This window comes from Salvelinus namaycush, chromosome 24, assembly GCF_016432855.1.
Source record: "Salvelinus namaycush isolate Seneca chromosome 24, SaNama_1.0, whole genome shotgun sequence".
Classification (NCBI taxonomy): domain Eukaryota; kingdom Metazoa; phylum Chordata; class Actinopteri; order Salmoniformes; family Salmonidae; genus Salvelinus; species Salvelinus namaycush.
In genome coordinates, this window is record NC_052330.1 from 7510316 (window position 1) to 7744589 (window position 234274).

General features: G+C 42.0%; 4 protein-coding genes across 4 annotated transcripts; 2 read left to right on the forward strand and 2 right to left on the reverse strand.

Moving 5' to 3' along the window:
* Nucleotides 1-25761: 25761 nt before the first annotated feature.
* On the reverse strand, nucleotides 25762-170757 carry rngtt (RNA guanylyltransferase and 5'-phosphatase). Its single transcript, XM_038963016.1, has 17 exons — nucleotides 170640-170757; nucleotides 170322-170538; nucleotides 166153-166262; nucleotides 165526-165629; nucleotides 165306-165394; nucleotides 161254-161329; nucleotides 159300-159555; nucleotides 158471-158580; nucleotides 157153-157254; nucleotides 137208-137343; nucleotides 133736-133807; nucleotides 104803-104967; nucleotides 73462-73530; nucleotides 39592-39692; nucleotides 33412-33478; nucleotides 27951-28074; nucleotides 25762-26900 (listed from the first exon to the last, which is right to left on the reverse strand). Exons 2-17 carry the CDS (start codon nucleotides 170383-170385, stop codon nucleotides 26734-26736), a joined length of 1812 nt encoding a protein of 603 aa, XP_038818944.1. The 5' UTR covers nucleotides 170386-170538; nucleotides 170640-170757; the 3' UTR covers nucleotides 25762-26733.
* Nucleotides 170758-174055: 3298 nt separating this feature from the next.
* On the forward strand, nucleotides 174056-177270 carry LOC120019651 (proline-rich nuclear receptor coactivator 1-like). Its single transcript, XM_038963017.1, has 2 exons — nucleotides 174056-174675; nucleotides 175233-177270. The coding sequence occupies exons 1-2, from the start codon at nucleotides 174550-174552 to the stop codon at nucleotides 175707-175709; spliced, it is 603 nt and encodes a 200-aa protein (XP_038818945.1). The 5' UTR covers nucleotides 174056-174549; the 3' UTR covers nucleotides 175710-177270.
* A 2735-nt stretch (nucleotides 177271-180005) lies between these two features.
* Nucleotides 180006-196492, forward strand: LOC120019652 (peptidase M20 domain-containing protein 2-like). The gene is made up of 7 exons (XM_038963018.1): nucleotides 180006-180435; nucleotides 183915-184063; nucleotides 184573-184715; nucleotides 184914-185068; nucleotides 192838-192973; nucleotides 193111-193218; nucleotides 195873-196492. Exons 1-7 carry the CDS (start codon nucleotides 180022-180024, stop codon nucleotides 196061-196063), a joined length of 1296 nt encoding a protein of 431 aa, XP_038818946.1. The 5' UTR covers nucleotides 180006-180021; the 3' UTR covers nucleotides 196064-196492.
* Nucleotides 196493-202076: 5584 nt separating this feature from the next.
* On the reverse strand, nucleotides 202077-212768 carry LOC120019545 (gamma-aminobutyric acid receptor subunit rho-1-like). The gene is made up of 9 exons (XM_038962847.1): nucleotides 212734-212768; nucleotides 208881-208987; nucleotides 206760-206827; nucleotides 206378-206601; nucleotides 203495-203577; nucleotides 203229-203369; nucleotides 202961-203113; nucleotides 202567-202763; nucleotides 202077-202370 (listed from the first exon to the last, which is right to left on the reverse strand). The coding sequence occupies exons 2-9, from the start codon at nucleotides 208945-208947 to the stop codon at nucleotides 202077-202079; spliced, it is 1227 nt and encodes a 408-aa protein (XP_038818775.1). The 5' UTR covers nucleotides 208948-208987; nucleotides 212734-212768.
* Between the last annotated feature and the right edge of the window lie 21506 nt (nucleotides 212769-234274).

Consider the following 234274-nt stretch of genomic DNA (forward strand, 5'->3'; position numbering starts at 1 on the left):
CTGCTCTCGTGAACTGGAAACGTCCTGTTGCGATCACAGTCATTAGGGTGACATACAGGATATGAATCAATCATGTTGATCTGAGTGAATGAAATGTATTTCCACATTGCCATCTGTAGCCAGTGGTTCTTTTCTGTGTCCCAAATGACACCCTTTTCCCTACAAAGTATACTAGTTTTCTGGTCATAACTACACTGAACAAAAATAGAAACACAATATGCAACAATTTCTAAGATTTTAATGAGTTACAGTTTATATAAGTAAATCAGTCAATTGCAATACATGCATTAGTTCCTAATCGATGGATTTCACATGACTGGGAGTGCAAATATGCATCTGTTGGTCACAGATACCTTTAAAGAAAAGTAGGGGCGTGGATCAGAAAAGCAGATATTGGCTGGAACTGGACACACTGTCGTACACGTCGATCAAGAGCATCCCAAACATGCTCAATGGGTGACATGTCTGGTGAGTATGCAGGCCATGGAAGAACTGGGACATATTCAGCTTCCAGGAATTGTGTACAGATCATTGTGACATGGGGCTGTCCGTGCATTATCATGCTGAAATATTAGGTGATGGCGGCGGATGAATGCCATGACAATGGGCCTCAGGATCTTGTCACGGTATCTCTGTGCATTCAAATTGCCATCGATAAAATGCAATTGTGTTTGTTGTCCGTAGCTTATGCCTGCCCATATCATAACCCCACTGCCACCATGGGGCACTCTGTCCACAATGTTAACATCAGCAAACCGCTCGCCCACACGACGCCATCGGTCTGGTACAGCTGAAATCGGGACTCATCCATGAAGAGCACAGTTCTCGAGCATGCCAGTGGCCATCGAAGGTGAGTATTTGCCCACTGAAGTCGGTTACGACCCGAAATGCAGTCTGGTCAAGACCTTGTTGAGGACAACGAGCAACAGATGAGCTTCCCTGTTTCTGACAGTTCGTGCAGAAATTCTTCAGTTGTGCAAACCCACAGTTTCATCAACTGGTGTCTCGTCTCAGACCATCCCGGATGTGAAGAAGCTGGATGTGGAGGTCCTGGGCTGGTGTGGTTACACGTGGTCTGCGGTTGTGAGGCCGGTTGGACGTACTGCCAAATTCTCTAAAATGACATTTGAGGCCGCTTATGGTAGAGAAATTAACATTAAATTCTCTGGCAACAGTTCTGGTGGAAATTTGCGGCATTGTGTTGTGTGACAAACTGCACATTTTAGAGCGGCCTTTTATTGTCCCCCGCACAAGGTGCACCTGTGTAATGATCATGCTGTTTAATCAGCGTCTTGATATGCCACACCTGTCAGGTGGATGGATTATCTTGGCAAATGAGAAATGCTCACTAAAAAGGATGTAAACAAATTTGTGCACAAAGTTTGATAGAAATAAGGTTTTTGTGCGTATGGAACATTTCTGGGATATTTCATTTCAGCTCATGAAACATGGGACCAACACTTTACATGTTGCATTTATATTTTTATTCAGTATATATGGGGAATAGGGTTCCATTTAGGACGCACCCTCTGAGTGCTATGCAGTCTCCAGTCTGATCAGTCAGCCTCTCTGTATGGGAGGAGCTGAGGCCTACACTGGCAGGCAGAGTTTTATTTATTCCACTGTGCCAGCCTCCTAATGCATCAGTAAGCACCTCATCATTCTCCCAGCCTAACTGAGCCTTTGACATACAGGATCTGTCCGGGCAGCTTGCATAATCAGCCACAACCTGATTTCCCTCTAATGGGGAGAATTATATTAGCCCTCCATCCCAGCCTGGGCCATTGGCTGTGTGTCGAAAATGGCATAGTAATCCCTATATAGTGCATTACTTTTGACCAGGACCCATAGGGCTCCGGTCAAAAGTAGTGCACTATATAGGGAATAGGGTGCCATTTGGGACGTAGCCATGGAAACCTGCCACACTCCTCTCGCACTTCATGAGGAAAAACAGAGGCAACGGTATATCTTCCAAGTTAAACAGCACATTTCCTGGAACAGAACACACCATAATGACAGTTAATTAAATGCAGTGATTGTGGCAACCATTGTGGAGCATAATAAACGTTATGCTAATAAAGGGTTTGTTAACAAGTCAAATGTGATAGAAAAAAAAGCTTCCTCATTTGTTTGTTAAGTTGGTAACAAATGGATGCATTGCTGTGTTGTTTTGCCAGTAAGCAGTAAAGGTGAACATGACAATTTTTTCTCCTCAAATTTAATCATGTGTTTAACGCATAAATTATGAGAACTAAGGGAAAAATTGCTGATATGTGGTGCGTCCATAAATAGCCACTACAGCTATCGTTTATTTACGGTTATGCACTTCCTGATAAATTACCGTTTCTACAAGTCTGTGATTAATCCAACAGCTTGCTGTAGTCCACCAGAATATCTCTGCGTCATTTTACAGTACAGATGCTGTGTTTGTTACACAACTTTAGTATTTTCAAACAGTTGTAAAATTATGTAAGTACCCTGCAATATCTCCTATTTTTACCTGCCAAGTGCATTTTAAATGTATATGTTTGTGTCTGGGAGAACTTCAAGGTACAGATGCAATGACATTAAATATAATTTATATTTTATTTGCATGCACCAAACCCCCCTGTGTCATTATGGCCACAAAACGCCTACCTGCTTTTCTGACTTAATGCTTTGTGGTAGTCCCTTATATGGGGGGTCTCCATAGGTTCCCACTGGGCAAAAACTGGTTGAATCAACGTTGTTATCATATAATTTACACCAGAATTTTTTTTGATGTGGTTGAATCAATGTGGAAAACTGATTGGATTTGCAGATGAATGAACACCACTATGCACCCTCAGTGCATGTATACGAATTTCCCCAACATCTCCACAAATGTAATTTTCACACTTTTATGAATCCTCAGTCAAAGTGACAAATGGGGTCATTTCAATATTCCCAATTGCATTGACAAGAGAATATATATATATATATGTTTTTGATGTTTTACAAAACAAAGCCAAAATGAAGCCATGTCTGTTGTCTATCCCAGTGCTCTGCCTATATCAAATTCAGTCAGTGCCATTAATGGTTAGATACAGGAAACCAACTATTAAAAAGCAGGTCTTTACTTATGGGATCAATTGATTGGTTTAAGAGACAATGTTGAAAGTATGTGTATGATGGTTCATTGCATTCCTCCATCCATGTCCTTTGTTCTCATGCCAGACATGTCTCACCAGAGGAGAGTATTGCCTTTGCCATATGGCTACTTGGCAGTTCCAAACTGCCAATGGAACAACAGCAGTGGAGGTGTAGAGATGTCCCAGACAGACCGAGGCCCCCTACTCCCTATACAGTGCACTACTTTTGGCAAGGCCCTCTCTTACCCCCTACCAGGCAGCAGAGCAACGTGGCCTCAGAGAATTTCGTATTAATCTGTATGTAAATCCGAGACACTATATTAAGTATGATACACTATATATACAAAAGTATGTGGACACCCCTTCAAATTAGTGGATTTGGCTATTTCAGCCACACCCGTATGCAATCTCCATAGACAAACACTGGCAGTAAAATGGCCTTACTGAAGAGCTCAGTGACTTTCAACGTGGCACCGTCAAGTGAGTTCATCAAATTTCTGCCCTGCTAGAGCTGCCCCGGTCAACTGTAAGTGCTGTTATTGTGAAGTGCAAACGTCTAAGAGCAACAACGTCTCAGCCGCGAAGTGGTAGACCACATAAAAATCGTCTGTCCTCGGTTGCAACACTCACTACCAAATTTCAAACTCCTTCTGGAAGCAACTTTAGCACAAGAACTGTTCGTCAGGAGCTTCATGTGTCACGACTTCCGCTGAAGTTGGTCCCTCTCCTTGTTCGGGCGGCATTCGGCGGTCGACGTCACCGGCCTTCTAGCCATCGCCAATCCACTTTTCATTTTCCATTTGTTTTGTCTTTGTTTTACACACCTGGTGTAACGAACGTCGTCGGGAGAAGGAGAAGAGGACCAAGGTGCAGCGTGGTAAGTGTTCATATTAATGTTATGAAATAAACTGAACACTGAAATGACAAACACAACAAAGGTGGTCTCGTGTGGCTCAGTTGGTAGAGCATGGCGCTTGCAACGCCAGGGTTGTGGGTTCAATTCCCACGGGGGGACCAGGGTTCAATTCTCACGGGGGGACCAGGATGAATATGTATGAACTTTCCAATTTGTAAGTCGCTCTGGATAAGAGCGTCTGCTAAATGACTTAAATGTAACAAAGAGAGAGAACAAAACGAACAGTTCTGTAAGGTGACGACACACACTAAACAGAAAATAACTACCCACAAACACAGGTGGGAACAGGCTACCTAAGTATGGTTCTCAATCAGAGACAACGATAGACAGCTGCCTCTGATTGAGAACCACACCCGGCCAAACACATAGAAAAGGACAACATAGAACAAAACATGGAATGCCCACCCCAACTCACGCCCTGACCAAACCAAAATAAAGACATAAAAAAGGAACTAAGGTCAGGGCGTGACACCTGGTTTCAATTCCCCAATTACATGTTCATTATTTAACCCTCTGTTTTCCCCATGGTTTTTGTGTGTGTTTGTTTGTTGTATTTACGGTCTGTATTGTGGGCTCGGTATGATCGACTTGTATTTGAAAGTCTTGAGTAAATGTACGTGTATTACTCATCTCTGTTGTCCTGCGCCTGACTCTTCTGCACCAGCTACACCCAGACCTATTACATCATGAAATGGGTTTTCATGGCCGAGCAGCCGCACAATAGCCTAAGATCACCATGTGCATTGCCAAGCGTCGGCTGGAGTGGTATAAAGCTCACTGCCAATGGACTCTGGAGCAGTGGAAACACGTTCTCTGTCGTGATGAATCATGCTTCACCATCTGGCAGTCCGATGGACGAATCTGGGTTTGGCCGATGCCAGGAGAACGCTACCTGCCCCAATGCATATTGCCAACTGTAAGGTTTGGTGGAGGAGGAATAATGGTTGGCTGTTCACTTAGTTCCAGTGAAGGGAAATCTTAATGCTGCAGCATACAATGACATTCTAGACGATTCTGTACTTTCAACTTTGCGGCAGCAGTTTGGGGAAGGCCCTTACCTGTTTCAGCATGACAATGCCCCCATTCACAAAGCAAGGTCCATACAGAAATGGTTTGTCAAGATCGGTGTGAAAGAACATGACTGGCCTGCACAGAGCCCTGACCTCAACCCCATCGAACACCTTTGGGATGAATTGGAACGCTGACTGCGAGCCAGGTCTAATCACCCAACATCAGTGCCCGACCTCACTAATGCTCTTGTGGCTGATTGGAAGCAAGTCCCCGAAACTATGTTCCAACATCTAGTGGAAAGCCTTCCCAGAAGAGTGGAGGCTGTTATAGCAGCAAAGGGGGGACCAACTCCATATTAATGCCCATGATCTTGGAATGAGATGTTAGATGAGCAGGTGTCCACAGACTTTTGGTCATGTAGTGTATGTTACATTTCGTATGGTATGTATTAACTTGTGGATGTCCATCATCCATTTCGTATGATATGTTACGAACTACAATTCGTATGATATGCTACGAATTGCAATTTGTTCAATATGTTATGAATTTGCAAAACATACAATATGTTACTAATTTGCTACATGTATGATATGTTACGAATTCCAATTTGTTGTGGCTAACGTTAGCCAGCCTAGGGGTTAGGGTTAAGGTTAGGAGTTATGTTAAAGGGTTAGGGGAAGCGTTAGCTAACATGCTAAGTAATTGCAAATAGCTAGAATGTAGTAAATAGTTTAAAAGTTGCTAAAACGCTAAGGTGGTCCGTGATGAGATTCAAACACGCAAGCTTTGGGTTGCTAGACGTTCACATTACACGGCTACCCATCCACCCCAACGAACCATCTTCCTTTCAGGTTTTGCATTAAGTGCAATCAGAAAGTATTCAGACCCCTTTACTTTTTCCACATTTTGTTACTTTACAGCCTTATTCTAAAATTGATTAAATTGTTTTTTCCCCCTCATCAATCTACACACAGTACTCCATAATGACAAAGCAAAAACTGTTTTTAGGACATTTTTGCAAATTTATTAAAAACTGAAATATCAAATTTACATAAGTATTCAGACCCTTTACTCAGTACTTTGTTGAAACACCTTTGGCAATGATTACAGCCTTGAGTCTTCTTGGGTATGACGCTACAAGCTTGGCACACCTGCATTTTGGGAGTTTCTCTTTTGGCATTCAGGCCAACGAGTTTATTCTTGGTTTCATCAGAGCAGAGAATCTTGTTTCTCATTGTCTGAGAGTCCTTTAGGTGCCTTTTGGCGATCATTTGTCTTTTACTGAGGAGTGGCTTCCGTCTGATCTCTCTGCCATAAAGGCCTGATTGGTGGAGTGCTGCAGAGATGGTTGTCCTTCTGGAAGGTTCTCCCATCTCCAGAGAGGAACTCTGGAGGTCTGTCAGAGTGACAGTCGGGTTCTTGGTCCCCTCCCTGACCAAGGCCCTTCTTCCACGATGACACAATCCTGTCTCAGAGCTCTACGGACAATTCCTTTGACCTCCTGGCTTGGTTTTTGCTCTGACATGCACTGTCAACTGTGGGACCCTATATAGACAGGTGTGTGCTTTTCCAAATCATCAATCAATTGAATTTACCACAGGTGGACACCAATCAAGTTGTACAAACGTCTCAAGGATGATTAATGGAAACAGGATGCACCTGAGCTCAATTTCGAGTCTCATAGCAAAGGGTCTGAATACTTAAGTAAATAAGGTATTTCAGTTTTTTTATACATTTGCAAACAATTCTAAAAACCTGTTTTCGCTTTGTCTTTATGGGGTATTGTGTGTAGATTGATGAGGACATTTAAAAAAAATATCAATTTTAGAACAAGGCTGTAATGTAAAAAAATGTGGGAAAAGTCAAGAGGTCTGAATACTTTCAGAATGCACTGTATCTTATGTAACCATACCAAAAGTAAAATATACTAATTTGGATGTCCCGGAATATACATTTACTATGTTACGTCTAGTCTATGAGACCAGTCTGAGGAGCGACGCCAGCCAGTACACCTCTTCCTCACTCTCTCCACATGTACTGTATATATCTGTCGACACCCCCACCACTTGACTCCACAAGTTTACCCAACCAACTGCCTAGAATATGTTGTTGGCATGACAACCACAGAGGATTCTGACTTCTGGTTACATGACACACACGGGGATGAAACACATTATAGAGCTGAAATACAATATCTTTTTCACAGGGAAGTCTTCCAAATTGAGTGCAATGTTCCGAAAATAAGAGCCAATTACAAGACGTCTTATGTCAGAAGTCTGAATGATATCCAGCATGTTCAAGGAAACACTCTTTCAGTACAATGTGAAGTGGTTGTATTTTGCACTGATAGTGACCGTGCTGTTGAAGCAGAGCAAAAAATATCAGCTGCATAAACTACAGACCAACCAAGCTCTGGTGCCTGACAGGAATGCCACAGATGAGGTGTAGGTGTTCTTCCATGACACACGCTAACCACGTTCATACCGTATAAAAGTCATACCATATCAAAATTATCACGACAGCTGTGATGAAATAGGAAGTTTCGGTAGAATTTTATAAATGCTGACAGTTAATTGTTCGTTCGTCGTGGTGGGATCTTTTTGTGTTGGTAATATTAATTATGCGAGAAATGGCGGTGGAAACGCCTTTATGCGCAAAATATTGATATAATAAAATATACAAGTAAAATTGTCGTCACTCGATGATATTATGCATGCAGTTAATTAGGTTACAGTTGAAATAAATGATGATGAACTTCACTGGGTGGTGAAAGCGCACGTTGATGGGCTTGATGCTCATTTCCAATCAATATCGAGGGTTTTGTGGTGACATGATCATTGATGCTTGGCTGCCGTTTTCAAATAAAAATAATCTCGCTCTTTTGTTCATACTAATCTCATCATGTAAACTATACACGCACCGTATCTGCAAACTGTTGACTAGAGCGTACGTGCGGATACCAGAGTGGGCACACGCTATACCGTTTTTGTTGTTGTGAGAAAACCACCAGTAGGGTTGAAAATGCGAAGGAAACCCATATAACTTGTATTTTATATTCGGTATATGGGAATTTAACCGCAAAATGTATTTTATGTGCACTACGTCAACACGCACAGCCTTTAATCCATAATTCAATTTGATGGGAACACATCTCGGGTGGGAAAATGCGCATATTGTTTTCATGCTGATTTTAGAATATTTGCATGAAAATCTGTCGCCAATTGGATGGAAACCTAGCTAATGACAGGGTGCTTCTGTAAAGTGTTGACTGAGGAGCAAGCTGTACAGGAACAACGCTGTACAGGGACTAAAGCGTGCGTAGTCTCAGAAATCCAAGACCTATGGTGTATGCTTGAACATTGTTAATGTGAAAGGCAACCTGTCTGCATACAGAGAGTACTCATGATGAGGGGCGTATGGTCTTTAGGCTCAGAACTCTAAACTCTATGTGTCAGGGTTTATGGTGCAGAAGTGATGAGACTCAAATCTATAAAATAAATAAAAAGATCATATACAGATAATCTCACATGGCATATAAAGCCCCCTGTAGCGATCTTGAGGGAATTTCTGAATGGCAGTTTACACTGTCATAAAAGCCTTGTAAAAGACAGCTTCATTTTATCAATATGAACAGTGATATTTATGATGCACAAATGGAATCATATCTCCATAGGTTTGTCGTCAGTATCTTGTAAAATAGTTTTATGTCCTACACTCAAAACATTAGGGGTTCAACAAGGGTTCTTCTAAGATCCTCAAAGTTCTTTGAAGAACCTTAGGGTTCTTGGCACTGGAAATTGCCCCCAAAAGGTTCTTCCAAGAACCCCAAAGGAGGTGGGGTTCATCGAGGAACCTCCTTAGTTGATGGGGGTTCTTGCAGAAGCCTAACTGCCCAACTGAAACATTTGGATTTGAAAGGACAGCAGGTGCAGGAACTTAACTGAAAAATGTAAAGATCTCCTCAATTTAAGGTAAGTTTTGTCCCTTGTAGTATGATCTAAATTAATATTGTTTTATGATGATATCATCTATCTTTTCATATTTGTGCAAATCTTTGTAAGACAGAAAATGGACACAATTCAATGGATATCAATCAACAAAGAGGTAAGAATATATGTAGGCTATAATAATATGTTGAAGGCTAGCAGTATTGGGTGCAGATGACTGAATTGCTCACTTTTGTGTCTGTGTCTCATCGATGGGGCTGTAGTGGAGCAGGTTGAGAGCTTCAAGTTCCTTGATGTCCACATCACCAACAAACTAACATGGTCCAAGCACACCAAGACAGTTGTGAAGAGGGCACGACAAAACCTATTCTCCCTCAGGAGACTAAAAAGATTGGGCATGGGTCCTCAGATCCTCAATAGGTTCTACAGCTGCACAATCGAGAGCATCCCGACCGCAAGGCACTACAGAGGGTAGTGCGTACAGCCCAGTACATCACTGGGGCCAAGCTTCCTGCCATCCAGGACCTCTATACCAGGCGGTGTCAGAGGAAGACCCTAAAAATTGTCAGAGACTGTTCTCTCTGCTACCACACGGCAAGCGGTACTGGAGCGCCAAGTCTAGGTCCAAGAGGCTTCTAAACAGCTTCTACCCCCAAGCCATAAGACTTCTGAACATTTAATCTAATCAAAATCTTCTACACCACTGCTACTCTCTGTTATTATCTATGCATAGTTACTTTAATAACACTACCTACATTACCTCGACTAACCGGTGCCCCCCCGCACACTGACTCGGTACTGGTACCCCCTGTATATAAAATAGCCTCGCTATTGTTATTTTACTGCTGCTCTTTAATTATTTGTTACTTATTTATTTTTTGTAGGTATTTTCTTAAAACTGCATTGTTGGTTAAGGGCTTGTAAGTAAGCATTTCACTGTAAGGTCTACAAATGTTGTTTTCGACAAATAACATTTGATTTGATTTGGTATTGGTACGTTATGGAGATCACATTTACCATCCTCCTCCCTTAGCTCTTCAATAAATATCTCAGAGGCCTCTACATTTTGGACAAGGTATGTGTATGAAAACCATTATCAAAACAGTTTTTTTCATTTACATTTACCACAAAAACCAAGGTATGAGTTCTGTTGTGTGCATGTTTTTTAAATAATTTGATGAATATGACAGGAAACATGTTCGATCACCATTCAGTGCAAAATCATTCTGGCTGTGGACACGGAGAACATCAACACAATAACATCAACAGGCCAGAGGATATACCCATTGGACTTGGGGCTCTGCTAGGAGTTTAACTCATATTTAGATTTTTTTATTCTGTTTTGCCACTAAAATCATAATTCATCAGAGGTGTATGGAGGGTGACATTTGGGAATCCAAAAAATTGTAATTATACAAATGATTACATTATTTTCAGACTGCGTTCTTTTCCCGTTTGCTGATCTTCTTTTTGCTCAAATCGCTAGGTGATAGCATTGTGTTTCCCTAGTACTCAAGAAAACCCTAGCTCCTCCATTTTCCTTTCATCTTTCTGATTGGTTGTTTTTTAGGGAGGTGTTGCTGCTCTCCCATGATACCCCATGATCAGGGGACATTTATCAGTGCCTGGCGTTAAATATTATACCAGCACCACCAAGACGCTGCACTAGTAATATGTTTTCTGTGCTATTGGGTTAGAACGAGGACGCTCTTTGATGTGGGTAGGGGCAATATAGCAGGGCATTCAAGGTCCAATTCCTTATTACAGCATAATGCCATAACTCAGAACCACAGTGCTTGATGCCGCCTCTGCTCAGAATTACACAAAAGCACTGCACATGGCTTTACAATGCCTCTTTCTCTACAAATTCATTTTTCTCGTGCACCCTAAGAACCCCCGACTCAAACATGACTGGAAATTCCCCACAGCCTTGGAATAGATCATTACAAATATGTCAGTCAGAGAGGGCAATTTCAAACATCTGTCTCTCTTCACTCTCAGCATTACACAGTATCTCAGAGACTTACAGTATACTGTACGGATCACTGAAGGCTTTACCTTGAAATGTTATCATTGTCCACAATTTCATATACATACCAATCTTTCTGTTGATACTTTGATTCAAAGTTGGATATTGTTCTAATACTCCCCTCGACCTTCAAAATGTTAAGCTAAGTTTGCAGGAGGCTTTGAAAACCATACCAACTTTGAACAAAAAAAAAGAAGGAAACGTCATTGTTGGACAAATGGAACTCGGAGTGTTGTCCTCAAAGTGTGTGATCGTTGAGATCAGATGAACCTCAGATGACACAAAGTCTTGCCGCATAACAATGGCTGCTAACAGAAGAGTGGTGGGGCTCCTAGGCTCAGACAAATTAAAATCTACAGTAACACTTTCGCTGAAACCGCCGTAGATAGATGATTGTACAGAACAAGTAGATACTGTATCTAGTGTCTGACTGTGGGAGGGTTGAGGTCAGTGGAGAGGGGGTGACTAGGTGTGAACAGCCCTCAAACCGAAGACAGTGTCCCTATCGTCACCCCATGGATGTGTTATTGGGTTACAGAGTCACGAGCCTCGGACACGAGCCTGTGACTGAGTACAAAGTAACCTGAAAGCCTCTCTGACTTAAACCTGGAGAAAATAGATGTCTTGTGTAATATACCCCAGAATGTCAAGGTGTAAATATTCGTACTTCACCTGATGTTTTACTTCATAAAAATGAGCTGTAGCACCACTGTGACGCCGCCACCCCCCCCCCCCCAGGACATAGAGATTGGGTCACAGTGTAAGTAAGGAATGTTTTGCGGTGTGCGCACAGAGCCAGTTGTCTTAGCTGCGGAGCTAGAGAAAATTGACCCTAATACACTGTATCTGTCACTGTAACAACATCAGTCTGAGACAAGACCCAAAGCCAAACGTGAGTCATAGGTTTTGTGTACACTCACATTCCAATAAATCTCTGTGCTTATGCTTGTTTGCTGTAGCCCTGAGCTCAGAGGCTGGGGTGGAGGAGGAGGCGCAGAGATGGGTATGTTGACTGTAAGACATGACCGTCTGGTCACCAAGATTGCCCCTGTTGAAGCCACTGTCTGTGTCCCAAATGGCACCCTATTACCCATATAGTGCAGTACTTTTGACCAGGGCCCATAGAGCTCTGGTCAAAAGTAGTGCACTATAGGGAATAGGGTGCCATCTCTATGAAGTAACATGAATAACATACCTATTACTCTGCTTCTCAAGCATCTCATTCATCTCCTCTAGCAGAGCAGTACACAAGCCCTCTAATGTAATAGTGATACATTATATTAATAAAGAGATTTTCTCAAACTCAAAGCTCCAAAGCAGGACAGGGAAAACAAAAGCTGATAAAAAAAAGTGAATTATTAACACAGCTGCAAGTAATGGGCAGAGAAATCAAGACACAAATGAGAGGTGGTAGAAGTTAATTTGAATCCAGATCATTTGAATCCATCTGTATTAGCTTTTGGATTGACACAGTGATGCCTTGTTATCGGTGTATTTTGTCATCATGCACGTGGGATTTCTCCACCTGATTACTGAGCTCTATACGTATGCTATTGTGCCGGTCTATAAGGTTTTAAATGATTTAATCATTCCTATTGGCCGGTCTTTGCCATTAGCACACAGATTTGGTTTATCTCTGCAGAGTCCCATTACAGATGTCATCCTCTTTTATTATTCCTGCTTTGGAAGCAGTGCCACATACTACTATTAACGTCAATAATAATGTCTGTCTATTTGAAACGGTGCCTCCCGGACTCGGTGTGCCTTGGCTCAGGTAGAGCTCAAAAGAGAGATTTGGGATTTTGAAACTGTGAATGTGAATTTGGTTGGATTGGAATTGGAGACAATTTCATACTACGCGAAGATGACAGTGGGTCAGCTCCAAGCTTAGCTCAGCTCTCAATATATACGCCACCCAGCTCTCCCTTTTATGTAGCAAGATATTCTACCTCTCCTCTGGATTGCTGTCATAGTGTAGAAAATATAAAGATAGGAGGCATATAGTGCATTCGGAAAGTATTCAGACCCTTTGACTTTTTCAAGATTTTGTTATGTTTCAGCCTTATTCTAAAATGGATTAAATTACATTCTCCCTCATCAATATACACACAATACCCCATAACGACAAAGCGAAAAACAGGTTTTTCTTTTTTTTTAAGCAAATTTATACAAAAAATGTATTTAATAAAATTTTTACATAAGTATTTTGTTATGAGACTCGAAATGGAGCTCAGGTGCATCCTGTTTCCAGCAATCATCTTTAAGATGTTGCTATAACTTAATTGTAGTCCACCTGTGGTAAATTAAATTGATTGGACATGATTTGGAAAGGCACACACCTGTGTATATAAGGTCCCACAGTGCATGTCAGAGCAAAAACCAATCCATGAGGTCGAAGGTATTGTCTGTAGAGCTCCAAGACTTGATTGTGCTGAGGCACAGATCTGAGGAAGGGTACCTAGAGCTGGCCGCCCGGCAAAACTGAGCAGTCGGGGGGAGAAGGGCCTTGGTCAGGAAAGTGACCAAGAACCCAATGGTCACTCTGACAGATCTCCAGAGTTCCTCTGTGGAGATGGGAGAACCTTCCAGAATTTCAATCATCTCTGCAGCAATCCACTAATCAGGCCTTTATGGTAGAGTGGCCAGACGGAAGCCACTCCTCAGTAAAAGGCACATGACAGCCCGCTTGGAGTTTGCCAAAAGGCACCTAAAGGACTCTCAGACCATGAGAAACAAGATTCTCTGGCCTGAATGCCAAGCGTCACGTCTGGAGGAAACCTGGCACCATCCCTACGGTGAAGCATGGTGGTGGCAGCATCATGCTGTGGGGATGTTTTTCAGCGGCCTGGGACTGGGAGACTAGTCAGAATTGAGGGAAAGTTGAACAGAGCAAAGTACAGAGAGATCCTTGATGAAAACCTGCTCCAGAGCACACAGGACCTCAGACTGGGGTGAAGATTCACCTGCCAACAGGACAACGACCCTAAGCACACACCCAAGACAACGCAGGAGTGGCTTCGGGACAAGTCTCTGAATGTCCTTGAGTGGCCCAGCCAGAGTCCGGACCTCGAACGAACATCTCTGGAGAGTTCTGAAAATAGCTATGCAGCCACACTCCCCATCCAACCTGAAAGCGCTTGAGAGGATCTGCAGAGAAGAATGGGAGAAACTACCCAAATACAAGTGTGCCAAGCTTGTAGCGTCATACCCAAGAAGATTCAAGGCTGTAATCGTTGCCAAAAGTGCAACAAAGTACTGAGTAAAGGGTCTGAATACATACGTAAATGTAATAACAGTTTATTTTTATGATTTAAAAAAACAACTGTTTTTGCTTAGTCATTATGGGGATATTGTGTGACAATTGATGAGGGAAAAAACGATTTAATCCATTTTAGAATAATGCTGTAACGTAACAAAATGTGGAAAAAGTCAAGGGGTCTGAATAGTTTCCGAATGCACTGTATACAGTTAAGCCATCAGCTTATACATCAGCTTATATAGACACCATTCCATATAAGCATGCTGAAAGTCTGCTATTTCAAACTACTTTTTTAATCCAAAATATTAATTTAGGGTCGGTAGCAGGCTGATCGGTCGGCTGTTTGAATCAGCAAAGGGTGCTTTGCTATTCTTGGGCAGCGGAATGACTTTTCCTTCCCTCCAGGCCTGATCGCACACACTTTCCTGTAGGCTTAGATTGAACAGATGGCAAATAGAAGTGGCAATATAGTCCTCTACCATCCTTAGTCATTTTCCATCCAAGTTGTCAGTGCCAGGGGCTTTGTCATTATTGTTTATTTTATTTTATATATTTGCCAACATTTCTAAAAACCTGTTTTTGCTTTGTTATTATGGGGTATTATGTGTAGATTGATAAAAAAAAAAAATCTGTTTTAGAATAAGGACGTAACGTAACAAAATGTGGAAAATGTCAAGAGGTCTGAATACTTTCCCGAATGCACTGTAAACATAAGAGAGCAATAATTATCCACAGAAGTATTTTGCCACTTAAGAGCCGGCATTAATGCAGGACATTTGTAAAATCCCGCGCTTACTCTACAGCTCTATAAGGCTCATAAGTGTGTTCCAGTTTCATTCTCAACTGCATTAACAGCTGTTTAATATGTACACATAAATATTTCACACTTGAACCACCTCATCAAATTTTTCACAGAAAACAGCAGAAAAGAAAGACATGAAAACTATGCGACGATGACTACCTTCTGGTACTTCACCAGGAACACGTTCAGAGAGAAACGCTTGACACCCAGTTTAAAATGAGTGAAAGGGACCTCTTTTCATGCAAATACATCAATCAGTCTTTTAGCAAATGCAGGATGAAAGTACTGTACTTTTTGTTTTTGATGAACCACCACACCCCACCCCTTTCATAACACAGCTACAGCATAACAAAATGTAACGCTTCGAGGAAATTAGCATTTTTGCAATTGAATATGGGGGAATTTAATGGAGCTAATGCATAAAAGTTAAGTAATATCTGTTGTACATCCTCCTTAATAAATCACTAAAGCTACCATGTGCCATTGCAACACAAGTGTTTTTTAACCTGAATATGAATAGAACAGTACAAAAACTCAGCAAAAAAAGAAATGTCCTCTCACTGTCAACTACGTTCATTTTCAGCAAACTTAACATGTGTAAATATTTGTATGAACATAACAAGATTCAACAACTGAGACATAAACTGAACAAGTTCCACAGACATGTGACTAACAGAAATGGAATAATGTGTCCCTGAACAAAGGGGGGGGGGGGGGGGGGGTCTAAATCAAAAGTAACAGTCAGTATCTGGTGTGGCCACCAGCTGCATTAAGTACTGCAGTGCATCTCCTCCTCATGGACTGCACCAGATTTGCCTGTTCTTGCTGTGAGATGTTTTCCCACTCTTCCACCAAGGCACCTGCAAGTTCCCGGACATTTCTGGCGGGAATGGCCCTAGCCCTCACCCTCCGATCCAACAGGTCCAGACGTGATCAATGGGATTGAGATCCGGGCTCTTCGCTGGCCATGGTAGAACACTGACATTCCTGTCTTGCAGGAAATCACGCACAGAACGAGCAGTATGGCTGGTGGCATTGTCATGCTGGAGGGTCATGTCAGGATGAGCCTGCAGGAAGGGTACCACATGAGGGAGGAGGATGTCTTCCCTGTAACGCAGAGCGTTGAGATTGCCTGCAATGACAACAAGCTCAGTCCGGTGATGCTGTGACACACCGCCCCGGACCATGACAGACCCTCCACCTCGATCCCGCTCCAGAGTACAGGCCTCAGTGTAACGCTCATTCCTTTGACGATAAACGCAAATCTGACCAGCACCCCTGGTGAGACAAAACCGTGACTCGTCAGTGAAGAGCACTTTTTGCCAGTCCTGTCTGGTCCAGCGACGGTGGGTTTGTGCCCATTGGCGACGTTGTTACCGGTGATGTCTGGTGAGAACCTGCCTTACAACAGGCCTATAAGCCCTCAGTCCAGCCTCTCTCAGCCTATTGCGGACAGTCTGAGCACTGATGGAGGGATTGTGCGTTCCTGGTGTAACTCGGGCAGTTGTTGTTGCCATCCCGTACCTGTCACGCAGGTGTGATGTTCAGATGTACAGATCCTGTGCAGGTGTTGTTACACGTGGTCTGCCACTGCGAGGATGCTCAGCTGACATTGCAATTTATTGCCCTGGCCACATCTGCAGTTCTCATGCCTCCTTGCAGCATGCCTAAGGCACGATCACGCAGATGAGAAGGGACCCTGGTAATCTTTCTTTTGGTGTTTTTCAGAGTCAGTAGAAAGGCCTCTTTAGTGTCCTAAGTTTTCATAACTGTGACCTTCATTGCCTACCGTCTGTAAGCTGTTAGTGTCTTAACGACCGTTCCACAGGTGCATGTTCATTAATTGTTTATGGTTCATTGAACAAGCATGGGGAACAGTGTTTAAACCGTTTACAATGAAGATCTGTGAGGACATTTGGATTTTTACAAATTATCTTTGAAAGACGGTTCCTTTTTTTGCTGAGTTTATAAACACACTGTTCTCCTGTCAATCGTCTCTTGCCATGCGGACCGGAGGCAAGTCAACAGTGGTTGTCAGTCACACTACAGCAATCACTCTGACCCATATCATCCATCCCATTAGAAACCCATTAAGACAGTTAATAATTTACATCTCAAATCACTACATGGATTGGCTATAACATTATGCTAATGCAACCTACTGAAACCACATAGCTATAAAGCTACATCTATATACACAAGCACACAGACAGTAACTCAGGGCAAATATAAAATATGAGCAATCAGTGGATAGGGGTGAGGCTAGTATTAATTATTCATCACATACACTGAACAAAAATATAAATGCAACATGCAACAATTTAAAAGATTTTACTGAGTTACAGTTCATATATATGTATGCAACTTTTCAGGGAAGTTAGGAATAAATATTCACAGGCAGTTAGGAAAGCAAAGGCTAGCTTTTTCAAACAGAAATTTGCATCCTGTAGCACAAACTCCAAAAAGTTCTGGTACACTGTAAGAGCACCTCCTCCCAGTTGCCCACTGCACTGAGGCTAGGACACACTGTCACCACCGATAAATCCACGATAATTGAGAATTTCAATAAGCATTTTTCTACGGCTGGCCATGCTTTCCACCTGGCTACCCCTACCCCTACCCCGGTCAACAGCTCTGCACCCCCCCACAGCGACTTTCCCAAGCCCCCATTTCTCCTTCACCCAAATTCAGATAGCTGATGTTCTGAAAGAGCTGCAAATCTGGACCCCTACATATCAGCTGGGCTAGACAATCTGGACCCTCTCTTCCTAAAATTATCTGCCACAATTGTTGCAACCCCTATTACTAGCCTGTTCAACCTCTCTTTCGTATCGTCTGAGATCCCCAAAGATTGGAAAGCTGCCGCGGTCATCTCCCTCTTCAAAGGGGGAGATACTCTAGACCCAAACTGTTACAGACCTATATCCATCCTACCCTGGCTTTCTAAGGTCCTCGAAAGCCAAGTTAACAAACAGATCACCGACCATTTCGAATCCCACCGTACCTTCTCCGCTATGCAATCTGGTTTCCGAGCTGGTCATGGGTGCACCTCAGCCATGCTCAAGGTCTTAAACGATATCATAACCGCCATAGATAAAAGACAATACTGTGCAGCTGTATGACTCTGTCAATCACCGCATTCTTATCGGCAGACTCCACAGCCTTGGTTTCTCAAATGACTTCCTCGCCTGGTTCACCAACTACATCTCAGACAGAGTTCAGTGTGTCAAATCGGAGGGCCTGTTGTCCGGACCTCTGGCAGTCTTTATGGGGGTGCCACAGGGTTCAATTCTCAGGCGGACTCTTTTCTCTATATACATCAATGATGTCGCTCTTGCTGCTGGTGATTCTCTGATCCACCTCTACGCTGACGACACCATTCTGTATACCTCTGGCCCTTCTTTGGACACTGTGTTAACTAACCTCTAGATGAGCTTCAATGCCATACAACTCTCCTTCCGTGGCCTCCAACTTCTCTTAAATGCAAGTAAAACTAAATGCATGCTCCTCAACCGATCGCTGCCCGCACCTGCCTGCCCGTCTAGCATCACTACTCTGGACGGTTCTGACTTAGAATATGTGGACAACTACAAATACCTAGGTGTCTGGTTAGACTGTAAACTTTCCTTCCAGACTCACATTAAACATCTCCAATCCAAAATGAAATCTAGAATCGACTTCCTGTTTCGCAACAAAGCATCCTTCACTCATGCTGCCAAACATACCCTCGTAAAACTGACTATCCTACCGATCCTTGACTTCGGCGATGTCATTTACAAAATAGCCTCCAACATTCTACTCAGCAAATTGGATGCAGTCTATCACAGTGCCATCTGTTTTGTCACCAAAGCCCCATATACTATCCACCACTGCGACCTGCATGCTCTCGTTGGCTGGCCCTCGCTTCATATTCGTCATATGAAGCTCACTGGCTCCAGGTCATCTATAAGTCTTTGCTAGGTAAAGCCCCGCCTTATCTCAGCTCACCGGTCACCATAGCAGCACGGACCCGTTGCACGCGCTCCAGCAGGTATATTTCACTGGTCATCCCCAAAGCCAATTCCTACTTTGGCTGCCTTTCCTTCCAGTTCTCTGCTGCCAACGACTGGAATGAATTGCAAAAATCACTGAAGCTGGAGACGCATATCTCCCTCACTAACTTTAAGCATCAGCTGTCAGAGCAGCCAATCTGTAAATAGCCCACCCAACTACCTCATCCCCATATTTTTATTTTTATTTTGCTCCTTTGCACCCAGTATCTCTACTTGCACATTCATCTTCTGCACATCTATCGCTCCAGTGTTTAATTGCTAAATTGTAATTATTTTGCCACTATGGCCTATTTATTGCCTTACCTCCCTAATCTTACCTCATTTGCACACACTGTATATAGACTTTTCTATTGTGTTTTTGACTGTACGTTTGTTAATTCTATGTGTAACTCTGTGTTGTTGTTTGTGTCGCACTGCTTTGCTTTATCTTGGCCAGGTCGCAGTTGTAAATGAGAACTTGTTCTCAACTGGCCTACCTGGTTAAATAAAGGTGGAACAAAAAATAAATAGAAAATAAGGAAATCAGTCAATTGAAATAAATAAATTAGACCTTAATCTATGGCTTTCACATGACACGGACTACAGGTGGGCATCTATTGGTCACATACCATATATAAAAATAAAAATAAAAGATAGGGGCGTGGATCAGAAAACCAGTCAGTATCTGGTGTGACCACCATTTGCCTCATGCAGCACGACATCTTTTTCGCATAGAGTTGATCAGGCTGTTGATTGTGGCCTGTGGAATGTTGTCCCACTCCTCTTCAACACGCTGTCGTACACGTCAATCCAGAGCATCCCAAACATCCTCAGTGGGTCACATGTCTGGTGAGTATGCAGGCCATGGAAGAACTGGGACATTTTCAGCTTCCAGGAATTGTGTACAGATCCTTGCGCCATGGAGCCGTGCATTATCATGCTGAAACATGAGGTGATGGCAGCGGATGAACGGCATGACAATGGGCCTCACGATCTCGTCACGGTATATCTGTGCATTCAAATTGCCATCGATAAAATGCAATTGCGTTCGTTGTCCGTAGCTTATGCCTGCCCATACCATAACCCCACTGCCACCATGGGGCACTCTGTTCACAACGTTGACATCGGCAAACCGCTCGCCCACACAATGCCATACACGCTGTCAGACATCTGCCCGGTACAGTGAAACCGGGATTCATCTGTGAAGAGCACACTTCTCCAGTGTGCAAGTGGCCATCAAAGGTGAGCATTTGCCCACTGAAGTCGGTTACGACGCCAAACTGCAGTCAGGTCTAGACCCTGGTTAAGGCGACGAGCATGCAGATGAGCTTCCCTGAGACGGTTTCTGACAGTTTGTGTAGAAGTTCTTTGGTTGTGCAAACCCACAGTTTCATCCCCTGTCCGTGTAGCTGGTCTCAGGTGATCCCACAAGGTAAAGAAGCCAGATGTGGAGGTCCTGGGCTGGTGTGGTTACACATGGTCTGCGGTTGTGAGGCCGGTTAGATGCACTGCCAAATTCTCTAAAACAACGGAGGTGGTTTATGGTAGAGAAATGAACATTCAATTCTCTGGCAACTGCGCAGGTGGACATTCCTGCAGTCAGCATGCCAATTGCATTCTCCCTCAATAGATCTGTGTTACTGTGTTGTGACAAAACTGCACATTTTAGAGTTGCCTTTTATTGTCCACGGCAGAAGATGCACCTGTGTAATGATTATGCTGTTTAATCAGCTTCTTGATATGACACATCTGTCTGGTGGGTGGATTATCTTGGAAAATGAAAAATGCTGATGAACAGGGATGTAAACAAATTTGTGTAAAGAATTTGAGAGAAATAAGCTTTTCGTGGGTAACATATATTTTATTTCAAATCATGAAACATGGGACCAACATTTTACATATTGCATTTATATTTTGGTTCAGTATATTTGATTTGGAGTGCACATTCTGTAATATTTGCAGTCAAATTGCCCTCAGAGCATTTCATTTGCCAGTGTATAAGTGACATGGATATGAGAGGCTGTGTCTTCAGTTCTACGTCCATGCTTTTCCAAGACTCATCTCAATACTCTAAATGACACTGACTGCATCGCAGCAGCACCATGTCCGTTCCGGTAGTTAAACAGTTGGTGTAATCAAGAGCTAATCTCTTTACCATGCAAATACGTTCGTTAGGGTTTAATTGCATCTGTACCAATCAAGGCTTTTTTTTATGTTGTTGTTGATGAACATAACACTAGGCATCAGAGTGATTCATGATACCTATTCTTCAGCATGAAGTTAGTTGACAATGTATAAGTTCCACAGGAGGAGGCAGATGGGATCCTACTGAAGTACTATCTTAATTTGACCAGTTTCTCAAAGTTGGAAAATAATCTGGCTGTAACAAGACGTGAATTATTATGTGATAACATTAATGGATATTTTTAAGAGGGAATTACAAACTTTAAAAGCCTTTTAAAACTTTGAATATAGTACAAGTAAAAACATTCAGGAAAGTTTTCTTCTAACAGGGAGATCAAATTAAGATCCTACATCTGTACATGTGGGAAATAGGACAAATATGAGCACCCACCCATTTGTATGGCTCATCATGTTACGAAAGCCAGAAAAGATACAAAGGACTGATTGTTCTGGACTGGAGGACTTGGATAGCCTGGACCCAGAACATGTTTGTGCTCTGGCATGCTGGCATGACAATTCCATAAAGAGTTGGCAAAAGAGCAGAAACCAGGCTGGGCACTGGCAGACCAGACAGACATCTGAGGGCCAAGGAATGCATGGGGCTGATAGAAACGTGAGGTCGAGACATTGTGACAGGAGCAGAAGGGCCCTGCCATGCCCACGATTCTGATTCCCAGGATCCACTCCACCTACCTGTGCCAGTTGAACGGCTGGCCGTGACACTGCAGTCTGTCTGATGAGAAAGTCATACTGTACAGTAGGTTCAAAATGGGGCTGACTCATTTTTCAGATGGCCACCTACATGCAATTAAATTAATTCATTAATACATTTCAGGAGGGTAATTGGGTCAGACCAGACTGACTAAAAGCTAGTGCAAACCGCCCTGTTGAATCAGTTCTACAAAGACAGATGTATCGTGACGTTAGGGAGAGGGGTTAAGGGGGGCATTTCACATCTCTAATCATATTCAAAGTTAGGTTGTTATTATTGTCATTAGCTACCTGCTTGCTCCTCTCCTTTCACCTGCTTGATCAAAGACGTGATTTGGGCTCCCTTTCAAGATTTAAATAATAACAATGACTGTACACACTGCAGGCATGCACACTCACAATAAAAGACTATGGTTCTTCTCCCCAATGCCAAAAAACTCTCAGACAAATGCAAAATTCAAGATCACGATACATATCGAGCAGAACTGCCATTCGGTCTCTTCTCCTGAGGTGATATGTGTGTTAGTGTTACAGAATTCCAAAGGCACACACACACCTGAACCAAGTGTGATCATCGTCTACACCCTGGAGTTAACACACACATAACAGTCTACCTGCGGCCCCCCACACCGGTACTCTGGGTCTCGACCGCGCCCTGTGCAACTGGGTCCTGGACCTTCTGACGGGCCACCCCCAGGTGGTGAGGGTAGGAAACAACATCTCCACCTCGCTGATCCTCAACACTGGGGCCCCACAAGGGTGCGTTCTCAGCCCTCTCCTGTACTCCCCGTTTACCCACGACTGCGTGGCCATGCACGCCTCCAACTCAATCATCAAGTTTGCAGACGACACTACAGTGGTAGGCTTGATTACCAACAACGATGAGACGGCCTACAGGGAAGAGGTGAGGGCCTTCGGAGTGTGGTGTCAGGAAAATAACCTCACACTCAACGTCAACAAAACAAAGGAGAAGATCGTGGACTTCAGGAAACAGCAGAGGGAGCACTCCCCTATGCACATCGACGGGACAGTAGTGGAGAAGGTGGAAAGTTTTACGTTCCTCGGCGTACACATCACAGACATACTGAAATGGTCCACCCACACAGACAGCGTGGTGAAGAAGGCGCAACAGCGCCTCTTCCAACTTCAGGAGGCTGACGAAATTTGTCGTCACCAAAAACACAAACTTTTACAGATGCACAATCGAGAGCATCCTGTCGGGCTGTATCACCGCCTGGTACGGCAACTGCTCTGCCCACAACCGTAAGGATCTCCAGAGGGTAGTGAGGTCTGCACAACGCATCACCGGGGGCAAACTACCTGCCCTCCAGGACACCTACACCACCTGATGTGACCAATACAATTTGTCTTGAAGTGGTACCAGTGCACTAAGTCTGGAATCAACAGGACCCTGAACAGCTTCTACCCCCAAGCCATAAGACTGCTAAACCAGACTACCTGCATTTACCCTTTTTTGGGGTCTCTTGCACTGACTCTATGCACACACCCTGGACTCTAAAGTTATAAAAAAAATATCTTTACCACACACACACATACTTCCACTGACACCCCAACACACACATACACTCAATAGTTTGGGGTACTTAAGAGATGCCCTTTAAAAAATATATATATTTTTTTGTCCATTAAAATAACATCAAATTGATCAGAAATACAGTGTAGACATTGTTAATGTTGTGAATGACTATAGTAGCTGGAAACTGCTGTTTTTTTACAAAATATCTAGATAGGTATACAGAGGCCCATTATCAGCAACCATCACTCCTGTGTTCCAATGGCACGTTGTGTTAGCCTTTTACTTGGATTAGCTAATTGATCATTAGAAAACCCTTTTGCAATTATGTTAGCACAGCTGAAAACTGTTGTTCTGATTAAAGAAGCAAAAAACTGGTCTTCTTTAGACTAGTTGAGTATCTGGAGCATCAACATTTGTGGGTTCAATTACAGGCTCAAAATGTCCAGAAACAAAGAACTTTCTTCTGAAACTCGTCAGTCTATTCTTGTTCTGAGAAATTAAGGCTATTCAATGCGAGAAATTGCCAAGAAACTGAAGATTTCGTACAACACCGTGTACTACTCCCTTCACAGAACAGTGCAAACTGGCTCTAACCAGAATAGAAAGAGGAGTGGGAGGCCCCGGTGCACAACTGAGCAAGAGGACAAATACATTAGTGTCTAGTTTGAGAAACAGACACCTCACAAGTCCTCAACTGGCAGCTTCTTTAAATAGTACCCGCAAAACATAAGTCTCAACGTCAACAGTGAAGAGGTGACTCCGGGATGCTGGCCTTCTAGGCAGAGTTGCAAAGAAAAAGCCATATCTCAGACTGGCCAATAAAAAGAAAAGATTAAGATGGGCAAAATACCACAGACACTGGACAGACACTGGACAGGGTATGCAACGCCATACCCTGTGGACGGCGCTTAATTGGACCCAATTTCCTCCTACAACAGGGCAATGACCCAAAGCACAGCTCCAAACTATACAATAACTATTTAGGGAAGAATCAGTCAGCTGGTATTCTGTCTATAATGGAGTGGCCAGCACAGTCACCGGATCTCAACCCTATTGAGCTGTTGTGGGAGCAACTTGAACGTATGGCACGTAAGAAGTGCCCATCAAGCCAATCCAACTTGTGGGAGGTGCTTCAGGAAGCATGGGGTAAAATCTCTTCAGATTCCCTCAACAAATTGACAACTAGAATGCCAAAGGTCTGCAAGGCTGTAATTGCTGCAAATGGAGGATTCTTTGATGAATGCAAAGTTTGAAGGACACAATTATTCCAATTTAAAAAATCATTATTTATAACCTTGTCAACATCTTGACTATATTTCCTATTCATTTTGCAACTCATTTCATGGAAAACAAGGAAATGTCTAAGTGACCCCAAACTTTTAAATAGTAGTGTACACACAAATAACACACGCACGCATGCATACAGACACCACACACACATTTTCACTCACCACATACCCTGCTACTACTGCCTACTATCTATCCTGTTGCCTATTCACTTCACACCTTCTGTACCTATATGTACATAGCTACGGCAATTACCTCGTATCCTTGCACATCGACATGGTACTGCCTATACGCTCTATAGCCATGTTATTTTTTACTCGTTATTGTTATTCGTGTATTTATTCCTTGTGTCACTATTTCATAAAAAACAAAACATTTTACTCTGCATTGTTGGTAAGTAAGCATTTCACTGTTAGTCTACACCTGTTGTTTACGAAGCATGTGACAAATACAACTTGATTTGTTTCTTTCTCAGTCTAGTCCATGGCACAAACACCTCCACAGCAAGCCTCTTAATGATTATTTATGTGTGTGTGTGTGTGTGTGTGTGTGTGGGCCTCCAGCTGTATGTGAATGACTACATCTCTGAGGCAGTCGAATACAAGACAAAAGGTAGTGTGGCTTTGATGAGGATCGAGCAGCTTTCATGTGCCGCAAGAGGGGAAAGTGCCTTGGCAGTACAACTCATCTACCTCCTCTGTCTGTTCCCTTGCTGCAAGAAGGGCACAAACAGACAGAAACATTCAGAAAGACAGACGCACACGCCCGCACACACCAGGCAGACAAAAATACAACCAAATACGTAAAATATCATACACACGCAGTCACACAGACAGAAACATAAAGGAATATTCCTCAAATTATATTTCATTTTAAGATCGAGCAACATGGAATCAGTCATCTGTAATCAGCAGGAAATAAGTGAGTATGAACAAGCTCTGTTGGAAATATATTCCCTTTTCACATGTATTGCTTTAATGGATCAAACCAAACAACAAATGCAGTAAACCAGTCATATTCTGTTATGAACCAGGGCAGTCCTTAAGGGGGGCAGCTGTTACAAAAGCAGGGGTTGGGGTCAAGTGTTGAAATATTGTTCTACACACATTAGAGAAGAAAAATACAAATGGAAAAACAAAGGAGGAGCTGCGTGCTTCTATCATCACATTTCCCAAGCGGTTGCCGAGTTTATTCTGGGGTCTGACGACATGGTAACGCAACGTGGAGGCAGGGTGCGTTTGTTACACACCCACTGAGGACAATGCCTGTCATGGTTACTAATTTTGTCAATTACTAAATGTGTCAGAATATGTCAGAGGAATAGCCCTCTCTTGCTACTAAAACAATACATGGAAATATCTGCTTGTGAGTTCCTTCACGTCACTGTTGGGAGATCGAGAAAGGGTGGAGAGGAGGCATCAGATGATTGTTTGTTTCCCATCTGATTACCGCCCTCCCAAATACAAATAGTTAGACAAAACATTTACAAGATCTGCATAGTCAGGTGCTGCTGTAGTCATAATACCAATTTGTCTGTTGTTGACCAATAGATTAGTTGGGAGATCCTTAAGAAAAGGGAAATAAAAAAATAAAATCAAAATTCAACATTATGGTTTTTTTTTAACCCTTTTTAAGTACCATAGCAATTACAGGGAGAAGGGGTGCTAAATGGGGATATCTAAGGGGATCTCTAAGCAATTCAATCAGATCTTTTTAAAGTCTTTAATTAAGAAAGCCTTTTAGAGGCCGACAAACAAATGGTCAGAGATAAGAGGGGCTTTCCAAATGTCTGTGTCACTGAGGGGGACGACGACGGGACGAGGGGGGCTGTAGCCATGAAGGACCTTCCTCTGCAAGCCACATACACACATTTCTACACTGGCCCAGCCCACTCCCGCTGTGTAGTGCTCTACGGTGCAGCCCGGTTGGGTCTCTTTGGAGCGGGAGGGGGCATGAGCTCCGTGTCTGGGTCAGAGGGGCGTTTCCGGTTCTGTCCTTGGGCTCCCAGGGCACAGCGGTCCAGAAACTCATAGAGGTTTTCTTTCGTGACAGGATACTGGATGCTGTTACACACAGCTGGAAGAGAAGAGAGAGACACAGACAGGAAGTTAGCTCAGACATGATGATGGACTCTTCCTGGGCTTGGTCCACCTCTAAATCAGGCCGTTTCTTCAGCTACACAGAAAAAATACCAAAAATCCAGGTAGTTTTAAGCCTTACCTCAGGGCACAAGTGTACGGCAGCAACTCTAATGTCTCGTGGACAGACCACAAACATAAATGGTACCATAGATCTTTCACGATACAACTGGATGCTTGAGAAACCGAGCAACATTAGTTCCCGTTTGGGTTTTTCGTCACTGGTTATTTGGACAAATCACGATTTCGCACGTCTTAGGATCTTTCGAATTTCAAAAAGGGGACGGGGGGGTGATGGGGAGGCATTTTGTCCATAGACTTGCTAAGAGAGAGGGTGGAGCTCTTCGTTCTGGTTCTACCTCTTCTCTTAACTCTTCTCTTAACACACACACACACATTTTGTTCTTCTATCCTCGTAGGGACCTAAAATTGATTTCCATTCAAAATCATATTTTCCATAACCCTAAACACTAACCCGTTACCCTAACCCTAATTGTAACCCTAAACCCTAAGATTAAAATAGCCTTTGTCATGGGGACGTGGGACATTTTTTCTTGTTTTACTATCCTCGTGGAGACTTTTGGGGATTTCAGGTCCTCACAAGGATAGAAGAACCAACCAACACACACACACACACACACACACACACACACACACACACACACACACACACACACACACACACACACACACACACAATTAAAAAACACAGGCATTAAAGCACTAAGTAAGACAGGATGTGTGTTTGAAATATAGATGAACTAAGCCATTAATCTAATAGGCCCAGTAATTGTCTTATTGTAGACAGAGATAAAGAGGCTGCAGATATTAATACAGATTGCTCCAGGGCTAGCCAGGCAGCCAGTCAGGCAGCCAGGTAGGACAGGCAGGCATACTCTCACCCAGTGTGTCCAATAAGTACCAGCTGGCAGCCAAATAGCATTGATTTTGTATGGCAAACATTTTGGGGAACACCCTGCTCACTCACCCATGGCTGTGTCGTAAGAGTTGGGGAAGCTCTTGTCTACCCTCTGTCTCATGAACACCCAGGTGTTGTTGTTAAAGGAGCACTCGATGATCTTGTTGTCGTACTGCTTCAGCTCCTTGGAGGCCTATAGAAGGAGAGAGGAGAGTCAATGTGGTTGGTTTAGAAGTAGAGGTCGACCGATTATGAATTTTCAACGCCGATACCGATACTTGGATGACCAAAAAAAGGAGATACCGGTTAATCGGCCGATTTTCATTATTTATTTGTAATAATGACAATTACAACAATACTGAATGAACACTTATTTTAACTTAATATAATACATCAATAAAATCAATTTAGCCTCAAATAAATAATGAAACATGTTCAATTTGGTTTAAATAATGCAAAAACAAAGTGTTGGAGAAGAAAGTAAAAGTGCAATATGTGCCATGTAAGAAAGCTAACGTTTAAGTTCCTTGCTCAGAACATGAGAACATATGAAAGCTGGTGGTTCCTTTTAACATGAGTCTTCAATATTCCCAGGTAAGAAGTTTTAGGTTGTAGTTATTATAGGAATTATAGGACTATTTCTCTCTATACGATTTGTATTTCATATACCTGTGACTATTGGATGTTCTTATAGGCACTTTAGTATTGCCAGTGTAACAGTATAGCTTCCATCCCTCTCCTCGCCGCTACCTGGGCTCGAACCAGGAACACATCGACAACAGCCACCCTCGAAGCAGCGTTACCCATGCAGAGCAAGGGGAACAACTACTCCAAGTCTCAGAGCGAGTAACGTTTGAAACGCTATTAGCGCGCACCCCGCTAACTAGCTAGCCATTTCACATCGGTTACACCAGCCTAATCTCGGGAGTTGACATGCTTGAAGTCATAAACAGCGCAATGCTTGAAGCATTGCGAAGAGCTGCTGGCAAAACGCACGAAAGTGCTGTTTGAATGAATGCTTACGAGCCTGCTGGTGCCTACCATCGCTCAGTCAGACTGCTCTATCAAATCATAGACTTAATTATAACATAATAACACACAGAAATACGAGCCTTAGGTCATTAATATGGTCGAATCCGGAAACTATCATCTCAAAAACAAAACGTTTATTCTTTCAGTGAAATTACGGAACCGTTCTGTATTTTATCTAACGGGTGGCATCCATAAGTCTAAATATTCCTGTTACATTGCACAACCTTCAATGTTATGTCATAATTACGTAAAATTCTGGAAAATTAGGCGGCCCAAACTGTTGCATATACACTGACTCTGCGTGCAATGAACGCAATAGAAGTGACACAATTTCACCTGGTTAATATTGCCTGCTAACCTGGATTTCTTTTAGCTAAATATGCAGGTTTAAAAATATATACTTCTGTGTATTGATTTTAAGAAAGGCACTGATGTTTATGGTTAGGTACACGTTGGAGCAACGACAGTCCTTTTTCGCGAATGCGCACCGCATCGATTATATGCAACGCAGGACACGCTAGAATAACTAGTAATATCATCATCCATGTGTAGTTCTAACTAGTGATTATGATTGATTGATTGATTGTTTTTTAATAAGATACGTTTAATGCTAGCTAGCAACTTACCTTGGCTTCTTACTGCATTCGCGTAACAGGCGGGCTCCTCGTGAGGCAGGTGGTTAGAGCGTTGGACTAGTTAACTGTAAGGTTGCAAGATTGAATCCCTGAGCTGACAAGGTAAAAACCTGTCGTTCTGCCCCTGAACAATGCAGTTAACCCAGCGTTCCTAGGCCGTCATTGAAAATAAGAATGTGTTCTTAACTGACTTGCCTAGTTAAATAAAGGCGGGGGAAAAAAAACGCCGTCCGAAATAACCGATTTCCGATTGTTATGAAAACTTGAAATCGGCCCTTCCAATTAATCGGTCGACTTCTATTTAGAAGGTCAACATTTATAGTATATTATTGACTACAATAATTCTGGTCCTCCGATCACAATATTGGGACTTACATTATACAGCAGTAACAGTTTGACAGTGTGTACATTGTATGTACAATTGAACACTGTGCATATCAGGACCGGTATTTGTGTCATCTGCTGCCCATTTGTCATGAGCTTGATTACCTAGATTCTGTTTTCAAAAACTACCATGTGCTATTTAGTAGCTGGATTCCTTAACAGCAAATCAAACAGGCACCTTCTACTAATGCACAAAGTCAAAGGTGATATAGGATGAGGCAAACTTCATTACGAAGCGCTCATCGCTTTGGTCTTAAGTTCCACTGATATTGACTGTTTAATGATTTAATATCCATCTACATGGGTGAGGTGGTGTTTAAGAAGCTACGGAGAGTGGGGCAGAGATCACACTTCCAGGGCCAAGCTGGGCGGGGCTCAGATGACTGGCGTGGGCCCGCTGCCAGGCTGCCCCTGAGCAGATGAAGGGCCGGCAGACGCCAGGGAGTGGGCAGCCCTGCCAGGAGCACAACACCTTGACTGGCAAGACCAAGGCCTAAGTAAGAGCCCGATTGCTCTTGGAGAGAAGGGCATCTGGGTACTCAACAGGGAAGGGAGGTAGGTGTGTGCGTATAGAGAAAAAAAGGGTGTTGAGAGTGTGTTTGTTTGAACGAGATGGAGGTGACAAGCTCAGGTGGACATCACACCACAGATAGCATGACCTTGAAAAATGTGGGATCAACCCAAAATCACACATTTTAAGACTCAGGAAGTACACGTTCTCACACTAGCCGTATCATTAGTGTCTCAGAGCCAAGTCACAGTACTCCGCTATTAACATGAGAACACGCGCACATTTAGCTGTCGTGATCTGTCGATTAGGTTCCATTTCCAAACCAAACACATTTTTCCCCAGACCTTCCTAAGAATAGCTGAGAGACAACTCAGGAGGAGTGACAGAACGGGCGAAGAAATGTGTTACACAAAGCCAAGTGGGGCGAGCTGCCAAATAACAATGCAGGAGGCAAGTTTATCAGGCAGGGAGTGGAGTCTGTCCTGTTTGCTGGGATCCCATCCTAGTTGTGTGTGAAATGCTGGCTGCCTTGTCTCCCCACTGCTTGGTGTTTAATCCGTCCAAATCCACTTCATTATGGTCTCACTCCTGCAGCCATCTAGCAGGAGACTCCGGTAAAGGAAAACTCACTATCACCCCAATCTATTATTCTGTGTTTTCAACTTGACAATCCGTCCTCCATGCCCCTCTCTTCCAATCATGACAAGTTTAGGCCCAGCAATTCCGCTATGAGGGGAAAAAATGATATGGTGCTTCATCATAGTGTCACAGCTGTGACTGATTGACTCATAAACAACATGACTCCGTTAAGAACAACAGTGCAGTAACGCCTCTACACATCCACCTTTTAAATGGGAAGAGTGTTAACAGTCTCGCACTGTGCCATTAAGTGAGGTCAATGTCTGGCTACTGGAGGGTCATACTGATCGTCAAAGACAGATAATGTCTGTGAAATGAGTGGAAGACGCGTGAGTACACTAATTGGTGGACTAAAGCAAAAAGCTGAGTTGAGAGTTCATAGGAAATGTGTCACTGATAGGCTATAGACAAAGCAGCCCCCCAAAAATGACACACAGAGTAACCACAGACAGATGCTGTTGTTTCCACGCAAGACTATTAACAGATGCAAATGTGTTTCGTTTTGGAGAGAGATTGAAGGGTATATTGATTTCTGTCTGCATTAAAGCAGTCAATTATCTACTTGGAAAATATCCAGGGCCTTAAAAGAAGACAAACTGGCAAATCATAAGAAGTTGCTTCTGTATGGAACAAAAATAGAACTCCTAACAATTAAAGCATATCAAACATATCAAATAATTGACTTTTATGTCAATTATTCTTCCTAAAATTACTAAAGAATTGAGTCTGAAATTACCCGAAACAATCTAGAGGCAAATAGGCATACATCAAATGTGTCGCATTAACTAGTGCTTAATTTGTAAATCGGGAGGTGCCGGATAAAAAAGTGAGGGACAGAGGGGGGTGGGGGGACCTGGGGGGCTCTGAGCTGAGGTACCGGAACTCATTAAAAAAGAAAAATCCCCTTTTTAATAAAGCATTGCATGCATTATCATCACTTTTGCGTAGTGGCATAGAGCAGTCGAGTAAAGGTGCTTGCAGAAGTTTCAAACATGGGGGAACATTTATTGTAGCCTTGGGTCCGGGAAAAATGTGGCCTTTAATAAACGCATTTCATGCAATTCTACATCATTTTACATGACTGAATCTTTTTTAACGCTGCACAAATGATCAAAATGCCAGGCTACTGACAAACTAAGAATATCTGAGATCAATAAAAACAACCATGTCTTGAATCCACCAATAATTGCCTAGGCCGAGGTGTGTGAAGACAGACATATTGCACGATATGAGGAGGAAATTATAGTCCTAAAACAGCTTTCCAATTTCACTGACTCACCCAATGACGCGCAGCTCACTCACCTGGGATGGCAGATGCGTTCGTGCCAAAAGCTCTCTTATTTTACTTTGTAAAACAGTGCTGTTCGCTCAATAGGCCTATTTGGAAGATAACACATTTTTGGGAGACTACAGACAGATTAGTATTCTCTTTTCAGCAGGAGCCATTTTCTTTCCAACCTGTGTTCTCCTGCGATTGTATTTGAAATATTTGCGAAAGGACTGTTTTGGCTGCATGCTGTTCACCGACAGATTTGCGCACGTTCCTGACTGTAGGCCATGCATGTGATTGGGCTACACACCATTTATTTAAAAAAAATGCTATTGTTCCTCTGTGGCTAAATTATAAGTCTGCTCCTGGTGTAGAATTCTGAATGATTTCATTTCAGTGAATCTAGTTGTGAGAGAGTCAGGCGTGCTTCTCTCTCATACCACATTAACAGCCATGCGTTGGTCTGTCTCTGGGCTACAATGTTGCGCAAACCATTAACCCGGGGTGGCCCAACACAAATCCATTTTTAGAATATCAGGCATGTTTTCACATTAACGTTTTGTAGGGGGCAGGAGAATTAGAGAAGATGCAACTTGAATTTACACTGATCGTTTTTATTGGAAGTTTTACATTGCAAAGAGTGAAAATAATTTTTCATGCCAGGAGAGCTACCGGTACGAAACAGTCCAAAACTGAGAGGTGCTGGATCCTGTTAAGGCAGGATCCAGATAAAATTAAGCACTGCCATTAACCCACACATAAGTAATATACAATGAGACTGAGATGCATTACACTGTCCCTCCCCTGGGAAATTGATCACTATCTGGGCAGGTGATGTATACATTTACATACTCCCACACCATTAAAGGCTCCTCTCGTTTCACTGCTACCTGCTGCTTTCACCATAAACGCCGGTGGTGTCTGACCTAAACAGATCGGTCATAGATGGTGCAGGCTCACTTGGTGTTGTTAGGCAGATCTTTTTTCATGGCCTGGGCTTACAGCGTTCTGTGTGGGTGTTGGGTTGAATTTAGCAACACATCCAGCTTCTTGTCTCACCTTCATCTGTGCAAAGGGCAGGTCACGGCTGCCGACGTAGAGCAATCCGACAGTCTGGGGGAGCAACCTGCAAAGACAAAACATCTTCATTAACACCCCAAGACTCCCTGAGGTCTCCCTGAGCGTCAAGCGCAACACAGCACCCTCCACTCTGCTCGTTAGAGAGCGAGAGGGAACAATGGCTCTCCGATAACAGAGTTAGCCAACTACTGCACACCGCTGATTACCAGCTAGTAACAGAATGATATGCTGCCAACATCCACCATCACACCTCCCATCTCTGGGTGCGTCACAATAATATCGGCTTTGTCCTGAAGTGTGCACTCATTCTCAGTCATTTCCTTTCAAATCAGTGAAGGGAACAAGTATAGACCTTGGGAGGAAGGAAAGATGTTTGGAATGTAGCCTTTTTCTCAGCGCATCTGGAGGGTATTTAGTGCAAACACACGACGGTGACGATGCCACATCTGGGGGGGCAATTATAGCTATGCCCAAAACTCACAGGCATCAAACTGAGCACCTTCTGCTTGGAATGTAATAACGGTTTTTACATCCTCTCCATACATCATCCGTCTGTCTCTACGTCAGCTATTTTAATTGTGATTTCTGATCACCAGCTGTGAGCGCTCAGCAGTTAATCAACCGTAATGTGGCTTTATCAGGGGTTTGTGTATGTGAGGCCCCAAACAAGTGGTTCGCCGGCCCCCCTGTTCCTGTAGCCATGTGCTTTTCGGGTCTCATCCCACAGCTGGCCTTAATGACACACTCATCCTCTCCACTAACCCCCCCCCCCCCCCCCGCCCGGCTGCCTATGGTTATTTCGGGATAACCATGGGCAGCCATCGTCTGCTGTTGATACGCACCCGAAACCCTCCCCCCACCAGACCTAAACACGGTCTCTGACGATACTGTCACTGGCTTCCTGCTCCTGGTTCTCCCTACAGCATCACTTAAACCAGTGAGACGCACCGGCGGAAAAGAGGGGGCTAGCGGAACTGATGTTCAAACCACAGTGGGTGGATTTAATCTCACCCACCTTGTTGGGTCATCCTGTTGGAGACCACCTATTGGGTATACATGGATTTGGGTGAGCAGAACACGCATTAAAGGGGAAGGGGAGGGGACTGCCTCTCCACTCCCTTTTCCTTTGTAATGACAGTGGTGAAGAGAGGGCAGGCAGGAAGCAGCCGTCAACACGGCCATTGAACCCTCCGGCCTTCCATGAACTGATGGAAACAACTGGAGAGCAACCCTGAGAGTTCACAACATAACCTTTCACGCCACACCCGCCCGCCAAAGGTCTCTCACATGCTTCTTCACCCAACCTCTGTCCGACCTCCAACTTTCCTAAAATAGCCTACTTTGCTCTCCTAAACTGTATGGCTGTGTATTTACCAAGCCCTCGTCACTGACAAAAAAGTAAACCATGACAAAATGTACAATTCTATTGACATGGTGCTCCGAAAATAACCGAATGTATCACAGTCATTAAGGCTGATACTGTGAACTGACAGTCTGCCTGTGGCCTCTGTCATTTCAATTTCTGGATCTTTATGTGAGACGCTAAGTTGACGTGCGTTTGATGATTGCTCAATTGAGGTACAGACGACCTAAAATCCACTGAGTAAAGGTGATAACGTGCATTTATAGCCTACATTACCCAAATTGAATCAAACACATTTGGGAACAGGACTTAGTTTGAATCCCCAAATCACAGAGAGCCACAGTCAACGATACAGCTCCGGTGTATTGAAACGGCCTTCGTCCAACAAGCTTCAAAATGGACTGGGGCTGAGCTGCTAGCAAGGGCTGTGAGCCACAAGGGCATTCCAGATAACTTGTTCTACATGCACAACAGTCATTTCACAGAGAGAATACAGTCCAAAGGAACATGTATTGCCCTGACAGATCTCCTTCTAGATGCTGAAGGATGGAACCAGATGGATCTCTGGCAGCATCCCAAATGCTACTGTATTTCCCTATATAGTGTACTACTTTTAACCAGGGCATATAGGGCTCTGGCTAAAAGTAGTGCACTAGATAGGGAAAAGGGTGCCATTCAAGAGCCTCCGTCTCTTGCCACTGCAGCTGGCTGGGAGGCCAGGAGGCCGGGGGTATGTAAACTATAGCCTCAAACCCCTGCCTGCCTGCTGTAAGCTGCTTTCCTGCAGGTCCATCAAGCCTACTCTCCCTGGAGTCCTGTTCAGCAGCTGATAAAAGTGGACACAGATTACTCACTTTTTGCTTTACGAGGTGGAACATTTGGTATGCATATGCTGTACTGAGGTGGGAAGTTTTGAGCTAAGCTTTTTCCAAGGACAACAGACCTGTTAATAGGGAGCAATAGTAACGGCGTCTTTTTGTAGGCACTAACCCCGCCACGGCTCATTGGCCATTTTTGGGTTTTTTGGAAATATGCTGAAAATAAGGTCTGTGGTAAACACAGGCTTAGTTTCTATGTTTTGTTCTATGAGATAATCTTCATTAGCTAATGTTAGCTAATTGGGCTCCCGAGTGGCGCAGCGGTCTAAGACACTGCATCTCAGCGCTAGAGGCGTCACTACAGACCCTGTAGGCTAAGCCCGTTAACTAACCCCAGACCTTATTTTTGGCATTTATCCAAAAACCCGATTCTTTCCCCATGAATATTCCCCTAGGAATGGTTGAACGAACCAGAGGTAACGCCTTTCCAGTTTATAGGACTACAAGCTGGCGAGTTCTATTGCAAGTGTGTGGCTGTAACTCCGCCCAGACCTGTCAGTTGGTGTGACAACACCAGTGTCCCATATGACAGAGGCCAGGCAGAGTCAGAACAGGCCCAGACATGGCTGGCCCCTGTGGAGCATGTCCACTCCGCCTCAGCTTTGGTAATTCATATCCACACAGTGTTTTTAATGGAGTGTTATTCTGGTTTGCATTCTCTCCGTACATCTCTCCCTATTAATTGCGACTTCTGATATTCAGCTGTGAGCATTCAGCAGGTAGTCCACTGTAATGGGGTGCAGTATCAAATACGTCTGGCTGGCACCCTGTGGAGTGGCCCTGTCCAGTCCACCTGGACTGCCGTGATTCATATCCACATATCGCTTTAACAGGGGCTGTAGTGCAGTCAGGTCTCACCCCGATTGGTTGAATTTACAATGACGCATGCAGAAAATGTTTTATTGACCAATTAGAGGCAGCCTCTTCAGAGAGAAACCGAACTCGATTAATCCATAAATCAAGTTGCCATGTCAGAAACCAAAGCACTACTTCTTCCATGCCCCACATGGTAAAACTCCTTTAATTACTTGCTGTCTCTTTCGCTAACTGTCTTCTTCTCTCTCTCACACTCCCTCTTCTTCCTGCTCTCTCTCTCTCTATCCTCCTTTCCTCCATCCACCTATACATCCTTTTCTCTCGGCTTCTCCTCCTGTTTTTCAGTTGAGGTGATGAAAGTCGTGAGACTGTGAGCTGCTTCTTCTCTGTAGCACAGAGAGCAGAGACACGCTGAGGGATGGAGTGGGCAGATAAACAAGCACTTGTTCCTTCTCTGTCTTCTCTAACTGAGACAAAGACATACTTAATGACCTGCACCACTAGTGGGCTCTGAGGAGAAGCAGAGGAGAAGCAGAGGAGCGCTACTCTGCCAGCTAACAGCACTATCAGAACTACACTGAACAAAAATATAAACGCAACATGTACAGTGTTAGTCCTATGTTTCACGAGCTGAAATGAAATCATTGGTGTGCCAGAGTTCGTTGTAACGGTCTTAGCTCCTGACAAATACAGTCATGTGAAAAAGTAAGTACACACCCTGGAAAGAATCACACAAAAAAGTAAACTTAGATCATGTTAAGTAATTAAAATAAACAAAAACGCAATTTCCTTTTGCAGAAAAAGTTAGTACACCCCTACCTTTACCATCACATAAAATCGCAAAAATTAGAATCAGGTGCACCAAAACAGGTCCACCAAAACAGGTGCAAATGTTATAAAATCATTAGAGAGTAACTTGCAAGGGTCTAGCCTTCCATAAAGATGAGAAATTTGGTCTGGTTTGGTCTTTACCAAATGGGTGTGTGGTTACACATCATGCCAACATAAAAAATACTATCCCAGATTATTGATGCCCATGAGTCTAAGAGGGGTTACAAATCCATTTCCAAGCAATTAAAAAAACATAATTCCACTGTTCGACGGATCATCTACAAATGGAGGAAATTCCAGACCACTGGCAATCTACCTAGGACAGGTCGTCCCACCAAATTTAGCCCAAAAACTCACAGAAAGATGCTCATAGAAGTAACATCAAGGGATCTCTCTTGCCACAGTCAATGTCGGAGTGCATGAGTCAACTGTCAGAAAGAGACTGCACAAACGTGGCCTACCTGGGAGGGCAGGAAGGAATAAGCCTCTGTTTTCAAAAAATGATATCAAGACACGACTAACGTTTGCCAGACAACACCTGGGTAAAGACCAAAACTACTGGAACAATGTTCTCTGGACAGATGAGTCAAAGGTCGAGTTGTTTGGCCGCAATGCCAGACGCCATGTTTGGCAAAAACGAAAAACTGCCTTTGAACAGAAGAACCTCACACCAACCGTAAAGCATGGAGGCGGTGACATCATGGTTTGGGGCTGCTTTGCTGCCTGAGGGCCTGGCCAACTTGCCATCATTGAGTCAACCGTGAATTCCATATTGTACCAGAGAATTCTTGAGGAGAATGTGAGGCCATCTGTCAAAAGAGCTGAAGCTGAACCGAACATGGATCTTGCAACAGGACAACGATCCAAAACACAAAAGCCAAGCTACAAGAGAATGCCTCAAAAAAAGAATCCTATCGAAATGCTGTACCTGACACAGTTCTAGCAGTACTGTAAAGAATAGTAGACAAAATTCCTACCAGTTGATGTAAGAGACTGATCAACAGTGACAAGAAATGACTACATTAAGTTATTTCAGCCAAACGGGAAAACACCAGCTATTGAAGCTAGGGGGGTACTTAATTTTTCTGCACAATGGAATTGCTTTTCTGTTGATTTTTGATTAATAAATGATTGCAAAGTATAATCTTTCAGTGCAATTTGTTAAATTAGGTTAGCTTTATCTGTCAATAGTGTTGAAGTGAAGATTACATTACATATCCATCTGTTTAAATATGTAGAAATAAACTGACTGTATGCCCCACTCGCGACAGGGTTTGAGCCCCGTCTCGGACACTTTCCTGTCCATCTCCCTCTCTAATTTTCCTACTATACTGTGGAAAATAAATAAATACGGTGGTTGAAATTCTGGTCTCCTTTAAAAATTAAAAATAAATGAGTGGCTGTGCGCACTGCAGTGAGTCTTACAGAGTGCCAACTAAGAAACCTCACCTCACAGAAGAGCATAGCAGTACCTGGGAAGGTGCTGAGGGAATGAGGTAGCAAGCAGGCATTTTCTCAAATATACTCCCAACATTATTTATTTAGCATGTTTGATGTATTAGCTGTGGACCTATAGGAAACACTTTACAGCCCAGTAAAGTACAGTACAGCACAGCAGTGCCTGGGTAGGTAGTAAGTACAGAGGAACTGAGAATAATGGGTCAATTTAATCAAAGGTATTTTCTGGAAAAAACTCCCACCATTTCATGAGCAGGCTGGCAAGATGAGATGAGAATCTGTTGGTGATAAATATGGTGTTCTAACCTAATACAGGTGGAGAAAGTAAAAGAGAGCTAGATGGATATTGCCTATCAGTAGGAAACCATCCAATTCATTTGTGGACTTTCATATGTACAATGAAAGGAATGAAAGTCTGCAGTTCAGGCAATGGCAAAGCCTGCTGACTTCTATTCCTTCTTCATTATCGGAATAGTGGCAACAAAATACCAATGTGTCTTGGACAGATATTGCAGTTGAATTCAATAAGGGCCCGTGGCATAACATAATGTCAGTAGTTATGGGCGATTCAAGGTATAGCTCATACAGAAAAAAACATCTTGTATAAGAATGATACAAACAAAAACAAAACAGAAATGTCTAAAAGTTACAAAACATGGTTCAAAGCGATTAGCTGACACTCACTCACTACTACTATAGTACGTGGTTGGGTTTGATGTCTCAAACTACACGCATGTGTCAAAGAGATGGGGGTTTGTTCTGGCAGTGGAATCATCACGCAGCCAGAGCGTTTCCCTAGCAACAGTGACTCACCCTTCTCCTCCGACTTTGGTGATCTTCAGGCGGAAGTCTACAGAGTTGAGGCTGGGCGGCTTCCACTTGAGGATGTCATCACATCGCCCAGCTTTGTATTTCTGCAGAGACACAAAGAGAGAGACCGATATTAGATCAGATTGAACATTCATTGTCATACAAAATGAAAAGCTTACTACAGCTCACACATTTCATACATAATACACATAGGACCACAGCAGGAAACAAACAACAGTAGACAGTCAGATTTAATAGTACACCCCCGCCCTACACCTGCACAAAGGAGGAAGCTACATGTCAGATCATTCATTCCAAACACACAGCACGCTGGCATGCACTCAGAACATCACCTGTATTTAGCTTTTATTTGTTGTCTGTGTTCTATGTTTTGGATTGCTTTTATTACTGAACAAAAATGTAAACGCAACAATCTCAAAGATTTTACCGAGTTACAGTTCACAGAAAAAAAAATCTGTCAATTGAAATAAATTCATTAGGCCCTTATCTATGGATTTCACATGACTGGGCAAAAATAGTCCTCAGTAGCACTGTAGCATTGTGTGACAAAACTGCAGTGGACTTTTATTGTCCCCAGCATAAGGTGCACCTGTGTAATAATCAGGCCGTGGAGAAAAAGGGGGTGCAACTCAATATTAGGAATAATATTTTGTACACTCAGTGCTGGGGCACGCTCAAACATCAGCAATCATTTTTCAACCTAAGGTCACCTTGGGGATTAATAAAGTACAATCTCATCTCAATGATTTCTCGATCCATGAACAAATTACTAAAAGGCAGAATAACACATGAGGTACAGTATGTACCTTCACACTCTTAAGAGAAATTGAAAATCCAAGTATTTTACACTGCTCTCTTCAGAAAATCACCACATTTTTCAAAAGGCAGCCAATATGTCTGAAGGTAAGCTCCATTCGTAATCGATTTGGAGAGCTGAAAATGACATATTGTTCAAGGAATGACTCAAAACCTTGAACACTGACTTTGTTCCACTTCCAATTTAGGGTAAAAATCCTGTCAGGTAGTCAGGTTATACATAATGGATAATAATTAAGCTTCCATGGCAGGTCTAAAATAGGATGCTCGTATTGTAGTTAAAAAGAGAAAGCTTGTCAAGAGCAATTTATAGATAGATATTGAAAGGGCCGGAGTAGCCTACATGAATTCATAATTGATCAGAAATTAATTTCTGGAGAAACCAATTAAAAGCTACAAATGGAAGTACAAATTCAACGTTGCTTTTAGGTCTTACAACGAGTAGCCATATATTCTGTTCTGATGATAGGCTACATGTTGTCATAGAAATTAGCATGACACAGATGTATATACATACAGTACATGGGATTTATTTCATCTAACTCATATGCAACTAGTGTAAAGAGTGTGAATGTGGTATTTAGGATGTAAAGCCATACAGTATGACGGGGCAGGAACAGATGTGTCAATGGTGTAAGTGTCATTTGCCCGGTAACAGAACTATGCCTCCACGGATTTCCTCAAAGAAGGCATCACATGGGCATCATAGTGCCACCATCTCCATTTCCACCCACTCTCACTATTCCAGCGAGAACATGGAAAGGAAAGCATTTCCTGGAAGAATGTACAGTAGAGAATTCCAAGAAATCAATCCCCATGACTTGGGAAAGGATGGCGCAAGGATTTCAACAAGAATTTAAAGGAGAAGTATAGGAATATATAGACAGAAAACAAAACAAATCCCATTTCGTCAAAATAAATAAATGTTCCTCAGTAAAGTAGCTATCAGCAAGGTCAAAGCTAGTAAGGAAAAAAAATCAAGTGCGAGTATCAAGGGGGTGAGGAGGTAGGGGTGACATGGGAGAACTTGGGAAGGTTGAACCTCAGGCAGGCTGCAGCATTCTGGATAAATTATAGGGGTTTGATGGCACAAGCTGAGTTCCTCAGTATAAAACTAGAGTATTTACTATAGCCTACATCATAAATAAAACAATACATAATAATAATTATGTCGCTCAGTTGGTAGAGAATGGTGCTAATAACGTCAGGGTACTGGGGTCGATTCCCGGGACCACTCATACACTGCATTTGGAAAGTATTCAGACCCCTTGACTTTTTCCACATTTTGTTACGTTACAGCCTTATTCTAAAATTGTTAAATAAAAAAAATATCCTCAATCTGAATCAGGTTTTAGGAAATTTTGCAAAGACAAGATTAAATGAAGTATAGTCTGATGGGTGAAAATATGATCCCTTGAGAGAACTGCTCTGCAGCCTGAGGCAAGGGACAGAGCGCAAGCTTTCTTTGCGACTTTCTGAAATCGTCAATAGCCTATAGTCGCAGCCCATATATGTTTTTATTTGTAAGACATTCTAAGGTTTGTATCATTCACAATTCAAGTTGACAAATACCTCTAAATCTAGCGTATAGGACCTGTTTCAAATGATCACTTCTGCGGTCAACATAGCCATTCATATGCGCACCGGAATTTGAAAAAATATCCTTTCTATTTTATTCGGCTAAATTCAATTATATTATTTTTACTTTAAAATCATATAATATAAAATAATGCCATGGGACTTACAAGCAAATCTTGTCAGCTAAATGAACAAGCCTACAGCATACGGCATGGAGCATAGCCAGATAACATACAGTAGGCCAACTCGTATTTTTTTCTTCTGAAATACATTTTCTTCATATCATATTGTTTCTTTAGACCTGACAAAGAAAAGAAGGATTTATTGTATGGTGTATATAAAATGTATTCATTATACTTCAATGTAGATGTTCCAAAGGCCCGCATCAGCAGTTTGTATGCGGAGTCCTGGAGATGCTAAATGTGTTTATGTTAATTAACAGTCAATTACCGTGAGACCGGCAGACTTTTGCACGTCAATAACCGGCTGACAAAATTTCATGACCGCCAGAGACCTAGTCCTGGCTCTATATAGTACTGTGTGTTTCCTAGCCCTCTGTTCTGAACTTATGGACTGTGAAGAGACCCCTGGTGACATGTCCTTTGGGATATGTATCGGTGTCTGAACTGTGTGTTAGCTGTTTGAACAGACAGTTTGGTGCATTCAACACCTCGCAAAGACAAGTAGTGATGCAGTCAATCTTTCCTCAATCTCTTGATATTAGCCCTCAGGGTACATTTAAGGGCCAGCCATGATGATCTGTTTTGGGCCAACTGCAATTTGTTTATGTCCTACTTTGCAGCACTTCACCATATAACTGGGCAGTAGTCCAGGTGTGATAAAACTTGGGCCTGTAGGACTTGTTTGGTTGATTGTGATGTCAAGAAGCAGAGCAGCGCTTTATCACGGATAGACCTCTCCCAATGTTAGTAACCATTGCATCATTATGTTTGGACCATTTCAGTTTACAATCTAGGGTAACACCAAGCAGTTCACTCTCCTCAACTTGCTCAATTGCCCCATTATTCAATACAATATTTATTTTAGGGTTAAGCACGGTTTTTAGTTTTTGATATATTTAGGACTATCATTAGAGTAGAGGTGCATGGGTAAAATGGATATTACAAACTATGTGTTGTGATAATTGCATTATTTGCTCTATAAACTGTTTATTCATGTGCCTTGCGACCATGATATATACGGGCCTAAAGGCAGAGACAATAAGAGGACACAGCGGCGCAGAGTAAATTCAACCACACCTTTGTTTTACCACAAAACCGGATAGCAACCTCTGTTCGGTGAAGGCCACAAAGCATACTGCATTTAACAGACAGTTACATGATCTACAGCATGGTCAAGTTCATGTTTTTGACATTTTCGGACCACTAAACAACTATTGATTTAGAACCACAGAGAGTTACCGCAAGTCACAAAGAAAACAGGAGCTGCCTCCCCTATTCCAGCACTGTTTCAACTTCAACATTCCTATTTGAAATAGATATTGTGTGTTTGCATTGATATGTAGGCTACGTGTGCCTTTAAAAAAAAGTATGTAGTTCTGTCCTTGAGCTGTTCTTGTCTATTAATGTTCTGTATTAAATCATGTTTCGTGTTTTGTGTGGACCCCAGGAAGAGTAGCTGCTGCTTTTGCAACAGCTAATGGGGATCCTAATAAAATATCAAATACCAACATCAAATTACCTGTGCTTATGCTAATACGGTGACAACTAAGACACCAAAAACAATTTAGTCCAATTAACGTAAGCTAAATATGATGTGGCTTACCATGGTTCTGATTTCTGTGTGCGTATGCAAGTAGAAAAACATGTTGACTCACCCTACTTGTAAAGAAATGCCAACGCCATCCTCCTCTCTTTCATGTTGATGAAACGGTCTATCACTGATATAGTACACGCTTTTATTTTTTGTTGTCCTAGGCTACCTGGCTAAAATGTTTCCTCGCTAGCCTAACTTCCCTTTATGGGCAACGTTAGCTAATTAACATTAGCCTTCTACATCTAGCTACATATTGAACTTCCACTCTCTCAGGCCAGGGGCACAACAATGTATGAATTAATGGTTGGATCAGAATCACAGTAATAAATCATTGGCCAGTATCAGTGGTGACCCGTCATTCAGGGCAGGTGGGGCAGAGTTCCCAGTTGTCTTGAAAGCACCATAAATCCAGAGAACACCAGACTTTTATGACAAAGTTTGCCCACGAAGGACCTCTGTGCCACCTTCGTGTTCAAGTGAGCACAGCACAACAAGGTGAGTTCAAAAATGTAATGTATGCTCCTGCATAAATGATGTAATATGTCAGGGAGATATGTACACTGTAGCTAAGAAAGTAATACTACAGTAAGTATGTTGTGTAGTAAGCTGTTAGTTCCTCCCCCTAATAATTTGGTCTATTTTCACCTCTGAATTTCGCCAACTGTTCTGACTTCATGGTGCACATGTAGCCTATAACCAGTTTTTGAGAAATGTAATCATTGAATATTGTAAGAGCTTTTATTGTCTGCTTATATGCCCCCTTTATTTATCCTACGATTCTGACTTGGTGTACAAGGAGAACACTAAGAACGGCCCATGTTCTGAATTCTGTCGCTGTTCATTTCAAAAGTGCTGAACAAATAGTTATATTGACCATGTCCGTCCTAGCTCGCTCATTAATGTCTTAATCGAAATTACGGATGGCCTCTTATCCGCTTGTCGTTCCCTCATGCTCTCAATGCGATTTAACAGGAGTGACACGAAACTTCAACTCTTTTTTTGTTGTGCACCAAAACCATTCACAGTTGAGCTCGCTCAGATTAGCACGTGTTATACTTTTTTTATCAATGGAGGCCAAATGTTTGCTGGCTTCCCTTGCATTCAATGCTATGGGCGGCAACATTGTCATTTTCTTTCTAAATCAGATAATTGCCAACTTGTAGAGAGACAGAGGGGCGCTGTTTCGCTCGCTCGGATGCTTTCTACTGTGAGATACATTCAGCCTTTTTATAATTTAAGCAAAATTATGAAACAGACACGAAAGAACAAAAAAAGAAAATCGTGGTAAAAAAAATGTTGGGAAGCCTGGCTTCAGGCCTTTATGGTAGAGTGGCCAGGCGGAAGCTACTCCTCAGTAAAAGGCACATGACAGCCCACTTGGAGTTTGCCAAAAGGCACCTAAAGACTCTCAGACCATGAGAAACAAGATTCTCTGGTCTGATGAAACCAAGATTGAACTCTTTGGCCTGAATGTCAAGCGTCACGTCTGGAAGAAACCTGGCACCATCACTACGGTGAAGCATGGTGGTGGCAGCATCACGCTGTGTGGATGTTTTTCAGCAGCAGTGACTGAGAGACTAGTCAGGATCGAGGGAAAGATGAAAGGAGCAAAGTACAGCGAGATCCTTGATGAAATCCTGCTCCAGAGCGCTCAGGACCTCAGACTGGGGTGAAGATTCACCTGCCAACAGGACAACAACCCTAAGCACACAGCCAAGACAACGTAGGATTGGCTTCGGGATAAGTCTCTGAATGTCAAGTGGCCCAGCCAGATTCCAGACTTGAATCCAATCGAACAACTCTGGAGATACCTGAAAATAGCTGTGCAGCGACACTTCCCATCCAACCCGACAGAGCTTGAGAGGATGAGGATCTGCAGAGAAGAATGGGAGAAACTCCCCAAATACAGGTGTACCAAGCTTGTAGCGTCATACCCAAGAAGACTCAAGGCTGTAATCGCTGCCAAAGATGCTTCAACAAAGTACTGAGTAAAGGGTCTGAATACTTATGTAAATGTAATAAGTTTATTTTTATGCATTTTTAAAACTGTTTTTGCTTAGTCATTATGGGGTATTGTGTGACGATTGATGAGGGAAAAAACGATTTAGTCCATTTTAGAATAATGCTGTAACGGGACAAAATGATGAAAAAATGCAAGGGGTCTGAATACATTCCGAATGCACTGTATAACGTTAAGCCATCAGCGTATATAGACACCATTCCATATAAGCATGCTGAAAGTCTGCTATTTCAACAACAACAAAAAATGATCCAAAATATTAATTTAGGGTCGGTAGCAGGCTGATCGGTCGGTTTGAATCAGAAAAGGGTGCTTTGCTATTCTTGGGCAGCGGAATTACTTTTCCTTCTCTCCAGGCCTGATCGCACACACTTTCCTGTAGGCTTAGAGTGAACAGATGGCAAATAGGAGTGGCAATATAATCCTCTATCATCCTTTGTCATTTTCCATCCAAGTTGTCAGTACCAGGGGCTTTGTCATTATTGGTGGACACTCATTTTTTCACCTCTTCCTCACTCACTTCACAGAATTCAAAATGACTATGCTTGTCTATCATTATTTGGTCAGTTGCATGGATATGAATGTTCAGAGCTTGTTGTTGGCATGTAATACGTAAGTTTGCTAATCTTGCCAAAGAAAAAGTCATTCAAGTAGTTGTCAATATCAGAGGGTTTTGTGATAAATGAACCATCTGATTCAATGAAGGATATATATGAATTGCCTTTTTGCCCAAAACTTCATTTAAGGTACTCAAAAGCATTTTACTATTATCCATTATATAATTAATTAATTCATAGTACAGTTTCTCCTTATTTTTGTTTAGTCACGATTTCTCAATTTACAGTAGGTTTGCCAATCGGCTGTGGAGACAGATTTATTTGCAAATCCATTTGCCTCGTCCCTCAACCATACAGTTTTTCAATTTCTCATCGAGACGCAGGGTTTAATAGTTTTAAAAGTCAGTGTTTTAATGGGTGCATGCTAATCAGTAACTGAATGCGCAAATTCAGAATTGTGTCAACTGGTTGCTCATCATTACACACAAACAGATCAGCAAATATTCTTCACATCTTCAACATAGGAATAACAACAACAAAAACTTGTAGAAGCTTGAACTTTGTTGGAACTAAAACGACAATTGATCTATGTTATCCAGCTCACACACTCCAATGCCAAGCCCCCATCAACACGTGTGCTGAGCTATTCAGGCATTACCTTAATTAAATAAGCTTATTGATAGAGATCAGTGAGGCAAACTTTTTTGCAATTTTAGGTTCACTTAAGTGAAAGCCTGTCTCATTCAGTCCAAAGAGAATTAAAGTAGAGCAGAGAACAGTGTGTCCCTTCTCTTTCTCCTGTGTCCCTGATCTAGCGCTGCACGTAGGCGGAGGCCTTCCCCAGTCTTTGAAACCAGCGCTTTCCTTCACAATGGCCATTCAGCAGAGGCTGCCAGAGAGCATGAAAAACAGGGCACCGCGCTCTTAAAGGACTTCCACCCCACCAACATATGTTCTTCTGGACATTCTTCAATAAAGGCAGTTATGTGGTACGGTGGATAAACAGGATTAAGGTACAAACGTAAAACAAGTCGCAGCAAGGTGAATTATTCTGTCTGAAAACTCTGTACCGTGGTCAGTGGAGAAAAATGAGAACCGATCACTAGTATAATTCTCTCGGAGGGCACATAGTTCACCAAACTGAACAACAAAAAAAGGGAAATATTATATATATATATATGTATGTATGTATGTGGACACCCTTTCAAATTTGTGGATTCGGCTTTTCAGCCACACCCGTCGCTGACAGGTGTATAAAATTGAGCACACAGCCATGCAATCTCCATAGACAAATATTGGCAGTAGAATGGCCTTACTGAAGAGTTCAATGACTTTTACGTAGCACTGTCATAGGATGCCACCTTTCCAACAAGTCAGTTTGTCAAATTTCTGCCCTGCTAGAGCGGTCAACTGTGCTGTTATTGTGAAGTGGAAATTTCTAGGAGCAACAATGGCGCAGCTGCGAAATGGTAGGCCACACAAGCTCACAGAACGGGACTGACGAGAGCTGAAGCTCGTAAAAATCATCTGAGTGAAACACTCACTACCGAGATCCAAACTGCCTCTGGAAGCAACGTCAGCACAAGAACTGTTCGCCGGGAGCTTCATGAACGGGTTTCCATGGTCGAGCAGCCACACACGCCTAAGATTACCATGCACAATGCCAAGTGTGGGCTGGAGAGCTGTAAAGCTCACCGCTATTGGACTTTGGAAACGAGTTGCGGAAACGTGTTCTTTGGAGTGATGAATCACGCTTCACCATCTGGCAGTCCGACTGATGAATCTGGGTTTGGCAGATGCCATGAGAATGCTACCTGCCCCAATGCATAGTGCCAACTGTAAAGGTTGGTGTAGGAGGAATAATGGTCTGGGGCTATTTTTCATGGTTCGGGTTATGCCTCTTAGTTCCAGTGAAGGGAAATCTTAATGCTATAGCATACAAGGACATTCTAGACCATTCTGTACTTCCAACTTTGTGGCAACAGTTTGAGGAAGGCCCTTTCCTGTTTCACATGACAGTGCACAAAGCGAGATCCATTCAAAAATGGGTTGCCGAGATCGGTGTGGAAGAACTTGACTGGCCTGCACAGAGCCCTGACCTCAACTCCATCGAACACCATTGGGATGAATTGGATCGCCGACAGCGAGTCAGGCTTAATTGCCCAACATCAGTGCTCAACCTCACTAATGCTCGTGGCTGAATGGAAGCAAGTCCCTGCAGCAAATGTTCCAGCATCTAGTGAAAAGCCTTCCCAGAAGAGTGGAGGCTATAATAGCAGCAAAGGGGGACCAACTCCATATTAATGCCCATGGTTTGGGAATGAGATGTTCGACGAGCAAGAAAACTTGATTCAAATTTTAACAATGTGTTTTTGTCCCCAGACTTTAGCACTTTTTTTGTTTTGTTAACCCCTTTTTCTCCCCAATTTCGTGGTATCTAATTGGTAGTTACAGTCTTGTCTCATCGCTGCAATCGAGGACAGACTTTAGCACTTTAACACTATGCAGCTGCAACTCTTCAAAAACATGTGCCTACATCAATACGAATGAAGTGGCAACAGCTAGGCTGTAAGGTTCTGTCTGACTGCACATCAAGTCACAACCACATGCATAATACATACGTAACAAATATAGCTCTAAAATTCTCTGGATTTGTAATATAGCCTTGCTACAGCAATGCAGAATTGTAACCATAGCTTAGGGAAGGGTTCCCCAACTGGCCGAGTTTGGCCCGTGGGTGGTTTTATTTGGCCCCCCATACATACATATATATATTTTTTGTCTAATTTTCATTATTGGACATAAAAGACTAAAAACTCCAGGAACTCAGCTCCAAGTGATTTACATTTTTCGAAATCTGTTCCCAAATATTCCTAGGCATAATAGAAAGACATATGTGATCATTATTATTTGTGTAAAATAACTAATAATTGATTGGATTTATATAGCGCTTTTCTACCAACTGAGGTACTCAAAGCACTTTACATAGTAGGAGGAATCACACCTCATCCACCATCAATGTGTAGCACCCACCTCAGTGATGCATGGCGACTATTTATGTGCCAGAATGCTCACCACACATCAGCTATCGGGTGGAGAGGTGATGAGTGATATTCCAATTAGGAATGAGGGGGATGATTAGGTGGCCATGATGGAATGTGGCCAGGTTGGGAATTGAATCACGACACCAGGTGAACACCCCAGTGGTGTAGTGGAGGGTATATGCAGGTAGACGCTGTATACCCACTTATTTTTCAGTGGGAATTGCATGAACTCACTTCTCACTTCCCCACTGATACGCATCAAAGTAGTGTAGTGGAGGTATATGCTGTATCAATTAATAGCGCTGATAGAACAGATCGTAATGTTTAGCTTAAAATGTTGATAAACTATTATTTATTCACATTTTAGGCGCAACAATGTACACACGGCAGTAGGCCTAGGCACCGCACACGCAAGAGGTTTCATAGACAGAGATGGAAATATCCATTAGGAAGAGGGGGGATTTAAAGATGCAACAACTATCATGGGTTGTTAATATGACTAGGATAATGCCTTTGGCTGTTAGACAATGAAAGAACGTGGAGAGAAAACCAATATGAGAAAGTCGTTATAAAAATAACTGCCTCCACGTTTCTATGGTGGGATTTTGGCTATAGGCTACTTTGAAGCAAGGTAAGACATGCCTCATAATATGAAGTAAAACGTCCAGGATTGAAACAATTAAGTAACGGGGAAAATATAGCGATGCAATAGGCCTAACTGTCTTCTGCTAGATGGTAGCCCATGCCTACCTGTCAGAATGATATCATGATGATTATATGCATCACTCCTGTGGCCATTTCTTTTGCAAACTCCATTTCAGCACTAAAGGTATTCCCAAAATGGGGTGGGGGTACGCCAAATTAAAACGTGATTAACTTTTTACATTAAAAAAAAAAATACTTTTGGGTGAGTTTTTCCCCCTCGCCTGAGTAGCCTCGTTCCACTGCCAAAATAAAATTAAACCATCGAGTGTTCAGTGAAATAACAACAAGCCTAGTCAAATAACTAATATCCAATCACATTAACCGTTACTCTCTAGCGGAAACCTTCAGTCTTGCGCAGACATTTAGAAACAAAACATGACAATTTGAAAAATACGCCACTGGAGTTTTTTGAGATTGCATCATCTGTTGGGGCGGTATGTGAATTGGTGTGGGTTTAGTGTTTCCGGCATGATGGTGTTGATGTGAGCCATGACCAGCCTTTCAAAGCACTTCAGGGCTACCAACGTGAGTGCTACGGGGCGGTAATCATTTAGGCAGGTTACCTTCGCTTTCTTGGGCACAGGGACTATGGTGGTCTGTTTGAAACATGTAAGTATTACAGACTGTCAGGGAGAGGTTGAAAATGTCAGTGAAATCACTTGCCAGTTGGTCCGCACATGCATTGAGTACACTTCCTGGTAATCTGTCTGGCCCCGCGGCTTTGTGAATGTTGACCTGTTTAAAGGTCTTGTTCACATCGGCTACGGAGAGTGTGACAGTCGTCCGGAACAGCTGGTGCTCTCATGCATGCTTCAGTGTTGCTTGCCTCGAAGCTAGCATAAAAGGAATTTATCTCGTCTGGTAGGCTCACGTCACTGTGCAGCCCGGATTAGTGTCCCGCTTTTAGTAATCGGCAGCTCTAGCCTTTAGCTCAGTGCGGTTGCTGCCTGTAATCCATGGCTTCTGGTTGGGAAATGTACATTACTGTGGGGACGACTTTGTCGATGCACCTATTGATGAAGCCGGTGACTGAGGTGGTATACTTCTCAATGCCATTGGATGAATCCCGGAACATATTTCAGTCTGTGCTAGCAAAACAGTCCTGTAGTTTAGCATCCGCGTCATCTGACCACTTCCTTATTGAGCGAGTCACTGGTACTTCCTGCTTTAGTTATTGCTTGTAAGCAGAAATCAGGAGGATAGAATTATGGTCAGATTTGCCAAATGGAGGGCGAGGGAGAGCTTTGAGTGCGTCTCTGTGTGTGGTAAAGGACTTTTTCCCTCTGGTTGCACGTGACATGCTGGTAGAAATGAGGAAAAACGGATTTAAGTTTGCCTGCATTAAAGGCTCCGGCCACTAGGAGCGCCGCTTCTGGACAAGCATTTTCTTGTTTGCTTATGGCCTTATACAGCTCGTTGAGTGTGGTCTTAGTGCCAGCATCAGTTTGTGGTGGTAAATAGACGTCTACGAATAATATAGATGAGAACTCTCTTGGTAGATAGTGTGGTCTAGTGTGACCTCAGACGAGCAATACCTCGAGACCTCTTTAATATTAGACATCGCGCACCAGCAGTGACTGACAAATAGACACACCCCCCGACCCCTCGGCTTACCAGAAGTAGCTGCTCAGCCCTGCCAATGCACGGAGAAGCCAGCCAGCTCTATATTATCTGTGTCGTCGTTCAGCCACGTCTCGGTGAAACGGAAGATATTACAGTTTTTAATGTCCTGTTGGTAGGATAGTCTTAATCGTAGATCGTCCAGTTCGTTTTCCAATGATTGCACGTTGGCCAATAATACAGAGGGAAGTGGTGGTTTACCTACTCGTTTGTGAATTATTACTAGGCCCCCTGCCCAACTCCCCCTTTTCCTCACGCTGATGACGGTGAAGAAAAAGCAGTATATATCCTTCGCGTCGGACTAATTAAAAGAACAAATCTTTGTCCAGTTTGAGGTGAGTAATCGCTGTTCTGATGTCCAGAAGCTCTTTTCTGTCATAAGAGACGGTAGCAGCAACATTATATACAAAATGAATTACAAACAATGTGACAAAAACTAACAAAATAGCACAGTTGGTTAGGGGCCAGTAAAACGACAGCCATCGCCATTATCACTAGTCTGAGTGCCAGTCAGTTTTGCGCAATCACGCCAACTCCTTCTGTCACTAATTGTCATGCCAAACATGATTTAGGACAACAGATATTGGACATACTTGGGTTGTGTCCTGTAGACACAAATGATAACAGCAGGAACAGAAGGAACACTGGACACAGATATGCCTAATAAGAACCTACATTTACCTCAAACACATTGGATGTGTAAAGGATTAGATGAATACAGGTAAGGAATTATGCTGTCCTCAATAAAACCATGGCGACTAACTTACCCCTCGAGACTCTAGACTCCTGGGTGACCTTCGAGTTGATTCTCTGATGGAAAAGTACAATTTCTTTCTTTATTACTGTTGTTTCGCATGTCAAAAAACAAGGGCAGGAGTGTCTATATTATGAAAGTGCAAAACAGACACTCGGCGTGAATTCGAACACATAGCACTCCATCTAGCAATTCCATTTATATATGTGATGGATCGCACATTGCATATAAACAGCCAACTGTCACTGCCGATGAAATCAGTGGGTTTACCATAGTAGGACAGACAACATGAGGGTGTTGCCCAGTGGAAAGGCACTGAAGGCGGAGTATACTCCGGCCTGTTTCTGTCCGGTTCTCCATGCCATCTGGACCTACTGTGGAGGAGTAGCACCAGTGATGCCCACTATACTGCGGTTAGCCTGCTGGGATGTAAAGATCACCTCTCCACACTGCCAGGATGACGGAACAGTCAGGGGTATCATCAGAGGACTCTGGTGACGTGTCACTCTGGAATGAGGTGTTCCTGGTGCCCATAGAGAACACATGGTGCCCAGTGCCGTTTGAGACACCTACAAAGTAAAGATACAGAGCTGTATTCTGCTATTATAATATAATCCATCATCTGACACAAGTGCAGAAACGGCAAGGCTGAATTGTGAATGGTATGCTACATTTGAAATGTACGCTATATAATAAGTCAAATGACAATCTACTGCTTAGAGATCACTCCCCTCCCATCACAGTAATATTCACAGAGAGTTGTCTTCTTTGAAAAACAGCTTTTTGTTTGCTCCACGGCAGGCTCTTTGTTAGTGTTGCTGAGGAATAAAGACAAAGGAGGGAGCCCTCCACTAAATCCCCTCCCAGGAGAGGAGCCGCCTCTGTCAGTGCTCAGATATGCACGCGAGCACGCACGCATAACCTAAGTGCAGCATAAATCATGCGACAAACACCCTGCAGAGACGTGTCCACAGCCACCGCCCAAAGATACCGACGTATACATTTATAAGCCCAGAGCCGAAAGGTAACATGAAAACATTCCATCTAAATTGATGCTGACAATTATCTCAGGGACAATTTCCCCAAAATGAGCAGAATGAGTGTATTAGGAGGAAGTGATGTTTAAAGGGATGCACTGGCTCATTTATAAAAACCAAATTCATCTGTTATCCACTGAGTGAAAGATTAGCTATAATCATATCAAATTAACAATATTTCATTAGAAATCACTCCAATCTACCACAGCCCTCCCACATCGGGACCAGACAGTCCGCTCCATGATATATTTGCGTCATTTTATTTTCTTCTCCATTGGAAATTAAGTATTATTTAAGATGAATACAGTTCATGGGGGGGGGGGGGGTTCTTACGGGTTTTCCTACACTCTGTACAAAGATCACCATCTGTGGCAATGACACTGCTCTGTTATTGTTAATGCCCCCCACACAAAGAAACAGTTCCCAAGAACACTGTGTTGGGCAAGATAACCAAAGAGAAGTGAGTAAGAACCACTGCTGTGATGGGTATCCAGATTATATTACTGCCTGGACATCTAGCAGTCAGATCCAAGCACTGACTGGCATTAATACCCTGTTCATCTCCACAAGGGTTGCATCCCAAATGGCACCCTATTCCCCTATGTAGTGCACTACTTTTGACCAGAGTCCTATGGAATAGGGTGCCATTTGGCACACACACCCGGTCTACCCCCTAGTTCACTTTCAAACTAGGAGAATATACAGTGTGACTAACAGAAAAGGAAAAATAAGCATTAGATTCTTCAGAAAGAAGAGATTTCTACATGTCATAAATCCTGAGCCCTGGTCCAATATTTCCTCAGTCTTTCCCATTCCGTCTTCTTGCAGAATCCACAAAGCCAGAGAGAGCCAGGAGGTATGAACCCCCCATGGCGCTGAAGATCAAAATAAATATTTTGTCTGTGATAGCTAGGCTATTCCTCCTTGCCACCATGGCAGATCTGTGTTTATTGGGAGTAGTATCGCTGTTCGGTGCCAGGAGAGAGGTGTGTTTGAGGGGCTCTGTTCTACTGGGCAGAGGTAATACTATCTGACATTTGTTTGTTTGGAGGGGTATGGCTCAGTTGGTTGAGCATGGCGCTTGCAACGCCATGATTGTGGGTTCGATTCCTGGGGCCACCCAAATACACAAAAACATATGCACGCATGACTAAGTTGATTTTGTAAAAATGTCTGCTAATGGCATATTATTAAGCTTAGCGTTCTGATGGATGTCTCTTAATTGGCTAACACAGTCAGAGGTTGTATCCCTCTGCGCTGACTAAATAACACCTTGGTAATAATTACTACCCTTCCCTGCCTTCTGCTCGCTTTAGTTCAAGCTAATGAAAAAACTCCCACAAGCTTCTAAAAGTACATTTGTTAAATCTCAAAGGGATAGTGTGTAAGATTGTGGCAAATAAGCTGGTCTGGCTCATGAAACTATCTCCAACTTCTGCACGAAGAGACATACAAATGCTATCCACGAGTTCATCGAACTCTGGGTAAGTATAAAAATGGGCTTCATTGCTAGAGTCTCGCTCTATTCATTTAAGGTTCGACACTGTTGGCTGGAAGCAAATTAAAGCAATTAAACAAAAACAAGTACTTTGCAGTGTCCTTTTCAGTGGAAGCACAGACTGTTGTTGCAGTAGCACCTCCAGAGAACAGCAGGTTTGACAGGCTGCTTGCCATGCCCAAGAGGAGAATGTGCTTTCACATGGACCACCACATTCTTTGTATGTGTAAATTAATAAAGGTGATTCTAACCAAGACATCACGCCAGCTAGCACCAAGACATCACACATAACAAAACACACATCTTTCCTACAGTACATCAACGTTACGGCCTTAATCACTCAGTAACCTTACTCCAAATGGTTGGCAGTACATCAGATAAATTGTGAACAGACCGTCTGGTTATGTCAATCTACACCTCAAGAAGTTATGGGAGAGAAAAGTCTTCGTAAGAAAATACCCATCTCTGATATGGCGTACTGTATAATCAGTAATGAGGTCAGGCATGATTGTGCTTCTTGGAAAGCCCCATCCCACAATCATTACAAAACATGATTTAATTTATATCCGAGACAGACAGGGACTGGTCTAAGAATAGAAAGGACAAAAATCATAATCCCTGATTAACACAAGGCACCTGACACGTCCCAAATAGCACCCTATTCCCTATAGTGCACGACGTTTGAAGGAACATGGTGCCATTTGGGACACACACTTGGTGTCAGTCAGTGGTGCTGTGTAGGGGCTGTTGGTTTTCTTCTGGTCAGTAGCCCCAGTGTGACAGATAGATATGTGGTCCAGTGGGGTGTCTGAGGCAGTGGCCGTGCTATGATCCGACTGAGCGGCTGCAGATAACAGACCCACTGGGAAGCATTACCGCAGGGGATCCAGTGAACATCGGACGGACAGACACATCCTTCCTGGTGACAAAGATATGAGGGGGAGGATAAGAGGGGGCCTGGCTCTCCGTGCCACCAGTAGAGAAAGGAGACGATTGATGCACACACTGATGGAGCTGATGTTTCAGACTGAGGGCAAACAGTGGTGATGGGATAAACAGGGGAGGCCGGTGACCGTAGACTGAGTACAGTGGTTCCTCAATTAAAAGTTTAGAGCTTATGACGCAGCGTATTTCCGTCATAGCGCCAGACTATTGCAAGGGAGAGTTAGAAAGCTGATTATGCTTTTGGTTTCTCTCCCTAAAAAAAACAACAAAGAATTAATTCTGAAATAACAAAGTGTGAAAAGAGTTTATATAAAGTGAGTTTCTTTGCAGATGTAATTAAGAAACTGAATGAAAGAGAGTGGACTACAGCGACGAAAAACCGACAGGCAAGTCATCAGAACGGGCCTCATTTATGCACATTGTGAAAACCTTTACAAAAACGAATTTTGTTGCAAACCTCCAAGTTTGTAGCAAATATGCTGCAATCTAAATAGTGTGTCAGAAAATGTTGCCAGGAATGGTGAATCTGAGGCAGACCTTTGGCAACAATAATATTTATTGCCAAAACAGTTCGCCAGAGTTTTTTCCCCTTCTGACAAACAATTCCCTCAAGATTCTATTTGAGTCTGTGGCAACAATATTTATTGACACTAGTGGCAAACAGTTCACTAGAAGCCGTTTCTGGTGAACACATGAGTTTTAAGACAAGTAACCGTTGATGACCAATCAGGGGGATTAGAAAAATCTGTTGTAAAATGGAAACCAGGCTATCTAGCTAGCTACCTATCAAAGTTGTCCGTGAGTGCCTAACTTAAGATTTAAACTTCCGGGCCTCCCGAGTGGCGCAGTGGTCTAAGGCACTGCATCGCAGTGCCAGCTGTGCCACTAGAGATTCTGGGTTTGAGTCCAGGATCTGTCGTAGCCGGCAGCGACCTGGAGACGCTTGGGGCAGCGCATAATTGGCCCAGCGTCGTCCGGGTTAGGGGAGGATTTGGCCGTCCGGGATGTCCTTGTCCCATCGCGTACTAGCCACCACTCCTGTGGCGGGCCGGGCGCAGTGCACGCTGACACGGTCGCCAGGTATACGGTGTTTCCTCCGACATATTGGTGCGGCTGGCTTCCGGGTTAAGTGGGCATTGTGCCAAGAAGCAGTGCGACTTGGTTGGGTTGTGTTTTGGAGGACGCACGGCGCTCGACCATCGCCTCTCCCGAGTCTGTACGGGAGTTGCAGCGATGAGACAAGACTGCAACTACCAATTGGATACCACAAAATTGGGTAGAAAATGGGGTAAAACAATAAATAAAAATAATTAAACTTCCTAATAAACTTTAAAATTGTTGAACTAATTGATGCCTAGGTAGCAATGTAATGTTTTATGGGATAGAGTAAATCACATCTGTCAGTGCCACTGATGTTAGCTATCATATTGTTGCACAATTAATTTGATAGCTATCTAGCTAACTAATGATTTGCATAAACACATATTTTTAGGTGAATACTAGCCAGTCAGTGGAGCTGACAGATTGAATTTAGTATAAACAAAATCCCATAAAACATGACATTGCTACCTCGGCATCATGAGTTCCCGAGAGCCGATCCTTGAAACGACAAAATAACACATTTATTTAGAATAATTGTTTTTATGAATCCAGACAGTAGGCTATTATTCCTCTTCCCTGCATGACTTAATTTGTCTGCATGTATATTCAACATTTGGATAAAAAGAAACCATGCTATGAGGAAATATATATCTTTATTTTCAAAATGCAATGTGGTACATTGACAACTCAAATTGCTTTGAAAGAGCCTTCTAATTTAAACCTAAATAAACAAGTCCCAGAATTGAATATAGGCTTCAAAAATCCTACATTTACTTAGAATAGGCCTATTCAAATGTTTACCAGACTCACTGGTTTAAACTCCTATATGGCCTGCGTATGGTCTATAAATGAAAGCCTAAATTAGACAACAAATAAACATACTAAAACAATAACTTTAGGCAACAAATTAGCCAATTTAATCACTTCGATGAAAGACTGAATTAGCCAACAAATAAAGCTACTAAAACAACTTCAAAAACAGTCCATTCCTCACTCGGATTTCTTCCAATTTCTTAAAAATAATTGGGGTGGAAATCTTCAGTCAACATGTCAAGTGTAATTGTGCCATTATTATTCAAGTTCTCAACTCTGGGACTACCCAACATTTTTTTTAATGCAGGACTCTAGTGAGAGAGGAGAGACTCTGGAAAAAACATTCACACCTCCGTTAATTTACAAAAGGATAGTCTAATAGCTTGGCTAGGTGTGAAAAATCCCCCAATTTGTGCCACAGTTTAGGCTACCAATAGATGCTGCGGTCAGTCTTCTGAACGAAGGTAGAATAGAGTCTACTACGCATACTAATGATAACGACATGACTTATTATAATGATAATAGTAAAAATAGCAAAAAGGAAATCAAGGAGGGTAGGAGGAGCGAGCGCTGCGTCCTTATTACAGTATGTAAACAGGTGCAGGCCAGATTGTAATCAAACAGCACAAACAGGTGCTGTTTGATTACAATCTTTTTTCTGACCGTTTGGAACAATGTAAACACAAATACAATAATAATTTACAAACAAATTATAAATCAATCCCAGCTAGTCTGTTCTAAAGAAAAAAGGTTTTAAATTCTTCTGTGCAGCAAAGATCGGGGGCCCAGGGCAGTAACATTCAGCTCATCTGATGAAGGTGCAGATGGATCAGATTCAAAGATCGAGTCATTGAAGGCAGACCAAGCAGAAAGAGAAACTCTGAGGGCAGAGACGTGCGACGGCTGATGGGATTCATCCGGAGCCAGGCGGCATTGACGGAGTGCCAGGCCGCATTGGCGTAGAGTCAGAATCACAGACCTGATTTGCCCTGACGAAAAATGCATCAACCCCCTAAAAATATGTCATTTTATTATAATCCACGTAATAACTCACACGAGACGAGCTGTAGCGAGAGGAGACAAACTGCGTATGTTAAAGACGATCAGAAAGAATGTGTAGTTTAAGCTGGGTATAAATAAAACAGATCCGGGTTCCAACAGCCCTGGACACAACTCATTGGAATGCCCCCACACCACGGCCCAACTAGCAATTTATACCAGTTCAACGGAGTTCCTGACAACGCGCAAAGAAAAGAGGCAGGGCTGAGGGGCAGGACTCTTAAATACAGGACGGTATCCGTGATTTGGCTATGCATACTGCAGGCCAGGGCTGCCCAACCCTCTTCCTGGAGATCTACTGTCCTGTAGGTTTTCAGTCCAACCATAATTTAACACACCTGATTCTACTAATTAGCTGCTCAACAAGACCTTAACTATCTGAATCAGATGTGCTACATTGGGGTTGGCCTGAAAACCTACAGGACAGTAGATCTCCAGGAAGAGGGTTGGGCAGCCCTGCTGGAGGCCTATAAATTGTCTGGAATAATGCCTCTTTCAAACCATGAAGCTGAAACAGAATATAAACCATTAATTGTTTGAAACTTGGACGTTTTACTCCATATAGACCTTATGAGGAATTTCTTACCTTGCTTCAATAGCTTAGCAAAACCAGACCATTCAAACTCTGAGGGAATTAATTTATAAACACTTCCTCATATGCCATTGAAACTAGTATCTCTTCATTTCTCGGTTTTCAAATCACAAATAAAGCTTTATGCTGCAAAATAGCCTTCTAAATAGACTAAGCCTTCATTAGCTTCAGAATATTTCAGCTCATCCACTCAGCCAGGCAAACAAACAGTATTATAGTTTTTCACACTTTACAATAGTGTGACAAAGTAAAAATACCAGTAATCAATTAGCTGCATTAGCCTGGCCTATGTGTGAAAAATTCCCCCCAATTGCCACAAGTTGTGCCTCCGTGTCTACAGACAACATTGGTTAAGGCCTACAGTTTTTAATTTAAAGAATGAAGCAAATCAACTTTATAATAGGTAATGATTTATATACAGTATATTCAATAGAAAGGAGCATCTACAGTATTTGTTTATCAAGCTCTTTATTTTTTCTTAATAAAAGAATGATACAAAATGTAGATGTTAACATCAACTACCTTTTAGTTGCACTTCCCCCCCCCAGCGCCAAGACAATGACATCATCAATGTATTTGTTGCATTGTTGTATTGTTAGTTACTCTAGCCAAAACGTCTTGATGGCATTCAAAAGTTGATCTTTGTTTGTAGGCTTGGCAGAGCTACGAATATATGTTTTCAGATGATGCCAAACAAGTTTGATCAGGTTCAAATCAGGAGACCTACACTACCGGTCAAAAGTTTTAGAACACCTACTCATTCCAGGGTTTTTCTTTATTTTTACTATTTTCTACATTGTATAATAATAGTGAAGACATCAAAACTATGAAATAACACATATGGAATCATGTAGTAACCAAAAAAAAGTGTTAAACAAATCAAAATATATATTTTATTTGAGATTCTTCAAATAGCCACCTGTTGCCTTGATGACAGCTTTGCACACTCTTGGCATTCTCTCATCCAGCTTCATGAGGTAGTCACATGGAATGCATTTCAATTAACAGGTGTGCCTTCTTAAAAGTGAATTTGTGGAATTCCTTTCCTTCTTAATGTGTTTGAGCCAATCAGTTGTGTTGTGACCAAATCTGTCCTTTGGTCTGGAGTTCAAATTTGAGATTTTTGGTTCCAACTGCCGTGTCTTTGTGAGACGTGGTGTGGGTGAACAGATGATTTCCGCATGTGTATTTCCCACCGTAAAGCATGGAGGAAGTGGTGTTATGGTGTGGGGGTGCTTTGCTGGTGACACCGTCCGTGATTTAAAATTCAAGGCACACCACAGCATTCTGCAGCGATACGTGATCCCATCTGCTTTGGGCTTAGTGGGACTATCATTTGTTTTTCAACAGGACAATGACCCAACACACCTTCAGGCTGTGTAAGGGCTATTTTACCAAGGAGAGTGACGGAGTTGTGCATCAGATGAGCTGGCCTCCACAATCTCCCGACCTCAACCAAATTGAGATGGTTTGGGATGAGTCGGACCGCAGAGTGAAGGAAAAGCAGCCAACAAGTGCTCAGCATATGTGGGAACACCTTCAAGACTGTTGGAAAAGCATTCCAGGTGAAGCTGGTTGAAGATAATGCTAAGAATGTGAAAAGCTGTCATCAAGGCAAAGGGTGGCTATTTGAAGAATCTCAAATATTAAATATATTTTGATTTGTTTAACACCTTTTTGGTTACTACACGATTCCATGTATTATTTCATAGTTTTGATGTCTTCACTATTATCCTACAATGTAGAAAATAGTAAAAGTATAAAGAAAACCCCTTGAATGAGTAGGTGTTCTCAAACCTTTGCTTTCCCCAAACAAAGTTGGAAGCACAGAATCGTCTACAATGTCATTGTATGCTGTAGCACTAAGATTTCTAAGGGACCTGAACCATGAAAAACAGCCCCAGACCATTATTCCTCCTCCACCAAACTTTACAGTTGGCACTATTAGGGCGGTTCTGAAATTTTGTCAGCTGGTGATTGTCAAGCAAAAAACTGCCGGTCTCACGGTAATTGACCGTTAATTAACAAACACATTTAGCATCTCTAGGCTCCACACATAGTCTACAAGCCACTGATGCAGACCTTTGGAACATCTACATTTTAAAAAAGTATATCAAATCCATGTCCAGATGTCACAATAAATCCATTACTTATTTTAGACAGGTCTAAAGAAACATGATATGAAGAAAAGGTAGTCTATTTCAGAAGAACAGAATAGAATACTCTGCGTTGTCCTTATGGTTGGCCCTCATCAGGCTATGCTATACGGCTGTGGGCTACACTAGTTCATTTAGTAAAGATTTGCTTAGAATTCTGTGGCATTATTTTATAGCATGAAGAATACAATTGAAGAAAGCTGAATAAAATAGAAAATATATTTTCTCCAAACTATTTGAGGGAGTGCAGACATTCTGTGTTGAGCGGTTAACAAAGAAACAGGTACTCCTATATGCTTAATTTAGAGTTATTTATGTAACTTTAGTTATGATAGAAATGTTGGGCTATATGTTTCGATTTTGAAAACATTCTAAGGCTGCATGTACAAATAAAATTTGTATTAGTCACATGCGCCGAATACAACAGTGAAATGCTTACTTACAAGCCCTTAACCAACAATGCAGTTTAAAAAAATACGAATTAGAATAAGAAATAAAAGGAACAAGTAATTAAAGAGCTGCAGTAAAATAACAATAGCAAGACTATATACAGGGTGTACCGGTTAGTCGAGGTAATTGAGGTAATATGTACATGTAGGTAGAGTTATTCAAGTGACTATGCATAGATAACAGAGTATAGCAGCGGCGTAAAAGAAGGGGGGGGGGGTCTTAATGCTTGGGGGTAGAAGCTGTTTAGAAGCCTCTTGGACCTAGACTTGGAGCTCCGGTATCGCTTGCCATGCGGTAGCAGAGAGAACAGTCTATGACTTGGGTAACTGGAGTCTGACAATTTTTAGAGCCTTCCTCTGACACCGCCTGGTATAAAGGTCCTGGATGGCAGGAAGCTTGGCCCCAGTGATATACTGGGCCGTACGCACTACCTTCTGTAGTGCCTTGCGGTCGGAGGCCGAGCAGTTGCCATACCAGGCAGCGATGCAACCAGTCAGGATGCTCTCGATGGTGCAGCTGTAGAACCTTTTGAAGATCTGAGGAAGATACGACGCTAATGATGATTAGAAAAGAAGTTGCATGAAAAGCATGAGATCTGCTTTGTTTTTTTCCCACAGGCTGTACACACGTCATCAGTCTCTCCTTCACAATTGGACAAGAATTGATAATGCCTTGAATTTCCCGCCTGCATTTGCCCCCCCAAAAAATCCATGCCTTTTGCGGCCAATGGCCATGGTGCTGAATATAATATTTATAATTCCCTTCTCTCGGCTGCGTGAAAAAGCACCTCTCACTCATATGGATCTCCATCACGTGATCGGGTCTTTCTCACAGGCTACAAGTGAAGACAGACACATCGGGGACACAACTGCGTGTGTCCTTATCCAATTTTGAGGCGCATATTGAAGATATTGGAAGAACTATCCACATTTATTTTTCATCAGCCAACAAGATGAGTCATCATGTCATCTATGCACTGAAATAGCAAATGGAGGACGCTTTTGCCGTGGTTCCTTTTCATGCCAGCCAGGTAGGCTATACTCCTGTTGTAAAGAGAAGCAATGTGCTTCATATTAGGAAAGTTGAGAAATAAATATAGTAGACCTAACCTATAGAAAGCTGGATGGGATCCTTCTCTTTTTAATAGAGGCATTCACTCTGTTCTCACGCAATTGCATAGTCTATAGAAATGTTGCGCAACTTCCACTGGACCTCTTCATCCATTAAATATCTTGGAGTATATCTACCAAAAGATACACCCAAACTTTATTGCATGAATTATGATCACATCAACAAGACAATATGATGACCTAGACAGGTGGAATTCACTTCCCTTAGATCTTAGTAGTAGAATTGAAACAATCAAAATGAACATCCTGCCGAGGTTACTGTCCTTGTTCCAATCACTGCCCATAGAAATCCCACCTAAACAGTTTAGGGAATGGGATAAACGGATATCAAGGTTTATCTGGAACAGTAAGAGACCAAGAATTAGATATGCAACATTACAATTACCAAAAAACTGTGGGGGTATGGCCTTACCAAACCTAAAATATTATTTTGTGTCAGCCCAATTGAGACCTCTGGTGTGTTGGTGCAATTCAGAATACGAATCCAAATGGAAAGACATTGAGACTACTTTGACAGAGATACCCATACAGTCAGTTTTGGGAAATAAGGACATGGTAATAGAAATATACAATAGACCAAATCAGTGGATTAATTTCTCTCTGAAGACATGGTTTAGGGTAGTTAAGCAAAATAATTTAGACAGACAGATCAAACTGCTGAGTTGGCCTGCATACGACCCCAGCTTCATCCCTGCAACTCAGGACAGCAGATTTAAACAATGGATGCAGAAAGGCATCACATTATTCAGTACAATTATAAGTAAAAAACATGGCTTGGATAAACAAGATTTTTACAGATACCTACAAGTTCGACACTATTTCTTAAGGGAGATAAAAGTGATTCGAGCACCTCAAAAATGTATCCAAGTATTCACTAACGCATACAACTTGGGGAGTAACAAAAAAACGATTTAAAATCTCTACTTGGGTATTCAATCCTCAAAGAAACATTCTACAAACTATATTAAAAAGAAATGGGAGGAGGAACTTAACATTGAAATAACTGATGAAACATGGTTGAACATATTAGAGACTCAACAAAGCTCCACCAACTCAAGGTCATGGAGAGAATCCTGTTGGAAGAACGTTATACGTTTCTTCATAACACCTAAACTGAAATCAAAACAGACTGGCTCCCTACACCCTTGCTGGAGAGAATGCGGTCTATTGAGGGCGGACCACTATCATATCTTTTGGACTTGCCCCGCAATCGAAACTTACTGGGGAGAAATAAGAGCTAACATTGGAAAAATAATGGGATTTGACATAGAACATTCATTTCTTTGTACTTGGGTGAAATAGCTGATAACTTACACAATAGAGAAAAGTACCTCTTGAAGGTCCTACTGACAGCCAGTAAAAATGCTATCACTAGGAAATGGCTACAAAAAGACCCTCCCACAGTGACACAATGGATATACATTGCAAAAGAAATACACCACATGGAGTGTATGACCTTTGCTTTAAGGACACAAGAGGAGAGAGGTCAGGAATAATGGAAAAAATGGGTTTTGTACTTGAAAAAGGTCTAATTCAAAGATTTCAATGTAACTAATATGATGAAGGTATGATGTGCACTGTAACTGCCAGATCTTTTTTTTGTTATTTTATTTTACTTTTTGTACTTTCTTTGTGTTCCTCAATAAAAAGAAAGTATAAAAAAAAAGGAACATGAGCTCATGGGCTCATGGGTTCTCATTAAGTGTTTCATTAGATTTTCAAATACACTTGCATTGATGTCAGAGTGATTAGAGGGAGAATAGAGTGCCGAGTACCAGGCAGTTAGCAAGTTTGGTAGGCTACTAATGACCATCAGCAGCATCAGAGCTAGGAGAAGCCTAATTAAATGTGACTAAGCGGTCACGTGGAATTTGACTGTCGTCAAAACTCGTGACCGCAGGTGTGGCGGTAATATGGTCACCCTAACAGCCCTCAGCACTATGCATTCGGGCAGGTAGCGTTCTCCTGGCATCCGCCAAACCCAGATTCGTCCGTCGGACTGCTAGATGTTGAAGCATGATTAATCACTCCAGAGAACGTGCTTCCACTGCTCCAGAGTCCAATGGCGGAAAGCTTTACACCACTCCAGCTGACGCTTGGCATTACACATGGTGATCTTAGGCTTGTGTGCGGCAGCTCGGCCATGGAAACCCATTTCATGAAGCTCCCGACGAATAGTTCTTGTGCTGCTGTTGATCCCAGTAGTGAGTGTTGATGATTTTTACGCGCTTCAGCACTTAGCGGTCCCATTCTGTGAGCTTGTGTTGCCTACCAATTTGCGGCTGAGCCATTGTTGCTCCTAGACGTTTGCACTTCACAATAACAGCACTTACAGTTGACCGGGGCAGCTCTAGCAGGGCAGAAAAATGACTTGTTGGAAAGATGGCATCCTATGACGGTGTTACGTTGAAAGTCACTGAGCTCATCATTAATGCCATTCTACTTCCAGTGTTTGTCTATGGAGATTGCATGGCGGTGTGGTCGATTATATACACCTGTAAGCAACGGGTGTGGCTGAAATAGCCGAATCCACTAATTTGAAGGGGTGTATATGCTTTCAAAATGCATACTGCCTCCAGCACATTGCAAAGTGGTGTGTGACGTGCTGATGAATCCTACCTTCCATTGCCGTTTGATGCAGCGTTACTGAGAACTCGGAAATATCTAACTTCCGAAATGGGAACTCGAAACAAAACGAGCTCCGACTGGGGAAAAATCGTTTTGTACAGTCATCCAACTTGGGAACTCAGGCCTCTTTCTACAGCGCCAACTTTTCAACCTGAAGATCACTGACGTCATGATTTGACCATGTATTTTTCAGAGTTCCCTGTTATCTTGAAAGCACCATAAGATGCTGCAGCAGCAACTCGTCTGACATATTTTCTACTCCAAGGCTCTGTATCTGTATGCGTTTGATAAATAAGATACATAACAAATCTACTGTACACACGCGCCAATTTTATCCCACAAAATTATGCAAACTGACCTATAGACCAATAAGCATGATCAGTCAAATGTATTTCTATCGACTGGTATTTCCACCAATGAATAGGCTAAAAAGCATTATTTCGCAATGGGATTGTTTCTTCTTCTCCCGGACAATTGGTCGGCGCAAATTTTATTCATCGGTTTTTACATTATTTATTTTTTAATCGGACAAAAGCCGGCTAATACCGGCTAACAGAAACTGAGATGTAGAGTTATTTGAGTCATTGAATGCAGACAAGCAGAAAGAGAAACATTCTCCGAGGGCAGAGATACGGGCAATGGCTGATGAATTGGTTCAGAGCCAGGTGGCACTGATGGAGTGCCAGGCCGGTTTGGCGGAGAATGACACATTGAAGAGGGCGAGGCACACTGTACAGTAGCTTAATCAACATCTGCACTTCGTCTAATTCAATAATATATTTCTACTACTGTAAGATGCTGTGTTTTTATTTTTTAGAATACAGTACTGGGCTTATAGTAGTGATGGACATTGGTCACAGTACACACCTTGATGAGCCATTAAATTGGACAATAGCCAGCCAAAACTCTCATAGTAGCTAACTGGTGATCAAAACTAAATTGAATGAGAGGAGAGGTTGGTGTTAATGGTTGGTGTTCTTCAGGAAGAAAATTAATTCTTAAAAACAAAAATAACCGTAAATAAAAGAGAATGGAACCAGTCAAATTTGAATTGAAACGACCAGGTTTATTTGAAATGACCAAATGTCGGCCTTTAACCATCCGACTATTTCACACAATATTGTGCAAATATTTATATTTTTGAAAGACTTGTATTAACGGATGTTGTATGAAATTGTAATTATGAAGTGTATTCACAATTGCATGGTACGATGAGCTCTGCCCAACTTCAAATGCCGTGATTAGTAAATGGAGTAGATATGCTCAAAGTTCCCCTCTGGTGGTTCGAACGAGCAATAACGGCACACACTGTAATGCACCATACTGTACCACGGTGTCCCGCATGCTATACCACAGTATGAATGCAACTTTTAATTGAAGAACCACTGTAGGCAGAGCTCTATTGGAGAACACACCCTGGCAGCACCTCAAATGGCACCCTATTCCCTTTATAGTGCACTACTTGAACATTTCTCTCTCTTTGAACAGAGGCGCTTTGACGCAGTAACACATGGAATATGTATTAGCCTCCTGGTTAAACGTGTGAGGTAAGTCTGAATAAGAAAAGTAATTTATATCATGCTGTGATAACTAAACTTGTACATTTAACTGAGAATTAATTAACATACAGAGATGTAAAGAGACCTGATGACAAGATGGATGGTATGGACAGCTGTCTCCCTGTTTCCTGTACTTGTCTTGAACATTTTCACACAGCCCACAGCTTCAAAACACACTGACAGGTTTGATTCACACATGATGAAAAGCAATCATGGCAGGCTGTTCACCAAAGGCAGTACAGATGCTCCAAAATAGCTCATCAAGACAAACTATCAAGAGTTCTACTAAACTGAATGTTTATCATTATATGAAAATGAATTGCAGATGTTTTCGCAGGTGAAGCAATATGCTTGTGTTTCTAGCTCCAACAGTGCAGTAATACCTAGCAATAAAATAAAAACACAACCCAGAAAAAAAAGTGATATTCTGTAAGATGAGACATGACTAGAATACAGTATGTATATATATTAAGTGGGTGAAACAGTATGTAAACATGATTAAAGTGACCAGTGTTCAGAGGGCAGCAGTCTCTAAGGTGCAGGGTAGAGTATCGGGGGTAAGCCGCTAGAACAGAGACTGAGGTTCAGGGCAATTGTTTAACAGTCTGATGGCCTTGAAATAGAAGCTATTTCTCAGTCTCTCCGTCCCAGCTTTGAAGCACTTGCACCAGAGTATGTGAGCGGAGAGCAGCTGGAGTGGATTGTGCCCAACTTGACTGGCGCGCGGAGCGAGATTCGCAAAGGCTGGTGCGTCTGCTTTCTCTCCCGCTCTAATTTCGCTCCAGTAGCACTCACTTCAAGAGCTCAGGGCATGCCCGCCCAGCATGCATGTGTAGTCTACTTGTGCGCTGCTATGGCCCCTTGCTTTAGCTACTGTCATGGAGTTCGCTAAATATTTTAATAAAGAAACTGATAAAAACACACAGGTGCAAAATCAAGGTGACTTACAAAGATGAGGACCAAAATCGGTGATGTAGTGCCAACAGCTAAAGAATCATTGTGGAATATGAAAAGACACGTAACGCGAAAGCATGATGGTGTACTCACTACAGTACGTGAACATGCTAAAAGAAGTGGGTAGATAACTAAGTGCGCCATTGTAGCAAAAATAATTAGAAACAAAAAATCTGAGCTCTTAAACATTTAGTTCATTTTTATTCTATTTTCTATACAATAGGCCATAATTGATTATGGCCCAATAGGTGTAGCATATTCCCACATTCAAGGACTTTCCATTTTGATTGGCTTATTTTGCCCAAAAACCTTTAGGCCTACCTAAATTAAAAAAACAACTCTGCATCTCTGCTCAGCTTGGTAAGAGTGGCCAAAAAAGTGTTTAGCATCCCCAGTGACTCTTCAAGTATGAGAGAGGATATTCTCCGCTCCTGGCTTGCTCTCCAGGCACCATCACATGAGCCTGAAGCCACAGACTGGCCAAATTGGTGTTTCTAAAAATGAATTAAAAGGCACTAAGTCATTTTTTGTTAAATGTTTTATTTAATTCTGAGTCAGTCTATATGCGCAAGTTAAAGACTATAATGATTTAATACAGCAAAAAAGTTGTTTAAATGCTTAGTGCATTATGTCCCTACCAGCCTATTGTGTCGGACACGCAAATGCTTCACAATGTATTTATTTGTTGGCTTTATCCTTGAAATAATACAGCCTAAATAATTAATTTACGTTCTTTCTTAGGCTCCCTGTCTAGCTCCTGACCTATTTAGAGTGTTTATATGCCGTTTAATATGACATGTAGCCTATTTGAAATTATGTTTGCTTTTTACATTCACCTTGTCATGTTTATTCAAATACTTTTCATTCAAATCCATATAGTTTGCTTTCAATAATTCAAAACCAAATGGTAGGTCCAGGTAGTCACAAAAATAGATGGATGTTGGTTAAATTGTGAATTTAATCAATGGAGCGAATTTGGAGCAGCAGTTTTTTTCCCTGTGAGCGCGGAGCGGTTTTTAGCGGAGCGGTTGGAAAGTACCTGGAGCGACATGAGCGAGACTTCCAACCGCTCAGCTCACATACTCTGGCCTGTATGGTCTTCTCCTTCTAAATGGTAGCGTGGTGAACAAGCCATGGCTCGGGTGGCTGAGGTCCTTGATGATCTTCTTGGCCTTCCTGTGACACTGGGTGCTGTAGACATCCTGGAGGGCAGGCAGTGTGCCCTCTGGAGAGCCATGCGGTCACGTACAGTAAAATTGATACAGCCCGACAGGACGCTCTCAATGGCGCATCTGTAGACGTTAGTGAAGTTCTTAGGGGCGAAGCTGAATTTCTTCAGCCTCCTGAAGTTGAAGAGGCGTTGTTGTGCCTCCACCACGCTCTTTATATGAAGGGACCATTTCAGGTTGTTAGTGATGTGCACGACGAGGAACTTGGAAGCTTTTGACTCTCTCCACTGTAGCTCTGTCGATGTGGATGGGGGCGTGCTCTCGCTGCTGTCTCCTGTAGTCCACAATCAGCTCCTTCGTTTTGTTGATGTTGAGGGAAGAGTATTTTCCTGACACCACTCCGCCAGGGCTCTCATCTCCTCCTTGTAGGCTGTCTTATCGTTGTTGGTAATAAGGCCTACCACTACTGTGTCGTCTGTAAACTTGATGATTGAGTTGGAGACGCGCGTGACTACACAGTCATGGGTGAACAGGGAGTACAGGAGGGGGCTGAGCACGCACCCCTGTGGGGCCTGCGTGTTCAAATCATCGTGGCGGAGGTGTTGTTGCCTACCTTCACCACTTGGGGTCGGCCTGTCAGGAAGTCTAGGACCTAGATGCACAGGGAGGAATTCAGACCCAGGGCCCTGAGATGAGTGATGAGCTTGGAGGGTACTATGGCGTTGGAAGGCTGAGCTGTAGTCAATGAACAGCATTCTTACGTAAGTATTTATCTTGTCCAGGTAGGATAGGGCAGTGAGCAGTGCAATGGCGATTGTGTGGTACGTGGATCTGTTGGGGCGATATACGAATTGTAGTGGTCTAGTGAATCGTGTAAGGTGGAGATGATATGGTCCTTTACTAGCCGCTCAAAGCACTTCGTGATGCAGTGAGTGCTTACTCACGTCGGCCCCTTCACTGTGAACTTCGCTGTTGGTTTGAGGAGGGAGGAAGGTCATTCAGGGACATTATCCGGAATGGCAGCCTCTCCTCCAGCAAGCCTATAGACAGCTCGGCCAGTTCGGGTCCTACATCAGACCACCACATAAGCATCCAAACCTCGGAAAAGGCCAGTATGCATCCAATCCGCCTCTTAGTCAGAGCTGAGAACTTATCAGGTGCACCCATCAGTCACAGAGGGCACTCTGACCCTCAGCTAGGCTACATCAATACACGCATCACAAACATTGGGTATGCAGACAGAGACTTAGGCTGTGTTCCAAAAGGCACACTATGTGTTCCAAAAGGCACACTATTCCCTACATAGTGAGCTACTTTTAAAGAGGGCCCATACGGTTCAGTTCAAAACTACTGCACTATGTGAGGAATAGGGTGCGATTTGGGACACAACCTTATTGTGGGAGCCAGGCAGGGCTAGGCTATTTCTACAGACGAAAAGTCAATGATGGCTCCCAAACATATTCTTTATTCTATGTTTATTTAAATGTGGAACATATTGTGCCCGAGGGCTTTCTCAGCACAGTACCTAATGTAGCTAACGTGTTTTTTTTATAAATACATAAATTATCACAATGTACACTCCTGACTTTAATAGCAAAAAGATATACACCGAAAATGGACCGTAATTAGTATTTTCCACACAGCCCCTATTTCCTCCTAAAGTGGGGCTTACGTTCCAAAGCCAATCATAAAAAGGGCTTCTGAGAAAATGGAAGGATTTCCAAGCCAGAACTGTTCAAAAAATATGCGACGATCATCGATCAATGGAATTGTTATGAGGGAGAACAAGAAGGGTAAGAACAAAGTGGGAAAGAGGCAAACACAGTGGCTGCATAACAAATGGCACCCTATATAGTGGACTACTTTTGAGTCCTATGCGCCCTGGTCAAAGGTAGTGCACTATAATGGAAATAGGGTGACATTTGGGAGCACCCAATGTACCCGGCTATAATGGGGGAACAGGAAATTACCACTGTGATTTTAATAACATAAAACGACAGATCAATTAGCTCCCCTGAAAGAGACGCCTATTCACGTCGGAGAGCCAGCCACTCTGTGTGTTCCGGTGGAGTGCGGGGCTGCTGCAGCCGCGCCAAACCTGCACTCTGCAGCCTAATTTCATTCCCAGCCCAGCACACCCAGGAAACTGGCTCCTGCTACCTGACAGCTACTGAGCTTTTCATATTCTTCAATTATTATTTCTAAAATTACAGAGCGACGCAAAAACCAAAACTGTTCACGGCGAGGAGGGGGGGATGCAAACCAAAATAATGAGTTGTAGACGCTGGGGGAAAGTTCTGAATTAACCCAGGTGAGTGATCTCAGGCTGCTGTTGCTTTCAGACAAAATGGACTGACTTAAATGGCTAGTGCTATTATCGAGGCAAAACTTGATTCCTTGATGCACAGTCACTTGAGTGAGAATCCAATCTGACAACTTGGATCATAAGAAAAAGCCATGGCCATTGTTTTGCCCATAGGGAAATGACAACAGGATTTGAAAAGTGGTTTTCATCTAGCAGGTGCATGGCTGGACAAGCTTTCTCTACGGCCCAAAGAAGGAATATAAATATTTCACCTGTGAGCTAACGACTGATTGAATGAACATTCAGCTGAAGGGATATAGGCAAACAGGTTGGATTTTTAGCTTGAGTCCAAATCTACCCTCATTTCCTAGTTAGGGGAAAGGCTCTATGTATTTTACTTCCCTTCTATGCCTGTCTATTGATCCGTGTTGTCTTTGTCAAATAGTCCCATCTCCTGGTTTGGCTATTTCAGTGATGATCAATCACTTTCTTGCTGCTACTCAATGATTTACAGCTGGACCAGGGATATGAAATCAATATTGTAACACACAGACATAAGGAAGAAGACAAGGCTCCTGATGGCAAATAAATGAGAACACAGAGAGGTCAGGGCAAAACAGCCCTCAACACAAGAAAGGAAGAAGTAGTTGAATACATAGACACTGCTTGATAGTATGTTTGACACCTACCGTAGCAGCTAACTAAAGCACAGACTGAGTAAAGTATATTTTTTACGAAAATAAATGTCTAACACCTGTGGCGCTAAACTAGAGAATTCGTGAAGGTAGTACTCCGGCGGTATTTGGAAGAGACGGGGTTGATGCACGTCGCACAATGTGCATCAGAGAGAAGACGTTGAATCAGATCGGAATAGCAACTTGTATGTAAAACACTCTGCCTCCCTGCACCCAATTAATTTGAGTGTCTGCAGGTGTGCACAGCTGCACACCACTTCTGATTCTACTTACCTCCACCACGTATCTCTCTCTAAATGCCACCCCTTCGGTTACGCTGTGCAGACACTATCGGTTATCTGAGGTGATGTTGTGCTAATTAATTTACTATGTACAGAGCCATGTTGTATCTCTCCAGAGAAGAACACGTCTCTGCAAACTATCCAAATAGGGGACACTGTGCCTCCTTGAGGGAGGCAGATGATGTAAGACCACGATTCATTCCCCATATAAGGGTAATCTTCCCCGGGACCGCTGCTGTAATAATATATTCATAACATTTTAAGAGTGGTGTTGGTAGAGAAGGCTATTTCCCTCCAACACAAAGCAGAGATGGCCTTCCTACCTTGACCCTTTTATAGTGCTGACAGTGGCTGTTCCACACATGTCTGACCTGTGGACTGTGTGAGTGCAGTTTTGGGCATCCCTTCCTTCACAGTGACAGGAGGGCAGGTAGAGGTGACTGAAAGAGTGAGCCCAACAAATAACCTTCTCCAGAAACCTGAGGCGGAGTCCTACCCCGCTGCCTTATTATTAGAGGGAGGTCGATGAAAACTTGGTGCTGCTGTGCAATTAGCCTGTAGACATAGCCCAGTGCTTTGACACAAATAACAGTGTTTAAGACAGACTCACCCCGCACGGCTGGAAGATAAGGCCGTCGACTTCATGGCTGACCTGGGACGTGAAGCTGCCTTCCAGGAGCTGGAAAAACACAACAGGAAATATCATCAGCAACAGGACAGACAGACAGTTACTGTACAGCAAGGAATGGAAATAACAAGCTAGAGTCTGGTTAATAGAATGACATCTATATCCTCCTACAAGCTCACACATAATAACCATGGGTTGCATCCCAAAAGGCACCCTATTACCTTAATAGTGCACTACTTTTGACCAGAGCCCTATAGGCCATCTTGTCAAAAGTAGTGCACTATGTAGGGTATAGGGTGCCATTTGGGACGAAGACATGGTTTCTATTATAACGCAGAAAAGCAATCCTTGTAGAACTATGCTGGAGGCCATCTTTTCCACCCACCAATCTATCAATATACAGTAACACACAATGTATGGTCTATCGTGTTACTGTATCAGTATCAAGCACTCATCTCAGTGATTGATATCGCATCAATCAAGTTGGAAACATCAATGCACAGTTGCACACCATTTGACAGTTTAGGCTTAGGTTAATGACCGAAATAGCACAGACCACATGAATAATTAGGCTCATGATGGCAGGAAAAGAGAGGCTTGTTCAGCTCCTCGATTAAGGATGACAGATGTTCAGCGAAAGACAATCTACAGTACCATATTGGCTGAGGCATCCCCAGGAGAGGAGACTTAGATAGGCTACTGTAAAAACGATATTAATCTGAGATTAAGCTGTACTACATAATCAGCTAGCTGAACATGGTCTTCAAATGAAGAGCGGCCAAGAGCAGAACATTTAGAGTGGTATAAGTTAGGCGTTAAAGCTCAGGGCCAGAAAGTTTAGTTTAAGATTTATGGTCACAACAGAATTTGGTCGACAGCATTGGAAATCTTCAGTACAGACCCTATGTTCCTCCAGGAACAAAGAGGACTAAGTAAGAATGTAAGATTTACCTTGAAGTACTAATATGACCATGACTTACATTATAGAGTAAGCATATAGCCTAAACTTAAAAGGAATCGTGCAGTGGGGAATATGCACTAATAGTCGAAGGCTTTGTATCCTGAGGATGAGAAGCACCCAGTCCATGTTGAATCAAACACTGTGGGGATGAATCTAAGTACAGAAGTGACACTGGCTGACAACAAAGCCCAAGTCTGCACAATACTGCTAAGTCTCACGCCGAAAACCGTGACAACAATTGTAGAACATTTTAAATTAAATACAAGTTTTGGTCTCGACACAGGTTTGCATGTGTTAAAGCAGGTGAAGCAAAATGCTTTTGTTACTAGCTCCAACAGTGCAGTAGAATGGCTAGCAACAAATAGAAAATAAAAACAAAAAACATCACAATCCAAAGTAGATACAGTGCCTTCAGAAATGATTCATACTCCTTGACTTATTCCACATATTGTTGTGTTACAGCCTTATTATAAACACAATACCCCGTAATTACAAAGCAAAAACAGGTTTTAGAAATTTTCGCAAAAAAATTTAAACAGAAATATCTTATTTACGTAAGTATTCAGACCCTTTGCTTTGAGATTCAAAATTGAACTGAGGTACATCCTGTTTTGATTAATCATCCTTGAGATGTTTCTACAACTTGATCAGAGTCTACCTGTTGTAAATTCAATTGATTGGAGATGATTTGGAAAGGCACACACCTGTCTATATAAGGCCCCACAGTTGACAGCACATGTCAGAGCAAAAACCAAGCTATGAGGTCAAAAGGAATTGTCCGTAGAGCTCTGAGACAGATCTGGAGAAGGGTACCAAAAACATTGTGCAGCATTGAAGGTCCCCAACAACACAGTGGCTTCCATCATTCTTAAATGGAAGTAGTTTGGAACCACCAAGACTCTTCCTAGAGCTGGCCGTCCGGCCAAACTTGAGCAATCGGGGGAGAAGGGCCTTGGTCAGGGAGGTGACCAAGAACCCGATGGTCACTCTGACAGAGCTCCAGAGTTCATCTTTGGAGATGGGAGAACCTTCCAGAAGGACAACCATCTCTGCAGCACTCAACCAAAATCAGGCCTTTATGGTAGAGTGGCCAGATGGAAGCCACTCCTCAGTAAAACGCACGACAGCACCCTTGGACTTAACAAAAGGCACCTAAATGACACTCAGTCCATGAGATACAAGATTCTCTGGTATGATGAAACCAAGATGAAAATCTTTGGCCTGATTGCCAAGCGCCACATCTGGAGGAAACCTGGCACCATTCCTTCGGTGAAGCATGGAGGTGGCAGCATCATGCTGTGGGGAAGTTTTTCAGCGGCAGGGACTGGGAGTCAGGATCGAGGCAAAGATGAACGGAGCAAAGTGCAGAGAGATTCTTTATGAAAACCTTTTCCAGAGCGCTCAGCACCTCATACTGGGGCGAAGGTTCACCTTCCAACAGGACAACAACCCTAAGCACACAGCCAAGACAACGCAAGAGTGGCTTTGGGACAAGTCTCAATGTCCTTGAGTGGCCCGGCCAGAGCCCGGACTTGAACTCGATCTAACATCTCTAGAGAGGTCTGAAAATAGCTGTGCAGCAACGCTCTCCATCCAACCTGACAGCGCTTGAGAGGATCTGCAGAGAAGAATGGTAGAAACTCCCCAAATATAGGTGTGCCAAGCTTGTAGTGTCAGACCCAAGAAGACTCAAGGCTGTAATCACTGCTAACGGTGCTTCAACAAAGTACTGATTAAAGGGTCTGAATACTTATGTAAATGTGATATTTCAGGGTTTTATTTGTAATAAATTAGAACAAAATGATAAAAACCAGTTTTTACTTTGTCATTATCGGGTATTGTGTGTAGATTGATGAGAAAAACAACAATTGAATCAAATTTAAAATAAGACTAAACCTTAACAAAATCTGGAAAAAGTCAAGGGGTCTGAATACTTTCCGAATGCACTGAATATTAGGATGAGCTTTGTTTGAGAATACAGTATATACATACACAGTAAGTAAACAACAGTATATAAACAAAATATGAGGTGACCAGCATTCAATGACTCTATATACATTAGGCATCAGCCTCAAGGTGCAGGGTTGAGTACCGGGTAGATAGCCGGCTAGTGATGGCTGTTCAACAGTCTGATGGCCTGGTGATAGAAGCTGTTACTCAGTCTTTCGGTCTCTGTCTGCTAGATGGTAGCAGAGTGAACAGCCTGTGCTTGGGTGGCTGAGGTCCTTAATGATCTTCTTGGCCTTCCTTGGACAGAGTGCTGTAAATGTCCTGGAGGTCAGGCAGTGTGCCACCGGTGATGCGTTGGGCTGACCACACCAACCTCTGGAGAGCCATGAGAGGTTGAGGGTGGTGCAGTTGCCTTACCAGGCGGTGATGCTGCTCGACAGAAGGCTCTCAAAGGTGCATCTATAGAAGATCCACAATCAGCTGTTTCACTGTGTGGCCTAATATAAAAGAGCGGAGTTGGAGCAGCCTGTGGCGACGTGCAGGCTGGCTGTATTATTATTAGTGATGTTGGCCCTGATGCGAGGTGGTAGCAGCAAGCAGGGGCCCTGTGGTAAAAAGCCTAGAGGAGGAAGGGAGGGACGCAAGCAGCCAGCCAGGCTGTTCAACAGAGGCACAGACAGCTGCCAGATGGGAGAGACAGATACAGCCCAAAGCTATTAATATGAATATGCAGTTTATTGGGATGAATCTTATCCTGGAGGCAGAGCGATTTCTACTAGAATTCTACTAAAATGTGCTATATATCGTAAAAATTCATGAAAACAAAAATGTGCTTTTCGGTCTTAATTTAAAGTTAGGCATAAGGTTAGCAGTGTGGTAATTGTTCGGCTTAAAGTTAGGTTTAGGATTAAAATAAGATTTTATGACTTTGTGAATGTGCCAGCTAGTGACTACCCTACAGAGCTGCCTGCAGTACATGAGTCATCCCAATAAATGCCAATCTGCTATTAATATGGGCACTGTACAGCAGCCTCAAAGTACGAATAAACTCAACTCACAGTCCAGTTCATTCATTCATCTTTCCAGTGGTGTAAAGCACTTATGTAGAAGGACAAAAATGTTCCAATTCACACACTTATCAAGAGAACAACCCTGGTCAGCCCTACTGCCTCTGATCTGGCGGACTTACTAAACACACATGCTTAATATGTAAATGATGTTTTGAGTGTTGGAGACAGCCCCTGGCTATCCGTAAAAAAATAAATAACTAACCAAATGAAATGGTGCCGTCTGGTTCGCTTAAAATATAGATAAAAAAAAAAGTATTTAACACTTATAATTTTGATACTTAAGTATATTTCAGCAATTACATTTACTTTTGATACTTAAGTATAAGTAAAATACGCTTAGACTTTTACTCAAGTAGTATTTTACCGGGTGACTTTCATTTTTACTTTTCTATTAAGGTATCTTTACTTAAGTATGAAAATTGGGTACTTCTTCCACCACTGATTCTTTCTTTCAGACAAGTCAGACAGACAAAGTACCCTGCATGCAAACACTACCATTGTAGTGAACAAACTACATTTACATGTCCATAAATAACAGTGAAATAGATATTAAAGAGGAGTTCAATTTCATTGCCATGGCAGCTCATCATATACTCATTATCTACGCAAACAGCCTTTGACTCAAAACACAGAACAAACGCTGAACACAGTCGAAAATGCGTGACACATATCAAAATGTCACCACGGGTGGTGGCTGCTAAAATATCTCCAAATGTCACATTGTCACTCTTTACTCATGTCACTCTTTACAAGAACCAGAGCGTGAATTAATGCCAACGTAAGTCATGAAAACGACCAAGAGATGAACAACAAAGGAAGATCAGAGTCCTTCTTGCCCCTCTTTCGTATCCATAGTTTTACAATCTCAATGGTTTACAAACAATTAGCCAGGAGTGATTTTTCTCCATGTGCCATAAGTGCTATAACACGAGTGGTAAACAGGATAACGGACAAGAAATGCCATTGCTCCCTCTCTAAGTACAGTCCTGCATCAGCCAGAAGGCAGGTTAAGGTATCATATCCACTAGGAGAGAGAGGAGACGGAGCTGAAATACAAACAGCATTATACAAGGCAGGAACAGAACAACAATCATCATATTCATATAGAACTGTCATCACCAGTTATTGTATCATACTTGCTGCGTGACTGGAGTCAGTGACACTTAGTCATCATAATAGTCATCGTAACTAATCATGGAGAATGAAGAGTCTTTCTCTCTATTGTCAGAATCTGACATTTAAGTTTGAGGATTAGGCTGTGTGCATGGTACAAGAGCCTGTAGCTAGGAGACAGAGGTACTTCAGATGGCGCCTCTGCACTCTGAAGTCAGGAGGGGGAATGAGAAGAAAGGAGAGAGGTCGTTCCACCTCAAAAAGCACAAGAGGATTGAGACACCCACCATCTCAGATTGTTCGGAAATAATTTCTGTAGTTAGAAACAGATAACATGGGCCTCCCGGGTGGCGCAGTGGTCTAAGGCACTGCATCGCAGCGCTCTGGGTTGGCGCCCAGGCTCTGTCGCGACCGGGAGGTCCGTGGGGCGACGCACAATTGGCCTAGCGTCGTCCGGGTTAGGGAGGGTTTGGCCGGTAGGGATATCCTTGTCCCATCGTGCACCAGCGACTCCTGTGGCGGGCTGGGCGCAGTGCACGCTAACCAAGGTCGCCAGGTGCACAGTGTTTCCTCCGACACATTGGTGCGGCTGGCTTCCGGGTTGGATGCGCGCTGTGTTAAGAAGCAGTGCGGCTTGGTTGGGTTGTGTTTCGGAGGACGCATGGCTTTCGACCTTCATCTCTCCCGAGCCCGTACGGGAGTTGTAGCGATGAGACAAGATAGTAATTACTAACAATTGGATACCACGAAATTGGGGAGAAAATAAAAATAAATAAAAATAAATAAAAATAAAAATTAAATTAAAAAAAGAAACAGATAACATTAGCATTCCTGCAACATTATATTGTTTAAATACAATTTTATTTCTGAGAAATGAAGTTAATTGATTGCACCCAAATTGGCAATTTTAAATTATAGGATTCATATAATATTAAAAAAATCGAACTACAGAAACGATTTCAGAACAATCTGAGAGGGTGGGTGTCATGGCTTGCTGAAATGACATGGAACAACACAGATGAGAGGAAAGGTGAGATTAGGAGGCTGTCAACAAGCTGCCTAAGCCGAGGTACAGTCAACACGTAGGAAATGTGAGGTATCCGCTGATTACTTAGAAACAATGCTTCATCACAACAGACCTGCACCAGACAGATTTCTTTATCGTGAGGCGCAATTGATTTCAGAGTCAAATTCTCTAACGTCAAACACTATTAAGATGCAATGAATGCGTTAGGGGAAAATAATGAAATAAGCCTCTATCAGAATGGCTGCTCGGTGGCTAAGTGGTGAAGAACTGCCAATTGCCACAGTTGGAAAATTAGATAAAGTAGTGGTAATGGTTCCTTCAGCTGGCAGTAGATAACCCAAGACAGTACTTGACAGTGACTATTACCACTAAAGAGAAGCATCAGGGTCAACCTGGAATGGAATAATAGTGAGTCATTCCGGTTCCATACTGAAGTTCTACTTCCACATAAAGAATACAATAATTCTGCTTCCAGCAAGACAAAAAATAACTGCTGTTGTCTTTATGATGCAACTCTATGTAGGAGGCACACCGGTCTATCTGGAGTTCCCTTTCAGTTCTTTGACACCATAGTACACCCACCACCTCCACTGCATCTCCAAGCCATCTGAGAGAGAGATTGAAAGAGGGAGACAGGGAGAGGTGAACACGAGGTGGAGGAGAGATGAGCCAAGGGAGATCTCCACCAACGCACCCACCTCCATAGAGGAAGTTCCCTTGGAGCTATGGTTGCTTGGAAGCTACAGAGAGGGGGCCGCACCCCAGCAGCCCTGGCTTTCATGCTAAACCTGTTAAGGCAGGATTCACAAAGCCTTCGCCTGGAAGGCCTGCGGAGGAGATGAAATCACACAGTCCTATTAGGAGATCTATCAGGCTTCCACAGGAGACGTCAAGCGGAAGGAAGGATTAACTACTGTACCTGATGACTAGCGTTGCACTCGACGGAGAGACAAAAGGTAAAATGGCGTACCCATCTTCATGCCATGGAAGTCAGTGTATTTAAAAAGAAAATTGTGTATTTTTTAAATTTCAGTCGGTGTATTTTTTAAATTTCACAGTGGCACAGTAATGAATCATAGTTGGGTCGGAGAAGGGCTGAGTAACATTAAAACAACAACGAGCATGCAATCCTCCCTGCAATCTTTTTTTATTTATATATACACTGCTCAAAAAAATAAAGGGAACACTTAAACAACACAATGTAACTCCAAGTCAATCACTCTTCTGTGAAATCAAACTGTCCACTTAGGAAGCAACACTGATTGACAATAAATTTCACATGCTGTTGTGCAAATGGAATAGACAACAGGTGGAAATTATAGGCAATTAGCAAGACACCCCCAATAAAGGAGTGGTTCTGCAGGTGGTGACCACAGACCACTTCTCAGTTCCTATGCTTCCTGGCTGATGTTTTGGTCACTTTTGAATGCTGGCGGTGCTTTCACTCTAGTGGTAGCATGAGACGGAGTCTACAACCCACACAAGTGGCTCAGGTAGTGCAGCTCATCCAGGATGGCACATCAATGCGAGCTGTGGCAAGAAGGTTTGCTGTGTCTGTCAGCGTAGTGTCCAGAGCATGGAGGCGCTACCAGGAGACAGGCCAGTACATCAGGAGACGTGGAGGAGGCCGTAGGAGGGCAACAACCCAGCAGCAGGACCGCTACCTCCACCTTTGTGCAAGGAGTAGCACTGCCAGAGCCCTGCAAAATGACCTCCAGCAGGCCACAAATGTGCATGTGTCTGCTCAAACGGTCAGAAACAGACTCCATGAGGGTGGTATGAGGGCCCGATGTCCACAGGTGGGGGTTGTGTCTACAGCCCCCACTTTTTTTTTATAGCTTTAATATTGCAGATAGATTGTAGCTTCCATCAATGTAATTGACTGCATCACTTCCAATCACCCATATATTTTTTTGTGAAACGGTTCACAAAAAACTCACAGTGGTGTCACGGTTCGGTACGGTTTCAATACATCGACAAAATAAATGCCTGAGAAATATGTAATTTGTATTTTCCATTTATTATAATAATAAACATGGGTAGCTTGAATTCCTAGGAGCATATGGAAACAAAGGGACAACAAAAAACAGCAGTGCCTGCCTCATTTAAAACAGAACTTCAACAAGACTGCATAGTCCAGCAGCATATATCAAAATTAAGTCACATAGCAGTGCCTTAAACAAAATAGGACCACTTGAGACTGGTTACTTAAAACATTTAAGAATTAAAACTCAGATTTTCAAGTTTTTCTTTAAGAAGATCAGTCTATCTACATTATCTGCAGTTAGCATAGATCGGCTTGCTGTGACAATGTCAGCCTCTGTGGAGAATACCCTCTCGCTAGGAACAGAGGTCCCAGGCACAGCCAGGTAGCGCCTTGCTAAAATGGCAACATGAGGGTATATTAACTCTTTGGTCTTCTACCATGTAAGTGGCTCAGCATCCAGGGGAATACAGTCCACTTCCCTGTATGAGGTCACCAGCTCCTCTATGACCTTGATCTTTGACTTGGTTCCCTGCTCCTGGGACGTGAACAACTCCTCAAAAAGCTCAGCCACGGCAGACTTGTTTTCTGGAGGACAACCCCTGTCGTCTGTCATCTCTGGAGAGGGCTTGACCCTGTAGAATTAAATTAGATGAAAATTACTATCTCTGAAGTGGCTTAAAAACATAATTTGTTGTTAGAAATATATATCAGACACTATTATGACAATTACAATTATTACTTTATAATTAATTGTTAAATCATTAATTAAAATAATTATAAATGTCATATTAACAAAATAAATACCTGTTGTATAATGGTCATAATCTCTGCTGTGAGTTCATTGTAGACTCTCAGACGAGCAGCAGCATCCAGGTGCAGCAGGGACTTGAACCGGGGTCCAAAGCGGTGCTCTTGTGTAAGAAGTCTTGGACATCAGGGTCAGCATATCTAGGCTCTAGGTTAACTCTGATAGCAGTATTGACATCCATTACTGCGGGTTCATCTTCATCAGATGCCACCGTTGATTTCAGGATCATTGTTTTCGTAGGCAGGACCATGGAAACTGATGGAATGCGCTCAGTGCATATCAGTGTTGTGACTGTTTTGAGAGGTTTGCACACTTCCTCTGCTAGTCTTATGTCATTTTCAGACAAAGACACAATATCTTTGACATTCTTCCTCACAGCTTGATCAGTCCGTGTAGAATACACCGCCACTTTCTGCTCAAGGTATCTCTCAACCATGTCATGGCTTGAATCCCATCTAGTAGGGACATCCTGCATTAGTTTGTGGTTTGGCAGCTCCAGCATCTCCTATTGTGTCTTGAAAACATGAGCAGCAGTTGTGCTTTTATGAAAGGAGGATACCACCTTCCTGGTCTTGGCTAGGAGGCGAGAGATTGGATTCACTGACATAGCTTTTTGAGATGCTAGATTAATAACGTGAGCAAAGCATCCTATTTGTGGCCCCAATCCAGCTAGCGCAACTGCATTTACAATATGTCTAGCGTTGTCAGTGGTCACAGGAATCGTTACATCATCCCTCTCCAACTACACGTTCATTTATACGCCATTGGTTTATGCAATAATATTTTTTTTTACAATTAAATATATTTTCCTAGTTATAATATGATTCATGAATTGTTCAGTTCGTAAAAGTTTGGGGTCACTTAGAAATGTCCTTGTTTCCATGAAAACATACATGAAATGAGTTGCAAAAGGAAATACAGTCAAGATGTTCACAAGGTTATAATGATTTTTAATTGAAATAATAATGGTGTCCTTCAAACTTAGCTTTCGTCAAAGAATCCTCCATTTGCAGCAATTACAGCCTTGCAGACCTTTGGCCTTCTAGTCAATTTGTTGAGGTAATCTGAAGAGATTTCACCCCATGCTTCCTGAAGCACCTCCCACAAGTTGGATTGGCTTGGTCAAGCTTGGTCAAGCTGCAACCACACCAGCTCAATAGGGTTGAGATCCGGTGACTGTGCTGGCCACTCCATTATAGACAGAACACCAGCTGACTGATTCTTCCATAAATAGTTCTTGCATAATTTGGACCTGCGCTTTGGGTCATTGTCCTGTTGTAGGAGGAAATTGGCTCCAATTAAGCACCATCCACAAGGTATGGCATGGCGTTGCAAAAATGAGTGATAGCCTTCCTTCTTCAAGAGCCCTTATATCCTGTACAAATCTCCCACTTTACCCCCTCCAAAGCACACCCAGACCATCACATTGCCTCCACCATGCTTGACAGATGGCGTCAAGCACTCCTCCAGCATCTTTTCATTTTTTCTGCGTCACACGAATGTTCTTCTTTGTGATCCGAACACCTCAAACTTAGATGTGTCTGTCCATAACACTTTTTTCCAATCTTCCTCTGTCCAGTGTCTGTGTTATTTTGCCCATCTCAATGTTTTCTTTTTATTGGCCAGTCTGAGATATGGCTTTTTCTTTGCAACTCTGCCTAGAAGGCCAGCATCCCGGAGTCGCCTCTTCACTGTTGAGACTGGTGTTTTGCGGGTACTATTTAATGAAGCTGCCAGATGAGGACTTGTGAGGTGCCTGTTTCTCAAACTAGACACTAATGTATTTGTCCTCTTGCTCAGTTGTGCACCGGGGCCTCCCACTCTTTCTATTCTGGTTCGAGCCAGTTTGCGCTTTTCTGTGAAGGGAGTAGTACACAGCGTTGTTCGAGATCTTCAGTTTCTTGGCAATTTCTCGCATGGAACAGCCTTCATTTTTTTCAGTTTCAGAAGAAAGTTCTTTGTTTCTGGACATTTTGAGCCTGTAACCAAACCCACAAATGCTGATGCTCCAGATACTCAACTAGTCTAAAGAAGGCCAGTTTTTTGCTTCTTTAATCAGCACAACAGTTTTCAGCTGGGTTTTCTAATGCTTAATTAGCCTTTTAAAATGATAAACTTGGATTAGCTAACACAACGTGCCATTGGAACACAGGAGTGATGGTTGCTGATAATGGGGCGCTGTCCGCCTTTGTAGATATTCCATAAAAAAAATCAGCCGTTAACAATATCTACACTATATTTCTGATCAATTTGATGTTATTTTATGGTCAATTTTTTAAAATGTTCTTTCAAAAACAAGGACATTTCTAAGTGACCCCAAACTTTTGAACGGTAGTGTATATACACACACATGCATATACAAATCTTTTAGATTTTTTTGTACACATTTCCTTTATTACCCTCCAACCCTACCACCACTCCCCCAATTGGAGCAAACTAGTGAACAACAACACTTTCCTCTACCCTCAACCTCTCCCATATATGTATGATGTCCATCCGGTATGATTTCTATTTTCCATATCTTCCAAACTGTGCTCTTTCAAAAAGATCTTAACCTATATACGTTTTACAGGCACAGTATGTTTTACATTAGTTATCTTGTTGTTATTAGTCCCAAACCTCAGCTCCATTCAACCCATCCTACCAATCTCTTAACACCATCCATATTGGATTTCTATTTGCCATATATTTTTCAACTGTGCTGTGATGTTTCACAAAAGCTCTGAACCTTTCTATTCTCATGGTTTCTACAGATTGTAAATTGAAAATATTTTTTTTTGCTTAAAGTATTATATTATTGATCAATTGACTATGACTTTTCAGAAAGCCCAGTAGTGCTATCTGCCCGGTTAGCTCCAGGTAAATATTGCAATTCTTCAGCAATTCCTGAACCTGTGACCAAAAACAAGCTACATATGGACAGTACCAAAACAAATTATCTAATGATTCTGCCTCTTCGCAGCAAAATCTGTAGAGCTGGGAAGGTTGTATCCCCCATATAAATAATACTATGTTGGTTGCAAGAATTCTGTGTAATAATTTAAATGGAAAAATTATAAATTTTGAATCCAGCATCGTTTTGCGTATCAGTTCATAAACCATGTGCCATGGAATCGGTATGTCAAAAATCTCTTCCCAACTATATTGCATTCTATATGGCACGGCTGTCATTTTTTTGGTCCTTAAATGAAACTGATATACTTTTTATTTATCAACATTTTCTTCAACCAATTATGGTCTTTAATGCAGGGCCGACAAACAAGTTCCTTACTTTCTCCCCCTTCCACTTTCCTCTTCCATTTTTGCAGTAATGTTGCAATTAGTTGGTTGTAATTTTGGATAGAGCAGACATGTCCATATGTTTTAGTTAGCTGCATGTATGACATAACTCCAACAGTCGTATTTATGATATCATTGACGAAGATACCTTTTAATTTTTATCAATTAGTATATTTGAGTTTAACCACAATATTTGTTGTATTATTTGTTCTGTCTTTCTGGTGGATTAAATTGAAATTGCAACCAATTTTCTATGGCTTGTTTTAAAAATAGCGATATTTGGGAGATGATTTCCTTTTCAAATAACTGAAAGTGAGAGGTTGTAATCTGAATAAAGGGAAAAAGGCCTCTCTTGAACATAGGGTGAGATTCTTACTAATTTGCTAGAGAACTAGTTTGGATTTAAGTATAGCTTTTGAATGACTGAAGCCTTTAGTGAGAGGTCTAATGCTTTAATATGTAATCATTTTTGCCCTTCGAATTCATATTCATTATATAAACAGGCCCATTTAATTTAGTCTGACTTGCCGTTCCAAATAAAATTGAATATTTTTTCCCCCATATAATTAAAACTGTTCGCTAGGTGTAGGCAAGACCATAAGCAAATAGGTAAACTGGGTTATGACTAAAGAGTTTTCCACAAATAGAAAGGTATTTACCTTTCCATGGTAGCAAGATCTTATGAATTTGTTAACTTTCTATAAAAATGTAATGGAGTGAGAATTTATTTATTTTGGGATATGTATACCGAGTATATCCACATCACCATCAGACCATTTTACTGTAAAATACATGGAAAAGTAAAAGTAGCATTTTTTGTGATTCAATACGTAATATAGTACACTTATCATAATTTGGTTGTAATCCAGAGAGGTTAGAATAATTATCTAGATCCTCTATGACGCTGTGGAGGGATCCAAGTTGTGGATTTAAAAGAAAACACGAATCATCAGTGTACAATGACAACTTTGTTTTTAAGCCCTGTATTTATAATGCCTTGATATTATTGTTGGATCTGATTTTAATAGCTAACATTTTGATGGCCATGATAAATAGATATGCCGATAGTGGACAACCTTGTTTTACTCCTCTTCACAGTTCGGGAAGTAGCCATTATTTACTATTTTAGTCCTAGGGTTACTATACATGACTTTAACCCATTTTATAAGATATTCTCCTAAATTGAAATGTTCCAGGCATTTAAATATAAACTCCAGTCGTACTTTATCAAAAGCCTTTCAAAGTCTGCTATGAATAGCAGGCCCGGTTTCCCAGATTTTTCATAATGTTCTATTGTTTCCAGTACTTGCTTTATATTATCTCCAATGTATCGTCCATGTAAAAAACCTGTCTGATTAGAATGAATAATGTCCGACAATACCTTTAATTCTATGCGCTATATATTTTGCATCACAACACTGAAGTGTAAAGAGCCTCCAATCTTTATATTTCCCACTTGTATCCTGTTTCAGTAATAATGAAATCAGACCTTGTTGAGTGTCTGATAATCCACCATTTACAAAGGAGTGGTTAAAATATGCTAATAACGGTCCTCTGAGTATATCAAAAAAGGTTTGGTGTACCTCAACTGGTATGCCATCCAGCCCTGGAGTTTTCCTAGACTTAAAGGCTGTAATTGCATCAAGAAGATCCTCCTCTGTACTTTCACCTTCACATGAGTTTTTCTGTATGGCTGTTAATAGGGAAAAAATCCATACAATTAGCTTCAGTTAGAGGAGATGGAGGAGAAACGAAAACATATGCTTAAAGTACTTAGCTTCCTCTTTCAAAATATTATTTGGTGAATCATAGGTGACTCCGTCATTTGTAACAAGTTTCAGTCAATTATTTTCGGTAGCATTTCTATGCAGAAGATTAAAAAAAGAATTTGGTGCATTTTCCCCCATATTCCATCCAGTTTGCTTTATTATTCTAATATACTACACTTGATCTTTGTTGAATAAGTTAAACATTTTAGTGTTTCCTTATTTTGAGCCTCTATGGTACAGTTCTTATTGGGATCTATCTGTTCCGTTTCCCTTTGTTAGTATGGACTCCTTTGACCTAAATTGCTTTTGTTTTAGAGATGAGTACTGAATTGCATGGCCTCCCTGCATTCTTTCACCTCTCTATCCCTCCCTGCAGACCACAGGTCTGATATCAGCGCACACCTTCGCAACAAATCGCATATGAAGAACTTACCATCAAGAATCCTGCTGGTCCGTTTAATATTGATATTAACAAACGTCCTAATTACGCCTTGATCGAATACAATGGTGGGTGATAACGTCATGTAAGGCGCTTGATGATCTGTAGTATTTTACAATGCCCAGCTCACCATTCTTTTTCACACCCATTTCCCATTTTAAAAAAAATAGCTACCACTGCAACCGCCAAGCTTTATTGAATGATCTGTCCCTGAGTGTTTGGTTCTCATCAACCCTGAACTCCTACGCTGTACCAGATATAATAAAAGCTTGTTTTACAAAGGCTGTGAAGGTAACAATCACAGGGAACGAGCCGGGAATGGTGCTCAGCAACCATTCTAGAGATAAAGGGCACCCTACAAACCCTATTCCAAAAGCAGTGCACTACGTAGGGGGTAGGGTACCATTTGGGACGCACTCAAGATCACATCCCTGCTCCTAGCTGCCAGCTGCCCCGCCCCGTCTTCTCAGAGGAAGCTGCTCTGAGGCTGAGAAGACAGTAGTTCAAGAGGCAGCCAGCCTCTGAACTAAGTAGTGAGAGTGTTGGAGGATTTTGACATATAACACATTCAATAAATAATGTACAATTAACAAAAAGGCCCTGATGTAATTTCAGAGCCACAGCTGGTGTGACGGTCTATCTGATAAAAATGCAGTTGCATGTAAATTGTCTGTTATCGCCTGAGAATCTTTCACTCAAAATATTAATAACATTATGCAGGGTTCTCCCCAAAGCAGGTAAGAGAGGAGCTGTGCCACCTTGTGGACTGACTGTGCCACTATGTACATTTTTATAATTTTTTTTTTTTTTTAATGGTAGTTACATGTGTTCAAAAACTCAGAAATCTCTGATTCCAAAGGGGGGCACTGCCCACCTCTGGGATCACCCCCCGGCCGTACTCAGCAGCACCACCTTCTTAATAAATCCTGGGGAGAATCCTGACATGGATCATTCTCAGATAAAACTGCAGAATCAGCCCAAAACATTAATTAATTAACAATCTGATACAAAACTGAATTTCTCGTCAGAGAATCTCACATTTGAAGTGACGAAATCCCACCTAAGGGAAAAAAAAAAGTGTTAAACGGGGGTGTTTATGAGATATCTGCACTGAGCACTAATCAGTAGCTTAGGAATGGAAACAAGCTGTTCACATCTACCACAGAATAGTGACACCTTATTCTCTTTCAAAAGACTCAATCTCCTCTGAAGCGTATAAAAAGCAGCTCCAAATGGCTGCTCCCGGAGCACTGCACTGGCTATGTCAGATTAGGGGACAGTCTTATAGAGAGACACACAAGATAAGCTCTCTATAGAATAGTGGTTGTAGTTCAGTGGTACAGGCCCACTGCAAAAAAGAAAAGAAAAAAAGATTCACTCTAATCTACAGAGGGTAGGGCCATTCAGGACCTCTATACCAGGTGGAGTCAGAGGAAGGGCCTAAACATTTTCAAAGACTCCAGCTACCCATGTCATAGACTGCTCTCTCTGCTACCGCATGACAAGCGGTACTGACGCACCAAGTCTGGAACCAACAGGATCCTGAACAGCTTCTACCCCCAAGCCGTAAGACTGCCAAATGTTTAGTTAAAGGTGCAAAAATATGTCCGTGTTGCAAAAATTTGAATAGATCGCCTAATTTCAGAAAATCATTGTACCGTCTAAACCACTGTGAAATACATTTTCAATAACCAAAAATATTGTATTTTCAGCTGTTTGAACCTGGTGTACAAAACCGGAAGTAAGTTTTTCTCTAGTGTTGTAAGTGTATATGGAGACATACTACGTATCCAGACGTCATGTACGATGAGGGGGAAAGCACAGTAAATCACGCTCAGCATTAAAAGCCATCTGACGGTTGTGAGCAAACCACCAAGGCTTTCACAGAATCACGACACGTAGACCATGAGCATAGAGGGAGAATTCATAACACTGCGATACTGTTTTGCCTCATCATTTCTTCCATACCTGCAATTTTCCATACCTGCAACTTTCACTCCACATAGCACACTTCTATTGATCAGGGGCCTGGTCAAAATAAGTGCGCTATAAATGGAATGGACTGCCATTTGGGACACAGACTAAGATGGGGTGCTGTGTGGCTCAATTGGTATGGCAGTCCATTCGCTATATAAGAACATAGACTCAGTTGGTCAAGCCTCCCTGTTAAATACACAACCTGACATGAGAACGCATGGGACAACTGAGTAACAAGGCTGCTGGCCTCGAGTCAAACAAGGTTAGAGTGTATGAAGCTGCGGCGGAGGACTTTTGGCTTTGATGGATGGATTCAATAAAACCATCATCAAATTAAAGAAATTCATGAGCAAGATGCTGTACACACACTGCCATATTTGATTTGGTCAGTTCAGTGTAGCGATCACTGAAAGTGATGATATGCCACCGTGTGTATCCAAAACTGATCTTGGGCAAGTGACTGTCCAAGACTTGCTGACTAAGGATGAGTTTTATACCAAACAGTTCAGTATTCAAGATGAGTGATTATGTTGTATTGCAAATCCAATTGAAGGTGGTGGCAGTGGCACATCCACTTACTGCAGACATGTGGAGGCAGGGAGCTGATCCCTTCCTCCAACATAAGAGCAAAGAGTTCATTTCCATTATGCCTCTGAACATATCCCCCAGCAGTGCCTGAACCCTCCACTCTTCCAGCCCTAAAGTGATACCTAAAATCAAAATGAAATAAAACATTTTTGGGTCACGTGTGCCAAATACAACAGGTGTAGACTTTACAATGAAATGCTTACTTACGAGCCTGATCACAACGACGCAGAGTAAAAAAAAACAAAAAAAAACAAGAGGAATAAAAATACACAAGAAAGAAGCTACAGTATATACAGGGAGTACCAATACCAGATCAATGTGCAGTGGCACGAGGTATTTGAGGTAGATATGTAGCCTACATATAGGCAGGATGGTTGCTGGCTTAGAAGCTTAATGATGAATGAAAACACTACACTGAATTTTACACAACTGCAAAGCGATCTGGGATGCAACGGGAGCCTGAGGTACCAATAAGGACTTAATTCTGTATGGTGTAATTCAGCAGAAAATTTGCACTTCGAGTCCAATGCACACTCGAGTTCTGTAATGCTGAGCTTCTGGCGAGTCTGGTGTTGAGGTGTATCACGTGTGTTCAACTTCCATATGAAAAAGGTGATGATAGGGATAATGATGCTTGTTGCATCATTTCCCAGAAAGCACCCGACACGGAGGTCCTCACACATGACTGTCTGACAGAGCTTACAGCAATAGACAAAGAAGAACGTGGCCATGTTCGAATACCCATACTTGCCTTCAAAATACTAGGCATGTTAGGTATGCGAAAATAAGACGTTTTTATATGAAGTGAAATGTCAAATATAAGTTTTGAATGCAAGGATGTTATATTAATTTAGTATTTTCATCTTGCAGAATTTGCTGCACACTTTAGAGGAAGAGAATCATCTTTCTAGACTCACGTGTGTTTGACAATAGCTGATAATGTCGGGCATCAATGCAATTGCGCATTAGATTACGCATTCTCTGGATGGGTAAGCCTAGTATGTTTATATATGTTTCTTACATTTTTGTGAAAACTAATGCAGTATGTTCTAAATAGTAGGTAGTAGAATTAGTACACAGTACGTAGTAGGCAAGACAGATTTTGGACACGTCCAGAGAGAGAGCCTGTCTTTTTCAAAGAGGTTTAATGCCAATATAAGAGTCCCACAAGACATAACTGTCCACAAGCACGGTAGAGAGAAGAACACATATCCTTGTATTGTTTTAGACAGGGGTGGATTAGCTGTGTTCTGAACGCTGGGTAGAGACAGTGGGCAGATTTACTGGGGGATCCTGGGTCTGGATGTGAAGACAGGGGTTCTCCCAAATGGCACCTTATATTTCCTATATAGTGCACTTCTTTTGACAAGAGCCCTAGGGGCCCTGGTCAAAAGTCGTGCACTATAAAGGGTATAGGGTGCCATTTGGGATGCAACCAGGAGGAGGGCGTTATGAGTCATCCACTGAGGGAGGCTGAGCAGAGGCCTGGCTGACGAGGTGGTGTCTGACTGAAACATTGAAAAGAGCTCAGAACCCCACCGAGAGCCAGGCTTTCTGAGCACATCTGAAGATTGACTGACACCTGCTGACTTCACTCAGCCAGCTCAAGGCTCTCTCCAACTGTAGTGTACAAGCTCTCTCTAAGCCTGGAGGGCATGTAATGGAGTGCCAAACTAAAGACAAAAAATATATTGGTATGGCAATCACACACTCATCAATCTACAGAATACACCATTGACTAAATTCACTTATCTGCGTCATTATATATTGCTTAATTTTTTCCCGGCGAGGCCTTGAAGAAAGCTTCTAATTCCCCAAAGAACTGCGGTAAACAAGCCTTTTTAATCATCGATCTGGCAATTCTTAGCCCTTACAAAAGAAGGTAAGCTACATATTTCTCTTTGTAAGGCACTGTTGAAGGGAAGAGAGAATGCATGTAGTCCTTCAATCCAACCATGGTAATTGCTGCGATATTACCAAGGACAGTGTTGCAGGGCATTGTGGATGGTGTGTGTTTGAGTGCACTTGCGGTATAGTGTGGAGGGGGTGGTATTGATGGAATGTTCTAAGGCAGTGTCAACACTACATTCTTTGTGTTTTCTCTTGGTTGTGTATGGCCTATTTATCAGACAAAGTCTCAAAGTTTTAATACAGGAGAAGTTTGTACAAAAATTTTCTGGTGAAAAACAGATCTGAAAAGCTACTTGCTTTAGGTTTGCTGCAAGCGAATGAATGATTACGCGCTTCTACAGTTTGCTATTAATTGAATACTGATAAGAGGAAGCAGGGAATTAAATCAGCATCAACATTTTTAATTACGCTAAATAAAATGTCATCGCAACGCATATCACTTCTGTAATGATTGAGTTCACAAAATGGCACACTGAACATTCTCGAAAACTTCAAAGATGGCAATCTGGACAAGGCCTTGGTATTGCACACAAAAACATAAAACATAGACCTAAAAACATAGACTTACATAGATAGACCTTCTGATTCAAATAAGGCAATCTGGACAAGACCTTGGAATGTGTTAAATACACTTAGATAAGGGAAGGAAAGAACACCTTCCAATGACATTCATGGACACAAAAACAATGACCCTTGTCTAAAACGTCTGATAAAAAAAATGGCAAATCTGGACAAGACCTTAGAATTGTTTAACATAAGCCTACCTAGATAAGGGAAGGACAGAACACCTTTCATGCGCACACACACACACACACACACACAAACCCCCACCATCCCCATGACTCGCTCCTTCTCCATCCCCGGACTGCGACTCCCTCCCAGTCCCCACCACGTTCACCTTGAGCTGCTGGAGGGCAGGCAGGCGGTGCTAGGCGGGCCATGATTAAAAAGAGCTTAAAGTTTTATTTCTCAACTGGTAATTAAAGCACAGTTCCCATTCGCCAATCAAGTGTATAGGCAACTGGGCAGGCTTCAGTGCGTCACACACCACTTTGAAATGAGCTGGAGGCAGTACGCATTTTGAAAACATATACTGAATTGTTTGAAACCTGAATGTTTTACTACATATGAGGCATGTCTTACCTTGCTTCCAAGTAGCCGAGCCAAAATCCAACCAAACGTGCAGGCAATTATTTTATAAAGACTTCCATATGCCATATGATCCCGTTAACGGAATGATATGACTACATCGAGTGAAAGTGCAGGGTGCCAAATTCAAAAAGCAGAAATCTCATAATTAAAATTCCTCAAACATAGATGTGTCTTATATCATTTTAAAGGTAATCTTGTTGTTAATTCCACCAAAGTGTCCGATTTCAAATATGCTTTTCAGCGAAAGCACTACAAACGATTATGTTAGGTCACCACCAAACCACAAAAAGCACAGCCATTTTTCCAGCCAAAGACAGGAGTCACAAAAAGCAGAAATAGAGATAAAATGAATCACTAACCTTTGATTATCTTCATCAGATGACACTCATAGGACTTCATGTTACACAATACATGCATGTTTTGTTTGATAAAGTTTATATTTATAACATAAAATCTGAGTTTACATTGGCGCGTTACATTCACTAGTTCCAAAAACATCAAGTGATTTTGCATAGCCACATCGTTTCAACAGAAATACTCATCATAAATGTAGATGATCTGCGCCACCAGAGTCTCTGGGTTCGCGCCCAGGCTCTGTCGCAGCCGGCCGCGACCGGGAGGTCCGTGGGGCGACGCACAATTGGCCTAGCGTCGTCCGGGTTAGGGAGGGTTTGGCCGGTAGGGATATACTTGTATCATCGCTCTCCAGCGACTCCTGTGGCGGGCCGGGCGCAGTGCACGCTAACCGAGGGGGGCGGGTGCACGGTGTTTCCTCCGACACATTGGTGCGGCTGGCTTCCGGGTTGGAGGCGCGCTGTGTTAAGAAGCAGTGCGGCTTGGTTGGGTTGTGCTTCGGAGGACGCATGGCTTGTAGCGATGAGACAAGATAGTAATTACTAGCGATTGGATACCACGAAAATTGGGGATAAAAAGGGGATAATTTTTTTATTTTATTATTATAAAAAAATAAAAATAAAAAATGTAGATGATAATACAAGTTATACACATGGAATTATAGATATACCTCTCCTTAATGCAACCGCTGTGTCAGATTTCAAAAAAACTTTACGGAAAAAGCAAATCATGCAATAATCTGAGACGGAGCTCAGAACAATATCCAAATTAGCCGCCATGTTGGGGTCAACAGAAACCAGAAAATACATGATAAATGTTTCCTTACCTTTGATGAACTTCATCAGAATGCAGTCCTAGGAATCCCAGGTCCACAATAAATGCTTGATTTCTTCGATAATGTCCGTTATTTATGTCCAATTAGCTACTTTGGTTAGCGTGTTTGGTAAACAATTCCAAAGTCAAAAAGCGCGTCCACTATAACGTGACGAAATGTCCAAAAGTTCCATAACAGTCAATAGAAACATGTCAAACGATGTACTGAATCAATCTTTAGAATGTTGTTAACATACATCTTGAATAACGTTCCAACCGGAGAATTAGATTGACTTCAGTTGAGCGATGGAACGGAGATGCCTATCACGTGAACGCACGTGGTCAAAGCATGGTCAGCTTGTGGCAGTGGTGACTAATTCCTGTCTCCTTCGCCCCCCTTCACATTAGAGTCATCAGACAAAGTTCTATTGATTGTTGAGATCTAGTGGAAGCCGTAGGAAGTGAAAACTCATCAATATCTCGCTGTAATTTCAATGAGAGCTTGGTTGAAAATCTGCCACCCTCAAAAAATCAAACAGGAAGTGGAACTTCTCAGGTTTTTGCCTGCCATATGAGTTCTGTTATACTCACAGACATAATTCAAACAGTTTTAGAAACGTCAGAGTGTTTTCTATCCAATATTAATAATACTATGCAAATATTAGCAACTATGATTGAGGAGTAGGCCGTTTATTCTGGGCACCTCTGTGCACCTTTCATCCAAGCTACTCAATACTGCCCCTGCAGCCATAAGAAGTTAACTTGGGTCAAACATTTTGGGTAGCCTTCCACAAGCTTCCCACAATAAGTTGGGTGATTTTTGGCCCATTCCTCCTGACAGCTGGTGTAACTGAGTCAGGTTTGTAGGCCTCCTTGCTCGCACACGCTTTTTCATTTCTGCCCACAAATTTTCTATAGGCTTGAGGTCAGGGCTTTGTGATGGCCACTTCAATACCTTGACTTTGTTGTCCTTAAGCCATTTTGCCACAACTTTTTAAGTATGCTTGGGGTCATTGTCCATTTGGAACACCCATTTGCGACCAAGCTTTAACTTCCTGACTGATGTCTTGAGATGTTGCTTCAATATATCTACATCATTTTCCTACCTCATGATGCCATCTATTTTGTGAAGTGCACCAGTCACTTCTGCAGCAAAGCACCCCCACAACATGATGCGGCCACCCCCGTGCTTCACAGTTGGGATGGTGTTCCCTCGGCTTGCAAGCCTCCCCCTTTTTCTCCAAACATAACAATGGTCATTATGGACAAACAGTTCTATTTTTGCTTCATCAGACCAGAGGACATTTCTCCAAAAAGTACGATCTTTGTCCCCATGTGCAGTTGCAAACCGTAGTCTGGCTTTTTTTAAATGGTGGATTTGGATCAGTGGCTTCTTCCTTGCTGAGCGGCCTTTCAGGTTATGTCGATATAGGACTCGTTTTACTGTGGATATAGATACTTTTGTACATGTTTCCTCCAGCATCTTCACAAGGTCCTTTGCTGTTGTTCTGGGATTGATTTGCACTTTTTGTACCAAAGTACGTTCATCTCTAGGAGACAGAACCCGTCTCCTTCCTGAGCGGTATGACGGCTGCGTGGTCGCATGGTGTTTATACTTGCATACTATTGTTTGTACAGATGAACGTGGTACCTTCCGCGTTTGGAAATTACTTCCAAGGATGAACCAGACTTGTGTAAGTCTACTTTTTTCCCCCTGAGGTCTTGGCTGATTTATTTTGATTTTCCCATGATGTCAAGCAAAGAGGCACTGAGTTTTTTATTTATTTTTTATTTCACCTTTATTTAACCAGGTAGGCTAGTTGATAACAAGTTCTCATTTACAACTGCGACCTGGCCAAGATAAAGCAAAGCAGTGCGACACGAACAACAACACAGAGTTACACATGGAATAAACAAGCGTACAGTCAATTACACAGTAGGAAAAAAAGAAAGTCTATATACAGTGTGTGCAAATGGCGTGAGGAGGTAAGGCAATAAATAGGCCATAGTAGCGAGGTAATGACAATTTAGCAAATTAACACTGGAGTGATAGATGAGCAGATGGTGATTTGCACAGCATTATTTCTACTTGCACAAGAGCAGAAAAACAAATAAAAACAATATGGTGATGAGATAGGTTGATTAGGTGGGCTATTTACAGATGGGCTATGTACAGCTGCAGCGATCGGTTAGCTTGTTTGAAGGTAGGCCTTGAAATATATCCACAGGTAGACCTCCAATTGACTCAAATTATGTCAATTAGCCTAACAAAAGTTCCTAAAGCCATGACATCCTTTTCTGGAATTTTCTAAGCTGTTTAAAGGCACTGTCAACTTAGTGCATGTAATCTTCTGACCCACTGGAATTGTGATACAGTGAATTTATAAGTGAAATAATCTGTCTGTAAACAATTGTTGGAAAAATGACTTGTGTCACGCACAAAGTAGATGTCCTACATTGGAATTCGGTAAGAATGGCACACCATTGCATTCGAGTTGCATGTTCTGTTAAGATGAATTACTATAAATATTGTGATTTCTGTCATTCTGAGAACCGTGGGCTGACGCCTTAAAACCTCTACAGGATTGGTGGGTCCCCTGCAGGATGGTTGAGCTAACGTAGGCTAATGCGATTAGCATGAGGTTGTAAGTAACAAGAACATTTCCCAAGAAATAGACATATCTGATATTGGCAGAAAGCTTAAATTCTTGTTAATCTAACTACACTGTCCAATTTACAGTAGCTATTACAGTGATATAATACCATGCTATTGATTGAGGAGAGTGCAAAGTTATGAACTTGAAAAGTTATTAATAAACCAATTAGGCACATTAAACGTCTAAAACGTTGCACATACACTGCTGCCATCCAGTGGCCAAAATCTAAATTGCACCTGGGCTGGAATAATACATTACGGCCTTTCTCTTGCATTTCAAAGACGGTACAAAAACAATACAAAAAAATCCACAAAAACTGTTTTTTTCTTTGTATTATCTTTAACCAGATCTATTGTGTTATATTCTCCTACATTCATTTCATATTTCTACAAACTTCAAAGTGTTTCCTTTCAAATGGTATCAAGAATATGCATATCCTGAGCCACAGGTAGTTAGCTTTGGGTATGTCATTTTAGGCAAAAACATTTTTTTAAAGGGGCGGATCCTTAAGAGGTTTTAATCAGGTTATGCAACTAATGCAGGTAAATTAAAATGCTGCAGGTCAAATGTACCATGCCACATTTTCCTAATGGAAACCCTGGTCTGAAATAGCACTCTATTCCCTATATAGTGCACTACTTTTGACCAGAGCTGGGACCTGGTCATAAGTAGTGCACGCAATTGGGAATAGGGTGCCATTTGTGATGCAACCATGATGGGATACAGAGAGGCAGTCATGCGGTCGTCACCATCCATTAACTTGTGACTGGCTGGATAAGTCCTGAGGTACGACAAAAACAACAATGGGCCAATACAGCCAGGCAATACAGCCAGAGGTAAGAGCAACAAGTGCCAGGCCCAAACCGGGAATACAATAGAGCTGAGATAATTCCATTGCGCTGCATTATAAGTCTCAAAGTGGCTCTCTCATGGTGTAACACACAAAGGACTGCAGTTTCTGACTAATATTAAGCTGGTGTTATTGGAAGGGTTAGAGGTCTCAGACCCACAAGGTCAAGACTTGCTAAAACTGATCACACTGCTTTAATGAACCAATTAAGCACAGTTTACTGAACTAACGGTTTGCCATGTTTTATAAATGAGTTGCGGACATTAGACTGGTGGGGAAGGCAGGGAGAGATAACTCGCAAAACAAATACGTACTTAAAACACACATGCAGTGCCTTCGGAAAGTATTCACACCCCTTGACTTTTTCCACATCTTGCTGTGTTACAGCCTAGTCACTGGCCTAAACACAACACCCCATAATGTCAAAGTGGAATGATGTTTTCAGATATTTTTACAAATTAATAAAAAATGAAAAGCTTAAATGTCTCGAGTCAAAAAGTATTCAACACCTTTGATATGGCTAGCCTAAATAAGTTCAGGAGTAAAAATGTGCTTAAAATGTGCACATTATACTAAGTGCAATAATAGTGTGTAACCAGATTTTTGAATGACTTCCTCATCTCTGTACCCCACACATACAGATCATTTAAGGTACCTCAGTCAAGCAGTGAATTTCAAACACAGATTAAACCAGAAAGACCAGGAAGGTTTTCTAACGCTTCACAAAGAAGGGCACCTATCGGCAGATATCGCCATGAGACCAATGGTACGACTAACACTAGAAGCGCTAAAGTAGTCCATTTTGAAACTAATTTCACACACAACAGATTAAATACATGAAGTAAAGTATGAGGTTTGGGGGGGATGGGTGAGTTGATGAGTGAGGGGTAGCAAATGATGCATAATTATGTAAGCACCAATTGTGAAAGAAGAACAGGGCGGGCTATTGTATTGTTTTAATCTATTTGAATTATAATCTCAAAAAGGTATGTACCCTATATCAGTCCACCAAATCCAAGCAGACTTATCAGTCTACTCTGACCTACTTGGAGTAGGCTACTCAGTGAGAGCGTGTGTAATTGTACATGCTGAAAGGTTTTCAATATCTGGGAAAAGATCCACGTTGGGCAGCAGGTTGGCGAGTGTCGGAGAATGTGGTAATGAGGCTTGCGGAATCTTATGTTGACAAGGGTACAAATGACGTGCGGTCCAATTATGAAAACATCAGTAGCCTAAACATCATTATAAATGTCAAGTGGCCTTGATAAATAAAGCAATGATGGCATTATAATATGTGTCGATATGACAGCAGTCAAAAATAGTCAATTATTGTCAGCTCGTGCTTACATTGTGCATCTTCAGGCAATGGCGTCAGTTGAATGTCATTTATCTACTATCCATTGTGCTAATAGTTTAAATCTTCGTAACTTTCACTTCCTTGACATACTTTGACATACAGTACCTTTGTTTGGTTGTAGTGCGTAATAGTCTCCAGGCTTTCTCTTTGTTGTGTCCTGTTGTCTTGCCATTCTTCAGCACCGTTGTAGACTACAACGGCTGTGCAGGAGCCTTATTTTGCGCAGAGGGAGGAAGCTCCCATCTCACTTTGTTCATGGTGCCAGCCAGGCTTGTTTTCTTTGCAAGCAACTTGTTCGCCAATGACAGTGAAGTGAAGAAATTGTCCATGGTGACATTTGTGCCCTTGTCAACATAAGATTCCGCAAGCCTCATTACCACATTCTCCGACACTCGCCAACCTGCTGCCCAACGTGGATCTTTTCCCAGATATTGAAAACCTTTCAGCATGTACAATTACACACGCTCTCACTGAGTAGCCTACTCCAAGTAGGTCAGAGTAGACTGATAAGTCTGCTTGGATTTGGTGGACTGATATAGGGTGTCTTGGTGGTTGGGGTATTTTTTTTAATTTTGTAGTTATAAAAAGATGTTACCGTGTTCCAACACATATGCTTTCTGTTTCATAGTTGTAACAAAAGACACTCCACTAATAAAATTAATTGAACACTTGACTTAGTGTTTTTTAAATTCATTTTTTACATATAGCCTACCACAGTAACATAAACTAATGAAAATGTTTGTGTTATTTGAAATAAAATAAAAATGGTATTCTAATGTTATCCAAGGCCTTCATAAACCCAACCAAATGATTATCTTTACGATAGCATATATGAAATGGATTAATTACACTGTTAGAATGCAGTCAGAATGACTCATTAGCTTGAGGGGGGGGGGGGGGGGGGGGGTCAAAGCAATTCACTTTTTGTCCTGAATACAAAGACTTGTATTGGATTTGCCTCAAACATAACACATAACTGAGTACTTTATATTCTCAAGCATAGTGGTGGCTGCATCATGTTATGGGTATGCTTGTAATCATTAAGGACTGGGGAATTTTTCAGGATAAAAAAAAGAAATGGAATAGAGCCAAGCACAGGCAAAATGCTAGACACTGGGAGATGAATTCATCTTCAGCAAGACAATAACCTAAAACACAAGGCCAACACGGAAGTTGCTTACGAAGAAGACAGTGAATGTTCTTAAATAGTCTTGAAATTCTATGGCAAGAGCTGGAAATTATCAACAACCAATTTGACTGAGCTTGAAGAATTTTGAAAATAAATGGCCAAATGTTGCACAATCGCGTTTAGAACGCTCTTAAAGACTTACCTAGAAATCCTCACAGCTGTAATCACTGCCAAAGGTGATTCTAACATGTATTGACTCAGGGGATAAACTACTTATCTAATCAAGATACTGTATATTAGTGTTTTATTTTTCATAAATGTTTTACAAATGTTAGAATTTTTCTTCCACTTTGACATTTTGTGTATATTGTTTACAAAAAATGACAATTAAATCAATTTTAATCCCACTTTGTAACAAAATGTGAAAAAAGTAAAAGGGGTGTGAATACTTTCTGAAGGCACTGTAAGTAAGTATTTGTTGCATGAGAAATATAAGGAAAGCTATTAACAAAAGCTATTACTGAGCTGGATAAGAGTGTTTGCTAAAGGACTAAAATGTAAATGTAATTGACTGTGGGCTCTTGCACAAAGCTTAATTAAACCCAGTGAGTGAGCACATTTAGCTGATGTGAAAGTGCATTCAGTGACACTATTCATTAAGCCCAGCTCTTTTCCTCATCTACTGTCAATCATTTCAAATGACAAGAGGGCTCTCCATCTGAACCCTCTCCCATACTCCAGTCTGCTAATGGGCCCTTAACTTAGACCAGAGCTAAGGTAAATCTAATCTAAAGCCTCATCTTCCACTCAGCACATGCTTTTTACCTCCAAGCGGTCAATTTTCCAGTCCCATCAACGTCCAATTTACTGAATAAAAGGCAAAACGATAAAATAAAACAGAGGAACTATAAGTCCTTTGTATTCCGACAGCAGACCAGCTATTGCAGCCGATTCAAAACAATTTCACGAACAAAATAAAATAGATAGTCCTATTTGAAAAGAGAACCGCTAGAGAACGCTGCCGGGTATCTCCTTTAGCATATGCATCAGATTAATATCAACCCGCGAGGTGCGCAAACATAAGAACTAAGGATTGATAAATAGTGCATAAAGAAATGAGTGAAATATATCCATGTAAAAATATAACAATAGTTATTTGTTTAGATAGAGTAAAGGATATGTTTTGTATAATTCTACAAAAGTCCTAGTGAAAAATGTAGGCCTAAAGCCAATTTTCAACACTTTAAGCCAATGACCCATCAACATTCTAACAGTCAAATAAATACATTTCATATATGCTATCTGATGAATAAGAATTTGGTTGTGTTTATAAAGGTCTTAGATAACAGAATACTAAAAAAACTATTATTTCAAGGAACATAATAGCAATTTCATTAGTTTGTTAGTCTAGGCTACAAGTACAAGTGAAAAAGCACTAGTTCAAGTCCATCACAAAGAAGTCCATAATTTAGTTTTGGCAAGTCTAAAGAAATATTGTGGAAATAAAATGTATTTAAAGGAAAACAGAATTGCCTAAGTTTATTACGTTACTAGTTTTGGCTTAGTAGCCAGAGCAACGCAGCCGCGCGAGTGGTCATGTGCTGAATGTATGGATTGCCCAGATATTCTTGCAAAAAGTGACATTTGGAAATAGAGCTCCACCTCTTAAATTTTGTAGAGATATTTGACAAAGGTAAGTGTCATAGAAACTGCAAAATATTATCTTTTCTGATACTATATAGAAATCCTAACATTTTACCTGCATGTGACTCTGAAGGAGGATTTGACAAACTGATGCTCCTACCCGGCACCTGTCAAATATAAGATGTGCGCATCTCTTCATGTACAATTTAACAACTGATAATATTGTCGCTCATCAGACTATTGTACATTTCATTCTGTCTACTGGCTGTCTTATGAGTGAAATTAGTTTCGGTATAGTTTTGATTGACCGGCTGTGCAGGCTGACAGGCATGGTTTGTTTCCCCTCGCTCATCAACTTGGATAAAGTCAAGGATATGTTTTGCACCATTCTAAAGACCTACTGCAACCCGTAGCATCTTTTAGTTTCACTTACACTATTGTTGTTCTAAATTAAAATCCCACTCTTCACCCTCATCATTGTTAGGCCTAATTTTAATTTGATTGTGAAGTAATGTGCACAATTATCGCCCATTCATCCATTTGTCATTCATTCAGTGGGCTGGCATCTTTTGATTCCCTTTGCGCATCAACTCGGATAGAGTCAAGGATATGTTTGGCATTACTCATTTTCCCTTACAATAAATGAAATTAGTAATAGATTTATTGTATATAAAACAGTCCCGTAACAGCTTATTTTTACAAAGTAAAATGTAAAAGAGAATGACATCAATCCGCAAGGATCGCGGTCAAATGATGTGCTATAAACAAGAGCGCCAACGCTGATAAATAGGCATAACAAACTTTTTTCTAAATTAAAATCAAACCTCCTCACCCTCATCATTTGGTTGGGCCTAATTTCATTTTCAATTGTGAAGGAACGTGCACAATTATCACCTATTCATCCTTTCATTCATTCGGTAAGGAGAGAGAGAGACAAATTAGCGCCTGGCTGGGTACCAATGTCTTACAGCGCATTGTTTTGGAGGGTTAAGTTGAGAATAGGTGTAAAGAAAAACAGGTCAAAAGGCTCGAAATACTTCTCTGTGATTTCTAAATTCAGACAAATTGAGCAATGTCAAATACAAACATTTAGGAAAGGTCAGGGAAGGAGCAGGACGTAGATTTTTATTACACAATCAAACGTCAGTGGCCGTTGGTCTATGGCAGTTCTAGTGTTAATTCAGGGGAGCTGGAAACTTGAAGAAAAGCCATCACACAGCCTCGGCCTCATTGAAATATCATAAAAGGAATTTCCGGCAAACATGTCATGAAGTGGAAAGCTGCGCCACCGCGAATGAATAAACCAGATTCCTATTCCCCCATTTCATGATGTCTGTAACAGAGATATGGCTGTACGCAGAGCAGATGGCCTCAGCATCAGAACAAAGACATAGCGAACGAGGCAGGCGTAATTCCAATGACTTCATTTCTGGAATATCTTAATCTACATCCTGCTAACAAGACAGTGGGCAATCTGTCATAAAAGCCTCAGACAGGAGGGGTTGGAAGTTGGAACAGGGTTTACCAGGGGGGTAACCCAGTCATTCATGGCTAACATTTCATGCAGGACAAAACAGGCTCCAGCACAAAGAGATCAGTGATAGTAGCTGGGACTGGAGCTGTTCCCTGCTTCCGCCATGACCAGACCGGCCATATGAACAGTGGTGGGAAAAATGTGAAGATTGCCATAAACCCTTGCTCCCTCTACTATGTTATCAGGCATTTAATGGAACGTACAGAGCTACAGTTTCCCACTGATCTGGCGCAGTGTAGATCTAGTTTTTTTGCACAATGTCCTTCGGTGGAGCCATTATGAGACTGAGGGTGCAGGGCCTTTCTGGCTAGGTTTAATAGCTTTTGGAGAATAAAAACACTCTTGTCCTTGTCAGCAGCAGCACATGATCTGCAAACACAAGTAACTCTGTATAGAGGTAGGCCGGGTTTCCTAATATAAAAAGGCTCCATAGAATATCTCCATGATCTGCGAATAATCAATTATAGATTGTAAATAGTGGAGCCACATAGGCCAATAGGCCATTTTCAGAGCTAATTATTTTTTCTGTTGATTATTTATAGTTTTTATGAATATTCCCACTGATTAAAAAAAGCTTTGATCACATTTATTTTTCCTTTAATGGTGATAGAGGAATCTACAATGCCCTTTGTACAAAGGCAGTCAAAAGCAGTCAATCTACAGTAAAAGCACAGCGTGGGAAGAAAATGCAATGTACCCTTTATGAGAGCACATTAATACTTCAAGATTAATAATACATATGTTTCAAAGTGAGAAAACAAAATCGGCAACTGATGTCATTGAAAGTGTATCTATCCTGTTGTTTTGATTAGGCCTTAGATGAGTCCCTGAACTGATGAAAAAGTTAAATAATGCATTTGTAACATGTACGGCTAGAATGTCAGACCACCACAGACTTGTGATGATCTGGCCCTGGCACAGTTTAGTGCATGTGCACATGCATGCGTGTATTACCTTTCGTGCTGCGTGGATGTCAAAGAATGGCTTGTTCCTGACACTGAAGGGCTCCTTTGTCTTGTCGATCTGTCCCGTCTTCATCTTCTCCATCCGAGGGGAGATGATCTCTTTCTCTATGCACAACAGCCGAATATTGAAATCACACTGACCGACCGGCTGACCCTGAAAGACAAAGACAAACAAATGAATCATCTTTGAACACAGTGTGAGGCTTTGCATTTCTATAATTCATTTGAGAAGGAACTAATGCAAAACCTGACTTGCTAATACAAAGGCAATCAAAGTAGGGCTAATATCTCCCCCACAGCTCAATGGTACAGTGAATACGAATGCATTTGGATGTTTTTACTTGGTTGATATTTTCAAACGAAATCCAATCTTTCATATCTTCCTCTCGATAGATTGGTCTAGATATGACAAGGTTACGAGCTGCCAATCCAGTGCCATGGCAACAGTGTACAGGTCTGAATAATCATGAGCTGAACTGAAGAGAGAGAAAGGGGGAGAGAGACAAAAAGACAGAGAGAAGACGAGACAGAGACAGAGACAGAGAGAGAGATTGAGATTGTTGAGTTCTCTTGGGATAGCTACAGCCAGGGCCATCAAATAAAGAGCATCGCTAAGGCAGCTAGAAGCCACAGGTAATGAGTGTCTGTGTATTCAATCAACGTTTTAGTGAGGTCGCCATGCCAACGGGTCTCGTCTAATGTCCTCCACTCCTGTTTTTCACACAGAGCTTCTGAGAAGAGGATAGGTTCACTTCAGACTGACAGCAGTATGTCTCCCAAACCTCAGGGGTCACAAATCTTCCGCTAGGCACTAAACGGTCAGTCCGTTCTCATCCGTTTGGTGCCTAATGAATATGACCCTGAACACGGACAGAAACAGGGATGGACTACACTACCTGAACTTGACAAATATGTAACGCTTGTTTTTCGTTTTTCTTTGCGCCCTAATGAATATGACCCAGGTCTATGGAGGTAAATCATTGACATAGCGATTTGAACGTGTAGAATAATCTGTAGTTGTAAACACATTCTCCTACAGGTAACTTAATATTTGCGAGCAATAATTGCATCTGTACACCTGTGCATGTCAATTTCGCGCCCTTAGACTTTTGGCAGTGCTTTAAGCGCCCTATGTGACAAAAAGATTTGTAGACGTGCAAATAGAGATTTGCAAGCAAGGAGAGAGAGTGTGAGAGCAGGAGCTCTTGGAGGTAGGACCTCTTTCTTCTAACCGATCAGATGAGGTTAACACAGACCAGTATACTCTACACTGTTTGGTTGGTGACAGCTCACATGGGCCCTGTTGTCTGGCACAAACACCTGTCACTCAAGACATGCATTACCAGGTTACCACTTGTATCCACCAAAGAATGTCCATCAAAGCCCAGCTGTTAGTTGTCATGGAAGGTACGTTTAAATACCATTCTTTTATGGCCAGTTAGCAAGCTTTTTTCTTCTGTAATATTGTTTTTGGAATCTATTGTCCAAGTCATTGTTATTAAGAGTTCGTACGTTGTAGTCTGATGCAAGCGCCGAAATCGATTAGGTAAAGTTATTTTGCAAACAATTTTGAAGCTAACTAGCTAGCTTGATTTTGTATGGAGCCATGTATGGAGCCATAGCTAGCTAGCACAATCATTAGAAAAGTAATCATTAATCTGCTAAGACCAAAAAACGGACATAAATCCCATGAATATTGATCACCCAGTTAGATCTGAAGTTTTAGTAGAAGCACGACTGAAGGTAGAAACTCATTTGTTTAGCTTTAGACATTGACTGCATTCTGTAGCTACTGCCCTTTGATTAATGCAAATCCACTCTTCAGGCTGCAATCCACTCCCAGTTAAACAGGGTCCGTTCAGGACTCCGTCAGCTCCACAATGCCCTGGGAGACGGGAAGGACATCCAGAACTCCCTGGCAAAAGTCAGCAATGCCTGGAGGCAAAGCATCAACATCATTAGGAACCAGAAGGATGTCAAATATGCAGGGATGCAACACAGTCATCTAGCCTCAGCTGTGGAAAACGTATATATTAATATATATTAATATTAATAAATATATATTTTCAGGTATGTTCAGCTGCACCATTAAATGCCACTTGAATGGGAACTATTATTGATGGCTTGCATTGTATTTGATATGACAATGTACAGTTAATATATTGGCAGACACTCCGTTAATGATAGAGCAAGCCGAGGTGCTGGGGGGCCACCACAAGCTGAGGACCCTGGAGTGCTCATGGAATGACCTCATGTACAGTCGGTGCCGCTTGGGCAGCAAGATCATGCACAACATTAACCTCATGCGAAACTACTTTGGCAAGGTGTAGGGCCTGTCGGACGACCTGGCCAAGAATTTGTGGATAGTGCTTCAGCGCGCCATGGGCAAGGCTGTAGGCAACAGTGAACAGTGACGCTGGTGCAGTGCTTCTCCACAAATTACAACACCTTGGCAGGTTCTTCAAGCTCTGCTACAACACTGTCCATGAGGGTGCAGGAACTGGCTGCAGAGGACCTGACGGCCAACAAAATGTTGTCTCACATTAATTGGGTCCTCAATTAATACCTACAAAGGGAAGTCAGTACTGGGACTCATGTAGCATCAGTGATATCAGGGCACCAGTCCAAATCACAACTTTCTACCAATTTCGTGGTATTCAATTGGTTGTAGTTACAGTCTTGTCGCATCCCTGCAACTCCCGAACGGACTCGGGAAAGGCGGAGCCAGAGGCTGATTATCTTCCAGGTAGATACGGAGCCATTCATAGTCTTCCAGTTTTCATATAGGTAAACCGTATCCCCGTTTGTGGCATCAGCATGAATTTCTTAAACAAATGGGGGAAAATAAGTGGTCTATAGATGGTACAGTAAGGTTACTTTCAGTGATGGAACATCAGGAATTTGGGCACTGGCAAGCTTTTTAGGCACAAAGTACATCTGGCTAGCGGGCTAGCTTCACATCCATCCCTAGTTACTTTAGTGTGTATTTGTACAGACCTGAGAATTTATTCTTGTCTGAATAAGTAGCACAGCAAGGGCTCTATTTGGTAAAACTTTGCGACATTGAAGGTCGCTGAGAACACAGCGGCCTCCAACATTCTTAAATGGAAGAAGTTTGGAACCACCAAGACTCTTCCTAGAGCTGGCCGCCTGCCAAACTGAGCATTCGGGGGAGAAGGGCCTTGGTCAGGGAGGTGATCAAGAACTCGATGGTCACTGACAGAGCTCCAGATTTCCTCTGTGTAGATGGGAGAACCTTTCAGAAGGACCACCAGCACTCCACCAATCAGGCCTTTATGGTAGAGTGGCCAGACGGAAACCACTCCTCAGTAAAAAGGCACATGACAGCCTGCTTGGAGTTTGCCAAAAGGCGCCTAAAGGACTCTCAGACCATGAGAAACAAGATTCTCTGGTCTGATGAAACCAAGATTGAACTCTTTGGCCTGAATGCCAAGCGTCACGTTTGGAGGAAACCTGGCACCATCCCTACGGTGACGCATGGTGGTGGCAGTATCATGCTGTGTGTATGTTTTTCAGCGGCAGGGACTGGGAGACTAGTCAGGATCGAGGCAAAGATAAACGGAGCAAAGTGCAGAGAGATCCTTGATGAAAACCTGCTCCAGAGTGTTCAGGACCACAGACTCTGGCGAAGGTTCACCTTACAACAGGACAACGACCCAAAACATACAGGAGTGGCTTCGGGACAAGTCTCAATGTCCTTGAGTGGCCCAGCCAGAGCCCGGACTTGAATCCAATCAAACATCTCTGGAGAGACCTGAAAGTAGCTGTTTTGGTACCCTTCCCCAGATCTGTGCCTCGACGCAATCCTGTCTCGGAGCTCTACGGACAATTCCTTCGACCTCATGGCTTGGTTGTTGCTGTGACATGCACTGTCAATTGTGGGACCTTGCATAGACAGGTATGTGCCTTTCCAAATCATGTCCAAATAAACTGAATTTACCACAGCTGGACTCCAAGTTGTAGAAACATCTCAAGGATGATCAATTGAAACAGGATACACCTGAGCTAATGAATACTTGAATACTTACGTAAATAAAACCTATATTTCTGTTTTTTTAAATGCAAAAATGTTTAGCTTTGTCATTATGGGGTATTGTGTGTAGATTGGCGAGTTTAAAAAATATTTTTTATCCATTTTAGAATAAGGCTGTAACGTAACAAAATGTGGAAAAAGTCAAGGGGTCTGAATACTTTCCGAAGGCACTGTAGGTATAAGCTTAAAATGTGTTCATTTACTATCTTTGGGGGAAGATTGGTATTGGTGAGTCTAACATGAAATATCAACACTAACCCAAGTTAAGTGTAATTGCTCTGTTTCAAGACATTTGTCTATGGGTTTTAGTACCGTAATGTTTGACCAGTGCACCTTCCTACCATCAGGGTGCAGGACAGTCTTTGCCAGTGAGAACCAAGAGGGACCTAGCTTTGTTCCTGCTTCCAAAAGACTACTGAGTGAGAAGGGTCGCATTCTGTTCTACTAGGCCCTCTGCACCACCAACTCCCATGAAGTACTACCACCATATCCTAACTCAATTCAGAAGTGTTCTTCAGTGAGATGTACGTTTTGTCCACCATGACTGGGAAAGGCCCAGAAGATCCTTCAAGCACCTGGTTTGCATCCCAATATTGTGTTCATTGTTTTCAAAGCCCTTTAAGTAATGAGACTTTGAAGACCGTGACCATACAATTAGGAGAAACATGACTATACATGTGTGGGCTACTATGCTATCTGAACTATGGATGCAAGGACAGAATGTTTTAAAATATATGGCTCAGTTGGTACAAGCAATACAACGACTTATGACAATGGGTTAAAACATTTATTTGGAGTTACATGATGGGGTAAGACAGCTGTACTAAGGACAGTCAAACAAAAAATAATCTTAAATAGGGGTTAAAACAGTGTCAATAAATTAGTCTTAATGCAAGCTGATCCAAAAAGTCGTGTGATATCCACTATTGGACTGGGATTGCATATCTCCTGTGGACCTACCAGTTGACCACGAGCACCATCCTGTCTTGGGGGACCAAACAACTCAGTACAAACTGACTCAATAACAGCATAACCTGGAGGCCTAGGAGAGCCAGACAGCCCTTCAGTAAATGAATTAAGTAGCATCTCACGAGCTTTGGCTTGTGCGAGCAGGAACAGCATCTCCATAATGCTGAGTGCCATGCTGAGACACATTGGGTCTACAGTCTTTGGTTAACTCAGACGGGGATCAAACTTCCAAACTTCTAATCTCAGCGCAGACACTAACCACAAGACCACAGAGTTGGTCACAGACAGCCCCTACCCCCTCTAAAAATGTCATATTTGACCCTTGGGCCCCTTGCTTTTCCGCTGCATATCGTCAGTGCGCTGCTGTAAGTCAAAAGTGCAAGTCTCCTACTGTGATTTCAACTTCAAACAAGTTTTTTAGGGCAATCGCTTAGCAAAAGTATCTTAATGCTTTCCGAGTTGTATACATTAGTGGTGGCTGGCCAGAGTTTGTTTCAGAAGTCTCCCATGCTACGATTCAGTAGTAGTTTCTTCTTCTAGTTTGATATCATAACACAGTTACTCTACTCCAATTCAGGTATAAATCATAATCAAGAGGTATATAGCGTTTGAAAGTATTACAATTTTGACTGGTGCCCAGATATCACCGATATCAAGATTGTGTGCCTCCTCACCTGGGTCATCAATTAATACTTACAAAAGTAAGTCTGTCCTCCCCTCTCTGTATAGGAACCTGTGTTTTGGTTAATCATGTCACAATGACCTGGATTTGAACCTTTATTTTATGCCTTTTCCAGAAATGAGAATTAGTTTACAACCTAAGATTATAAAAATGAAAGAAATTGTATGAGGATGGTGTTGGACCATCTGACACAAAAAGGGGGACAGTTTAATGAAAAGGAGTAATCTAGCATGCATTAAACTGAAAGAGTGGCTTTAGTAGGCCAAGTCATATTCATATGAAATTTAAGAGACAATAGAACATTTGGGCGTCTATAACAATAAGACACTGGAGTGTCCACTATAAAAAATAAAAACTTTGGCTATTGGCCCAGATGATCCGACATTCGAGAGAGAGAAAAAAAAATCAAAAAATTCTGGCCGGATATTTTGGCTGCTTTGGTGAGACTCTTAGCTCCGTCTACATTGTTCTCTTGCTTTGTATAAATAACATATTTATTGAAACAGGCTATAGCCAATAGGAATATAGGCAATTTACTCAGAATGTCCTCCATGCATTGCCCTGCTGTGTGCTGCCTGATCCAATTCTGATCGGTTTGATTTGTTTATTTGTTACTTGTCCATTCAGACAACTGAAATCTATATTCTGGTCTGACATTTTTATTTATTTTTAAAATATTTTTTGACTTGCCAAGGACAAGCGGAAAAACCTTAATATCGAGCCTTGGGGGGGTCTATGAAAACCTTATCTGATTGGTTAGAGGAAACAGGTTCCACCTCCAAGAGCTCCTTCTCTCCCTCTCTCCTTGCACATCTACAAAGCTTTTGTCACGGTAGGGCACTAAAGCAATGCCAGTGTGAGCATGTAAAATTGACATGTGCAGGTGTACAGATGCAATTATTGCTCACAAATATTAAAGTTACAACATAGCCAACGCTATTACAACTACAAATCTATCCTACACGCTCAAATCGTTATGTCAATGATTTTTCTCCATACAGGGCAGCCTAGTCAGCCCAGCCACTTCCCAGTCTGGCAGGGTGGAGGGAGCTGAGACTGACAGTTAGTAAAATAAGCACAGCACGTTAGTGTCTTCAATCATCGCTTCATACAGCAAGAAAGGCACTGATCTCAGTTCTTGTTCCGGGAAGTCAAATCCAAGTCAAGTCCATATTCAAATTTCAAAGCCCTTAGTTATTCATACAGCAAAGAGAACACAAACGCCGCCAAAATTCTGCAGCAAGAAAAGCACACAGAGAATAATTTTCCCTAAAGTGAACGAAATAGAAGGAAAATAAATAATGAAGTAGTAATCAGATTAGAGCGCTGCAGAGTGACAATAGCATCCTTCATTTGCAATCCCGTGGCAGTCTTATCTGCTTGGATGTGCTTCATTAAAAACACCAACTACAGTCACTCATTAGCAGGAACGGACTGCTGGAGGGGCTGACAGGCAGGCTGATGAGCCTTAATTGCAGCACAGCCTACACATCATCTTCAACATTCACTATGATCATCCTCATGATCATAGACTAAGCCATATACAGTATTCTACTTTCTTTGGACTTCTCATAAGGCTTTGATCTCTCACGACCATGTAGCCTAGCCTACATGCAAACAGCATTGACACGGATTGTGGCTTTTCAGATCTTGCTGAAATTACACTCCAAGAAGCCAAATGAAAGAGAGAAAAAAGAAAGAAAGAAAAGAGACCCACAGAGAGAAAGAGAGAGAGAGACAGAAGCTTGCAGAGAAAGATTGTTGTGACATACTGTTCTCAGCAGGACTGAGAAATACTGAAATGCAAGCCTGAAGCCAGCCTGTAAGGTTGGAGATAAAGCTGCAGCACTTTAGCCTATACCCAACATAGTGCACTACTTTTGACCAGAGCCCTATGCCCTGGTGGAAATAGTGCACTAAATAGGGAGCCATTTGCAGGCCCAGACATATGTTTGTGCCCCAGGGGAGCAGCTCAATGCTTAAAGTAAAAATTCACCCATTATCACGGCTATTTGGTTTTCTTGCATCTCTGAGCTATTGCCATTCAAGCAGGCAGAAATCTGGCCGGTATGAAGTAGCATTGCGATAAAGCTGCTCTTACTACACAAGTCAATAGGAATACGACTTTTAGATTGCGAAAACGTCTATAATACATGTCAGATTTCAATACTGGCCGATGTCATAACGATATTCCTACTATGTAACATTTGTAATTTAACAGAGGGTCTAACACATTTCTCCTATTTGTCTGCCTCTTCAGTCCAGGGCGCATTGCATAGTGCTGTTGCGAATGTCAGACTGAACATGGTGAGATTGTCAATTTAGGAGTCTACAGCGCAGTTTGTTTAGGCGATTTTATAGCTAACTAGCTACTACTGATATTGACTTTGGTATTATTGTGTGCAGCTATGTTTAGACTTTGCATTGTAGGTTTTGTAGTCGACTTGAGCTGCAACAGATTTCCACAAGTTGCTACCAACCTTATTATAACAACAAAATTAAACATTCCTATAATTTACATTTGTGAACAAATGAGTAGATTCTTCCTTTAGCACTTCATGTTCGGAAGATTTCACAAGAACAAGAACAAAACGCATGCGGGTAACAACTGGTTGACATTTAAAGCTTCTTACACCCTGTCAAGAAGAAAACTCTCTCTGCAAGCCAATCGGCCGTATGCGACGCTCGTGCATGTGACGTCATCATCTATTAAGTGGCCACCCAACACCGGGGGACTCAATCAATACATTATTACTCTATGGAAAACCATCAAGTAGTAAAAGAAAGGCTGTTACCTCAGTATACATGTATAGACTGACCAGGTGAATGCTACTGTACGATCCCTTATTGATGTCACCTGTTATATCCACTTCAAAATCAGTGTAGATGAAGGGGAGAAGACCGGTAAAAGAAGGATTTTTAAGCCTTGAGAAAATTGAGACATGGATTGTGTATGTGTGCCATTCAGAGGGTGAATGGGCAAGACAAAAGATTTAAGTGCCTTTGAACGGAGTTTGGTAGTAAGTGCTAAGTGCACCGGTCTGAGTGTGTCAAGAACTGAAAATGCTGCAGAGTTTTTCACGCTCAACAGTTTCCAGTGTGTATCAAAAATGGTCCACCAGCCAACTACACACAACTGTGGGAAGTATTGGAGTCAACATGGGCCAGCATCCCTGTGGACCGCTTTCGACACTTCGTAGAGTCCATGCCCCAATGAATTGAGGCTGTTCTGAGGACAAAAGGGGTGCAACTCAACATTAGGAAGGTGTTCCTAATGTTTCGTTCACTCAGTGTATATTTGTATGCTGCACCATTATGTAAAGGCTATGCCTCTCGGGTGCTAGTAGGAATCATAGCCGAGTAGAACATCACTGGGTAGGGACTGAGGACCATCAACTGAAACTTCTATAAAACAGCTCAGGGAATAATACTTCACTTCTCAAAATGTGCTGCTGTGAGGGCTTATTACAGTGCTGTTTGATAAACATTTAGAGAATGAGACACTTCAGCAGCCGTATAATGCAGCCGCCTTGGTGACATGGCTCGCCTCCAACACTGAAATCTTCACACACAACCTCTAAAGACAATGAATGTGTCCCAAATGGCTCCCTATTCCCTATGTAGTGCACTACTTTGGTCCAGAGCTCATATGGTTCTGGTCGAAAGTAGTGCACTACATAGGAAATATGGTGTCATTTGGGATGCAGTCACTCCCGCGCCTGCCTGCTAGGCTTCAGTAACTTTGGTTGGGCTTTGTGAAGACAAATATAATTACTGCTATTATGAATGGATGGTGGGCAGAGGGGATTATGTAAACACCCCGTGAGCGAAAAGCGAGAGTTTAGCTATTTTCTTTTAATAAGATTTATTGCATTTTGAATTCAAATGTATTATGCTCAATGTGCAGAGAGAGAAAACTTTACGATTACATTACAATTAAGAATGTGTTTAAACTACAACAGCTTTCAGAATGATTTTTGGGGGGGAATTCACTCGAGGTCTTAACTTATGGTGCAATTTTGAAATTTGGTTGCGCATCAGCAGATTTTATCTTGTTATGACAGTCAATTAGCCCATGTCAGATAATTGTTTTTAGATTGACAACTCAGTCTAGCCATCAATTTTTTTTGGGGGGGGGGGGGGGGGCTCTGACTGCATGTGTGGGTATGGATGTGTTTACGCAGACCCGCGAGCCACCGCGGCCACTCATGAGGAGTTTAGATTGTTCTGGGCCCCACCCTCAAAGTTGCCCATCCCTGGGCTAGACTTTGGCTCGTTGAAGCAGTTCCTGCGTGTTTCACAACACAGCGTCACTGGATGAACAGACAGAATTCAATCCAATTCACAGCAACTCAAAGCAGAGCGTAATGTTCCTGGAACAACAACTGGTATCAAAGCCAAACAATTTTACACTATCTGTGTGTCATAGGGGGAAGAACAAGGTGGAAGTGTGTGAGACAGCTGTGATTAAAAACAGTTATTCTGGGCATGTGCAGTCCTCCAGACTGTTCAGGTACAGTTCACTGGGTACAGTATGCCTGCTGCCAGAGGTAGTCTAGAGTAAGAAATACCACGTTTCTCCAACCTTGTTCTTACTTCTCCGTTTTGATTTGCGCTCTTAAAATCGAAATTCAAAAGAGGGCCCCTTTGAAAGTTTGAAAAGTGCATTCAAATTCACTTGACCCGGCAAAGTACAAACATCAATAGGAGTCAATTAACATAATTAATGCCATGGCATTTTGTTCATACAGCCAGAAAAGCCAAAAATTACACAAGGGACAGATTAAACAAAGCGTGACAAATATATGCACAAAGTTAAATAACCCAATTTAATTAATCTCGGGGGACACTAGAAAGCGTGCTATGGGATAAACGTGGATTGTTAGAGCTCTGCTCAAAAAAAAAGAAAAAAAAAAGCATATTTATATTAATCTCTCACGACCTATCAACTCAAACATTGTCTGACAAGATGAAAAGGCACCAAAAAAGGGGGGGGGGGCCGCTAAACAAGGTACTTTGGACAAGACGGACTATGAATCGATGCTAACGTCGCCAACCCACAAGGAGTTAGCTGAAGATGCTTGCTCCCAAGAGCTCCCCTCAGAACCCACTCAGAGCGACCTACTGGTCACTATAAACAAACTAAGCAAGAAGGTAGACACAAAGTTGGCTGCTATCTCAAAGAATATTGGGACTATGACCGGAACTGTGAATGAAAGGTGCATGAGGTCGAGCAGACGATCACGAGGGCAGGCTACAGGACATTGAGAAACAGTGCAAACCGTTAAACTTAAAAACCAAAAAAGATTCCGCTGAAAACCTGCCTGGAAATGCTTAAATCGAATTCACGATAGCAGAACATCCAAACCTTTGGGATACAGGTAGACACAGAGAAAGGGAGGCCCACTGAATTTGTAATTGGAGCTGATACCGGCCCTGCTGGGGAGTGAAAACTTCAAAACGCACATCCTGATCGACCGCACACACATCCTGATCATCCGCACCAAAGCCAGCCAAGGGCGCGCCACCAATGCCATTCATCGCACGCCTGCAGATCCCCTCAACTATAAAGGAGCTAGGGTGTCCTTCTACCCAGATCTTACTTTGGAGGTGAGGAACAAACGGAAATATTATGATGAGCTGCGCAAAAAAGGCAGGGCAGCCAACATCCGATATGGATTCCTTTTCCCAGCCAGGTTCAAGGTGACAGTCGAGGGATCAACGCGCTTGTTTGACACTCCAAAAGAAGCCAAACTGTTATTGACAAAGCAAGCTCCCTGGCTGAGGAACAAAACCTGTCGTGTCAGACGGCTAAATGGCCAAATACAGGCCAGTACGGTGTTTGAATTTATTGCCGATGCTCATTACAATGAACATTGGAACTTATGATTGGTGAGATGTTATTGTTTATAACATTGTTTAGCCAATCATGTTTTAGTCCCACTCATCACCCATGTGAGAGTTAAGATATATCTATAGATGCAGAGTTAACTTAGGTTATATGTCTAGTCACCATAAGGTTTGCGTGTTAGTCAAGGGGTGCTTTGCTGGAGGAAGTCACTCGGTAATCAAATCTAATTTAACCAAGGTTGGGGGGAGGGGGTTGGGGTCTGTGTTTTATATTTAGTTTCAGTACAGGTGGTATGATAAGTTCCAGGATGACGGGACGTTTTTGGTTTTATGACAGCAACAATTTGTTCTAAAACAAGTAACGGCACATAGTGACCGGGCACAGAGTAGGCCTAGTGGAATAAAGATAGTACGTTGGAACTGTAATGGCTTAGGTCAGTTCGTTGAAAGAGTTAAGGCTTTCTCCCCATCTTAAATCACTGGCCGGTGACATGGTGTTTCTTCAGGAAACTCATTAAAAATGCATGGCTCGGACCAAACTACAAGTCGGCTGGATTGGTCAGATATACCAGTCTAATTCTGATGCAAAAGCGAGAGGGTAGCAATCCTGATAAGGAAAAACATTCCTTTTATTTACTCATCCTTGATTTCAGATCCTAATGTCAGTATATTATTGTGGTTGGTACACTGAATTGGATACCAATAACCTTGGTTAATTTATATGGTCACAATTTCGATGATCCATTATTTTCCCAAAGGGTATTTATGGCCATAACAAATATATTGGATACAAATGTTATTGTGGGTGGCGACTTCGACTGTATTTTGGATCCTCTTTTAGATAAACAGCTATCAAGTTCAACAATCAAATGCCAGTGTTTGTTGAATGACAAACAATGACAAACCTTAACATTGCCGATATTTGGAGACTGACGCATCCAACGGACAGGGATTACTCTTTCTTTTTGCCAGTTCATAAGTCATATTTCAGAATTGAGCACTTTTTTTTTGCTGCGGCCATTACATTTCACCTGATTCTAAATCACAGGCCATTCTCCACTCTCCGTGGTGTTGAAACTGGACAATATGTCTGCAGGTCGGTGACTGTGGCGCTAAGATGCTTACTTGTTGAATGATGGGGCTTTCTGTCAGTATTTGAAGGAGCAGATTACTTATTTTCCCTTTGAGCTAACACGGGGATGTTGATGACTATCTTTTGGGAATCTCTCAAAGCTGTGATTAGAGGACACATTATTTCATATACATCGGAGAGGAAGAAACACGCCAATACTAGGCTGAAAGAAATCGAACAAGAGTTAGGGGAGCAGCAATTCCTCGAATTAAGTCCTTGAGAAGATCAAAGTGTCGAAATATGAGTACAATAGCATCCTTTAGAAATAGTAAGCCTATTTACTTGATAGAATGAAACAAATATATTTTGAACTGGGTGACAAACCACAAGCAATTCAAGCTATTCATAAAATGAAAGACAGGAATGGTAAAATTGTAACAGATCTCGGGAAACCAATAAATGCTTTGCACAGTTTTACTCAGAGCTATATCAATCAAAATGTGATCCTGCTGAGCCACAAATTATTAAGTGCTTTCTCACCAAATTTGAACTTCCTAAATTAGACAGGGGGTCAGCAGTTGTGCTCGTTGCCTTGATATCTCCTCTAAAGTTTAGTACAGCGATGGCACAATATTCCAAACAACAAGGCTCCCAGGCCTGATGGATAAATAATAAAATGGTATTAGTACTGTGCCAGACTAGCTCTGCTTCTGTTGCAAATGTCCCACAAACATTGTATGAGAATACTATAGGTCTGATCATTGAAAAAAAGAGTGGCCACTGAGATGTTGTCTCATCTCTGTGGCCGCTATATAAGGTGTTGACAAAAATATATTGGCAAAGCGTTTTAAATAACATATTTCTGATATTATACACCCCGACAACAGGTTTTATCCCAGGCCGACACAGTGGGGTCCGGAAATATTGGATCCCTTGATAAAGATGAGCAAAAACGACTGAATAAAAGAATACAAATACTGAGCTATAATTGTATGCTCAAAACATACAAAATATTATTTTAAACTAATACAATTGCTCAAAAGAAAGACATTTTGTTTAACAAGTAAATAATAAAAAATATCGGATCCACTGTTTTCAATCCCGTTGCGAGGATAACGACAGACTTTTCCTAAAATGGTTTACGTGATTGGAGAACACATTGGGAGGGATCTTAAACCAGCGATTCTCAAATGGTGGGTTGCGACCCAAATTTGAGTCCTCGGATATGTCATGAATTCTTCTACGAACATTTGTGAAGATTAGTATTGTATATATATATTTTTTTGTTTTGAAACACTACTGCTACACACAGGCATGCAGTGCATTGCTTATTGTTGCTGGCATTACACATACAGTATGTCAGAGATAGCTACATTCTGACTCAGAGCTTTCACGCCACACGCACTAATCCAATAAAATGAGAGCGTTCTTGAGGACAGAACGTGCCAGACCACAGAGCGCATAGCAAATGACTACTATAACCTGCAGCTGGATGAATCCACAGATGTGGCAAACCATGCCATTCTCATGGGGTACCTGAGACATGTATGGGAAGAGGACTTCCAGGAATCATTTGATTAGTGCAGATTTGCCCACCGCCACAACTGAAATCCTCAATACACTGGACCTATATCTGGGAAGAACTGTCCGTAGAGCTCCGAGACAGGATTGTAATCGAGGCACAGATCTGGGGAAGGGAACCAAAACATTTGTGCAGCATTGAAGGTCCAAGAACACAGTGGCCTCCATCATTCTTAAATGGAAGAAGTTTGGAACCACCAAGACTGAGCAATCAGGGGAGAAGGGCCTTGGTCAGGGAAGTGACCAAGAACCCGATGGTCACTCTGACAGAGCTCTAGAGTTCCTCTGTGGAGATGGGAGAACATTCCGGAAGGACAACCCATCCACCAAATCAGGCCTTTATGGTACAGTGGCCAGACGGAAGCCACTCCTCAGTAAAATGCACGACAGGCCTGCTTGGAGTTGGCCAAAAGGCACCTAAAGCACTCTCAGGCCATGAGAAATAAGACTCACTGGTCTGATGAAACCATGATTGAACTCTTTGGCCTAAATGCCAAGCGTCACGTCTGGAGAAAAGATGGCACCATCCCTACGGTGAAGCATGGTGGTGGCAGCATCAGGCTGTGGGGATGTTTTTCAAAATTTGTTCTTGACTGACTTGCCTAGTTAAATAAAGGTTAAATAAAAAAGAAATAAAAATACCCTGAGTTGTTCTGAACAGCGGCACAAGCACCTGAATGGCCTCATGACCCCTTTCTATATGCACCAAAATGTCCCTGAAATGCATTGTGAAAGCCTAAGACTTTAATATTGTATGTTATAACTTAGCTAGCCATGTTGGCCATACAACAGGCTTTCAAATTATGCCCGACCCAGATTGCAATTTATAATAGACCGTTGTTGGATTGCGTAAACAACAACAGTAATTGTGTTGCAGGGTTGTGGTCCAAACAAAAAAAACAAGCATGCTTGCTCTAGTTCCTCAACAGCACAGCTAGGAGATCTCAAGAAAGCACGTTATAGTTGAAGACTCTTCTTTGTCATAAAACTGCATTGAAATTACTTAGGAACTGTGCTGATTAAACCCTTGAATGAGTAGGTGTGTCAAAACTTTTGACTGGTACCAGTCAAGAGTTGACACCTACTCATTCAAGGATGTTTCTTTATTTTACATCAAAACTATCAAACAACCCATATGGAATCACGTAGTAACCAAAAAAAGTGTTAAATTCAAATATATTTTATATTTGAGAATATTCAAAGTAGCCACCCTTTGCCTTGCCAGCTTTGCACACTCTTGGCATTCTCTCAACCAGCTTCATTGAGGTAGACACCTGGAATGCATTTCAATTCACTTCTCTGGGGTATGTGGGACGCTAACGTCCCACTTGGCCAAAAGCCAGTAAAAATGCAGAGTGCCAAATTCAAATAAATTACTATAAAAATCCAACTTTCATTAAATCACACATGAAAGACACCAAATTAAAGCTACACGTGTTGTGAATCCAGCCAACATGTCTGATTTCAAAAAGGATTTACGGCGAAAGCACACCAAACGATTGTTAGGTCAGTACATAGCCACAGAAAAACACAGCCATTTTTCCAGCCAAAGAGAGGAGTAACAAAAAGCAGAAATAGAGATAAAATTAATCACTAACCTTTGATGATCTTCAGATGACACTCATAGGACTTCATGTTACACAATACATGTATGTTTTGTTCGGTAAAGTTCATATTTATATCCAAAAATCTGAGTTTAGGCGGGACGCTACTGTCTCACTTGGCCAAAAGCCAGAGAAAATGCAGAGCGCCATATTCAAATAAATTACTATAAAAATCAAACTTTCATTAAATCAATCATGAAAGATACCAAATTAAAGCTACACTGGTTGTAAATCCAGCCAAAATGTCAGAATTCAAATAGGCTTTTCCGCGAAAGCAAACGATGCTATTATCTGAGTTAGCACCATTGTAAACAAAGAGAGATAAGCATATTTCAACCCTGCAGGCGCGACACAAAACGCAGAAATAAAAATATAATTCATGCCTTACCTTTGACGAGCTTCTGTTGTTGGCACTCCAATATGTCCCATAAACATCACAAATGGTCCTTTTGTTCGATTAATTCCGTCGATATATATCAAAAATGTCCATTTATTTGGCGCGTTTGATCCAGAAAAACACCGGTTCCAACTCGTGAAACATGACTACAAAATATCTCAAAAGTTACCTGTAAACTTTGCCAAAACATTTCAAACTACTTTTGTAATACACCTTTAGGTATTTTTTAACGTAAATAATCAATAAAATTGAAGACGGGATGATCTGTGTTCAATACAGGATTAAAACAATCTGTAGCATGCTTTCTGGTCACGCGCCTCTATATAACAATACACAACAAGTGACCCTGATTCAAAATGGCCGTACTTCTTCATTACACAAAGGAAAAACCCTCAACTAATTTCTAAAGACTGTTGACATCCAGTGGAAGCGGTAGGAACTGCAAGAAGGTCAATTAGAAATCTGTATTCCCAATGAAAATCCATTGAAAAGAGAATGACCTCAAAAAAAAATCTGAATGGTTTGTCCTCGGGGTTTCGCCTGCTAAATAAGTTATGTTATACACAGACATGATTCAAACAGTTTTAGAAACTTCAGAGTGTTTTCTATTCAAATCTACTAACATTATGCATATCTTATCTTCTGGGGATGAGTAGCTGGCAGTTGAATTTGGGTATGCTTTTCATCCAAACCTGAAAATGCTGCCCCCTATCCTAGAGAAGTTAAACAGGTGTGCCTTCTTAAAAGTTAATTTGTGGAATTTCTTGTTGAAAATGTCAAGAACTTTGAAAGTTTCTTCAAGTGCAGTCGCAAAAACCATCAAGCGCTATGATGAAACTGGCTCTCATGAGGACCGCCACAGGAAAGGAAGACCCAAAGTAACCTCTTCTGCAGAGGAAAAGTTCATTAGAGTTACCAGCCTCAAAATTCGGCAATTAACTGCACTTCAGATTGCAGCCCAAATAAATGCTTCAGAGTTCAATTAACAGACACATCAACATCAACTGTTCAGAGGATACTTCGTGAATCAGGCCTTCATGGTCGAATTACTGCAAAGAAAACACTACTAAATGGACACCAATAAGAAGAAGAACCTTGCTTGGGCCAAGAAACACTGCAATGGACATTAGACCAGTAGAAATCTGTCCTTTGGTCTGATGAGTCCAAATTCTAGAGTTTTGGTTCCAACCGCCGTGTCTTTGTGAGACGCAGAGTAGTGAACGGATGACCTCCGCATGTGTGGTTCCCACCTGGAAGCATGGAAGAGGAGGTGTGATGGTGCTATGCTGGTGACACTGTCTTGATTTATTTAGAATTCAAGGCACACTTAACCAGCATGGCTACCACAGAATTCTGCAGCGATACACCATCCCATCTGGTTTTCGCTTAGTGGGACTACCATTTGTTTTTCAAAAAGGACAATGACCCAAAACACACCTCCAGGCTGTGTAAGGGCTATTTGACCAAGAAGGAGAGTGATGGAGTGCTGCATTAGATGACCTGGCCTCCACAAATCACCCGACCTCATCCCAATTGAAATGGTTTGGGATGAGTTGGACCGCAGAGTGAGGGAAAAGCAGCCAAACAAGTGCTCAGCATGTGGGAACTCCTTCAAGACTGTTGGAAAAGCATTCCAGGTGAAGCCCAAGAGTGTGCAAAGCTGTCATCAAGGCAAAGGGTGGCTACTTTGAAGAATCTCAAATATAAAATATATTTTTTATTTATTTTTTAATACTTTTTTGGATAGTACATGATTCCATGTGTTATTTCATAGTTTTGAGGTCTTCACTATTATTCTACAATGTAGAAAATAGTAAAAATTTCTAAACTTTTGACTGGTACTGTATATATATATATATATATGAGTTAAGTTTTGTTTGGGCCTCCAAATGTGTGATTCTATTCAACACTACAGTAAATGTTCATATCTCTGTCTTTTTGAATTGGAAAATAATAAAAGAGATTATATATGTTTTTAAATTATAACAAGAGTCTTGGGACCTGTCCCATAAAAAACAAATTAATTAATAAATAAATAAATAAAAAAATAATTAATTAATCCCACAAAAGAATGTATCATATAGCCTCAGTACACTGAATTCATTAGATAGGACTGGATACAATGAAGGACATATGCTTTGTGTGTGGAAAAGGGAAAGCCTGTTGAGAATAAAAGTTATATCAGACAAGCCACAATCAAGTGCATTATAGACGAGCTCTTAGCGAGCAATTCAACCGAGGGACTTTGAAGGAATCTATACATACACTGACATAAAATCTTTAACATGCACCAGGGAAGTGCGCCACCACAAATTAAGATGTCTTCAAAACAAAAAGTGAGGAGCGGGAATACGGTCATTTGTGAAAATTCAGAGAAACGGCAACAACAACAACAGACTCGGTCTGAACTTTGCTACTCTCTTGGCTAATCTGGGATGAAACGCATTAAAATGGTGTGAGTCGTGACCTGTTGTCGCTAGCAGCGTAATGATTAAGTTCCCAATGGGACCTCACCAGTGTTTTACAGTTGTTGTGGGCTCTGAAGCACTATAAAACAGTCAGAGAAAGGCAACTACGTCGTAAAAGCATTTTAGATTTCCAATGAACGCCGGGGAGTAGGGACAGTTACAGCTGTGTATTCACTAGGGCTGTCCCGACAAAAATAAATCTTGGTTGACAGAGCCATCTGTTCTTTCGACCAATTGATTGGGTGAAATTTTAAAACATATTTTTCCATATATAGACACATCCTATGTGTTTTAATCAAATTTCAACTATATGCACTGAGCTTGTCTGATGCTTTAAGCAAACTGTTTGATGAAATAATTAACCCACAGATGACAAGAGGGAGTCTGACCGCAATTGATTTGATTGTGCTGGGCCTGGCTCAGACTTGCTGCTTTGTGTAAAAATAAAACAGCGAGTGACTGTGTGACTAGAACCCATTGTCGCTCTGTCCTCCCTGCTGCAGCGACCACCACAGAACATCAGTGTGTATTGCGCTGTCTGTTGCTGAAGCTGCAACACAACTACAGCCATTTGACTAAAAAGTTGTTACCAAAATCCCTCGTTTAGGAAAAACATTCCCTATTCCCTCAACTCTTGCTCTCTTTAGGTGACACATGTATGCATGTGACCAATAGGGCCTGACCTATGGCACATCATAATCACATCAGTAAATTGGTTATAACAAACTCTGAACACTGTAACACGTGACAGCAAAATGGATGCCGAGGACGTGACAAATAACCTTGAGACGGGGGAATGTTTACTGGTTGCGCTGGAGGTAAAAAGGGGACATCAGATGTGTGGAATAAATTTGACTATTTGAAAAATTCTGGAGATCAAGAAAAAGGTCAGGAGCAAGCGATGCGAGCATATTATGTGTGCCAAACAGGTGTTGTAAAATTACAACACAATTTTTCTGACCGTTTGGAAAAATGTGAAAAACACTAAATAAATTATAAGCGTACCAGAGAGTGTTGTAAAGTTTTTTTGTAAAGCCTTTATTACAGCAAAGACCAAAAACAGTCGCATTCATTCGTGAATGCAATTTCTGAAATAGAACGTTTTAGGTCTATTGTTTACGCTAATTATTCAATGGTTGCGTATTAAATATTATCAGAATAATAATAACAATAAGGAGATCAAGGAAAAAGGAGGGTTATTAAGATTATAAATATAATTTCTGAATATTTGGAACAGGGTAAACAAAACTAAATACATTATAAATACCAGAGGCTGGTCTAACAACAACAACAAAAAGTATAAAGCCTTTGTTACAACATAGCAAAGATTAAAAACAGCCAAATTCAGGAAACCGTTTATCCGACATGTGGTTGCATGAGGCTTGTTGCTCACGGAATCAGTAGGCTATTAAAACACTCAAACAGGATCTGTCTTATTTCTGTAGATATGATCATTTATAAAGCCAGGCACATTTAACAGTTAGGCTATTGATTAGACTAGGGATGCACGATATAAATCGGGGAACATATCGGAACCGGCAGATATTTGCTAAACATGCCAACATCGGTATAGGCCGATGTTTAGTTTAACGCCCGATGTGCAAAACCGATGTCAAAGCTGACTTGCAAACCTATATAATGTAGGTACATGACGTAATGACGCTACGTAAAATGTTAAGTTATAAGTGCAACACAGCATTCCTAACCTAGCCCACACAATGTCTGCTGTGTGGATCGAGCAGTCAACAAGTCGAGCAGTCATTTGAAAGATGAAGAAAATTTCAGCAACTCAAAAGGCGAAATCCATTAAAACCAAGATAATGGAATTCATTGCCCTTGACAATCAATTTCTCTCTGTCGTGGGTGCTGTTGGCTTTCGCCGACTGGTCGAGCACCGGTACACACCACCAAGTGCGCTATTTTTCAGCCCTACCGGAGTTACACAGTAATAGCGTCACTGCTGTTAGCTTCATGACATTCATACTACGGAACGCCGTTTGGGTCTTTGCGTGTCAGAAAAGATACAGCACTGTCAAAGCTGAACAAAAAAGTCAGCAAACAAGCAAACACCGGCCACGAACGATGTGTTTACAATACCGGGTTGGTAATAAAGCATAATTTGTTCGACCGCAACTTCTGGGGTAGCTAACCTTAGCTTGGTACCCAGCCTGAAAACAAACAGCCTGAAAACAATGATTAGTAGAACCTGCAGTCGTTTTCATTATTCTTAGCAATTATTTAGGAATCCTTGTGAGTAAGTATTAGCTAGGTTGCCACTTGTTGTTCGCCTATTGAAATTGAACTTCAGTTCATGAACATAAATAGCTAGTCAGCAACTTAACCCGGTTGCCCAAAGCTAACGTTATAAGCAGCCAGCTAACTTCATCTGGCTAGTGAGGCTCGACCGCACCGGTCGGTTATGTGTTGTGAAGCAAGCCACAATAAGGATTAGGCACAATAGTGGTATTTGCGGTTAGCCTTCAAAATAAAAGTGTCATTGACAGTAATGCAAATGAATACAAATAGTAGAATTATGCCATAATTTTGTTTTGAAGGCTAATCGCAAAGTCCACTATTGTGGCTAATCCTTATTGTGGCTAGCTTCACATAGATGGGTCCGCCCACCATTAATCAAATAAGAACTGTCTTATAAATTAGGGTTATTTTAGACGACACCTAGCTATATAGTTAGCTAGCTAACTATAGCTACTGAAACAGATTATGTCGTGTTATTTGACAAGTCAAAGTGTTATTTGACGTGTATCTTTTTTGACAGTCAAAGACCCAAACGGCGTTCCATAGAAATCCTGGTTGAGAATGAAACGACTTAACAAATGAACAACAAAACAGCACAGCAAGTAAGTAAAAGAAATAGGTTTTGATTATGTTTTACTGGTAATGGGGACATACGTAAATGCCAACAAAATAACTTTTTGTCAGTGTGGTGTGTGGGTCACCTTTATTTAACTAGGCAAGTCAGTTAAGAACAAATTCTTATTTACAATGACGGCCCGGACGATGCTGGGCCAATTGTGCGCCGCACTGTGGGACTCCCAATCAAGGCCGGATGTGATACAGCCTGGATTCGAACCAGGGACTGTAGTGACGCCTCTTACACTCAGATGCAGTGCCTTAGACCGCTGCGTCCATGTGTGTGAGTTAACTATTTAACTGTTCTAGAATGCTTAGAAGGCCGCTAAAATTTTAAATATCGGTTATCGAGTTTTTCTTTTGGCAAGGAAAATATCAGATATCGGTGCATCACTAGATTAGACCTAATTAAGTTGGGGTTTCCTCTCTCCTCACTTTTCTTAGACAATTAAGGCAACGGCTGTTTTCTCGTCTCCTAACTCCGCTGCTGCCTCCGCCGCATAGTTCTCAACACCAATATGCTGGTTAACTTTGCTATTATGTACAAAGCAACAGTGCACTGATATGTTTCAGAACTGCGGACAGTGACCACTATCCAACGTGGGAATAAGCGCCTTTCTTATAAAAAATAATATTTGTATTTTTTGTTGCACCATTGATCTTATATAATATAACCATATACAATTTCAGTAGCAAATGTCTTAGACTGATGGACTGTGCCATCCCCACTGCCTCCACAATCGCACAGTCCACTCAGACCAGTGTCTTGTAGCATTCACAAACTCTAATGGGGAGACTGCAGTGATCAATGACATCACAACAAAGCCCACACTCCCTGCATTGGAAATCCCCATGGTCAAAACTTACACCATAGCAGTGTGGCCCTAGGCTGGTGTGCAGCAGAGCAGAGCCAGTCTGGAAGTAAGGCTCTAACGCTCCAAGGTGACTGCAGGGGAGCACACAAACGCACGAACAGACAGACCCAGACACACGCACAGAAGCCTCTGGGTAACAGGAGGTACGGCAAGGCTTAACACGCATGCAGAACAGTTACCTCAGCAGGCACGACACAGTAATAAGGACTACCGGGCTAATATCAACGGTATCACTCTGAGATCATTTTTTCTATCACACCTAATGGCACACCTGACCTCAATAGGGGTACATCTGTGCATAATGTTAACTGCATAAGTCACTTGGCCACTGGCTGTTTAACTTCAATTTAATGTCTTCCATTAGAAAATCAATTAAGCATAAACAGTGATGAGCTGTCAGGAAATGAAAAATATTAAATATGGAGATGAATCTACTGTGACATTTCATCTTTATCATGACACGGCTCTTGGATTCCTCCCCAGTTGGTGGCTGACAGTGAGTGGCAGGGTTTAACTCTGGGGTTGACAGACAGGACCTTTCCAGGAAAACTTTAAAAAAAATGTATTTAAAAACACCGGGCAACAACATAAAATAGAAACATTCTTTCCTTGACTCCGGGTGGTGGTTAGGGTCAAGAAATTACATTTTTCAAGAGGCAACCAGTCATACACAATGGATCAGCATTGTGGTATTGTGTAGAATGACTATTGACGTTATGAACCGTAATGGAGTAATGAAGCACGAGCTATAAATCGATCCATAGAAATAAAAATTGTAAATGTAACCAAATCGACTCAAACCTACTGCACAAAACCTTCAACCAAATCTGTGTAACCTCGATCTATAGCCACCACATAAGGTCAAAGGGAAACATCCATAGAAATAGAATGAATAGAATCGCTTGTCTTTTTACTTATATTTTCCCCTTTATTTAAATCAGGTTAGATAAGACATTGAGAACACATTCTCTTTTACAATAAAGAGCTTACCAACAAGGAGCAATGACTCTGGCAGCAAAGCAGACAAGTGAGTAGCGACTAGTGATTGATTGTAACTCCCCCCGCAGGGCAGCAGGCAGGTAGGCAGGCCACTAGGTGGTCCTCTCAATGTGGAGCCTGGTGCCAGGTCTGGGCGGCTTGACTAGGATAATGGAGGAGGCCAATAATGGGCTGGGTACTGGGGATCAATACTGCAGCACTTAGTGACGGCTCGGGGACCCACGCAGTGCTGCTAACCTCTGTACTGCCTGATTCTTGCTGGATCGTTCATCTCTAAGCTCGCCTGGTAAAGGCCTAGCATGAAGATAGACGATAGGTATCATTAAGGCTTGGCGTTATACTGTATTTTACTTTATACAGTTGAAGTCGGAAGTTTACATACACTTAGGTTGGAGTCGTTAAAACTCGTTTTTCAACCACTCCACAAATTTCTGGTTAACAAACTATAATTTTGGCAAGTCGGTTAGGACATCTACTTCGTGCATGACAAGTAATTTTTCCAACAATTGTTTACAGACAGATTATTTCACTGTATCACAAATCCAGTGGGTCAGAAGATTACATACACTAAGTTGACTGTGCCTTTAAACAGGTTGGAAAATTCCAGAAAATGATGTCATGGCTTTAGAAGCTTCTGATAGGCTAATTGACACAATTTGAGTCAATTGGAGGTGTGCCTGTGGATGTATTTCAAGACCTACCTTCACACTCAGTGCCTCTTTGCTTGACATCATGGGAAAATCAAAATAAATCAGCCAAGACCTCCACAAGTCTGGTTCATCCTTGGGAGGAAATTCCAAATGCCTGAAGGTACCACGTTCATCTCTACAAACAATAGTATGCAAGTATAAACACCATGGGACCACGCAGCCGTCATTCCGCACAGGAAGGAGATGCGTTCTGTCTCCTAGAGATGAACGTACGTTGGTGTGAAACGTGCAAAATCAATCCCAGAACAACAGCAAAGGACCTTGTGAAGATGCTGGAGGAAACAGGAACAAAAGTATCTATATCCACAGTAAAACAAGTCCTATATCGACATAACCTGAAAGGCCGCTCGGCAAGGAAGAAGCCACTGCTCCAAAACCTCCATAATAAAGCCAGACTACGGTTTGCAACTGCACATGGGGACAAAGATCGTACTTTTTGGAGAATTTTTCCTAACTGTATGGCCATAATGACCATCGTTATGTTTGGAGGAAAAAAGGGGGAGGCTTGCAAGCCGAAGAACACCATCCCAACCATGAAGCACGGGGGTGGCAGCATCATGTTGTGGGGGTGCTTTGCTGCAGGAGGGACTGGTGCACTTCACAAAATAGATGGCATCATGAGGCAGGAAAATTATGTGGATATATTGAAGCAACATCTCAAGACATCAGTCAGGAAGTTAAAGCTTGGTCGCAAATGGGTCTTCCAAATGGACATTGACCCCAAGCATACTTCCAAAGTTGTGGCAAAATGGCTGAAGAACAACAAAGGCAAGGTATTGGAGTGGCCATCACAAAGCCCTGACCTCAATCCTATAGAGAATTTGTGGGCAGAACTGAGAAAGCCTACAAACCTGACTCAGTTACACCAGCTGTCTCAGGAGGAATGGGCCAAAATTCCCACAACTTATTGTGGGAAGCTTGTGGAAGGCTGGCTACCTGAAATGTTTGACCCAAGTTAAACAATTTAAAGGCAATGCTACCAAATACTAATTGAGTGTATGTAAACTTCTGACCCACTGGGAATGTGGTGAAAGAAATTAAAGCTGAAATCACTCTACTATTATTCTGCCATTTCACATTCCTAAAATAAAAAGTTGTGATCCTAACTGACCTAAGACAGGGAATTTTTACTAGGATTAAATGTCAGGAATTGTGAAAATCTGAGTTTAAATGTATTTGGCTAAGGTGTATGTAAACTTCCAACTTCAACTGTACCGGTATTGATCCGCGGTCCATTTCGGGTTTTTACTTTACCTTTCAATAAAACAGTATTTCAATGTTTGGTTTGTTAAATGTGATACACCACTTTGTTTTTATAGTTTACTCCGATAGTTCAGTTGTCTCCCTCCCTCCCTCTCACCAAACCCACCCCGTCATTCAAGGAGTGCAGTTGGTGTTGCTCGACCACAAGATAATTTGCAGACGGTTCCCGCTTCAGTCTGCATGGTCAATGCAGCAGATGCAACAATATGTTGACAACAACAATAATACTTTCCACTTTGCTTCTTAATATAAATCCACAAGCGTTCTATAATTACACAATTAGTTTGTGTATAGAACTGTCTGCAAAGAGCTAGTGTCTTTTCTTAGCAAGTTGCGGCTAAAATAAATCATGTTAGCTGCTAATGCTAATCGCAAGTAGGCTGGCTATGATAAATGTACTGAGTTAGAGCAAACATACAGCTAATACAGCCTGATACTAGTGCTGGTGTAGGCCTAAATTAGCATGCTGTTTGTGCAACAGTATGTTCTAAAATCACAGAGGAATAGGCGAAGCATGAATATGTTAGCCAAAGATTATAGGGTCCCATTCCCCTGGGAAACACTGACCAACACTTTGGTTCCTATCCTGTCACAATAACACCGCCATAGTGATCCTATTAGTATTCTAATTCCTAATTCTATGAACACCTCCATGGCATTTTTATTCGTTGCCATGTCAAACACTGTATTCTAAAGGGCCCACTTTTACATTCCAACTATAAAATATAGTTCCAACTAAAAAAATATTTATATTTCAACGATTCCAACAGTTAACCCTAGTGTTTTGATCTAAATCGCAAGTCAAATTGAAATATTTGGTTAAAAATAAGGCCTAGACTTTTTGCCCATATCGTGCAGTCCTACATGGAAATTATATCAAATGAGATCAACTTTTGGATGAATTGTGACTGAACAGTATAAAACAATCAAAATGGAGAAAGCCCCACTGAAAACACTTAGAATGTGTTGCCACCCTAGGGTCATACACAACTCAAAGCAAATTTAGAATTTGTATTACTCAAAAACATAAAATACTGTCATCCTGTCAAAAATGTGAAAAAAATATTGTGACACACACAAGCAACCGTTCGAAAATTTGGGGTCATATTGATCAGAAATAGTGTAGACAATGTTAATGAGTATTGTAGTTGGAACAGGCTGATTTTCTATGGAATATGTACATAGGCGTACAGAGGCCCATTATCAGCAACTAACACTCCTGTGTTCCAATGGCACGTTGTGTTAGCTAATCCAAGTTTATCATTTTTAAAAAGGCTAATTGATCATTAGAAAACCCTTTTGCAATTACATCTGAAAACTGTTGTCCTGATTAAAGCGGCAATAAAACTGGCCTTCTTTAGACTAGTTGAGTATCTGGAGCATCAGCATTTGTGGTTTCGATTACAGGCTCAAAATGTCCAGAAACAAAGAACTTTCTTTTGAAACTCAGTCTATTCTTGTTCTGAGAAATGAAGGCTATTCCATGCGAGAAATTGTCAAGAAACTGAAGATCTTGTACAATGCAGTATACTACTCCCTTCACAGAACAGCGCAAACTGGCTCTAACCAGAATAGGAAGAGAAGAAACAGACGCCTCACGAGTCCTCAACTGGCAGCTTCATTAAATAGTACCCGCAAAACACCAATCTCAAAATCAACAGTGAAGAGGTGACTCCGGGATGCTGGCCTTCTAGGCAGAGTTGCAAAGAAAAAGCCACATCTCAGACTGGCCAATAAAAAGAAAAGATTAAGATGGGCAAAAGAACACAGACGCTGGACAGAGGAACTCTGCCTAGAAGGCCAGCATCCCGGAGTCGCCTCTTCACTGTTGTCGTTGAGACTGGTGTTTAACGGGTACTATTTAATGAAGCTGCCAGTTGAGGACTTGTGAGCCTTTTAAAATGATAAACTTGGATTAGCTAACACAACGTGCCATTGGAACACAGGAGTGATGGTTGCTGATAAATGGAGATATTCCATAAAAAAATCTGCCGTTTCCAGCTACAATAGTCATTTACAACATTAACAATGTCTACACTATTTCTGATCATTACTTTTTTTTAAATTATTATTATTATTTTTTTTTTTTAAATGGGGGATTTTTTGTTGTTGCTTTTCTTGCAAAAACAAGGACATTTCTAAGTGACCCCAAACGTTTGAACGGTAGTGTGTATGTGTGTAATATATGCCATGTTGCCCAGCCCTAGGCATCAGCACTAGCTATAAGTTCATTAGACATCAGTAGGAACCAGTGGAGGCTGCTGAGTGAAGGACGGCTCACAATAATGGTTGGAACGGAGCAATTGTAATGGCATCCAACACATGGAAACCATGCGATTGATGTATTTGATACCATTCCAACTATTTCGCTCCAGCCATTACCACAAGCCCATCCTGCCCAATTAATGTGTCACCAACCTTCTGTTGTAGGAACACTATCTGCCACCACCTTGTTTTACTCAGGCTCTTAAAATAGCATACAGAACATTTCTCATGAGAAAAAAAACAGCGGCAATCTCACAGCTCAGTGAAAATTAGTTCTGAGGATGAAGCCAGAGAATACATAATCAAGGTGCATTCTGAATATTACCCTATATATTGCACTACCCATAGGGCACTGGTCAAAAGTAGTGCACTTTGTAGGGTACAGGATGCCATTTAGGAGGAAGTCTTACACTTCTATACCAAATATTCTCCGAAAATTGATCTGTGGCAATTATCGCCCCCCCGCAACTAATTAGCGGTAAATTGATAATAATTAGTTTCAGTTTCAAGCTCAATGATCCTTAGCTGGGTGTATTCAGAAGTTGGTGCATACAACTGAACTTGCGAGAAAACAAATATGTAGTTTGCGGATGAAGTTAAGCATTCAGAAAGTCACAGGCCCGCCGTAATATAAAACAGGCTTGCGGTCAAAGAGGCTACTCAAACTGCTGTGATGGAGATATATACAAAATAGTTTTGCAAACTTGTTTAGCAATTTCAGAATGGCTGCTCAGTCCTCAGACCGTAGCACTTGTGATGGTCTCAGACAGTGTCCAGGATCTTCATGATCAGGGTTTACTGAGCTCTGCTGGCTGACCAGCGAGCCGAGGTCTGGGGGGGAAGGCAGTCTGAGCTGCTCTCCTCTCCTGCTCTCTCCTCTCAGGCAGAACTAATCAGTCTGACATACAGACAGGCTGCTGTCTGCCACCATGAACTGTGGCAGGACTGACAATGTTGATAGTGAAATACTCTAGACAGTTTTTATCTCAGGGCTTCTCTCGCATGCCCAGCCCTGGTCTGATGATCTATTTATATTCTGTCCTTAACCAGGATCACCAGGCACTGACACTGTGGACTAGAGAGGGGACCAGAGCGAGGTCAAAACAGGGGGCAGAGTGGCTGCTAATGGGCCTGGTGGTTATGGGGGACTGACTGACCCTGGGCGTACTGACTGCAACCTGATATGTCTGGCACCTCTTCAGGGATGTAGGGGAGATTCATGGGCAACAAGATCTCTGCTGAACGGGCATGGCACTACTCACGTTGAATTTGATGATGTCATAGATCAGGTAGCGCGGGACGGGCTGGCCGTTTACCTTGTCGATAATCATCTCCTGTGGAAACAAGAGACAGGGGGGTGATGAGGACAGACAGAAACCGAGAGAGAGAAAGACACAGAGACAGAGGCCGAGAAAGAGAGATGGGGGCATAATGCTAAAACAGTGTACGGGAGACACATTCTAAGATAAATAATTCAATTTGTGGTCCAATCAGACAGGGAGTGAGAGGAGCTGAGCATGCTGGAAAGTGCCCGTCCAACGATGGGGGGGGGGGTTAAACTGAGCGCTCTTAAAAAAGGGGCTGGCTGTGTCTCCTGTGGTGTACGTACGGCAGACTGCGGCACACATCAGAGATGAGTACCAGGGAGAGGAATGGGGAACGGCAGCAGAAATAGATTTACACATTCATCATTCAACATTGTGGAGTTGAGAATCAAGTACTTCAGAGCTGGTGAAAAGCCCAACTGACACATGACTGGGTTTCACAGCCACGTTATGCAACGAGGTGGCTGCCAGTTGAGGACTTGTGAGCCTTTTAAAATTGATAAACTTGGATTAGCTAACACAACATGCCATTGGAACACAGGAGTGATGGTTGCTGATAATGGGCCTCTGTACACCTATGTAGATATTCCATTTAAAAAATAAAAATCTGCCGTTTCCAGCTACAGTAGTCATTTACAACATTAACAATGTCTACACTGTATTTCGGATCAATTTGATGTTATTTTAATGGAAAAAAATATGCTTTTCTTTCAAAAACAAGGACATTTCTAAGTGACCCCAAACTTTTGAAAGGTAGTGTGTATACGAGAGAGAGCAATATATTTACACATTCATCATTGTGGAGTTGAGAATCAGGTACTTCAGAGCTGGTGAGAAGCAAGAAAGAACGAGAGAGAACGATAACAAGCGAGCGATAACGAACGCGAGAACGAGCGAGAACGCGAGAACGCGCGAGAACGAGCGAGAACGCGAGAACGAGCGAGAGAACGAGCGAGAGAGAGCGAGAACGAGCGAGAGCTTGAGAACGAGCGAGAGCTTGAGAACGAACGAGAGAGAGCGAGAACGAGCGAGAGAGAGCGAGAACGAGCGAGAGAGAGCGAGAACGAGCGAGAGAGAGCGAACGAGCGAGAGAGAGCGAACGAGCGAGAGAGAGCGAGAACGAGCGAGAGAGAGCGAGAACGAGCGAGAGAGAGCGAGAACGAGCGAGAGAGAGCGAGAGAGAGCGAGAGAGAGCGAGAGAGAGCGAGAGAGAGCGAGAGAGAGCGAGAACGAACGAGAGAGCGAGAACGAACGAGAGAGCGAGAACGAACGAGAGAGCGAGAACGAACGAGAGAGCGAGAACAAACGAGAGAGCGAGAACAAACGAGAGAGCGAGAACAAACGAGAGAGCGAGAACAAACGAGAGAGCGAGAACAAACGAGAGAGCGAGAACAAACGAGAGAGCGAGAACAAACGAGAGAGCGAGAACAAACGAGAGAGCGAGAACAAACGAGAGAGCGAGAACAAACGAGAGAGCGAGAACAAACGAGAGAGCGAGAACAAACGAGCGAGCGAGAACAAACGAGCGAGCGAGCGAACGAGCGAGCGAGCGAACGAGCGAGCGAGCGAACGAGCGAGCGAGCGAACGAGAGATCGAGCGAACGAGAGATCGAGCGAACGAGAGATCGAGCGAACGAGAGATCGAGCGAACGAGAGATCGAGCGAACGAGATATCGAGCGAACGAGATATCGAGCGAACGAGATATCGAGCGAACGAGATCGAGCGAACGAGATCGAGCGAACGAGATCGAGCGAACGAGATCGAGCGAACGAGATCGAGCGCGCGTTCGTTCTTGTGCGAGAGAGTGCGCGTGAGAGAGACAGTGAGAGTGCGGAATATATGAATAGTATCCCAATGGGTATCATATCGTAGGCTAAGGATCATACAGTACGCATCACCATTCTGACACATTACATGTAGGAACATCAAGGGAACTACTGCTTTACAGCTAATATGGTACAATTTCACTCCAGTTTATGTCCTTTGAAGGGATCTTACTCAAAATATTTACTCCAATGTGAATGTACAAACGCAGACAAATAAAAGACAACAAACACTTGAGTGAATTGCTCTGGGGGATGAATATAGTTGTATCTCTGTGAGTTGACCTCTGTACATGCAGCAGAGCAGCACACTGAGGCAGTAACTGTTATGTATTGTGTGTGGGGGTGTACGAATAAGATAAAGAGACTAGCAGCAGAGCCACTACCACAGAAAAGCTTGTGATTGAATGTCTGCAGCAACAGCTCCACAGGCAATATATCTGCAAACATGAAAAGACATTTTAGGTCTCTGGGTAGAGTTCATTGAAAACATTGACATGAATTCCAAACACACAAGAGAAGCCTTGTGGTAGAGGCAGATTATGTAAGTAGTAAGATTCTATGAAGAATCTATGGATGAAACTGAGCATAGCTGAGTCATGGTTCAGCCACAGGTTCTTTCTGGACATGGACTTTGTTAGCACCTGTCATCAAAAACAACACAATAACAAAAAGGACACCAAGAAGCCTTGACAGGCTAGACAGACTGTCACATCTGCAGAGTGGAGCTGCTTCAAAAGCCTGCTAATGTGTTCCCTGCACAAAAGGCCCAAACAAAGAGACAACCCACCATCTCAATCAGTCACTGAATTACCGAAAATGCTTGAGAATAATATTGCTCAGAGCATGAAAGACACGTCCGTCTTAGAGAAAAGTGATGGCTAAGCAAACTCACCTCTCTAACAAGCCCCCCCCCCCCCCCCACATAATTGGGCTCCTGTACAGAAGACCAGGCATTGTACACCGACATGACGCATAATGGCAACCAGCCTCTTCTCTCCCCGGTTTCGATTAGGGAGGGTGATAATGACTGGTGTCTTGTGCACCTGCTGCTTGGGGAGTGCTGGGACCTGGCTAAGTCCCAATCGGCACCCTATTCCCTGTATAGTGCACTACCTTTGACCAGGGCCAACAGGGAATATCACTATATTTGGAATGAACACCTTCTCTAGTACAAAAACACCAGTAGCCCGGATTGGCCTGTTATTACACGGTGAAGACATGACAGCCACTAACAAACAGCCTCCTGGGGGGAAGGTATCTACGCAGTACAGTGCAATACAGAGCAGGATAAAGGCGGATGAATCTACGGTATTTCTGGTATGATTTACGAACAGTGATTCCCCTCCTGTCTTGTAAAACTGGATGTGCTGGCGGACTGGGTGAAAGGCTCACTGCTCTCACTGTTCTCCTCTAGGCCTAGGTGTTGATAGGAGCCACAGGGTTATCCTGGTGTGGAAGGAGGCTGACAACAGCTACTTTTTGCTGTCAGTCATGTGTAGGTGGAGCAGCAGGGCGATATGAGTAGGGGGGGGGGGGGGGGGGGGGGGGAGAAGGACACACACAGACAGAGTGAAGGACTTACCCCATCAAGTAGTGTGTTGGCTAAGTGAACGCGGAGGTCTTTCCGAAAGGGGAATTCTAGGTTGGCTATGTGGAACACCGAGTTGTCTCTGTCGATCATGTGCACCTCATTCTTCCCATTTATCAGCATCATATACCTGTGGAAAATAGAACAAAGAAACTTTAACAAGTTTACTTAACATCTTTAAGTTAACAACTATTTACTAGTAAGTAGCAAACATTCAACAAACAAAGCAGAGGCAGTACACATATTGAATGCTGTAAATTGATGGCAAAGTTTCACTCCAACTGGAATTGGCTTTTTACATGGATTAAAAACCAAGCCAGACAGCCATTTTATAGCAGACAAACAGCTGCATCCAGATTACTCAGAGCTGCAGATTCAACTGCATTTCTTACAGTTAAAAATCAAAACTTTGTTGGGTTAAAGCTGCAATATGCAACTTTTTGGCAACCCGACCAAATTCACAAAGAGTATGTGATAAGTCAAAAATGTTAGTGCAAAAAGGGTCAATGCAGATAGTCCAGGTAGCGATTGGTTAAATATTTAAAGCTGCAATATTCAACTTTTTGGGTGACCCCAGCAAATTCACATAAAAATGTGTTATAGATCTGTCATTCTCATTGAAAGCAAGTCTAAGAAGCGGTAGTAGATCTGTTCTATGTGCATATTTCTATGCTTCCAGTTATGTTTAGTTTTTTGCATATTTTACGTTCGGTTTACTACACCAGCTTCAAACAGCTGAAAAAACTATATTTTTGGTTATGGAAAATATATTTCACAGCAGTTTAGATGGTACAATAATTCTCTACACAACGACTGCTTGTTTTGTCACCAACTGAAATTAAGCAAACTATTCGAATTTTTGCAACCAGGAAATGACGGATCGATTTCTGCAACATTACACCTTTAATAGAGTATCTGGGGAACAACACAGAATCAAACTCCAAACTTACCTCAACCCCTACTTACAAAAACAGCCGCATTATATTCTAGTGCACGTAGACACTTTCAAACCAATTCTCTCCTCTATTGACAAAACTGAATGACAAAAAAAGTCAGACTCTGATATAGTGATGTTATGTCCTAAAGAAGCTCTGCTTCAATGCAAATGTGCCAGCCTCCAGTTAGACATGGCTCTATCTTCAAATAGCACAATGTGCTGCTACATTCACAGGCAGTGGAGAGGCGAGTTGTTTCACTGATAGAGGAAGTTTTAGCACTAATCCTGAATTAGTTCCTCGGGCATTTGCAGGTGAGATACGAGACTTAGTTTGCATTAAGAAATACACTGCACTATCCTTGGCCTCAGGAAGACCACATAAGCTTGCAGTACAAACACAGTCCTTCACCATTTTATCAAGATACTGTGGATGCATATTAATGTTCTTATTCTGAGAAACTTTAAGAAAGCTCTTTGACTGCATCTACAGTACAGGACTAGAGGCAAGGACATACACCACTGATCAAGCCATTCAGGGGGAGTGGTGTCCTTATCTCACTCCTTCTCTTTGGTCTTGCAGATTCTTGAACAGTACTTTGTCAATGCCACAATAGGACACACACACACACACACACACACCGGTCCTCATTCAAATCCCCACAGTGCCACACCAGATAATCCTACTGCTTTGAACTTTGTTTAATTAGAATATCCTCAAGAAAGAGAGGCGTGAAAGACAGGACATTGCAGTGTATCTGAGTTTTTTAAGAAGCTGCTAAGCAAATATGATAGGACCCAGGCTCTCATGCTCCAGTCTACATATTTACATGGGTGATGGTAGAGGAGACTGGCGAGAGAGATGTGGAATGTGGTGGTGAAGAGGGAGACCCCAACTGTTATGTAGCTAGCAGTCTGTCACACCTCTGTCTGATTACTGTCTGATCCCTCCATCACACCAACCAGATGGAGGGATGAAGTGGAGGATACAAAGCTTTCCTTGAATTACATACCTGCGAACATCAGCTTTTACACTCAGACAAACCTACTTTTAAAAGGGTGGACGCAGGTGGACAGTGAATCACTTACTCACCGTCTCCGACAGGATATCTGTTTGGTAACAGTGGTGGTGGTGGAGACCAACTAGAAGTTTGTGATGACAAAGGGGACTTGGGATGGACGTACAGTATGTTAAGGATGGGACAACCCCTATGATACCCATGGTATCCCCCATCGCATAGACACACAGAGGATGGAAGAGTCCACAGACACTAAGGTGGGGGTATCTGGGTGAAAGATACAGAGGCAGTGGAGGGGGATAAAGTCTGAGTGCTCTAGTTCAGTGTTTCCTAACTCCAGTCCTCAAGTACCCCACAACAGCACACATTTTTGTTGCAGCCCCAGACAAAAACACCTGATTTAAATTGTCAAGGGCTTAGTGATTAATTGACAAGTAGAATCAGGTGTGCTTGTCCGGGACCACAACAAAAAGATGTTGGAGGTACTGGAAGACTGGAATTGGAAAGAACTGCTCTAGTTGAGTCTAGCGCATGGCCCTCCAACCCTGTTCCTGGAGAGCTGTGGGTTTTCGCTCCAACCCCAGTTGTAACTAACCTCGTTCAGCTTATCAACCAGCTAATTATTAGAATCAGGTGTGCTATACTAGGGTTGAAGCGAAAACCTACAGGATGGTGGCTCTCCGGGAACGGAGTTTGGCGAGTCCTGATCTCGAGGTATTGTCAAGATGGGGCAACACACTGGTGCGAACACAAAGCTCATCACAATCTCCTTCAGTTAGAGGTTTGAAATAGAAAAATGGCTACATGCACCAACAACCTCAGCAAATCATAGATTGGATTGCATTTTATTGAGGGCATGGCAAAGAACAAAGAGCAAACAAAAGCTGTCAAGCCAACTGCACCTGTTTGGGTAATTGAATAAAAAATATCAACAGTCAGAAACTGTTATGCGTAAAATGAAACCCATGAAAGTCAACAACAGAAAATCAAAATGCCTGATCTGATTCCAGGGGTATGGAGGTTCCTAAGGAGAGCTGAGGGGATATGATCAAACACGCACACACATTTCCTCTTACAATCAACACACAAAAAATCTGCTCAGCAATGATTACATGGCAGAGTTGACGAATCCAGTTACATGCTTCCAGGAGGCCGACTGGCCGCCACTCTCTCTCCATCGGCAAATGCCAAGTAGAGTGAAGCAAGATGCTTTAAATGAGCAACTATGTATCATTTCCGGTTTTATTCCTAAAAAAGGTTAAGTATCCTAATCAACGCATCCTAAACCAGTGAGCAAATTAGCTCGCCCCCCATTACACCACTTTATGACATTAGTGCAATCATACAGTGCTAATGGATACCCGGCTTATTATGCAAACTACTAAATTAACACAAAGGCGGAACTGGCCCATTGGATGGCGATGTGAACACATTTTAAAATGCAGTGACAGATGTACACTCCTCCAGGGGAGAGGAGACTGGTGATGTTGACAGAGATACAGTTGAAGACGGACGTTTGCATAAACTTAGGTTGGAGTCATTAAAACTTGTTTTTCAACCACTCAAGTTTCTTGTTAACAAACTATAGTTTTGGCAAGTCAGTTTGGACATCTACTTTGTGCACGACACATAATTTTTCCAACAATTGTTTACAGACAGTGAAATAATCTATCACAATTCCAGTGAGCCTGAAGTTTACATACACTAAGTTGACAGTGCCTTTAAACAGCTTGGAAAATTCCAGAAAATGATCTCATGGCTTTAGAAGCTTCTGATAGGCTAATTGACATCATTTGAGTCAATTGGAGGTGTGCCTGTGGATGTATTTCAAGGCCTAACTTCAAACTCAGTGCCTCTTTGCTTGACATCATGGGAAAATCAAAAGAAATCAACCAAGACCTCAGAAGAAAAATTGTAGACTGGTTCATCCTTGGGAGCCATTTCCAAATGCCTGAAGGTACCACGTTCATCTCTACAAACAAGTATATATAGCATGGGACCACGCAGCCGTCATACCGCTTAGGAAGGAGATGCGTTCTGTCTCCTAGAGATGAACGTACTTTGGTGCGAAAAGTGCAAATCAATCCCGGAAAAACAGCAAAGGACCTTGTGAAGATGCTGGAGGAAACAGGTACAAAAGTATCTATATCCACAGTAAAACGAGTCCTATATCAACATAACCTGAAAGACCGCTCAGCAACGAAGAAGTCACTGCTCAAAAACTGCCATAAAAAAGCCAGACTACGGTTTGCAACTGCACATGGGTACAAAGATCGTACTTTTTTGAGAAATGTCCTCTGGTCTGATGAAACAAAAATAGAACTGTTTGGCCATAATAACCATCGTTATGTTTGGAGGAAAAAGGGGGAGGCTTGCAAGCTGAAGAACACCATCCCAACCGTGAAGCACGGGGGTGGCAGCATCATGTTGTGGGGGTGCTTTGCTGCAGGAGGGACTGGTGCACTTCACAAAATAGATGGCATCATGAGGGAGGGAAATTATGTGGATATATTGAAGCAACATCAAGACATCAGTCAGGAAGTTAAAGCTTGGTCGCAAATGGGTCTTCCAAATGGACAATGACCCCAAGCATACTTCCAAAGTTGTGTCAAAATGGCTTAAGGACAACAAAGTCAAGGTATTGGAGTGGCCATCACAAAGCCCTGACCTCAATCCTATAGAACATTTGTGGGCAGAACTGAAAAAGCGTGTGCGAGCAAGGAGGCCTACAAACCTGACTCAGTTACACCAGCTCTGTCAGAAGGAATGGGCCAAAATTCACCCAACTTATTGTGGGAAGCTTGTGGAAGGCCACCCGAAACATTTGACCCAAGTTAAACAATTTAAAAGGCAATGCTCCCAAATACTAATTGAGTGTTTGTAAACTTCTGACCCACTGCGAATGTGATGAAAGAAATAAAAGCTGAAATAAATAATTCTCTACTATTATTCTGACATTTCACATTCTTAAAATAAAGTGGTGATCCTAACTGACCTAAAACAGGGAATTTTTACTAAAATTAAATGTCAGGAATTGTGAAAACTGATTTTAAATGTGCTAAGGTGTATGTAAACTTCCGACTTCAACTGTAGATGGCAGATCACTTGGTAGCTCCCCACTACCAAATTCACTACATTTTCCGCAGTGTGAGCAGCAGTAAGAAGAACTGCAGGTGGGGAAAAAAACATAATCAGATATGGATTACACCTAATTAATTTGCCATCTATACCAGCTTGTTCAGAGAGTTCTGGAAGGCATCCAGGTCCCTGAGATGTGGGGTACAATGGCTGTCCCCCAAATGGCACTCTATTCCTTAGTGTGCATTACTTTGGACCAGAGCCCAGGGGTGCATTTGGGACTCAAACAATATGAGGCAGGCCCTGAGAGAGAACTCCTGTTAAAGAACCTCTCAGCCAATGAGAGACGAGCATGCACTCTCATAGCAAATCAAGACCCCTAAAAGTGACTTGTTTCGGTCTTTCACTCTTGACCTGTAACAGGATTACGAGTAGGGCCAAAAGCGTGCTGACAGAATAAAAGGCATCTAATCTTCCAGCTACAATGACAGTACAGGTCTGCAAAGTAGGGCCATAAAAACTGTTGGACCTAATTATTATAAAGACAAAAAAGTGTGACAGTGCAGGTCTGCTGGAGCTGTACTAGTCCATAGAGAGGATGTTGGTTGAGTTCCTCATCCCTGTGAGTGAGGAGTGGTGAGCCACATCTACCTTGGGGTCCTCTGCTCCTATACACTCTGTTCTGGAAGAATCAATGCCTGCATCTACTCTGCTGACAAAGTCTCAGGAGTCTGGACAACAGCCTCTTTGGTTTCCCATAAGACACATTCAGGCAAACAGTCAGACACAGACACACGCTTTAAAAGACATTTAGTGTATTGTTTAGTGTTGTGTTGTGGCTTTGCTGGCATGCATTAAAAGAAAGTTGAGTTTGCCCCACCAAGACGTACATGATAAAAATCACTAAAGAGCCTGGTTCCTCTCTAGGTTTCGTCCTAGGTTCCTGCCTTTCTAGGGAGTTTTTCCTAGCCACCGTGTTCCTACATCTGCATTGCTTGCTGTTTCGGGTTTTAGGCTGGGTTTCTGTATAGCACTTTGTGACATCTGCTGATGTAAAAAGGGCTTTATAAATACATTTGCTTGATACTGACATCAGGGCATAAAATTAAAAACGTCTGCCACCCGCCAAATGCGTAGGGAAAAAAGTATCTATTTCACTAGCCACGTATGCACGGGTGGTCAATTTGCAGGGCTATACAGCGCGACCATGACAGTCACATTTGCAAATAAAAATAGTCAAAAGTCAAGTAAGAGCACATGTGCGAGTTGTGATTTCTAGCATAAAAATGCTGCAGTAGCTATCTTCAAAGTTTCTGCCATTTTGTTCCATAGCTGCTAATCGCACAAAGAAATAATCGTATATCCCACCTCACACAGCAGCACTGCCTGAGTTAACTGCTTATAGATTCATTTTTGGAAGCAATGCACACAGGTATAAACGTTTGTCTAATTTACTCAACAGTCTACAAAGTGAGACTTCGTCCTCTTGTTTTTTTGGCTATTTACATTGCTTTGTTCACAAGCTTGGTTGTTTTTCAATGTTAGTTAAGAACAAATTGTAATTTACAATGACGGCCTACACCGGCCAAATCCGGACAACGCTGGGCCAATTGTGCGGGGCCCTACGGGACTCCCAACTAGGGCCGGTTGTGATACAGCCTGGATTCGAACCAGGGTGTCTGTAATGACGCTTCTAGCATTGAGATGCAGTGCCTTAGACCGCTGCGCCACTCGGGAGCTGAAGAGACGGCGTCTACTTGGTTTCCACTAGAGAGCACAGCCAAAGTCAAAATTGTCTATATCGTAAAAAATCATGTGATCTTAAGGTTAGGGTTAAGCATAATGTTAGCAGTGTGGATAAGGTTAGGTATAAAATAACATTTTAAGATGATACATTTTAGAAATAGACTGGGTTTATTATTTTTTTTATACCTTTATTTAACTAGGCAATTCAGTTAAGAACAAATTCTTATTTTCAATGACGGCCTAGGAACAGTGGGTTAACTGCCTTGTTCATAGGGCAGAACGACAGAATTTTACCGCGTCAGCTCGGGGATTCGATCTTGCAACCTTTCAGTTACTAGTTCAACGCTCTAACTACTAGGCTACTTGACTTTGTGGCTGTGGTAACTAGTGATGACTGTCTACTACTAAGTAGTCAGATCCAAAATCTCTCACACACACACACGTTACCACGGTAACCTCCCGCCTTTAGAGGGGCAGCTTTTGACTCGGGTCACAAAATTAAATTGAGCAATAATCCACATTACTTCTTACTAATAGCTTTCTTGTTGTAGAAACATTACAAAGCACGATCATCCATTTGTTTGGGGTGGATTTTGACTGATAAATAATCTGAGTTTCTGGTCTTTTTTAAAAAAAATAAAAAAATCTACTAAACCTGCCACAGTGGCTGGTGGACCAAAAAGTTAATTTCAGGCCCTGGCGCACATGATTACCCCAAGGCCTTCAGCCTTGGTTGGGATGTAGGCTATAGACCTTCTCTTTCACACAATTTACAAATGCGAACAACCCGTCTAGCTAAACGGAGTGCTTTTAGAACAGTGTTGGGGCCAGGGCCAGATGTATAATCTCATTCTAATCATTACATTGAAATGGTTCCAGGTGGGCCCTGGAAAGTGGAGCTGTAATAGTCCTCCACACCTCTACTCCACTGGAGGGGATCAATACTGGGCAGTGAGAATGGCCCAGGTCTCTATCCTAAATGGCCTTACTTCCTAAATAGTGCACTACTTTTGGGGAAAATGATGCCATTTCAAATCAAATTTTATTTGTCACAGACATATTTAGCTGATGTTATTGCGAGTGTAGCGAAATGCTTGTGTTCCTAGCTCCAACAGTGTATCTAACAATTCACAAAAATACAAACAAATATAAAAGTTTTTTAAAAAATGGAATTAAGAAACATATAAATATTAGGACGAGCAATGTCGGAGTGGCATTGACTAAATACAGTAGAATAGCATACAGTATATACATATGAAATTAGTAAAACTGTATGTAAACATCATTAAAGTGACTAGTGTTCCATTATTAAAGTGACCAGTGATTCCATGAATATGTACATAGGGCAGCAGCCTCTAAGGTGCAGGGTTGAGTAACCGGTTGGTAGCCGGCTAGTGATGGCTATTTAAGAGTCTGATGGCCTTGAGAAAGCTGTTTTTTCATCCTCTCGGTCCCAGCTCTGATGCACCTTCTGGATGGTAGCGGGGTGAACAGTCCGTGGCTCGGGTGGTGGCCGTCCTTGACAATATTTTTGGCCTTCCTGTGACATCGGGTGCTGTAAGTGTCTTGGAGGGAGGGCATGCAGTGTGCCCCCGGTGATGCGTTGAGCAGACCGCACCACCCTCTGGAGAGCCCTGCGGTTGCGGGTGGTGGAGATGCCGTACCAGGCAGTGATACACAATTGAGAGCATCCTGTCAGGCTGTATCTGTAAAAGTTTGTGAGGGTCTTTGTGGCCAAGCCAAATTTCTTCAGCCTCCTGAGGTTGAAGAGGCGCGGTTGTGCCTTCTTCACCACACTGTCTGTGTGGGTGGACCATTTCAGATTGTCAGTGATGCGTACGCCAAGGAACTTGAAGCTTTTCGTCTTCTCCACTGTGGTCCCATGGATGTGGATAGGGGTATGCTCCCTCTGCTGTTTCCTGAAGTCCATGATCAGCTCCATCGTTTAGTTGACGTTGAGGGAGAAGTTATTTTCCTGGCACCACTCCGCCAGGGCCTTCACCTCCTCCCTGTAGGTGCTCATCATTGTTGGTAATCAGGAATACAACTGTTGTGTCGTCTGCAAACTTGATTGAGTTGGAGCCGTGGGTATATCCACAGTAAAAATGAGTCCTTTATCGACATAACCTGAAAGGTCGCTCAGCAAGGAAGAAGTTACTGCTCAAAAACCGCCATAAAAACCCCAGACTACGGTGTGCAACTGCACATGGGTACAAAGATTGTACTTTTTGGAGAAATGTCCTCTGGTCTGATGAAACAAAAATAGAACTGTTTGGCCATAATGACCATCGTTATGTTTGGAGGAAAAAAAGGGGAGGCTTGCAAGCCGAAGAACACCATCCCAACCGTGAAGCACGGGGGTGGCAGCATCATGTTGTGGGGGTGCTTTGCTGCAGGAGGGACTGGTGCACTTCACAAAATAGATGGCGAGCATGGAGGTCTACAAACCTGACTCACTTACACCAGCTCTGTCAGGAGGAATGGGCCAAAATTCACCCAACTTATTGTGGGAAGCTTGTGGAAGCCTACCCGAAACATTTGACCCAAGTAATACAATTTAAATGCAATGCTACCAAATACTAATTGAGTGTATGTAAACTTCTGACCCACTGGGAACGTGATGAAAGAAATAAAAGCTGAAATAAAATCACTATTATTATTCTGCCATTTCACATTCTTAAAATAAAGTGGTGATCCTAACTGACCTAAGACAGGGAATTTTTACTAGGATTAAATGTCAGGAATTGTGAAAAACTGAGTTTAAATGTATTTGGCTAAGGTGTATGTAAACTTCCGTCTTCAACTGTATTACTGTTGTCCAGATGGGATAGGGCAGTGTGTACAGGTGCATCCTCAATCTACACACAATACCCCATAATAACAAAGCGAAAACAGGTTATACATTTTAGCAAATGTATTCAAAATACCTTATTTACATAAGTATTCAGACCCTTTGCTATGAGACTCAAAATTTAGCTCAGGTGCATCCTGTTTCCATTGATCATCCCTGAGATGAATCTACAACTTGGAGTCCAGCTGTGGTAAATTCAATTGATTGGACATGATTTGGAAAGGCACACACCTGTCTATATAAGGTCCCACAGTTGACAGTACATGTCAGAGCAAAAACAAAGCCATGAGGTTGAAGGAATTGCCCATAGAGCTCGGAGACAGGATTGTGTCAAGGAACAGATCTGGGGAAGGGTACCAAAACATTTCTGCATCATTGAGGGTCCAAGAACACAGTGGCTTTGATTATTCTTGAATGGAAAAGTTTGGAACCACCAAGACTCTTCCTAGAGCTGGCCGCCCGGCCAAACTGAGCAATTGGGGGAGTAGGGCCTTGGTCAGGGAGGTGACAAAGAACCCTATGGTGAACTGAAAATGACTCATTTGATTTTAATGCAGCTCTGCCTGGCCTTGCATACAATGGCTTCAGAAAACATGAAGTTTGAGAAGTCGAGACAATCTCTCCAGCACGAGTACAATTTCAAACGACACCACCCCTATATTTTCTCTGAATTGGGTCGAACTTCTTGGAAAACCAACAAAAGATTGAGTGTAGCTATATTTTGGAAGTGGGCAGATGACACCCACAGAGGAAAAAAAACACATTTATTGCAGGGCCAAAGTGGTCCCCCTGCCATCAAAATTGGCCAGTTAGCCATGTCTCTGCTGTCACTCTCTGAAGGGCCCTTCCTCATCAGTCAAGGATAAGCCACCCCCCACCACCACTCTCTCTCTCCCTCTTTCAAGCCATCATAATGACACTGTATACCCGGTGCCAAAGTATCATGGATCCCCAAAATGTAGGCCCTACTACAATTCAAAATGACCTATTATCCATACTGGCAGAAATCCGTCTCCACCTGCAGCCCCAGTCCTCCAGTGAGGTTATGTAAGGCAGTTTTTCCCCCTGGTTTATTTCTCCAGCGCTTTGATCCTAATGATGCACAAACGGCCATTGTTTCGACGGAGGGCCCTGCTAATACCTCCAGTGGTGGACGAGTGTAGAAAGGTTCTGAAACATGACGATAACTAGCTTAGATGTATAGGATCAAGCACTCTGACAGAGCTCCAGAGCTCCTCTGTGGAGATGGGAGAACCAGAAGGACAACCATCTCTGCAGCCCTACACCAATCAGGCCTTTATGGTAATGGAGACTCCTCATCAATAGGCACATGACAGCTCGCTTGGAGTTTGCCAAAAAGGCACTTAATTAAAAGGACTTAGACCATAAGAAACAAGATTCTCTGGTCTGATGAAACCAAGATTGAATTCTTTGGCCTGAATGCTAAGGTCACGCCTGGAGGAAACCTGGTACCATCCCTACGGTGAAGCATGGTGGTGGCAGCATCATACTGTGGGGATGTTTTTCAACGGCCGGGACTGGAGCGAAGGTTCACCTTCCAACAGGACAACAACCCAAAGCCCACAGCCAAGACAACGCAGGAGTGGCTTCGGGATAAGTCTCTCAATGTCCTTGAGTGGCCCAGCCAGGGCCCGGACTTGAACCCGATCAAACATCTCTGAAGAGACCTGAAAATACCAGTGCAGCGATGCTCCCCATCCAACCTGACATAGCTTGAGAGGATCTGCATAGAAGAATGGGAGAAACTCCCCAAATACAGCTGTGCCAAGCTTGTAGCGTCATACCCAAGAAGACTTGAGGCTGTAATTGCCGCCAAAGGTGCTTCGCCAAAGTACTGAGTGAAGGGTCTGAATACTTATGTAAATGTCAAAGTTTTTCATTTTTAATACATTTGCAAAAAATTCTAATGACCTGTTTTTGCTTTGTCATTATGGGGTAGTGTGTGCAGATTGATGAGGGGGAAAAAACTTAGATTTTAGAATAAGGATGTAAATGCTGAAACCGTCAAGGGGTCTGAATACTTTCCGAATGTACTGTACAGTATGTGTATATAAATATAATTATGATGCTACTGTATCAATCAACAATTGATTTGTTCATGTCATCACAGCATAGGAGTCATTCATGATTTGAAATGCAAATCAAGCATTTTAGTTTAAAATAAAAGGACAAAGCGACCATTAAAAAATATTGTGTAAACAATAGGCCTAAACTGTTCCATTTCAGAAATTGCATTCACGAATGAATGTGACCGTTTTTGGTCTGCTGTAATAAAGGCTTTACAAAAACTTTTCTCTGGTACGCTATCATTTATTTAGTGTTACTCACATTGTTCCAAATGGTCAGAAAAATGATATTGTAATCTAACAGCACCTGTTCGGCACACATAATATGCTCGCAGCGATTGCCCCTTACCTTCTTTTTCTTGATCTCCGGTATTTCCCACAACTAGTCAAATTTATTCCACACATCCGACTTCCCCTTTACTTCCTGTGCAACCAAGTTAATTTGTCACGTCCTCTGCATCCATTTTGCTGTCACAAGTGTTACGGTGTTCAGAGTTTGTTATAACCAATTTATTGATGTGATTATGATGTGCCATAGGTCAGGCCCTATTGGTCACGTGCATGCGATGCATACATGTGTCACGTAAAGAGAGCAAGGGTTGAGGGAATGTTTTTCCTAAACAAATGAGGGATTTCGGTAACAATTGTTTAGTCAGAAAGGTCTAAGTATGTTGCAGCTTCAGCAACACAGACAGCGCAATAAACACTGTTGATGTTCTGTGCAGCAGGGAGGAGAGAGTGAACTGGTGCTAGTCACAGTCACTCGCTGTAACTTTTTTCTTTTTTACACAGCGCAGCTAGTCTGAGCCAGCCCCGGCACAATCAAATCAATTGCGGTCGGACTCTCTCTAGTCGCTTGTGTGTGTGTCTTAATTATTTAAATCAAACAGTTCTCTTAAAAGCATCAGACAAGCTCAGTGAATATAGTTGATTTGATTAAAACACATGGGATGTGTCTATATATGGAAAAATACACATTTAAAAGATGACTCTTGGTCGACCAATATTATTTTTTGGTCGGGGACAGGCTTTTTACCAAAACTGAAAATGGGGTGAGCGCTTTGTTATTGTTTCTATTAAGGATTCTAGCTTCACATTTCAAATTAAGATCCTACATCTGAATATTGAAAATCTGGCAGATCAACACAATAAAAAGTTGGTGAGAGGCATGGCATAATAACTGCCAACATTAGATAAACAACCAGTGTCTAAGTCTCCTTCAATAGCAAGCCTAGAGATGCAATCTAATCCAACACCTCTTACACCATCAGTTCTTTCTTTTTTATTAAACACCATCAGTCCTATTGATTACTCATTTTGAGAAAATGACTGCGGCTAGGGTAGAGAAGGGGGTGCGAGGAAGGAGGAGTTAAGCTCTTCTCCACTGTTGGGCTGAGATAATGGAGACCCAGGGACCACATTGATTAGTGTCACTCTCCCTCTTCTCCAACCCTTGGATCAGGACAAGGATCAAACCATCGCTGACAGCCAGGAGAGCCCCCCCTCCACCAAGACCCCTACGTCCTAAACTACTCAGACCCCCCTCAGCGGTCTGTCACTCCTGCTGACCAATCTTGCAGGACCAGCTTGAGTCCAGAGACACATTTCCAATACAACAGTTAAAATGTGCCCTGCCAGGCGGCATGCGGGATGTGTAACGACTGAGATAAGAGTCAGGAATTCTTTGCATAATCCGCGAGGGGCCTGGTGAAGATAAATTAAGATCAAACTGCACCTTGGCAATCAATCAGTAAATCTCCTTCCTGAAGAAATATGCGTTAGCATCCATGAAATTCCAATTAAATCGTATCGCCAACATGTGGCAATAATTTCCCAGCTCTAACTGCTTCTGGCATTGAGGGCTCATATTTCAGTAATGTGAACACTTAATTATTACGAAACAGTTCTGGTGATTAATTACGGCCGAAGGTGGTGGAGATTAAAAGCTAATCTCATCATCATAGCATATGCATAGCGGGAGCACATGCAGCTCAGCGAACGCCTCCAACGCCGCCACACAAACAATTGACCCAGGGTGCGTCCGTCTGACCCAAATGACACCCTTTTCCCCATTATCGTGCACCATTTTGACCAGGGCCCATAGGGCTCTGGTCAAAAGAAGTGCACTATATCGAGAATAGGACGTCATCTGGGAAGCATCCTGAGAGAGGAGGCGACCAGAGAGGTGCTGCTTTTCAGGCTTTATGTAGCTAAACATCACCATCATTAATTAGAGAGGACGTTTAACCAGGCCCAGGGAGGAGTGGGTGTATCAATATCATCAATGCTCTTTATTCAGCACCTGCGTGTTTATCGCATCTGACAGACACACAATTCACATATTGAACTTTGGTTATTTGCTAAACAGGCAAACACATCAAACTGGTGGTCCTGTGGCTCAGTTGATGGAGGTTGGGGCTTCAAAATCAAGGTTATGGGGTCACCAATGTGAAAATGTAAGCATTACCATAAGTCGTTTTGGATAAAAGTGTCTGCTAAACAGCATATATATTATTTATATTATATTAAACTGTGTGAGGTAAAGAATACCTGCAAACAAAAACACAGGAAAACCAGCAAAGCATGTCTCTGAAATAAATATTCCCCTTATCTGACAACAACCTCACACATTTCGAAAAAAAAAGACCTTGCTACAAATGGAGGTTTTACGACTTCTAGCTATATGAATGGCCCTGAAAATGTTGTGAAATTGCCCATGACCACTTAGTGGGCTTCCAAATGGGCCCTATTTTTCATCCCCACAAACAATAGAAGAAGATATCCGGACACAATCTGCCGGAAACAAAAATGTCCCCGATTGACAAAATAGGCGCAATTTCATTTCATCATCGTGAGACCTTAAAATGTCAACCATCCTCCAGTGACAAGAGCAGCGGTACTCATTACCTGAGCTCTACCGCCGCCGAAGAAGAGACACAGCTAATCATGCAAATATCCACCAAAAAAATAAATAAATTGCTGAATAATCCCATATGCTCTGCACGCATCCCAAACCAATGTCAGACATTCAACTCAGTGTGAACCTTCCACACTACCTGAATAGAAATAGAAGAATAAGATGTAGGCCTAAAGGAACAATGACTAAGGCATTACTGTTGTCAGCTTAGCACACTGGAAGAAAATATGAAGAAAAGTCTGAAAAACCCACTAAGCCATTAAATTGTCAGTTTAGCTGAGGCAGAGGAGCATAACCTAACTGATGTATTCTCGTCTCTAAAAGCTGTCAAAACGAAAGGAGGAAGGTTGGTGGCTGCTAGAGGGAACGTAAACTTAAGAAGACGCCGAGTAGGACGTCACCAGGTGAGTTTTTCTGTGCGGAAGTTGAGCTTTTTTGCAGCAGGGTTCTGCTTTTGATATTGGCCATGCAGCTTGCGGTGAGACTCTTCCGAGTTGCTAATGATGAGCTCCTATTGGGTTACTGGGGGTGTTCAACCCTATGCCATTCCCTCCAAAACTGCACAGGTACAGAGTTTAGCTCCTTTGAATGCCCCATAAAATGACTCACTCCTTTCGATTTGGAATTATTTAAGCTCTCTATTACACAGAGCCGCATATTTCAGAAGACTTCAGAAGGCTTCAGGGCCTATTATAAGCAAATCTGTTTGATTACATTTCTTGAGCAAAATCCTGAAACGGTAAGCAGTGCACACAGTTATTACTTATGCCATTTGGCAGACCATGTCGGTGGAACTTTTAGGAACGGGTTTGGCTGTCTTATTATTTTTGTAAGTCTGTTTGTCTACTGTGAAGAACATTAAAAAAAAAGCATTTGTGAAAAAATATCTGGAGACCTGCCCCCACAAAAACAGTAGTTGCAACAAAAGGTACATCAAAACCAGTGGTGTAAAGTAACTAAGTAAAAAAATTTAAGTAGTATCTACACTTTATTTATATTTGACAACTTTTACTCCACGTAATTTTCACTCCCATACCATTTCCCCTTACACCCAAAAGTACTTGTTACATTTCAAATGCTCAGGCAGGACAGCAATATGGTCCAATTCACGCACCTATCAATTTAACGCGTAGTCAACCCTAAATGCCTCTGATCTGGCAGTCTCCTACAAACCACATCATTTGAAATGGAAGTGACTCGCGAGATAGTTGTATAGGCTTTGTCCGTTTTGCTAACACCAGCTGTGGATTGCTAACCAGCTTGTGCAGTGTGGGCTCAATCCTGAGCCCTTCCTAGTCTCCTTCTCCCCACCAGAGAATTTGGGGGAGAAAAAGTAAAAAGCTGCTGGATGACACGATGTTTAAATCAAAGGTTTTGTTTCCAAATCAAGTTTGAGGTGGGGTTTTACTGAGTGTTTTCTTAAAATTAATGCTTTTTCTACACCTACAAGTAAAGGATGGGTTAACAACATAATTTGGGTATGAGTAACAGAATGAGGTTTAAAAAATATATATACAGTACCAGTCAATTTGACCTACTCATTCAAGGGTTCTTCTTTATTTTTTATATTTTCAACATTGTAGAATAATAGAGAAAAGATCAAAATGATGAAATAACACATATGGAATCATGTAGTAACCAAAAAAAAAAGTGTTAAAACAAATCAAAATATATATTTTAGATTTGAGACTCTTCAAATAGCCACACTTTGCCTTGATGACAGTTTTGCACACGCTTGGCATTCTCTCAACCAGCTTCACCTGGAATGCTTTTCCAACAGTCTTGAAGGAGTTCCCACATATGCTGAGCACTTGTTGGCTGCTTTTCCTTCACTCTGCGGCCGACTCATCCCAAACCATCTCAATTGGTCATCTGATGCAGCACTCCATCACTCTCCTTCTTGGTCAAATAGCCCTTACACAACCTGAAGGTGTGTCGGGTATTTTTCCTGTTGAAAAACTAAGCGCAAACTAGATGGGATGGCGTGTCGCTGCAGAATGCTGTGGAAGCCATGCTGGTAAAGTGTGCCTTGAATTCTAAATAAAATCACTAACAGTGTCAGCAGCAAAGCATCCCCCACACCATCACACCTCCTCTTCCATGCTTCAAGGTGGGAACCACACATGCAGAGTTCATCCGTTCACCTAATCTGCGTCTCACAAAGACACAGCGGTTGGAACCAAAAATCTCAAATTTGGACACATCAGATCAAATGATAAGATTTCCACCGGTCTACACATTGCTTGTGTTTCTTGGCCCAAGCAAGTCTCTTCTTATTGGTGTCCTTTAGTTGTGATTTCTTTGCAGCAACTTGACCATGAAGGACTGAGTAACGCAGTCTCCTCTGAACAGTTGACGTCGAGATGTGTCTATTACTTGAACTCTGTGAAGCATTTATTCGGGCTGCAATGTTTAAGGCTGGTAACTCTAATGAACTTATCCTTGGCAGCAGAGGTAACTCTGGGTCTTTCTTTCCTGTGGCGGTCCTCATGAGAGCCAGATTCATCATAGAGCTTGATGGTTTTTGCGACTGTACTTGAAGAAACTTTCAAAGTTCTTGACATTTTCCAGATTGACTGACCTTCATGTCTTAAAGTAATGATGGACTGTCGTTTCTCTTTGCTTATTTGAGCTGGTCTTCTCATGATATGGACTTGGTCTTTTACCAAATAGGGCTATGTTCTGTATACCCTCCTACCTTGTTACAACAACTGATTGGCTCAAATGCATTAAGTAAAGAAATTCCACACATTTTTGGTTACTACATGATTCCATGTGTTATTTCATAGTTTAGATGTCTTCACTATTATCCTAAAATGTAGAAAAAAGTGCAAATAAAGAAAAACCCTTGAATGAGTATGTGTCCAAACTTTTGACTGGTACTGTATACCATATTTTCACTGGACAGTTACTGTAAGACAGGGGTAGGCAAACCTGGTCTTGGAGTACCACATGTACTACAGGATTATGTTCCAACGTGGGCACCACACCTGGTCAATTGATCAGTTAAGTGATTGCCTAAATTCAACACACTTGGTCTTCCAGGTCAGTTAAATCAAAAATATGAAGGGCCTGCGGTACTCCAGGACCAGGGTTGCCTACACCTTCTGTAAGAGATGTCAAGGGGTGTATTTATTCGTCTGATTCCATCCGTTTACTTCAAACAGATTTTTTTTGCAACAAAAACAAGAGTTTATTGGACAAAATTCAGGTAGGTCCCTCCCAGTTTCATTCCGTTTGCTCCCTACAGCAAACAGTAAACGGTTTAGCAACAGATTTCTGACTAATGAATACACCTAAGGTAAGAGGTCTCTTGCTGAGTGATGAGAAGCTCTGAGGGATGGGGAGAATGGAGTCTCATAGACTGCTTGTAGCATTGAGCTGTAACCTGGATAGATACCAGACCGCATGTTAAAAGGTAGACAGCTGCATCAGCCAGAAAGCAATCCCCGAAGGCAAATCTCAGGAAGTATCATTGCTTCGATATCTCTAAGCCCTGTTATTGGTGTACTGATGGAGCAGTACTGTGCATTGTGTGATAAGACATCTTTATCTGGTGTGAAGGGCTCAATTTGCTCCAGCAAAGGACAGATCAACGTCAGTTTCTGACAGACTTGCATTTATTCAATGACTTCCCACTACTTTCACTGTCATTATTTTTGCTTCCCTTCCAACTGGGCATTTAAACAACGACTGGGACCTGTTCATGATGCCGCTACTCAGTCGTGCATGAATGAACTGGCACGACTCAATCCCATCTGATATTACAACAACAACAAAAACTACAGAGCAACAATTTGAACATTTACCATGGCTTCCAACCCACAAGGGCTCATTCATAATGTACTTTGGAATGCAGGCCAGGGGAAACAAATAAGCAAAAAGCCATAGAGTGAGCATGTTTCATCTCCTGTACAATAAGCGATTGGAGATGCATTAAAGTGGCAATAAGATGAAGGAACATTGTAAGAAGTGGTTGGAGGAAAGCTGAAAGGCAAGCAGGCAGTGGACGGGGAGGCAGTGGGCGGGAAGGCAGTGGTTCCACCACAGGCGAGCCGTTGCAAAGTGAATAAGAAGGCCTGGCTGGGCTCTCAGGAGAAAACAAGCTACTCTCATTTATCTGAACACCACATGGGTATGCGTCCCAAATGGCACCCTATTCCCTATATAATTCACTAGCCCTATGGGCCCTGGTCAAAAGTAGCACACTATGTAGGGAATAGTGTGCCATTTGGGACACAGACAAGGCGTTTTAGATGGGAAACCCATCTCGGCTCTGGAAAACCTAAATCTGCTCTAAGCACGGCCTGCCATCAGCCTATGGACCGCCTCTGTACCGACTAAGGGAATTGCCCCTAAATGATTGAGGTAGGCCTGATTCTTCTCACTTATATAAGTAGGAGCATCTGGGGCCTTTCTTCGAAAAGACCCAGAGCACCAAGGACCCCCATTAGTGACATTGACCAAGGGTTGGTAGCTGAAGAAAGCTGGGTGGACATGGTAGTTCCTTCTTGGATGGGTGCCAGGTCTCCACTGACCACTCACCTCACTCCCTCAGGAAATGAAAGCACTGATATGTCAGATTTCTCAAATTGACTGCATTGCTTCATGAAATATTCACCAGCGTATCAAGAGAGAAAGTGTTTCAGCACAGGCCGCCAGAATACTAAAAACAAGTACAGCCCCTGGACAGGACGCTGGCCTCCAGGGTATGGGAAGGCAAAACAATTCACACTGAAAAGTGATTGGACAGATGACCTGTGTTGGTCTGTTGGAAGTCTTATTCCAGTGGGAAGAAGATTTGTGGGAGACAGCCACAGCCCCTGGCTACTCCTGTGGCTGCCTCTGTCCAGCCAATCTGCAACTAAAGCCAACCTCCACACAAACCGAGTAGCGCTGCCACTCAAGTCACGCTGGGCTAATCGAAGACGATTAAAATCCATATTTGCAGTGTACGGGAACAATGTTAGTATTCAGCTCACAGTCCTGACTAAAAGGCCAGGAAAATGAATGATAAATGAAGCCAGGGGATCAGTACTGAGTGCACAGTCAGATACTGCCATATAAAAAGGCATGTGCTGCTCACCATTATATTCCTGCATATTGTCAGTGAAGACTGGAAGCTAAATACCAGGGAGAGGAGAGAAAACAGCTAAATTGCCAAATCCACTGCACAAGTTGATTCATATTCAAGTCCTCCAGTGAGGCACAGTTGGATGGGAATTCTATAAGTGTGTTAACCAACCTGTTGTGAGCCCTTTCTGGTCATATAGGAGGAGAGAGGACACCGAAAGACAAGGGACTCACCGTGTGCCGTCGGCCTTCCAGCTGACCTTGTAGGGATTCTGTTCCAGAAAGCGAAGGTTCCGCCTGTCCATGGACACGGGCTGAGCACCTGGAAACCCGGACCTAGAATACACACAGAATATTATTTTTATCAACAATGTCCTGGTGAGAACATCAGGGATTAAAAATTTAGACGGCTTTATAAAACTCTTACATGAAACTCCTCTCTTATATGAGACATGAGGCTGTAGAGCTGAAACACCACAATTCCTCCATATCGCTAGTAAAGAAAAAAAAGACACCTTCGGCAGAACAGTAATTTCCTACCCTTGTATAAGGCGTCTGCATACTAGGTTCGGTTTGCTCCTAGCAGAACTCAGCTTGGCGAAGTGAATGGCTGTGCCTCGCATACTCCCTTAAGACCATAGCTTGAAAAACGAGACAAAATGGGGCAATAGTACTCTCGCCCTCTTTAGACGCCGTAGCCAGTGTACACTTCATCAAAAAAGTCAGAATTCATCTAAGATCTGATTTCTTGAGTTATTTTGTTCCGAGGTCTTTGCCGCACAATTTTACTTCCAGCTAAGATGTTTGGTCCAGTAATTCTCAATTGAATGAAAACGAGTCTCTCGTTGAATGACAAACACTTAACTGAAGAATCCTTACCTTTGACCAATCACCAACAAAGGGCCATAGACTTCGGCTACCAACCTTCGCCATGTCACAAGAAAAAACGGCGAGTGCACGAACAGCCGGAAAAAAAACCTTGCCGAAGACCAAAACGTCACAAATTGGTTTGTGTCCAGGGTCTGTCGCAGCCGGCCGCGACCGGGAGACACATGGGGCGACGCACAATTGGCCCAGCAGCGTCCGGGTTATGGGAGGGTTTGGCCGGCCGGGATGTCCTTGTCCCATCGCGCTCTAGCGACTCCTGTGGCGGCCCGGGCGCAGTGCAAGCTGACACGGTCGCCAGGTGTACGGTGTTTCCTCCGACACATTGGGGCGGCTGCCTTCCGGGTTAAGTGGGCATTGTGTCAACAAGCAGTGTGGCTTGGTTGGGTTGTGTTTCGGAGGAAGCACGGCTCTCGACCTTTGCCTCTCCCGTGTCCGTACGGGAGTTGATCGATGGTACAAGACTAACTACCAATTGGATACCATGAAATTCGGGAGAAAAAGGGGGTAAAAAACAAAATACACAAAAAAATATGTTTCGGATGGGAAGCATGCGGACGCCTTTAACAGTAAGAATGAGTCACCCACACACAGTGCTACCAGAAGGGTATATATGACAAAGAGAGAGAGACTGAGAAAGAGAACAGTAGAGAGAAAGAATCCTCACTTTTCCCATTCCGCAAACTCCTGACACTTCCGTTGGATCTCGGCCAGTTTAGGTTGTGTGGTGAGCTGTGTGACGCCTTTCACTGTGACCCCCTCCACGAATATAGCACCCTGAGAAAGAGAGAGCACGACAAACAGGTTAGGACTTGGACATTTGGGAGAAGAAAAAAATATATACATTGACATCCTATTCAAAACACACAATCCTAACAGCTCAGGGAAACAGCCCAGAAATTACATTTGGGGAAGATTTTCTGTTATCTAATGACATCATTCCATGGTGTGGTGCACTCATTGGGTCTGTGACTGAGACTATGTCCCAAATGGCATCCTATTTAGTGAACTACTTTGGACCAGGGCACATAGAGCTCTGGTCAGAAGTAGTGCTCTATGTGCCCTGGTCCAAAGTAGTTCACTAAATAGGATGCCATTTGGGATGCAGTTTGAAAAATAGATGAGGGCCCCGTATTTTTTTATATCTTTCTGGTGATTTAAGCAAATTTGCCCTCGCTTGTATCACTTCAGAGGAGTCTCATCTTGCACCGACTTAAGAGGCATTTGTACATTTGGAGAGCGCCAATATCACAGAGGGTCCCACACGGCTCTCAGTCACACCACATGAGCTGTGTGTCATCTGGAGCAGAACCAATGGATATCCTCTCTCAGCTCCTAAGCTACAGCCCATTTCCCCAGTCCCTCTCAGACTGCATCCCAAATGGCAACGCATTTCCTATATAGGGGTTAGTTTACCATTAGGGACACAGCCTCTCTACTTGGAAACAGCCCATTTCCCCAGTGCCCTCTCTTTTCTCAGTCAGTCAGAGTCTCACAAATTTTAGTCTCTCCTTCCTCCGTTTCCCCGGCGCCGACTCAGAGGAGGAGGGGCCTGACTGAGACTCTTGGCCAATCACGTTGCCATCGTCGTCCTGGTCGCCGTCGTCGTCGTCGAAGCACCACTCTGGCAGCGCGGGTGCGGCGGGGGCGTCTTCGACGTCTCCATAGCGACGGAAGAGCTCCTTGAGGTAGTCACCTTTGTAGATCCCAGGGGCGCGGGCCTGGGCGAACGCAGCCACCGCCGCCTCGACACTGACCCACATCAAGAGACACACAGAGGAACACAACAGAACATCAGTCGGGCCCTTGATTGTCATGAGATTTGGAAAGTGTAACATATTCTGTCTGACATGACTGAGAAAACTGTGCCCCTTGAACCAATTCCTCTTCTACTTAATGATGATTCAGGTACAGGGCTCTACGCTGACCTTTTTTTAAAGGAGCACGTGGGCGCCTAAATAGAAAAATGAAGGCACACAAAGAAATTCAGGAGCACAATTACAAATATTTGAGGTATTAAAGTTAGAACGCTTAATTTGTCTAGGCGCACTAATGCTCCTAAATTAATATTTCAGGTCGCACAGCAAAACATTTAGATGCATATGCAAGTAAAATGGTCGCACCGTAGAGCCCTGCGGTATGCAGCTGAACAAAAACCAGTGCAAGATTTGGCTGGCTGCGCTGACAGCTGCCAAAAACCGTATTGTTCAGCGCTGGTTGCCACCACATCACCTTGATCCAATAAAAACAATAGTTCACCCCCCCAAAAAAACATCAGTCAGGCCCTCTAGCCTCACAGCAGACCTCCTTAGAGACAGGACGTCAATGAGCCATCAGCGTACTAGACGTCTCAGCTCAACAGTCCTATTTGACCAATGGCCGACCCTGTCAAACATCCTTCAACAAACGTATCTGATCAGATCGCTGCTAAGTAGCAGAGTAGTTATTGTATGTCTGCTGACTGATTCTGTGGCTGACAGTGTGAGAAAGGAAATATCAACCACATGTGATATTGTCATCCAGAACGAGAACTGATGCACATCTCAGACTCTCTCTGTCTGTGTGTACTGTGGGATTATTTAACCAGAGGAAATGGGGGGGAGAGAATGAGGAGGTTGTTCATCCTCATCCTGCCTATACCTCCAACACTGAGCCCAAGGGAATTTACAGATTCCGCTAACCTTTCCTAGACCCATTTACAAATACACATTCTCTTCCTGCCTAAAGACACAATCATCCCCTGCCTTTCTTTTCCGCTGGGGTAAATGATTCAGCACCTCTGGAGTCAGGTGTGGAGTTGACTCTCCACCACCAGCCTGGGAGCCTCTGTCTTTCCCCAAGCGCAACTTTATTGACACTGACAGCATCCCTCCTCGTGACATTACATTTGGGACACAGTCAAGCTGTCATTAAGGCAAGGGGTGGCTACTTTGTGGAATCTAAAATATATTTTCATTTGTTGAACACTTTTTTGGTTACTACATGATTCCATGTGTTATTTCATAGTTTTGATGTCTTCACTATTATTCTACAATGTAGACATTTGTTTTAAATAAAGAAAAACCCTGAATGAGTCAGCGTGTCCTAACTTTTGACTGGTACTGTATATAGAACCCAGACTTTTATTGCAGAGGTGTTTCAATGAAGTGGTCGGTTTTGTATTGGCGCTCATCATATGGTTTGTGCAGGTAGAAATAGTTGTAATAGAAATCTCTGATAGAACCCAACCCGGTCAACCACAAGGCTTAAGTCTGCTTCCACAGCAACGTGGCTCCACCCCTAAGGGGACTGCAGGGGTCCATCCTGAACACACAGAAGTGATGCAAGCCAAACCACTCTGGGAATTGTGTTGGTTGTGTGGTCAACGTTGGAATACGTGAACATGTGATTTGGCAGTGAGATACACACAGTTCTGTGGGGTGTTGATTGATCGGGATGGCTAGGCCTTACCTCCAGTCCAACTTCTCCACCAGGTAAGCACAGATCAGAAAGCCTGTCCGGTTGAAGCCGTGTGTGCAGTGGACACCTGTGGGAGAAGAGCGAAAGACACTGCACATGTCAATAAAGCAAAGTGCCCATCTGTCACTACACTTGGTGTGTGCGCACACACAATTCTATTCAACAAAACGCAAATGAGGCGGTCCAATAACCCTGTCACTTTCTAACCATCTTGTTACATGCATGACATGAATCCTATATGTCAAGACAGGAGGTGGTGGAGCTGGTGGCCTGGCTACACATAATACCCACTGGGTCTGAGAGACCCCTAATTGTCTGCTGGGCGATGCTTCTCTAGGTGGGGGGTGGTCATACAATGGATCATTTAGCATTTTAAAACCCCTTTATTGATTCAATTGATAAAATATTCAAATTGGCCTTTAGTATCAAATCCCATTGAAATGCATTGAATAACATTCATAAAATGTCAACAAAAAAAGGTTAAAACAATCATTAAAAAAACAAGATTTTGAAGTGTCTATTATTTCTAGGAGATATATTTGTTGTTTAATTTACACATATTTAACCCCTTTTTTGGGTAGGCACAAAACTACCTCTATACTAGCATAGATTTTATTAAACCGGTACCGGTTACCTTCAGATGAGTCCTGTGACACTCGCGGGGTCATAGAGCAAAAGCTACTGTTCGGACGCTACAGGCGTTTTCGCGAGAAGAACGATTTTCGGGATGTCTCACGGACTGACAAACACCGCTCTAGCTCTGCCACCTTTCACTAAAGATGCAGAAGTGCGATATCGGCAGATATCTCTAGCTTAAACTAATGGATATTGATGGGGATTTTGTATCATGTGCGTCAATCGACTAAGGGGTTAAAGTAACTGCCCATTGAAAATCTCACTTTTAAAAAAAGGTCATATTCTGTTAACTCACATCCAAATAATGTTGACTCGTCCTATAGACCCCGTTCCAGTACACAACACACTGACGTCACGCAGAGATGCGTGCGACTCTTGGCTGTAGTAACAAAGCCATCACCATCTGCGCCCATTCAACATACAAACGTAAATCTAGGGTATTACTTCGAAACAAAATACCTTTTTGGGGTTCTCATACGCTTACAATGTTTTGATTCTTTCTTGAACAGTCGCTAAGATTATATTTGGTTGTGATCTTTTCAAAAATAAAAATGTGGGATGCAGCAGTTGTTAGCTAGAATGCTAATGCTCATTGAAAATAGGCTGTAGCAAAAGCTGGCAAAAGAGCCATTTTACAGGTTGAAGTGTTTTTTTAAAGTATAAAGCAGTTGACTTTCAACGACCAAACATTATATTAAGCAGGACATTCATACGAGCCTTAAAATCCAATTATAATACATTAGCTTTTTATGCTGGTGTCCTATAAGGACTCCTCCGTGTTCTGCCGTCAACTTGCGAGCATTGCCCTTGTGCGGCAACGTCTGCAAACACAGAAAGGGGTCAAAACACATTTATGGCCAAAGCATAAATTGCAGAAAAAAAACACTTACAAATAACCCCACATCAAACAGAACATGATGTGATCTTCTTGAGGAGGACCAGCTGGCCAATAAGAGCTCTACAGGAAGATGAGCTGGCCAATCAGCAGTCTACTTGCATAAATATTTTGAATGACTGGTATATGCCCACACTATTCTGTTGTTGGGGTACGCCCACACCATTCCAACACAGAAAAGCTGCTTTTTAAACATCCCTAATTACCATTTTGGGAGAGGGGAAACAATTTCACTCATATTATAAGTAAATAAAGATCATATTTCATAGAAATCTGAAAACACAGTTACTGTAAAACCAGTTCATCAGCCACTACCTGACACTATGTCTGGAGGTTATGCTACATTCGCAAGGGCCCGTATTCATAAAGCATTTCAGAGTAGGAGTGCTGATCTAGGATCTGTTTTGCTTTTTTTTTTTTTTTTTAGATAATGACTGTACAGGGAGAACCTGATCCTAGATCAGCATTCTTACACTGAGTCACTTTATGAATACGAACGGCAGACTCAATCTAACGTTAGGGGAGGGGTGGAGGAGAGACAGAGAAACAGCCAGGGCACACAGGGAATCGGTTAATTTATTTGTCAAAGCAGGGAAGTATAATGTGGGCAAACAAAATCTTCACTCTTTAAAATGTATGTCAGTGGCAGAGCATCTATTAGCATTGAGATGTGATTTGAGGGGGGGGGGAAACAGGTTTGATTTTAGACTCTAGGCCTTGTCAGTCTGTGAAGCATCTACCTTGGCCATGATGCAGTCGGTCATTGTTATTCAGCGGTTTCTATCAACTTTAAAGGGTAAGATGGAAATGGAGATGAAGTCTCCGGTAATGATGATGATTTTTATTTGAGGGGGAATGATGCAAGGAAATGTTATTTGATGACAAATGTGTCTGCTAATTTCATAGCTGATCTACCCCCCCCCACCCCCCCAAAAAATAGGGTTACATTCACCAGTCCTGCTGTCTAATTTCAACGTCTGCATTAATACCAGAGAGAACAGCTAAATGTCAATGGGTGGCCGACAGAGGACATTTTTATAATGACATTCATATATTCTACCCTGAGGTTCCAACAATTTCATTTACAATGCGGCACTGAGCGAGCAGCCAGAACACAGGTTGCTGTGGAACTGCACTGCCAGAGGCCACAACAGAGTGCCACAGAGCCCCCTGCTGGTCACAGCATAGAAGTACACCTCGGTGGCCTTGGACTGAGCTTTGTCAAAAGACGCCGTGTCTGAATACCCGTACTTGCATTCTAAATAGTATGCATTTTCGGTATCCGAAAAACAGAAAGATTTATAATATGTGAAAAATTTTAAATGTAGTATGCTTTAAATGCCAGGATGTCATACTCCTTTCGGCTTTTCATCTATTAGAATTCGCTGCACACTACTGAGGAAGAGAATCGTCTTTAGAGACCCATGTGTGTCTGACAACAGCTTATAATCAGCTGAGGGGACGTACTGTACCAAAATGAACGAGTGGCAGGAATTAACTTCATTGCACATTAGATTACGCATTCTCAGTAGGATGAGCCTAGTATGCTGATATTTGTTGCTTACTGTATTCGTTTTTTACTAAACTACATTTAGATTTGTCATTTAAGTGCCTTGCTCAAGGGCTAATCGACAGAGTTTTCATGTAGTTGCCACGGGTATTCAAACCAGCAACCTTTCGGTTACTGGCCCAACGCTCTTAACCGCTAAACAGTACATTCTAAATAGTATGTAGTACAATTGGTACACATTTTGCAGTGTAAATAAGTAGTAAGAGAGACAGATTTCAGACACGGCCATAGTGTACATGGGAACAGTGCAGTGCAACAATTTAGACATCAGGAGAATCATTTAAAGCATCCTGGTTGTGTAGGAACACCTGTTTGTGATAGTTGAAACATGCGCTTCAACTCCCTGCTTAACCCGGAAGCCAGCCGCACCAATGTGTCAGAGGAAATAGTCCAACTAACGCCAGAAGTCTGGCTGCAGGCGCCCGTCCCACCACAAGGAGTCGCTAGAGCGCGATGAGTCAAGTAAAGCCCCCCCCAACCAAACCCTCACCTAACCGGGCGACGCTTGGCTAATGACACAACAGCCTGGGATCGAACCCAGGTCTGTAGTGAAGCTTCAAGCACTGCAATGCAGTGTCTTAGACCGCAGCGCCACTCGGGAGGACCTAGATGGGATTACTTTCATAAAATATTTTGCGAACCTGTTTTATAGTATTTACAAAAACAAAATGCATCATATCATAAAGAGCTGAAAGAATATTAGGAAGAGAGGGTGACTGATAAGATGAAAAATTGTTGGTAGTTATTTTCTGGCTCCCCCTAGTGTACAAACTTGGACCTACTCTTACTTTGAAAATCTGTTTTGTAGTGATATGAAGGCATATGCTATAATACAACACCCCAAAGAGGAGACTGGTGTTCCACATGAAGAACACGCCAGACCCTGGGACATTGTCTGACAACGAAGAAGAAATGAACAGCTCCAGTACAAACATTCCTTACCTATTAACTCAGTTGGAGTCTTCTCCATGAAGTTCTCACATAGTCTGATGAACATCGCAGTGGTCTCCGCTGAAGGACACTCTCCATGGCTAAACAAGGAAGGAACTCATCACAACATATTCAATCAAGAAATGATATCATTATTTTGAACTTGTGGCATTTGTATGTGTAAACATAGACAATTAATCTTGAGTTTTAAAAACAGGTCACTCATACATACCCTTTGCACTGAAGCTTCACATATTTAACACCCTCTTTTTCGATCTCGTTGCGGTCATAGAAGCGAGTAGTGTTTGTTAGATCAACAAGCAAACCCATTTTAACCTAGAGAAGACACAAAACATATGTTGACATTAGACTACAGTGATGAATTGAGCACAAATGTATTGTAATGAAATAGGCAGGGAGCAGGTCTCGAACCCTCAACCTTCAAGCCGAAAGTTCAGCGCGCTATCGACTGTGCCTCAAAAGCAGGCTCAAGCAGCAGTCGATATCTGCACTTATAAACCCAGGGTCGTTACACAACTCCCTCGTTTCAAAGAGTACGTCCTCGCACTAGTTTGCGACTCAACGTCTTATAGGAATGCACTCACTGGCCATGCACACGCACGTTCGTGGATGCAAGGTCCGATCACTTCTGACACCAATGTAATGAAACAGGCAGGGAGCAGGTCTCGAACCTTCAACCTTCCAGCCCGAAGTTCAGCACACTATTGACTTCGCCCCAAAAGCATGCTCAAGCGGCAGAGTCGATATCTGCTCTTATAAACCCAGGGTCATTACTGTATATTTTCCCAAACAGAGACAAATTACTAATAAACACATTTCAACATCAGGAAAGCCATACCTTTAGACTCTTTAAATACTGGGAAAGCATGCTTGGATGAAACCGGTTCTCTTCTGGCACTTTGTCATCATACTTGGGGCCCAACATAGTTTTCATTGGCAGGAATTTACCTAGTGAGAGTGAAAGTAAGAGGGGTCACAGACAGGTCACAACATATGCAGACACCATGAAAACAGTACCACTCATGTATCTACACTCACTGTCCTGTGTTTTCCATATGTCGTGACATGGTTAATGGCCAATTTGCATGAAATAAAACGTAAAAAGGAGCGCCCCTAGTAATCATGATATATTTTATAATTTTGTATTATTCATAATACAAAAATCAACTTACATTGCTACATCAAACATGTCTAACAAAACAAAACACAGGTATTAACAAGAAAATACTCAAACATACAAAAAATATCAATAAAATAATACAAAAATAATGCAATTGTATTCACTCTGAAAAAATCTTATTATAATGATTCAGGAAAATGTAATTCTTGGTGTTATTCACTAGGGTTAATGTTTTAATAAGATAGTTGAATTCAATCAGAAAAATGTGTAATTTTGGTATAGAATTTAGAAATTTTTGTTTGAGTATGGAAGTATTTGGCAACAAGAATTTAAAAAAATGTACAATCTTATGTAAACATCTTATGTAAAATTTTGAAGTGCACTTCCATAACTTTGTTTGGTATACAGTATTTGTAAGGCCTTAACCATGCATTTTTCCAGCCAATGTCAGGAATAAGAATGTTCCAGAAAAACTTTCCTCTCGGTGTAAGTTGGTTTTGTGAATGAAGAATTTGTCTTATATATTTATTACAACAAGATCTCTCAAGTAAGCCCACGCCTTCCAAACTGAGTTCTGCATAGACTTTGTGATCATTACCAAAGCTAAGATGAGTTTTCATTAGTGTAGTTAAGCCCACTGGGAATGACTTTGATCACAGAAATAAACTCTCTGAAAGGTATTGGAAACTCTTTCAATGTTATAAATTGTTCATATGTGAGAATATTAACCTCGTTGTCAAAAATATCAAGAACAAAGTCAATATTCCTCTCATGCCAGCTGGGGTAGAACAATTACTTATTCCATATAGTTATGTCTGAATTATTCCACAAAAGAGCTTTATGTGGGGGGAAATTGTGCAGGAAATATATTTTCCAGGCCATTAAAGCTTGTTGGTGAAACCTAGCCAATTTAGCAGGTAATCTTTCAGGAATATAATTACATTTCAGTAAAAATTGAAAACCTCCCAATTTATTAAACACATTATTTGGAATGAAATACCATATTGAATCAGTATTGATCAAACATTTTTTCACCCAGTTTATCTTGAAAGTGTTATTTATGTCAACAAATACCCAACACTTCTACACCACCTTCAGCTCTTTTGTTAGAAAGGACAGGTTTTTTTAGTTTGTGAGAATAATTTTTCCAGATGAAGTCAAGAAAGGTCTTATTGATCTCTTTACAAGTAGCAGGATTTACACATAACGATAATGAGGGGTACACAAAACGAGACAGTCCCTCTGCCTTGGACAGAAGTACTCTCCCAAGTATAGAAAGATCTCTTTGTAGCCAATTATTAAATATATTTTTAGTTCTCTTAATTTTAGGAGAGAAATTCAAATGTTGTCTGACTAAGTGGTTTTTTGACAGATGTATTCATAAATATTTAACACAGTCCTTTACAGGAATATTTTCTATTTCTTTATTATCAGAGTCAAATAAATATAAGATTTCACATTTAGAAACAGTTTAATCCTGATGCAATAGAAAATGCAGTTATAGCATTAAGGGCATGGGCGACCTGGTCTTTGTCTCTTAAGAAAAGAGTAGTATCACCAGCCAGTTGGGAAATTTTGATTTCTTTGTTAAAAATGGTTAAGCCATACAAATTCGCATTATTCAGAATATCTAGAGATAGAAGTTCCACAACCAAAATGAATAAAAATGGCGAAGTTGGGCATCCCTGTCGTACACTTCTGTTGATACTGAATCTTTTGGAAGTATTAAGGTTTAGTAGCACAGAACTATTTATATCTTTGTAAAACATGCGAATGACTTTAATAAAATTTTCACCAAATCCAAAAAGTTTAAGAGACCTAGAGAGAAATTCATGTTCAATTGTGTCAAAGGCTTTAGAGAAGTCCAAAAATAGGACAACTGTATCTGAGTCAATTGCATCTGAATAATCTAGAAGGTCCAAGACTAAACGAATGTTAGAGTTTATGTGACGGCCCTTCATAAATCCTGTTTGAGTCTCATTTACAATGGTATCTATTCCTTTCTTTAATCTTTTGGCATAAAGCAGAGCAATCAATTTGTAATCAACATTTAATAAAGTAATTGGTCTCCAATTGTCAATGAGAGAAGGGTCTTTATCGGGCATCGGAATCAATGAAATAAGGCCCTGTTTCATAGTGGAGATCATTTCCCCATTTTTAATGCAATCTTGAAACATTGAAAATCGGGTCTTCTAGTAACTCCCAAAACTGTCTATAGAATTCATCAGACAGGCCATCAGGGCCAGGTGATTTCCCTTTTTCATTGAATTCAGAGCCTCTAATTTCTTCAACTGACACAGGTGAATCACAAACTGAGTGGAAATCATTCTCAATTACAGGGACATAATTCTGTATGTGGCAAATGTAGCTTTCACAACCATCTTCCTGAAACTGAGAGCATAAAAGGAATTGACAAATTATGATATTGTAATGGGATCTTTGCATAAAACATTGTTAATTTTGAGTGCAGTTATAGATTTTCTTTTGTAGTTTCTCTTTTCAAGTGCAAAAAAAGTTTCGTGTTTCTTTCCCCCTCTTCAATCCATTTTGCTCTTGACCTTACAAAGGCACCCTTTGCCAGATCCTTGTAAAGCTGTTCTAATTCTAGTTGTAAAGACTTGAATACAGACTCCTCTTCTTCAGATAGATTATCTTTCTTTAGAAAACTGTCAAGCTTGCTCATCATCTCCTTTTCTCTAAGGTTCTTTAATTGCATCAGAATCTTTGGCGTGTTTAATGGCTACCACTCTGACTTTATATTTGAAAAATTCCCATCTACTTCCATGACCCAAGTCTTTTCTTGCAAAAATATCTTCAGCTAATGATTTGATGTTTTCAATGAGAGTAGTATCTTTAAGTGTGTTGTTTAATTTCCAATATCCTTGAGTACCTTTTGATTTTTTAGTAGCTTGTAAATTCAGGGAAATCAAGTGATGATCAGAAAAGGGAGCCAACTGGTGACCTACATCTATAACAAATTGTAACAAAAAAGGGGAAATTAGGAATAAATCTATTCTAGATTTACATGACATAGTTTTGTTGGTCCAGGTATAACCCTTAGCATCCGGGTTGAAATAACGCCAGGCATCCTCAACACAGAGATCCTTGCATAATGTAATGATAATGTTACTATTTTGAGGGTTTTGACTCGTTCTAGGAGGAAAACGATCAGCAGATGCATCAGGTGTTTCATTAAAATCCCCTGAAATAATTAGAAAAGCCTCTGAGTATTTGTTGCTTAAATCCTGTACTTTCCCTGGTAAATTGGGTAAAAAAGGGTCTTATTAGGAGCATGTGAGTTATGTCCGTATAAATTACAGATGATGAAAATAGCATTGTCAAGTTTAACAGTTACTATTACCCATCTCCCGTCTTGTGAAGATGTGGTTTCTAGAAGCATGATTCATTTTTATGATTCTAAGCGAATGGCATGTGACGTTTCGTGTAGCCTAATCTGGCTGGCTAATCCTAACTACAAAAACACACATCCTTTTTAGCTGGGGTAGCTATAAACACCGACCATTAGTGTTTACTTTAGCTTCATGTTTAGTCAGTTTTTCTTGTTGGGCAAGTAATTTTAACATGAATACATGCGTATGCTGGTTTGTTGTGACACGTGATGTACTCGCCTACAAGGGCTAACAAAACGTTAGCTAACAGTGTTAGCATAGGGATTTTGTCTCTAGTCTAAGGTAACGCGTGGTTCTCGTCCAGTACATACTTAGTAGATCAAACGAAAGGCCTTAAAAAGGTCTGAATCATTGACTTGTGTAAATACAATGTGAGGCAGTTAATGTTAGCTAGGTAGCTTGTGCGCCACAACACCAGTACTGTAGCTACTAACGTTAGCCAACGTTGTAGCAACACAACAAGCTTTCGCAACTCACCTGCTACAGGTTGTCCTCTTCTAGGACAATTCCGCCATCGAGGGGGAGGCCCAGTGTGTGACATTTTGCCCAAGAGTGGCAGCTGTAATTTCACAAACTGAGGATGTAGCTAACGTTAGCCACAGCAAATCCGTCAGCTGAACATCGGTGTAACGTTTCCTGGGTGATCACCCTTCACCGCGAGCTCTCGTGCGCCAATGCCCTGCGGATTTGGGGCCTTGAAAATGAGGTTGATTTTGTTAGATGTAGGGCCTAACCCAGTCCTTATGGTCTAATACAGGAATACGAACATTTATCCACATGTAGGTTTTTACTCACGATTGCTCAATATCCAAATATCGAGGTAATCCTCCGTTTTCTCAAGAACCCAAATAAATGTCCATGAACGAACTAAAATCTAATTCTCAATTTCTCCCAGTGTGCACCGCGCTGTTTTGCCATTAGATGACAGTTACTTAAAATAACCATTAGGTGGTAGACTAACCCCAAAACTTCTCGTTGCTTAATGTGTGGAAGAATATTTAGTAAATTATGAAATTGTACAACCACAATAAAATATGACACAAACACAGTGGTGTAAAGTACTTAAGTAAAAATAGTTTAAAGTACTACTTAAGTAGTTTTTTTTTTTAATCTGTACTTTACTTTACTATTTATATTTTTGAGAACTTTTACTTTTACTTCACTACATTCCTAAAGAAAATAATGTACTTTTTACTCCATACATTTTCCCTGACACCCAAAAGTACTAGTTACATTTTGAATGCTTAGCAGGACAGAAAAAATGTCAAATTCACGCATTTATCAAGAGAACATTCCTGGTCATCCCACTTTTACTCAAGTATGACAATTGGGTCCACCACTGCACAGACATATATTTGCAAATGTTGCTACATTCGTTAGATTTGGCTTATAGGGACACAACAAAACAGGTGGTAACATTTTATTATGACAGGTTAAGTTACGAATCTCCTCTTACTTGCAGACACCCGAGACAATTATGTGGTGGGATGGTCTGTCTGTCATCATGTCTTGCTTCTAAGACACAACATAGGTGTATTATGAAGGTTGAAATGTGTCTCTTCATTGCTCTTTCTTTCCACTCAATCTGAAAAAATGTCAACCAACTACTTTCCAACAAAGGGAGAACCTTTCTCCATTTTAGGTTCTCTACATGCCTCATCCATGCAGCTCTCCATGCCATCCTTCATATCATATGTATGAATTTCAATATTAATTATATATTATTGGTCTGATGTTGCCATATACTGTAGATACAAAAGGGATTCCAATACAATATCTGATCCATTCAACACGTAATTATATAATGTAAATAAGATATCCTGCCCATATCCCTCACGACCTAGCTCATGACAGGCATAGATGTAGCCATGTCTGATCATGTAACGTTGCTCACCTGAGTGCAATAGTGTGGTAGTGCATATCAAAATCAAATCAAATCAAACTTTATTTGTCACATGCGCCGTATACAACAAGTGTAGACCTTACCGTGAAATGTTTACTTACAAGCCCTTAACCAACAGTGCAGTTCAAGAAGAGTTAAGAAAATATTTACCAAATAACTAAAGTAAAAAATTCTAAAATAATAAAAAGTAACAGAATAACATAACAATTACGAGGCTATATACAGGGGGTACCGGTACTGAGTCAGTGTGCGGGGGTACAGGTTAGTTGAGGTAATGTGTACATGTAGGTAGGGGTGAAGTGACTATGCATAGATAATAAACAGAGAGTAGCAGCAGTGTACAAAACAAATGGAGGGGGGTCAATGTAAATAGTCCAGTAGCCATTTAGTTAATTGCTCAGCAGTCTTATGGCTTTGGGGTAGAAGCTGTTAAGGAGCCTTTTGGTCCTGGACTTGGCGCTCCGGTACCCCTTGCCGTGCGGTAGCAGAGAAAACAGTCTATGACTTGGGTGACTGGAGTCTCTGACAATTTTATGGGCTTTCCTCTGACACCGCCTATTATATAGGTCTTGGATGGCAGGTAGCTTTGCCCCAGTGATGTACTGGGCTATACACACTACCCTCTGTAGCGCCTTGCGGTCAGAGGCCGAGCAGTTGCCATACCAGGTGGGGATGCAACCGGTCAGGATGCTCTCGATGGTGCAGCTGTAGAACTTTTTGAGGATCTGGGGACCCATGCCAAATCTTTTCAGTCTCCTGAGGAGGAAAAGGTTTTGTCGTGCCTTCTTCATGACTGTCTTGGTGTGTTTGGACCATGATAGTTCGTTGGTGATGTGGACACCAAGGAACTTGAAACTCTCGCACCGCTCCACTACAGCCCCGTTGATGTTAATGGGGGCCTGTTCGGCCCGCCTTTTCCTGTAGTCCACGATCAGCTCCTTTGTCTTGCTCACATTGATGGAGAGGTTGTTGTCCTGGCACCACACTGCCAGTTCTCTGACCTCCTCCCTATGGGCTGTCTCATCGTTGTCGGTGATCAGGCTTACCACTGTTGTGTCGTCAGTAAACTTAATAATGGTGTTGGAGTCTTGTTTGGCCAGGCAATCGTAGGTAAACAGGGAGTACAGGATGGGACTAAGTACACACCCCTGGGCGGTCCCATCGTTGAGGATCAGGGTGGCAGACGTGTTGTTGCCTACCCTTACCACCTGGGAGTGGCCCGTCAGGAAGTCCAGGATCCAGTTGCAGAGGGAGGTGTTTAGTCCCAGGGTCCTTAGCTTAGTAATGAGCTTCATGGGCACTATGGTGTTGAACACTGAGCTGTAGTCAATGAACAGCATTCTCACATAGGTGTTCCTTTTGTCCAGGTGGGAAAGGGCAGTGTGGAGTGCGATTCAGATTGCATCATCTGTGGATCTGTTGGGGCGGTATGCAAATTAGAGTGGGTCTAGGGTATCTGGGAGGATGCTGTTGTGAGCCATGACCAGCCTTTCAAAGCACTTCATGGCTACCGACGTGAGTGCTACGGGGTGGTAATCATTTAGGCAGGTTACCTTTGCTTCCTTGGGCATAGGGACTATGGTGGTCTGCTTGAAACATGTAGGCATTACAGACTCAGTCAGGGAGAGGTTGAAAATGCCACATGCTCATGGAACAGAGGACAAATATGCCCATGATAGGATTAATTTTAATTCCCTTAATTTAGGGAAAATGTGCCCAGGCTACTATACTTTGAGTGTACATCAGACCACCAAATCTTAACACTCATTGCATAATCTTTGTGTGTGTACGTGTGAAAATAAAATTTTATGGGAAAAATGTTGATCGGGATGACCAATCACAGAGGGTCTGAGACATTCCCCCCGCCCAGCAACACAGGCAGCAGCTGTTGCCTAGCGGATTTGATGCTGCGGATCCAACCAGGCAAGCAGACGTACAAGAGCTCAGCAACAGCTTGCATGCCCTCCCTCGGTGGGATCTGAATACTAAAACAGTGCTGGCTGCCTGGCTCAGAGGACAGACACATGAAGAAAACAAAACAATAATGTGTGTCTGGAAAACATCTCTATGTGTAATGAAAATGATTATATTGCTGTGATACATTGACAGACAGAGAGGCAGGCGGCCGGTCAGATAGATATCCCCAGGCTCGGAAAGTACCCATCATGAGAATGAATGACAACATACATTACGTAATTTCCAACGTGGGAGGTCTGCAATTTCGTGTTTCTCCTGCATTATCCAATTAAAATGGTGGCGGCTACCTACATCCGGGGTTTTGCGAGTATAGTCAGGAAGTTGTCATGCGCGATGCCCATCGCTTCTTCGCCATCTCGAGTCTTCTAAAACCTCCTGTAGAGTTAGGAAACTAGCTACGCCATCAACATCGTTGAAATCGTCTTCAATGTATTATCAAAAACCCACTGCAGAGAGGTTTTTGGACAGACTTCAGTTCCGCCAGCGACGAGCTAGAGACAAACTTTAGCTACTGTTAGCTGTTGATAGCGAAGTACTAAGGTAAGGTAAATAACTTAACGCTGCCTGACTATTTTTCAAAAGTTATCTAATTTCGTCGATGTGTCCTCCCTCGCCACCGTCACGGGACTTAGAAGTCATGTTGGGCGAATCACTAAGTCACCCTAATAAAAACAATAAGCCATCCGTTTTGACATCCCACCATGTCGGGGCCAACCTAAGCAAACCAAGGCAAGCAATGTTGAAGAAAAGTGGGAGAAAACAACCTCGTTCGACAATGTTGGGGTTACAGCGGACACACCACCAAAAAACGATGAGAAAAACCCCATGCACCTGGCAGACAACAATGTCGCAGTTTCGAAATCCCCAGTGCAGAGTGCGGAGCTCACGACCAACCGGACCCAGGCGACTGCGTTGACCCTTCACAATCTTAAGCAGGGAACAAAGAAAGAGGTATACAATTGAGTTAATTTGAGAACGAGAGGGTTTTCGTTCTTATTCTGTGCGTCTACATTTGTATGTCTTTATTTGTTTATTTCTAATGAAATGGTATGCCGCTTTGTATCCATTAACCACCATTCATAGTGTAAACATGACACAAATTCGCTTGAAGCAGTGGGATGGAGTCCTTCCCCTACTTTATTTTGACGGCTAAAAACCTCAGTTTGCATATTTACAAATTGATATTCAACCAACGACCCCATTCTAAAGTAGTGCACTCACAAGTTTAATGTACCAGAGTGATTATGAACGACAACTAGGCAGAGTCAAACGAGACTGCCTGGCAACTTTGAATGGAAAAAATGACGTAAACATGCTGGCGATGTGCCAGTTCCTGAGATGTAAACAAAAGGCATTGACACAAAAAACAAATGAGATGGAACTGGCAATTATTGTTTCTTTCCTCAAGTGTTCTTCTTAGCAATCAAAATATAAAGTCAATTTGCATAACAGCGTTAGAATGGTTCTGACCCTTGTGAGATTGTAATTTAGTTTTTCTTTCCTCCCAGCTACTGAAGTCAAAAAGTGGGAGAGTGGAGAGAGCCACAGGACCAGCAGGCCAGTCTGTCCACAACCTCAATAGACACAATCAAGCTGCCCAGAATCTGATCACCCGGAGCCCTAGGAGCAGGCACGCTAATGCACCTGGCAATGCTCTCTCAGTAATGAAAAGCCACAGCAGCTGCCACCAGAAGCCACCCTCTGCTCCCTTCCAGCTCTGTGGAGAGGAGAAGAAGCCCTTCAACTCAGCTGACAGTGCCACAATTGTGAATGTATCCCCAGCTGAGCTTGTACCCGAGGAGGAGCTCAAAGACGGAGAGAAGATCTATGCTGGAGCTAAATTCAGCGAGCCCCCGTCTCCAAGTGTCCTGCCCAAACCACCCAGTCGCTGGGTTGGTGAAACTGTCCCCCAACATTCCGACCACAGCCGAGAGAAAATGACTTTTCATTTGAAGTCTTTGCTGAAGGTTCAAGATAAACCATGATCACAATGGATGGAACAGCTGGAACGATCCTTCTATACCTGATCAATGACAACACATTTGGCACTAAAAAACTGGACCGATTACTTAACAGCAACCGAATGTAATGAGTTTTTGATCCGTAATACAATTTCACATTGTTTTGAGCAAGCAGGCTTGTGTTTTTATTTTATTTTTAATGAACTTCTGTAAATGTATATTCTGTAAACATGTAAAATTAGTATATATTTTTCATGTTATTTTAACAGAAAGTATAGTTTTGTTACTGAAGCCTAAAAGATGTTCACCATGAACTGGTGCACTTTTTTACTGTAAATAATGGGCTGCATTGCCCATTGAGGGACATTGAACGTAAGAAAACATTTTACAAATTTGCACAAGACTGACTGAAAAACAAACCACGGGTCCCCATAGCGGCGAACATAGAGTTGTGATGGTTTGGGGTTCTGTGAACCTCACCCCACCTGTTGTGGCTGCTATTGCCCTGAAAGCACTGTAGAGGACAGAACTCTCTAAAGGAAGAATGTTTCACAACTCCTGTACTACAGTACACATTTTTGTCCTCTAGTACAAACATAATCTTGCCAGCTCAACGGCCGTTTTGAGCTGGCTGGGTGGGCGAGATTAAGAGGATGGCGTGGCAATGTGAAAGTCTAATGAATCAATGATTCCCTTTGAAGAGGACAACTGCCGCTGCAGAAAACAGACATTCAGCACTGAGTGCTTATTCTTTTAAGTCTCTAGCACTGACTCATTTCTGTTATGTTAAAAAAAAAAAAAAAAATGCTTTGTATTTTTATTTAATGTCTTTCATTTTCCCATCTAAAGCACAGAATTATATTTACCCAAAGTGATCTTTATTATTATGTAACACACCTTTGACCCTAGCTAACAGATTGTAACGGACTAATGTGATAAGATCCTGATGCTTCATTAGCTGTTACAGATTAGGTACTGTTTGGCTCAGTTGGTAGAGCATGGCGCTTGCAACGCCAGGGTTGTGGGTTCAATTCCCACGGGGGGACCAGGATGAATATGTATGAACTTTCCAATTTGTAAGTCGCTCTGGATAAGAGCGTCTGCTAAATGACTTAAATGTAAATGTAAATGTACTGTTTGGCGTAACACAGAGCATTTTTGACCAACCTTAACGTGGCCACACTTCCTCAATACCTAACAACCAGTGTCTTCTAAACGTCCATGTCTAGTTGCAGGGGGTTTGTTTGAATTTAGAAAGTGTGCCGTTATTAAATTTAAATCGATGTGTAATCCTACATCTTGTCTATTTCAAATCTTCTCTCATTGACCGAGACAGGTGATTTGACCTCTGGAGCCAGGCAGCTGCTAGATCTTGTTCCTTGACTCTCAGTGATGTCACAATGATGAAATTGTATTACTGTACCGAAGATCGACTCATGTTGTTGCAATTGTTAAAAGAAAAGTGATTTCTAGTCCAGTCACTAAATTTGTATTCATGTTTAAAAAACACCCAATTAGAAAATTATTTTTAATTTTGATGCATTTAATATCTAAATTGACATTAAAATGTTGGCTACCCCCAATATGTTGGCTGTCTCTGTTCCTCACCAGAAAAATGTCTTAGTTGAAAAGGCTGAGATGGCACAAACTTCTTCATGCCAGTCAGTCTTCCCATAAATGTATGGGTTTATTACTCTACATCTAATATTATATGTTAGATTAATCTAATATATATTAGATGTAGGATCTTAATCGGATCACCCTGTTGCAGGAGAACTTTCCTCCAAGGCAGGAAATTTTAAAATGTGTAGTGTATTTTATTTTTATTTTTTTAAAGGCTTCTGAAGTTTAATTTCCACTTTGAAATTTCAGACTTGATTTTCCCTTATGAAAATCTATCAACGCTTACAAAAATGCCCGTTAATTATAATTCACGTTTCCTGTTGCTGCAGCCTTATTTTCCTGCTGTAGCAAACCTGCACAAATGAAGATCCTACATCTGTATACAACATCAGAGAATGAGTAGTACTTTAGTTTCAGTATTAATGGCAGTGGTTGAGGATAATTTACACAACAGTGAAAAATAAACTAGCAACAAACGTGTGTAATGCTGTGTGTCCACTTTGAACAGTGCAACTAACCTTGTTTTATTCAACCAGGCTGAATATCAGCCAACTCTCCTATCTCAATTGCTGTTGTAGACTGAAGTAAATGGATGAGAGTGCCCCCTCTGACCATATATCATTATGCAACATGTTTACTCAGCCTGAAGAACATTTGATCTGGCACATACAGTTGTGGCCAAAAGTTTTGAGAATGAGACAAATATTAATTTTCACAAAGTCTTCTGCCTCAGTTTGTATGATGGCAATTTGCATATCCTCCAGAATGTTATGAAGAGTGATAAGATGAATTGCAATTAATTGCAAAGTCCCTCTTTGCCATGCAAATTAAGTGAATCCCCCAAAAACATTTCCACTGCATTTCAGCCCTGCCACAAAAGGACCAGCTGACATGTCAGTGATTCTCTCGTTAACACAGGTTTGAGTGTTGACGAGGACAAGGCTGGAGATCACTCTGTCATGCTGATTGAGTTTGAATAACAGACTGGAAGCTTCAAAAGGAGGGTGGTGCTTGGAATCGTTGTTCTTCCTCTGTCAACCATGGTTACCTGCAAGGAAACACGTGCCGTCATCATTGCTTTGCACAAAAAGGGCTTCACAGGCAAGGACACTGCTGCCAGTAAGATTGCACCTAAATCAACCATTTATCGGATCATCAAGAACTTCAAGGAGAGCGGCTCAATTGTTGTGAGGAAGGCTTCAGGGCGCCCAAGGAAGTCCAGCAAGCGCCAGGACCGTCTCCTAAAGTTGATTCACCTGCCTAATCGGGGCACCACCAGTACAGAGCTTGCTCAGGAATGGCAGCAGGCAGGTGTGAGTGCATCTGCACGCACAGTGAGGCGAACACTTTTGGAGGATGGCCTGGTGTCAAGAAGGGCAGCAAAGAAGCCACTTCTCTCCAGGAAAAACATCAGGGAAAGACTGATATTCTGCAAAAGGTACAGGGATTGGATGATGAATCCCCTTTCCGATTGTTTGGGGCATCCGGAAAAAAGCTTGTCTGGAGAAGACAAGGTGAGCTCTACCATCAGTCCTGTGTCATGTCAACAGTAAAGCATCCTGAGACCATTCATGTGTGGGGTTGCTTCTCAGCTAAGGGAGTGGGCTCACTCACAATTTTGCCTAAGAACACAGCCATGAATAAAGAATGGTACCAACACATCCTCCGAGAGGAACTTCTCCCAACCATCCAGGAACAGTTTGGTGACGAACAATGCCTTTTCCAGCATGATGGAGCATCTTGCCATAAGGCAAAAGTGATAACTAAGTGGCTCGGGAAACAAAACATCGATATTTTGGCTCCATGGCCAGGAAACTCCCCAGACCTTAATCCCATTGAGAGCTTGTGGTCATCCCTCGAGGCAGGTGGACAAACAAAACCCCACAAATTCTGACAAACTCCAAGCATTGATTATGCAAGAATGGGCTGCCATCAGTCAGGATGTGACCAAGAAGTTAATTGACAGCATGCCAGGGTGGATTGCAGAGGTTTGGAAAAGAAGGCTCAACACTGCAAATATTGACTCTTTGCATCAACTTCATGTAATTGTCAATAAAAGCCTTTGACACTTATGAAATGCTTGTAATTATACTATACCATAGTAACATCTGACAAAATCTAAAGACACTGAAGCAGCAAACTTTGTGGAAATTAATATTTGTGTCATTCTCAACTTTTGGCCACGACTGTAGAGCTATTCTTCATGTAGGATAATATTTTTATTTTGGGGGGGGCAGATATATGATAGCAAAATGTGTATATTTGCAGAAAATTTGCTTTAAAACTGCAAATTATTCTCTGTCCCATACTGAAATGTGTAGACTAGCAGGAAATTGACTTTAAACTGCCACATGTTCTCCCAGCCTCATGGCAAAATGTGAACAAAAGCACGAGATGCGCTATAAAATAGCAAAAAATTATCTCTGCCCCATGGCAAAAACTGTATAATTGCAGAAAATGTGCTTTAAAACGGCAACATGTTCACTTAGCCTCATTACAAAATGTATAGAATAGCATTATAAAACAGCACATTGTTCTCAATGCACCATGGCAAAATGTGTTGAAATGCAGTAAATTGGCTGATTTCCCCAAAAAACTGTCGGTGCCCCGGGCCCCAAATGCAGTAGTCCGGCCCTGGTGTAACATTCCCGTTATAAAACACAAACATGCCCTTTGACCAATATTTAAACTCCAACACTCCATTCAATCAAAAATGGCTCTGCACACTACAGATACGCTCGTGGAGCTAAAACAAAAGGTTGGCAGTTGTATCGACGAAGCCAAAGACAGGCTTCATCGTCTTAGTAAAGACATATGGAGTTGCCCAGAACTCGCATATGAAGAAAGAAAGTCCCACGACAGGTTAGTTACATTTTTCTCAGAGGAGAAGGGGTGGACTGTGGACAGTCATTTTAAGCTCGAGACAGCATTCCGTGCCGTATGGGGACCTGTCGGTGGCAAGAAGAACAATAATGTCATAAATGTTGGTTTCTTGAGTGAATACGACGCACTGCCGGGCATTGGACATGCATGTGGCCATAACCTCATTGCGGAAATAGGAGCTGCTGCAGCGATCGGATTAAAAGCTTTGGTAGAACGCACACCCGATTTTCCCGTCCCTGTACAGGTAAAATGTTTGAAAATATATTTTACGTGCATGCTCACAGTTTCATGAAAATGTTGATGCAAACGCTTTAAAAATGAGAAAGTATGCCTACTGTTTTGCTTCATGATTTTTCAACTCTTGCACAATTTAGCAGTCCATATTGGAAGCAGGTTCACCGACATAACAGGTCGTGCGAGCCAGCCACAAAGCAAGTGCAAAGTACGCTCTCCACTTAACCTCCAGTGTTCATTTTAGTATTTAGTATTTTATTAGGATCCTCATTAGCTACTGCTAAAGCAGCAGCGATTTTTCCGGGGACCACTCAAAACAGAAAGAATGACATAATACATAACATTAATAGGCCTACAGCAAAAAGGACAGAATAAGAATAATACACACTTTAGTACATTTATGCATTAGCATTCCATTCATAATGTTCTCATAACGGCAACACTGCAGCCATTTCATTTTCCCATATATTGCGATCCATTGCTTTACTGTTACAGGTCCTGATATCCTAATCTCACGGCACCAGTTGTTCTGTAAACACCATAGTGAATCTCTCACATTAGGAACCATCTGTGTCCTTTCTTCATAATCACGTGACTCATAGACACTACTGAATGCAAGTGCAACACCAGAAAATATGAAGGCAATACTTGTGTGGAGTTTCACTGAAGTCGTTAACTCCTGCTCAGTTCCCCTGTCGTGAACAGAGACACATATCATATCGAGTTGCACCTACATTTCACCCCTGCTATGTTCTCATGACGTGAACGCAGCAACCATGAATCGTATCGGGTTGCACGCACTCAGATAAATTCCCCCGCCGTGATTAAAGCAAAAGTGAAAACACCTCACTCCCGCCAGAGTTACACAAGCAAAAACTCCTCACAGAAATGTTGCATCAGCCTACACCTAAACATTACCGATCTGACGGTAATGGGGCTCCCGAGTGGCGCAGCAGTCTACCGCACTGCATCTTAGTGCAAGAGGCGTCACTACAGACCTTTTTCCCGTTGGCCGGGGTTGGCCGTAATTGTAAATAAGAATTTGTTCTTAAAACTGTCTTGCCTAGTTAAACTTAAAAAAATATGTGATGGAAATGAGTTGATTTTTCAGTCTGATCAACTGTAGTCTACTGTGATCAACTGTAGGCTACTGATTACAACCACAGCTGCATATGCTACAGGCATAGCTGTGCCTTGTCCCCCCAGGCAAGGGTGAAGACATTTGTAATGTTGTGTATTTATAGTCCATTTCTTTGTGTTAGGAGAAAATCGTTTTATCCTAACACAAACACATGGGCTATAAATACATCAAATCATTTTATGAAAATGTGAATGTGATCGAATTTGGTTTATATTTAAACTTGGGTTGGCTAGGCTACCTTGACCTTTTCAATCCACAATTATTAAACAACACAACAGTGATGGCATAGACTGTGAATAACTTTTTTAATTGCAGTTGCATAGGCCTACACTATGTAAACCTGCATCATGCAAGCTCAGCCCTGTGAGTTCTATTGTCCAGTTGTTGTCTGTGTAAAGGAACACCCCCCCCCCCCCCCCCCCCCTTAGTCTAGTAAATATAATGAATATAAACAAGTTCAAGGTTGCTGCAGTTTGACAGGGTTTTCATCCTGCCTAGGGTCAAGAGTTTTTCATAAACCATGTGATCTGATTAGAAAAACTCTGGTCCTGTCCTAGCCCACACAAAACCTTTTTTACAACTGATCAATCACTGTCATACCCGATAGGGTCTGGATGTATACCAGATCAGGAAAAACTCTGGGCCATGTTTTTTTTTGCCCCACCACCCTGGGACCCACATGTGGTGCCACCTCTGCCTGAGGGTGCGTGTTCTCCTCCTGGGAGTCTGCTGTTAGTCATTTAACATATTTATTGTAAAGAAACGGTACTGAGTGTGTTATATACTGTACACTCAGTGGCCAGTTTATTAGCTACTCAAACGTTCATGAAAATGGTTTGTTCCTACAGACATTGAGTCAAGTGGCCGTGGCTTGCTACATAAAGCAGGCAGACAGACAGACAGACATCGAGGCATTCAGTTACTGTTCGATTGAACATTAGAATGTGCAAAACAAGTGACCTAAGCAACTTTGAGCATGGTTCCAGTTCCAGGATCTCAGAAACTGGCGGGCTTCCTGGGTTTGTCGAGCACAACTGTGTCTAGGGTTTACAGAGAATGGTGCTTCAAACACAAAATATCCAGTCAGCTGTAGTCCTGTGGGCGAAAACAACTCTTTGATGAGAGAGGTCGAAGGAGAATGTGGCTGGTCTTAGACGATCCCGCTGGTGAAGAAGCCGGATGTGGAGGTCCTGGGCTGGCATGGTTACGTGTGGTTTGCGGCTATGTAATGATCATGCTGTTTAATCAGCATCTTTATATGGCACACCTGTCAGGTGGAAGGATTATATTGGCTAAATGCTCACTAACAGGGATGTAAACAAGGATAAATGCTCACTAACAGGGATGTAAACAAATTTGTGCACAAAATTGGAGAAATAAGCATTTTGTGCATATGGAACATTTCTGGGATCTTTTGACATTTTACATGTTGCATTTATATTTTTGTTCAGTATAGATGGGTGTATCTAATAAACTGGCCACTGAGTGTATATTAGAAGTGAGTCAAAATAGGCTGCCAATATGTTTTTTATTATGTACTAACCATGCTGTCACTGGTGTAGTGGAGGGTATATGCAGGGATATGCTGTATACCCACTTATTTTTCAGTGGGAATTGTGTAAACTCACATCTTAATCTCCACTGATACGCATCAAAGTAGTGTAGTGAAGGTATATGCTGTATCAATTAATAGGGCTGATAGAACAGATTGTAATGTTTAGCTTAAAATGTTGATAAACTATTATTTATTCACATTTTAGGCGCAACAATGTACACACGGCAGTAGGCCTAAGCGTAAATGTTCAAAAATGCAATTTGCGGGAAAACACCGTTCTAAAATGCGCACCGCACACGCAATAGGTTTCATAGACAGAGATGGAAATATCCATTAGGAAGAGGGGGGATTTAAAGATGCAACAACTATCATGGGTTGCTAATATGACTAGGATAATGCCTTTGGCTGCTAGACAATGAAAGAACGTGGAAAGAAAACCAATAGAACAGGAGAACGCATATGAGGAAGTCTTTATAAAAATAATTGCCTATAAATATTGCTGGCTATTATCTCCACATGCAAATAAAAGCCTCACTCTGGGAAAGAAAATCAGCTCTGCATTGTTGCCACCTCACTGAAACCCCCAACTCTAGGGTAACCTCCCTTACACATCCAATAACCTGAAGCATCATTCTTGAGTGCATTGTAAAATAGGATGTGCATGAACCTAATGCTCATTTCATTTTGGTATCAGCCCTCTCATCTACAGTGTGCCATTTATTGGCTTGTAATAGCTCTGAAAAGGGTTAGAAGTTTTTCTGGACACATTGACCAGCCTACTCTTCCTCCACAGGTGACAGTGTTGGGAACCCCAGCAGAGGAGGATGGAGGGGGTAAAATCGACCTGATAAGGGAGAGGGCGTTTGATGGCATGGACGTGGTATTCATGGCTCATCCCTCACAGGAGGATGCCTCCTGGCTGCCAGATGTGGCTGAACATGAGTAAGGTTATTTCAAGGGCTCACACACAAGTCTATTGTTGGGAAACAATTGGGAAACATACACAATCTTTCATAATCCCACTTCTCATAGTTAATGGCTGCTAGAACGGATAACATATTAGGTAGAGATCCATGTTGTAGAGTGCAATCCATTGTTGGCAGAGAACCCCTTGTAAAATATGCATGAACTCTGTACTGGGGCCCCTAGCTGCATTGCAGAGTGCTATTTCAGGCTGCAGTCAGACCAGTTGCAACATGTGAGATACTGCTGATGAGTCTCAGAATAAACCAGACCAACATCATGACTCTCAGGCCTAGGTCTGGTTTCTTGTTTCATTACCAGTGAAAGGCATAAATTGATACACACTCAAAAATGTTGTAAGTGGTGCTGACTAATAGAATAGTAAACTTGTGTAAAAAAAAAACATTCAGATAGTCGCACACTCTAAATATGCTCCCAATATTTTATGGGTAAAGACCAATGTTTTGGCACAATTTTTCTATTTCCAGTGTCATAGTGAGATACCATGGCAAGGCATCTCATGCTGCAGCCTATCCCTGGGAAGGGGTCAACGCGCTGGACGCTGCTGTGCTTGCCTACAATAACCTTTCAGTGCTCAGACAGCAACTCAAGCCAGACTGGAGAATCCACGGTGAAGAACAGCTCAGTTAACATAAACACGTACTGCATGTTCCTCCTGATCTTGTCCTCAAGAGTAATATTTATTTCCACAATAACAACTTCAGAGGCATTTTAAACTCTACGCAGAAGGAATGGGAGGCCTGCAAACTATGCAGCAAACATTTACCAAATATAGTTCTACATTGCTTCCTTGTGTGGTCCTGTGCAGGTATCATCAAGCATGGAGGGGTGAAACCCAACATCATCCCTGCCTACACAGAGCTGGAGTACTATCTCCGAACTCCCTCACGTAAAGATTTGCCCACCATCAAGGCCAAGGCTGAGATGTGTTTCAGATCCGCTGCCATGGCAACTGGCTGTGAAGTAAGCACAATGACAACATCATCACAAAGAAAAATAATAATTTAAGAGAAATATGTGAATAACTTATCTTGTTGCGTGTCACACAAATTATTATTATATTTAACAAACAAATTTCCTCAACATAATTTTCCAGAGTAGGGTTTGGGTCAATTCTGAATTGAGTTGTGAATTAGTCTATAATTAAAATTAAATTATTGAATTTTAATTACATTCTAATTGGCCACACTCCACAGGAAGCAGAATTTTTTTATTGAATTTGATTGAAAGGAAGTAGAATTTAATTCAATGAAATTCATTGAAATTCAAATGGATAATTTATTGCATACATCATTACGCACATGTTTATTTTGACATCATGTATTGTTACCAATACTATGTTTAACATCTTGAAACATTTCATATTTAAAACTCATCCTCCTAAAGTGTATTTAAATCATTACAGTCCTCTGGAAAAATTCTAAGAACATTTTGTAGGTTGTCTGTAATAATTCATAATTCACTTACATAAAATATTAGGGGGAAAAAATAATTTCCCAGAATGCATTGGATCAAACACTCTAGAATTGAAGGGAGCAACCTAACATATCATGGCAAAAATACAAACAAAATCCTGTTTGGCATCTTTCAGTTATATAATCCAGTTTATATTTGAAATAATATCTATATTCTTTGCAGTAATAAGTGGCAGATGCTTTTGGCAAAATGTTTGAGACTCATATGTTTCATGTCTCCATTGATTTCTTTGAATTGGTTTGAATTCAATTCTACTTCCTTCAATTCAAATTCAACATGCTAAGCAAGTGATGCATCCTTTTCCTAGTCTTTTAACTTGTATAGGCTTTTTGAATGATATCCGCAAACACAAATATAATTGTGCCTTCAGAAAGTATTTATATTCCTTCACTTATTCCACATTTTGTTCTGTTAAAGCCTGAATTCAAAATGGATTAAATATATTTATTTTTCCTCACCCATCTACACACAATACCCCATAATCACAAAGTGAAAACATGTTTTTAGAAATTCTATCAAAATCATTGAAAATAATTTACAGAGGTATTCACACCCCTGAGTCAATACTTTGTTGTAGATGCACCTTTAGCGGCGATTACAGCTGTAAGTCTTTTTAGGTAAGTCTGTAAGAGCTTTGCACACCTGGATTGTACAATATTTGTCCATTATTCTTTTTTTAAAAATGTCATGCTCTGTCAAGTTATTTTGATGATCATTCCTAAACAGCCATTTTCAAGTCTTGATTTTCAAGCCGATTTAAGTCAACTGTAACTAGGTCACTCAGGAACATTCAACGTCGTCTTTGTAAGCAACTCCAGTGTAGATTTCTTTTAGATTATTGTCCTTCTGAAAGATGAATTTGTCTCCCAGTGTCTGTTGGAAAGCAGACTGAACCAGGTTTTCCTCTAGGATTTTGCCTGCATTCAGTTTATTTTTATCCCAAAAACTCCCTAGTCCTTGCCAATGACAAACATACCCATAACATGATGCAGCCACGACCATGCTTGAAAATATGAAGAGTGGTACTCAGTGATGTGTTGTGTTGGATTTGCCTCAATCATACCGCTTTGTATTCATTTCGTTGCCACATTTTTTGCAGTATTACTAAAGTGCCTTGTTGCAAACAGGATGCATGTTTTGGAATATTTTTATTCTGTAGAGCAGGTGTGCCCAACCTTCTTTGATGTGAGATCTACTTTTTCATTTGCCAGCCTGATGAGATCTACCAGTCTCTAAATCTAAACCAACCAACAAAATGTATGAAACGCAACACACCACTGAGTATGGACCTGCTGCTATGATACCTATTTGATACGCATATATAATGTGGACCAATAACATGTTTTCCAACCAACAAAATGTATGAAACGCAACACACCACTGAGTATGGACCTGCTGCTATGATACCTATTTGATACGCATATATAATGTGGACCAATAACATGTTTTCCACAAATAAGTGCAACTAATTTAATTTCCTACCTTAGTGTGACTTTTGGCATTGGGTGGTGTAGTAACCTGGTATATTTATGTTTACCAATAGATGGCAGTATTGACTCAAGACGGGGGTTTGCTTCCCGCTATCCGTAGCTATTTCCTATGTCTGCCTATTTAACTATGATTAAGAAAGCTTCAGGTAGGTTTAAGCCAGGTGCATAAGATAATGTAAATCTAAGTTACAATTAAATAATAAACCGTATGTAAGTCTCATGAGTCGTAATTCTAAGAAGCCTTTAAGGATACTACATATTTGGCGATGAGGATGGCTATGGAGAACTGCGTTGGATTTTTTTTGCCACGAAGTTAGCGGAGTGTTTGGCGTGCGACGCGGGAGGTGAGACCCAAGTGAACGGTGGGAGATTCTGAAGGATTGATTCCCTGGATACGGGTAGGACAAATTATTGACTGTGTGAGGGGAGAAAGAATCGGAAAAGATGGCTTTGTCAACAATAGGCTCACTACCACCATTTGATCCTAAAAATCAGGAATGGGAGGAGTACTGTGAAATAATGGAACATTTCTTTGCTGCTAATGAAATAACTGATGCCGCTAAACAGAAATCCATACTCATAAGCGTTGTCGGTGCACAGACGTACAGCTTAATGAGAAACCTGTTGAGCCCAGATAAACCAGGAGAAAAGTCATTCATAGATTTAGTCGAGCTATTAAAAAATCACTTCAACCCCAAACCCAGTGAAATAGTACAAAGATTCACACATGAGAAAGGCCTACCTCAGGTAGATTATCGAATCAGTGGGGGAATATGTGGCTGAGTTGAGAAAACTAGCATTGGACTGTAACTATGGGAATACATTATCGCAAATGCTACGCGATCGGCTGGTGTGTGGGATTAATGATGACCGGATACAAATACGATTGTTATCAGAGCCTAATCTCACGTTTGAGAATGCACTCAAACTGGCCCAGGCCATGGAGTCCGCAAATAGAAATGCACTGGATTTGCAGGCAAGGGGCGCAACTGCGTGCCATACAATAAAAGAGAGCAGTGCTGAGCGCGTAGAATTTCAAAGAACAGAAAGCCCTGGTGCAGCAGCCAATAGAGACTGTTATCGTTGCAAAGGCAAACACGCAGCGTTTGACTGTAAATTCAAACACGAAAAGTGTTATGCATGTGGGATAATAGGCCACATTGCGAGGGCGTGCCGCAATAAAAAAAAAAGCCACGGGCTGCAGAAAAGAGGACGGACAGAAAACCGAATACCTCCAGACGCTCTAGCTACTGCTCTAATCAAGTGATAGAAAGTGAAAGTGAGTGCGCAGACGCAGAGCAAGCATTCTCAATGTACAGTGTACAGGGGGCGAATATGAAGAAGGTGGAGCCTTTCATTGTGGAAATGGGAATAAATGGATTGAAGGTACCGTTTGAACTAGACACAGGATGTAGTGTCACTCTGATGAACAGGTCCCAATTCTATAGGAAGTGGAAAACCGTTGAAGTGCCTAAACTGAGAGACACCCCCATTAAACTCAAAACGTACACAGGGGAAAAGATCACTGTGATTGGAGTTGCTGATGTTCAAGTGGAATATCATGGACAAAAGAAAAACCTGCCTCTCTTAGTAGTGGAAGGTACTGGCCCCAGCTTACTAGGAAGAGGGTGGTTGAAGGAAATAAAATTGAACTGGGATGAAATCAAACATGTCACCACAGAGACATTGACACTACAGCAGGTGCTTTCAAAGCATGAGTGTGTTTTCAAAGAAGAGCTAGGGACATTAAAAGGGTTCCAAGCTACCATTCATGTTGCTGCTGATGCTACTCCCAGATTCTATAGGCCAAGATCAGTTCCATATGCCATGAAGCCTAAAGTGGATGTGGAAATTGACAGACTCTTAGCAGAGGATATAATTGTACCTGTCAAGTTTTCTGAGTGGGCAGCACCAGTTGTTCCCATACTAAAACCAGATGGTTCAATCAGATTATGCGGTGACTACAAGCTGACTGTAAATAGAGTTTCCTCTCTGGAGCAGTACCCAATACCCAAAGTTGAGGATTTGCTTTCAACGTTAACCGGAGGGCAACAGTTTACAAAACTGGACATGAGTCACGCATATCAGCAAGTGCTAATGGATAAAGCTTCACAGAAGTACCTGACCATAAACACCCACAGAGGGATGTTTACCTATAAACGCTTGCCTTTCGGGGTGTCTTCTGCACCAGCTATCTTCCAAAGAACTATGGAGGGAATTCTGCAGGGGATACCCAAGGTAGCAGTTTACCTCGATGACATTCTTGTCACGGGAGTCACGAAGGAGGAACATCTCAGAAACTTAGGTGAAGTTTTGAGGAGGATGGAGGATGCCGGTCTCCGGCTGAAGAGGAGCAAGTGTACACTGTTAGCTGATGAAGTGCAGTACCTGGGTCACAAGGTGGATGCCAAGGGGTTACACACTGTCAAAGCTAAAGTGAGGGCTGTTGTGGAAGCTCCAGCTCCGACAAACGTTACAGAGCTGAAAGCCTATCTAGGCTTACTGAACTATTACAATCGCTTCCTCCCGAACCTCTCTACCCTCTTAGCTCCTCTACATCAACTGCTAAGGAAGGATGTGGCCTGGAAATGGTCAGAAAGACAGGAAGAAGCTTTTGCAAAGTCAAAGGTGTTACTGCAATCAGCTGAAGTGCTGGTGCACTACTCAGCAGACAGAGATCTCATCCTATCGTGTGATGCCTCATCGTATGGTGTGGGGGCGGTGCTATCCTACCGGATGGAGAAAGGTTTCTCTGCACCAATCGGGTTCATGTCAAGAACGTTGTCGCCAGCGGAGAAAAAGTACTCTCAGCTGGACAAGGAAGGACTGGCTGTCATATTCGGAATACAGAGATTCCACAAATACTTGTACGGGAGAACATTCACTATTGTGACGGATCATAAGCCTCTGATTTCTCTGTTCCATGAACAAAAGCCAGTACCACAAATGGTCTCTCCAAGAGTTCAACGTTGGAATGTGTGGCTCAGGGCCTACGAGTACAGAATAATTTACAAACCAGGTAGATACCATGGGAATGCTGATGCTCTGAGTAGGCTGCCCGTTCCAGAAATCATCATTCAGGAAGAAGAAAATGACCAGGTTTTGATGATCGACGTGTTGGATGATGCACCGGTGAACACAGCACAAATCAGGCAATGGATTTCAAAGGATGTGATGTTATCACAAGTGCATGAATTTATCCTGAAAGGATGGCCTACAGTGACAGAGCCTCAGATCATGCCTTACTACACTCGCCGCTTGGCATTGAGTGTTCGAGATGGATGTGTTCTGTGGGGTTCAAGAGTAGTTATCCCACCACAAGGGCGGGGGTTGCTACTGAAGTTGTTGCATCAGTCGCATCCAGGTATGTCGAGGATGAAAGGCCTAGCGAGGTCATATGTCTGGTGGCCAAAGATGGACCACGATGTGGAAAATGAGGTTAGCCGGTGTGAAGATTGTCAGAGTAACAGAAAGTCACCCCCCACCGCGGGAATGGCCAGAAAAACCATGGACACGATTACATGTGGACTACGCTGGACCTTTCCTAGGAAAAATGTTCCTTGTGCTGATTGATTCTCATTCAAAGTGGATGGATGTTTACCCCATGAACACGTCAACATCGTACGCTACGATTGAGAAGTTGAGACAAAGCTTCAGTGTTATGGGATTGCCTCAAATGTTGGTTAGTGACAATGCTACTTGTTTTACAAGCACTGAATTCCCAAGTTTCATGAAACAAAATGGAATTCAGCATGTAACGTCGGCCCCTTTTCACCCATCTTCAAACGGATTAGCAGAACGTGCAGTTCAGACCTTGAAGGAGGGGATGAGGAAGATGCAAGGGCACAGCATTGAAACAAAGGTGTCAAGATTCTTGTTTAGCTACAGGATTACTCCTCAAGCTACGACTGGGTTGTCACCTGCAGAAATGTTGATGTCAAGGAGGTTAAGGTCAACCTTGGATCTCATCAGACCAGACCTGAAAATGAAAATACAACAAAAGCAATGGAATCAAAAATGTAATCATGACACCCGAACCAAACTCAGAAGTTTCTCACCTGGAGATGATGTCTATACAAGAAACTATGGGTTTGGTCCTAAATGGATTCCAGCTACCATTGAGGATTGCTCAGGACCAGTATCTTATACTGTGATTATCGGAAGTGGACAAAGACTAAGGAGACACGTGGATCAGATCCGAGCTCGAATTCCAGTTCCATCCGGAGATCTGGATCAATTCTTAAACGAGCAGGACAGGACATTGGAACGTTCCCCAGAGTTGCAGTTGGACAAACCACCTGAGACCAACAATGCTCAACTTCCTGAGACCACCAGTCCGGGACGACCTCCTCCTGTGAAGTCTCCACAAACGGACTTTGTTTCACCATCAAGGGGTGAAGATCTGGTGGCACCAGCTACACCACCTCAGAGACGCTCTATTAGAGAGAGACGTCCGCCAGACTTTTTCAGATCCTAAAGGAGATCATTTTTGAAAAAATGTAAATAAGAATATAGCATAGCTCAGAAAGGAATTAAATTGGGTTATTAGCTTTAAAGGGGGGGAATGTAGTAACCTGGTATATTTATGTTTACCAATAGATGGCAGTATTGACTCAAGACGGGGGTTTGCTTCCCGCTATCCGTAGCTATTTCCTATGTCTGCCTATTTAACTATGATTAAGAAAGCTTCAGGTAGGTTTAAGCCAGGTGCATAAGATAATGTAAATCTAAGTTACAATTAAATACTAAACCGTATGTAAGTCTCATGAGTCGTAATTCTAAGAAGCCTTTAAGGATACTACAGGTGGATACTAGTAGTTTTTCATTGTCAAGGCTGTAGCAGCTTGTTGCAAGTCTCATGCAGGCCACAAGGTGGTCATCAGTCATAGTAGATCTGTACTAAATGTGAGAAAATGCAGACTCAGAGGCAGGTTGATCCAAAAAGGGCTGATAAGTTGAGAGCACATCTTCTTATGTTGGGATACTTCTCCTCCAGCAGTAGCTCCCAGAACTCTTCCTTCATCTCAGTGGTTGCGCTGGATTTCAGCTGAATGTCATTTTGAAGAGTGAGAATTTCAGTTTCTGCTATAGTTGTGTCCAACTGAACATGTGATCCCATTTTGGAGGCAATGACTTCCACATTTATGTCTGTGCCAAATGGAAAGCATATATAAGTGGCAATAGGCTCAAGTGATGCAAAGTCAGTGAAACGACTGTCAAACTCAGATAAGATGTTCTGGACTTATTGAACACGGAATGAGACCATGCAACTCATTATGCGATATGTTAAGCACATTTTTACTCCTGGATTTATTTAAGCTGGCCATAACAAATAGTTTGAATACTTATTGACTCAAGACAATTAAGTTAACATTTTTTATTAATTACATTTTTTTTCTTCAAACCAAATTCCACTTTGACATTATGGTGTAGATCAGAGGCACAATCTCAATTGAATCCATTTAAAATTCAGGCTGTAACACAACAAAATGTAGAAAAAGTCAAGAGTTGTGAATACTTTCTGAAGGCACTGTATGTCATGACTGCGTTTTCACGAATTTGCTAATATAATCATCAAGCCTATTTAAAAGATTAGGGGACATGATACGGAAGTAAAGCGGAAGAGGCGGTTACTTTTACAGGATATTCAAATTCTGATTCCTGTTGGGTGTGGCCAATGAGTTGAATATAATTAAATTCAGATATTCCAAATTGACCCTAACCCTGATCCAAAGCGATTTACCCCAAAATATATTTTTTTTAAAGGTTGAACTGGAGTTCGCAAGGAATGCCTTTCACAACGTCCTGCGGAATCCCACCCTGCATGGGTTGTATGAGGTAAACGGCAAGGCTTTGGGGATGGAATTTACTACAGATGAAGAGGTCCTCAAAAACTCCTTTGGTAAGACAGCAACTCAGCTGTGCATCCATCACTGTGCTTTCCACGGGCCATATTGTGGTCAATGTTCTTGTTATGCAATGAAACTGTAATGCTGTAATGTAGAATGAAAGACCTTTGATTGTTTGTAATCTCCACAGGCTCCACAGACTTTGGCAATGTGTCTTTTATTGTACCTGGAATCCACCCTTACTTTTACATTGGCTCAGATGCTCTAAACCACACAGAGGAATACACCGTAGCTGCTGGTATGTCTTTATCATACACCTGAAATCAATTAGAAATGCAGTAGATACAGTGCATTCGGAAAGTATTCAGACCCCTTGACTTTTTCCACATTTTGTTACGTTACAGCCTTATTCTAAAATTGAATAAATCGTTTTTTGTTTTTTCCCCTCATCAATCTATACACAATACCCCGTAATGAAAAAGCCAAAACAGCTTTTCTGAAATTTTAGCAAATGTATTAAAAATAAAACACTGAAATATAACATTTACATAAGTATTCAGACTCTTTACTCAGTACTTTGTTGAAGCACCTTTGGCAGGGATTACAGCCTTGAGTCTTCTTGGGTATGACACTACAAGCTTGGCACACCTGTATTTGGAGAGTTTCTTCCATTCTTCTCTGCAAATTCTCTCAAGCTCTGTCAATGTGGATTAGGGCCACTCAAGGACATTCAGAGACTTGTCCCGAAATGCAGGAGTGGCTGCCTTGGCTGTGCGCTTAGGGTCGTTGTCCTGTTGGAAGGTGAACCTTCGCTAGAGTCTGAGGTCCTAGGCACTCTGGAACAGGTTTTCATCAAGTATCTCTCTGTACTTTGCTCCATTCATCTTTCCCTCGATCCTGACTAGTCACCCAGTCCCTGCCGCTGAAAAACATCCCCACAGCATGATGCTGCCACCACCATTCTTCGTCACCGTAGGGATGGTGCCAGCTGTCCTCCAGATCTGACGCTTGGCATTCAGGCCAAAGAGTTCAATCTTGGTTTCATCAGTCCAGAGAATCTTGTTTCTCATGGTCTGAGTCCTAGCAAGCTATCATGTGCCTTTTACTGAGGAGTGGCTTCCGTCTGGCCACTCTACCATAAAGACCTGATTGGTGGAGTGTTGCAGAGATAGTTGTCCTTCTGGAAGGTTCTCCAATCTCCACAGAGGAACTCTGGAGCTCTATTAGAGTGACCATCAGGTTCTTGGTCATCTCCCTGACCAAGGCCCTTCTCCCCCGATTGCTCAGTTTGGCTCTGCGGTCAGCTCTAGGAAGAGTCTTGGTGGTGCCAAACTTCTTTAATTTAAGAATGATGGAGGCCACTGTGTTCTTGGGGACCTTCAATGTTGCCATTCCCCAGATCTGTACCGCGACTCAATCCTGTCTCGGAGCTCTACGGACAATTCCTTTGACCTCATGTCTTGGTTTTTGCTCTGACATGCACTGTCAACTGTGGGACCTTATATAGACAGGTGTGCCTTTTCAAATCATGTCCAATCAATGGAATTTACCACAGGTGGACTCCAATCAAGTTGTAGAAACGTCTTAAGGATGATCAATGGAAACAGGATGCACCTGTAGCAAAGGGTCTGAATACTAAAGTAATTAAGGTATATATATATATATATTTTTTTTTATAAATCTGCAAACATTAAAAAAAATAATTAAAAAAAAACGGTTTTTGCCTTGTCATTATGGGGTATTGTGTGTAGATTGATGAGGGAAACAAATCATTGAATCAATTTTAGAGTCTGTAACATATCAAAATGTGGAAAAGGGGAAGGGGTCTGAATACTTTCTGAATGAGCTGTAGTCTGCTCCATTAGATAGATAAAAGTAGTTTTTTCCCCCAGTTCAATTCAGTAAGTCTTTATTGTCCCAGAAGGGCAATTTGAGTGCAGCATAAAAATAAAAATATGTATAAAACATAAACAGGTTTGCCTACCCATCTTACAGTAACTGTCCAGTGAAAATATAGGTACAGTACCAGTCAAAAGTTTGGACACCAAGGGTTTTTCTTTATTTGTACTTTTTCTACATTTTAGAATAATAGTGAAGACATCAAAACTATGAAATAACACATGGAATCATGTAGTAACCAAAAAAGTGTGTAACACTCTTGATGCCAAGTGTGCAAAGAGTGTCTGTTACTTGAATTTGTGAAGCATTTATTTGGGCTGCAACTTCTGAGGCTTGTAACTCTAATGAACTTATCCTCTGCAGCAGAGGTAACTCTGGGTCTTCTTTTCCTGTGGCGGTCCTCATGAGAACCCGTTTCATCATAGCGCTTGATGGTTTTTGCGACTGCACTTGAAGAAACTTTCAAAGTTCTTGAAATTTTCCATATTGACTGACCTTCATGCCTTGAAGTAATGATGAATTGTCATTTCTCTTTGCTTTTTTGAGCTGTTCTTGCCATAAAATGGACTTGGTCTTTTACCAAATAGGGCTATCTTCTGTATACCACCCCTACCTTGTCACAACACAACTGATTTGCTCAATTGCATTAAGAAGGAAAGAAATTCCACAAATTAACTTTTAACAAGGCACACCTGTTAATTGAAATGCATTCCATGTGACTACCTCATGAAGCTGGATGAGAGAATGCCAAGAGTGTGTAAAGCTGTCATCAAGGCAAAGGGTGGCTATTTGAAGAATCTCACATATAAAATATATTTTGATTTGTTTAACACTTTTGTTGGTTACTACATGATTCCATATGTGTTATTTCATAGTTTTGATGTCTTCACTATTATTCTACAATGTAGAAAATAGTACAAATAAAGAAAAACCTTCCAATGAGTACCGGTAGGTGTGTCCAAACTTTTGACTGGTACTGTATATTATGTAATATAGTATTCAATAATTTTCCACATAGGCTTACTTGTGTGTGTCTCTGAATCCATCGTCTAGGTGATGATAAAGCTCAGTTCTACACCCTGCGGGCGGCCAAGGCCCTGGCCATGACAGCACTGGATGTGCTGCTGTGCCCAGAGCTGCTGCAGAGAGCCAGAGAGGAGTTAAAGGAGGCTAACCTAAAGGAGGAGCGGGCCCTGAGAGGGGCCTCAGAGGCCAAACATTGTGGAGGGGCAGCCCAGCACTGAACCACATACTGTATACTAACAGTAGGCTCTGGCAGATAGCCTACCATGTCATCTCCTGCCCACCTGATTCAACCAATCAACTTCATGATCTCACTGAAATGAATTAGCTAACTTAGCGCGGAGCTAGAACAAAACCCTGTGATCTGTAGCTCTCTATTGACCAACGTTTGTGTTCACTGATCTTTCTGGTCAAAGGTAACCATAATAGAGTGAAATACTACTGATCCACTGATCAGTTTTGATATTCCAACAGCTGATGATGGGCTATTGATTGGAGGAAAATCTTAATAAACTTGATATTCAGCCATTCAATAGGCCCTAAAAGCACTATTTGGTGCTTCTACCAAAGATATGAGCCTCTGTTATGTGTGAGCACTTGAATTGTTATTATCATTACATTATAAAAACACCCTCATTACATTTTGTAAAGCCTTTTTTTTTTGTAGGATATACCTTTCCAGGCTTTGGTTGAAATTAGGCTTAATTCCAAACAGATGTCATATCAATGTGGCATTGGATAATCCTAAATGCATTGGAAAAGCAGGTTCAATTTAAAATACTTTGCTCGCCTGATCACTGGGCTCAAAGAACTAATCACACAATGTCTGTTGGAGACAGACAGGTCTCCTTATAAGGCGCCATTCGCCCGCCCACTGGTCATTCTCGCCTATCTTCCTTGCGGAAGAGACTATGCTCACTAAAGCTGTCTTCCGCATGACTAGATCACTGTCTTCCTACTGAACTGTTCTCAAGCGAACAGTGAGGTTAACACTGCCAAACGTGGGGCCTCAGCTCCTGTCGATGGTGTTGAGTACTGACCAAAAGGAAAGTTTTGTTTTGAGTATACAGCTAGCTATCGAGACTTGGTTAGCCCACGCCGCAAGGCTCGCTGGAAAGTTAGCTAAACACACCAGCATTACTACCTGCAAAAGTAACATTGCTAGCTCCCGTCTCTTGTCTAGCTAGCTCGAAAGCTAGCTAAAAACACTACAACGGGCTAGCTCTCGCCGGAAGACTTAGCTAAGCTGGGTAACATCAGCACTCACTTTCCCGTGTACCCTGTGCACAGTATGGACTTTCCAAAGACCGCCCTCAAGTGAAGGCTGTGTAGAGCAGTCCCTTCGTGGGCCCTATCACCCTCACAGCCTGCAGGCGAGGAGGCTACCCCGCAACCTCAACCCACATGGGTGGAGGTAGCAGAGAGTTTCCCAAAGGACCTCAAACCGCTGTTTGATGAGCTTGCAGCGGGGGAAGGGGACCTTGTCATCGACAAGTTTGATGGCGAGGAAATTACTGGCATCTTCCCAGAGGAAGAAGAGGGGGAAGAGGAAGCCCCAGGCTAGAGGCCCTCTTCCTACCTCAGCGGAGCTAGGATACCCAATGACAGATTCGGACTTATCGATGTCTGCAGACGGACAGTGGTTAGACTCAAGATCGTGGAGGAGGACAAGGGCTTTGGCAAGCCGCCGGTGGTCGAGCCGTCACTGGCTAACCACCTCAACCCCAGTGCCTCGTCAATGACCAGCACTGCTCTCCCTGAAGCATTTCACCGCCTCCATATTCCATAAGGTCTAAATATCTGCGGCATGTTCTGTATGGGCATTGAACGTAACGTCCCTGCTGTTGGCTTACCAGGCCAATTTGTTGCTAGAGATAGGCAATGTCTTAGGCAAAGGCACAGTCATCCAGTACCTATGGGACGAGATCTGTCATTGCAGATCTCAACCTCCGGGCCTCCAGAGTCGTCATACAAGGTTGTGGGCGCACCATGAGCCTTGCGGTGGTGGAGCCTTGTGGCTCAACTTGTCCAGCCTCTCGGACAAGGAAAAGGCAGATTTCCTCCATAGTCCTATCACACCGAAGGAACTGTTTAGGCCTTCTGTCGCCATCATAACCGGTACACAAGAATTTCGTAAGGTAGGCGAAGCCTTTAACTTCTGCTTGTCCCCCAGATCTGGGTAACGTGGTAACCCGGTCTCCCCTTCCATGAGCCAAGGCCTTGCGGTAGGGAGAGGGCAACACGCTGGCACCAGGATTGTCTGCAACGCAAAACCCTCAGCAATGCAGCAGGCTGCGAACTCTTAGTTCGACTCTCCTAACAGAGGCCGACGGTGGAAGCGGTCCTTCGCTGCTGCCTCAATGAGGTCCCGCACACTTAATTCCCTCGGGGAAAGAAGGGACGTCCGACCTAGGGGTACGTCTCCAGCGGCAGCATCCAACAGTTCACTTCGTGTCCCGACCTGCCTCCTCCCGGGTGCAGCACTTCTTTTTTTAAGAGATTCATTTGTTCAAAACCGTTGTCTTTCTCTCTCTTTGAGTCTACTACTCACCACACATTTAGGCACTGCAGTGCTAGCTAGCTGTAGCTTATACTTTCAGTACTAGATTCATTCTCTGATCTTTTGATTGGGTGGACAACATGTCAGTTCATGCTGCAAAAGCTCTGATGGGTTTGGTGATGTCCTCCATAAGTTGTCATAATTACTGTGTAAGTCTATGGAAGAGGGTGAGAACCATAAGCCGCCTAGGTTTTCTATTGAAGACAATATACCCAGAGGAGGACAGAAGCTAGCTGTCCTCCGGCTACACCATGGTGCTACACTACAGAGTGCTGCTGAGGCTACTGTAGACCTTCATTGCAAACAGTGTGTTTGAATCAATTATTTGTGAATATATTTTGTATCGTTTTATTTAAAAAGGCTAACTTTTTAAATGTTACACTAAATAAATAAATAAATGAAATTCACTGAGGAGGATGGTCCTCCCCTTCCTCCACTGTCACAGACTGTCTCTCAGCGCTCCGTAACTGGAAGAGCCCCTCGATCTTCTTCTCACGCACTCCCCTAGGGGTAGTGTCATCGTGAACAGGGTGGGGTGAAGTTCACGAGGGTCCCCACAGCTCTGCCACACTATAAATGACCTCGAACTGCTGACAGTGTCTTATTCTAACTGATAAACTTTTTGCTCTTCCTTCGATATTATCATATCCTTGTCAGGACAGACAATACGACTGTAGTGGCATACATCAACACACCAGGGTGTCACTAGCTCTCTGCATCTACACAGACTAGCTGTCAAGACTGTGGAGCAGGGCACACTTCCTCTCATTACGCACGACTCCTCTCATTACTTGTTGTCCAGAGGGAACCTGTTACGGGTAGACTCCATCCCCAGGTGGTGAACCAGATCTGGGAGTGATACGGTCTAGCCGCCGTAGATCTCTTCACATAGCACAAAGACGTGTTGTTGTTGTTCTTGGCGATAGCAGGATATACACCACTGGGATTGGACGCGCTGGCACACGCTTGGCAAAGGGGTAATTCTCTACGCTTTTCCTCCTCTATGCTTGATACTCCCCACTCTAAACAGAGTGAGGGAACAAGTATTATCCCTCATCTTGTTAGCCCCTCGATGGACAGGGAGGCTCTGGTTAGCGGTTCTGGTTGGGCTCTGAGGTCTTGACAACTACCGTTACGCAGGGATCTTTCGACCCAGGTGGGCAGAGAGAGTTTACACCCTCACCAAGAAACCATGGCCATCTGGACCTGGCCTGTGAGAGGATACATTTGGTGGTGTGGCCGAAAAACAGTTCACTGTTAAGGTCTATTCAGCCGCTATCTCTGCCTGTCGAGGACAACACAGTACGGAAACACCCTCTGTTATAAAGGGAGAGCATCGCTTACGCCCAGTCTCCACGCTTTTAGCCCCATCTTGGGATCTGTCTTTTGTGCATGGGCTGATTTCACAGCAACCTTTTGAGCCACTGGAAATATCTCTCATTCAAGACATCTTTGCTGATTGCACTTACATCCGCACAGTGAGTGAGTGAGCTGCATGCAGTCCACCATTCATGCCTACAGTTTGCCCCAGGGTTATCAAGGGTAACATTCTTACCCAAACCCGCCTTTATGCCTAAGGACAGTGGCAATTAAAATTGTCTCGCTTAAAATTTAGTTAATGGCTCTCCACCCGCCGCCCTGCACTTCTACGGAAGAATAGCGTCTCCACCGTTTATGTCCAGTATGCAATTTGCGCATTTGCTTGGAAGAGGTGAGAGTATTGCGCTACAACGACAATGACCTCTGTGACTTCTGGGAGCCTCCCTGCAAGGTCTATCCCCCCTTTGGATAGTGAAGACTATTTTATTGGAGAATATAATAGCAAGGTTTAAATTTGTATATTATTTTGTATCTGCGATATTAAAGCTGATCTACCCCCTAAAAACAATTATTGCAAGGGTTACAGACCTAACTATCTTTAGATGAATGCACTAACTGTAAGTCCCTCTGGATAAGAGCGTCTGCTAAATGACTAAAATGGGCTCATTCCACCAGAGGTATGGCTACCTCTTGGGCACTGTTGTAAGGCATTTCCTTAAGGGAGATTTGTGTTATGGCATGTTGGACCACACCTCATACGTTTATTACGTTTTTACCTTCTGGATGTCACTGCATCTTCGTTGGTGTATACTTCCTCACTGTTGAAGCCACTGAGGGGGTGATGTTCTTGGGACTACCCTGGCTTCAGAGAGCATTTCTGAGATATGGGAGTTGGCTATATTCAAATGTCAGACATGCTCTCCGAAGCCAGGTGTGCATAGAGTCAGTGCAAGATGCAGATCAATGCAGATAGTCCGGGTAACCATTTAATGAACTATTTAGCAGTCTTATGGCTTGGGGGTAGAAGCTGTCTCGAAGCCTGTTGGTCCAAGAGCCGATGCTCTGGTACCGTTTGCTGGAGGGTAGCAGAGTGAACAGTCTATGGCTTCGGGGCTGAAGTATTTGGCATTTTTTGGGGCCTTCTTCTGACACCGTCTGATATAGAGATCCTGGATGTACTGGGCCGTCCGCACCACCCTCTGTAGCGTTTTGCAGTCAAGGGCGGTGCAGTTGCCATATCAAGTGGTGTTGCAGCCAGTCAAGTTGCTCTCAACGGCGCAGCTGTGGAACATTTTCCCGATCTGAGTGCCAATGCCAAATCTTTTCAACCTCCTGACGGGGAGAGGGGCTCACCTCATTCGCCACTTGACCTGTCTGTCTCCAACAGATGTTGCGTGATTGGTTCTTCAAGCCCATAGAGCCGTGAATCCCATCTCACTCATTTTAGCATAGAACCAGGGTTACGCAAGTAACCCTAACTTTTATATCTCCATTCAGGAAATGTAATAATTAATCTGACAAAAGTCTACTGATAATAATATTTCGGGTTTTCTTCAATCTGTTAGTCCAGTAGATTTCATTGCACTTGAATTAAGCTGTCATCATCATATATACGGTAGGTGGATAAAGCAAGAAATATGTAGCCTATTTACTAAATGTAAGAATAATGTACAGAATTCACAAACAGCCATTAGAAGAAAACATTTAAATCAATGACAAAATTTAAATTTCAATAACCTGTCCCACATGTTGAATCAAACACTCAAATAAATGAGAAGGGTGTGCAGAAACTGAAAGAAATGCATGGAATAATTTTTAACCAGTTAACAGATTCATGCTAAAACACTGTACAAGTACTGTTATTCAATACATATTCAAGCATTTCCAGAAAAGGGGGAACACAATTAAAATAGGTGTAATGGTCCATTTGAAACCAAAATACACAAAATGATACCCTGAAATTATATAGCACAGTTTGAAATAACCATTTGGACACTGTTATCATAGACATTGCATTTACGTTTTACAAAGTTGCCTAGACATGCAATTCTGGATGCTACTCTCATTTAAACTGCACAATAATGTACTTATTGTTACAGAAATTATTTGGTATAGCTTTGTTCCCTCACTTGAAGGAAAATACCACTCAAAAACTATATTTTGGTATTTGCATTAGTCCACTGTTGATACAGTCCCAAAATGTTTTGCATGTCAGCAATCACATTTTCAATATATAGAACTTTCAAAACACAGAAAGTGTCACAGTATAAAGAGTTCTGCAACATACTGTGACACTTTCTGTATTTTGAAGGTTCTATATCTGGAAAACTACCTCCATTCCATTCTGTGCATCTTTAGAGGTAGCAGGACCAGTAGATGATGTTGAACAGAGTATACGACCCAGGAAAGATGACCCGGGAGTACTTGTCTATGGCGTGGGTGTCGACCCACATGCTGCTGTAGGCACTGGAGCCCACATGTCCTGTGATTTGGTTGTTTTCCTCAATGTCCAGATGGACCATCATCCTCTGCTGCTTCATGGCGCCGTTCTCCTCAGGCATACAGTCATAGTTCCCCGTGTTGTTGACGTCCTCCTCGCTGTAGCTACCCATCATGCCCGGGTGGGTCATGCCACAGGTGCAGGGCAGCTGCAGACAGACACAGAGATTGGGTTTGATCCCGAGCTACAGTACCCACATTTTCCATCCGACAAGCACATACTGTATACATCTAGCCTACACTTTTTCCAGAGGAATTTTAAAATGGTCAACTTTTTCCCAGAGCATATTTTATACACTGAGAAACTGACACTTTGGATCCACGGTTTGTTAAGATGGCACTTACCCTTTCTCGTAGCTTTTTTTCCTTCCGTTCTTGCACCGTAGACAGGTAGTTCACTGCGGCGTACTCTATCACCGATAGGAACACAAACACAAAACTGACCCAGAGGTAAATGTCCACAGCTTTGATGTAGGAAACCCTGGGCATGGAGGCGTTGACTCCAGTGATGATGGTGGACATGGTGAGCACCGTGGTGATACCTGGAGCACAGTACAACACACAACGTCTGATCAGAAAGGTCGAAACTTAGGGACACAGCAGGATATACTACTGAAGGCAGAATATCAGTGGTGTTTAGGCTTTGTAATAACGAAACATGAACACTGTAGAAGACAGAATCGTAACAAGCTTCGAACAAGCGTTGACTAAAATCTTGGACTACTAGTGTCTAACTCACCCAGAGGAACCCTGGCCGGTACGGCCCGGCGGTCGATCCAGAAGGACACCCAGGACAACATGACCATCAGAGTGGCGGGGAAGTAGGTCTGGAGCAGGAAGAAGAAGATGTGGCGTCGTAGAGTGAAGGTGATGTACAGACGGTTGTACCAGCCTGGAGGGAAGAGGATAACATTATTACATATGTTATATACAATGCATTGTATTAGCATAACAGAAACCCAACCTTGATAAATCACTGTGAACAGCATGTGCCTTCAATGCTGTACCTGTGCTGCTGTAGAAGGCTAGTTTTGTGGTGGTTTGGAACTCCTGGATGAGGAACTGGGAGAGGGAGATATTTTCATCAGTGCTTAGGGAATTGTTCCCTTTCTTCCAGTAGAGCATCAGATCGTCATCCGTGTACGCATCTGAAAAGAAAGGGACATGCTGTTCAGTGTCACCCACTTGAAACAGTCTATGAACAGGTGCATTATATTATATATTTGAATTTGACAGCAGAGAGAGAGAGAGAGTCAAAAGGGCAGAGACTCACAGCTCTCGATCTCCAGGGAGCAGGTCTGTGTGTCCAGAGGGAAGCGACTCAAGTCCATGCTGCACATTGATGTCACTGTCACCCTGCATGAGAACACAACACAGACAGCTGAGTACAGCCTGGTCCCAGATCTGTTTGTGCTTTTGCCAGCGCTATTGCTGTCATTGTCAAGCCAATGTTTGCCATGACAATAAGTGACAAGGAGTTGACATTTTAGCACAAACAGACTGGCACTCAGTCTAAGATGAGTAGTTCTCCAGGTTTCACAGGAAAAAAACATGTATATTTTGCAGACAAAAATGCTTGATTTTGCTGCAGCAGTGCTGACATTTTGCATGGCAAAATGAAATGATTTTGTCCAATTTGTCATGAAAATGCAATGACAAAGGAAAAAGTGTGTTGACGTGTGGCTTGATTGAACCATATTATGGGGTAAATGTGCGGTGATTGGTTGAAATTGCGATCCCTCTTTTTGTACTGCAGTGATGGTTCAGTTGCAGGCGCTAATATTGCGATGATTTGACTGTTTTATGCAGAACTAGTGCAGTGATTAGTCAAATTAACAAGCCCACACATAATATGCGGGAATTGTTAAAATTATAATAATAATAATACTGTTCAGATCGCAGAATCCTGGAAGGACTGTCCTACGGGTCAATAAATACACTGAGTAATGTAGATACAATAATACAACGAGAAATAGGTTGGGGCTGGGGGATGTGGGGGAATATGTGTTGTTGTATATCATATTTCAGACACATACAGTACACACAGAGTCCGTTGTTTGAGGAGATTTGGAGCCCCCAGGGCAGGGATGAATGCATTGAAAATGGCGGAGATAATCCAGCTCAGTATAGAAGAGACCCGCTGCTACACGGGATCCTCTGGGAGGGAGGTCCACGTATAGTAAACAGGTATTTAATCCCCTTCCCAATCTGTTTCTGTCTGTCAAATCTCTGGTTCCAACCCCCGGAGAGATTAACCCTAATGATGAGCCTGCATTGTATCTAAAGTAGAACACACACCACCCTGTCCCTCCGCAAATCCTATACATCCGTAATGACAGAGAAATCCTATAATCCACCGCAAAATTGGGATTACAGACGGCCTGTGTGTCTACCAGGGCAGACTTCACAGTCCCAAAACCAGAGTTTTGGGAGCATGATCGCTGACTCCACCAGTGATGGAAGTGTTAATGACTATCCGTGTCCACAGGTGTCAAGAAGACTGTATGCAGTGTGTTTTGACTGCCAGCAGAGGGCGCTACTGACACAGACATCTTGATACTGGCTCTTGCTGACTAAACTCTCAAATGGACCACCTGTGGATTACAAATTCAGTGTCTCTCTTGGGTCCAGCATTCTGATTACTCACTAAAATTACAAACTCACTTTCTTCCTGCAGCTTGCCTATACTTTACTGACAAACAGTTCATCACCACATTCATTAAATGATGCTGTGATGAGACAAACTGCATGTCTATTTGGTCAAGTTAAATATATAGACACACTTGGCCAGGATATAGATCCCACAATAACAGCATGACAGCACTTTGTCATTTGCAAATTGCTCATGGGTAAAAAAAAAAAAGAAGCAGAATGGAAGGTTTAAATTTAGCCTGCCTCATCTGGCAGCTATGTGATTTGCGTAATGAAATCACTTTGGGGGTAAATTGCCAGTTGGCAAAGACTAGTGTTTGCAACACCACACACTTCTCTTCAGTTGATTCCATTCCAAATAGTGATCAGACCTAGCAAACTAGATTTCACCCATCATTTGTCGGCTTTTTCTGGATTAATTTTACGTAACAAGCTACTGTACTCACTACAGTTCACAAGGGTATCTGCTTAGCTAAAGCCTTGGTGGTGGATGAGGTCAGGGCTGGTTCCTGGCATGAGCAACATAAACGGTTGCTTAGAGCCCCCGGCCACTACGGGGCCTGACCAAAAACATTTTTAAAAATTAGGAACTCAGTGGGGTCTCAACTTACTATTGGGAGTAAGAATAGTAGAATAAAGCAGGTTCAAAATGTGTGCATAATTACTTTTTCTCTTATTATGTCTGTCACTGACAGTCACTCAGGCCATGTAATCTAACAATTGTTAGATCGGTATTTAGTCTAGCCAGCTATCATGACCAAATACCAAACAGGCACGCAGGGCACGTGCCCAGGGGCCCAGATCTCCAGGGAGCCCCCATTGATTTCGTTAGTCATTCTCACTCAGATCATGTTAGCATGGCATAAGTAATTACAGGAAATTGCAAGAAAATTGCAGGAAATTAGCAATAAAACTGCAAAATGTTCTCTCTACCCAATGGCAAAATGTGTAGAATTGCAAGAAATTAACTTTAAATCTAAAATATTTCTCTCCACTGTCAAGAGGGGGCCCAGTATAATGTATTTTTCGCAAGTTGGAAAACTATTAATTGCACTACTTTTGACCAGAGTCCCATGGGTGGCAGGTAGCCTAACGGTTAAGAGCGTTGGGCCAGTAACTGAAATGTTGCTGGTTTGAATCCCTTAGTCCACTAGGTGAATAATCTGTCTATGTGCCCTTGATTGAGGCACTTAACCCTACTGTAAATGCTCCTGTATGTAAAATGTAGGTGGGGGTCCCCTAACCAAATCTTGCTTAGGGCCCCCAAAAGGCTAGAGACGCCCCTGGATGAGGTGAGTTTCTCCCATGCTATGTAAAGCACTTTGAGTACTTCAGTAGGTAGAAAGATGCTATATATATATCCAATCCATTATTATCAAGTCTTCCACTCTCAGGCAAGGTTACTCATCATCACAGAAGTATGTTTCACTAAACCTCTTCCATTACACCAGTATGCTTTAAACTGAGAACAAAACTAAAGTTTGACTCTGACCAGGTGAATTACCTTTGGCTGTAGAGCACCTTGCCATCAGGGTAGACTCTCAGCATGACATTATCTGTGGTGGTGTCGTGTGTGAAGGACTTCTTGGAGTGGACAAAGAACATGTCTGGCACCCAGATCTTCTTGACCAGGCGCCCGTCAAAGGTCATGCTCTTATTGGTGGTGCTGTGGAAAGAGAGGCGCTCATCTTTCCAGTAGTGTCTAATATACAGGGTCATGGTGAAGTCCTGAAACACAAAGCATAACAATGCTAGTATTTCAACAGAGCCATCACATATTGTCTGGCCTTCTTCTTTCCATATCATCAAATCATGGATGATCTATGCATCTTGGATGCTTTATTTTGGTTTACATCACAGCTCACAGAACGTATCGAACCACTTACCATGTCAACTTCTGAGATCGTGTCCAGACTTTCTACCTGAACATCAACGCCAACTGGAACAGCAGGTCCTGCAAAGACACACAACTCAAATCTTAACTTAATTCAAAGGAAACACATAAGTAAACAAATTCCATTGGGCTGTCACAGTTAATCAGTTAACTTGAGGTCCATTTTGAAAAATGTCGGGCACTCATTTAAAAAACAGTGTTCAAAATAAACTGAAAACATCCCAAATACATAAATCTATACAGCTAAAAACAACAATGTGATGTCAAAACAAGTTAAGATTGAGGTTAAAGAAAGTGTGCTTTATCAATTTACTAACCCTAACCCTAACCCTAACCCTAACCCTTACCGTTACTTTGAACAAAATCAAGGTGTCAATATTCTTATGTTTATATAAAATCCTAAAATCCTAAATCACAGAAATCGCGATTAATCAAAGCAAATCCTGCAACTAACTTGATAAAAAATATATATTATTTGACAGCACTATAACAAAACCAATCAGATATGTTAACATTTATGTAACTCGTTTCCTTAAATAACTTATATAGTTAATTATCGGAGTAGGGGTAATCTTGACAGTACATAATTAAATACAGACAGAAACAAAAGGTCAATGGCTATCTAAAATTATACTTCAAAAATGCTGTAATACTAAACTGTCTGGATTATGAAGCTGTATATAAGGGTCATGTGTATCTAGACAATTCTATTAAAAACAATGAGCTTTTTCTCCTCTAGTCCCTTTCATCCAGAGCCCTGCAAAAAACACACAAGCTGTCATCAAGGCAAAGGGTGGCTACTTTGAAGAATCTAAAATCTATTTTGATTTGTTTAACACTTTTTTGGTTACTACATGATTCCATATGTGTTATTTCATCGTTTTGATGTCTTCACTATTATTCTACAATGTAGAAAATAGTCAAATAATGAAAAACGCTTGATGAGTATGAGTAGGTATGTCCAAACTTTTGACTGGTACTGTATGTACGTATAACCGCAATGTAAAACAGTCAAAGATACGACTCAGTTATAAGAGCCTACATTGCCTCTTAGTACAAAATGATGTGGCAATGTTGTTATATGCTGAAGTGCAGATTCACACAAGATGATATATCGGATATATTGCCACTTTAAACAATGCCACTTAATATAATGTTTACATACCCTACATTACTCATCTCATATGTATATACTGTACTCTATACCATCTACTGCATCTTGCCTATGCCGTTCGGCCATCACTCATTTATATATTTTTATGCACATATTCGTATTCATTCCTTTACACTTGTGTGTATAAGGTAGTTGTTGTGAAATTGTTAGGTTATATTACTTGTTAGACATTACTGCATGGTCGGAACTAGAAGCACAAGCATTTCACTACACTCGCATTAACATCTGCTAACCATGTGTATGTGACAAATACATTTGATTTGATTTGATTTATATTGTTAATCCATGGTTGAGTCAGTATGCTGTAAAATATGTCATATCATATGGAGCAATCACACATCAACTATTCACTGGCTTTAAACACCACAGCAGAATTATTACCCTGCATTTTTTATGTTTACGTCTGTTACAATTCACTGTCTGTATAGATTATTCTGGAATCTTAATAATTTCTGGACTTAAATTACATCCCAATTTATCCCCTTTTATTGGTGTTTTGGGATGAATCCATCAGTAAGCAGTAGCTGGATTTGGGTCCCAAGAAGGCTTCAGATTAGAGAAGTCAGAGAAGGGTTATTGAAACCCTGAGCTCCAGACTAGTGCTACTACTGTGTAATTAATCACAGCAGACATAATCCCAGTTGGTTATCTCATCAATTCAAGGCACACTGCAGCACGAGACATCGTGTACATCCGCTTCCAATATCCGCTTATGAGAACTGATAAAGGCCTATATCTTCACTTGAGTAAAACAGCTGTAACGTTTCAGAAAATCTGTCATCGACATCAATGCATGATTTAACAACGACTTAATGATAAATCCTGATTAAGTAAGAATTGAAAGTATGTCAGAAAATATCGGTGAACTGTACAGTAGGATGATGATGATAATGATAGATTTGTACGGCTCACAATAAAGCACTGTTAAAAAAAACTCACCTCCAAAGCCAGGCCTCATTGTGAAGTCGTGATCATTTATGCTTAAGAGCTGTTCTGAATTACTCATGGTGTTTTTGGTGATATCTGGAATTCTTCTCAGTATAGTGCTGCGAGGGGGGGACAAAAACATGACTAATGAAACAAACTGTTTCAAATTACACTTATTTTCATTGTGTCTGAACCTCTAGCATACTGTCAAGACTATTCTGTCCTAGATCTATTTGTGCTCTTGCCAACTCCACTGCTGTCACTGTCAAACCAAACATGTTTGGTATGACAATGAGTGACAAGTTGTCATGAGCGCACAAACAGACTGGCACTCAGGCTATATGAAAACCAACCATCCTATCGAATGGTACCCTACATACAACATGTATTTGTCCTATAACAATAATCACAATCAGAAGGCAAAGGGGCTTACAAGATATAAGCTTATCAGAATGTCCATAGAATTATGCTTATATTCATGAGGATTAATTAATTATGGCAGTCTTTTTCATATCAAGTTGGAACTATGCATCACATTTACATTTACATTTAAGTCATTTAGCAGACGCTCTTATCCAGAGCGACTTACATTTTTAACCTTTTTTTTATTTAACTAGGCAAGTCAGTTAAGAACAAACTCTTATTTTCAATGACGGCCTAGGAACAGTGGGTTAACTGCCTTGTTCAGGGGCAGAACGACAGATTTGTACCTTGTCAGCTCAGGGATTTGAACTTGCAACCTTTCGGTTACTAGCCCAACGCTCTAACCACTAGGCTACCCTGCCGCCCATGGCATATGAACAAGGCATATGAACTTACCTTGACCCTGCCCATGCTAAGGATAACATGCTGACCACACCGCTCGCGTTGCGTGCGCGAGCGGTGCAAAATAATGTACACATGTATACATACATGCTATTCAATCATTGCACCTGTAACAGTTTAACTTTAGTCCATCCCCTCGCCCCGACCCGGGCGCGAACCAGGGACCCTCTGCACACATCAACAACAGTCACCCACGAAGCATCGTTACCCATCGCTCCACAAAAGCCGCGGCCCTTGCAGAGCAAGGGGAACCACTACTTCAAGGTCTCAAAGCGAGTGACGTCAACGATTGAAACGCTATTAGCGCGCACCACCGCTAACTAGCTAGCCATTTCACATCGGTTACACACCCACACTGCTTGCACGCGTCAACGAGCGTCTGCGTAGCCAGGCGCTAAATTGGAACTTGGTTCTATTTGTGACGCTTGATACACTGCAAGTCCCGCCTCTCCCATCTCCTCATTGGTTTTTAGTTGCATATACCCACGTGCCATCTCCTTGTGCATTTCAGGTAAACAACCCAATGTTTATATCCCATGACAAATTAGTTAGCAACAGTTTCCTGATCGCGTGTTCTGATCGCGTGTCCTCTACTCCGACAATTCATCCACAGATAAAAGGGTAAACCGAGTTCATTTCTAGTAATATCTCCTCCTTCAGGCTTCTTTTTCTTTGGACGTTATATGGGGGTTGGCAACCATCTTTAAGGTGCATTACCACTACCAACTGGACTGGAGTGTGGACCTTAGTTCATCTTTCAATCACTCACGTGGGTATATGCTCCTAAAAACCAATGAGGTGATGGCACGTGGGTATATGCTCCTAAAAACCAATGAGGAGATGGGAGAGGCGGGACTTGCAGCGCGTCAAGCATCACAAATAGAACCAAGTTATATTTTAGTGCCTGGCTACGCAGACGCTCGTTGACGCGCGCAAGCAGTCTGTGTGCAATGATTGAATAACATGTATGTGTACATTTATTTTGCAACGCTCACGCACGCGACGTAAGCGACGTAAGGTAAAAGGCTCCAAAGCCGACTTTTATACTCTGAGTATAATTTAAAGTGGAACTGACAGCGTTTTAACAAGTTTGCAGAAATGAAACAAACAATCGATGACAGTCAAAAATATAAAATTCCTAGTTTATGCAACAAAAACAACTTTATAAGAGGTTTTAAAAACAGGTTACATTTGACTCAAAATTCCATGACATAGAGTAAGGCATTGTTGGCAGAATAGATGGATGCAGTTCAATGCATGATTAATATAATTCACCAATACATTTCTTGGTAGTCCAATATAAATATTACTATCAGGTTGTAGATCACAGCTGGCCTGGTACATTGTTTACTGCCTCCATTCGGGATGCACTGTTCCAGTTTCAATGACTCAATATGTTGGACAATAACGGACGATTGTAACTGGGCTGGGAATGTCAACACAATCAAACTGGCAAAGGAAACGATCACAAGTCAGTCACAACGTGGCCAATAGGCTAGCGTATCTATTTATGTAGCTACTTATTTAGGAAGCTAAACAATGGAGCCTAGAGTTAGCTAACTGGATAACCAGGGAGAATGTCATGTCATTGGAGGAGTGGACGAGTGACCAACTTTTCCCCTTCATATCGCTTTTCGGTGGCTACAGCTAGACATTTGGCTAGCTAGCAATACCTGCCACCCCAGGTAGCCTAGTGATTTCTTTCTAATGATCTGAAGTCGCTCTGTTGCTACTGCCTGTAAACACACAAACCAGTTCAAAGTGAATGATGGTAGGCCAGTGTGGCAAATGGCTTATTTGCATGAAGGCCTACTGTAGCTCTGATTGATTATGGCGCACCGGTCTGCGTAGACTCCGGTCCTGGACAAGACATACTGTATGTTTTTATTAGGTTTTATTTACTGCAAACACACGGTCGTCGTTCCCACATGATATTGCTTTAGAATTTTCACAAATGCCCGACTATACGTCATACCCAAACATTTTATGAATTTATGAAAATGACCATATCTAAGTGCTCGCTTAGAAAAGTGTCATATTCTTCCTGGGGGTGTATATGAACCAATTTTAATCAAATGTAATTTTGCTAAAACGCTGTCAGTTCCACTTTAACAAAAGCTATACTCTTAAATAAGTATACTGAACAAAAATATAAACGCAACATGTAAAGTGTTGGTCCAATGTTTCATTAGCTGAAATAAAAGATCCCAGACATTTTCCATATGCACAAAAAGCATATTTCTCTCAAATTTTGTGCACAAATTTGTTTACATCCCTGTTCTCCTTTGCCAAGATAATCAAGAAGCGGATTAAACAGCATGATCATTACACAGGTGCACCTTGTGCTCGGGACAATAAAAGGCCACTCTAAAATCTGCAGTTTTGTCACACATCACAATGCCACAGATGTCTCAAGTTTTGAGGGAGCATGCAACTGGCATGCTGACTGCAGGAATGTCCACCAGAGCTGTTGCCAGAGAATTTAATGTTCAATTCTCTACCATAAGCTGCATCCAATTTTATTTTAGAGAATTTGGCAGTACATCTACCCGGCTTGACAACCACATATCAAGTGTATGGCGTCATGTAGTCGAGCGGTTTGCTGATGTCAACTTTGTGAACAGAGTGCCCCATGGTGGCGGTGGGTTTATGTTATGGGCAGGCAGAATCTACGGACAAAGAACACAATTGCATTTTATTGATGGCAATTTGAATGCACAGAAATACCGTGACGAGTACCTGAGGCCCATTGCGAGGCCCATTTATTTTAAGGTATCTGTGAACAACAGATGAATATCTGTATTCCCAGTCATGTGAAATCCATAGATCAGGGCCTAATGAATTTATTTCCATTTATTTCCTCATATGAACTTTAACACAGTAAAATCTTTGAAATTGTTGCATGTTGCGTTTATTTCTTTGTTAAATAAAAATAACCAAGTAAATAATCCAGTGGTGATTGTTGCTTTGCTCCCCTTAATCAGATCCTCTGGACTAAACTCTATGTCAGTGAGACTGTATTTAGATTAAGAATTCTTACCTGCCAACCTTTTGATGTCCTTTTACTGTCAGTGGTACTTCTCTTTTGAATCTATAAGAAAAACAAGAAAAATGGGATCTAAAGGACACTGTATCAACATGACAGTCCATTCAAACAGCCTATCAGAAGAGTTGTTCCCAAGTCCCATGTGCATTCAGACATCTTCAAAAAATAACACTACCATCAATTTGCACCAGCATTCATCCACTTGATGGTAGTGTTGCTGACCAGGGCATTGCTTAAAGCATTGCTTGAAAGTAGGAAGTACAGTAGGATAGGGCCCTGGTCAAAAGTAGTGCACTATATAGGGAATAGGGTGCCATTTCCATGTTTGTTTTGTCCAGGCAGCTGCTAGGACTACTGAGCACCATTCAATTTGAGTGTGCAGGTTAGAAGCTCTTTAGGAGAATATTCTCCAGGCTATTAGAGGAGTCACTACTTTAGCATTGACCTAAGGGATTAAAAGGCAAAGGGTATTCTGCCATATCTTTTCACTGATGTAATCTTTTTCTCTAGAAATAATCTTAATCTGGGAATTATGATATGATTCCCTCATAACATATAGAGTACCAGTCAAAAGTTTGGACACACCTACTCATTCAAGGGTTTTTCTTCATTTTTTATATTTTATACATTGTAGAATAATAGTGAAGACATCAAAACTATGAAATAACACATATGGAATCATGTAGTAACCAAAAAAGTGTTAAACAAATCCAAATTTGAGATTCTTCAAAGTAGCCACCCTTTGCCTTGATGACAGCTTTGGCATTCTCTCAACCAGCTTCACCTGGAATGCTTTTCCAACAGACTTGAAGGAGTTCCCACATATGCTGAGGACTTGTTGGCTGCTTTTCCTTCACTCTGCGGTCCAACTCATCCCAAACCATCTCAATTGGGTTGAGGTCATGTGATTGTGGAGGCCAGGTCATCTGATGCAACACTCCATCACTCTCCTTCTTGGTCAAATAGCCCTTACACAGCCTGGAGGTGTGCTGGGTCATTGTCCTGTTGAAAAACAAATGATAGTCCCACTAAACGCAAACTAGATGGGATGGTGTATCGCTGCAGAATGCTGTGGTAGCCATGCTGGTTAAGTGCGCCTTAAATTCTAAATAAATCACAGACAGTGTAACCAGCAAAGCACCCTCACACCATCACAATTCCTCCTCCATGCTTCACGATGGGAACCACACATGCGGAGATCATCCGTTCACCTACTCTGCGTCTCACAAAGACACGGCGGTTGGAATAAAAAATCTCAAACTTGAACTCATCAGGCCAAAGGACAAATTTCCACCGGTCTAATGTCCATTGCTTGTATTTCTTGGGCCAAGCAAGTCTCTTCGTCTTATTTGTGTCCTTTAGTTGTGGTTTCTTTGCAGAAATTCGACCATGAAGGTCTGACTCACGCAATTTCCTCTGAACAGTTGATGTTGAGATGTGTCTGTTACTTGAACTCTGTGAAGCATTTATTTGGGCTGCAATTTCTCAGGCTGGTAACTGTAATGAACTTATCCTCTGCAGCAGAGGTAACTCTGGGTTATTTCATAGTTTTGTGTGTCCAAACTTTTGACTGGTACTGTACATTGCATAAAACATGTTTTATTCTATAATTGGTGTCAGAAAGACATTAAGCAAATTCAGTTTACAGAAGAATTTTTGCCTTGCTTTAGAATCCGTCAGGTCAGAGGTTGACTGATTTGGTCCATTTATGATTTGCAATGAATTTCCAATTTAAGACAACCTTCTTTGTAGAAGAACAATATAGTTTCATATAATTTTACAATAACTTAAGCCCCTTTGAGTTATGCATGCTTAAATGGAAGTTAATTCCCTTTTTATGAACTTTTCTCACTATACGTATTCTGACCTTGAATTTAGGCATGAGGTAACACTTTTCAACCGGCTATTCGTTCAGGGTGGAGATCACAGAAATAGAGGTATGACAAAGGTGTGTCTACAGATATGCCACATTCTGACTTTGACTTATTTCCCTTATAATTCCACCACATTTAAGCGATGAAAAGATGAATAAGGTCGAGCAACCTGTTGATTCCAAGTGGAATATATACTTTATTTTTTCAGATTAGATGCACTGTAATTTACAAATTGATAAGAGCTATTGATAAGAGCTAAGTAAATTAGTAAGCTGTTTGGATATGGGGATTGTAAATTGTCATGGAAATTCATACTGAGAGAGACTGTCAGTTCTTCAAACTATCATCTTTATTTAATATCGATGAATTATTGCAATAATGAAGCCGTCGACCCCATCCTCTTGAGTGTGTTGCCGAGATCTTAACTGATAAGGAAAAAAACTGAGATCTTATATAGGAGACCTAAAAATGCTTATACAGGGCTGGTTCCACCCTTCCCATGCTGATCGGTGGGCATCATAAGCCACCTTGGGTTCATCTCCTGGTTATCTGCACGGATTTTCTTTTACCCCCAACCCGGCTTAGTTTCCCAGATGCCATGATGAAGATGAAACAATGAGGGATTGTTCTAAAATCTTTATCTCGGGTCACACACACCACATATTGTCTATGGAATGCCAGCTGTAGGTTTTTATCACAAAGTCATTGTCAGCTCAAGTTATCTCTATCAAAACCCATTTCCTTGAACATATGCCCAGGCTAACTGCAGGAAGCTAGAGTGGAAACCATCCCTTTACAGAAACACAGCATTAATAGAACAGAAATGTCTTACTATTTGTTAATTATTAATTGTTAACTATTAATATCAAACAAATCAGGTAAATAGGTCATTTTTCTCTCACAGATCTATTTTAACTTATAATCGCTGGAGACAAATGTGAAACCAGTTACAGTATATGGCAGCAAACTAAAGCATATTAACATTTCAACTTTCCCACAGTGATGTTTATGAAATGTGCCATTGTGCAGAATTTAAATTGTATGGCCTTTTAACTTCAAGGGATGAAACTTGGAGACGCAAGCCAAATGGGTATATCTGAATGTGATGATGCATTGCGCAATGACAGTCGCTGAAAATCTAACATTTGGTCACACTCCAATGTTTTAATTATATATCCAGACTTTCTCTGTTTCCTATTTCTATCATGTTAAATATTAGCCACTTTCAATATCGTCCGTCAGTAGGCTTAATATCCACACATATTTAACTGTCAATGTACTGTTGGATCCCTTCAGTTGGTATAGTCCACATTTCGTTTCATTCTTCTTCTTCTGTAAATGCTGTCACGGTGGTTGTTGCTGAGGATCACTAACAGTTTACCATATTTAATGTAAAAAAATGACATAATAAGTGCACACCAAGCAGTCTGAACCTGACGCATGACGCAAAACTTGACTGTGTCATCACACAGTTCCATGGCGAGTGCGGACAATAGACCAGGGTATTGTACACTATTCTCCCTATAATAATTCTATGTACACTAATCTTCCAACATTACCATGGTTTGAAGAACTGAATGTAGCAATTCTATAAATGAATCAAACCACCTTTTTCCTTTTCTTTTGTGCGTAAAGACTCTCAACCCATTTTTCCATGATTGCCAAGGGATCATGAAAACTTCCCTAAACCTACATATTGTGAAACATCAGAGTGTTTTTAAATCTATGCATGGGTTCCCGAAACTGAGATATGCATATGTTTTGATGACTGTATTTTGTTGATCTCCATTCTGAATGCTTTCTCCATAGGCTACATTCTAGTTGTACCTTATGATAGCTGGATACAACTGTAAAACCAGTCACATGGCACAGGCTGGTCTCATAGACTAGAAGTAACATAGTAAACAAAAATCTGAGACACGTAAATGAGTATGATATGTTACGTTTGGTATGGCTACATAAGACAGAAAGAAGGTTACTTAAGGTAAAAATGAAAGGAGGGTGGGGTGGACGTATAACGCGAACGTCTAGCATACGTGTTCGAATCTCATCAAGGACAACTTTAGCATTTGAGCTACTTTGCAACTACTTAGCATGTTAGCTAACCCTAACCCTAATCCTTTATCCTAACACCTAACCTCAGGGGTGGCTGGTAGCCTAGTGATTAGAGCGTTGGACTAGCAACCAAAAGGTTGCAAGATCAAATCCCTGAGCTGACAGGGTAGAAATCTGTCATTCTGCTCCTGAACAAGGCAGTCGGCTTAAGTTGAAAATATGAATTTGATCTTGACTGACTTGCCTAGTTAAATAAAGGTAAAAAAAGTTAACCTTAATGCATAGCTAACATTAGCCACCAAAAATTGGAATTCATATCATGTGTATTGCAAATTCATAACATATTGAACTATCATACACATTTTAATTCATAACATATCATACGAAATGAATGATGGACATCCACAAATGAATACATACCGACATACCGACCAAATATAACATATCATACTAATTTTAGTGTCCTGAATTTTCTTCTCCCCAACTTCAGGTTGTATGGCAGCCAACTGAAGCATAACAGCATATCAACTTTTCCACAGTGAAGTTTATAAAATGCTGGATGAAATTTGGAGATCCAAGCTATAGGCTTCTGTATAGCCATGTGCAAATGACAGTATAGTGCCAAATCTACTGAGTTGATTTATGATTTCTAGAATGTATAAATTATATGCCTGGACTTTTCACTGTTTAAATGTTTTTTTAAGCCACTCTCGGTAGCCACCGTCACTTATACACTCTTAGAAAAAAGGGTTCCAAAAGGTTTCTTCGGTTGTCCCCATAGGAAAACCCTTTTTGGTTCCATGTAGAACACTTTTTTTGTTCCAGGTAGAACTATTTTGGGTTCCATGTAGAACCCTCTGGAACCAAAATAATTCTACCTGGAAGCAAAAAGGGGTTTTCAAAGGGTTCTCCTATTGGGACAGTTGAAGAACCATTTTAGGTTCTAGATAGAAAATTTTATTTCACTTTAGTGTTAGTTTCTTTACATTTTCCATCATTCCATTACATCATTAGTTGACCTTTCTTTCCACTGTCACTTTCGATGCAATAGTATAATAACATTGTGCAATAATTTGGGACATGTAGCCTATTTGAATCATTATGGAACACAGACCACACGTAGAAGTTTAAACCTGGAGACTGGCGCATGGTTCCCGACTACTTGACCGTTGTCATCACAGTTCCATGATTATAGTAAAGACTATTAGGGTAGATTTATAGGACTACCGTTCAACCCCTATTGTACACTTTCCTCACCTTCCAATATTTCATTGATTGAACAATTGAACAATGCAACTTTCAGGATGAATCAAACCACTGTATTTTTGATTCACCAATATATTTAGTGCGTAAAGGTTCTCCAAACCTGTTTTTGTATTATTCATAAATATGTTCCTAACCCAAAATAATATACAAGATCAGAGTATTTTTAAATCTACCAACTGGTGCTGAAAAGGAGATGAATATGCATGTGTTTACATAGCTTTCTTCCATTGATCCCTAATATTCTGAACCGTTCTCTCCATATATTCTAGTCAGTCTGTTGAGAAAATTAAGATTAAAGGTACACCAAATTTAAAGGGATGGCTTTAGATAAATGTACTAAAAAACGTACTGAATGTACTGAAAACTCCACGAGAAAATCTGTTGGGATGTGGGAGGGTTTCAGCGGTTTAATTACATTTATTCAGCGTGTATTCAGAGTGCGCAAGGGCACCACGCCTGCCAATCCTGTTACATACCTGCACAAGGTAAGTCTGAAGACCAACTATTGAGAAGTGCATAGGAAAGCTTGCGTAGGAAAGACGTACATTTCCTAAGTCTGAATCGGGCTCGTAATGCCTATATACTCAAAGCTATAAAACATTCCAAGCAGCTTAAGCTTGGTCTTAAAACGAAAAGCCTCGGTAGAAAGAACTCTAGTGGCAATAAGAGAGGCATGAGTGAAGCTCCTCCAAGGTGGTTGACCTAAAACTCATAAAACAAGCCGACAGTGATGTGCGAGGCCATTTCCTATTTTGACCTGCAAATCTCAAGTAACGCTTCAAACATCATGCTACTTAAATAAGAAAACCACTGGAATCATCACCCACATCAACAGTTCCAATCAAATCAATGCCATATTCTTCTCACAAGGTCAGAGAGGATTAATATTGGACAATGATCCTTTCTAGGTATTGTAATGGAAAGTAAAGGTGGAAGGTGTACACAAATCTGCTAAATTCTTTCTCAATAAGCCTCAGGAAGCAACGTAATCTTAACTCTCTCAGCAGATGCCTCTGGGATTTTAAATAACATGACAGTATCGTTGATTTGATTGTTTTAGGCAGTCGCTGACTGAGTCAGTAATGCAATGATCTTCAATGAGTTCCCCTGCCGGTCCATTGTGCTACGGGATTGGTCCACCACGATAAGGGTGAGGCCAGAACATCCATTTGTGGCTAAGCAGACATCTGTCACATCAAATGTGAATTGATGCAATATCTAAGGATCAACGCAAGGCCTACAGGAGATCATCGCTATTTAAACATAGTACAGTGTAATCTTTATAACCAAATGGACTGTGGGCCCTCATTTGTGCAGTGTAATTTGTGCAATACAGCGCAAGACACACAGACAGTGCCTGTTCACACAAGTTTGAATACATTGGGTCAATACGATGAGGAGTTTGTCCTGCGTGTGAGGTGCCAGGTGGACTGGGAAAGGAAGTGATGTGATTGGTCAGGACAAGCACTTGGCAAAAGCCATGCTGACGGCTAAACGTGCTGCGACCAACATCTATTCCTACAGAAGGTCACTGATGTAACTAGAAAACCTGCTGTCTCTTTAGTCCTTGGGCACTGAGACACTACATGATGTGGTGTGAGGGTTGCAGTGAAGAAGCACTGCAGGGAAAAGTTAACTACAGTCCTTCCTATGTGACTGGACAGGGGCCAGCTGTATTCAAAGCACCACATAGGCGACTGCATGGCATACCCGTGCACAGCCACATTGAACTACAGATGTCGGATCTTAATTTGATCACCCTGTTGCAGGATAACTGCAATCAGTCCAAAAATCCAGATTCAGAAAATCAAGGCTTGTTATTCCCTTGTTGACCTGAATGGGAAATGTTAAACTTTACCTCCCTTATCCTACCTCAATTGCACACACTGTGTATAGACTTTTTCTATTGTATTATTGACTGTATGTTTGTTTATTCCGTGTGTGACTGTGTTGTTGTTTGTGTCGCACTGCTTTGCTTTATCTTGGCCAGGTCGCAGTTGTAAATGAGAACTTGTTCTCAACTAGCCTACCTGGTTAAATAAAGGTGAAATAAAAAAAATAAAAAAATTGTAGTGTATTTGAGGTTTAAAAAGTCAAAGGTATGTAATTTCCACTTTGAAATTTCAGACTCTATTTTCTCTTACGAAAAATGTATCAACCACTACAAAAATGTCCATTAATTGTACCCCCAACAGCACACATTTCTGTTGTATCCCCAGACAAGTCCACCTGATTCAACTTGTCAACTAATCATCAAGCCCTCAAGTGAGTTGAATCAGGTGAGTTTGTCTGGGGCTACAACACAAATGTGTGCTGTCGGGGGTACTCGAGGACTGGAATTGGGAAAAACTGTACTAGATGTAGCCCAAATGCAGCAAATTACTAGTCTATAAATCAACATGGTGACATCATTGATGTATTAAAAATCACTTTTAATTACAATGAGATTTTGCTCTTCTGCTTTCCAATCGGATAACCTTCAGGTAGCAAAGCCACAACAATAACAATAAATGTAGGTTACGTAATCTGATTAAGTGATTTTTCGAACCACGCACCTTGCATCAACCAAACAAACCCTCTATAATGCAGTAGGCATCAGGATCCAATCCCAGCTACATAAATAACACCGGCTGGCACATCTCAATACACACAGAATTGTGAAATAGTGACATTTTCATAAATATTCCCAGCACAAACTTTTAAATATGAATTTACCCATTCAGGTCAACAAGGGAATATCCTATACAATAATAGCCTATACCTAAGAATGTGGATATAGGCCTAGCTTCATCACAAATAGCAATGGATGTGAACAGCTATAGTCTAAATGCATCATGCCAGCATCTAATTCAAGTAATTCCCTCCTCATTATATATATATATATACACACTACCGGTCAAAAGTTTTAGAACATCTACTCATTCAAGGGTTTTTCTTTATTTTTTACTATTTTCTACATTGTAGAATAATAGTGAAGACATCAAAACTATGAAATAACACATATGGAATCATGTTGTAACCAAAAAAGTGTTAAACAAATGAAAATATATTTTATATTTGAGATTCTTCAAATAGCCACCCTTTGCCTTGATGACAGCTTTGCACACTCTTGGCATTCTCTCAACCAGCGTCATGAGGTAGTCACCTGGAATACATTTCAATTAACAGGTGAGTCTTCTTAAAAGTTAATTTGTGGAACTTCTTTCCTTCTTAATGCGTTTGAGCCAATCAGTTGTGTTGTGACAATGTATGAGGGGTATACAGAAGATAGCCCTATTTGGTAAAACATCGAGTCCATATTATGGAAAGAACAGCTCAAATAAGCAAAGAGAAACGACAGACCATCATTACTTTAAAACATGAAGGTCAGTCAATACGGAAAATTTCCATGATGAAACTGGCTCTCATGAGGACCGCCACAGAAATGCAAGACCCAGAGTTACCTCTGCTGCAGAGGATAAGTTCATTAGAGTTACCAGCCTCAGAAATTGTAGCCCAAATAAATGCTTCACAGAGTTCAAGGAACAAACACATCTCAACATCAACTGTTCAGAGGAGACTGTGTGAATCCCTTCATGATCGAATTGCTGCAAAGAAACCACAACTAAAGGACACCAATAAGAATAAGAGACTTGCTTGGGCCAAGAAACACGAGCAATGGACATTAGACCGGTGGAAATCTGTCCTTTGGTCTGATGAGTCCAAATTTGAGATTTTTGGTTTCAACCGCAGTGTGTTTGTGAGGCGCGGTGTAGGTGAACGGATGATCTCCGCATGTGTATTTCCCATCGTAAAACATGGAGGAGGAGGTGTTATGTTGTGGGGGTGCTTTGCTGGTGACACTGTCTGTGATTTATTTAGAATTCAAGGCACACTTACCCAGCATGGCTACCACAGCATTCTGCAGCGATACGCCATCCCATCTGGTTTGGGCTTAGTGGGACTATCATTTGTTTTTCAACAGGACAATGACCCAACACACCTCCAAGCTGTGTAAGGGCTATTTTACCAAGAAGGAGAGTGATGGAGTGCTCAGTGAGGTCGGACCGCAGAGTGAAGGTAAAGCAGCCTACAAGTGCTCAGCATATGTGGGAACTCCTTCAAGACTGTTGTAAAAGCATTCCAGGTGAAGCTGGTTGAGAGAATGCCAAGAGTGTGCAAAGCTGCCATCAAGGCAAATGGTGGCTATTTGAAGAATCTCAAATATAAAATATATTTTGATTTGTTATGTGTTATTTAATAGTTTTGATGTCTTCACTATTATACTACAATGTAGACAATAGTAAAAATAAAGTAAAACCCTTGAATGAGTAGGTGTTCTAAAACTTTTGACCGTTAGTGTATATACCCTATATAATCCATTAATTTGAAGGGGTGTCCACATACCTTTGTGTGTATATATATATATAAAGGTCCCCTACAGAGAAGCATATGAACCAATTTCAGATGAATTTCTGTTTTGAAGGATATTAAATCTCATCTAAATGGTATGACGCTACTTACAGCAGGGAGGGAAAGTGATTGTCATTTTGAGCATCGCTGGTGGTAGCACAAATAGATTACAGCCCCCCCGCGCTTTTTGTCCTGCTTACCTGCCCAAAATGTACCCGCCAATAATACTCACAGCAGAGGTAGAAGCAGCCAAGTACACTTTCACAATAGAGCATAATTCTCAGTATTCATTAGCATATCCTATGCATGTCCATGAGCATCTTGCAATACACATCAAGTGCTGCCTGTGGTGATTGATATTAGTCTATGACAATTTCAAACACATCAATCATGTAGCCTACCTGATTTGTCTGTAGTTCTGAAGCACATGCCCCCTTGGACCAACCGACCTCACAGATGCGCCAACCATCGAGGCAAGTAGCAGCAGCAGTAGGAGGACATCCGTGGGCATAGTGTCCACACTGACAGCGTTCTGGACCCAGTTGTCCAAAAGTCTAGTTTCATAAAATAAAGGCTACAGTGAGAACTTTTTATGTGCCTCAGGCATGATCCCTGGTACCGTTCGCGCCAAAATACTATAGACACAAATACACACTGAAACATCCGAGGTATTTAATCTCACTGTTGGGAAAGCAATTTCGCCTAAACCTATAAATCCTTCCACGTCAGATGGCTCAGATGTTCTCCCCATCGTATATGTGTGAGCATAGCGCAGCACGTCCAGTTTTCCGGCTCTCAAGAGCAGATCTGTTAGCTCAGGTTAAAAGGCGAGAGTGGGCTACAAGGCAGTTCTGTCCCTAGCCTAACATATTTACGTAATTGAGCACATTATATGATATTATTATAGGGCGGGAATTATGTCAAATGATCATGTGGGCCTCAGAACACCTGACACTAGGCTAACATGCCCTCTACCAAACGTCTTTAATAAATACAGTAAAACATTTCATAAAGTAAATCCTATGACAATCGTTTTAAACAATGGCTATCCTTTGTTTTCACAATAATGTCCACTCATTGTTTTCATACTACCATATTGATAGCAGGGTTGTGCTCAATTCAGAATTGTATTGAGAATGGCTCAGAGGTTTCAATTCAAGCAGGACACAGAATTGCAATTCGAATGAAAGGAAATATAATTGAATTCAATTAAATTCAAATGCCTCTTCTATTCTATACTGAACAAAAATATAAACAGTTCGTACAAGGAAATCAGTCAAAATGAAATAAATTCATTCGGCCCTAGTCTATGGATTTCACATTACTGGGAATACAGATATGCCTCTGTTGTCACAGATACCTTAAACAGGTAGTGTAGGGGCGTGGATCAGAAAACCAGTCAGTATCTGGTGTTACCACCATTTGCCTCATGCAGCGCAACACATCTACTTCGCATAGAGTCGATCAGGCTGTTGATTGTGGCCCGTGGAACGTTGTTCAATTGCTGTTGAATGTTGCTGGATATTGGCGGGAACTGGAACACGTGGTCGAACACTTTGATCCCAGAGCATCACAAACATGCTCAGTGGGTGACATGTCTGGTGAGTATGCAGGCCATGGAAGAATTGGGATCCAAGAATTTATCCTTGCAGATCCTTGCTACATGGGGCTGTGCATTATCATGCTGAAATATGAGGTAATGGCGACGGATGAATGGCACGACAATGGGTCTCAGGATCTCGTCACGGTATCTTCGCATTAAAATTGGCATTGATAAAATGCAATTGTGTTCATTGTCCGTAGTTTATGCCTGCCCATACCATAACCACACCGCCACTACTGGACGTACTGCCAAATTCAATAAAACGACGTTAGAGGTGGCTTGTGGTAGAGTAATTAACGTTCAGTTATCTGGCAACAGCTGTGGTGGACATTCCTGCAGTCAGCATGCCAATTGCACGCTCCCTCAAAACTTGAGACATCTGTGGCATTGTGTTGTGTGACAAAGCTGGGCATTTTACAGTCGCCTTTTATTGTCCCGAGCACGTGGCGCACTTGTATAATGATCATGCTGTTTAATCAGCCTCGTGATATGCCATACCTGTCAGGTGGATAGATTGTCTTGGCAAGGGAGAAATGCTTACTAACATGTAAACAAATTTGTATCAGCTATGAAGGTAAGACCCACGTCGGATAACCAATAGTTTAATAATCCCAAAGGGGCAGGCAAATAGACAGGTCAAGGCAGGGAGGGGTAAATAGTCCAGAGAAGTGGGGGAAAGGTACAGGACGGCAGGCAGGCTCAGGTCAGGCAGAGGTTGGTAATCCAGAGGTTGGGCAAAGGTACAGGACGGCAGGCAGGCTCAGGGGAAGGCAGAGTGGTCAGGCAGGCGGGCTCAGAGACAGGACAGGCAAGGGTCAAAACCAGGAGGGAGAGGAAAACGCAAGACTGGTGGAAACCCAGGCTCTGAGACAAACCGCTGGTAGCCTTGAACAAACAAGACGAACTGGCACAGACAGACAGAAAACACAGGTATAAATACACAAGGGATAATGAGGAAGATGGGCAACACCTGGAGGGGGGGTGGAGACAATCACAAAGACAGTTGAAACAGATAAATGTGTGCATAACATTTGAGAGAAAGAAGCTTTTTTTGCACATGGAACATTTCTGGGATCTTTTATTTCAGCTCATGAAACATGGGATCAACACTTTACATGTTGCGTTTGTATTTTTGTTCAGTGTATATTAGGCGTAGTCTATACAAATATACATCTTGTACATAAAACATGTCGTTATATAGGCTACATGCACATAAGATATTGATGAAACAATAGATTTTGCCGACAAACTCTTAAAATGAATGATCAAGGAAAACAAAACCTGTATGTGAATATTCTAAGTTATTGTATTTCATTAATCACTTACATTTTTAAATATGGAGAAAATACTACATTTTCTAGACTACATTGATTTATCCCTCATGTTGACCCTAAAGCCTTCAAAAATAACCCAAACAAACAAAATGGTTGGTGGAAATACACTATATTTAAAAAAGTATGTGGATGTAACAGTATAGCTTCCGTCCCTCTCCGGGCTCGACCACTCTGCCTGCCCCTGAGCCTGCCTGCACACATCGACAACAGCCACCCTAGAAGCATCGTTACCCATCGCGCCACAAAAGCTGCGGCCCTTGCAGAGCAAGGGGAACAACTACCTCAAGGTCTCAGAGCTAGTGAAGTCACCGATTGAAACGCTATTAGCGCGCTCCCCGCTAACTAGCTAGCCATTTCACATCGGTCACATGGACACAACTTCAAATTAGTGAATAAAGCTATTTCAACCACACCCGTCGCTGACAGATTTATAAAATTGAGCACACAGCCATGCAATCTCCATAGACAAACATTGGCAGATGAATGGCCTTACTGAAAAGCTCAGTGACTTTCAACGTGGGATGCTACCTGCTACCAGTTCATCAAATTTCTGCCCTGCTAGAGCAGCCCCGTTCAACTTCAAGTGCTGTTATTGTGAAGTGGAAACGTTTAAGAGCAATAAAGGTTCAGCTGCAAAGTGATAGGCCACACAAGCCCACAGAAAGGGACCGCCGAGGGCTGAAGCGCGTAGCGCGTAAAAATCCTCGGTTGCAACACTCACAAACGAGTTCCAACCTGCCTCTGGAAGCAACGTCAACACAATAACTGTTCGTCGGTCGCGTCATGAAATGGGTTTCCATGGCCGAGCAGTCACACATAAGCCTAAGATCACCATGTGCAATGCCAAGCGTCGACTGGAGTGGTGTAAAGTTCGCCGCCATTGGACTCTGGAGCAGTGGAAACACATTCTCTGGAGGGATGAATCACGCTTCACCATCTGGCAGTCCGATGGAAGAATCTGGATTTAGCAGGTGCCAGGAGAACGTTACCTGCCCGAATGTATAGCTCCAACTGTAAAGTTTGGGGAAGGAGGAATAATGGTCTGGGGCTGTGTTTCATGATTCGGACTAGGCCCCTTAGCTCCAGTGAAAGGAAATCTTAACGCTACATTATACAGTGACAGTCTAGGACATTCAGTGCTTCCTACTATGTGGCAACAGTTTGGAGAAGGCCCTTTCCTGTTTCAGCATGGCAATGCCCCCGTGCACAGAGCGAGGTCAATACAGAAATGGTTTGTTGAGATTGGTGTGGAAGAACTTGACTGGCCTGCACAGAGCCCTGACCTCAACCCCATCGAACACCTTTGGGATGAATTGGAATGCCGACTGCAGGCCAGGCCTAATTGCCCAACATCAGTGCCCAACCTCACTAATGCTGTTTTGGCTGAATGGAAGCAAGTCCCCACAGCAATGTTCCAACATCTACTGGAAAGCCTTCTAAGAAGAGTGGAGGCTGTTAAAGCAGCAAAGGGGGGACCAACTCCATATTAATGTCCATGATTGTGGATTGAGATGCTCGATGAGCAGGTGTCCACATACTTTTGGTCATGTAGTGTATAATTGGCTATTCTAAGCACTAAGGTTAAAAGAATATGAACATTATTTCCAGACAAAAGTCATATATTGTTTGCTATCTGGAAGTGTCAGATTCAATGAAACTCTCATGTTCTATGACGGAGTTGAATTTCTTTGAATTCCACAGAATTCAATTCTACTTCCTGTCTCTCAAACGCCAATTCAAATTCTACATCCTGTGAGGTGTGGCCAATTAAATTCGAATTTCAACTCATAAATTGTTTGGTGGTCAATTGGCGCTGGAGGAGCAATAATGGCGCCGGAGGAGATGGCTGCCGTTTTACGGTCCCCTACCCAATTGTGCTATTATGTGTGTTTTTTGGTGTTATTTGTAACTTATTTTGTACATAATGTTTCTGCCACCATCTCTTATGACCGAAAAGAGCTTCTAGATATCAGGACAGCGATTACTCACACCGTACAGGAATAATAGTTTTTCTTTAATGAGTTGGACGCAAAGGATTTACTCCAGACACCCGACAAGGCCCTCATCCCCGTCATTTGCAGGAGAAAGAGAGGGAGAAATCGGGGACGTAGGTCTGGGTGCCTTGTAAGGATACGACGGCGAGTGGGTAATCTGCCTTTACCATTGGTCCTATTGGCCAAAGTACAATCATTGGATAATAAAATAGACGAGCTACGAGCATGTATATCCTACCATTAAAAACTGTAATATCTTATGTTTCACCGAGTCGTGGCTGAACGACGACATGAATAACATACAGCTGGCGGGTTTTACGCTTTTCGGCAGGATAGAACAGGCGCCTCGCAAAAGTATTCACCCCTCTTGGCGTTTTTCCTTTTTTTGTTGCATTACAACCTGTAATTTAAATCTATTTTTATCTGGATTTCATGTAATGGACATACACAAAATAGTCCAAATTGGTGAAGTGAAATTCAAAAAATAAGAGACTCCCCAAACATATGGAAGAAGGTACTCTGGTCAGATTAGACTAAAATGTAGCTTTTTGGCCATCAAGGAAAACGCTATGTCTGGCGCAAACCCAATACCTCTCATCACCCCATGCTGTGGGGATGTTTTTCATCGGCAGGGACTGGGAAACTGGTCAGAATTGAAGGAATGATGGATGGCGCTACATACAGGGAAATTCTTGAGGGAAACCTGTTTCAGTCTTCCAGAGATTTGAGACTGGGACGGAGGGTCACCTTCCAGCAGGACAATGACCCTAAGCATACTGCTAATGCAACACTTGAGTGGTTTAAGGGGAAACATTTAAATGTCTTGGAATGACCTAGTCAAAGCCCAGACCTCAATCCAATTGAGAATCTGTGGTATGACTTAAAGATTGCTGTACACCAGCGGAACCCATCCAACTTGAAGGAGCTGGAGCAGTTTTGCCTTGAAGAATGAGCAAAAATCCCAGTGGTTAGATGTGCCAAGCTTATAGAGACATACCCCAAGAGACTTGCAGCTGTAATTGCTGCAAAAGGTGACTCTACAAACTATTGACTTTGGGGGGGTGAATAGTTACGCATGCTCAAGTTTTCAGTTTTTTTGTCTTATTTCTTGTTTGTTTCACAGTAAAAAATATTTTGCATCTTCAAAGTGTTAGGCATGTTGTGTAAATCAAATGATACAAACCCCCCAAGAATCCATTTTAATTCCAGGTTGCAAGGCAACAAAATAGGAAAAATGCCAAGGGGGTGAATACTTTCGCAAGCCACTGTGAGACAAGGGGTGACAGTTGGTGCACGAAATCAAAGGAATTCTCAAGGTTTTGCTCGCCTGAGGTAGAGTATCTCATGATAAGCTGTAGAACACACTGTTTACCAAGAGAGGTTTCATATATATTCTTCGTAGCTGTCTATTTACCACCACAAACCGATGCTGGCACAAACCGATGCAGACCGCACTCAATGAGCTGTATATGGCCATAAGCAAATAAGAAAACGCTCATCCAGAGGCAACGCTCCTAGTGGCCGGGGACTTTAATTAATGCAGGGAAACTTAAATCCATTTTACCTAATTTCTACCAGCATGTTAAATGGGCAACCAGAGGGAAAAATCTCTAGAACACCTTTACTCCGCACACAGAGACGCATACAAAGCACTCACTCGCCCTCCATTTAGCAAATCTGACCATAATTCTATCCTCCTGATTCCTGCCTACAAGCAAAAGCTAAAGCAGGAAGTACCAGTGACTGTCATTAAAAAAGTGGTCAGATGAAGCAGATACTAAGCTACAGGACTGTTTTGCTAACACAGACTGGAATATGTTCCGTGATTCCTCCAATGGCATTGAGGAGTACACCACATCAGTCACTAGCTTCATCAATAAGTGCATCGATGACGTCGTCCCCACAGTGACTGTACATACATACCCCAACCAGAAGCCATGGATTACAGGCAACATCTGCACTGATGCACCGCTTTCAAGGAGCGGGACTCTAACCCGGAAGCTTATAAGAAATTCCGCTATGCCCGCCGACCAACCATCAAGCAGGCAAAGCGTCAATACAGGACCAAGCTTTAATCGTACTACACCGGCTCCGGCGCTCGTCGGATGTGGCAGGGCAAACTATTACAGTCTACAAAGGGAAGCACAGCCGCGAGCTGCCCAGTGACACGAGCCTACCAGACGAGCTAAATTACTTCTATGCTCGCTTCGAGGCAAGTAACACTGAAACATGCATGAGAGCATCAGCTGTTCCGGACGACTGTGTGATCACGCTCTCCATACCAGATCTAAGTAAGACCTTCAAACAGGTCAACATTCACAAGGCCGCAGGGCCAGACGGATTACCAGGACGTGTACTCCGAGCATGCACTGACCAACTGGCAAGTGTCTTCACTGACATTTTCAACCTGTCTCTGACTGAGTCCAATTTGCTTACCGCCCCAACAGATCCACAGATCTCTATTGCACTCCACACTGCCCTTTCCCACCTGGACAAAAGGAACACCTATGTGAGAATGCTGTTCATTGACTACAGCCACGCTGATCCTCAACACGGTGACCCCTCAGGAGTGCGTGCTCAGTCCTCTCCTGAACTCCCTGTTCACTCATGACTGCATGGCCAGGCACGACTCCAACACCATCATTCAGTTTGCCGATGACACAACAGTGGTTGGCCTGATCACCGACAACAATGAGACAGCGAGGAGGTCAGAGACCTGGCCGTGTGGTGCCAGGACAACAACCTCTCCCTCAACATGATCAAGACAAAGAAGATGATTGTGGACTACAGAAAAAGGAGGACCGAGCAAGCCCCCATTCTCATCGACTGTAGTGGAGCAGGTTGAGAGCTTCAAGTTCCTTGGTGTCCACATCACCAACAAACTATCATGGTCCAAACACACCAAGACAGTTGTGAAGAGTGCATGACAAAGGCTATTCCCCCTCTTTTACTCCTGTATTCCTTAAGGAAGATTAGCAGTATATTCCTATACTCCTTATGGAGGAGTAGCAGTATGCACCTGCACTCCTGCGCTCATTGTGTACTCCTGATAGTACTATAAGTATACTCCTGATACTACTGTATCATTAGCCTATCCCGACCTGCAAACAGGATCAGGACAGAACCTGGAAGTGTCTGAATAGCCTAAAACACAGGGAGCGTAATACTATTCTGTGCCAAACTGAAATCTGAGATTAACATACTAAAACACAGCATCTGTTCAGGCCAGGCAGAGTCACAAGGGCGCGTCAACACAATTTAGGGATTGGCTGTCAGCACCACAAATAGTAAAATCGATGTAGACATTTTTTGTGGTCTAGGGCAGCACCACAGGGCAAAGCCAATATTTCTCTGCAGAAAAGATTTGTAAGTTACTAACTTCATGTTCTCTGATGCACATGGTGTCATGATATGAGCTGTCCTATTACTGTATGTGGCATTCAAATGGAAGTTAATCTGCCTCAGATTACATAGGCTACATGTTATGTAAGATTCAACTCTAACCCATTTTTGTATTTTTTATAAACAGGATGCTAGGGTTAGAGTTGAACTGGGATGTGGACATGAAGCTAGGGTTAGAGTTGAACTGGGATGTGGACATGAAGCTAGGGTTAGAGTTGAACTGGGATGTGGACATGAAGCTAGGGTTAGAGTTAAGATTGGAGCTGGAGCCAAGGTTGGGGCTAACTCTAACCCTCAACCACAACCCTAACCTTAACCCTAGCTGTCCACATCCCGGTTCAACACTAAACCAGCCTCAACTACAACCCTTACCCTAACCCCTAGATTAATGTCCACATCCCGTTTCAACCCTAACCCTAACCCGGTATTCAAGATATCAGGATGTAAAATGCAGTAGTCCTCAATGACAGCAGTGTACACTACAAGTGCAATACATAGTGTTATAGCACCACCACCTGCTGTTCCAGAGCACTGGCACACACAAGACTACAGGGAACACATTTACTTGGATTTCATTTGAACAAACATTCTATTGCATACCTTTCAACCAATAGAGGGCGGCATGGTCTAAAACAAGTTTTAGAGTGGACATTTGTCTTACAGAAATACCTACCAGATAGAAAAGTACCTGATGGCAAGGTCTTCTTTTACGAGATACTGTATATATCTAATTTAATAATGATTTTTTTTAAATTGCAATGAACAATTGATTGGAATTATAAGATGCTTTTACAGATGCTTAAAGTGATTTGCACAAGGGGGAAACTCACCTTATCTACTGCTACCAATGTGTATCACCCACCTGGGTGATGCCAAAGCAGCCATAGCTTCAGAAAGCTCATCAACACATCAGCTATCACAGAGGTAATCCAATATGTTTCCCATTACATAAATCATTTAGAATGCTGTTGCAGTTCTTTCATAGCATGTGTGGCAATTTCATTTTGTTTGAACTGACTGATTTTCTCCCACCTCCCCAATCACTTCTCCCCACACATAATTCATCTGGATTTGGTGGGCGGAAGATTGCAGCACTTGATGCAAAGCCAACCGCATGAAATTACATTAAAAAAAAAATTGGTCTATCTCTCTTCATTATAAATTAATCTGCACTAACCAACTGTCAACTGATGATGATGGTTCTGTTGAATATGACAGTGAGCATGGCATAATACAATAGTATAATATTTACTGTAGATGCTTGTTAAAATATTTTTTACAATATACTGTATGAATATGAATTATGATATACTTAGGATATAAATTATTATATTTTAAGCTGATTTCATAAACTTTGGTAACTTGGGTAAACAACCCTAAACCTAATTCTAACCCTAACCCTAACCTTAACCCGTAAACCGAAACCGAAACCTAACTCCTAAACCTAACCACTTACCCTAACCCTAATTTTAACCCTAACCATAACTGTAACCCTAAACCTAACTCCTAAGTTTAAAGTAGCCTTTGTCCTCATAGGGACTATCCTTGTAGTGACTTTTGGGGATTTCAGGTCTTCACAAGGATAGAACCAACACACACACACACGAAGAGAGAGTTGCCTAATCATAATAGTTAAGCCCTGTATTAGGGTGTATTTGTAGTGAGGATTGGATTGCCATGAAGGGGTAGGGCACTGGGCATCCAATCCCAACTCACCCTCTGTTACTGGTTTACTGAGGACCACAGACAGCGGTCATCTGATGGGACAACAATAAACATTTGTAGACAGATTACACAATGTAACAGGCATCACTGTAACATAACAGGGTTTAGCATATTGCCTAAATGCCAGTTAACAGAAACAGCAGTTGTTTCTCTGCAGACAGAGGACAAAGGATCAAACTGTGCTGTGGATCAATGACAGTGATGTCATTTTTCTGCTGAATGAGTTAGCCATATCACATGACATCTATGATGTTCAGTAGGTCAACCACTGGGCCTCACTTGATTGGTCAATGCTATATCAGGCATATCCTGCTGAAAGGGATATGTAGGCAATAGGCAACTGTACTGTAGCTCCATTATGTTACAATGTTATGTTGTAATATACACTGGCTGTACAAAACATTAGGAACTTTCCATGACAGACTGACCAGGTGAAAGCTATGATCCCACATGGATTGTGTATGTATGGCATTCAGAGGGTGAATGGGCAAGACAAAAGATTTAAGTGCCTTTGAATGGGGTATGGTAGTAGGTGCCAGGCGCACCGGTTTGAGTGTGTCGAGAACTGCAACGCTGCTGGGTTTTTCATGCTCAACAGTTTCCCGTGTGTATCAAGAATGGGCCACCACCCAAAGGACATCCAGACAATTTGGGAAGCATTGGAGACAAAGGGGGGTGCAACTCAATATTAGGAAGGTGTTCCTAATGTTTTGTACACTCAGTGTGGAGACACATATAGCGGCTCTGTAGGTGGGGGCAGCTTAGACATTCTCACTGAGGCTAATTTCATTTGATTTGTTTGTTTGGGGATTAACTGTGCTATGAATGCTCTCTAAAATCTGGATTACAGACAGACAGATGTACAGCACATGGCAAGATTGTCTCACAAACACATTATTCTTAAAGTGAATGCTGTATTTCCAGTCATCTTATCTCATAGTCCTTAGTAATGTTGCCTCATCCATAAGGAAACAATGACATAATCCAGCTAGGGTTGCAAAAGTCCAGCAGCTTTTCCAAAATTCACAGGTTTTCCCGAAATCCTTGTTGGAGAATTTCAGATTTCCTGCTTATCACCTCTTGCTTCAGGGAATCTTCCAACTGGGATTTTTGAAAGAAGTTGGGGATTTTGAGTTACTGGAACTTTGCAACCCGACCTCCAGCAATTGAAAGACAATGTTTACAGACTTTTCTTTAGATTGAGAACAGGCAAACAAAATATGTATGATCATGAATCATGCTCAAACACATTGACGGCAAACATGCTTTTAGCTTAAAGCCTTTATTTATAAATCTGCTCCAAAAAGCATACATTCTAAATATTCTGACGCAACAATAATCAGTCTACAGTAGTTGTGCAGCTTGTGGACAAGCATCTGTATGAGGTGATTTGCGTTGGTTGAGCATTTGTCCTACATGCTGACATGTCTACAGTGGCAATATGGATGCCTAGTAAATCCAGCTCATGCTTGTGGCTATCTACATACTACATACAATACCATGTGTACTAATATACTGGTTGGATAGAATACTGGATATAAAAAAGCAATATGCAGTCACTTGTAATCCAAACAGTCAATCAAACAAACAAACACAAAAGATATAGCCGTGAAACCAGGTCACTTAAGGCTGTTCAAGTTCAATACATCACTGATAAAGGTTTATACGTCTTTAAAACCCCTTCTGAATAATATACAAACAGAAACAACTCTTTAATTGGTTGATAACATTGAGTTCCTGAAACAAGCTGAATGATAGTTCACATAAGCATTCATTAATGGTACCTACCCACCCTCACAATTTCTGTGGCCAGCCATGAAAAAACCTATTTAGCCCCATGCATTGTTTTTAACAACTTAAGGTATAATGGCATATTAGTGCACTAAACAT

What these genes read in the sequence shown, in the direction of transcription:
- rngtt (XM_038963016.1), bottom strand. Translation starts at nt 170,385, where the DNA reads ATGTCACACACTGGGCCTCCCCCTCGATGGCGGAATTGTCCTAGAAGA. An exon ending in GGAAGGAGAGACTAAAATTT is followed by an intron (nt 158,581 to 159,299) that starts GTGAGACTCTGA and finishes TCTCTTTCTCAG; the next exon opens with GGTGCTATATTCGTGGAGGG. An exon ending in TTATCTTCCAGCCGTGCGGG is followed by an intron (nt 39,693 to 73,461) that starts GTGAGTCTGTCT and finishes GTGTCTCTGCAG; the next exon opens with AAATACAAAGCTGGGCGATG.
- LOC120019651 (XM_038963017.1), top strand. Translation starts at nt 174,550, where the DNA reads ATGCACCTGGCAGACAACAATGTCGCAGTTTCGAAATCCCCAGTGCAG. An exon ending in AGCAGGGAACAAAGAAAGAG is followed by an intron (nt 174,676 to 175,232) that starts GTATACAATTGA and finishes CTTTCCTCCCAG; the next exon opens with CTACTGAAGTCAAAAAGTGG.
- LOC120019652 (XM_038963018.1), top strand. Translation starts at nt 180,022, where the DNA reads ATGGCTCTGCACACTACAGATACGCTCGTGGAGCTAAAACAAAAGGTT. An exon ending in GCCAGACTGGAGAATCCACG is followed by an intron (nt 184,716 to 184,913) that starts GTGAAGAACAGC and finishes GGTCCTGTGCAG; the next exon opens with GTATCATCAAGCATGGAGGG. An exon ending in GGTCCTCAAAAACTCCTTTG is followed by an intron (nt 192,974 to 193,110) that starts GTAAGACAGCAA and finishes TAATCTCCACAG; the next exon opens with GCTCCACAGACTTTGGCAAT.
- LOC120019545 (XM_038962847.1), bottom strand. Translation starts at nt 208,947, where the DNA reads ATGAGTAATTCAGAACAGCTCTTAAGCATAAATGATCACGACTTCACA. An exon ending in AATGAGGCCTGGCTTTGGAG is followed by an intron (nt 206,828 to 208,880) that starts GTGAGTTTTTTT and finishes GTGTCTTTGCAG; the next exon opens with GACCTGCTGTTCCAGTTGGC. An exon ending in AAAAAAAGCTACGAGAAAGG is followed by an intron (nt 202,371 to 202,566) that starts GTAAGTGCCATC and finishes GTCTGTCTGCAG; the next exon opens with CTGCCCTGCACCTGTGGCAT.